Raw genomic sequence first — 288,358 nt, forward strand, 5'->3', positions numbered from 1 at the left:
TTCAGTATTTTTAATACTTTGTTGTCTGGGTACTTCAAATTTGTTGCATTCATAGTTGAATATAAACTGAAGATTTGCCATAACTGAGCAGTTTTCTATTTCTAAGTCCTGTCTTGGGCTGCTATTGTTTTTAAGACCTAATTGCTGCTGTCAACCTGGTGTCTTTGGTAGCTGTGAGGTGTGCATACTTGTCCTTGCAAAAGCCTTTAAGGTCTCTTGGAGTGTTTCTTTTTTTGTTTTAAATTTTTTTATGGGATATTTTATTTACATTTCAGATGTTATCCCCTTACCCCATTGCTCCCCCCCCCCAACCAGGAACACCCCCCCCCGTCTCATCCCTCCTCCTGCTTCTATGAGGATGTACCCCCACTCACTCCCCCACCTTCCCACCCTCGAGTTCCCCCACACTCAATGTCCAGCCTTCATGGGACCAAGGACCTCCTCTCCCACCTATGCCCAACAAGGCCATCCTCCCCTGCATATAGAGCTGGAGCCATGGGTCCATCCCTGTGTGCTCGCAGGCTGCTGGTTTAGACCCTGGGAGCTCTGGTTGGTTGGTATTGTTGCTCTCACTTGGAACATTTCTAATCAAAGGTCTCAGAGCATTGATGTAGCAAATGTGAACCTAGGTACAAGGGAGATAGTCATTCTCCATACTTACAGGGTCAGGGACTCCTGAAGCCAGGGAGCAGGGAGGATGCCAGTTTGAAGCAATTAATCATCTTTAGAGAAGCCACTAATGCTGTGAGGGACACTTTTTTTCTGCCTCGGAAACGAAAGATCATCACTTTACCTAGAGTGCAGCTTTGATTTTAGCATTTTAGGTTCTCAATTAAGAACTCTGAGGCCGGGTAGGTATGGTGTGTATGCCAGTAGCCCTAACTACTTAGGAGGCTGGGGCAGCAGTGCTTGTTCCCTAGAGATAGCAGCCAGGCTGGGCAACAGAGCAGCCAAGTTCCCAAACAGGAGCCACATCAGCAACAAGAAGAGTAAAGACTTCCAGTTGATTTTTTTCTCCCCATTTATTACCAGTTTAACATTTTCATTATTGTTTCTGGACCTGACTCTTTAGTGAGACACAGATTAAACCTTTGTACTCTGTATTCCATATGCTTTGTGTTTTCAGACACATACCTATGTGCTGTTTTCATTAGAAATGTGTCTTTATAACTAATAAGCTTCCAGAATGTGTTTTCTGTAAGAGGGTTGGATGCAATGTTTATTACCTTCTCTGCCTTGAAATCCTCGTAAAAACAACAGGGCTAATCCAGCACAGAGCAGGCGAAGCGAAGAACATGGTAACAAGAATACATTTGTGTCAACTGGGAAGCAGAGGGAGGTGTCTGTCTGGTTTGGCAGCTCCAGGGTCACCACATTCTAAGCCTGAAGTGAAATGGGCAGCTGGGCATGGGATAATGGATGCTCTGGTCTCCACTGTCAAGATTTCAGGGCACAATATGTGAGTAAATGCATATGACTAAAACTATAATTTGTAATCCACCTTTCTTATTTAGCAAAATAGTGATGCTGTATTAACTGTTCTGAGGGCTGTAATGATCTCACCCCATGGAGGTATCAGATGCCTTTTTACATTAATCACTTTCCCATTGTTTGGATATTTAAGTTCCAGATTGTTCACTGTTTTAAACAATCCTTTGTGGAAATCTTAAGTCTAATGATACAGTCTTAAAAGAGTTTTGGGTTAAAGGTGTTTAAAAGATCATTGATTTTTAAAAGTGATAGTCTTTCACTGTTAAAATATAAGAATTTCTTTTTAAAGAAATATGAGGGCATGTATTACAGCCACATTTTTAGAAATTAAACAGTGGAAGACTGTTTAATTGATTTCATGAAGGTCAAAATTTAGTGCTCCAGCTGTGGTCTTCAAATACCATTTTCTTTAAAGAGTCAGACTTCCTTGGATAAATGGTTAATTCTGGGTGTAGGGAAAGATATGTATGAGAGAGAGAGAGAGAGAGAGAGAGAGAGAGAGAGAGAGAGAGAGAGAGAGAGATATAGATTGTCACACCAGAGGTCTATACAATGATTCAGGAAGCACTTTGAAGATAATTTTAGCAACAATAAAAATAATATCTTCAAGAGATTAAAATGCTGGTTTTACAAATTCATGCTTACCTTTGGAATATGAAAATTTTAAAGACATACTGGCCAGAAAACCGAAGAAAAATACAGAATTAGGATGTTGCCGTTTTACCCTTCGGGGATGGAGGGGTGGAGAGGATACCCTCCAGGCACTGTTCAGCTTCAGGAAGAGACAGAGGGGCAGAGGGCAACTTTCAGTGGAAGCACATCTCTTCAGGAACAAACCCACCAAGTCTGACCATATCCTGATCAAGCTTCTAGACCTAACACCACTTCCTAAAAATAGAAGGAACAAATGAAAGCACAGGGGATGTCCACACAATCCAAGCTTCGGAGAACTGCAGAGAAAGTGACCAACTAAAATTCAAAGGAAGAAAAAGATCAATTAGAAGAGACTTAGCTTGCCAAGACAATTGATGAGCTTGTTTGGATTATGCAATGGGAAAAAGATCATTAGGGCTATGTGAAATTTGATTTGATAGTTGGTGATTGTAAGAGATTACACTTATATTTAGTATTTATATTTTATTTTAATTTTTTGTTAGGTACTGGGAGTTGAGCCAGGGCTTCAAGCATCCTGGGCATGTGAACTATACCCCTCCCCCCCAGTCCACTACATTTTATTATTATGTGAGAGTGCTGTGTGATTACATTCTTAAAGGAAGCCCTTATCTCATAGAGATACAAACTGAAATATTATTAAAGTGATGATTAGTGTCTTAAGATGTCTGTAAAAATAACTGAGGAATTAATTAGTGTTGGCCAGTGTGTGGAAGAAAGTTGAAAAAAGATCGTGACTTGGTAATTGTTCCGTCTAGGCAATGGGGTACTTAACAATTCAGCATACTGTTTTTTCTACCTGTATTTAAATGTTTTCATTAAAAGTGTTTTAAATATGGATTGAGTTCATGTAAAGGTTTACTCAAGGCTGTATCTATAACCTATGTTCATGATGAGTTTCATAATGATTTTTTAGTGGAATTAAGCTTGAACCAATCAAGCTAACATGATTAATTATATTCTGCTCCAGTTTCAATGAATGATTAATTGATTTGAGTATGAGGGTAAAATTTGAAACTATCAGTCATTCGGAAGTCTTAGTAAGTAGCTGTTCGATCCCTCCTTACTTTCACAGTATTATGTGACTTGCTAACTACTTAGGGAAAAGAATTCTCTTCTATTACATATCAGGAGTTATGGTCAAGTTCCCCACAGTAAACTTACAAATCCTACTTTGGGTTAAATTGTTGGGGGCCGACTTTAGCAGAAAGCGGCTATCAGCTTTGCAGCCATCTTGAGCCATATACCCTGACATGAGACTTGTTTTACATCAGCCTACAACAGCTGAGCACACTCTGATAACATCTTGGTTTAGATACCTTGGGTGTGTGAGATTAAAGGTGTGTGACTTAAAGGTGTGACTTAGAGATCAGATTTTAGAGACAAGACCTAAGGGCATGATTTAAAGGCGTGACCAAAAGGCATGGCTTAGAAGTGAGACATATAAAAGGCAGAGACAGACAGAAGAAATTGAGAGAACAATTTGGAGTAACAGAGATTCAGACACTAGGAGTAGGAGTAGACATTAGACACTCGGAAGAGAACAAGAGGAGTACAACTAGGAACTGGAATGAGTACAACTAGGAACTAGGAGCTAGGAACTCAAGACTTGGGACTTGGACTAGGAAGAGAGACTGAAGAATAAACAGGATTGAATCACACTCTGTCTGGTCTCCATTCTTCGAGTTCGTCCTCACTCTCTCTCTTGCTGAACCCTGACCTGCAGACCTGAGTGGCAGCTTGGGCTGGGATACAGTGGCCGCCAAGCGTGGAGTGGAGAGGGCCGCAACATTTTTGGCGCCTGAACAGGGACTAGTGTGGTTCTCAACATTTTTGGCCGCCCAAAGTGGGGCAGCTCGGGCCTCAACATTAAATGTTAAGTAGCTCAGTACAGTAAACTGGAGTCCCCACCCATCCTTCTTGTTTAAGTGACACTGATCCCTGAATGTATCTTTTAAAAGGTATCCTGGGATTGTCTTTCTTTCTTTTCACTATAAGGGGATTACAATAATTTGGCATAATATGAGTTGTCTTACATGAAAGATGAAAGTTTTGGGAGGTGGAGGCTGTTTAGTAATTCTGGTAGACTCAGTTACTGTGCTTGTTTGTCAGTGTGTTTTACTGCCCTTTTCCCTCTCTGACTTGGGCATAGGAGTTTACCTCGTGTGTTACTGATTGTCAGTTTTTATAAATTAAAGTGTCAACGTGTTACTCATTTTTCCTAATTTATTTCTGTAATAGCACCGGTACCCTTATCAGTATCTTTGTTAACAATGTTCTGCTCCCTCTCAGCCTATCAGCAGAGTTGGAATTCTGGCCTGCACTAGGCGTAGTTGCTAAACTATGTGGACTGGTTATTCACTTCAGTCATTCACTGGGCAGATTGTTTGAAAAATTATTTACTTTAGTGAGAGATGGCTCAGCAGTTAAGATGGCTGCTCTTTCAAAGGACCTGGATTCAGTTCCTCAACCCCCACATTCTACCTCACACCCAGCCATAACTCCAGTCCCAGGGGATCCAGTGATGTCTTCTGCCTCTGCCAGCACAGGCATACAAGCTTACACGTACGCAAAACACTCACACACAGGAAACAGAAAAGCTACCTTCTTTTAAAACCAGACATTAAAAAAAATATTTTAAATACTTTGTATTCTTTGGCAGTTTTATACATACGTGTTTATATTTACCTACAGTTGCCAGGCCCCAATCCCAGCATGTACCTGTTTACATTCTTTTTAAATAACCGTACTGTGTCCACTTAGTACTGTCTGCATGAGCATAAGTAAGCCATCAGTGGCCACCATAACATACCCCCACACACACACACATGTACATACCACACACACACACACACACACAAAGACACTCTCCCCCATCACCCATCAATTGTTAATAACTCCTCAGCTAGAGATAGTCTCCTGGATGCCTTCCATATTCCTGACAGAGTTATTGACTGCCTGATCTTGTGCAGGTGACCACATCTGCTTTACCCTTATGACTATAATGGCCAGGTCACATCCAGAAGACAGCATTTCACAGCACTCCTCCCCTTGTGTGATGTTCTCTGCGCCTTGTGGAGGCTGAGTACTCAAGTCACTCCCTGTGTTTTGACCAGGTGTGGGTCGATTCATTGACTGCAGCCCATTGCAGAAAGAAGCAGCACTATTCTACAGACAGAAACACTTAGATGACAGCTTCACAGCATGTCCACTTATAAAACAACAGAAGTAGCTTCCCATGCTAGGGCCCACGTCCTCCCTACCTGTGGCTCTTTGTCCAGTATCAACCACAAATCTTACTTATTTTAGTGTGTGTGTGTGTGTGTGTGTGTGTGTGTGTTATGGCATGCTTGAAAGTCAGAGGTCAACTTTAAAAAGTCAGTTCTAGCCTTCTACCTTGTTGAGATGGAGTATTTCTTTTTTTTTTTTTCTGCAGTTGCACCGTGTTTTCCAGACTTTACAATAGCTTCTGGGCAGTTCTGTCTTTGCTTCCCATCTTGTTGTAGTACATGGCCCCACATCTGACTTTTTATATGGACTCCAGGAATCAAACTGCATGGTATCCCTTTTATCTGAGGAGCCAGCTCCCCCCGCCCCCACCCCCCCCCGGCCCAGAATGGGTTATTCCTTAAGGGCTTGGTTGTGCAAGGCCACTATAACTAAGAATAAAGTAGTGAACTTCATCATGACCTTGCCCTGGTGAAGCTGGTGATCCAGCAGGCTAAATAGATGGTAATGTTAATCAGGCATGCATAGAAATAAGCGTGCCATCCCAGCTGTGGGGAGTGCTGAGGGAGAGGCCTCAATGATCAGAGAGCTGAGAGTGAGGTAGGACTGAGGGAGGAGGCAGGGACGAGGTAGAAAGGGTTGTGTGTGAAAACAGTGCTTGAACCAGAAGGCCAAGCGAGGGTTAAATGGTGTGTATGGTGATTTTAATGGTACTGGATTGGCTGCAGGCTGGCCATTGATAACTAATGTTTTCTGGGGAGTTTTGCTCTTGATGTTGTTAGACGTAACCCTAGTCATTTTGAGTCCTCTAAATGTTTATGTTTATTGTTTGTTTGTTTCTGCTTGACACTCTTTGTTTGTGAGTAGCTGGGCAAGTAAACTAGCAAATGCCATGCTTGGTGGTTCTCTTTAAGATATTGGACCAATAATCTAGGAGATGTGAAAGGCTCTTGGGCCTTTAAACCATGACCTCTGTATCATGAATGCTATAAACTTGGGATCAGGACATGGGGCCTTCTGCCACACTAAATGGTGTACCTCTTACCTGCTGCCCCCACCTCCCCAGTACCCATTTCAGGTCACGTACTACAGCATTTGGACAAACTCTTGAAAGAATGCCTTATACTTAGAGGCTTTGGCAAGTCCTGTTTACTCACTGACTGCAGTTTGTCCCTGCAGCCCTCCAGGGACGACATGTGGAGGTCAGAGAATAACTTTGGGAAGTGGTCTTGGCAGTGAGTGCAGTTACTGGCTGAGCCATCTCAGCAGCACCTACAAAAGAATTCAGAGTAGAGCCGATAACCCCAAGACACAGCTGAGGAGTATGGGAATCAAGCACAGTGGCTTCCTAATGTAAAAAGACGGTGAATTGAGTATGAAGGATGCTTCCAACATGGGGTGCAGGGGGTTAAAATGTGAAGGATGGTGTCAGTTGCTAATTGCAGTAGTGGGCTACATTTATAGATGACAGAATCTGTAAGAAAGGAGCTGATGGGTCATTACCCGTGTGACCTCATAAAGGCAAGTGAAGCTCTAGGTCTCTCATCGTTGAAATAAATATAATATTAACTGCCTTAAGGAAGTGTGCTGAAGAAAGAGGTTATATATATGGTACCTTGCATGTGTGGGATACCCAAATACCCACCTGTGTTTGTCTGAAAAACTGCTTAGTGAGCTAAGAACATTCAAATTCCTGCTTTTAAGTCCCTCCTCAAATAGCCATGTACTTAAAGGAGGTTAGTCCAAGTCTAGGAGTGGTCATGTGTGTTAGATGAATGTCTTAACTTTCTGTTGCTGTACTGAAAAGCCTGACCAAAACAACTTAAGAGAGAAGGGTTTACTCCGGCTTACCATTGAAGGGCCCGGTGAATCCTGGAGAGAAGCCAAAGCAGCTAGAGTGGGAAGCAACTGATCACACAGCACTTAGCCTGGAAGCAGCTGCTCAATTGTCTTTGTCTGTTTTATATAGTCCTGGATCTTCTGCCCAGGGAATGGTTCTTCCACTACTGTAACAAAATACCTGAGACAATCCACTTAGAGAGGGGAAAGATTTATTTTTAACTCACGAGGTTTTGTTTGTTTGTTTGCCTGCTTAGTTGCTTTTCTGGACTGAAAGCATGATTTTGAGCTCTGGATTTTCAAGGGATGAATTGGATAAAGCAGGCACTGTTGATAGTAAGTGTTTGAGAAGAAATCCAGAAGAGCATGTGTGTGACAGAAGACAATGGGGAGTAAGGAGTTTCTGGGATGGAGAGGGACCTGCACCTGAGTTCTAGGAGGCACCAGTGGTGAGAAAACAACGCGTAGGCACCGTGTATTTCCAAGCTACAAGAATGAGGCAAAGCATACACATTCCCTTCGAGAGGAGCAAGAGAAAGAACTGTCCTGGCATTGGTCTGCTCACTAACTACACAGGAACTACAACATAAAAACTGACCATCAGGGAGGGAAAAAAGGACAATGTAGAAATGGACCTGGGCAGACCTGCAGCTTGGCCCTCCACTTACACCTCTTTGTTATTCTTCTTGTTGTTGTTTGGTGGTTTTGTTGTTGTGTGTTTTGGGTTTGAGATGAAGTCTTACTATGTAACCTTGATTGGCCTGGAACCCACTAGGCTGGTCTTGCACTTACAGAGATCTGCCTGCCTCTTCTGTCCAAGTGCTGGGATTAAAGGTGCACACCACCATGCCTGGGTGTTGCTTGTTTCCTAAGTCACTACAGTGCTCACCTCAAACTTACTATGAAGTAGACAATGGAATTTCTAATCCTCATGCCTCTACCTCTCAAGTACTGGGATTACAAGTGTGTCCCAGAACACTAGGTGTATATATAGTGCTGAGTATGGAACCAGGGCTTTGTGCTTGGTAGGAAAGCCCTCTATCAACCAACCTATTACCCAAGTCTCTGTCTCACTGAGTTTTCAGAAGGGTCTAAGAATGTGTTCTCATTTTCTTTTACTTGGTGGTGGTTAACTAAATTCCACGTTTACAGAAGAGTTGAGAAGGTCCAAAAGAATATGAGCTCTCAGAAGAACGTTAAAGCAAAAACAGAAGACTGAACCCAAATCAAGATATATTTCAATATCAGCTTTCAAGACAAGAGATACTTGTTCTTCAGTCTGTGAAGGGCCTTTGGCCTGCCACTCTGTGAAAGTCTTTTCCCTTCTTGAGTGGATCACATCACCATCTGCCTTGACAACTCTTCTATAGACTGGTACTAAAAATAGTAAGCAAATCTCAGCAGCTCTGGGCATGGGGGTGGGTGGGAAGAAAAGAACCATTCCAGTGCTCTCCCATGGAGAGAGGCTGTACTGCTGGAGGAGAAATGAAAGCAGTCTTGAAGTCTGGTGTGAGGAATGAAGCAGGGGAGGAACAGAATATTTTGGTGGGAGGAAATATGTGTCTAGTTTTCATAACTTGGTAAAAAATATTTGGTTGTGAGCAACAGAAAGGGGAAAGTAGCCAAAAATCTATAAAAGAAGCCAAATGAAGGAGAAAGAAAGGAAAATTTGATCAATGTGTAAAAATAAAGATAAGTGAAAAAAATAAACAATTAGTAAAGGAGCCAGTAAGATCATGAGGACTCATTATTACACTAAGTATGAGTGGACTACATTTCTCCATTAAAGTCAGAGGCTTTACGTTGAGTAAAAATATTTAAATTATTTATCTATAATGTATCTAGAAAAATATTTTTAAAGGTTTAAATTTTTAAAATTTATTTGAGTAGTGTGTGTGTGTGTGTGTGTGTGTGTGTGTGTGTGAGAGAGAGAGAGAGAGAGAGAGAGAGAGAGAGAGAGAGAGAGAGAGAGAGAAAAGTGAGGTCAGAGGGCAAATTGCTGAAGTCATTCTTCTCCTTCCATTGTATGAATCCCAGGGATTTGGCAGCAAGTACCCTTACCCACTGAGCCATCTTGCCCACTCTAAAATAAAGTTGTAACTTTAAAAAAATTGACAGTGAAGAGATAAAGATAGTAAGACATAGTGAAAGTGGGGATAGTGCAATGGTAGAGTATTTGCCTACTAAGTGTGAGGGTCCTAGGAGTTTGGGGTTAAAAATACTATAAAATGCATTATATAGAACATTTTATGAATCAGAACCACATTAATAAGCTTATGAGAATCAACAGAACTACAAATACAAGTTAATAAAAATGGAAATTTTAAAACTTTTTCAGGATTGGTTCTAATTTATGATCAACAAACTATTTATTTATTTATTTATTTATTTATTTAGTCTGGCTTGGACCTCATGACCCTTTTGCCTCAGCTTCTAAGTGCTGGAATTATAGATGTATACCACTATATCCATCTAGCAAACTCAGCTTATTTCATATGTATATAGTTGTAAAGTAAAAAACAGAATTTTTTTCTTACACTCAGTAGAACATTATAAGGATTTACAATCTACTTGATTACAAAGAATGTCTTGAGAAATTTAGAAATTACTTGTCTTTATAACAACATTCAATAAAATTAGAAATGATTTTAAAACAACCAAAATAGCTTAATTGTTGAAGAATTAAGCTTAATTAGTTGTGCTTAATTGCTGAGCTTAATTAATTGAGAAATTCATCCCTGATAACCTTCAGTGTAAAGAAGAAAATAAAGCAAGCCCTTTAGATTATCTAGAAAACAGTGAAAAGCAAACTGTTTCCATATAAATCCATGCAGAAGAACATGGACAGGCTTAGAAACTACTGTCATCAAAGAAGAAAGACTAGGGGCTAAGGAGATGGCTTCATAAGAGCACTTGCTTTGCCAGTATAAAGACCTGAGTTCAAATCCCCCAAACCCATGTAAAACTCCAGGCATGGCCATGTATACCTGTAACCCCAGCATTGTTGAATAGACAGAGGTGGATCCCAGAATCTCATTGGTAAGCAAGCCTAACAGAAGAGTTTCAGATTCAACAACAGACCATGTCTCAAGGCAATAAGGCAAGATGTCAGCCATCTTGCTCTGGGTTCTTCATGAGCACACATGGGTACACACACTCACATACTCATGCTCTGCCACCATATGCCAACACACATCACCACACATTCACTGTGCTGGGATTGAAACAGCCTTTGCTTATGCTGGGCAAGTGCTTGGAGCCACTCCAGTCTGTATTTGCATATATTTTAAAGAGAATCTCTAGGAATTCAGAGAAACGCCACTGTCCTCCTCAGATTTTTCTTGATCACTGACTGAGCTATTAACCTTTAAATCCTACACAGTTTGCAGATTTAATATTGAACAGGGCACTGTGTCTGCTGTCCTCAGTCAGTGCTTATGGCCCTTCCAAGTACCTCAGAATTGTTTGAACTGCAGAGTTCTTGCTTTCTGCTTTTATGGTAGCTTTTATTTTATTCATTATTATGGTCATATGTTTCTCTGGATCTTCCTTGCCTGAAGGTGCTTCACAACTCTTTAAAAATAAATGTGATGTGTAATATAAAAGCTGAGGTTCTAAGGGTTACATGCAAAAGCACAGAATATATGGTTTTACAGCTATAACCTTTTCTTTAATTAAAAATGATTAAGGGCCAGCAAGACTTCATGGTGGGGAGAGGTGCTGCCAAGCCTAACGGCCTGAGTGTGACCCACAGAACCCACTTGGTGGAGGAGAGAATCAGTTCTCAAAGTCCTCTGACTTCTACATAGGTCCCCCCACTCTGCCTCAAATAAACAAACAAATGTAATTTTTAAAATTGTTGGGTGTGGTGGCTTGAAATCCCACCATTCAAGAGGCTAAGATAGGACAATTACCTTGAACTCAAGGCTAGCTGGGGCTACACAGTGAGATGCTGTATCAGAAAAGCAAGAACTCATTATAAAAGAAGGGCATGAAACTAAAGGGGGAGTTAATAGGGCTGGAGAATGAGGAAGGGGAAGAAGAGGAGGAAGATTACAGGAGAAAAGGATGAGAACATATCATATGCAAATGTGAATGCATTATAGTGAAACACTTTGGTGCAATTAATATGTGCAATCAAAAATTTACCTTTCAGCATAGTGCCAAGACTAAAGCCTCAGTTCATTGCTGTAGAACCAATATACAAAAATGTTACCTCCCTTAAAGATGTGGGCTAATCTCATGAAAATGAGAGGGTTGGCAAGATGGTTTACTTGCTACCAAACCTAATAATCTGAGTCCTATCCCTGGAAGCCATACAGGGGAGAAGAAAGCCATTCCTGAAAGGTGTCCTCTGACCTGACCATGAGCTGTTGGTATGACACACATATCCATGTACCCGATATAATAAATAATTCATAAAAGGAAACGAGTACAAAATTTAAACTATGATCTTAGTAAATGATCCCTCGTAATGTAGTAAGGAATACACTGCAGCTATGGGACTCTTTATTCTGGGAATGTGATTAGGAAACACATGAATGTAATTTATATTATTTTTAAAAATTTTTATTTTTAGTATTATTCGTATGGGTGTTTTGCCTGAATGTATGTTTTTGTACTTGTCCCAGGGCAAGATGCATGCCCTGTGTCCACAGAGACTAGGGGAAGGAATCATATTCCCCAGGAGTGGAGTTACAGATAATTGTGAACCACCATGTGGGTACTGGGAAGTGAACCTGGGTCCTCGGGAAGAACAGCTAGTGCTCTTAACTACTGGACCATCTTCCCACCAGCTCTATTTTTAAAAAAATCATTTTAAAGTGTGTGTGTGTGTGTGTGTGTGTGTGTGTGTGTGTGTGTGTGTAAAGTGAGTGCAGGAGCCCATGAAGTTCGAAAGAGGGTGTATTGCCTTCTGAGGCTGCAGTTAACAGTTGGTTCTGAGCCATGTGACATGGGTGTTGGGAACTGAGCACAGATTCTCTGCAGAAGCAGTGTGTACTCTTAGCTCTGAGCCACCTCTCTCACCCTCGTATAACTAACAAAGGAGGAGAACATACTATGAAGGCACTTCTTAAATGTTAGCAGCACCAACTAACGAAGATAGAAAAATCCTTAACTACAATAAGGCTTATTTGCCAAAAACCCCAACAAAGCTCTGAATAAAAAGTATACTGAGACATATTCAAATTGTAGTGAATCAAGACTGAAACAGTAGTGCCCACCGTGGGCGTTACTAGTTAATGTCATCTGGAAGGTTCTGATAAACCCTGGGGAGTGAGGAAATGGAATCAGCAGAATATGTGGTTTTAGTAAGGAGATGGTTATTCACCACGAGATCCTAATTAAAAGAAGAAAGTAACCAGAATTGGCATGTGTCTCGGGATTTGATAAGATGGACAGATACAGAATAAATAAACTCAAAATACATTCCATCTATGAACAATATGTCCCATGGAATAGAACTAGAGTTGTTTCATTCATAATAACCAAGTACTTTTTAAAAATGAAAGTTTTAGAAAAGAACATGTAATATCTTGCTGAACATGAAGCAATGTGTGAACAGATGCAAAACATACAGTGTTCCTGAGCAAGAACTCACATAAGAAAGGTTAGTTCTATATTTATCAGTATACTTATCTGATGCCCAGTTAGAAAATGAACAGAGATTACAGATCAATTAGACAGTTACCTAACATTCCACATGAAAGGCTGAGAACATACCACAGTGTCTATGTGCTAGTAAGGGTTTCCAATCCAGCCAGGCATGGTGGCTCCTGCCTGTAATCCCAGCACAGGGGTGGGGGTGGGGGCTGAAGTCAGGAGGATTGCCATGAGTTTGAGGTCTACCTGAGCTACACAGTAAGCTCCAGATCATTCTGGGTTACAGTGCAAGACTCTGCTAACCCAAACAAAAAGATTCAGAAGTCATTTGTGTGGGTCTGGAACAGGAGCATGAATGCTGAAAGATACATATGCTTTTGGTTTATGATAAAAGTAAGATCGTAGCTCTGCATTGAAAAGCAAATTCACTTCAACACATGTTGGCTTCATTTTTATCCAGATAGAAGAAAATAAAGTTTGGCACTCTATACTCGTACCAAATACAAAAATACATTTTAGATGGATTAACGCCTGTAGGGGATAAAAAAAAAAAAATCTCAGAAGAAAAATCTTTATTTGGCATAAATTGTAATTCAGTGGAAATAGAAGTGTTAACTAATCCAGTAACCTATGTGATACAGATTTCTGGAGTTCAAGAAAAAAGTCAACTACTGTTTAGCAAATAATATAAATAATATAATTAAGACCAACGGTGGAGGGGCTGGAGAGACGGCTCAGCTCTTTGCTGCCAAAGAGCACTTGCCCTCTTCGGAGGACTAGAGTTTGGCTCCTGGCACACACATTATAAAGCTCACAACTGCTGATGACTCCAACTCTAGGGGTTTTTACAGAGGCACGCACACACACACACACACACACACACACACGCGCGCGTGCGCACACACACTATGAGTGAGAGTGACAGAGACAGAAAAGGGGAGAGTCAGAGATACACAGAAAGAGACAGGACATACACAGAGAGACAGAAACATAAAGTAAAATAGGAGTAGGTTTGGGAAAATATTTACAAGGAAGCCAAAATATAAGGCAATACTGTATTTAATGAAACGTGTAGATCTTGCAATCTAACAAGAAAGCTGGTTTTATGGAAGAATAGAATTGAACAAGTGACTCACACTAATAAACACAGGAAGCCCCTAAAATTCAGCAGCAGGCACGGGATTATACCAAGGTTTTTGTTCCTACTTACTAGGTTGTAAAAATTCAAAGAACCACCGGTTTATTTTTGCCTTGGAAGGAGGTAGTAAGTGGGAGCGAGTTTTCGGGCATGACTGGTGTGACTGCAAAATGTTGAGGTATTTGGGAAAGTGGTATGGTAACGTGTGTGTGTGTGTGTGTGTGTGTGTGTGTGTGTGTGTGTGTGTATGTGTGTTTGTGTTTCAGAAGAGGTCACTGGATCTCCTGGAGCTTGGTGCTGGACACCCTGTCTCTCATCTACCCAACAGATGCATGAGGCCAACGAAGCATTTGTGTTGCTTGCAGTCAACCTGAGTGCACTCCAAATGTGGGTTGTAGTGTTGCCATCTCTCCTCACAAGCCTCAGAGCCCAGCTCCAGCAGCCCCAGGGAGCTATCTATCTCAGTTTCTCATGAGGAGAAGCACTGACAAGCTTTTGCCAGAATGGCAAGATGCCAGCGTGTCTCTGAGTGGGCTCGTAAATCAGGGCTGTCTTCGGAGAGCGGCATGTGTAATCACTGCTCCAGCCGCTGTGTCTCTCGTGAAATGAACAGATGTGGCTGCATTATTCAGTTTTCTTCTTTGACTTCCCTGCTCAAGTGTACTTTTAAAAATGGGATGGTGATGAACGTACCTCCCCCATGGAACATAATCCACCACCAAACAGAATTGGCACCCAAATTTGGACACACTAAGAAGGAGTTTCAAATGCTTAGGTTAACCGCTTGCCATGTTGTATGCCTGTGGAGTTCTCGGCCCAAAATGTTATGACGTATGCGTCGCTTCAAAATCCTCTTGCTACAGATGAAATAATTGCTAATTATATCGCCCGTGAAATTTACATAAATGTCAGAAGACATGGTGCTGTAGTAGGAACATGTTTGTTTAACTCTGCTCTTTACTTCATTACTTGTTTTTACCCATCATGTGAAATGTGGTATTTATACACAGCATGCACAAAATGTCTATGCATGGTTTGTAGACGGACTGTCACCATGAAGATCTGCATCAGCGGTACGAAGAGATGAAGCAGAATACTGCTGGCTCCAGGGACACCATGGTGTCTTTCCCCTTTCCTGGAATGGCTATAGCAGTTTGCTGCTTTTGTCTAGAGTTCTCCCAGGCCTATCCATTCCTGGCAGTGGGTGGTGGCTTGAATAAGAATGACCTTCCTAGACTCCTATTTGAATGCTTAGGGAGTGGCATTAGGAGGTGTGGCTTTGTTTGAGTAGGTGTGGCCTTGATGGAGTAGGTGTGGCTTTGTTGGAGGAAGTGTGTCACTGGGGGCAGGCTTTGAAAATTCAAGTGCACAAGCCAGGGCCAGTGTCTCTCTGCACACTCTCCTTTCTTTCTGCTGCTTGTGGAGATGTAGAACTTCCAGCTATCTCTCTAGCACCACATCTGCCTGTACAAGGCTATAGTCTTCCCACCATAACTGCAGAGTACTAAACCTCTGAACTATGAGCCAGCCCTCATTAAATGATTTTCTTTATAAGAGTTGCTATGGTCGTGGTGTCTCTTCACAGCGATAGAAATCCTAAGACATAGTGCAGTTTAGTTCGTTGTTTGTATCATATTGTACGCATGTACAGTGTTCCTGTGCAAAACCCAGAAGTGTTTCCTTTAGTGCCGAGTCCCAGTTGCTTTGATGCCTCTCCAGGCCCAGCCTGACCACATTCTTTTTCGGGGCTGGGGTTAGGACATGGGACTTTGAATCATGTTCACCACTGCATAGCACGCTCTTAGTAAAGGAAGGCTTCATATCTGGAGATCCTTGAGATGATTTAAAGTGGGTGAGTCACAGGTAGGTATCTCGTTGGAAATTTTCTTTCTTTCCTGAGCTCTGGTAGAAAGCCAAGCCTCTGTACATCCCCATCTAACACACACAGCCTGTTTCTCTGAGTTATTTCAGACACTAATCCAACTGATAACCATGCCTCGCACCCACTTTTATCATGTGCTTCGGTGATAGAATTTGCTGCTTAGACCACAATTATTATTTTTTTTTTTGGTGGGGGGCAAATTGAGCTTTGATATGGACAGACTGTTCTGGCCTCTACGGCAAATAGTCCCAGCTTAACTATTCATCTCTCAATTTTTGAAACCAGGGAGCTCTGAGATCAAGCTGCCTGCATATGTATACTCTGGTAAGTGCACAGTCCCATGTTCTCAAATAGGGGAGAGCTGAGAACCCACGTCTCTTTATCCTCTTCTAGGGCACTTACCTTGCCTAGGAGAGCTGAGTTCTCAGAATTAATCACTTTCCAAATATAATAGCAAAAAAAACCCCAAAAAACAAAGAAAATACAAGTTTGGTTGGTTCATGGAGAAGGATGCTGAGGCCAATCACCTCTCAGAAAAAGACTAATTAAGGTAAAGGGTCTGGTGTTCCTGGAGGCCATGATCAGACCCTGGGGGGAGAAGATTAGGAGGAAGGGTACATCATACCAGAAGCAGCATGATGGTGCCTTGAGGATGGTGGGTGTGCTCTAGGCTTTATGGGAAAGATCATTAGGAGAGATGGCTTCAAGTAAAAGAAATGGGTGCTAAATCCCTTTTTATTTTACATATATATAAACATATATATATATGTACACACACACATATATATAAACATATATATATGTTTAATGTATGTGTATGTATGTCTGTATCTGTGTATATGTACACAGAGTGCAGTGCCCACAGAGGCCAGGCCAGAAGAAGGCATCAGAGTTGCAAGTTATGATTACAAGTGGTTATGAGCTGCCCAACAAGAGTCCAGGGAACTGAACTCAGGTCCTCTGCAGTATGGGCTTATACCTAGAGTCTGCTGCATCCCTTATACCATTTCCTCAGGGGGTGAGAAGCCTGCCCTTCACTCAAAGGCATCAGAATTGTGTACTCAGAGCAGCAGAGGTGAGAGTGAACCTTTGATTCTAAGGCCCTGCTACATACATGCACAGGAGGTAGAAGAGAGAGGGAGGGAGGGAGGGAGGGAGGGAGGGAGGGAGGGAGGGAGGGAGAGAGGGAGAGAGAGAGAGCTCTGTGAACTAACAACTTCACCTCCACTATTGCCTTACTTGAGCTCTGGGGATGCAGGCATTCAGTCTTTTCCATTCACTTTTGTGGCTTTAGTGAAAGAAAAGAATTACATTCATTAGTTAGTTAGTTAAAAATTAAAATACCCACTGTCCAGCTTTCACTGTTATTGCTAGAAGGGCAGTACAATTCTTCTGTGTCTGTGTCAGTGAGACAGAAGTGAGATGTGTGTGATGTAACTCTTCTATGATCTACATTGTTTTCTTTTCGGGAGCTGTACTGTCTTGGCCAATGCGCTGCTACCTGTAAGCAGTGGATAATTGGGATTTTGTTTTATTGAATGTCAATTGTGTACTAAAGAAATATGGATCTTGCATGGTTCAAAAATTGGTCAGAAAAAAAAAAAAACCAGCAAGGGATTATGGGGAAATTGATCTAACTGTAAAAGACATTGTCAACTAGAATAAGTCTAAAATGGCTCTTACGTCTGAACTTATTTGCATAGATTAACATTTAATCAGAGATAAAATTGGGAAAGTTTTATTGTTCTAATACTTGAAGATAGTTGTATAACATTGTGTTTAAGCTCAGCTTTAAGACCGTTTTTACATTGTGTGTGTGTGTGTGTGTGTGTGTGTATGTATGTGTGTCCATCAGAAGGTCTGTTCCTTCTTTCTGCCATGTTGGACCCAGGGACAGAAGAGGTGGCAAGCATTTTTACCTGCTGAGCCATCCCACTCATGCAATATAGTTTGAAAGCTTAATTTATAACAGCAAAACACACCCTCCTTTACATGGATGCTTTATTTAAATGTATGCATGATCCTGTGTGTAATTTTGGCTTCTGAATAAGGCAACCATTACAGATCAAGGATAGGTTTATTTATTTTTTGCATGGCTCTCTTGACTCATCCGCTCTTTCTCTTCAGTCTTTTCGACTTCAATTCACATTTCACAAAGATTTTCTCCTGGGTGGGGAGAAGCTGGAGATCATCTACATTTTCGGGGCAGAATGTCATTCTGAATAGAAACAAACAAACACACACGGTGTGATGTTTCAGATGGGGCTTATGGACATGTTTAATCTTTTATCAGATATTACACCAGTGGTATAATACATGCGATGTGATTTTTTTTTTTTTTACACTAGATTCTTAGGTTTGGGTATATTTTTATAACTTCAGAGGAAAAATAAAACATGAGTCAGTGAAAGCAATCCTCAGAGGGCCCTGCACTGAGACCCAGAAGGCTGGCTTTCTTTGTGTTCTAGTAACAGCTTTGCAAAGACCTGAAGGTGAGGGTTGTTTCTCTCACTACATTTCCCCTACTCTAGGACAGTCATCCACAGCTCCTTAACTTCCTGAGCAGGCTTTGCTCCTCGTGGTTCAGCCTTGCTAACTCAGCCTGCAGCCCTGCCTTCCTGCCTATTGGTGCTGACACTGGCCCCCTTAGGGCGTTTGTTTAGGAAACCAAACACCTGCTTGCTTTGACCATTATTTTGGCCTGAGTGCTGTTGTATACTAACTTCAAATCTAGCTGTCCTATGTAACTATGTAATTATGTATGTACGTATGTATGCATGCATGTGTATATGTATATATGTATTATGTGTGTATGTATGTGTGTATGTATGTATGTGTGTATGTATGTATGTATGTGTGTATATATGTGTATGTGTGTATGTATGTATGTGTGTATGTATGTATGTATGTGTGTATGTATGTGTGTATATGTGTATGTATGTATGTGTGTATGTATGTATGTGTGTATGTATGTATGTATGTGTGTATGTATGTGTGTATGTATGTGTGTATGTATGTGTGTGTGTATGTATGTGTGTATCATCTAGCCTTCTCTCTGTTCATCTACTTAACTATTCATCCACCCACCTATGTATCTTTTTGTCTATCTATTCATCTTCCTCTCTAGTTATCATCCATCTATCTATCTATCCATCTATCTATATGCCTGACTATAATCTATGTATCTATCTATATATCTGACATCTATTTTTCTCTCTAGTCATCTACTTGTCTGTCCATCCACCTACCTAGCTCATCTATTCATCCATCCACCCATCCATCCTTTTGTCATCCACCTCTCTGTCTAGTTATCATTTGTCTAGCTATCTGTCCATCTACTTACTGGCACAGGGTGAGTTACTTAACCTGCTTTTTCTTTTATTCCTTGCATTTAGAAGAGTGGTTGAGAGTAGAAGGTTTTGTGTTTGTGTCTTAACTCTTGATTTTGGATTCCCAAAAGTGCTAAACATTGGTCCCATGAGACAGGCGATATGATTTCCATTTGTTACTACAGACTCCAGCCTTAAAGAGGTAGAGTTATTATCTGAGGCTTAAACAGGCAGTGAGCTATGAGGTAGGACTGGCCAACACAGAATTCTGACTGACCCTGCTAGCCATCATGTTTATCTCACTGCTTGTCTCTTAGGAATGTCTATGGCCTCCTCAGGTCTCTATAATCTGAGCTGCCTGTCTTTGATGATCCTGGACTGTGCAGTGATGGGATCTTGGCATTCAAAGTTCACAAACTGCATCGGCAGCAGCTGAGCTTGTTAGAAATGAGGACTCTGAGGTCCCACCTAGGCCTGCTAACACAGCACTTGCATTCTGACAAGTTTGTAGGCTCATTCAAATTGGAGAAACCTGGGAGCGCTCCATTAGCAAAATTAATTTATCTTGCTTTCCTAATGGTGTTCTGGAGTCTATGCTGAGAGCTACAGCTCAAGAGTTTGGGTGTGTGTGCCCTCCATTCCCCACAGTGGCATGCGGTGCTATGTAGACATATAGGAGTATTTAGAACTTGGAAATGCTCCACTATTCCTTTCTGTGTGTTTTGTGTTTTCATATGTGTGCATATAGGTTTGTGTGTACATGTGGAGTCCAGAGGATAACCTCAGGCACCATTCTTCAGGCACTGTCCACCTTGTTCTTTTCAGACAGAGTCTCTCATTGGTCTGGAACTCACCAACTAGGCTAGGCTGGCTGACCAAGGAGTTCCAGGCAGCCTGTCTCCACCTCCCTAGCACCAAGATTACAAGTTCATGCCACTACACCTAACTTGCTTATGTGGGTCCTTGTGATTGTAAGGCAAACACGTCATTGACTGGGCTATCTTTCAAGCCTCCTTTCACCCCTTTTAAGCATGTACATCCTATAACCCAGAGGATAAAACTGATGTACCTTTATTATTGATACCCAGTGTTGCAGTTCTGCTAAACTGGGCTAGAGAAAATCAGACCAATGGAGCCAAGACAAATGGAGAAAGGCACTACTTAAAACAGTGTGCCAGCAAGAAAGGGGTCAATGAGTCTGACCCAAGCAAGGCAGAGTTCAGCTAAGACACTCACTAGCTTTGGAACTTCTGCCAGCCTTAGACTCCTGATTCATACATCTAGGCTAACCCTGTCAGGTCATGTGACATTAATGCTCACTCTGTCCTATGTCTTCTGCACTTTGGGAGCTCACTAAGCCTTTTTCCTCTTTGCCTTTCTTCTTCAATCTCATACAGTGTACATCGGTATAAACAGCAGTGTGATACTTAATACCACCACACAGGGTAAGGCAGTCTGACTGCTACAATGAATAGCCACCTATGTGAGCGATTATCTCTAGCTAGGAGACTGTGGAGAGGAGCAGTGCTCAGGAGGACTGAGGGCCCAAAGGGCCCTCTAAGTCTCACAAGAATAGCTAGGGGTGTGAGGAGGAGAAGCAGTTCCATTTTTCTCAGAGTGATCACGTGGAGGTCACTTGACAGCTGCGGAGTGCGCATTCAGCAACTGCCGTGGTTTTGCATTCCAGGGAGGTAAAATCTCAAGAGTGCAGTTGCATAAGGGACCAAGGCATAATAAGTCTGCCATGAGCAGGCTCCAGGCAGTGGAAACTGAGGCCAAGGGAAGCATGCGGTTCAGAGGTGAGCAACCTACTGTTTGCTATCTCTGCTAAGCCAAAAAAGGAAACCAGAATTTCTTGAACACAGAGGGCAGAGCTAGGAAAGTTGTTTAGAAGCACAGAAGTGCCCTGCCATGGAGAATACAAAGCTATAGGAAAACATGGTTGCCATGGCAAAGTATGTTGAACATCTCTCTGCTCTACAAAGTCTATAAGCACTACTGGACCACACTTCCCTTTCTTTTTTTTTTTTTTCCTACTCTCATCCCAACCCCTTCTTTCCCGCAGGAACTTTGGGGCCAGGAGAGATGACACAAACATTCCTTGGGGTTCTCCTAGGTCTCTTTCAAGATACTGGATCAGATGCTCTGCATGTGGGTCCAAGAATTCTGTATATTTAATACGCTTCCCAGTGACTCTCTGGCACCTAAGGCAGGGGGTGGGGGTGGAGAAGACAAGAAAGACACAGAGAGACAGAGAGAAACAGAGACAGAGAGAGACAGAGACACAGACATAGAGACACAGAGACACACAGGATGACAGAGACAACAAGAAACAAAGAAACAGAGAAACAGGAAAAGAGAAACAGACATAATACACGCAAAGAAAAAGAGACACACAGAGATAGACAGTGAGAGAGAGACACAGAGTGACAGAGACAAAATGAAACAAAGAAATTGAGAGACACAGAGAAACATAATACACACAGAGAAAAAAAACACACACACACAGGTACTGAGAGGGAGAAGAGATCTTGGGTTTGCAGTCTCTCAGGCTCTTTTCTGGCTCAACAACAATGCAGAATGTATAGCTCTCAGTAGTTCTTCCCTCCTGCCCCCTCTGCACCCTGGGCTTTGTGAAGCCTCGGACTCCAGAGGAAGTAGCTGGTGACAGCCACAACTGGGAAGAAACTGTCCGAGCAGTCAGAAGATCTCAGTGCTCATCTTTGTCTTCCACCTTGGGCTGAGTGAACAAGGGAGGGCCCCATGTGTTCCCTGCACCCATCACCAGGATAAACTGGTACCCACTCCCTGTGACTGAAGAGAGGCTGAGGTGGGAAGCTACTTGGAATCCATAGGCACAGATGAAGGAGCTGTTACTGTTACCTTTGCTGCGTCTCTCCAGCTTTGACCCAGATGGTCTTCAGAATGAGGCCCGAGTAGTTAGGTTCTATGTCCCATAGCATGATGGTCTGCACTGTGTTCCAGACATTGGCCCACACTGCACTGTTTTCCCACTTGAACCTGAGCACTGCCAACTCGCCGATGTCTTTGTCCAGTGTGATAAGGAAGGAATAGGTTTTATTGCTGATAATTCCTTCGCCCCTTGAAAATACAAAGGAAACCAAGTTAACTGAGTTTAGCTGTAGCACTGAAGTGCCACCGAGGCACACTTTGGGGTACCTAAGTGACTTTGGTAGGCATTTTTGTTGCATTTCCAAAACCAATGTTCAATAAACAATATTGGTGATAGGTATGGTAGGCTAAAAAGCGTTTCCCCAATAATAAAAGCAAGAAACCATGCTATTTTCTTTATTATCACATCAGAAAGGATCTGATATATGTTGCTGTTATGAATGGAGTTAACATCTTTTAGCATGGTGGGGATGTGTATGACAGATCTGGACAGTCTCAGTGGCTTATTCACACAGACAACTCATGCCACACCTTTTTCCTGAGAAAGGGCTCTCTCGGTATAAACAGAACCATCCATTAACAGGGCAGAAGAAAAATACAGGAAAGGATTTGTAGACTCACAACAAGACTCATTGAGGCATTGTTACTGTTTTGCTTACTGGTCTCCAAGACCGTACAGTAGCCCTTCACTGAAAGAGAGAGGCTAGCTCAGCGGTGCCCTTTCTATAATCCAGAACAATCCCTCGGGGAAAATTACTGACAACACAGAGGTAACGCTTCCTCTAGGTGAGGCAAGTTGAATGGAGAGTTCCCTGGTGTGGCTCATCGGCTCCTGCCAAGTGTGGTAAAGATGGCGTGGTTATCTCAACACAGGGTTGAGATGCCAGGAAAGGTCATGGTCATTTTCTAGCTGGGAAACTGGGGCAGGGAGTAGTCTCTAAGTGAGGTATTGTGAGCCCACTGGTGTGAGCAGGTATGTCATGGGGCAGTGGTCGCGTTGGGCTGCCTCTCTTGGCTGACTAGAGTTTGCACACTTTCGACAAGGGAAACAATTACAGTTTTGTTCCTAGGCACATTTTCCTGAACTTGATCGAAAGGTGTTCAGGAGTCTTTGTGAGGACCCCTGCTCCTTCCTAACACCTTCTCCCAACCTGGGTCTTGTCTGCTTTGTACACCTGAATGGAACCACTTCTGGCTTCTCTTCGCTCACAGGGCGATAGCCCCGCCATGTCCACGAACCATGCTTAGGGTTCCTTCCCTGAGCTGGGTGGACCTGAGATGCAGTGTGAGACAGGATTGGGTGGGTGTCCCATGGACCGAATGTTTGGGGCAGCCATGGTGCCCAATGAAAAATGGAGTCTGTTTGGAGTCTGTAAGAGAAGCAAGTATGCCATCACCACAGATGGGCCGCACTGGTACTTACAGGGTGATGGGGATTTTCTTTATTTCTTCTTTTGTTCCCAGCAGCGACATGGTAAAAGTAGGCTCTACTGGCTTCTCGATTTGATTGATGAACTGGACCTTGAACTGGTAATGATAAACTAGAGGTGGAGGAGGGAAGAGGGAGACAGAGAGAGAGAGGAAAGAAAATTAAGTAGAACTTTTTCCCCCCTTCTTCTTTGAAGGCAGGGTCTCACGTAGCCCAGGCTGGCCTTGAACTGCCTAAGTAGCTGAGGATGACCTTGAACTTCTGATCCTTCTGTTTTACCTTCACGAGTGCTGGGATCCCAGGCATGCTCCAGCACTCCTGGCTTATTCAGTGCTAGGTATCAAATCTCAGAACTCTGTACATCCTGGGCAAGCTCTCTACCAACTAAGTGCATGTTTTCAATGAAGCAGGATCTCGTGTAACCCGACTGCACTCAGACTCACAATATTCCTGCCTCAGTTTCCACAGCACTGGGGTTATACTATTTATATGGGAATTACAAATTTAAATTCCTATACTTTTTTTTGTTTTAATTTAAAAATGCAGGGGAAAAAACGTTTAAATGGTTAGGCACCAAAATGTTAACAATTTTTTTTTTTCACCTGAGAAGTGGGACTATGGATGTGATTATTTTTCCTCCTTCTCTGTCTCTATATAGCCTGAGTATGATACATGACTCATATCATATGTGTAATAGTGATGATGGTGGCTGGGGATAGCTCTGTGAAATACTTAACATCTGGGTGGCCTTGGTTTTATCCTCAGCACCACAAAAACAAACAAAAAATACTATTTGTCAAAAGCTAGTGGGTCTGGGGACTAGGGAGATGGCTCAGCCATTAAAGGGCTTGTCCCACAAGTGTGAGGCCCTGAGTTCATTCTCCATATAAGAAGCCAGGGGCAGTGAATTTGCTTGTAACCCTGGCTGCTGTGAGATTGGAGGCAGATACACAAGGATCCCTGGAACTCCACAGCCTGACAACTTGAAGTTCCAGAACAATGAGAGACCTTGTCTCAAAAAGGTGGAAGGCTCCTGAGGCAGATATCCTAGGTCTTTGGACCTCATAGCACAGACACACACACACACACACACACACACACACACACACACACACACACACAATGGCACACTGGAGTATAGAACTGAACTGTCATTCTGACTGGCTTTTTTGTTGTACATCTGTTGGAATCTTTCATACACCAGGCTGTTGTCCCCTTTAGCAAATCAAAGGAGATGAACGTTTTAGGGACTGGACAATGGGACCATTTCCCACTGTTGTGCTTTCTGGCCCTAATGACCGCATATCCATGTTCTAGATAGTTCCTAGCGTCAAGCTTCTGCAGGTCCCCCGAGTCTGCATTCCTGTGGGAATAGGCAAGCTCTGACTTTAGATCTCTTGGGCCTCGGGCTATTTGTCTTGCCAGCCATCTGGTGTGCAGGGTTCTGGAAGAAAGGCTTTCCTCTTGTCTACTTCAATACAAGATCCTTGGGCTGGACACCCTGACGTCACAAAAGGCTGCGTGTGGGTAAAAAGAAGACCAGGGCTACTGCCCCAAGACCAAGTCCTAAACGCTTGGGTGGCAGCTATAGGAAGAAGGACCGTGGCTTCTCGTCCCAGATGCTCCTGGGGAGGTCTTACACTGTTTGGTGGTTGCCAGGGGAACCCTGTACCAAGTAGGTGGTGCTATAAATTGAACCAAGGCAGAAGAGGAAGGTCTACCTAGGCCAGAGGCTGTATGCACTAGGGGAATGTGCTCTAGGTTGTGGGCAAAACAAGAGGTAGGGGGCTGGCCTCTTGTGCTGCTCTAAGCCGGGGGTGGATGTATTCCTAAGCACTCATGGAATACCCCAGAGTTACGGATTTTCGATTCAGCCTTCTACTATAGGGGTACTTGGTGCTGGCTGCATGTTCATCCCATGATATTGGGCATGAGTGAGTAGAACTGGATGTTTCACCAGGTGACTTGCTGATAGTATCTCATTTAACCCTCACAGCAAGTGATATATTATTATCTCATCCAACCCTCATAGCAATTGATACTATTATTATCTTATTTTACAGAGGAATGTGTGGTACACAGAGGTTCAGTGACTTTCTGAAGACCACACCGCTAGTGGCAAGCAGCATTACAGAGATGTAAGCCCAGACAGCCTAGCTGCAGCAACTGAACGTTTAAATGTTTATAGCCTGAGACCAATAGCTCTTCTATCAAGAACTCCCCTTTCAATAGCTCCTGTATCAATAACTCCCAAATCAGCAACTCCCCTCTCAATAGCTCCTGTATATCCCAAGAAAGAAGCTGAAATGTAAGAAGAGATTTAAGTTGAAAAAAAAAAAAAGTCAAAATAATTATTCAACTAATGATGAACCAGGGCCAGGTGTGGTGCGTACGCCTTTAATCCCAGCTCTAGGGAGGCAGAGGCAGGAAAATCACTGCGAGTGTGAGGCCAGCTAGGTCTACATAGCAAGCTCCAGGACAGCCAGAACTACACAGAGACCCTTTCTCAAAAATCTAAATCTAAATCTAAACAAATAAATAGTAAAAATTAAAAAAAAATTTAAGTAGCCAGTACTGGTAAAAGAATGACTTGTTTCTAAGATTTTGGTTATGTTAGCCAGGCTAGTCTTGGACTCCTAGGCTCAAGGGATCCACCTGCCTCAGCCTTCCCCGAATAGCTGGGAAGACAGGTACGCTCTGCTATGCCCCGTTATCAGTTACAGTCTTGGGAGCTAGCTGTGCTGCATCACAGAGGCTGACTTCTCATGCAATGGACTTAGTTTTCATCACACTGTTTCTATGGTGCTAGATTTATTTTCCTGGTGATGCCATCATCTGAAGGAAGAAACAGAGGCTTCTCAAAAGCAAAGCACACTGCTCACCTTGTTGTGATTCATGACTGTTTGTCATTATAATGACTAATAATAAAGTTGGATAGTTGACTCAGAGACCATGTGCCCAACCATGTGACTCACTCTTAGAAGCCATTAAAAGACATTTTTTTCAAGAGCTAGAGAGATGGCTGAAGAGGCAGCTCAGTAGTTAAGAGCACGTAAACCGCTCTTGCAGAGGACCCAAGTTTGATTCTTAGCACTCACAACTGCCTGTAACTCCGGAGGTCCTGAAGTCTCTTCGACCACCATGGATACCTGCGCTCACATGCAAACATGCGCACTCGAGAGTCACACACACGCCTCCATGTCTGAAATTGTCTACCACATATAAGAGCAAACTCTACACAACAGGATGCATGAGTTTACATAGTCCCAGAAGCCCCAGGAGTCTGGATATTGCCAGAACTTGTAACCACTTCTCCAGGAGTGGGCAGAGAGACAGCACGGATGCTTTTCTCCAAGATCCACACCTCTACAGTAAGTATTTTAATTGTTCTCTTAATGGGAAAAGGAGCTTAGCAAAATGCTTAAAAAGCAATCAAGAGAACAAGGAACTACAGAGCCCTGGCCTTGATGGAGCTGGCAGTGAGAACTGCCACCCTCTGCCATGCTTCGATGTGCATATTCTAGCACCCTAAGCATGATCTTAGGGAAGGAAATCTTGTCACTGCTGGAATTACCACAAGAGGACAGAACTCATTAGACACCTATGGAGTACATAGTGGGCTCTTTATTAAAGAGCCGTAAAGAAGGACACTGCATTAAAGCCCCTCCCCCGACTGTAACGAGAGAGAACAATCAAGCACCTTCACAGTGATACACCAAACTACACCCTAATACACTGTTTTACCTACCTAACCCCTTGGTTTTTGGTTTTCTTTTTTCAATTTTTGTTTTTCTGAGACAGGGTCTCATGTAGCCTAGGCTAGTTCAAACTTGCTTTGTAGCAGAGATTGGCCTTGAACTGATGATCCTCCTGCCTCTGCCTCCCAAGAACTGAGATTACTGGCCCATATCACCGCATCAAGTTTATGCACTGCAGGGGACTGAACCCAGGGTTTCATGCATGCTACTCAAGGTCTCTACAACTGAGCCACATCCCCAACCCTCATATTTGGTTCTCTTAGTGAAATTAAATAATGGCAACATGCCATCTCTCTTTTGCTGTGGGTACCCCCTGGGGTCCCATCAGCTCTCTCTCTCTCTCTGCTCTTTTCTGCCTAGCTCTGAACCTGGAATGTGATTCTGGCAGTATCTGCATGTTCTCTTGCCAGTTGGCTTCTGGGTGGATCTGGGCACTAGGGTAGTGCTGAGAGGAGAAACCAGTGACCTTCCTCTGTCCCTGCATGCTCTAGAGATGACTCGGAAACAGGTGAACCTCCACAATCAGCGGCAGCCCCTCCTCCTAGCTCCCAAGGCTTGTTCTTTCCTCTGCTCCTCCTCCGCCCCCGCCCCCATGTTTTGCTCAGGTGCTGCCTCAGTCTTTGCAAATTTCCATTCTGTCACCCACCTCCACAGAGTTCCACTTGCTTTCTTCCGCAGACCCAGGCCAGACAGTGAGGTCCTGTCTCTTAGCTGAGCCCTACACTGGTGGATGCGAATGGCCTGGATGAATTTCAGACAAGGCATGAGGGTTTAGAGAGCTACGGTTTTCCAGACTGTGAATAGGGGAACAGAATTCCAAACCAGGAGTTCTGGTTGCCAAAGATCCTTTTCATGTCAACTAATGTTGGTGTCCAGCAAGTCTTGTGTGCCTTTTGAAATCAATGGTAAATGCTTGACCCTGAAGTAGCCCAGGGCAAAGAGCTTGTCCACCCCCCACCCCCACCTCCATCCTGAGCTGACCCTACATCAGAGGCCTCTGTCCTGTCTCTTGAAGTTGCACTCAGGGGTGAGAGTTTCTTGCCCTTAAATTAGGTATGTGTCTTGTCTCTTTTCCTAAGTGCTCAATAAGAAGAGACAGATTTCCACATCTGGTAGGCTGTGGTTAGGAGATTTTGGGGGGCAGTCTTCTGTTAGACCTGATCATCAAGGCCCCTTGAGCTCACACAATCTATGAAGGGGAAGGCTGTGTGGCTGCTGGGAGTAGGAGTGGTCAGAAGGCCAGTACATGGAAGGCCAAGGCAGAAGGACCACCACAAGTTCAAGGCCAGTTTAGGGTTCATAGTGAGGTCCTCTCTTAAAAATTCAAAACAGTTAAAATGATATAATTGAAAGACAACAAAGGTGTGTGTGTGCATGTGTAAGGTTGAGTGTGTATGTGTGTGTGTGTGTGTGTGTGTGTGTGTGTGTGTGGTGGGTGGGGTGTCCATTCCTCCACTGGTATTCACAGAGCGTTCCTGCAGACCCCACATCTACACTGGAGCTCTGCATGAATGCAGCCACCCTTTTTGGAGAGTCTCGAAATAAAATGAATTCAACATCAAAAGCCTTTTAGGTCAGGCTATGGCTCAGCAGGAGGAGAGTTCATCTAACATGTGCAGGACTCTGAGTTCAGCCCCTAGTCAAGAACTAATTTATTTTTATTTGAATGTGTATAAACACTTTTATTAATTCTGGTAGAATTACAAAGATTAAGGGAGAAAGCATGACTGCTTTGCTTCCTTACCTTATGATGTGTTTAATTGGGTTGCTAATAAAATGATTTGGCCCCAAAAATTACACTGTGACTTCAAAGAGTCCAGATAAGCCTGTGTTCTGACAGGAGGGATGGATTCACATCTTGTAGATAAAAGTCTGCTGACCTGGAATGAGGTGAGGTGACTCTCTCCAGAGAGAAATCTGGGGTGTGAGCTCATGCCATAAAAAAATCTTGGATTCTCATTCCCGTGGACTCTACTAGAGCCATTTATTAAAATAAACAAAACCCCAAAGTTTTCTTCTCCCAGAGGCTGTGGTTAACCCAAGGTGCAGAATTTGTTAAAAGTAAATGTTTTGCTTCCTGTCCTTTTTTTGCTGTGAACCGTTAGTAGCTCCAGAGGTCTATGACCCTCTCTGCCCACATCACAAGAGGCTTTTGCTCCCCTGGCATGGATTTTACCTCACTGAGATGTAGGCCTGAGATCTTCAGTGCTTTCCTGCAGTGCCAAGAAGTTGTTCTAAACTTCAGAGAAGCTGAGAGTCTCAGGACTAAGGAACCCAGGGTTGTAGAGAAATAGATTATTTGATGGTTTTGTCAAGTATCTCAGGAGCCAGGAGAATGTAGGCTGAGTTAATCAGTAGGTGACATTCATCTTGCCACACCAGACTCTGATCAAAAATGTACAATACTACTACGTGTCCTAGGAAAATATGGATTGTGGCTTCTCTGTTCAACACTAAAGTTGAACAAATATGTTCTTTTTAAAGTTCTACAAGTGGTTTTGAAAATGGTGGTGTTGGCCAGGACCCCAGGACCCCACATCAGGGATGACCATAGCCATGGAGAAGGGGCAGTTACATGGCCTGCATTAAACACCTTGTACCAGCACCATCAATGGAATGTTCTGCAAGATTGGAATGTCTCATTTCTGTGCTGTCTGATTTAGCAGCCATGCATTTATCAGAGCTCTTGAGTGGGTGAGGAATGATATTCTGTTTTGTTTTCTTTTCTGAAGTATTTAAATCAGGGTTCAGAATGTGACTCAGGAGGTAAAGGTGCTTGCTAACAAGCCCAATAACCTGAATTCAATCACCGAGACCCACACGGTGGACAGAGAGAACTGACTTCTGCAAGTTGCTCTCTGATGGCCATAAGTACACCACAGCACATTTCCCATCCCTCCCCATACATTATATAATAGATAAAAGTAATGAAAAAAGTGTTTAGGTAGCCACATAGGGTTAGTGGATAACTACCCTTATGGACGTTGATACATTGATTGCAGAGTTGAACAGGTAAGTCTCACAGGGTGTCATCTCCGGCTTCTCCAGGGCAATCTGTTAAGGCTATAGACACATTGATCCCCATGGTAAGGGACATTAACTTGGACCCATGAGAACCTGGCTCATTGGAAGGAGTGAAGAAGAAATGGGAGACTGGGAACATAGGCTTTATTCCTTAGGCAGTTTGGTGAGTCCCCTCCACGGCAATGAGGTACTGTCCTCATTAGATGTCCCTGGAGCAAGATAGTTTGTTGAAATAGTGAGAAACAATTGTTTCCAAGGGACTTGCTACCTGCTGAACTGCACCGAGGCTCTGTCAGTGGACAAACGCACTAGGTGAGTCACTGGTGGGTGAGATGGTGCTGAAAGACTCTGAAACCTCTCAGAGCACAGTGTTGATTGTGCCTTACAAGTTTGCACATGCCTACAGCTCTTCCTCCCTGACTCCCTTCTCTTGATGCTGCTGCCCAGAAGAGTTCCGGAATCTCTAAGGTTGGACACTCACCTTTGAAGGGAGACTGGGCTCGGGTGATGAGGAAGAGCCTCTTGCTCTTGCCTGACTGATCCCTGCGGATGTCATAGCCCAGAGTGTTGCAACGGCCCTTCTTGCAGTTCAGACATAGACCCTGGCTGAAGCTGTCCATGTCGCTGCACTGGAAGCCTATACTCTGCAAGTCTCTGTGTTGCAAGGAGTCAATGAAGAGGTGCACGGAGCGCTCATGGGCACATTTGATGGTCTGGGTTATGGCTGAGACACAGGACAAGAAGACCATTAGCACTCTAAGCCCCGAGTAGAGAAAAAAAAACCACCCACCCACCCACCCACCCAACCAACCAACCAAAACCCCAAAACAACAACAACAACAACAACAACAATAACAACAAAAACCAACTCATGGTTTCAGTCCTAGCCAGATTAGTGTGTGTGTGTGTGTGTGTGTGTGTGTGTGTGTGTGTGTGTGTGTAGCAGGATTGCTGAGTTCTCCCAGACAACAGGCATCTGTTGCATCAGAAAGCTAAAGAAAGTAGACCTCTGTAGGTCCCACACTAAGATCATCTTGCTATGGTGGGATGGATTGGGAAGTATTTTTACAAACACTCTATGGTATTAGGAAAAAGTCAAATGCTTAATAAAGCAAGATAGTGCCTCAGAAGGGATTTCTGAGGTATCCTCACTGGTTAGAAAAGGCCCAGTGCTAAGGTCTGGATAGGGCGTTACCTGGATAGGGCCGTGGGCTTCGTCTCTTCTCACAACCAGGTCTGGGGCCTAATCCCCAAGGCAAAATTTTTATGAGTTTAATATTCTGGGGTGAAAGGGAGTTGGGGGCACAGCAAGATGACCTACTGAATAGAGAGTTTTGGCTGCCAAACCTAAAGACCTGACTGTGCTCTAGGACACGGTGAACAGAGAGAGCCAGTTCCTATAAGTTGCCTCCACATACAGCACCCCCAACACAGTCAAAATAAATAAAATGTAATAAATAAATAAATACAAAACTAAAAGTGTGTGTGCGCACACACACATACATACACACACACACACACACACACACACACACACACGTGCATGCACATGTACATATCACAGTGCAAGTGTTGAAATCAGAAGACAACTTTCAGAAGTCGATGCTCCTTTCTTCCTTTACATGGTTCTGGAAATGCAACTCAGATCATCAAGCTTGCAAGGTAAATACCCCAAAACACGGACCTATCTTCCTGGTCCATCAACCTTTGTCTTTTAAGAAAGGGTCTATTGTTGCACATGCTGGACTTCAACTCCTGGTTTCCTCTGCTTCTGAGTGCTGAGGTTACTCAGTGCGTGGAGTTATTGAACAGCAGGTCCTGGAACCCAGGTTTTTCTGTGCAGGCACCCTGCCTATGAAGCTATAGACCTACCCTCCCATCATGAAATTTGACCTTTCATAATATCTAATCATCTGCAGCCAATTATTCTAAAGGAATGTCAGGGAACTACCAGAAGACACAATAACACTTAAAGCAGAGGTCAGGCACAGGTCATCTCGCCTGGACCAATTCCCTCAGCGTTTTATCTCAGTCACCAGCAGCTCTGCTTGCAGACTGCCTGTTAGAAGGACACATTGCTTGCTGTCCACTCAATCACTCAGTCTCTCCAGCAGTACCCTGACCCTGCTGCTGTAACAAAGGAGAAAATAGCCTCAAAGACATTTGCAGGCTCTGGGAGCGCTCCATGCAGGGGCATGGTGAAAAGCTGTTACCGAGCTGCTTTCTGTACAGGTGTGGCTGGGGAATGCCCCCGAATGAGAGCACCTTACACAAAGGGGTGAAGAACTTCAGAGTCCCTACTTACTACCTGTTAGGCAAGCAGGGTGCACACAATTAGTTATATCACTTTAAGTTTAGCTTAAAGTGAAAACGGCAGTGACTGATCAACGTGTGTTTAACAGGCAAGTGGTGCCCAAACATTATCTTAGGATCGAGCTTTGCAAGGAGGAGATGTAGTTTCTGAGAAAAGAGTGGGTGAATCGGTTGGGACCTGCTGCTTACTGGAGTGGAGGGGTGGTGACCCTGGGAGGGTGTAAAGGGAGATAAGTGGAAAGTCCCAGAAGGCTCTGGGGTGAGACAGAAGGCTGGGAGCCCTGCCAACTGGAGTTGGTGAGGCAGTGAGGTGTGTGAAGATCTTTCTGATACTAGAGAGGTGGGGGTAGGAAGGGAATCTGCAGGGTGTGCTTGGCCTGGATTTGGGAGTGTATGTGAAGTTGAGGTCTCCAAATGTCATAGAGTGACCTACTCTCATCAAGTGACATCTAATACAAGAAATCTGGGATGCATTCAGTTTGAATGTGCCTGGAAGGTGCGGTGGCTGTTGGCTTGCCTTTTAAACCCTACTTATAACACTGAGCTACACTGTCAATGTGCATGTCAATGGATCTGCAGCTGAAAGTTGCATGGGACAATCTCAATCATGACACATGGGATCGGCAGACACAGTCTTCTGGTCATTGGGAAGAGTGAGAACCATGGCCAGGATACCAAGGCCTAGGCTGGGGAGTTAGGTTAGGCCAGTCAGTAAAAGGATTGACACACAAGCTCCAGGTCTTGAGTTCAAATCCCAGAACTCGTGTACAAGAGCCAAGTGAAGTAGTATGCTTGTAATCCCCAGGCTGGGGAGGCAGAGGCAGGCAGATCCTTGGGCCAGCCACTGACATCGCCAGATTAGTGAGAACTAAGCCATCAAGACACCGTGTCTCAAAAGAAAGAAACAAACAAACCCCAAACAAAAACAAGATGGAGGCTGTCTCTTAGATTCAGTATTCACCTCCACACAAATGCTTACACATGTGCACCTACACATACATATATATATACATGTACTCACATAGACAGACAGACAGACAGACAGACAGACAGACACACACACACACACACACACACCCAAGGTTCATTACATATACCCTCCTGTGGTTCTGAAGAGTGAAAGCCCCTAAAGCTGGAAAGTTCCAGAAAGGAGAGAACAACAGGCAGGGCTAGGACTGTTCTCAAAAGGGCTAGTGCCCCTGGAACAGCTTCCTGTGACACTTGGTGCGCCCCCACCTGGCCTCTAAGACCCTCTGAACTGCCATGGGGATCAGTGGCCTGGAGACCACCCGATCTCTAAAAGGCCTTTGATACCCGACATCTGGGTCTCTGGCCTTGCTGTATGAGAACATGAGAGTATGAGAAACAGGCTGAGGCTCTAGGCTGATTTCCCCTTCTTACCATTTAAGCCATGCTCTGCAATGTGTCTGTAGAGCTCCAGGAAGTGGCAGCCAGGTTGGAAGGAGCCGCCATTGGGGTAGAAGTCATAGTGGGCAATGGGCTGTTTGATGCCCACACTCAGGCCCATGTGCTCCCTGGTGAAAGTATGAATGGCATCCACAAAATCGGCGTCATCTGGAGAAAGGCGGTCATTGGGGGGTGTTCCCTCAAACATAGGGCCCGCAGGGTCCAGCCCTGAGAGGAAAATGCAAGCCAGGTTAGATTAGTGGTGGGGATGTGGGTGGGGGCAGCAGGTTCTCCCCTAAGCTCTTTGATCATTTCACCTTTCTGAGTCGGAAGGAAGAAAACAAGCGCTTGGTGCTTCTCTAGAACCTCTTACTGTAACTGCTTTTTGCTGTAAAGCTATGGTAATTCATGGCGCTGAAAATTACCCAGGCCAGGCATTGTTCTAAGGGGAAAGAGCTTTGCAGAAAGGATCAGAACTAACAGTGAGGTTATGAGTGAATGCTTGATTTATTTAAGCAAATCAATTTTAAGTGCCTCCCCTGGTAGTTTCCACAGCATCTGTTTGCATAAAAAGCAGCAGCCCACGGCGCTCTTGTTCTGTGCAGTTCTGACTTCTTGGGTGAAGTACAAATGTGTTTGCCTGTGTGTTGTCAGTAGTCTTGAACAAGCTGGCTTCCTGAGCTCATGTCATCTTATAGAACGTCCAGAACTAAACCTTAGGAAGGGGTGGAAATGTGACCATATAGGGCCTTCTCAAGCCCAGGCTCCAAGAGACAGATATGTTCGCAGGAACAATCTTGGCTCCTGGCTGACTGCTTGGGGGAGGGTATGTATGCACCCTGGGCTCTCCTCATGACTTGTCTGAAGGGACCTTTGGTGGCAGGCCTCAGCCCAGGGAGGAACTGACAGTGAGTGGTGAGGTCACCTGCTCTCCAGCCCACCTGCAGGCTTGGTGAGATCCACATTTCTTTCTTTAGGCTAACAGAAAGATGACTCCAGAGTAAGGAGCCTCCTGCTGTCTCCTGTGTGGGTGGCCTGGTTATAATGCTGGTATGTGACAATGCCAGCTGGAATGGGTAGGGCGAGGGTGGGGACTGATAATGGCTCACTTTGTGAGATTCTTTGTTTTCTTTTTCCATTGTGTGTGTGTGTGTGTGTGTGGTGTGCATGATTACATGTGTGTGGCCACCCGTGTGTGTGTGTGTGTGTGTGTGTGTGTGTGTGTGTGTGTGTGTGCATGCATGCATGTTTACATGTGGGTGCATGGGTGTGCATATGATACCTGGAGATTGATGTCTGGAATCATCCTTGATTGTACTTTCACAATATTCAATGATGGTCTCTCAAACAAACCCAGAGCTTACAGGAATTACAGGTGGGATGCCACACCCCTTGACACTGATGCTCTCATTGTTAGGATCTGGGGATCCTGACAAATTCTGGTCCCCAAGTTTGCTCAGCAAGCAATAGCCCCACTTTGTGGGATTCTGACCCCTCTAGCAATACCTCCATGGTGAGGCATTTGTACACACTAGAGTTAGGAGTGTCAGGGTAGAGATAGAATTGGAAGCTAGCCTGGGCTACAGGAAACGAAGTCTCAAAAACAAAAAAACATAAATAAAAAAAAAAGTAAAAGTTTCTTCTTAAAAAAAAAAATGTAATCAGAATCTCCTTTGCAGCCATGTGAAACAGCTATGAGAAAGGCCAGAACACATAGCTGTCCTTTGTTCTGTGCTCTCATGGGATAGCAACAGTTCCTGACAGTAGGCATGTTGGGGAGTGTTTGGTGATACTCCTCAACTAATGATCAGGACCATGAGCATAGGGAATCAGGTGCATGCTCCCTGCTTCCTGCAGTCCTGGAGTTTGTGTGGGGTTATCCACAGGCATACCTGTGATTCTTCCGATCTTGTTCTTCCCGCCCATGGAGCTGCCTGCGAATCCTGAGACATGCGCTCCCAGGCTGTACCCAATTAGGTGAACTTTGCTCCGAGAAAACTTCACAGATTCCTGCAAGACAGGGCAAGAGGGTGGGAGGAGCAGTTGGGGTGGGGGAATGAGGCCGAGAGCCTTCTGTAGGGCCTGCTTCCATGGGGCGTCCACCCATGCTTGGCACTGCCCATGAATCAGGTGCTTTATTATGGGAAACTGGTTTTTCACCTCACTGACTGCCATCTTGGGTGATGGGGGTGGGGTGGGGCCGGGTGGCTGTTCTTTGGGATGTCCTGGTGATTGCTGCCTCCTGCCTGCCTTTCTCTTTAGCCATTGGTGCCCTGCAGAAACTGAGGATCCCTTGTCTTTGCCTTTCAAGGCAGTAATTACATGTGGGATTAATGGCTTCCAAGTGTGTTTAGATTCCTTAGGACAGATGTACCTAAAATTGTGAATTCTCCCAGCTATACTGAGTTGTCATAGGCTACACTGGGGCATCCAGACTGAGACCCACAGGCTTCAAGGACGCATATACATTTGGTTTGTACGGCATTGTGAGAGGACATGGTTGTCTACGAGGTTCATGCTAGATAAATGTGTTTAAAGTTTAAATATTTCGAGGAAAATCTCAATTTTCTTTCCCAATGTTTTGATAATGTGATGACACTTTCTTGTGTGTGCACACATGTGTGTGATGTCAGAGGCAACTTGAGGACGTCAGTTCTCTCTTTCTACCACGGGGGTCTTGGGGATTGAATTTAGATCCTCGGGCTTTTGTACCGAGGGCCTAAACTTTAAACTTGCCAGCTCACTTAGGGTTTTGTTTTGCATTCACAGTAATCTATGTGTCTCAGTCTGCTTTCTGTTGCTGTGATAAAATGCTGACTAAAAGCAGCTTGGAGAGGAAAGGGTTTATTTTAGCCGACAGCTTACAGTCTATCCTGAAGGGAATCCAGGGCAGGGATGTGGATTCAGGACTGAGCCTGAAGCAATGGAGGAATTCTACCTTCTGGCTTTCTCCCATGCCTTGCTCAGCCTGCTTTCTTACACAATTCAGTACCACTTGCCTAGGGCTGGCACCATCTACAATGGGCATCCCACTCCAATAATTAATGATGACGGTGGCAGTGGTGGTAGTGGTGGTGGTGATAAAATGCCCCACAGGCTTATCTACTGGCTAACCTGGCAGAGGCATTTTCTCAATTGACTTCACCCTTCCCAGATGACCCTAGCTTGTGTCAAGTTGACAATACACTAACCAACACACCATGAATCCATGGGATACCCTAGGAAGTAACAGGACACTGCTGTTCCAGGACACTTTAAGGTTGTGCAAACAGGAGTGGTAGCTGCGGAGTAGGGAGAAGAAGGCTAAAAGAGAAGCCTCATATCTGGTCTCAAACTTGCAATCTGGAAACTGAGGTCTCTTGGAGAGAGAGAGGGGGGCAGGTGGTTGGACTTACCTCCAGCCATAGGAGAAGAGAAGCCACTTCCTGGCCAACAACACGGGTGTTGCGAACGGCGACGGCATAGTGCTGGTATGCCAGGGAGACCCAGTCCACTAACCCCACGTTCACAGGTTGGGACTGTCGGGACTTCAGTGCACCCACTATCTTCCAGATCCAAGTTTCTAGCAAGCCATCCACCTGAGGGTGGGCCACAGGCTGTCAACCTCACTGCAAGGGCAGAGGGAGCCCTGTCTAGTTCCTGGGGTCCCTAAAGTACACATCCCTCTTTTTTCTCAGGCTCAAAGACAATTCTAGATCTTTCTCCCCACCAGAAAGGCCATGTCCTAGGATTTCTCAATCTAGTGCTGAGGATATTCGGGCCTGAAGAGCTCCTACCCTGCTGTCCTGAAACGTTGGTCAGTCTGTCTCTAACTCCTCCCACGTGGTGTCAACCCTATCTCCAGCCCCAGACTTGGAAGACACAGTGTGCCCAAACCTTGTCCCATTCTCCCCACCTGAGAGTCACTGTCTGAATCTTTCCCCACGGTAGCACTTTCTGAGCCCTAAAACAATGGAAAAGTGTATGAAAATTACGTTTAAGAGTTGACTTCAGAAGGTCAGCTCCGCCAAGCCTGGGGTCCCACAGCATCTGTCCTGCCCTCGTCTCCCTTTGGTCGGATGAACCTGAGATCTGCTCTGTGTGTCCCTTACTTGAGATAATAGTGTACCTACTATGTTCCCAGAGCTGAGTGTTTCTGCTGTGCCTTGGAGGATAAACAGAGGTCAGGAAGGCAGTCATAGCTGGGTCTGGGGTATTCCAGGCCGTCTTGTGGAGGCATAAAGGGGGTAGTGTGGTATGTCCGGGGACTGGAGAAATTTGGGAGACTTTAAGGTCAAGATTCAGGAAGGGAAATGGTAAAGCTCCATCCCCATCCCTCAAGTTCATCCCACCCCCACTGGCCACTCCCATCCTTCCAGGGGAGCCGAGCTGTGTTTATTCAGGAAATGTTTACTGAGAGCAAGTATCCTAGTTGAGCTGAATTGCACGCATGTTACTCAGTCCATGTGCCCCCGGCTCTTGGTCAGCAGTGCTGCCTTCCATCCAGGAGGACTGTAAAGGCCAAGGGACAGAGTGGTGGGGTGTAGAGTTCTTAAAACAAAGCCAGGAGCCCAGCCAGGGTGCAGAAGCCCACAGCCCTGCAGCTCCGGTTGCTGTCAGCATTAGTATTTCTGTTGTAAACGTTTGGTGGTGGTGGTGGTGGTGGTGGTGGTGGTGGTGGTGGTGGTGGTGGTAGACACTGCAAAGGTTGCACACTCTGGCCCATCAAGACTTTTGAGGCCAAAGAGCACATTTTTTTTTTCCTACAGGAGCTTGTAGCTTCATGTTGCATTTCAAGACTAAACTCAATCATTCTATCATTAATTCAGTTAACAGACATTTTGGAGCACCTAACGTCTGGTGGGTATTGGCTGGCAGTGTCAGACAAGAATAGGGCAGAACTTACAGCCCAGTGGGTCAGAGAAACTGGATGAGAAAGCCCTGCAGAAAGATGAGCCAGAGGATGCTGGGGCTTGGGAACTCAGGGACCACTCCTCATGCCCTGGGGGAGGGCTGGGCTTGTGGCAGAGATGGCCTGCAGGAGACCCTGTTTGAGGCTATGCCTATAGGAAAAGAAGAGCTAGAGAAGAGAATGAGGGAGGGCACTAGGTGGTCAGAGGAGAAGAGGCAAAAATAAGTTGACAGGGTGGGTGTGCGGGTGAGTCAGTTTATTCTCTAGAGCAGGTGAGGTCGGGTTCCAGGATATTTTCATGTCAAGGATATATTTTTCATGCTTAGTCAGCTGACTGCCTAGCATTTCATGAAGGTCTAGGTCCTATCCCTAGCACTGCATAAGCCAGACACAGTGACACACACCTGTTATCCCAGCCCTTGGAGGTGGAGCTAGGAGGGTCAGGGGTTCAAGGTCATCCTTGGCTACATGATAAGTCTGCAGCCAGCTCTTCAAAATATAATTTTCATGTGGTTGGCAGAAAATAAATTCCAGTTTGTCAGCTGTAGGAAAGCGGCTCCATTGGACAAGCACCTGTCATATAAACCCAGGGCCTGAGTTTGATTTCTAGAACCCACATACAAATTTTTGATGTGGTGCTGGAGAGATGAGCCAAGGTTAAGAGTATGTACTCCTTTTGCAGAGGTCCTGAGTTCTGTTCCCAGCACCCATGCCTGGCAGCACACAATTACCTGTAACTCCAGATCCAGGGATCTGTCACCCTCTTCTGGTGGGTACCTGTACTCTCATGCACATACATAGACACACAGACACACGGCATTTCCACTATCCTGCTTACTCCTGGAACTGAGAAAACTGGGAGGTGCTTTACCAACACCACCTGTGGGGTTATCATTGGTGTTATTAAAATTCAACGCACTAGGGAGAAAGACAGCGATCAGGAACACACAGAGACTACAGCATGCCAGCTCTTCCTACCGACCACCCGTGGATGATCATGACAAGTGGCTGCGAGCTGTTGAAGCCACACTCCTGCAGTGTTTCCAGGTGCTGAGGTCTGAGCCGACAGCCCAGGCGATCCTTTTCATCTTTGAAGAGCAGGAATCTGGTCTCTGGCTTCTGTAATGGTTTCCTTGCTTCAGTGACTCCAAGGCTTCTTCCAAAGGGCTCTGGAATACAAAGTCAGGATTATCGGTTATGCCTGGCATGTGTTCCATCAACGCTGGCCCTAGGACCACCCACAGGTGGTTCAGAGCTCCAGCTGGTGGGTACTGGAAAGTGCTGGGAACCAGCATGAACTCCATCTTTGAGGAACCCAAGGAACACTGTGGGGTGACCAGATTGTAGCAAGGAACTTGGGAATACCCCATACAAGTAACAGACCTGACCATCCATCTGGCAAGCATCTAGCAATGTACTAGACCTGACTCCAAGGCCTGAGGAATGTAGGTAAAGCCATTGGAACTGAGGTTTGTAGACAGTGAGCCTCTGCCCAGATCACAATTCCAGGAAGAGGCAAAGTCAGGATTTGAACCTAGGTCTATCTCCAGGATTGGGAAGACAACAGAGAGAGCATGTTAGTATGCGTCGCCTTTCTAAGCTCACTCTGCTCGTTCTCACTGTAGGCGTAGTATGTAGCACAAACCCTGAAGGGCTCTCTATGGAAGAGTATGGTGGGGAGAATCTCGAAAAGGGTGATGGATTGTCCTGGAATGCTAAGCCTGGCCTGGAACGGTGACTGGGGCTGTGTGTGTTGGGATGGGCAGTGGTATCTTCCAGCTGAGGGAACAGCATGAAGAATGGCTCAGAAGCATGAGAGCTCATGACCAGAAGACACAAAGAGAAGCTGGCAGGGTAGAGCATGGATGTCAAAGAACTTGGACTTTATCTAGTGGGGGCTGGGAGGATATCCCAGTTGGTGATGTGCTTGCCTTGCAAACATAAGGACCGGAGTTCAATCCTCAGCACCTGCACATAAAAGCAGACATGGCAACGTGTGCTTAGGATGCCAGGTTGTTCTAACTTCATTTCTGCTCTTGTGATAAAATGTCCTGACAAAAAGCAACTCAAAGAACAAAGGCCCATTTGTTTTACAGTTCCAGGTTACAGTCACAGGTGGGGAAGTCAACACAGGAATTTGAAGCAGGTAGTCACATGACAATCAAAAGCAGAGTGAATGAACACATGCGTGCTTAGTATTCCTCTAGGGTTTTTTTTTTTTGTTTTGTTTTGTTTTGTTTTTTAACTCAAATCCAGTCCAGGGCCCTAAACTGTCCACATCCAGGCTAGATCTTCTCACACTGATTAAGGTAACCAGGACAATCCCTCACAGAAATGCCACAGGCTACCCTGACTGACCTAGAGAGTCCCCTCACTGAAACTCTTCCCAGATGACCTCTAGGTTATGTCAAGGTGATAATTAAAATCAATCATTACACAGGTTGTCCTCTGACTCCCACACTTACGCTGTGGTATGCTGAGGGGTGTGCCCATGCTCACTAAGACACAAGTGCCCCTCCCCTACACACACACACACACACACACACACACACACACACACACACACACACCATGCATATAACAAAAAAAAAAAAGAGAATGGGGATTAAAATATTAGGGGTTGTTACAAAGATTAAATAAGTTTTTAAAGTGCTTAGAGCAATGCCTAACTCAGACTTAACACGTAGGTAAGGGGTTATTGTGACACTGAGCTCAGAGTCAGCCCTGACACCCGGCACTTTTCATCTATGTATCTTGTCTTTCTATGAAAATTTACCCTCCATGGCCTCCCAGGGCCAGTTCCTTCTTGTGTATGTTGACTCTGGATGTAGCTCTGAGAACACGTTCTAGCCCAGATGCCCAGGACCTTCCAGCTGTGCAGGAGAAGATGGAAAAGACATTTCCAGATAGAAAGCTCACAGAGCACCAAGCCGACCATTCTCCACTTCTGCCTTAGGATTCCTTTCCTGTGTGTGTGCTGACACTGTTACAGGCGTGTGTCTGTTCATTCCTTTCTCTTCTTAACTAATGCACGCTGACCACCTCTGAGGCTCCCGGTCTGGCTGGGTCTGAGCTGGAGGAGGTGGGAAAGCAGGCTTTGCATGTGGCTGCCAGAGGGCTGCAGAGAGGATTCAAGGAGGGGGCGGGGGAGAGGCCCAGAGAAGAGACTGCCTAGGTTAAAGCGTTTTCAAACTCCTTCCATGAAAAATGATGGAAGAAACAGGACTCTGATGCCTAAAATTGTGAGATTTGGTGGAGGAGTACAAGTTGGAAGTTGCTGTGGAGAGGGACTTAGTACTACTTAGTACTACAACTAACCAGGAGTTAGACGCAGGATCCAGAGGATGGCAGGATATGAAGAAAAAACCTGACTTGAGCTCCACAAAAAAATTCATAGCTGAAGAGACTGGTATAGACACAATAATGGCAGTAAACCAACCAAGAGAGGTTAAGAATTTTTTATTACATCTTATTTATTTGTGTGTGTATGTATACGTATATGGACATGCATGTGCCTTGGTACATGTATGAAGGCCAGAGGACAACTTTTGGTAGTTGGTTCTCTTTTTCCACTACATGGGTCCCAAGAATTGATCTCAGGTTATCAGGCTTGCCTGCAAGTGCCTTCACCCACTGAGCTATCTCACAGGCCCCCCAGACAGCTTTTTAACAATAACATAGTAAAACACACATTGTGGGGCACTATCGGGCTGCTGGGAGGGGCCTCAGGTCAGGTTCCAAGTAACATTTGTAGTGTTCTTTTCCAGTCCCCTCCCCACACCAGAGGCACAGATTTTAAAAAGGGGCGATTTATTTTCATTTTTTTAATGTGTATGTGTGTCTATGGATATGTGCACATGGACACGTGTCCACAGAACCCTCTGGACATCCAGATCCCCTGGAGCTTGAGTTACAGGCAGTTGTGAGGCACCCACATGGGATTTGGGGAACTGAATTCAAGTCCTTTGCAAGAGCACGATGTGCTCTTAAGCACTGAGCGCTCTCTCCAGCATCTCCATGGTTGTCTCTTTAGCCTTTCTCTGGAACCAGACACAAATGGCTTTATATTCTTTTCATCTGCCATAATAATTTTTCATAGCAATAGAAAGTCTTGACAAACATGATTTTAAAAGGTGACATAATTTATCTGTTTTATTTATATTTAGTTTATTGCCAGAATTTTTTTTTTTTAATTTAGAACAATGCCCTGATGGCCATCTTAGTATTTAAATCTTTGTCAAAATCTATGTGATCTCTAGTGCATAATCCCAAGAGGAGTCTTGTAAGATCTCAGGAACCAGACCATTTACATTCACACACATTCACATTGTTTTCAGCGGATTTCATTCCCCAGGACTAGGAATTGAACCTGGGGCCTCATGCATGTTGGCAATCACTCTGCTGCTAAGGTACATCCACAGCCCATGTTTTCAGCATTTTCTTTGTGTGTGTGTGTGTGTGTTGGTATGGGTGTGGATACACATGTATGTGTGCATGTGTGTGTGTGTGCGCCCGTGTGTGTGTACACATGAAGTCAGAAGAGGGCATTGGATTCCACTGAGCTTGAGTTACTACAGGTGGCTGTGACTAGCCAGTTGTAGGTGCTGGGAACCAAACTCGGGTCCCCTTTAAGAGCAGCAAATGCTCTTAACCATGAAGCCATCTCTTTAGCCTCTCGTGTCTTCTTAAGAGACAGACTCCAGTGATTTGAAGCCAGGCGGTACTGTGCTTTTGAGAGAGGCAATGTTGCCCGAGGCAGTCAGTTACTTCAGGAGACTCTGTTCCTCTATCCTGAAAAAAGAGGTGTTGGGCCTAGGATTGCCTTCTGTATGGCAATAAGTTCCCGAGGATACCAAACACCTTCTCCTTTAGTCAGAAGGATTTCGGGTAGTATCCCTTGCAGTGATTTTTGCATTCCTAAGCCAGCTCCTGGTTAAAAGATCCTTAGGAATTCATACAAGAATAAATTACATCCTCTTCTCTTGGGCAAAGACATCATCAGGTGGGTGACTTCAGGCAACTGAGCTAGGCCATCTGGCCTAGGAGAAAGCCAGTTGGAGGTTTAGCTCGGCCTTGCTGCCTTTTGCCTACAAAGCCTGTGCGGGATGACTCTGCTCAGTTGAAGGCACATCAAGTGCTTGCCAGGTACTAGATGAAGTTAATGAAGCAAGCACATGAGACGAAGGCCTTGGGCACTAACGTGCCCCTGCAGAGCTGTTTGCAAAACATCTCCATTATTCAGTTGTGCTCGTGTGTGTGTGTGTGTGTGTGTGTGTGTGTGTGTGTGTGTGTGAGCGCACACACACACAACTCACCACACTCTTGCTCTGTAAACATGTACTGCTGAAAATATTCCCAGCCCTGGCAGGAGTCCCCCTGGAAGACTATAATTTCTCAATGTCCCTGAAAATTCTCCAACCACATCCTTTGCCCAGGATGGAACATTCCCACGGAATAAATGCAACTGCCACTCTATGGCTGCTGGCATCAAACTAATGACTTAAAGTTGGGCCACGTTGACACTGGAAATTCTTATATGGAGTTGGTGTGGTCGCCCTAGTGCTTGCCTTGTAGGCCAAGTGCTTGTCTAGAATGCTTAAAGTCCTTGGTTCACTCCCAGCACTGCAAAAACCCAGTGTGGTGGCACACATCTCTAATCCCAGCAATTGGAAGCTGGAAGCAGGAGGATTAGAAGTGCAAGGTCATCCTCAGCTACAAAGGGAGTTTGAGGCCAGCCTGGGCTACATGAGACCGAGACCGTGTCTCAAAAAGGGGAAATGACTGAAGAGATGATTTAGATTTCAAACTGCTGCTAGGCATGGTGGTACATGCCTTTAGTCCCAGCACTTAGGAGGCAGAGGCAAGTGGATTTCTGTGAGTTCAAGGCCAGCCTGGTCTACAAAGAGAGTTCCAGGACAGCCTCAGCTATATAGAAAAACCCTGTCTCAAAAATCAACAAACAAACAAACAAACAAACAAACAAAGATTAGAAACTGCTTTTGCAGAAGACCTGAATGGGGTTCCTAGCATCCATTCCAGGTGATTCACAACCACCTATAGATAACTCCAACTTCAGGAGATCTGATGCCTCTGGCCTCCTTGGGAAACTGTACTTGGACACAACATACCTGCCCAGAAGCACATATGTACACATAATTAAAAATAATAAAAACAAATCTTTAAAGCAGAACATAAATTGAGAATCCTATTCTTTGACTTCTGGCTCCTTTTTCCTATGTAGTCCATGGATAGAGGGGTTCATTAGGGGCCTTACTCTGTTCAGAGTTTGTTGACCGTGGAACACAGTGCTGGAGAATGTCAGAAGCCAGTGCTCTGTAGCCAGATTGCTTGGCTGGAGTCCCAGCTCTGCTGCTAAGGTTCTGTGGCCTTAACCTCCCAGTCTCCCAGACTAACAGAAGCACCCGGTAGGATTAATGTAAGGCAGAGGTGCAAACATATTGCTTTCTAGGAATGTTCAACCTTTTGGCTTCTCTGGGCTGCACTGGTTGAAAGAAATAAATCATCTTGGGCCCCTCATGGGTGTCCAGCCTGTGGCCTGTGGGTTTGGAGAGAGTGCATGTGTTGTTTATCTTTTCTGACTCTGGGCACAAAGTTCATGCAGGAGACCTTACAGTTCAGTTACATAACCACAAAAATCCAGATCACTCCCTACCCACCACAAATCTCATAACGTTTTAAATAAGTTTACAGTTTTGTATCGGGTGGCGTTCATAGCTATGCTGAGCTTCAGGGTGGACACACCCGCTTGAAACTAAACAAAAGGAAAGATTTAAGTTTCCTTTCCTTAGACCACTTGAAGTCCTGATCGTTCAGCTTTTACCTCTGCAGTGTCTAGGATTACATAGATTCGTGCGTGTGTGTGTGTGTGTGTGTGTGTGTGCGTCTGTGTGTGTGTGTGTCTGTGTGTGTGCAGACCATCTTCCACCACCCTATTGTAGGCAGTTGTGGGGAATGAATTGCAAGCCACTTAGTGAAAAGAGAGGAGACACTGGTTGTAATCAGGGTCATTCATGTGGACTGACAAGGGTTTGGCTTACTTTTGGGGAGGGCATAGGAGCATCTAACCATTCCACTTGCCAAGCAGCTTACAGGAGGCACAGAGCATGGCAGTGACTATTAACAAGCCAGCTTCCTGGGGTCCTGGTCTCAGGGAAGCTCTTTTCGAGCTTTCTAGACAGAACTCCGGTGGGAATGCATGTACTCGGTGGAGGTCAATCGCCCAACTCAGCCATCCTTCCCAACTCTCCATGCTCACATCGTAACCTTAGGACTTCGTTGTTGTTGGCTTTTAATTTTAGATGTTTAAATTTTGTTTTGTGTATAAGTGTATTAGTTGTGGTACGGTATGTGCACCAACTGAGTGCAGTACCTGAGAATGTCAGAGGAGGGTGTTGGATACCCAGAAACTGCAGTTATAGATGATTTGAAAACCACCTGTGGGTGCTGGGAATTGAACCCAGGACCTCTACAAGAGTAGCAAGTGCTCTTAACCACTGAGCCACCTCTCCACCTGTGCCACGGTACTTTGAAACCGGCTGCAGGGGAGAAATTTACACTTTGGAAACTGGTAAAGCTTAAATCTCAGATTTGAATTAATTTCTTTTTACCATTTATTTCTTGTGTGAGTGTATATGTGCAACCATGGTGTGTGGCTGGTGGTCAGAGGACAATCTACCGGAACTGGTTCTCTCTACAACACTGGTTTGAGGGCTGGGCTCCGGTCGTCAGGCTGCACAGTGAGCACCTTCACCACTAAGCCGTCCCATCTCACAGGCCCCAGATTTGTGTTGGTGAGTGTATAGACTTGCATAAAACATTCAGGAGTATACTGGATTCAGTGGCTTCTGTTTCCAACTCTGAAAAGCCCTCAGAGCTAAGGAACAGTGGGAATGAGATATCTGAACAAATGGTTGTTTTATGTGAGGGTGCAGCTTCGGATCCACCTACTGAAGCTTACACAGCTGGTTACCCATGAAGAGAGAATCAGGATACCAGCTTCTCCCCAAGTGCAGTCTCCCTCCCTCTGGTTATGGGGGTAGTTGACCTTTGGCAAGGGCTTGCCACCTGTGTGGTGGGGGCTTCCTGTTTGTTTGTTTGTTTGTTTATTCAATCATTTCCTGGCTTGTCCCTCCTGCCATCAACATGTGTGTGTGTGTGTGTGTGTGTGTGTCTGTACTCCCTGCTTTTCCTCAGAAGAGTCTTCCTTTCTGCTAAATGGATTCTGAAGCAAGCTTACAGGTTTTATTGGGGGGGTGTTTTGTTCTATTTTTCTCATTCAAAATTGTATTGGTTGCATAAAAACTGTGTTAACAAGAGAAAATAGAACTTTAAAAATACCTTAGAAGCCCATCCTCCTAACGGATCGCCTTCTTGCTTCTCCATGTTCCTGTTCTGCATGTGGAAGTGAATATATTTTTTTACATAACTGTGTAGGTGACCTTCTTATTTTTAATTTCACATAACAAAATCAACATTTCTCCATGTTTCTATAGCGTTCATGTTCACATTTAAAGGCTGAGTAGTATTCCACCCAGAGGGTATTTGTTAATGTGTGTATCCTCTTCCTTGTCACAGGATAATCAATAGAACTCTGACAGCTCACTTTCATAAACTCAACTTCACGGAGAACATTTTTTTTCTGAGAGAACTAGTCCCACTAGCATGGCTGGCTGGTGTGAGCTTACTTGATTAACTGGTCTTGTTGTTTTGATATGATGGCTCAGCATCTTATGGCTACCCATTTCCCCAGGTGTCCACTATACTTACCTCCAGCCCAGGAAACCCATGGAGAAACCAAGAGGTCTCATTAAAGGTGCTGGTGAGGACTGGGCATATGCCATATAAGCATGAGGACCTGCCACTGGGTTAGCACATGCATAGAAAGCTAGGCAATGTAGCACAGGCCTGGACTCCCACAGGGGGAGATGAAGACATGAAGGACATCTGAGGCCTGTTGACCGGTAAGTCTAGCTGACTCTGGAGGTCCCAGGTTTAGTAAGAGATCTGTGTTTCTAGTTTGTTTTCTGTTGTTGTGGTAAACAGCATGATGAAAAGCAACTTGTGGAGGAAAGGGTTAATCTGACTTCATACCTCTAGGTCACAGTCCATCACTGAGGGGAGCCAGGACAGGAACTCAAACAGAAACCCTGGAGGGAGGCTTTGCTGCTTCGCTCCCTGACTCTCTGGCTTGCTCAGCTGGCTGTCTTACAGCCCAGTCCCACCTGCCTGGACATGCTGCAGCCCCATAGTGGATTGGACTCTGTCACATCAATCATCCATCAAGACAATCTTTCACAAGACATGCCACAGGCCAGTCTGACGAAGGCAGTTCTTCAGTTGAGGTTCCCTCTTTGTGGGTGAGTTTAGGTTGTATCAAATTGACAATAAAAGCTAACAAGCACACTGCCTCAGAAAATAAGTGTACTATAGCATGATATAGGCGGATCCGTGACCTCTGACTATCACACCAGTGCAACACATCTCCATATATCTGTACGTGTGTATATATATGCATATACAAACATGTACACACAGATATACATGCACAGTAAATAAAAGTAGTAGTGGAGTAGGGAGGATGGGAGACACAGGGCTCAATGTAAAATAAATATAAATTAACAAACTTTTTAAAAAATCAATATAAATAAAGGTATGTTTGTGGGACTGTCATTTCCTCTTCATTTGATGTCCCTTTCTTATCCAAGCCCTGTAACACTTCCATAAGGAAGGTGCTCTCTAAACTCAGAGAGGTTAAGTGTCTTGACCAAGGTCACACAGGAAGTAGATGTGCTGGGCATCAAATTTGGCCAGTCTGACTTCGAATAAATTATATATATATATTATATATATATATATATATATATATATATATATATATATATATATATATGTGTGTGTGTGTGTGTGTGTGTGTGTGTGTCTGTTTTATTAGTCACTATTATTTTGTGTATGTGGTGTGTGTGTGCATATATGCATGTGTGCATACCATGGTGTGTGTGTAGGTCAGAGACAATGTTTGGGGTGAGGCAGTCTGGTCTCTCTTTCCTTTCCACTGTGAGTTCCTGCCCTTGAAGCCAGGTTCTCAGGCTTACATGACAAGTACTCTTGCCTACTGAGCTGGATTGTCAGCCCAGCTGTCCTGCATGCCCCTGTTCTGCTGCCACTTTCTGATCGATCTGCGCAGACAGCATTTGCTCCTCACAGCGCTGGGAGGGATGTACTGTTATTGTTATGGTCTTGGTCTTACATGGGTTTTTATGGAGGTTAAATAACGGGAAAGGGGGCTCAGAAGAAGGTTCAAAAACAAGAAACCCAGTTCCCTTGTGCACTCCAGTGGGAGCAGATGAGTTCTGGAAGTGAAGTTGCCCTTGGAACAGACCCATACACCGGCCTGGCCAGGCCTGCAGGAAGCAGTCTGAACATGAAGTCCACTGCAGTTTTGATAACTGTGCTCCGGTGATAGGAAATGTGACCCCTGCATGGCAGGTGTAGTGAGCTCATAGAGGACCAGGCCCCAGGAAGAGGCGTTTTCAATAATGCAAACGCTGAGCTGTGTGTGTGTGTGTGTGTGTGTGTGTGTGTGTGTGTGTGTGTGTGATGTAGTATGGTGTGTTAAACATTTTGTGGATGCTGGGGATTGAACTCAGGTCATCAGGTTTGTGTGGCAGCCACCACTTTCCCCGCTGAGCCATCTCTTCTCCCACTCCCACTGGCACCCCACCCCTGCCCCAAGGTCTCACACATTCCAGGCTGGGCTCAAACTCACTGTATTCCCAAGAAAAGTCTTGGATTTTTCATCCTCCGCCTCCAGTTCCCTGGTGCAGGGATCACAGAGGTGGACCACATGTAGTTTAAGCAGTGCTGGGATAGAACCAAGGCCTCGTGCAGACTTGGCAAACACTCTACCAACCAAGCCACATCCCCAGCCTGAGACGGCTTCTTATTGAGTCCTGTGATCTCCTTTTATGGACAACCCGTCTTTGGCCACTCTAGAGCTTTTTCTCCCTATAGACCCACAGGAGGAAGATGCTCCTATGCCTCCCTTGTGTAGGAAAATCCCCCCTACACATGTCCCCAAGAGGCCTTTGACCTTGAACAAGCTCATGTCTCATTTGGCCAATAAGGGCTTTGCGCTGCCTGCTCTGTGAACTGCGGTATCACGCTAAGATCTCCTCAGTGATGTGGCAAGGCATGCTAAGCTCCTTGACTCAGTCAGAGGAGGGTTCTAACCCTGAAAACCAGCTGGGTCCTGATTCCACCTCTGAAAACCCAACAAGCTTGGAGACGATCCTAGGGTCATTTTGGTCTAACATGTGCAAGAGCTAAGGCCACCACCAGCTTTTAGTGATGGCCTCAGTTCAATCCCCAGAATCCACAAAGTTGTTTAACACATGCACACACACACACACACACACACACACACACACACACACACACACACACGGCTTTTTCTTCGAGATCTGAGTTAACCAGGCAAAAAGGGAAGTGGGACTCAGAACAGTAGTGCCCAGGGACAGCTGGCTGTGGTGTGCAAGTGTGCCCTCCCAGAGCTACAACTGGCTGTGGTGTGCAGGTGTGCCCTTCCAGAGCTACAACTGGTTGTGGTGTGCAGGTGTGCCCTCCCAGAGCTACAACTGGTTGTGGTGTGCAGGTGTGCCCTCCCAGAGCTGCAGCTGCCTTGTATTCCAAAGATGAACACTTGTATCATAAGGACAGCATTGGGCATCAACTTGAGTAAATATCGTATGTACTTTACAGCTGAAGTCTCACAAAGATGGGCGGTGTCTGCTGAAGCACGAGGGGAGTGCTCTTTGGAGTGGAGGCCTGGTAAGGAACTGGGTCTGAGCCATTCCTGACCCTCGCTAAGACTTTCCCGTAGAAAGGCCTGGGCTGAGAGCATTGACTATGGTATTTTAGACACAGAGAGCCCACCGCCCTCACATTCTTTTTCTTTTCTTTTTCTCTTTTCTTTTCTTTTCTTTTCTTTCTTTCTTTCTTTCTTTCTTTCTTTCTTTCTTTCTTTCTTTCTTTCTTTCTAAAAAAGGGTCACATAAGCTCGTCTTAAACTCTCTATGTAGTTGAGGATGATCTGAAATTCCAGATATTCCTGCCCCGACCCAACCTCCCTAGTGCCAGGATTACAGGAGTGTACCACTACGCTAAATTTATGCAGCACCAGGGATTGACCCAGGACTTTGTGTGTGCTAAGTAAGCACTCTGCCAGCTGACCTACACCCACAGTTCCCCATGTAGTCTCCTGGGGTTACAGGCATGAACCACTGCAGCTGCCTGGAGCTTGACATCCAATGCAGCCCCGCCCCCACTTCCTCCAGAGCTTATGTCGGCTCTCTTCTCTGTTATAATCCACAGTTCCTTCCGAACACTGTCTGGTCTTATCCAGCCAGGTCTTCACCGTTCTACCTTAGCACTTTCTGTGAGTTTTGTGAATTCAGTGTTTCTGAGGTACTTTTGTGCTGTAGATGACTGGCTTGGCCAGGTTCTTCTGTACCAGGAAAAGCAGGCTCCTCTTTGGAGGGAAGATTCCCACTTTCTAGTTCCCATTTGGCTGTCTTTTGTGTGATGGAGTCTGCAGACAGACTGAAGTCTACTGAGCTGAGTCCCTTCTCCTATCAGCAGAGGGGCACTTTGTCCAAAGGAGGAAATCCAGCAGCCAGACTAGACTTTCAGTCTCCTCTCTAACAGGGAAGTCAGACACACCCGGCCAGCTTGCTGCCCTTCCACCCCCACCGAGTGAACCCTGCCCTTTCAGCTTTTACCCAATTTACCTTCATTGGCTTAGCATGCAGACTCTTTGGCACCATGCCCAGGGCAGCTGACTTGGGAGCTGTGAGACCTCCATTATCATAAAATGGCAGGCAGCTCCTTTGTGGTTAAAACCATGAGCCTGGGCCAATGAGATGGCTCACTGAGTAAAGGCACTTACTGCCCAGCCTGATGCCCCCAGTTTAATCTTGGAACTCACAGGGTACAAGTTAAAAACTTCTGACTCTTGAAAGTTGTCCTCTAGCCGGGCAGTGGTAGAATACCTTTAGTTCTAGTACTCGAGGGGCAGGGGCAGGGGCAGGGGCAGGGGCAGGGGCAGGGGCAGGGGCAGGGGCAGGGGCAGGGGCAGGGGCAGGGGCAGGGGCAGGGGCAGGGGCAGGGGCAGGGGCAGGGGCAGGGGCAGGGGCAGGGGCAGGGGCAGGGGCAGGGGTAGGGGTAGGGGCAGGGGGAGTAGAGGCAGGGGCAGAGGCAGGAGGATTTCTGTGAATTCAAGTCCAGACTGGCCTACAGAGTGAGTTTCAGAACGGCAAGAGCTACCCAGAGAAACCCTGTCTCAGAAAGAAGAAGGAGGAGGAGAAAGAAGAAGAAGAAAAGAAGGAAGGAAGGAAAGAATGGAAAGTTGTCCTTTGACCTCCACATGAATACTGTGGCATTCACTCAAGTGCATGGTGCACCTTGGGCAAGTTTAAAGGTAGCCTCTGCATAGCACTCTAAGTAAAGGAGAGAGATGTGTCAAGTCCCTGCTGCACTGCTTGGTCCACAGAAATGTTTCACAGAAAAAGGAGCCTAGATGGTTTCTAACACGTGCTTAGAGCCAACCCTCAGTCCTCAGACAAAAAACACAAATTGAGGGTATGCTGCTACAATCTCTCTGTCAGACGGGTAAACATTTATACTTGGCCATACACCTTCCTGACAGGCTGGCAGAGTGAGAACCCATGTCACTCTGAAGGAGAGGGATGGCAAGTCACAAAAGCTACAAACGCAGCTTATGTCTTATGCAGGGTACACAAGTGCTCTACCATTGATCTATATCTCCGACTCTTAAACACATTGATTTTGAAAAACCAAAACCAAAACCAAAACCCACGTATTTATTTGACGCGTGCTCCAGTGTTGGGGGCCGACTTTTAGCAGAAAGCGGCTATCAGCTTTGCAGCCATCTTGAGCCATATACCCTGACATGTGACTTGGATTACAATAGCCTACAACAGCTGAGCACACTCCGATAATCTTGGTTTAGATACCTTGAGATTAAAGGTGCGTGAGATTAAAGGTGTGTAACTTAAGAGTGACTTAGAAGTGTAGAGATCAGATTTAGAGACAAGACCTAAGGGCATGATTAAAGGTGTGACCAAAAGGCATGGCTTAGAAGTGAGACATATAAAAGGCAGAGACAGAACAGATTACTTGACATTAGGTAGAAGACACTTGGCTCTAGAGCGAAGCAGACACAGCAGACAGAAGACAGGTAGCAGGCACTTGGAAGAGAACTTGGAAGAAGTAACTTGGAACTTGGAGGGACTAGGAGCTAGGGACTAGGCACTAGGAACTCAAGATTTAGGACTTAGACTGAAGAATAAACGGGATTGAATTACACTCTGGTCTGCATTCTTCGAGTCCGTCCTCACTCTTGTTCTTGCTGAACCCAAACAGGCAGCTTGGGCCGGGATACAGTGGGTCAACCCGGGCCTCAACATTTTGCTTGGGCCTCGACATTTTTTGGTGCCCGAACAGGGACTAGTGCAGATGCAACACTCCAGCACTCTTGTCTGAAGACAATCTGCAGAGTTGGTTCTCTCTTTTCACCATGTGAGTCCTGGGGATTGAACTCAGGTCCTCAGGCTTGGCAGCAAACACCTTTACCTGCTGAGCCATCTTAGAAATCCCGAAATGTGTTTACTTTCCACCCAGTATTTACCCGGTGGGAACTTACCCCATGTATCTGTACATTTATAAAATGAAATGAATACAGAATCATTTTCTGTCATATCGCCTGTAATTATAAGATACTGACAATATCCCCAGTGTCCATGTAAAATCCAGAGACAAATCTCTTGGTACCAGTCTGGAGAGATCTGTAGAATGTATTGCTAAGTGATAAATATTACTATTGAATGTTAGATAGCCAGCAATGCCTTTCAGGGGGTAGCAGGGCCAGTAAATGCATTTAGATTCACTTTGATCTGTGTAAAGAGATGCTGAAAAGATACGGAAATCTGGAGTGGGTGAAGAGATGGCTGTGCAGGAGGAAGGAAGATGAGGCCAAAACTCTGTTCTGTGTTGTACTTTTTAAGGTCATAAGGCATGGGAATATTTACTTCTTATTTTGTTTGGTTGGATTTTTCTTTGTCTTTGAAATAGTCTGGTGTATCTCAGGCTGGCATCAACTGGTCATCTGCCTGCCTCAGCCTCCCAAGTGCTGAGATTACAGGCATAAAATATCATGTCTGCTGGAATCTTCATCTCTTTAAAATCTAATCTTCAGAAACTTAAGTAAAAGTTGCTGGTTTGTTGCTTCTTGCTTCAACTTTCCACCATGGCCATTGAAATACTGCTCATCTGCTTACAAAGCTCCCTCCTTCACCCCAGAGGACACTGGGAGTTGATCCCTCTCTGCCTGACTGTGAGGCCCAAGTGTCTTCCTAGATTCCCATCCAGATAGGTATCTGGATATCGTGTCTGATACTAGACACTCAGACACTGTGATATAACACACTGTGGCTGCTGAATTGGTATTTAGGAGGCTGCCCTCTCTGAGTCGGGCCTGAGAGAACAGGGTGATCCAAGCAGATAAAGATGGCCACATGGGGAACTTACCACGTGAATAATGTCCTCCCTGTCAGAGCTGGTCCTGGAAGACGACCAAAGTGCTTAGAGCCAAGGAGCAGAGCATAGCAGGTCCAAGCAGGATGGTAAGGGCTGGGCTGGGGTCTGAGGTGCCTGTGCTGTTGTATAGCTTTGGAAGGCATGCAGGAAGACTGAACTGAAAAACACCCTCATTCTGGCCTGGACCTTTCCTACTTTGTTCTGAGGCTGGTGCTCATGGAATCCTGGCAACAAGCATATCTTAGGCATGTCAAATGTGATTAATGTTTCAAAGTACTTACAGCATCTCTAGGAATTTGTAGTTCAAACTGGGCAGCTGAGACATGCCAAGATCTTTAGAAGAAATAGAACACAGGTAGAAATGAGAGTCTTTAAAACATGCAGCTGCTAGCCAGAGACCCCAGATATGATCAGCAATGGTGAGGGACTCTGTGAGAGAGGCAATGAACAATGGAGTCAGTGAAGATGGAGACCCCATGAGAATGCCTGAAGTCTTTACAGAAAGTAAAGGTGGCCTACAGAGAGGTCAGCCAAGCAGGAAGGTGCAAGAGTATCAGAACAGAAATAGGTTAGCAGGGGTCTGAGATTGGAGCCAGAAGAGCTTATCATGAGAGCCAGTAACCACGTCAGTGCAAGGCTGGGGAGTGCCTGGGGCCTGGCCCACACTAAGACACAAAGATCATGTATGCCTGGATTTGGAAACACACCAGGGAACATATGCAGTGTAGAGAGAGGACAGATCTCTGTAAGAACCAAGAGCCCTGCTGTGCTCAGCAGGCAGAAAAGAAAGGGAAGAGCATTGGATGCTCACTGGTTAAGAGCACTGGCCACTTTTGCAGAGGACCAGGGTTTGGGTTCCAGTACCCACTTGGAAGCTCACTACCTTAAGCTGTAGTTTAAGATGTCGGATGGCTTCCATGGGCATGCACAAGGTGAAAACACACACACGCACACACACACACACACACACACACACACACACACACACACACACGAAAGCAAACACTTATATACATAACATAAAATAATCGGAGAAGTTTACTTAGTGAGTAATAAGAATGAGATAGGGCAGAAGGGAGGTGGCTGTGGGCAAAGCACATGATTGCTACACAAACATTAGCACCTGAATTGGAGTCCCCAGTCCTGAGCATCATGGAACGCATCTGTAACCCCAGCACTCAGAGACCAGAGACAAACTCCTGAAGCTTGCTAGGTAGCCAGCCAGTCTAGGAGCATCAATGAACTCCAGGTTCAATGAGAGACCTTGTTTCAAAAATTAAAGTGGAGAGTAGAGGAAGATTGCTGATATTTACCTCTGGCCTCCACACACATGTAAACATACATGAGTGGGCACACCATACAGTTGTTGAAGGGAGAATTAGTGATGGGTAGTGTTGGGCTCTCATAGTTGGCTGTCATAATGCATTCATTACTGAATGGCGTTAAGTACTGCTGTTGGGAATCTGGGGGCAAACTCGCCTTAGTCTGGAAGGCTATTCCAGACCCATGGAACAACATTTTAATGGAAGTCTTGAGAGGACTGAGTTGTTCTTAAGCTACTCAGTTTTAGGGGTGGCATTAATCTTTTTCAGTCAGCTGTCCCCAATTCTGCAATTCAAAACTGTCTCATAAATGGAGGGATGGCCTCCATATTTTTCTCACATATATAACATTACAGTGTCTCAAATAAAATGTAACTGTGGATTCTTTTCTGGGCTATCTGTATGTTATGTGGCTTTGTGTGTGTGTGTGTGTGTGTGTGTGTGTGTGTTTGACTTGCCAGGCACTTTGCCTGTGCTGTGACTTGGTTTATTTATTTATTTTTGTTATTTCCCATGCTTGGGAATCACTAAGGATCTTGGACTTCAGTACCCTTTATTATTATTATTATTATTATTATTATTATTATTATTATTATTATTATTATTACTGTTATTATTACTATTATTATTAGACATTTTCAGTCACCTTTCAGTCATATTTCAGTTCCTACCCTTTCTTTTCTAGTTAATACACACACGACTTCTTGAAATTGCTCTGGGCGCTGCTGGTTTACTCCCAGGCCTTCCGCTCTGTATTTCACTGGATATTTTCTGCTGTGACGGCAGCAGGTCCACCAATCTTCTCTTCTCCCATGTCCCATCTGTTGTAACTTGCCCAATGTCTTGTGTCCTAGGAGCACTACTTAGGTGTTTTAAGTGGCTCCCACATTCTGCTTAGCATCCACACTCCTTCCCACGGGTTCTCATCCTCAAACATATGGAGCATAGTTCTTGAAACTCTCGGCCTGAGTCTGCTGCTCAGTTGGTAGAGAACTGGCCTGACATCAGTGAGGCCCTAAACTCCGCTTCTAGCACTACATAAAAGTAGGCCTGGTGGCACATGACTCAAACCCCAGCACTTGGGGGTAGAGTCAGGGGGATGAGAAGTTCAAGGTCATTCTTGTCTCATAAGAAGTTTGAGGTTAGCCAATGCCACCCACATAAGACCCTATCTCAAACACCGCCACACAAAACCTCTTTACATTCTGGCTCACTAATTCTGTCGTTAGTATCATTTCTAGGGTTGTTCAAGTTGACTGACTTTTCTTTTAATTGTGGGGCTTTGCCTTCTTTTTAATGTGATTTCTGATTAGACACCCCATTCTGAATTTTATCTTCTTGGTATTGGACATTGTTGAAAGCTTTGAACATTACTTCTGGCTACAGTTACTTTACTTGGAAATGGTTTGAGCCTTTTGAGGCTTTCAAATTTCATTATGTGGGACCAGAATGGCTTTAGCTTGGGACTCATTGTCCCCGACCCTGAGGTGACAAACCTTGTGAATAGTCAGGTCTGTCTAGTCTCTATGCAGCGCCTCCTCAGCATTGTCTGTGAAGCTGAAGACTCCGGGCCACACTGCACCTCTCTGGAACTGCTTCCTCTATCAACTCTGCCTTTATCAGCTCTGTCTTCCTCCTGTCTGAACTCCAAGCTCTGCCCCCTCTCCAAAGGGAGAGGCTGGTGGGCTGAACACCCTTCAGGCAGCAAATTGAAAAAGAATCAGAATGTTTTGTCTTTATTTCTCATCTCTCAAGGTCGCTGTCCTGTGCTGCTTGTCACCCGGGGCTGGAAAACATTTCCCAGGAAATAATAAAAGCTGGAAGACACCCCAGGAACATCTTTAAAATTCAAACAGAGATGCACAGCAGACTCCATTGCTTTGGAGTCCGCTGTAAGTTGGTAGGTGCTGAGATGTACTTCTTAAAGCCTAGCTTGGTGCCAGCAAGGCAGGAAATGCATGGACTGGTGACAAAGAAGATAGAAGTGCCACAACTGCATGTGGGAAAGCACTGGGAAGGAGAGGGCAGAGATACTGGATAGTCCAGAGCAATGCCAATTCACTCTACAGAAAGAGGCTCACAGCACCTGACATCCCTCATTCCCCTTGGGCCACCTCCTCTTGCTATCTCTCTGTGGCTTAGTGACTGATACCGGAAGCCTCAAACTTCAGGCATCCTTGGCCCCACGCCAAACTTTGATTCACTTTTCAAAGCCCATTGATTTTTGCTTCCAAAATGTCTCCCAGTTTGACCCTGCCTCTCCATTCTAATTCAGACGTCAGCATCTCTCATAAACCCACCATTTGACACTCAGAAAGGTACATTGCCCCTCTGGCTCTGAATTTCCCTTTATGGATGTATTTATATGGTATGTGTCAATCACTTTTACGTCACACTGGTAAAGTCTGATTCTGACGAAGTGCTACCCAGAGAGGCGCATGCCAAAGGTACGAGTGCACCCTGACACCTCAGCTAGTGTTCAGTATTTGCTGAGTGAATGAGAGAACCTAAAGAGAAGGGGTTAGAGAGATGGCTCCACAGTTAAGAGTAACTGTGATGCTTTCAGGGGACGTACGTTTGAATCCCAGTACCCACATAGTGGCTCAGGACCATCCATAACTCTAGTTCCAGGGAATCCAATACCTTCACCTGCCCTCCACAGGTACACTCACACATAAAATACAAGAAATAAAACTTTAAAATAGAAAAGCAGGAAACCCACATGAACCCCATCTTTCAATAGTTAGGTCCCACAAAACAGGATACCTCTCAGCCCCAAGTGTTGCTTGCTTCCTGTTTCAATTTTGTTACAGACATTAGAAATGAGCACATGGTGGGTGTTCCCCCATTAACTTCTTATATTTACTGAGCCAGATGGTTGCCCTTCCTAGATCTCTGTCTTACCCTCTCAAACTCAAAGTGAGGGCAATTGGAGCAGAATTTAGCGCTTGCTGGAACGTTAGAAAACTCCATTTCTGGTGCTGGGATGAAGCACAGTTGGTAGAGCACAGCCCCACATGCATGGAGCCCTGGGTTCTATCCCCAGCACCGCATAAGCCTGGGCACGGTGCCTCACACTTGTAATTAAAGCACCCAGGAAGCAGGCAGATCAGAAGTGCAAGGTTGTTCATGGCAACATTAAGAGTTTAAGGCCATTCTTTGCCACAGAAAACCTGGTCTCAGAGAAACCAAAACCAAAAACCAACCAAGCCACAAATGATCGTTAACCAACTAACTAAACAAAGTCAGGGAAACACTTCTCACAGCTTCAACACTGTCTCTACTACTAAGATTTTCAGGGTTGTGGGAGCTCCTAATATTTTAGTTTTGTTTTTTCTTTCTTTTTCTTTTTTTTAAAAAAATTGGATATTTTATTTATTTACATTTCAAATGTTATTCCCTTTCCTGGCTTCCTATCTGCAAACCCCCTATCCCATCCCCCCTTCCCCTGCTTCTATGCGGGTGCTCCCCCAACCCACCCACCCACTCCCACCTCACCGTCCTAGCATTCCTCTACATTGAGACAGGGTCTTACTATGTAGCTCTGGCTGTCCTCGAACTTGGTATGTAGGACCAGATTGATCTCAAACTCACAGTGAGCCACCTACTTCTGCCTCTGAGGCGCTGTGATTAAAGGCGTTCTCTCTTACCCAGTCTCTTACTTGTTTTATTTGAAATTTGTATTATTTACAATACATCGAAACGGAGGCCATCCAGCTTAACAGGTCCAAAGCAGAGGCTCAAAAGGCTAAGCCGCTTGTTCCAACCACAAACAGGTGCCAAGCTCTTCCTGTTCTGCTGGTAGCCCGGCCACGGACAGGCACGTGTGCTAAGTCCCTCTGTTACTCTCTCCTCTGCCTCTTTGCCATAACAACATCTGATTGCTTCACGTCACCCTCTCCCAGTCTGTCACCAGCTTGTCACAGACTTGATTGAAACGCTACTAATTTAGCGCGATGACTTTCTGGCAGGGTGAGGTTGGCAAAGCCAGAGGAGATGTTTGTTTACCCAAGAGAAAATGACAGGGAGGTTTGGAAACAGAGAGCCCCACCTGCCACACCCAAGAGCAGCTTTGCCTAGGGTAGGGAGGATTCCTGGAGGATTCCAGTGCAGGCGCTACTTGTGGGTGGAGCCAAGGCTGAGGCTCCAGCTGCCTTGGGGATCTTTCTGGGTTCTCAACTCCGGGAGAGTGAATTATGGGGGTTTCTTTCCGGGGGCTGCGTTACTGAAGAACCTTATCCTTTTCTTATTTTCAAACAAGGCTCATGCTAACTACAGTTGGTTTTTGAGTCCTCGTTTCTCTTCTCCATTTATCGACTTCCTTTTCCTTTTCTTTCCTCACCTTTGGTTTTTTAGCACTTCCCTCCATTGTTCCGAGGACTATTTTTTTTTTTTTTTTTTTTTTTTTTTTAGGGGGTTAGCTGTCTAATAGGAGTCAGGGCCAAAGAGGCCCGCTCTGAATGAGCCCTGCCTCCTAGGGATCTACTTTGAAGGTTGTTGAGACTATTTGTATTAATAACATTTGTTTTAGTATTGTTCTTTGTTTCTGATCATCAAAGAGTTCAGAAAGGTTGGAGCCGGCGCAGTCTCTACCAGCTTGTCCTTGGGAGCAAGTGTCTAGAACAGGGTTGATCTAAAATTGTTTTCTCAGTGAAGTGGGCGGGCTACAGATTCACATCAAGGGAGTGTCAGCTTTCAAAACAGCTTCTTGGCAGAGAGGGATGTGGGATTTCAGAGGAACTGGAATCTGTTCAGTGCCCGTTAAACGAACTCCTTGATTCCAGAGTGTGGTGTGTGGAACTTGGGTCTTTGCCCAATGAACAATTGCGCTCCTCAGTAGCAGGGTGCCTCAGAAAGTGGAGCAGCCCTTGAGAGGGGAGTTTTGCTTTTCCCATGATGCTTTGCGTTTCACTTTCTACTTATTTATTTAATTTTTGGTGATTTTGCTTACCATAGAGGAGCCGAAAGGTGGAGTGTTGTTCCACGGCCTGGGGGATGTTTGTAAAGTGACCCTCACTGTGGCAGGTCATCTTGTTAAGACTGTCTAGCTTCCTTACATTGTCCATAAGGACAGGGACCAGGATTTCATCTCCCTTTCCCCTGCTTGTGGCCTCCAGTGTATATTCAGAGCCAGAGAGTAGAATGCTCATCCTGCAGCTGGGTCTCCAACACCATAAAGAGGCCACTTTAAGATGGGTGCCACAAGTCTGGGACTCCATCTGTCGCCTTAAAAGACAGGGACCTAGAGATGTCATTTCCTGGGCTTGGAACCCTGTGAGTTTTCCAAACATGCACACCCAGTTTGCCCTGGTCATTACCTCCTAACATAGCTTGTTTTTAACTTGTATCCTGGCTTCTGACTCTTTTAAAAAGCAAATAAAACAAGGCAAAACTTGAAACTAAAAAACATTTTGTTTTAAACCTTAATTTCAAAAGGACTAAAGATTTATTGTAGAAAACTTTAAAAATGGGGAAGAAAACCTCTTCAATCTCACAGTCCAAGAAACATCATTATTAATGATTCCTTCCTAGTTTAAAAAGGTACAGGGTGTGGTGGGCACATCTGTAATTCCAGGACTCGAAGTGTTTACTGCTTTTGTGGAAGACCTGGATTGGGTTCCCAGCTGCCACATCAGGTGGCTTACAACTACCTGTGACTCCAGTTTCAGAAGATCTGATGCCTTCTGGCTTTCTCATTCACCTGGACACACATGCATATGGATGCATGCAGCTACACATACACACACACACACACACACACACACACCAGTTAAAAACTAAAAGGTGTCTGCATGTGCTATATGACCTTAAGTGTACATGTATTTAGATTAGAATTCTGATTGTGAAACGTGTACTGGCTTGGACACTTCCTCTTGACATTTATCCTTTCTGATGGCCTTAGGGACTGTCCATGTAACTATTGCAGTAACTTAAGCTACTTGCTTAATGCTTATTGTGACCAAATGTAAACAACCTCTGATGCAATCCCCTTCCCCTCTTGCTTTGTCTTTCTATGTAGCCTGTACTGGGCCCAAACTCATAGTCCACCTGCCTCAGCTACCTGGATGCTCAAATTACAGTGTATATTGTATCATAAACCTTTCTCTACGCTCCAGAACAATATGTTTCTGAGGCCTTCCTGGAAGTGGGATTTTTGGATGATCTGGACTTGTACATTACTCTCAATACACGATGCCAGCTATCTGTTGCCTCCAGTCTATTCTTAAATGAAGAAATAATGCCCTTGTCCTTCTGGATACATGGGTCCTACCTGCTAGACCACTATTTCTCATAGTGGTCAACCTGCCGGTGACCCAGACCCTGGTGCTATGATGTTTATCATTCACTACTGAGCAGCATCTGCCTGATGCCTGAAGAACGACCATGGTAGACCCTTCCCCTCAATGAATCATCGCTCACATTGCTTTGAATCAGGGGCTGGCCTAGCAAAGCTGCAGTTAAATAATCTCCTTTCCCCAGTGCGGGAAGGCAAAACAGGTAAGGAACAGAGGAGGGGACTGAAGGATGCCTCATAATTATGCAAGATCACAGATGACCACTTAATTTCCATTTTGTACCATTTCCTGTAAGGCAGAGGGAATTTGTGGAGTCTGGAGCTCTGGGTTCTAGTGTTGACTCTCTCAGTCACTGGCTCAGTGACCTTGGGGAGTCTCTGAAGCTATCTGTGCCCCAGAAGAATTCAGTGATAATGCCTCCCAGGTGTAGCTGTTGAGAAGAAGAAATGAGGTGTGGCCTGCCAGAGCTGGTACATTAAAGTGCAGCTCATGTGTTGCTTAGCAACGGGGATATGAACCGAGCAACTGCATCGTTAGGTGATTCTTCAGTGTGGCTAGAGCTCCTGGACACATAGATTATAGTAGAGTCTACTAAAATACCTAAGATACATGGTGAACTTGTGTGTGTGTGTGTGTGTGTGTGTGTGTTCCCAAAGCCATGATGCACAAAACAAGCTAAGATTAAATCCCACCAAGCCAAGTGATACAATCAAGAGGCTCGGTGAACAGGGAGTGTGAGAGCTTCTGCCTGCCCGACATGGCTTTGTTTTTCAGCACTTTTTTCATAAATGGAAGTATACTAGGAACAATGAAAATATGGCTCAGCAAACAAACAAAGCGGTCATGAAGTCATGTGTCACCATTATTGAGTGTGTGGGTCTACGTTCTCTATAACTGCCAGTGCAGCAGGTCTGGTTACTCCAGCAGCACCACAGACGAGTAGCGTGCATGATGTCACCAGGCTACAGTGCAGTCTCTATTGTCGCTGTGGTGTGTGAGGTCTGCTGTTGGCAGCAATGTTCTTATGCCATGCGTGTCAGAGGAAGGGCACTTACCCTCTCCCACGCCTCCTGCAGTGACACATATCCTTTGTCTGGCAATGTGTCTCTCTCACTGTGTTTCAGAATGGCACCTCTGAGTTTGCGTCCACTTACTGCAGGTCATCAGAAACAGGATACAAGGTCAAATGGCTGGAGCAGTGTTGTGTGCCTATAGCCCTAGGAATAAGGAGGTTGAGGCAGGAGGATCTCCTCAATCAAGAAATGCGAGATTCATTTGGACAACACAGTGAGACCCTGGCTCAAAAACAAAAAACAAAAACAAAAACAAACAAACAAAAAAAAAAAAGCAAAATAACAATGATAGAAAACAACCAGACTGGGGAGATGGTTCAGTGGTTAAAATGCTTGCCAGGCAAGCAAGACCAGTGTTTGGATCCCCAGAACCTAAGTAAATGCCTGGTGACCATTGTGGCACAGCCTGGGAAGGTAAAGGCAGGGGATCTCCAGAGCAAGCTGGCAAGTGAGCCTCTGGGCTTGACTGAGAGACCCTGACTCTGCCTATGGGAGAACAACTGAGGCTTATTCTCAGCCTCACATATGTGTGCCCACCATGTGTACACACACACACACACACACACACACACACACACACACCACAGGAAAATGAGAAAAGAAAAAAAAATTGCAACAAACACTGGACTAAAGGGCAGATATTCAACGCACAGTCATCGCTGAAAACTTTGAGGTGTCTGGGAAGGCAGATGTGATCTTAAGCAGTCACCTGGGAGCCTTATGACCTCAGCCAAGTCATTTACCTAAATGATTGACTCAGCCTCAGTTTCCTCTTTCCTGAAGGGAAGTGTGGGTGGGAAGTGTGACTGGAGTCTCTGCACTCTGGAGGGCGTGGCCGCCTCCTGCAAAGGCTGGAGAAGGTAGAAATCCAAGCAACTGAATCAGTTACTTTTCAGTTGCTGTGAGAAAGTGTCATAATCAAGGCAGCATATAGAAGGAAGAGTTTATTTCGGTTTACAGTTCCAGAGGGGTTAGAGTCCATCATAGCACGGAGGCATGGCAGCAGGAGCTGCAAGCTGAGAAATCACACCTTTAATGAGAAGGGTGGCAAGCATCAAGTGTGGAGAGCAAGCTAGGGCAAAGGTCAAGGCCTTGGAGTCTCAAATAGCACCTCCAGTGACACACTTCCTCTGGCAAGGCCAAACCTAAATCTTCTGAAACAGTTTCATCAATTGAGGACTAGGGGTTTAAATATCGAAGCTGATGGGGGACATTTCTCATTCAGATCTCCACATGAATCAATGGGAAAAAAAAAACCTATCATGTGCCAACTGTGCACCCAGGACCCTGCAAAGCACAGTCCATTCATCCACTGGATAAACTCTAATATATCTGTGAGTTGTGCACATGCATTTATTTTTCTTTTTATAAATGTACCGTGTTCTGGATTAATTGCTAGGAATAGGAGGGAAGCTTCGGGAAGGCTAGTATTTATGGAAATGCAGCAAAATTCTTTGTGAAATAAGAATCGCATGAAACCTGTTATCGAAGCGTGTGCTGTAGGAAGAGTTCTTTTCTCTTCCATATTGTATACTGTGAGCTGAAGAAGCTGATGTTAGGTTTTCTCTGAGTGGGACAATGAGGCACGGTCTAGAGAAAGCTGCATGGGTCAGGGACAGGTGTTTATTTATCTCCCTCTGGTGAGAATGTGGCTGGGGGAGAATTGGGCTTTCCTAGGAAAAGGGTTTAACTGGGCTGTTGCAAAGGCTTTAGGAGAGGTAAAGAAGACTCGGGTAGGCTCATAGCTGGATAGTGAAGACCCGATGATTACTCAAAGGGAGGGTCTTGTGTTCCTCAAATGTCCATGTGGGGTTGGGTTTGTGTGCACAATCGGCAGGCACATCTTTGTGACTCTTGGCTGTAAGCTGATTTGGCTGGGGAAAAAAATAGAGAGCCAGCAAAGGCTCTGCTTGGGAAACTGCAGAAGGTTGTGAGCCAAGGGGAGTGGCCCCTGTCCGCCGTACAGCAGGGTGGTGTTGTTGATGGAGGCAGGGCCAGGCTGGAAGGCAGAGAGATAATAAAGTACCCATTCAATGATGACTGCTAAGCGCCAGGCATGCTTTACGGTAATTTCACCCAATCCTCAACGACCTTACAGAGAAAGCACCAATGCTTCATGATAATAGATAGTTGAGTGAAGGGTTGGATGTGCTTAGCATTCCACAGCCAGCCAGCCAGGAAGAGAAGCAGGATCCAGACTCAAGCCTGTCTGATTCTAATAGAACCTGGAGGTGGAGCCTTCACATTGTGGTGCCCTTAGGTCGTCGGGCTGGGTCTGGGGATGATTCCCCAGTTGGTGAACTAGCCAGACTAGCTCTTTAGTTTTCTCTTCTTGTTCCAAACTGACTATTTCACTCCTTATTACCAATCACTGAGATTGGGTTCTTGGCAGATCTTCCTGCAAATATGCTACTAAGAATGTGTAGCTGGTGGGTAACATGGTAGGGTGAGGGTTGGTGGATTATTCAGGGTCTCCTTCAGCTGCAGGGGGTCATTTCATTAATCTAGGTGGTGGTCAAAGGTCTGGTCACCTTGGCTCGGTGTGGGACAATTCTTCAGGCTATATCAGGTCTGGATTTTGTAGTGCAGTCTTTGGAGACTGCTGGTTAGCTCATCCCTCTGTTCTGACTTCTGATGGTTCATTTCTAGTGCATAAACCTCCTCCCTTTACCTTCTGTCTTGATCCCTGCCTCCTGGGGAACATGAACTGCACCGCACACTAAAGGAGATCTATGGTACCACTCAGTTGGTAAAGTGTTTGCTTTGCAAGCATGAGGGTTCACGTTCAGATCTCCCTCACTCATATAAAAAGCCAAGCATGGAGGCACCTGCCTGCAATCCTAGCACTGGGGAGGTGGGGACAGGTGGATCCCTGGAATTACTGGCCAGCCAGTCTAGCTGATTGGTGAGCTCCATGTTTCAGGAGAGATCGTGTCTCAAAGCTAGAAGATACCCGACTTCAACCTTTGGCTTCCACATACGTGCAGATGCGCACGCACGCGCGCACACACACACACACACACACACACACACACACACACACAGAGAGAGAGAGAGAGAGAGAGAGAGAGAGAGAGAGAGAGAGAGAACAGAGTAGCCACTCATAACTATGGCGTTTTTAAGTAGTGTGAATACAAATGATGTGAAACATCTGTGACAGCTTGATTGGAACTTTCTGCCCTGCGCTGTAACTGACACTAAAGGTTAAAGGTCAGGGTTAAAGGTCAGTGGAGAGCTGTTTTCCCATTCAGTTTCATGAACTTCTCTGAGATCTACCCATAGACACCCAAAAGACTCATGTCTGCCTCTGATGTCAGGAACTCCTGATTGCAAGAAAGATAAAAGAAAAGTAACTTTGATGGCTGGTCCAAAGGCATAAAACGGTGGGAAGAGGCAACACCCACAACCATGACAGGTTGGCCAGCTCAGAAACTAAGGGAGGGACTCTAGCTAGACTTGAATTTCAGATAAACAGATACTTAATTTGAGAAATACTTGTGCAAAAATTTATTTGTCAGTTGGATGGTGGTGGTCGGCGTACGCTTTTAATCCCAGCACTTGGGAAGCAGAGGCTGGTAGCTCTCTGCGTTCAAGGCCAGCCTGGTCTCCAGAGTGAGTTCCAGGACAACCAAGGCTACACAGAGAAACCTTGACTCAAAAGAAACAAACAAACAAAAAAAAATTACTTGTCATATTCCTTTATAATGGCAGCAAGGGATTGAAGACAGGACAGACACACAGACACATAGATAAGAAAAGCTGAGTCAGGTGGGTCAAGCACACTGATAGAGTCGAACCAACCACTGCAACAACCAGGAAGCTCAGCGTTTTTATTACATACAACCCCGCGATGAGGAGTTAGTTAGTCCTGGTAGGAGGTCTCTAGGCAGCAGTCTGAGGCCGTTAGCAAGAGGAAAGTGCAGTTTCTAGTATTCGAACACACTGACCTGACCGATCAATGGTCAACACTCAGATGTGAACCAGTATGGGGAGGTTTTCTTTGCCATTTTCCCACAGGTCTAAGGCCTTGGTCCCTGACATGGTCAGCTCATGTCAAACAACACACATTTGTTCAGGACTTCAGTTGTTTCCTACACTTATAGAACAAAATTATTCATTGGTTTGAAGGACTTAATGAGAACAACAACAACAACAAGAACAACACCAACAACAGAGACAACGATATCTGAGCTAAAGAAAGGGGGCATGGGATTTGCGACTTTCCTCCTTATGCCAAGCTGACAACGATTACAGTTGGTGATCTCAATTGAGCTTGTCATTACCAGAGAAATCAAAATGGTTTTGGGTTCACATATATCTCCAGAATGATGCATATAAAATATTTTATTAAATATAATTTTTTTTCTCTTATAAAATTTCCCATCTGTTGACAAAGTAGCTCTGGCCAGAATTTGTATGTACGTCACTGACATATCATTTGTACTTCTCAGCAAGCCCTGGCTTTACAAACAGTGAGAAAATCCTTCTAGAAAAGTCTCAGCTACCTCAGGTCTTTTGCAGTACTAATTTTCTTTGCTAACTTGGAATGCTCCACCAGCTCATTGAAAGGTTGGCTTCCCCTTGGCTTTCCCTTCTCTGAGAGAGCTATCCCGACACCTCTGCATTCATTAGTTCGTCTGTCTGTTGTCTGTCTGTCTGTCTGTCTGTCTGTCTGTCTCTCTCTCTCTCTCTTTCCCTCCCTCCTCTGCCCCCACATGCATGTATTATTCTGAACCTTAGTTTTTTGAGGGTAGGGTCTCTTGCTGAATCTGACACCCATTGGCTAGTCTATGAATTCTAGGGACTTTCCTGTCTCCACCCCTCTAGCACTTGGGTCTCAGATAGGTGTCGCCACAGCCAGATTTTTAAAAATTTTAACATGGGTCCTAGGGATTTGAAGTCCTCATGCTTGTGTGACAGGTATTTTGTTGGCATAGCCACCCCTCTTGCCCACAGTTGTGGTTATTATTCCTCTCCATGGAATCTTATTTGATGCTTTGTTTTTTTCATTCTGTTTTTGGTTTGCTTTATGATACTTCCAGGACCTGCAATGATTTCATGTTCTGCCTTCTTGCTTATTACAGTGTTTCTCAGAATCTAATATACCCTGGATAGCCCAGCACACCACTGCTATCTGTTCTACTGAAAAAGAAAAGGAAAGCCACAAATTAAGCAGTGACATGATGCCTTAATGATAGGTTGGCGCCATCCATGGGTGGGTTGCAGTGACCCCTCAGTGTCTAGAGAAACTGCTGATTTCCTGTGTCTCCCTACCCACAGAGTCTTGCTCAGAGCATGACGGACAACCCTTTTACACACGCACCAATAAGCTCAGCCTATGGTGTGATTATCTTTTCATAAAACACTTCTTTGTTACTTTATAGGAAAATACAAGATGACAGTCATCCCTGCAATGATCAGACTTATGACTTCCCTTTGTCTCTGGCTGTTTGTGTGCAAATCATAGGTGGTCTTTTCAGAAACACTGAATCTGGCAATTAAGCTTAACTTGTTGGGCCAGCAAGATGGTTCAGCTGGTAAAGGGTGCTACTGTCAAGCCCGACAACCTGAGTTCAGTCTCTAACCTAGCTGGCAGAAGGAGAGAACTGGCTTCCAAGAGGGCTCTCCTCTGACCTCCACCCACGGTGTGCCATGTGTGCATTCAGAGATAAATAAATGAATGTAACAAATTTCAAGCTTAACATGTGCGGTACTACAGAAAAATGATCGACTCAAGTGAAATGGCAGCCAGTGAGCAATTTCGACTGATGTTGCCGCCAAGGCCTAGCCAAGCGCATGCGCAAGACGCATTCCACTTGAACGATACTAACCACTAATGGAGAGATGCCGAGGAGCTGAAGAGGCAGAGTTTCTGTGCTGGGCGTGAGGTAGCTGAGCCCTCGTCACTATGACTGCCCGTGTGTGCCCAGCACCTCACACATTCGGAGGGAACTCAGTACACACGTTAGATGAGTGGAGGAGTTAACTGTGACCCTGCGTGTGAGCATTTCCTGAGCTATGGAGTTGGTCAGAGTCTTATGGAAATAAAATAATAAATGGAGAGCTTCTGTTATTTCCTATTTTTCATTTACTCATTTATATTAAATGTGTGTGTGTGTACGCGTGCCTGAGTGCATGTATATGTACCACGTGTGTGCAGAGCCTGAGGAGCCCAGTTTGCCTGAAGCTGGAGTTACAGGTGGTTGTGAGCCTCCCAACATGGATGCTGTGAATAGAATGCCCATCCTCCACAAGAGCAGCCCGCAAGCACTCTTAACCAAAAAGTCATCTCTCCAGCTTCACTTTTGTTATTTCTAAAAAAGCTTCTTTATTCTATATTAATGTAACTGGTAATACCAATCACAAGAATGGGAAACTTGCCTGATCAATATTATGACAGAGGTCTCAATGAGTCATGAGGTCTTTTTTGGGTAACACATCTTTGTTTCCAGACAGAGACAGAGACTCAGTATACAAGGAAGGTCCTGCCTGTTGAAAAACCAGCAGGTGATAATGTGGTCATTTCTTGCGTGTGTGTGTGTGTGTGTGTGTGTGTGTTCGCGCGTGTGCGTGCGCAGGCCATCTTGCTGGTCCTAATGTGACCACAATACTTTAAAAAAGCACAACACTGGGCGGTGATGGCACACGCCTTCATCCCAGCAGAGGCAGGAGAAACTCTGAGTTCAAGGCCAGCCTGGTCTACAGAGTGCGTTCTAGGACAGCCAGGGCTACACAGAGAAACCCTGTCTTGAAAAAAGTAATGAAAGAAAGAAAGAAAGAAAAAGAAAGAAAGAAAGAAAGAAAGAAAGGCAGGCAGGCATGGAAGATCATGGATTGTGGTGGGAATTGTGGAAAACTGGATGTCCCATGACAACAGGAAAGAAGTACTTACCAAGTACCTGTTACCTTCCAGCTTCGTCTCCGCTACACAGCAGGCCTTGGTTAGAAAGTATCACTGTGCTTGACCTACAGCTCAGATTTCAGCCCCAGCCTTCTTGACCCTTCAGTCACAGTTTTTCTAACAACACTATGTGGCCTAAGAGGACACTGAAGCTGGAGAATAAGTCACAGAGGTGGGAGTGGAGGGTGGAACTCATTGGCAGAGAGAAGCCCAGCGGGGGGGAGGAGGGGTTGGGTGCGTTCACTCTCTGGATACTTGCAGTGGACTGACATGGTTTCTAGGCAGCATTGTGAACTTGAGACCTTGGGTGAAATGAGATGCGATTCTGATATCCTCTTCTCCACCATCCCTGCGTGTCCTCTTGATTCATCTTTCGCTGGCTTGTTTTAATTCCTACGCTCTTTAGCAGCTTCCGAAAACAGCTATTGTGCCAGATCTGCTTTAATACAGGACAGACACATCACATCGGGATGGGGGGATGCAAGGAGGCGCCATCACGATGGACACTTGAAAGAGTGTGAGATAAAAAGGAAGCATAAAAGAAAGCCAAGAAAAAGTACCAAGAGTGGGGTTGTAAACATCCATCGTGACTAGGCATGATGATCAACATCAGTGAAGCTGCTATCTCAAGACCCATTGTTTCATGAGCTAAAATAATAAATAAACAAATTAATAATAATAATAATAACAACAACAAAATAATAATAATTTAAAAGTAAAAAATCAGCCACTCAGCTTGTCCTTGGCAAAGGGCAATGGTTGTTGTTGTTATTATTATTATTATTAATTTGTCTACCTGACATAAGCTGAGGTCATCTAGGAAGGGGTAACCCCAATTGTAAAAATGCCTCCATTAGACTGGCCTGTAGGCAAGCCTGTGGTACAGTTTCTTGATCAATGACTGATGGGGTGGGGGGGGGGGCAGCCCACTGTGGGTGGTACCATCCCTAGGCAGGTGGTTCTAGATTGTACAGAAAAGCAAGCTGAGCAAGCTATGAAGAGCAGGACTATAACTGTAAGTCCTGCTCCTCCGAGGTTCCTCTCTAAGTTGCTTTTGGTCTGGGTGTTCATCACAGCAATATAAAGCAAACTCAGACAAGACCCAAGGATGAGTGGGGAGATGAGGAGCTGGGATGAAGGAGAACCTGGCTGGGATAACTTCAGGCTTCCAGGTCTTTCTCTTAGCCCTCAGCTCTGGGTGTGTGGATAGATATATCTTCATTTTAGAGCAGGATCGATGTGCCAGATGTTTCCACTATTTGTTTAGCTCAGTAGTGATCAGCTGGGAGCATAAGAAGGCTTCCTTCCTTTGTTTTATCCAAGCAGAGGTATAAGGTTCTCAAACTTTCCTAGTAACCACGGAGCCTCAGCAAACCCCACTGGAACCTGGGATCAGGCAGGACTAACAGAGTGGCAATGCCTGCTGGAGTTTGGATTGCAAATCTATTGGCCAGTGATCTTTTCTGAGTCCCAGAACTGTAGGACCCCAGGACCACTTTCCCTTTGAGGAAGGACAACTCTGGGGAGCCCTTTGGTTATTCAGCAGAGGAGAAGAAACCTTGAATCAAAGGAGTAACTCCAGCACAGAGCAGCTGCGGTCCTTGCAGAGGCTTATTGCGTTCCTAGGATCCCAGGTTTCTACACTAACATTAATGTTAGGCCAAGTCAGTTTGGCTTGTAATGATTTCTTTCTTTTAAAGTGAGAACAAAGCAAACCTATTTTCCTACCTACCCCACCCTGTTTTTCTCTCCAAAGGATACAAGCAGAGGAGCTTCAAACAATATAGCCATTGTAAAAGCCAATTTCACTTCCTGACAGCAGTAGAACTAGAAGGTGACCTGTAGCTTCTTCGCTTGGCAGGAGTGGAAGGAGGGGAGAAGAGATGGGGGAGGGAGTAAAGGGTGTGTGTGTGTGTGGGGGTTAGGGCGTGGGGGTGGTATTGGAGGAAGCAAGCGGTGCTTCCGGGAACAGAGCCTGCTTTGAGCCCAGCACAATTTAAGCCTGTGTCCCCAGGGAGAACACTAGGGCTTTATTGTAGGCTCCTCTGAGTGCTTGATATCATCAGTAGAAGGAAAATAGTGCTGCCTGGCTGAATTCCTTAGAGCCGGGTGTCTGGTGGAGCCGAGGTTACAGGGCCTGGGTCACTGTTGTGCCTTCTTGGCCTGTCCTTGCTCTGCTCAGGGGCTCCTGCCTGAACTGTGGTGTCCTTGGAGCAGCTGGCTTTCTGTGGGAGGGTGTCCATTCCAGTGCGGCTGCACCCACCCAGGCTGGGTGTGGCTGTGATTTCTGTTCTCCAGAAGGGCTGCGGGTTTTTTAGTAGTGGGCAAAGGTCAAAGCAGAGACTCGTAACTTGTCAGAGTGCTGGGAATAAAGGACTGCCAATACTGTTCTAAATGGGACATCTGTCATCATTCCCAGGCCCAGGGAACATCAAAGAAGGGTTAGTAAAGAGACTGTATGTGGCCATTTCCTGTTTGTTGGTGCCAGGACTATTCCTGTCTGTAAGCTAGCGGCCTAGCAGTTTTGCAGAGATTCCCTAAAGTGGTCCTTCCTCAAAGGGAAAGTGGTCCTGGGGACTCTTTCAGCTTGCATACTTCTGGGACAGAAAAGATCACTGGCCAATAGATTTGCAATCCAAACCCCAGCAGGCATTGCCACTCTGTAGTGCAAGAAAGCTGACTATCATTATCTCCAAAGAGTAGTTAGTCCTGCCTGATCCCAGGTTCCAGTGGGGTTTGCTGGGGCGCCGTGGTTACTTAGAGAGTATCAAGAACCTTACACCTTCTATGAACAGAGATGTCTGTACCCTGTAGATCTGTGACCTCTTTCTTGCAGGGCTATGATGACAAGTTTCGGGAGCCCTAGAAAACTGGGGACCCTCGATGTCCATTTTCTTTGCTGTGGTGTTGCCCTTCCTCTCCCCGCAGCCCTACTTTCTGCACGACTGAAAATATAACCACACATGTGAGCCCTCTTCTTTCTCTCTGGCTGCCTTGCTCTCTCCAGTGTCGCATAAGAAAGGAGATAGATCATTTATTTCTCTGTCACCAGATCCACAACAGCCTTATGAAGCAGGCTGCGGCCTGCCTGGCTCTCCTCCGGTTCAGATAATGGGGCCGTTTGGATTCATAGCTCTGGGTAGTACTTAGCAGTCTGTGACTTCCCTGCGTGTGGCCTTCTGGTGAAAAGGACATTAGTGTTTGATTGTGGCATGTTATTTCAGTCTCGTTTCTGGGCAATAATGGTAGAAATTTGCCTTCTTCTGATACATTAGCCATTGCCGGAAGGAGGAGCGGAAGAAAAGAAATCTAAATTTATTCTTAACAAAGGAAAGATGTAGAAAATGAGTTGTTAAAAGCAGTGAGAAGGCCAGTCAAGCCCTGGGCTGCAGGCTGAGAGAAGAGCAATGTTCTCTAACTGCTTTGATTCTTGCTAGCCTCTGGACCTGTCCTACCACCTGGAAGACCACTCTTGGGGCTGTGACCTCCAGAAACAGGGCTGAGGAACCTGAGAATTTTTCTATAGATCATTAAAAAAAAAAAAAAAACCCTTTGTGATGTTAGTGTTATTAATTTGACAGGATCTAGAATCACCTAGAAGATACGTCTCTATGGGGAGTGTCTTGATCTATACTTTCTATTCTCATCTCATCTGTGGATGTGCTCACTCCATGAGCAGAGGACTCGAGATTTCATGTGGAGAGATTGAGCTGAGCGTGAGCATGTATTCATTCTTCCTTCGTCCTCCTGAATGCACGTGATGTGCCCAGCGCTTCAAGCTCCAGCCACCGTGCACTGTGTGTGGCCTCCCTGCCATGATGGGCTCTAACCCGGAACTGTGAGCCACAACAAACCTTCTCTGTTAAGTTGCTTTTGTCAGAGGATATTTTTCACAACGGCAGAAAAAGATACTAAGACAGAATGGGTCTCATGTATCCCAGCCTGACTTACACAGGGATACAGAGCCAAGATAACCTTGAACTCCCTCTGCCTCTACCTCATGGGGGCTAGAAGTATAGGAGTATATCACCATGCCTGATGTATGCATTGTTAGAGAACCAACCCCGGGGCTCTATACATGCTAAGCAAACATTCTACCAGAAGAGCTGTGCCCCCCCAGTCCTCACTGGAGATTTTATCTAACAACTGCCTGTTTGGGACTCATCAACCATCTCTTTTCTTTGAGGTCCAAAGGTGATCATGTGGTATAAAATAAATTTTAGAACGAGCAGGCTCTCGTTCTTTCTGCCTTGGGGTGTCTGGCAATGGCATATTTATTTCCCTCTGCCCTGAGAGGTTGCCACTCCAAATGGGCTAGAGTGACCTCACCATCAAGCAGGCTTTTATGGCTGTCGGGACGGAGTTTTGATGGAGCCCCAAGGGTGCTAGTTCACCCCAGCGAGGACACCGGAACTCTGCCTTCTGATCCATGGCAATATGATTTTAAAGTAGGGTATGGAGTTCCACAGCAAACAGATCGTTCTGGGAATTTCTGTTGTTCTCTGCTTGAAAATGATTGTCCTGTCACATCTGAAGACAGATAGGATTGGTGGTGTGGCTCATTGGCTTTCTTTTCTCTCTCTGCATGTATATATGTGTGTGTGGAGGCTAGGGGATGCCTGGGTATCCAGCATTTTCCTTCAGTGCTGTCCACTACTGTTTTGTTTTTTCCTTTTTTGAGGCAGGGTCCGTCATCGATCTGTAACTTATAAAGTAGATGAGACCAGTGAGCCCCAGGGATCCATTTGTCTCGACCTCCTCAGTGCAGGACTTAATAAAGGCAGGCACTTTCACGGTAGACCCATCTTCGAAACCAATCACTGGGTTTCTTATGAACCCAAATAAATAGGACAGCTCCTTAATCTCGCCGCTCTCCTCTCTTCCCTTTTCCTTTTCCTCTCTTTCCTCTTCCCTCTGCTCTCTTCCTCCTCCCACTCTGTGTTTGTATGAAAGCTTACCCACAGTTCTGGGTGGGTCCTTGTGCCCAGAGGACCTGAAACATGCTCCCTGATTTTGGTTTCTGCTGATACCCTCTGTTCAGCTGCCCCACACTCACATGCTTGGTGTGTGCTTGGTGTGGGCAAGCAAAACATCTCAACCCCTTCTGGGCTCATTAGGTGCTGTCATGTGATTGGAAGCTTCAGTTTACAGGGTTTCTTGGGAATGACGGGAGCCACATTTTAACTCATCTGTGTGTTCTCAAAGCTCAGTGGGCTACTTGTGTCACAGAAGAGCCCAGACCGTGATTACTGAATTCATAAGTGATGGGTGAATATGCCTGTCTGTTCTGCACCTTCTCTTCAGCATTGCATGCCTTCAGTTAGAAAATTTACTTCTGATTTGGGAACAGTTCACCCAAGCTCTTATACATTAGTGACAGAGTTAGCCACTCTGAAATCTGTGACGTCAAAGGAAAGGTGATGACGAGGTAAGAGAGAATGCTTTAAGAAAGAAAAGGGGGGGGGGGTGAAAAGCGGGGTGGTGGTGGTGATAAAGAGCAGGGGGGATGAAGATGGGGGGAGGGTGAAGAGCAGACAGGTAGGGGATGACATGAGGTCCCAAGCAAAATTTGCAAGCCAGAGTTGGGGAGCTAAGCTGTGCTAAGACACAAACTTTGCTTCTTTTAAAGGAATATCTACTTAGCATCTTTGTGTGCTAGGTACCCTGCAGGCCATGTGTCTGCCCCAAACGTCCACTCTTGTGTCTGAACATGAAGGACAGCATAGGATATGCACACATGGACACATTTCAGTGGCAGGAAAGGGCCAGTGGTTTCTGGATGATAGGGAAGATGTCTGTGTTAGTTTCTTTCTTGCTGCTATGATACAAAAGCAGCTTAAAGGGTTTATGCTGTCTGGTGTTCCAGAGGGATGGAGTCCATCATATCAGGAAGGCATGACAGCATGGGCACAAGGCCATTGTCACACTGCATCTGCAGCTCAGAAGCAGAACTGGAAGAGCAAATGGGGACAGGCTTTAAAAGCTCAAAGCCTGCCCCTAGTGATGTGCTTCCTCCAGAAAGGAGTCAGGGTGGGGAGAGGGCTGAGCATGGAGGTGTCCTAAGGTTCCATAACTTTCCCAAACAGCATCACCACCAACAGGGGACCAAGTGTTCAAACACAGGAGCCTGTGAGGGACTTTTTACATTCAAATCACAACAGTATCCATAGAGTATCAACAAAAGACAGAAAACAAGAAGAACATCTGTGGTGTGTCACCTCTACTATGCATTCTGGGAGCTGTATTGTCCAGGCCTCCTTGGTCTTGCCCTTCAGTTTGTCAGTCCTCATGAGTATCCGGTCTGACTGCCTTGCATGCTCTCAGCCCATGCTTCTCAAGGGTCTCCTCATATTCTAGCTTACTCAGGAATGGGGTGGCTGGGATTTCACTCCTGTTCCCTAACATCAAGGCACATAACAGATGTCAGATGTCCCTACCTTCTTGAAGCTACAGAAAAATTCCTCAAATGTGGGGAGCCAGGCTTAGAGCCAAATGCTCTGATTTAGGTTAAGGAAGAAATTTTGGGCTTCTTTATTCAAAAAAAACAAAAACAAAAACAAAAACAAAAAAACAAACAAACAAACAAAAAAAACATTTGGTAGGATAATTTTCTCGTTAAGAAATTGGCTTCTGCAGAAAGTTTGAAAAGCAGCATTGTAAAAACTAGTAAATGTATTCATGACAGTTTAACCCACCTCTCCTTCTAGTACCTAGACCTGAGCAGATGATGTCACACCCCAGGTCATCTAGGCCCAGTGGAAACTCTTCCTACTGAGAGGAAGGAGTCAAGTTCTATGGGGCCTGAAACTTCCCAACAATTTATAGATCCTGTTTAAGAAAAGGAACCCACTGTCACGAGTTCTTTGATTAGACAGACTGGAGGCTTTGGAAGGGGCTTATAGGATGAAGGACCCTCAAACCTAAGTTGGTTTCATGTTGGCCCCGTGGCAAGTTAGGCTATGGAGCCAAGCACAGTGAGGACGGAAGTGGGCTAAGTGGAACAAAGATGGTTGGGAAGGCGGGGATGAGCGGATGTCACCTAGGGGTGTGAAGGAGGCAGAGTGTGAGGAGGGAGGGGCATGACAGAGGCAGAGTGTGGAGGGGTCAGAGTGGGGAGGGATCTGAATGCGGAGAGGGCATTCAGGGTCCAGTGAGATGTCCTGACTCACAGCCTACAAGAGGTACCTCCTGGGAGGCATGCTTAGGACTAGGGAAGAGGTGTGCTGATTGACACTCATTAGGGGAAAGCACTCATTAGGACATGGGCTCTGGGTATAATGACCACCTGACCATTCTCTAGCCAGAAGAAAATACACAGGAAACCACTGCTACAATTTGACTGGTCATTGGGCCTTATTTGCTGCCATAAATGGCAGGGAAGTTCCTGGCTCAGAGACCTTCTGCTTGCTACCAAGAGCTCAGTCTGACCTGAGAACTGATGGCTGCTGACGGATTGACTGTGGGTGTGGGAGGACAGCCTTTTGCAACTTCATGGCTTTGGAGTGAAGCTGTCTCAGGGGCAGCTACGACTACAGCAGCTTCCTCAGTGGACACGTCTGAGGAACTAGTTCTTTTCAGAAAGGCCAGTTTTCATGGTGGTTTATCTTAAGATGGGGAGATTCTGCAGCAGGGCTGGAGCACCCTGTTTAATTACCTGGGTTAGTTCTGGCCGAAATTATACTAAAGTGTGACTGAGTGTCATCTCTGTAAATATTGAGTCCGAAAGTCAATATTCCTGTTTTTACAGACAAATCTTGTTAATTTTTCTTTTGTTTATTTATTTTGAGGCAAGCTTTCAGGCTGGTGAGCCCCCCATATAGAGAAGAATGACCTCTCTACCCTCCTGCCTCTTCATCCTAAATGTTGGGATTACAGGCATGTGCCACCACACCTGGCTTATGGGTCTTGTTTATAATGTTGGATTTTCTTTGCCTCACAGGAAAACCCTACTGTCCTTCTATTACTCCCGTCTCCATGTTTTTCTCCCTCTCTTTGTCCCCGCATCTCTTCTTTTTCCTTTTCTCATTCATGGAACTTTGGTTCCATGCCAGGTCCTTTGTTGGGCACAGGGACTGCACATGAGTCAGACAAGTTACCCAGCGGCTGTAGGCAAGCACACCTGGATACACAGCAACAAAGAGCCTTCGAATGGGCAAGTCCTGGGGAACCAGCTCGGAACTATTACCATTTTGGGCCAGACAACTGGATGAGATGCATGTATGTGGTCCTGTGTGTTGTGTGAGGTTTAACATGATCCTCTACTTGCTGGAAGCCAGCCGCTCCCTCATCCCCAGTGTGACAACCTCAGATGCTCTCAGACTGTCAAATGTCTTGGGTGGGTGAGGGGAACACTCTACTTAAGAGGGACTGACCTGTCACCTGGATGGAAATCCCAACAAGGTCCCAAGCTGTCCCTGGTTGTGCTTTCCTGCTGTGCGCTGTGAGGTCAGAAGCAGCTGACTGGATTTCCTTAGGCTCCCCGCTGCCATTTGTTTGTTTGTTTGTTTGCTTGCTTGTTTGAAAAATGAGAATGGGGGAAGCATTGAGTGAGTGTGAATCCATGCATGTGTGTGTGCATGTGTGTGTACATGCATGTGTGTGTGTGTCTGTATGCATGCACGTATGTGCACATGCTTGTGGAGGCCAGAGGTTGTCTTTTTTAGTCACTCATCTTACTATTATTTTAATTTTAGAAAATATCTATCTTCTATCTATCTATCTATCTATCTATCTATCTATCTATCTATCTATCTAATACATGTGCCCACACCTTATTTTTGGAGACAGGGTTTTTGGCTGAACCTGGAACTCACCACTTTGTCTAGACAGTCTAGCCAATATGCTTCAGAGAGTTTTTATCTTTGCCGTTCCCCACTCCTCAGGACTAAAGTTGTAAACACTTGTCACCAAGCCTGGGTCTTATGTGGGTGCTAGTGATCTGAGCGTGGGACCTTCTGTTTGTATGGAAAGCACTTTACTGAGTGGATTGAGCTATTTTCCCAGCATCCTTGAATGAATTTTGGGTGTGTCTGGTATAACATATTAGATGATACACTCTAGAAAAGCTAGCACAGTTTATGCTTTACTATGTCCTTCAAGTGTCTAGGACAGAAGTCTGCTATCAGCTACTAAGTACTAACAACTGCTAGTTATGTGATCAGGACGTTTGCATGGCTCATGGGGGGAGACATCCAAGTCTCATATAAGTCTGTTTTTGTGTTTGAATCTTGGTTCTGCCTCCCACAGCCTGGGAGGCTTGGCTGGCTTACCCACCCTCTCTGACCTTCATTTTCCCATCTGTAACATGGAGATAATGATGACTGTGACCTTAGGGCTGTAGCCAAGTTTTAGTGGAGGCAAAGTAGTACCTGGCAGAGTGACTCCTAAGGGTTACCTATGACAAGTATGCAGATGAGGCTATCTTACTAGACCAAATGGTTCTACAGCATACAGCCCAGTGTGCAGCACCCACCATGAATGGTTCTGCCAATTATCACAAGAAAAGAAGACACACAGAAAACAAGACACCAAAATGGGAGTATCTCAGAAAGTGACATAAACAAGTTGTTTCTGTTTGTGAATGCCTCCATAAAACAACCTGCTCAGGCCATTCTGAAGATGAAGGTGAAAAACCAGCATGTCTCATGACCAGGATCTCAAAACTAAATCTAGTGCTGTGGTCTGAACAGCACTATGAGGACCCCAGGAAGGCACACACTTTCCCTTTTGAGAAATACCCCATGTCCTAAATGCCTGGTTTTCAGGATCTTCTGGGCAAAAGAAGGTTGTGGGAAGGGAGGGTCTTGGCTGGACTCAATGACACCAGGACAGAGATATTTGGTAGCTACCACATCTCAGACTGGAGTGGTGCATACTTTTGCATTGTCTATTAAAAATGAAAAAACTCTCTGGGCTTCTAAGCAAATCTGAAGGGAAGACATTTAAATGACTAGACCAGATCATTTCCAAGCAGGAGCTAGCAAGAACAGCAGGGGCCTTGTTTTGCATTCAGGTGAAAGGCCAATTGTAAATCAGCTCTATCGGGTAGGTGAAGAAAAGAAGTCCTGTCCAAGCTATCTTTTGCAGCCCGTAATTACCTGATAGTTGGTATCGACAATTGGAAACACACACTGGATGATTTATACAGGAGGATCAGCCAGAGCTCAATAAGGGAGGAATGTGCAGAACTGAGGGCCACTGTTGCTAGTGCCACCAATCAGGACACTGATGCCATACCTCTGTGGAACCTTGCTCAGTTGCCTCCCTAGACACTGTGGAACCTTAACAGCCCTATTAGGCTCACATTTCATAGGTGCAAACTGAATCCCATTGGGTTCCGTGATCTGACAAAGGGCATGTGGCCTGGACACTTCAACCACTTCACAGAGCTCTATAGGCTCCTGAAGTAGCCCTCTATGATGGCTCTCCCACTTTCCAGATTCATAACTGTAGTGGGTTGGCCTAATGTTGCTTGTATTCTGATGCTGATTTGCCCCGCCCCCCCCAAGACTGGTTGCCCCAGAGACAAGAGAGTCCCCACATAAGAGGCTGAGTGACCCTGCTTCAAGTTATTTCTAATTGGTAAATAAAGATGCTGACAGCCAATAGCTGAGCAGAAGAGACATAGATGAGGTTTAGGATTTTTGAGCTTGGATTCAGAGGAGGAGAAGAGAAACATGTAGGAGAGGAGGAAGAAGAAGCCACCATGGATTAAAGGTGAAGAGAGTGCGGCCCCAAGGGCTGCCCAATTGGAGTTAAGAGCAGCCCAGATGGAACATAGTAAGTAGTAAGTAATAACTCAAGGCTATTGGTAGGAAAGTAGATTCTAACAGTATGGAGGGTGGGCAGCTGCCCAGCTATTATGCTGCTTAAGGCTGTGTGTGTTTTTTATCTGGAAACTCAATAACCAATGGTGGGGTAGAAACCCCTGGCCTGGATTTAAATATTTCTACAACACATAACCTTGAATGGTCCATTATCAGACTGTGTAGGGTTGGTCTGTGAGTCTATAGCAGATAGTAGCATTGATGGTATGCCATAGTCTAGACTGTGAACAATGGAGTCTCCATTTTGGATTCTTTCTTTCATCTGTCTCTGTCTATCTCTCTGTCTGTTTGTCTGGCTGCCTGCCTCTTCTCTCTCTCTCTCTCTCTCTCTCTCTCTCTCTCTCTCTCTCTCTCTGTGTGTGTGTGTGTGTATGTGTGTGTGTATGTGTTTGTATGTGTGTGTGCTCGAGCATGTGTGTGTGTTTCTTTCTGGGAGGAAGCCAGCTGTCATATGAGCAGTTCTCGGGAGAGGGATTTGCAGCCTGTAAAGATTTCAAACTTACCAGCAATCCCTTGAATGAGCTCTTAGGCTGCTTTTCTAGTCTTGGTCAAGCATTGAGATGACTAGAGATGCAGCAGCCTTGAAAGCTCTTAAAGACCTCAAGCCAGATACACTTGACTAACCTCTTCCCAGGTTGCTGCCCTTGGGGAACTAACGGCAAAGATACGTTTGTCATTTTAAGCTCCTATATCTGGAGCCTGCTTGTGAAGCAGTGGCTAGCTGAACCAGGAGTTGTGGGGTATGGCAATCTCCAGGAGCCATCCCCTTGGCCCTCCAAACCTTTCTACTCTGGGGCTGTTCTAGGGAACAGAATTCCACTTTGAGGACGCCATCTCTTCCCATTAACCATTACCGTCTGCAGGGGCCTCTTATAAGGGACACACCCTGCAGAGATGAAGTCACTGCTAAGAACTCCAGGGAGCTACTTTACATGGTCACATTTATCTACAGTTACACATAGAAATGTGCAAACAGAGAACCACACAGTCTGATGTACCTGTGCTGGATCTGACATGAACACACATCAAGTGTACACAGAACTTTTCTTCTTGTCCGCTTTCCTAAGTTCTTTCCATGATGCCTCAATATCGTGGCATCATTTTAGTGCATTAAATTTGAGCAGCAGCACTGAAAACCCCATGAGAGGTGCTAGTCCGAGCAAGTGGACAGGAAGCAAGCTGGAGACCCTGGGAGCAGGGAGAACCTTGCTTTGCTAGTCACACAAAGCGTATCTTGCTCATACAAAGATTATTTTGCTAAAAAGTCACAGATAGGGAATGGGGCAGTATGGGGGTTGGGGTAGGAAGCCTCCTTTAAGACACCAGAGTGGGTGGAGGTGGGAAACAGACTTATTGAGTTTATGAAGTCAGGTTTTTTTTTTTTCAATTTTTTTATAGTTACATTTTATGCAAGGCATGGTGGTGCACATCTTTAATCCCAGCACTTGGAAGGCAGAAGCAAGAGGATTTCTGTGAATATAAGAACAGCTTGGTCTACATGGGGAGTTCTGGGCTAGCCAAGGCTACATAATGAAACATTGTCTCAGGAAAAAAGAGGTTTAAGAAGGGCCATCTTACTTGTTTAGGCAGGGGCTCACATACTTGGTGCATACATGGAGGCAAGAGGACAGTTTATGGGAACAGGTTCTCTCTTTCCACTGTATATGTCCCATGGATCAAACTCAGGTCCTCAGGTCTGACAGCAAGTGTCTTTACACACTGAGCCTTTTGCTTGCCAAGATCTGTGTTTATATCGATTTGTTGGGTGTTTGTCTGTGCATGCCATGGTGCCTATGTGGCACTCACAGGGCAGCCTCTGAGAATGCATTCTTTCTTTCCACCATGTAGATCTCCAAGCCTGGTGGCATTTTTTTTTCAAGACAGGGTTTTTCTGTGTAGTTCTGGCTGTCCTGGAACTCACTCTGTAGACCAGGCTGGCCTCGAACTCAGAAATCCGCCTGCCTCTGCCTCCCAAGTGCTGGGATTAAAGGCGTGCGCCACCACTGCTCAGCAGCCTGGTGATATCTTAACATACTGAGCGTCTCCTCAGCCAGTTTTCTGACAACATGAAGTTCAGGGTCAAGGAGAGATGGATGGCTGAGTGTGCAGACCAGAGAGGGCTCGTGAGGGAACCCTGCGTGCTTTGTTTGTTTTGAATCCCTTCCTGCCTTTTATGGCTGCTCACAGGAAAAGATGGCATTCATAGATTTTGTTTAGGCATCAGATGGTATTTCAAACCTCTTCATAGGAGGAGGGAAGTTCGAATTTTAAGAGTTGATAAGCTAAAACCAAAGAACACATGGAGGGGAATTCAGGCTGAGAGTGAGGGCTGGGTAGACCGTGTGGGGCAGATCCGATAACCTGGCCAAGGCTTTAGGCCTGGGTTTTGGGCTCTGCCACCAGTTTGTGGGTTTGGTGGCCATGGTTGCAGAACTGAGAGAATATGGGGCTGAGGTCTGGCTACTCCAAGGATGGAAGCATGGCTTTGGGTAAGTCATGCAACTTCTTTGGTTTGTTCTTATCTTTAAATGGAACTGAATGCTATAGTTGCCACTTAATGTTTATCTGAGGGCTACTTATAAGAATGGCCTACTGTTTAGCACAGATTAGTCATGTGGTAAAAACAAAGGCTACATATTATAGTTTAAAGTACAACTATACTGTGTATTGTGGAGTTAGCTCTGTAGTTAAGAGGGCTTGCTGATCTTGCAGAGGACCCAAGTTCAGTTCCTAGCTCCCACAGCCAGTGGCCCACAGCCTATAGTAACTCTAGCTCCAGGGGACCTGATGTCACCTTCTAGCCTTTCCAAGCACCTGCATGCATGTGCACCTACTCACATGCATAAATAAAACAAATATTTTAAAACACACCCATATTGTAGTTTTATATATATAGCAATAGTAATATTACTATATACCGTATTAGCATACAGTAATAACAAAATTAATGTAGTGACATCATAATGAGGCATATGTTTTCCACTGCCATTAGTGAAGAACTTGGTTTATGTTTTAAACATTCTCCTATCTGCTCTTTCCAAACAGGAGCCAAGGACTTTGCATAACTGGTCTAAATGGGCTCCAATCCATAGGGGTGAGGGTAAGGCACCTCTGGATGGAAGTGTTGGGGGCACCTCTCCCTGCTACCTGAATCTGGGTAGCACTTGGGCACCTGGTGAGAGCAATTCACTTCTTTGGTCAGAGAAGGTTGAACAATGGGTGCACTGTTGCTCTCTGGGACTGTGTCAAGGTGTCTGACTAGGTCAGAAAGGCAGGTCAAGAACAATGCATCTCTCCCTGGTCACATGTGAAAGCATTGGTAGACAGGCCCCCCAGCCTCCAGGCCTGTTAGTGTCCTGGAGAGACCATCTGCAATCTTGTGGCAGGTGGTATTTCAGGCACCACTGAGCTGTCACAGGATCAATAGTCCCATGGTATGACAGCCCTTTTAGAATAGCAGCCTGCAGTCAGGCCCAGGGTGGAGGAGGGACAGTGTTGTACGTTTCTGCACAGGCAATGACACTATTGTGTGTTCTTGTGTTTGGCAGACACTATTACCCCACAAAATGCCACCCTCTGAGTGCCTAGCTTTGGGGAAGGCTTTGGGGGCAGGATGTCTGTCTTCCTGCAGCCCTGACTGACAGGGACTGGGGATCAGGATTGAGTTTCTTTCCTGGATTTTCAAGGATTCTTTTGTTCCTTCACACACACACACACACACACACACACACACACACACACACACACCCCGCCCCCGAGTGTAGGAGGTAAATCTGAGAATGACTCTAAGGCAGCAACCTGGAAATTCAATTCCCTGTGAACTCTGCTCCTGCTAGGCTGTGTAATGGGATCACTCTTGCTTAGCAGGTGTGCTACAGTCAGGTTTCCACCTGCTGTAATTACAGGTCCTCCACACTTCCCCAGTTCCGGGCTTTCTGAGACCTGACATTTTTGCAAGTGTGTCTCTTGCCCTTAATAACTGGTTGGCAGGCATTCATCAGCACCATAAGTAACCAGGTACCGCCTCTCCTCACCACCTCTCTTTTCTTGTTTGAGAGACAGACCAAGGGCTCCACCTACTTAAAGACTCTGGGTTCAGAGAGCAGGAGACGACAGGGATGAAACATGTCTCCATATTCCATTTTGGGGTTTTTAATTTATATTCTCCCGGAGAGCTGCAGATTAGAGGTTGTGAAACTCTCAGGGCAAAACAATTTCTAAAAATACAAGTGATGTGAGTGTAAGGGGCAGGGTTTGGAGGGAGGGCACCTTGCATGTTTCCTGGTTGAGACAACAAGAGGGGAGTTTATCCCGTGGCTGGAGTTGGTTCTTGGAGGAGCCAGGGTCCTGTGTTTGTGGCAGTGACGAACCTATACATGATACTTGTAGGTTGGGGGGTGGGAGGGTGGGGTGGAGTCCACTGCATTGCAAAAAAAAAACCTGATCAATTCTCTTTCTTTCTTGATGGACGTTCTAGTGCTAGAAACTGGTAAGATGCCTGGCATCCGCACAGGCACAGCTCTCCTCTAGACACTTCCTCCCCTGCCTGTTCCCAAGAGCGCTCTCCGGCTCCACCCAGCTTGCGTTATTTAAGTCCTGACTCTGTGACCCTTTAGCAAGTTCCCTAAACCCCGGGAGACTTCTGGTTTTAATACATTGGATCATAAACCCTAGCTCATAGACTGGTTTGGAATGAAAAATGAATTTAATATTATAGAGTCTGAGACGAGTCAAGGGCCAAGTGAACATAATTTTTCTTCATAATACTAGTGGGTCATAGCTGGTAAAACTCCTCAGGAGGCATCTCCTGACCATGACAAGACTACTAGGACTCCCTTCCCAATAATAATAAACAGTTAGGCTTTGGACCACAGGGATAATAGTTTTGGGAAGTGAAACTTTTTGGAATTCAAATTCTGTTATGTAGGTGGATGTCTTTTCAGGTTATTTGAATAGTCAGTTCTGTATGGCCATATGATTGAAGGCTAAAAGAGAAACATAGCTATTATGTCTATTGCTTATCAGGCCTTTAGCCCCTCAACAGTTTTGTCGAGTAGCCATCAAGATCACAGTATCAGAAATGAAGGATTAAGATTGAGTTTCCTTCTCAAATGGTAGAACCTGGACTCCTAAATCTTGCCCCTTTCTCACTGAGATGTAAGAGGGAGTGTGTCCCTAGGTTGTTAGAGGACACTGGGGTACATGCTCCTGGACACAGTCCCTGTATGCTGACAAGAAGAGTGTTGAGTCATTTTCCTATAACTCTGGATACTGGGATCCAGGAAGCATTCCAACATGCCTTCACTCCTAAACAGCTTCCTCTCTCAAGAGCAATCCTTCTGTGCTAGAGGTCCCAAGCCATGGCTTTGCTCCTCTGACATATTTCAGGGGGTGGGGCATGTTGTGGAAGTGACGGTACCCATTGATGCCAGGCAAAGATGGGCGGGCAAGTCCCCAAGCTTGAGACTTAAGTGCTTTGTAACAAGCTAACACTAAAAATGAGGGCATTCCTACAGGATTGCTGAGCCAGGGTGGGCACGGGGACCTATTCCAAATACCCAGCATGGCACCTAGCACCTGCAAAGAGCTTAATATATAACTGGTGGCTGAATGCAGTGTCTTGGCTAGCATTAACTGCCAACCGGACATAGCCTAAAATCACCTAAAGAAAGCAAGAGTCTCAACTGAGCATCTTTATCTGGTCGGTCTGTGGATATATCTGTGAGGGACTATCATGATTGTTTTAAAGGTCCAACCCTCTGTGGGCAACACCATCCCATGGCATATGGGCTGGACTGCACAGAATGCTAGCTAAGGTAAGCATTACTCCGAGAGTGAGCCTGTAAGTAGCACAGGGTTGCTACCAACCCCATTTTCCCTCAGCTGAATGCCCTGAAAATAGTTGTGATAAGCTTAACGTGTTAGGGGTACTAAAGGAGGGGTGGGGGGAAAAGATCCAGCAAAACCTGCTAATTGTCTATTTATTTCAGTCCCAGCCCTTGAGAAAGCTGCTTCTGACGGATGCCATGAACTCTCCAAATGTAATAATTAGACAGCTTGTTTGGGCCAAAACCTTCTAGAGCAAGACCATCAGATAGAAAATAATAAGTCTGATGAGCAAGAACCGAAGAGATGGTCAGCTTTCAACAGCGAGCCTTCTGGAAGCTACTTAATAAAGGACCATCTTTAGCTTCAGAAAGCTGGTGGAATGCCCAGATGGGCTACAGTTTCCAGTGCCAAAGTGACACCATTGCCAGCACTAAAAATACCAGATTGGCTTTATTGAGCACTTACTGTGTACCAGCACACCACCCGGGCACACCACCTCTTCATTTAACCCTCAATGTCTTCAGGGACAGGGACTATCCTGCTTCACATATGAGGACCAAACATTTGCAAGGTTAGGTTGTTAGTTTTCAAACTGCGTATCTGGGAATTGAACCCAGTGTCTAGGGCCCTGTGTGCCATTCATGAAGATCAGAAGTTGAGTTCTGCCATCAGAGCTACTTTGAACATCCAACACACATCAAGCTAGTGTCTGTCTCAGTTGAGCACCAGCTCAAAGCTTTCCCACTAACTTCAGGGATTGCGTTATGTACAAAGTTAGTGTGTTCCTACACCGGACATACTCAGATCACCTCCTCCTCCTGTCACTTGAATAGTAATCTATCTCACATCTGGACTTGCTTGTCAATCACCTATACTTGAATTCTCTCAAGCAAACTGCATCTGTGGAGGGGCCATTACATCATCCTCTAAGCTTCTATGGGCAGACCAAACCAACAAGAAAGCAAAAAGCTGCTTCCGCGGGCCAGGGTTCTTTTGGTCTCAGGTCATGAGCATTGCATGTGGGCTTCTTGGCATGATGCCCTCTATCTGCCTAGCATTCTCTTCCTGGCCCACGGGCCATTTCCTGCCACTTAGTTGGTGTCTATGCTTCTATTATACATTCATTCTAACGTCCATGGCACACCTGGCCTGGGCCAGACAAAGCACCCAGGCACAGGACCTCAACTGGAGGAGTCACACATACATTAACGGAAGGAGAGAAATGCACAGGGAAGCTTGGACCCTTGCTGAACTTGCAGCAGGCAGAAGCAACTCATGGGCCTAACTAGGGTGAACAACCACTTCGCTGTGTATGGGGCTGCCCTGATTTAGTAGCCAAAGTCCTACAAACCAGAGGACATTTCAGTTACAGGCAAAGCAGGAGAGTCATCTACATCCATCCTGAGGATATGTGGTGGGATACTCTGGTCAGACCAGTGTTGGGAGTAGGGAGTCTTTCTAGAAAAATCTAAGGGAGATGGAGGAAGATCTGGCCAGAATTTTGGGTACAAACTGTAGGGAGGGATGTGGGGAAAGAAGAGGGTTTGTGTAGAAGTAAAATGGGCTCAGTAAGGAAACCGAGTCATGTAGTTTGTGCTATGGGTTGTATAACTTCTGGGAAGAAACTGAACCCCTGTGGACCAGATGTTGGGAGATGTTTCATTAGATGAATCTCAGAGACAAACAAAGGTGTGTTAGGCACCTGCAGATCAGCTGATGTTCCACCTGTCCACACCTGGACCCTGGCTGATGTCTGTGACACAAAAAGCATGCTCCTTGGAACTTCAGCTTCTCCTGTTTTTAACTCTAACCTACATGGCAGGTGACCTCAATGTCTCAAGAAGAGACCTCAAGGCCACACTTATTTTACTCAGATGCCCCTGGGAGGAAGCAATAAAATGCTTGGGGCTTCCCAATCATTTCTGGATGACTGGGTTATCTCTGGAATTTCTCTGATCTGTAATCTGTAAAATGGGGGAGGGCATGTATTTTTTGTGAGGTCCCAATAAGAAAACTAACAACAGAAGATCTTGGCTCACTACCAGCTCATGGCATGTGTCTGCAGAAAGACACTGCTGGACAGAGATTATTGCTTAAAGGAGGCCTTTTTGTGAAGATGAAGAAGGGCTGTCAGAAGTATCATCGTGGAGGAGGGCGTGGGACCCTGTAGGAATGTGTGAGGTAGGGCAGAGATGACTATGTGTGCCTATAGAATAGACTCCTCTCACCCCATCCTACTAACCACCATCCCCTCCTTAACCCCTGAGTACCTAGACTTTTCAGAGCCATCTCTGACGTCTCCCTCTCTTCTCTCAGCATGGTCGGTCACCATCACACGCTGGTGCTTTGCGCCAGCTTTCTCTTGAGTTCACATTTATCCACCATGGCTCTATCCACGGACACTACGTTTCCCCTCTGGAGTCTGTTTCCCAAGGGTCTGCCCTATCGAGTCCATACCACTAACCCAAAGGACTGAAAGTAATTGAAAGCTGATATCACCCTTTCCTGCCCAAGCAGTGGAGCAGATTCCTTGTATCGTTGGGAAATCCAACCATAACAAGTAGCCCTTGGTGTGGGGATGCTTCAGGATCTAAGGCCCTGCTCCTGGCAGGGATGCTTTTCTCCTTCTTCACCCGTCTATGACGTCTATGACGGGAGACTTGCTCAGTTCCCAGAACACAACTCCCTCCTTCCCCACCCAGAACTACAAATTGCAACTTCCTTCCTCCCTGGTTAGTTGAGTTAACGCCTGCTTGTCATCTGCCTTTTCCAGTGAACACCACTTCCTTGGTCTATTCCACAGACCCAGTCTACCTATCAGTCCTAGGGCAGGAAACTGGCTTGGATTAGAAGTCTTGCAATTTGGGAGAGTGCTGCCCAATGGCAAGAGGATGAACCTGGAGCTGGAGCCCTTGGGGACTGGCTGCTGAGCTGTCGGCAAGTTACTTCCAGCGCTGTGACTCAGTCTTTCCACTCATGCCAGAGGGAAAAAGCAGTATCCATCTTAAGAGGATGGGTGTGAGAATTAAGTGGATTAATAGGACAAAGGCCTCATGGACACCATTCACGACCCCTAGTAAGCACTATAGAGCGTTGTTCCACTCCAGGTCTGTCACCCATTCCTCTACGGTACATTCCTCTGTCATTCTCCACTTTAATTTTTGAGACAGGGTCTTTTTCTGAACACACTGGTTCAGCTAGACTGGCTGGATTGACAAACCCAGGGATTCCTGTGTCTCTGCCACTGCAGCCCTGGGCCTACTGCTGTGCCTGTTTTTTTTTTTTTTTTACATCAGTGCTGGGCTTTATCTCAGGTCTTCATGCGTAAATGGCAAGCGCTTTACTGGCTGGGTCAGCTCACCAGCCTTAGTCAAGTACTTCAGGGGACAGGGACTGATGCTTCAGTGTCTCTCTGAGTGCTGACCCCAAGGAGGGTTGGACAGCATGGTGGATCAGCCACAGAGGGACACGAAATAGGGGAATGGAATGAGCGGTACAAGGCACCATTAGAAAGAGGCACCCTTGATGGAGCCTGGTGCCAGAGCCACCTGCATTGCTTAGTGCTGCCATGTCATGTCTGACGGGCAGTAGCTGAGACAGGGGAGACGACAGCCAAGAGACAGACAGCTCCTGCTCCTGGCTCGTGTTCATGGACTGCTTTCTTGAGAAATGAAACCTCACTGGATATTCACCTAAAATTCCCACTGGGATTTTTGGGAAAAGCTGCATCCTCAACAGTTTATGTTTGATATAAGCTAAACACACACACACACAGACATACACACAGACACAGACACACACAGACACAGACACACAGACACACAGACACACAGACACACACACACACACACACACACACACACACACACACACACGGAGTGAACCTCAAAGAAGTGATCTGGAATGGTGGGGATGTCACTTTAAAACGCCCCTTTAAGAGTGGTAGGTTTTGGGATGTTTGATTATCAGATAAATCTCCTAGAGAATAAATTAGAAAATACTCAGTTTTCTTGCCTCTATAGCACTTCCTCAAGCTCTTAAATCACCAACACTAACTAAGGGAAAAGTGGACTCACTAGAAAACTTGATTCAGGACAGCTTGCTAGGAGATATTTTTACTTAATAGCGTGTGGCCTTATCAGAGCAGTTGTGCTCTTCCCTGCCCTAGATATGCTTAAAACAGATGGGGAAACAGCTCTCTCCTTTCTATTTGTGGTTAAATTTGGGGAATGAAACTTGAACCCTGAATAAGGTGGTGACAGAGACATGAGATAGAGATAAGAGAGGGACACAGGGTACCCTTTCTTTCCTAACATCAAGTGTCTCCTGACCTCATCCATGCCACTTAGATAATGTGTATGCATTTATATGTATACATGTATATATTTAAGTATATGCATGTATTACACATGTGCGTATTTGTGTGTGCATGTGTACATGTATATATGTGCATGTATATATATGTGTGTGCATGCATGTCTTTTGTGTATGTATATACATGTGTATACTACATGTGTGTGTATGTTAACATGCATGTATATATGAGCACTTTCATGTATGTATGCTTGTATGTGTATATGTTGTTCCAGAGAGAACTGTCAGGTGCAAAGTATCACACTGTAAATTGCCAGATGCATGTGACAGTTGCTGATTTGGGAGACACAAGCCTCCTGGCATTGAGGGGACCTGCAGATCATCTCTGTCTACCTGCCACTTTATTGCTCTGCAGTGGGGACTTTTGTTATTAGTGGCCATGTCTTGATCTCTATGATTTTAGGAATTTGACAGGCAGAGGGCTACATTGCAATACTTCCTAGCCAATAGGTTTGCACTAACTTTCCGTAATGGTAAACCCGAGTTACCAGCAAAGCATTTACTTTTTATTGTGCAAAGTACCGGTGGTAGTCCCCAGCGAGGCCCAGTGATGCCTTCAGCTTTCCTGTGGTTAACCCTGGACCCTTTCAAAGGCTCTGGAACACAGCTGGAGAAAGAGCCTTGACTCTGTGGAAAGTTGCTCACTGGCTGTAGACAGAAATGCTGCCTCAGAAATATGGTATGTGCTCAGGGACTCGCAGGGTGAGCCAGAGGTCTGGGGGTGTCCTGTTGTTTTCAGGAACTCTTCTCAGGGTGGCTCTGTCCAAGGTAGAGGGGGCTGGTCCCTGGAACTTCAGAACAGCAGTAGTTAAGTAAGCTGTGGGTGGGCCTTCTGTGATCTGTTTGTTACAACCCAGAGCTGGAAATCATTGTTCATTTTGCCAGTGAAGCAGCAAGGCCCACAGGGGTTAGGTGACTGAGTGCAGAATTAGGTCTGTTTGGCTCGCAGGCAGGCTCTTTTGCTGTGCCCTGTACCTGCAGATAGAACTCTGTAAACACTGGTCATAGCTAGAGAGCAGTGCAAGCCAGAGGTGCATTTCCTGTTCATTTCACAATGGCTATTTTTTCAAAAGAACATTTAAGTGCATGGGCCACGTCTAAAAGAAACAAAAGGGTCTCATTGATTACCTCCAAAGTGGGGACTCGATGGCTGGAGACAGCCAAGAAAGAGGCTTTTTACAACATACTATTTTGTATTATTTATAATTGTGTGCATGTGAATGGTTTACCTTACAAAAAGAAATGAAGTTAAAATTTAGTATAGGAAAAGAAGAGGGAGCTAATGCATGTTCTTGTTAATGAATTTATTCCATACAGATGGGGACACAACACAGTGACCTTCACAGTGTCTTGCCCCAGTCTTCTGCCTGCTCCCTAACTCAGCTACTGTTCTTGTCCTAGGGACACTTCATGCACACTCAGGCACACGTGCACTCGGGTACATACACACTCAGGCACATGCACACTCAGGCATGTGCGCACTCAGGCACACATGCACTCAGGCACATACACACTCAGGCACATGCACACTCAGGCACACATGCACTCAGGCACATACACACTCAGGCACACGTGCACTCAGGCACATGCACACTCAGGCACATGCACACTCAGGCACACATGCACTCAGGCACACATGCACTCAGGCACACATGCACTCAGGTACATACACACTTAGGCACATGTGCACTTAGGCACATATACACTCAGGCACATGTACACTCAGGGACATGTACACTCAGGCACATGCACATGCACACTCAGGCACACGTGCACTCAGGCACATACACACTCAGGCACATGTGCACTCAGGCACATACACACTCAGGCACATACACACTCAGGCACACGTGCACTCAGGCACATACACACTCAGGCACATGCACACTCAGGCACATATACACTCAGGCACATACACACTCAGGCACACGTGCACTCAGGCACATGCACGCTCAGGCACATACACACTCAGGCACATGTGCACTCAGGCACATGCACACTCAGGCACAGGCACACTCAGGCACAGGCACACTCAGGCACAGGCACACCCAACCACCCTGCACTGCTTAGATGAGAGCAGGCATTCTTACTTGATTTTTCATTTACAAGTTCCATATGCATATAGATGTATATGTGTATACACATACATTTCTAAAGGCTGCACAGTATTTTCTACATGAATGAATCATGTCCTGTTGACTCTCTTCCTGGTTAATAGACATTTAAATTGTCTCTCATATTTAAAACTATTTTTTTAAAATTATGTTTATTCATTTTACCTTATGTGTGAGTGTTTGGCTTGCATGTGGGTATATGCATAGTGTGGCCAAGGAGTCAGAATAAGATATCACATCCCTTGGAGCTTTAGTTACAGTCCCATGTGTTGTGCGGGGAATTGGATCTGGGTCCTCTGCAAGACATGTGCTCTTAATCACTGAGTTATCTTTCCAGCTCTAAAAAAGTTCCTTTAAAAATTACCACAAATTAATTAATTAAAGTAGTAATAATAATACTGATGAGTGTGTGTGTGAGAGAGAGAGAAAGAGAGAGAGAGAGAGAAAGAGAGAGAGAGAAGACAACTTTTAGAAGTTGATTCTCTTCTTCTGCCACCTGTGTTCTCGGTATCAAACTCAAGTCATTAGACTAGGGAAAAGGTTCCGTTACCTGCTAAGCTAGCTCCCATCCCTTGTGTCAAGTCAACCAAAGGCCAGAAATCATTGATCCTGAATTGTCTCCAAGAAACCTGAGATCTGATTGGGCCTTTAAGCAATCCTCTCTGAGAAGAGAAGCAGTGTTAAAAGGCTCACAGGCCCAAGAACTCAGTGAGACATACAGACAGGAAATGTCAAAAGTCCAGGAACCATCAGGTCCTTCAAAGTTGCTATGGTCCTGGAAAGGCTTCTCAGATTTAAAAAAAAAAAAAAAAAGAGGCAGATGAGAGCTTTCAAAAAATGGGTAAGATTGCCTGGCCATGAGGAAGAAGGAGGGCATTAGGGTGAAGGCAGCTTACTGAAGTTTAAGTGATAATTGACCGTGCATTGGTTTCATGGTACGAAGTCCACTCGTTGACTCAGGCCCCTCAGCTTTGTCTTGCTTTCTTTGAAACTTAGATTTTAAACACTTTCACATTAGTCTGCCTCATGTCCTGAAAGTGAGTGACCAAGTTGGGGGTGATGTGTTGGTTTTCCAGCCCTAATTGTACCTTCCTTTAGTAATCATTGGAGTGTTCTTACAGAAAGGAATGTAGGTCGGTCTAAGGTAGATAACATGGACACTAGCCTTGAGGTCTACTGAAATTGCCCAAGACACGTGCCCTTGTAAGAAAAACAATTCTGTAAGAAAAGATGACATTTCCGTGGTTTGAAATTTCATGCATCATGCAAGCAGTATTTATTATTTTTTTTTCTTCTCTGAAAATTACAATCTGCATTGACATTGTTAAGGAAATCACATGGACCCAGAAGAAAATGAAGAATTCAATTGATTATTTTTATTACTGCAGAAGTCTTTTGTTGGCAGGCTGGGCAGAGACCCAATTTCATTTGCTTGTAATATCGCAAATGCTGTTAATTGCCTGTCTTTAGTAAAGGATGGAGACAAAGGAAGAATCAGAAGTATTTATTAGAAATTATGTTCAGACAGTTTAGCTTCATATTCCAGAGACCTCCAACTCAGTACAGAACTCTGTCCATTAATAAATGGCAGTCACGATGTCACTTTTCCTATATTTGCACAGTCATTTCTGGTGACATCTCGAGTACTATTACTTCAGCTATTTTCAGGCTGATTTTTTTTTTCTCCTACAGAGGATGGGCTATCAGTAGATTTCCAGTCAATTCAATTTAGTAGTTATGGCAGCTGGAATAACTACATTGCATCTTAATGTGTGTTTCTTGTGCATAAATCACATTGTTTGACAAGCAATAATGAGCAGAGAAGCTGCTAAGACAGTAAAAATCATCCCTTGGGAGAAAGCTGCTCTTATAGGCTGTAAAATAGGAATTCATGAAATTTATGTATTTCCAGGGGACACTGAACTCAAGTATAGGGGTCCCAGAGCCTCACAGAACATGGGATACATGGTTGATGATTCATGGTTTCTTGCTGATATGGCTTCTAACTAATGTTTATAAAAGTTACTGTAACTTTATGAGTCTGATGGGCATTTTCTCATTCATTCATTCATTCATTCATTCATTCCTGAAGGTTCAGTGATGTTGGAGACATTAAGAATCATGCATGGCTTTTGGACACTAGACTATAGTTTAGTAAGGGACACAAAAGTATACAGTGATTATAGCAATGCATTATGGGAAATGTGAAAGCAAGCGCATTGGGAAAGCTGTATGCTGTGGACTTAGAATGAGCTCAGAGTTCTCAACTCTGAACTATAACTACAGTCCTGGACAGGTTGTACAATGTTCTGCAATCCGGTTCCTTATTGGTGAAAGGGGATGAGTCATTGTATGGTTAATGTTAATTGTCAACTTGGCAGTATCTAGAATCACCTGGAAGATGGGCCTCTGGCTATGCTATGTGGGGTTATCTTGATTACACTACTTGAGGTAGGAAGATATGCCCACTGTGGGTAACACCATTCCTTACTTGGGATCCTGGACCATACAAAGAGATAAAGGGAAATTAGCAGCAGCATGTCATATGACAAGCTATCTCTTGTTTTTTTTTTCCCCCACAATGCCTTTATCCCCCACCATGATGTTTTCTATCCCTTGAAGCTATAAGCCCAAATAAGACCATCCTCTTTTAAACTGGTTCTTGTCAGGCATTTAATCACAGACATGGGGAAAGTAATAAAGGGATCAATAATTTCATTTCATCAATGAAATTCAGTCAATGCTTAGCCAGGCAATTTCCCAAATGAAAGTAATCAGAATATAGGTGTTTTCTAACTTTCCTTCACTAGTCTTTAAGACTCTGTGGGAATGGGTGTTCAAACTAGAACAGTGCTGGTGAGTGGGGATGGGGGGTGGGGCCACAGCAGCTATAAGCACAAAGGGAGAAGCATCACGATGATTCTCTATATGGGGATACTCAATAGAGAACAGTCTTGGTGTGTGGGTGGGAGGGGGCATGACAGTTATAAGAATAAAGGGGAAACACTGTGATGGTTCCCTAACCCTTTTTTATTTTCCTGAGTTGATTTTTGTGCCCTTTAAGATGACATTGAATATTTCCCATCCAAACTATTACTTCAAATTTGTTTGGCTCGTTACTGTGCATCCTACCACAAAGACACTTGTATATCTGTGTTCATTGCTGCTCTATTCACGATAGCTAGGAAATAGAGACAGTCTAGGTCTCCATCAATGGATGAATAATGAAAACAAGGTATGTACAATAGAATTCTATTTAGCTATAAATACAACGAAACCGTCGCAGTTACAGGAAAATGGGTAGAAATGGAAAATATCCAGCTAAGCCACGCCCGGATAGATAAGTACTGAGTGTTCTCTCTCATATGTGGATCTTAGCTTCTAATTATGAAGCATGCAAATAAATGCGGTTAGAGGTCAAGAAACTAGAAAAGGGTCCATGAGATGGGGAATAAGAGGCTTTAAGAGGGGGAAGTGGGAGGGCAGTAGTATATGCGGGATATCAGACTAGAAGGGGGACTCCTGGAGGTGTGCTGTGGTATGATGGGGTAAAGGGGGCGCAGAACAACCAACACTAACTGCATGAAAGTGCCAAGAGGTAGGCTGTCACCTTGTGAGCCAAAGACAAATTCATAAATAAGAGAAAAGTCTTTGTCCCACAGAATGTCTTTGGGCTTCATCCATATTTCTTCTCTCTGCCCTTTCAAATTTTGTCCCAAGACCCTGATCAACTGGGACAAGCTCTAGTCAGGCTTTCTAGGAAGCTGGCTGCATCATACCCCAAGCCTGTTCATCACGCCCTCCCTTCTTTCCTGTCTCTCTCTGTCTATAACATGGCTCGTAGAAGCACCATTTCCCCATCAAAGATATACCTCACCAGAGAGAAGCAAAGCGGACTTTGTTTAAAAAGACAGGATGTCTACCTTAGAGGAAGACTATATACGACTTGCTGACTTCACCATTCAGTGCCTGTGGGCTGCAGCTGAAGGAAGACGTGTCTCTAAAAGGAAATATGGTGGATAGAAACAGCTTGCAGGATAATGTCAGTCCTTGGGCTCAGCCCAAACTGGCTAAACAGGAACTCGGCTTGATGTCACTGTGTGACAAGTTAGACTGGTTTGGAGACCAGTTCACTCCAATTGGCATACAGACTGGGTTAGAATGAACTCAGTTGTTGTCATAAGGCCTGGGCCACCCTGAGCACAGTGAAACTTCCCAGAAATAGACTGCCAGTATAATCTACTTCTGAATCAGATTAGTATCAGATCAAACAAACTCCTCTGAGTTCTCTGCTAACAACTAACAAATAGAACATCCTCCAGTTCCCTAAGCTTGAGGACACAGCCATCTTCCTGATTTTAACCAGAGCTTTGTGGGAATTGAGGCCTCACTTTGTTTTATAGGTGAGAAAACTGAGGCTCAGACAAGCCGAATGGCTTCAGAGTCCCTACCACAAGGCCCCGAAATAATGGTGCTTCTGGGAGCCTAAGTACAAGTCCCTTGACCTCCTGTGGTCCCATGGCACTGTCACTTGAAATACAGCCAGCAGAGCCAGGTCCACATTATTGATGGCTGACCCCACTGTGTAGCTCTGTGTGAGTCACCATCACCAGTTCAGTTTACCCAGCTGTGTAAAGAAAGAGGCTGACTTCACCTGCCTCCTTCCCAGAAGGAAAACTTAACTAGATATCAATGACACCAGGAGAAACCAGATTACATGATTTTCAGTAAAGTACACCCCTTCGAGGATTTTATGTAATGTAGGATCTTAGGCCACACTGGGCAGAAAAGGAAGTTCTCAAGTACTGTGTTGTTTCCCTGGACATCCCATCTGGCTCTGTCTAAAAATCATGGCTTGCTTTCTTCTTAGCTAGGCTTCAGGGATGGCCAGAGGCTCTGAGAATCTAGGTGCCAGCTCAGCAGAGACCAGTGTCCACGGCCCCTGAGCTGAAGACCTTGAGCAGGTCTGAACCAGCTGTAGCTCAGTATCTCATCTGTGAACTGGGCTCAGGGGTGTGGTGAGGAAGGGATGGTGTACAGAATGTACTAGGCATACTGCCAAGCATAAGGACTGTCCCATACAGGATCTGTCACTTTTTTAGGATTACCAGGTAGCCCAGGCTGGCTTTGATCTGACAATCTTCCTGCCACATCCTCGTTACTGTTAGGATTGTAGGTGTGTACTAGTATAACTTATCTATTACAACTCTGTGTGTGTGTGTGTGTGTGTGTGTGTGTGTTGCTGGGGATTTTAGCATTTGCTCTTGTATGTATGTATGTATGTATGTATGTATGTATGTATGTATGTTATATGTATGTGTGAATGGTCTGGGTCTACCTGCTAGCTCATATGTGTGGATATCAGAGAACAACGAGCAAGAGTTGATTTTCTCCTTCCATGCAGTGAGTTCTGGGGATTGGGCTCAGACTGGCATTCTTGGTCACCTGTACTCACTGAACCATATTGCCTGATGTCTTATTTGCCTTTAGATTGGACCTTCCAGAAGGAATGCACTTGTCATGAGTCCTCTCTTATCAAGGTGGTTGCTTGTCACCAGAGACAAGAGGACTGAGGTAGAGCCACGCCCAGACAGACTGTGTCCAGTCACCTTTGGTACATCTATTTTTCTCTCCGTCTCTCTCACTCAGAGAACACTTTTGCTAGCCTCCTTCTAGATTGTACTGGGCCTTGAAGTACTCTTTCCTTGCTGTGATATGCTTCTGCTATGTGTGGCAGAAATCTGTACGTCTTTTGTTTTTCTCTGTCTCTTGTCAATTTATTTCAAGACTCAATTATCAGAGCTTCAGAGGACAGAAAGAGTTAGCCCTCCCTTACAGAGTCAGAGGAGCAGGATTTGAGTTTAAGGTAAAGACAGCTTTGCTTTCTCATCAACAAAATGCTGATGGATTGCCAACGGAGAGCCACACAGACCCCTCACTGTCCTCAATGGTTGGATCCTTCTAGTGGAACCACCATCCCCTGTCCCTCCCCCAGAGTCCCTCCTCCTAGGCTTCTTGCTTCAGCCTCTGGCCATTCCAGCTGACACAGGGTTGTTTGCTTCACTTTTGCTATATCCACACTTCAAGGACAGACCTTGTCTTATGGAGCTGCAACCTGTATGGACTGACCAGTCACTAATAAAACCCAGCAAGTTTCTTTTACCAGATTGACTTCAAACATGACAAGACAGAGAATGTAAAACCAGGCGCTCAGGCATAGAGAACATTTCCTCTGCAATTGTGGGGATCCCAGCACCCACATAACAGGCTGGGTGTCCTTGCTGACACTAACCTCAGCATGTCCATGCAGGGAGGAGACAAGAGGATAACTGGGCTGCCTGGCTTCCAGATTGGCAGAACAAATTCTAGTGTCTGGTTCAAGGAGAGACTCTGCCTCGAAGGTGGGAACTGACACTTAACTCTCTTTTGACCTCCATGTGTACTTATCTCCATACATAGATGGATGCACATAGGTGAACACACACACACACACATACACACACACACACACACACACACACACACACAAAAGTAAATAAATCTATCCTTTATAAAGACTTCAAATTGAAGAAAAAAAAAAAAGAAGAACGTAAAATCCCTGTAACCTGCCTGGAAAGTTGAAATGAATGGTCTTGACCTTCATGGTTGAGGACAGTCAGGCCTTTTGATCTTGTTGGAGCTGTTATGTCTGCTGGACTTAGTGTAAGGTTAGGAATCAAGGAATCTAGGGTGGAGTCGTGTCTTGGTCTCTTAGCAGCTGTGTGGCCTTGGACAAGCCACTCGACCCTACAGGTTCCCTTTCCTTCCTCCCTGTCCTTGGGAGGCTTGCAGGAGATGATGGTGTGTAGTCAGTACACAGGAAATGTTAGCCAAATCTGTAGCCGGACCAGCTGATGTGAGAAAAATATTAACTGGAACAGTCTCTTCCCCTCCCACCTCCCTGCTGCATCTTCTGAGGCTGTCCTCAGACACTTCCCCTGGAGCGCTGTCTGTGGGTTGTCATTTTGTCTGCTCGCCTGGCTAATCGCACAGGAAGTGGGTGGGTAATGGGTCTCTCTGTTGTCCCACTGGCCTCCTCGTGAATCTCACTGTTTTGCTTCTCCTCTCCACAGGGGCTTCTCACCCCCTCTAATGACTGTTTTCCTTTCAGAAGTGGCATATTTTTAGATAAAGCACTTCCTGAGGCTCCTTTCTGGTTCTCTGACAGCTCTCTGACTTCCCTTCCGTTTCCCCCTGCCTTTCTCTGGCCATGAAATCACCCCAGCAGCATGAGCACAGGAAACAGAAACAGCACAGGTCTCACGCCTTCCTGGACCTGAGCTGGTCAGTGCTCAGGGGCCAGGTCTGATCAGGATGGTCCTTGAGGAGAATCATTCTATTTGCTCTCCTGTCTTCCTCAGTTGTCTAGCCCAGACAGAGAGATGCTTTCAAAGTTGCCTGAAACATATACCTGTAGCCAAACCCACCCTGAAACTACACCCTTATACTCAAACATACCTGGGTTTGAATCATGGCTTCTCCGATATGAAGCTTAATATTGACCATCCACTTGACAGGATGTGGAATCACCTAGGAGACCCACCCTAAATGAGGGCAGCACCATCCCATGAGATGGGGTCCTGAACAGAAAAGCAGGAGAGCTGAGTACCGGCATCTGTCCTTTCTGCTTCCTGACTGTGGGTGCCACGTGACCATCTGAGTTTACTCCTACCTCCACTACCTTCTAGTCATGAACTCGAACCCTCAGCTGGGAGCCACAATAAGCCCTTCCTCTCCAAAAAGTTGCTTTTTTCACATAGTTTGTCACAACAAGAAGAGTTACTAATACACCCACCAACTAGTAAGTAACTAAAAGGCTTTAAGTCTCTGTTTCTTTCGTTGTAAACCTCACAGGACTGTTGTAACAAGGACAGGAAATACATTAATAAGCAAAAAGGTAAATACATTAAACGAAGAAACAAACAAACAAATGATAGAACCCTGTGTCTGGCACTCAGTTGCTCTGATTCTTAGAATTTAAGTAATTGTAAGGATCTATTAATATTTTGGATGTATGGCTGATAATAGCCATCTCTAAGTTAGATGTATTCAGTAAAAGACTAAAGGCTGGGGTGTGTGCTGGGTGGGGCCTTATCTTCCGGATTTAATTGCTCAAAAGCACTCTACTCAGCAAGACTGGAAGCTTGAAGTCTGTTGGGGAGGCTTGGCTGAGCCAATCTTTCACGTTCTCAGCTTCTCTGTTTTGGGAAAGCTTTGGGGTGGGGGGGCGGTGTGTGCCCGTTCCTCCTCTCCCTTTCCTGCTTCTTCACTAATAGCCTCATTCCCACTAAACAGATCCACTGGTCACATTTTCCCTAGAGGGCAGGGCTGCTTCCTCCATGGAGTCTTTCAAAGGTCTTTACTCTGGGCTTTAAGCTTGAAGACAAGACCTATAGGGACAGATCTGGAGCGTCCTCACTCCCTTCTCTGTCCATCTCCCTGGTGACTGGCAAATGCAACAGCCCCAACAGCTCGGCCTGTCTCCCTGGGCCAGTTGGGGTACCATTTTCTGGACATCAAGATGATCTTTAGTTTAAAGGGTTTGGAAGGCTGGATACATTGGTACATGCTTGTAATCCCAGCAGGCAGAGGGCAGAGGTGGGAGAAGCATGAGTTCAAGAACAACCTGTACTATTAACTAATGAGACCCTGTCATGGGAAAAAAAAAATGACCCTAGGCTCAAAGACAAATCGTCCTCAGCCCAGAAAGGAGAACTGACAACATCCATTCTTTGTCAATCAGCACTCCTTGAACAATTGTTACTTTGGTGGGCCATGGTGGCAAGCATGGGACGTCATTACTCTAATGTGTTCCTAAAGCCTCCCCCTCTGTTCCTAAGAAAAACAGGAATGCTGTTAAATCACACTGATGCTTACCCTACCTCCTCATGCCAGTCTAGATCAAACGTGATAACCCTGGGCAGGAAAGTTGAATTGAACTGGGTAAATACATCTGCATGAACATTCGCAGCTGTGAAAATAAGTGGGAATGAGGTGAAGGCTTGCCCGGAGAGTCCAAGGTTCACAGGAGGAGAAGCCAGCTTACTAGAACTGGCCTGAAGAGCACATAAATCTTAAGGAGGTAAAAAGATGATCAGCCTAACAGGGCTCCCTGGAGTTTGATTGGTGACCCTATAGGTCTGGGGCTATATCAATCTGGGTCATCTTTAGAACTGAACATTGACTGGTTAGCCTGGGCTTTGTGTTATTTCAATGATCCACTGCAGTGGGAACCACAGTCACAGTTCAATGGAATCAGGGTGACTTATTGACCAGCAATTCTCTGTGCCTGGCCCCAAGGCTGGAGAAGTTAATTAATGTTGAAAATCACTTTGAGATCTCCAGACTCGGCTTCTCGGTAATGGGGATCACATTTAGTTTGGAGATCAATTACTGTGGTGGTGCTTCTAGCTCCAGAGTGTATCCAAGACTCACAAACTGTTTGCTGGCTGTATCCCTTGAACTTCTGATCTTTTTAGGTCAGAGTGGGACCCCGAATTGACAAATCTAACAAGTTCCAGGTGCTGCTGCTGGTCATGTTGGGGGCAACACATTGAAACCTCTGTGGTGGAGGACACGGGCCTTGACGTAGAGAAGAGAGGTGAGAGTGTAGGAGGTGGCAAGGGACCTGGGTTCGGTTCTAGGCTCTGCTGTGGCTACCTGTGCGTGGGCAATGCAGAAGGCAGCAGCCTGGTGGCTTCCTCTATACCAGGATGATGTTGACTGCATCACCTTTCCCCAAGGACTGAGTGGGACAATCACTGATGACTGTCACTGGCCTCTCAGCACAGATGTCGCATCTCACACACCTTATCACAGTTGATCTCTTCAACATTCCAAGGAAGTGGATCTTACTGGTTTTGTTTCAAATTCTAAGAACCCAGAGGTCAGGAGCCCATGAGATGGCTTAGGAGGTAAAGGTGCTTGCCGTTAAGCCTGATGACCTGCATTCAAGTGGTGGAAGGAGAGAATTAACTCCTGACCACATGGATGCTGTAGCATGCCAGACACACTCACACACACACACACACACACACACACACACACACACACACACACACACATATATACACACACACACACACCACACACACACCACACACACACACCACACACACATACACACACACACCACACCACATACACACACACACACACACACATACACACACACACACACACACACACACACACACACACATACACACACACACACACACACACACCACAAATAAGAAATAAAATGTAATAAAAGAAAAAGAAAACAACAAGACAGGAAAAGGAAAGAAAGAAACCCGAGTTTAGAAACTTGTGGTTTCATTAAAAGAAGTTCCCGTGTCAAAGGCTGTATCCAAGGCACATAAGCCATAATGAGTAAAACGGTGAGCAGTCTAGCAGAGCTCAGGGGCTTGGTTGCTGTTCCTGTAGGTCTGAGGTTGTCAGTCTGAGTTGCTCTTAGGTCCAAATACTGATCGGTGTGCATAATCACCCAGACAAGCACCCCAAATACTGGACAGTCTCTGACTCTCGTCGGGAAAACCTGTGAACACTGAGACTGGCCAGACATGTAGCTGTGGGTTTGCTAAGTAGTGGGCAGGATTCAGCACAAAGGCATGCTCGGGGGGCAAATCCCTGTGAAATAGTGAGCAAATCCCAAGTATTCTGGTCTGGGCAGAACAGTAGGTTTCAGAGGAAAACACAACACACTTATGACTCAGTTGCTCTGTCTGAGAATGGGCCACTCTGATATGATGTGGGTGTTAATTAGGAGGGGTAAGGAGCAAACAGCCCACAGGCAGACCAAGGGGCCCTGTACCAGCCTGCCTAGAGCCTAGGGATGCTGCCTCTCCAAGAGCCAGTCACCAGATCACAAGCTCTGCAGCTGACTCACTAGCTTTGAAGAAACAAGGCTCATGCAAGGGGCAGAGGGGAGGCTACTGAATCAGTTACGTTACTCTTGCTGTGACAGAATACCTGAGAAAAACAGCTTCAAGGAGAAAGGGTTTACTATGGGTCATCCTTTGAGGGTATAGGCCGTCGTCGTGGGGAAGTCACAGTGGCAGAAACTTGAAGCAACTGCTTACACTGTACCCACAGCCAGGAAGCAGAGAGTGATGAATGATATGTCCAGCTTGCCTTTTCCTTTTTATTCAGTCAAAGACTCTAGCCCAGGAGATGGAAACTCCCTCACAGTCATGCCAGAAGATATACATCCCTTATGGTTCTAAATCACACCAAGTTGACAAGATTAGCCATCACACTCCCATTTGGGAGCCAATATGGTCAAACCAGACATTGTGAAGTCAAGGACAACTCAGGTAGGCTTGCAGACCCATGAGGCCTGTGAACAATGGCTTTGCTCCTCAAGCCAGGAAGCTCCTGTGAAACATGTCCCTTTTGATCACTGAAAGGTTCTATGGTCAGGGGTCAGTGGAACTGATGGCCACGGAAGTCTATTTTGGCTCTTAATTCTGATCTCCTCTATAGGCCATGTTTTTCTTTTCTTTTTTTCTTTCTTTCTTTCTTTCTTTCTTTTTTGAGATAACAGATTTTTCCCCTAGGGTAAGTGGACATTTGAATAGGATTACAATAGATGAAAAATATTTGAAAGACTCTAATGAAATGTCATGTCAAAGTTTATTGGGAAGGAACGATGATTGTTACTGCTGTTATACAGGAACATTGGAGAACACATTGCATTCTAGAAGCTGAAGTTGTGAAGGGCAGACAAGACAACGAATCTTTGAAAAGTACTTTATAATCTGGAATTGTTCTTAAAATAAATATGCACACAATAATTGGGATAATTGTCTAGATGAAAATATAGAAAGATTACCTAGTAGCTATAGTAATCAGCATGGTTGAGCTTTATACAATAGAAGAGAAGAAAAAATTCATATGCATTTCAGAAATTACAATGGGGGCTGGAGGGGTGGCCCAGCAGTTAAGGGTACTTACTGCCATTTCAGAAGATTGGAGCTTGATTTTAAGAACTCACATTGGGCAGCTCACAGCCATCTGTAATTATAGTTCCAGGGGATCTGACTCCCTCTTCTGGCCTTGTTGGTTACACACACGCACACACACACACACACACACACACACACACACACACACACACACATCAAACAAACCATAAATCTACAGAAGAGAAGGAAGAAGTGGAGAAGGAAGAAGAGGAGGAGGAAGAAGAAAAGAAAGAGGAAGGGAGAAAGAGAAAGAAAGAAAGAAAGAAAGAAAGAAAGAAAAAGTACAATGGGGGAAGGCAATGATAGAATCTTACAGGGCCATTGGAATAGATAGAAAATGACCTTCAAGACTGTAGGAGCCAGAGGGGTTAGGAACACCATAAGAAAATGGTCCAAAGAATTAACTAACCAGGACTCATAGGTGCTCACAGAAACTTACCCAAAAACCAGGGAACCTATATGGGTTTGACCTAGGTCTTGCATTTATGTTATGGTATGTAGCTTGGTGTTCTTGTGGGATTTCTAACAGTGGGGGCAGAGGTTATCTCTGACTATTTTTGCCTGCTTTTGGGCCCCTTTTTTCTTACTGGATTCCGTCAGCCAGTCTTAATATGAAGGGAGGTGCCTAGTCTCACTGTAACCTGCCCTGTTTAGTTAATATCCCTGGGAAGCCTGTCCCAAAGGAGGAGGAGTGGATCTGTGGGGAAAGGGAAAGTGGGGAGGAACTGGGAGGAGAGGAGGGAGGGGAGATTGTGGTTGAGATGTAATATATGAGAAAAGAATAAACATAGAAGAAAAAGAAAACGACCTTCAAGGCAAAGTCATGTTATGGTGGGACAAAGGAACCCAGACAATGGATCACATGGTTAGCTCTGACCTAATGAGTATAAACCAGAAGAAAATGTTAGTCTTTGTTTCTTGATGCTAGTTTAGTCAAGAGAGCTAACCAAACACTTGGTAATGCCATAGCTGTATAGCATAGTGAGCCACAGAGGTCCCTGAGCCTGCTAATCATTGGTTTTATAGATGAGAAAACAGAGGCTCAGAGAGCCGGCTGTTCTTGCAGACGGTATTGTACACAGAGGCAGTGCGTTACGCTACCTTTCCTGCTGCGATTACAGTGTGTACCATTGTGGTCTTTGATGCTGGGGGCTTCACGAGTGCCAGGCACAACTCTCCCAACGAAGCCCGCTCCAGTTGCCCCTCCCAGCTAACTTCCTTGGCCCTTGCACATAGATCACCCACTCCCTCCAACACCACATTTCTGCTGTGAGATGGATATTTGTTCTTCGTCTCCTGCCCAGATAGGATCTGTGTGTCAGGAACTCTATAACCGTTATGGATTCGGTTTACTATTTATATCCTTTCCCATTATTCATGTGGAGTTTCCTTGAATTCTCCATAGATGTGATTTTAAAAAAAAAGTCTTCAATTTTCATGGTGTCTCAGAAAGTAAGAAGGAAGAGAGAGGTGTGGAGAGAGAGAGAGAGAGAGACAGAGAGAGAGAGACAGAGAGAGAGAGAGAGAGAGAGAGAGAGAGAGAGACAGAGAGAGAGAGACAGAGAGAGAGAGAGAGAGAGAGAGAGAGAGAGAGAGAGAGAGAGAGAGAGAACGAACCCTGGGCTGGAGAGATGGCTCAGCAGTTAAGAGCAGTGGCTGCTCTTCCAGAGGTCCTGAGTTCAATTCCCAGCAATCACATGGTGGCTCACAACCGTCTGTAATGGGATCCAATAGCCTCTTCTGGTGTGTCTGAAGAGAGCAGCAGTGTACTCACATACATAAAATAAATAAATAAATCATAAAAAAGAAAGAAAGAAAAGAAAACCCACTGGCCTTCATAAAAGATACCGTGTGGTGTAAATACCCATGGATCAATAGACACATCTGGTTCCAAAGGTCAGATAGTTGGGGTCAGAGAGGCAGCAGACAGAGAGGAGGACCAAGAAAGCAAGGGTGATGTGGGAGCATGGGAGTGTGTGCCACTGTGCCCTTTTCTTCCTCTGGTCCCTAGAGGGATGAGCTATGGGACCCCAAGCTTCCAGAGGAGTGACTGGTCTACAGCAATGGCTTTTCCTCATCCCAGCCCTAACTAGTCACAGCAGCGGGTGGACTTGAAAGGTGAAGTTCATGTCTTGATAAACGGTGAAGTCGTGGACATCTCTAGAAAAGGAAGAAGACGAGGAAGTGCTGAGCTCAGAAGGTGAAAGGTGAGTTAGAAGCTGTATGACTACTCAAGCTCGTGAGAGCCCTATCCCCTACCCCCAAGTAGATTAAGGTATGATACAGAGCAACCGAGAAACTCCATGGTCCCGATGCTTATGTACTTAGGTCTTAAGTCTTGCTCTAAATAAAACACTTTGTTTGTATTGGTGAATCACTCTTTATGACATGTGGTTTTAATGCACAGACCTGCCAGGATTTGTGTGGGAAGCTGCTGCCTGACTGTATCAACCACAGAGACAAGGCCTGAGGCTTTTCGGAGCTTGGTGCAGTCATATCGCCTGGCCACAGGTGTCTGCAGCTTGTCTTTGTTACAGGTAAAGCTGGAAAGATGCAGGCAGGCTGTGGCACACCAGCCTTGGGGAACTGGTAACAACAAAGGCTGTGAAACTTACAGACAGGGAGGGAGAGGTAGGTGGGAGGGGAGGTAGGTGGCAAGTGCCAGCTCCTTTCCTCATGATCTTAACAAAGGATAGTGCTTTGGGCTTTTTTTTTTTTTTTTTTTTTTTTTTTTTTTTTTTTTTTTTTTTTTTTTTTTGCATTGGATTTTCAAACAGGGTTATTTGCCTTTCATCTCTGTTTTTTCGATGCTTCTGTTTTCTGATTCGTGACTTTCATCTTTGGAGCCCGTCATTGTGACTCTCATATCAATGTACCAGGCACTTAAAAGGCCTTTTGCTTTTTTGGGTTAGAACTGTTTGATATTGGGCAATTTAGATGATTTTATTTGTATTGACCTCATATCTGAGAGCCATACAAGAAGTTCTGTAAAAATCAAATGTTCTAAGATAATGAGTAATTTTGATTCTTTTTTTTTTCTTCCCCTCAGAGAAGCACAGCAGTTGAGGGATCCCAAGGGAGTGGGAAACATTGGGAAGCTGGTTGATACCCACCCAGTGCTTGGCTCCCTGAGGGAGAGGGTAGGGTGGGGGGACTTGAGAACTGCCTCTCACTGTTTCTGGTGGTGGTGGGAAACAGCTGGACTAGGCTCAGTTGCAGGAGCTTAGATGGAACAGAAGATTTGAGAGCAAGAGGTGGGTCCTATAAAGAAGGTCAGGAGGCAGGCAGATGGTCAGCCTGGCACCGAATCATGGATTTCTCTCACCACAATGAGAAGAAGCTGAGGAGGGGAAGGAGGGAGGAAGACGCAGCACCCCCAAAGGCTTGGCTTTGAGGTAGACTCCTGTAGCAGCAAACACATGTTCAAGACTTCAGCTGTCCGGTTTCCCTATCTATGGAGCCCTGCTGGAGTAACCACCACCTAGACTGTAAGACCCAGTAGGTCATGGACTTGTCAGGGTGCTCCCAGTTGGCTCGGAGAATTGCTTTTGTTTGTATCTCATGGGACTGGGCTCTGAGTGTAAATCCTGCTTGTTAGTCACTAGCTAGGTAGCTCTGGGTCATTATGTAACTTCTTTGGAAAAATTATTTCTAATTATGTGTGTGGCTGTATGTCTATGCATGTAAGCACATGTTAATGCCCGTGGAGGCCAGGGATCTCACAGCTTCTGTAGCCGGAGTTACAGATGGCTGTGAACTGCCAGACATGTGGTCGGGGCCGAATTCAGGTTCTCTACAAGGGCAGTCTGTGATCGGAAATGCTGAGCAGTCTCTCCAGCCTAGCTAGGAAACTTCTTTAGTCTTAGTTTCCCCGTCTGATGAAAAGGAGTCATGGGATTGTTGGAAAAAGATGGCTCATGTATGGAGTTTGACATAATGCCTACCACTGACAGTGCCCAGTGCAAGTTGGCCATCAGTGGTATAGTGTTTAGAGTAGGTGGCAGGGGTGGGTGGGGGAGACGGTCACAAGCCTCCATGTGAGGGTCTGGCACCTGACCTCAGTAAGTGGAGAAGGTCTACAGGAATAAGCTGGGGAGAGTCAGCTGTTAGGAGCGAGTGTGCCAGGAGGAGTCAGGCGGGAAGGCTGGGATGGGCAAAAGAAAGGCTTGGTTTTGTTTGCTTAAACTCATCCTCAGGCCAAAGAGAGTCATGAGGGCAGTTGCAGAAACCTTGAACTACACCCTTGGGAAGATTACGATGGATCCCTGTGGGCACTTAGTTCATATGGCCTCTGAGACTCCTAGAAGAAAAGACTAGAGAACAGAGATGAGGTCTTGGGGTGTGTGTGCGTGTGCGTGTGTGTGTGTGTGTCTGTGTGCATGTATGTACATGTGTCTCTGTGTGTGCATGCATGTGTGTAATCACAATAATCAAAGAAGAAAAGACCTGTGTTTGCCTGTAGTATCAGATTTCTGGCTGGTTTCTAACCTGCTCACATTAGGTTAAAAGCTTAATAACTGGCTTTCCTGAGTTGTGTTCACTCTTGCTCACACACAGAACAAGTTGGCAGAGGTCTGGCCAGATATATAAAAAAATAAACCAGTAGCTTTGTCTGGTTTCTATGGCCTGGCTTATTGGTTTGGTTTGGCTATGAGGGGGTGTTAATGATCCCAAGACATGTATGTGACCCTTTCCTTTCTTCCTCCCCTGAGTCCCTTCATCCCCATGTGTGAGATTGCCCAATTAAGGATGCCTGCTTAGGGTCACCAGGGACCCACATCAGAAGCTTGCCCCTCAGTATCTGTCTTCTATGGTTAAAGCATCCAGGAGGCAGCAGAAAGTCAGCTCTTGGGAGTTTGCATAAACAAACAATAGTGCGTGTGCGTGTGCGTGTGCGTGTGCGTGCGTGTGTGTGTGTGTGTGTGTGTGTGTGTGTGTGTGTGTGTGTGTGTAGCGCGTCTGATTTCAATTCTTATATTCAGAGCTCTGTTATACTGTGGTGACAGTTCAGAAAGTTTCCTGTGACATCCCCCATCCCATGTTACATGGATGTTCACTTCTGTACTTCAGCTTCCACTCACATGGGTGGCCATAGATCTGCCTGTTAGGGAGACCTGACAGTGTTCAAAGAGTCTAGGTCTCTTTCCTGAGGCCATAGAGCTTATTGAAACTGGAACCCAGATGACCCTGCTTGCCTTCTATGTACCTAGCAAACAGCCATTAGGGCCCTGGGAGAAAATATTATGTAATTCTTCCTCCACTTTGGTGACCATAGTCGACAAAAGCAAAGCTATCCGGCTTCTCACACTGATGTGCACAGCCCTGTCCATCCTCAATCTGCTGGCCCCGGCTGCCATTCATTCTCTATATCCCCAGCTACCGGAATCGGACTGGAGGTTCCTTATGGGGAGGGACCATCAACTACAATTTCAAAAGGTGGTTGGATGTTCACCCTTCTGGGGCCCCTTAGCAATGCAGCAATCTTCAGCAGCCTCTGCAGGTGCTAATGAGCACCAAGAATAACTAACCTGTATCAGCAAGCAGGGCCCATCTGGATTGGATAGGGCAGAGCTCACTCAGCCCCTTTAGAAATTCCTTGGAGAGCATATGACCCGGGACTGCCTCTGAGCCATGGCTGACCTGTCACAGTGGAGGGGGCTATGGAGAGCTGCCTTGCAGGTGAGCAAACTACTTTAGGAACTTTTCTGTTTCTGGGAACCTTGCATTCCAAGTCTGGCTTGGGTGCAGCACAGTGTGTCCTGCCAGGCTTCAGTCCTTTGGTGCTCAAAAATAACTTCTCTAAAGAAATAATCAGAGTAGGAGAAATGACATTATTTCTTTGGCTTTGGTTTGAGGTCCCGTCAGAGAAGTGTGTGTGTGTGTGTGTGTGTGTGTGTGTGTGTGTGTGTTTGTGTGTGTGTGTGTGTAAACCAATAGGATGGATGATGGTACCAGCCCTTCAAGAGGTACCAAAAGCCTTCATGATAAACATCAAGGTGATGATGCTTATGAAAGGGGAGTGAGGTTGGAGCTAAAGAGATTTCTCTCCTGAACCCAAATGTTCATTCACTCACTTCAATCAATGGTTTTGCTAATTAACTTACTAACATTGTTATAGCATCCTCTGTAGGCCACACACTCTTCACAGTCCGGTCTAGGTTCTTTCTGAGTGAACACTTATAGTGTTCACAATCTCATTGGGAAGGTGGAAGTATGAACAATATAAACAAAGCCTAGAATAATATTTGACAAATACAACATGACATATAAGCAACAGGAAAAGAGAGAGCAGAGAGAAAGGTATGCCCACTTGGGAAGGAGGGTGATGCAGACATTTGGAGGAAGCATTGATTGTCAGATAGGCAGGAAAGTGGTGGAGTGAGCCAACCACATTCAGGATTTCTACAGGGGTCTACCCAGTGGGAAACAGCAGGGGCAGGTGAGGAGTGGGGCAGCAGAGAGGGTGGAAGCTTTCCCGGGGAGCTGGTGTTTGGAGGAATCTAGAGCAGGGTGTGCAGAGAAAGAGGACACATGGTGGCAGAATGGAAACCAGATTAGCTTAAACTGGGAAGTCTTTATGCCTTTGAGCCCAGCCCTGCCTTTGCTAGCTGGGTGTCCTTGAACAAACCCATCCCAGTGGGGATTTCTCAGTAGTGGAGATAGAAGTAGAAGAAAGAACTCTTGCTGGGTAGGAGAGAGGGTGAGAGATGTGATTATCTTGGCAAAAAGTCTGGCCCACAGCACAGATGGTCTGGAATGAGAAGCCACTTGATTCTTGGACAGGAGGGTGTGCCTATCACAAGAGGTGGCCATGACTGTTTGTCCACCCTGCCTCTCATCCAGGCGCTTCTGATTCCGATTCACACAAACACATTCCAAAGGACTTCAGCTAGCTTCCTTCCTCAGCCCCTCCCCCACCAATTCTAAAAGGCTTATCACCAAGTCTCATCACTTACCTTACAAAGTCAGAAGTCTAAGAAAAGCCAAAACTTTATTTCAGGGTGGTCCATAAGGACAAGAGGGAGGCTGTGTGGGCAGAGGCTTGCAGAACTGAGGTTGTGGGTACTTAGAAACAGGTTCATCAGGAGGAAGCTGTCCTATTGTAAGTCCAGGCAAATGGAACTCATACAGCCTTGTTTGAGAGCTTCCAGGGGTGAACCAGGAATTGTTCTTTCTTAGAGACTAGGACTAGCTGGATGTCCCTCTAAACTCTGGGAAGCCCAGTGGCCTAACCCAAGGTCTCTGGGGTGTTCTTTGTCAAAAGGCAGCCACCTGCTTTTGAGGACTGACCCTGATCGTATGGCACTGAGTGACCCAATCTACCTCACAGGACAAGGGAGCCTGAATCTGTTCCAGTCCCCACATCCTTGGGGAGGACTGGGATCCCTTTCTTCCACGGTTGTGGAAACAGCCAGAACATGTGTCAATTTGGGGGATGCTTGTTTGCTTTTTGATACATGCAAAAATCTATGCATACAACTAACAAAACACAAAACCATGAAACACCTGCTTTCTGGTGGACTTTTGCTTTGTTTACTTGATCTGGTTCTAGGAGTGGGAGGTACTTCCTCCAGAAACTGCCAGTTTCCTGAAACCTGGAGCAAGCCTGGGCTTTTGATGTATTTTTAGCTTCTAATTTGATTTATGTAGCTATGGTTAACTCTCTAAAAGAGACCCTCAAATGGGGGTGGATGGAAAGGAATGAAGCCATTTTTTTTTCCTGAAGGCAAGGCAAAGATTATATCATCTCAAGTTAGCAAAAGACTAAAATGCAATGTCCTGGGTAAGTGTCACCCTTGCCTCAATGAGCAGTGTCCCTGCAGCCTTTTTGAGGACTTATGCATTTGCACATGCATATATATATGTACACACTCACACGCATGCACACATCAGGGTGCTGAGTCCCTTTCTGCCCTCTGGGAAAGCTGAGTGGTTAGGAGCAAGGGGCAGGGACAGAATTGCTCAGAGACCAGGGCAGGTGGCCCTGAGTATATAAACCCCTGGGCAAAGGCTCAGTTGAGGCTGCTGGGAAGCAAGAAGGATTCAGGCTGTAAGCTTTCTCACAGGGAAAAGGGCTGTAAGTGGTTGCTTATAGCTGGTGGGAAGCTGGCCTAAAGCCGAGTGCACCCAAGGTGGGTCACGGAAGAAAGGTTTGGAGGCAGGAAAGCACATAGGAGATGTCCTTTGGATAGTATTGTCCTGGATGTTTTGACTTGTAAGTCAAAGAGCCAGGGATGAAGGCAACCTCTCTGCTATGGATGCACACACATGAAAATCTGCCTGGCTCATCCTTTCACTGTGAGAGGTAAGAAGCCTGCTGGGGGTGCTCAGCTGTCGCTCTAACTGCAGCCCACGCTACTGACCCTGCTCAGGCTAGCCCACGCTGACCCTGCTCAGGCTATTCCCAAACTTAGAAGGCCACTTTGCTAACTTCACACTGGGAGAGCACTTCCTGATGACTTAAATTTTTATTCATCCTCCAAGAGGCACAATTCAGAATATACGGGCATAATTTTTCTAAAATAAGTTCCAAGTCTGTAGTAGTTAAAAGAAATAATCCCGCTGCTCCCCTCTGGAAACTGAGTCCGGAGGCACCCTAGGGAGGGCACGGATCACAGAGCAGAAGGTAGGAGAACCCGCCCACAGCCCTAGGCCTTAGAAGCACAACTGGCAGTAGAGAGCCCCCAGAGGGCACCTGGCAGCCAGACCCTGCCCCTGCGGAGAACCACTCCCCTTCCTCCTCTGGCCCAGATGCCTGTGGCTCGAGCAGTCTTCCAGCTGCTCTGCTCCCCTCTGGAAACTGAGTCTGGAGGCACCCTAGGGAAGGCACAAACCGCAGAGCTGCAGAGGCACCTAAGAGAGGTTAAGGACCCTAGAGCTGCAGGCATCCTAGAGAGGACATGGCCCACAGAGCAGCAGAGCAAGGGACACCATATCCTGAAGCATCCTAGAGGATCAACTACATTCAGAACAGCAAACACTCAGCTGGTCTACCACTGTGGAGACACCATATCCTGAAATATCCTAGAGGAGCCACTGAACCCAGAGCAGCTGGAGCTCAGGATCATAGAGTCATCCGTACACCGAGGAGTTCTGATACAACCAAGATAACTGGAAAGGCAGACTCCAGTCAGAACCAGTGAGTACGAGTAGAACCACAGCTAACCAAATGGCGAAAGGCAAGCACAGGAATGTAAACAACAAAAACCAAAGTTACTTGGCATCACCAGAACCCAGTTCCCCCACCACAACAAGTCCTGAACACCACATCACACCAGAAAAGCAGGACTCAGAATTAAAATCACTACTCAGGATGATGATGGAGGACTTTAAAAAGGAAATAAACAACACTCTCAAAGAATTTGAGGAAAATGCAGGTAAACAGATAGAAGCCCTTAAAGAAATGCAAGAAAACACAACCAAACAGGTGAAGGAATTACAGAGAACCGTCCAGGATCTAAAAATTGAAGTAGAAACAATAAAGAAATCACAAAGGGAGACTACACTGGAGATAGAAAACCTAGGAAAAAAGATCAGGAGTCATAGATGCAAGCATCACCAACAGAATACAAGAGATAGAAGAGAGAATTTTATGTGCAGAAGATACCATGGAAAACATAGACACAACGGTCAAAGAAAATATGAAATGTAAAAAAGTCCTAACACAAAACATCCAGGAAATCCAGGACACAATGAGAAGACCAAACCTAAGGATAATAGGTATAGATGAAGGTGAAGACTCTCAACTTAAAGGGCCAGTAAATATCTTCAACAAAATTATAGAGGAAAACTTCCCTAACCTAAAGAAAAGATGTCTTTAAATATACAAGAAGCCTACAGAACCCCAAATAGACTAGACCAAAAAAGAAACACCTCCCGTCACATAATAATCAAAACATCAAATATACAGAACACAGAGAAGATACTAAAAGCAGTAAGAGAAAAGGCAAAGTAACATATAAAGGCAGACCTATAAGAATTACACCAGATTTCTCACCAGAGACTATAAAAGCCAGAAGATCCTGGACTGATATCATATAGGCCCTAAGAGAACACAAATGCCAGCCCAGACTACTATACAAAGCAAAACTCTCAATCAATATTGATGGAGAAACCAAAATATTCCATGACAAATCCAAATTTACACAATATCTTACCACAAATCCAGCACTTCAAAGGATAATTGATGGAAAACTCCAACACAAGGAGGGAAACTACAACCTAGAAAAAGCAAGAAAGTAATCTTCCAACAACCCTAAAAGAAGGTAGCTATACAAACATGACTCCACTGCCAATAACAAAAATAACAGGAAACAACGTTCATTTTTCCTTAATATCTTTTAATATCAATGGACTCAATTCTCCAATAAAAAGACTTAGACTATCAGATTGGATACATAAACAGGACCCAACATTTTGTTGCATACAGGAAACACACCTTTGTGAAAAAAGACAGACACTACCTCAGAGTAAAAGGTTGGAAAACAATCTTCCAAGCAAATGGCCCCAAGAAACTAGCTGGAGTAGCAATTCTAGTATCAAATAAAATCATTTTTCAACCAAAAGTAATCAAAAAAGATAAAGAAGGACACTTCATATTCATCAAAGGAAAAATGTATCAAGAGGAACTTGCAATTCTGAACATCTATGCTCCAAATGCAAGGGCACCCACATACATAAAAGAAACTTTACTAAAGCTTAAAGCATACATTGCACCTCATACAATAATAGTGGGAGTTTTCAACACCCCACTCTCAGCTATGGACAGATCGTGGAAACAGAAACTAAACCGAGACACAATGAAACTAACAGAAGTTATGAACCAATTGGACTTAACTGACATCTATAGAACAGTTCATCCTAAAACAAAAGAATATACCTTCTTCTCAGCACCTCATGGTACCTTCTCCAAAATAGACCATATAATTGGTCACAAAACAGGCCTCAACAGATACAAAAAGATTGAAATAATCCCTTGTACCCTATCAGACCACCATGGACTAAGACTTATCTTTGGCTTGGACAAAAACAACGGAAAGCCCACATACACGTGGAAACTGAACAATGCTCTACTCAATGATAACTTGGTCAAGGAAGAAATAAAGAAAGAAATTAAAGACTTTTTAGATTTAAATGAAAATGAGGACACATCATATCAAAATTTGTGGGACTCCATGAAAGCAGTACTAAGAGGAAAAATCATAGCTCTAAGTGCCCACAAAAAGAAAATGGAAAGAATGTACATTAATAAATTGATAGCACACCTGAAAGCATTAGAACAAAAAGAAGCTAATATATCCAAGAGGAGTAGACAGCAGGAAATAATCAAACTCAGGGCTGAAATCAACCAAGTCGAAACAGAAAGAACTATACAAAATATCAACAAAACCAGGAGCTGGTTCTTTGAGAAAATCAACAAGATAGACAAACCCTTAGCCAGACTAGCCAAAGGGCGCAGAGACAGTACTCAAATTAATAAAATCAAAACTGAAAAGGGAGACATAACAACAGAAACAGAGGAAATTAAAAAAATCCTCAGAGCCTACTACAAAGGCCTATACTCAACAAAATTGGAAAATCTGGATGAAATGGACAATTTTCTAGATAGATACCAGGTACCAAAGTTAAACAAGGAGCAGATAAACCATCTAAACAGTCACATAACCCCTAAAGAAATAGAAGCAGTCATTAAAAACCTCCCCACCAAAAAAAGTCCGGGGCCAGATGGTTTTAGTGCAGAATTCAATCAGACCTTCCAGGAAGACCTAATACCAATTCTCTTCAAACTATTCCACAGAATAGAATCAGAAGGAACAATACCCAATTCGTTCTATGAAGCTACAATTACGCTCATACCTAAGCCTCACAGAGACCCAACAAAGAAGGAGAACTACAGACCAATCTCTCATGAATATCCATGCAAAAATACTCAATAAAATTCTCTCAAACCGAATCCAACAACACATCAAAGCAATCATCTATCATGATCAAGTAGGCTTTATCCCAGGAATGCAGGGATGGTTCAATATTTGGAAATCCATCAATGTAATCCACTACATAAATAAACTCAAAGAAAAAAACCACATATCATCTCACTAGATGCTGAGAAAGCATTTGACAAAATACAACATCCCTTCATGTTAAAAGTCTTGGTAAGATTAGGAATTCAAGGCCCATACCTAAACATAGTAAAAGCAATATACAGCAAGCCAGTAGCCAATATCAAACTAAATGGAGAGAAACTTGAAGCAATCCCACTAAGATCATGGACTAGACAAGGCTGCCCACTCTCACCCTACCTATTCAATATAGTACTGGAAGTCCTAGCTAGATCGATTAGACAACAAAAGGAAGTCAAAGGGATACAAATAGGAAAAGAAGAAGTCAAAATTTCACTATTTGCAGATGATATGATAGTATACTTAAGTGACCCTAAAACTTCCACCAGAGAACTCCTGAACCTGATAAACAACTTCATTAAAGTGGCTGGATATAAAATCAACTCAAACAAATCAGTAGCCTTCCTATACTCAAAAGATAAACAGGCTGAGAAAGAAATTATGGAAATGACACACTTTACAATAGTTACAAATAATATAAAATATCTTGGAGTGAATCTAACTAAGCAAGTGAAAGATCTGTATGACAAGAACTTCAAGTCTCTGAAGAAAGAAATCGAAGAAGATCTCAGAAGATGGAAAGATCTCCCATGCTCCTGGATTGGCAGGATTAATATAGTAACAATGGCCATCTTGCCAAAAGCAATCTACAGATTCAATACAATCCCCATTAAAATCCCAACTCAATTCTTCATAGAGATAGAAAGAGCAATTTTCAAATTTATTTGGAACAACAAAAAAACCCAGGATAAGGAGAACTATTCTCAACAACAAAAGAACTTCTGGGGGAATCACCATCCCTGACCTCAACCTATACTACAGGGCAATAGTAATAAAAACTGCATGGTATTGTTACAGAGACAGGCATGAAGATCAATGGAATAGAATTGAAGATCCAGAAATGAGCCCACATACCTATGGTCACTTGATCTTTGACAAAGGAGCTAAAACCATCCAGTGGAAAACGGACAGCATTTTCAGCAAATGGTGCTGGTTCAACTGGAGGTCAACATGTAGAAGGATGCAAATCAATCCATTCATATCTCCTTGTACAAAGCTCAAATCCAAGTGGATAAAAGACTTTAACTTAAAACCAGATACACTGAAACTAATAGAAGAAAAGGTGGGAAAGACCCTCGAATACCTAGGCACAGGGGAAAAGTTCCTGAACAGAACACCAATGGCTTATGCTCTAAGATCAAGAATTGACAAATGGGACCTCATCAAATTGCAAAGCTTCTGTAAGGCAAAGGACATTGTCAATAAGACAAATTGGCAACCAACAGATTGGGAAAAGATCCTAACCAATCCTACATCCAATAGAGGGCTAATATCCAAGATATACAAAGAACTCAAGAAATTATACTCCAGACAACCATATAACCCTACTAAAAGTGGGGTACAGAGCTAAACAAAGAATTCTCAACAGAGGAAACTCGAATGGCTGAGAAGCACCTTAAAAATGTTCAACATCCTTAGTCATCAGGGAAATGCAAATCAAAACAACCCTGAGATACCACCTCACACCAATCAGAATGGCTAAGATAAAAAACTCAGGTGATAGTAGATGCTGGCTAGGATGTGGAGAAAGAGGAACACTCCTCCATGGTTGGTGGGATTGCAAGCTGGTACAACCACTCTGAAAATCAGTCTGGCGGTTCCTCAGAAAACTGGACATAGCATTACCTGAGGATCCAGCTATAGCACTCCTGGGCATATACCCAGAAGATGCTCAAACATATAATAAAGACATATGCTCCACTATGTTCATAGCAGCCTTATTTATAACAGCCAAAAGCTGGAAAGAACCAAGATGTCCCTCAACAGAGGAATGGATCCAAAAATGTGGTACATCTACACAATGGAGTATTACTCAGTTATTAAAAATAATGAATTTGAGGAATTTTTAGGTAAATGGATGGATCTAGAAATTATCATCTTGAGTGAGTTAACCCAATCACAAAAGAACACACAGGGTATTTACTCACTGTTAAGCGGGTGTTAGCCCAAAAGCTTGGAATAGCCAAGACTCAACCCACAGACCACATGAAGCTCATGAAGAAGGAAGACCAAGAGGGGATGCCTCAGTTCTACTCAGAACCAGTAACAAAAATGCTCAAAGGAGCAAATATGGAAACAAAGTGTGGGACAGAAACTGAAGGAGGGGCCATCAGGAGACCATTCCACCTGGGTATTCATTCCATGTACAGCCACCTAAGCTAAACACTGTTGTGGATGGTTGGAAGTGCATACTGTCAGGGACATAATATAGCTGTCTCTTTAGAGGTCTGCCAAAGACTAATACACTCAGAGGATGATGCTCACAGTTAACCACTGATATGATCAGGGGTTTCCCAATGGAGAACTTAGAGAGAGGACTGAAGGAGCAGAAAGGGTTTGTGATCCCAGGAGGAAAGCAACAATACCAAACAACCAGAGCCCCCCAGGGTCTAAACCACCAGCCTGAGAACACATAGGGAGGGACCCAAGACTCCAGCGGTATATATAGGGGAGGATGGCCTTGTCGGGCATAGGTGGGAGAGGAATTTCTTGGTCCCATAAAAAAATAAACACAGAGTGTGTGTGGGGGGGAATGTGAGTGTGGGGAGGGGATAGTGGGGGGGGATAGGTGCGGTCACTGCCTCATAGAAGCATGAGGAGGGGGATGGGATAGGAGGTTTCTGGGTGGTGGGAGGAAGTGGGGTAAGGGGATAAAATCTGAAAGGTAAATATTACAACCAATTTTAAAAAGGAGGAAAAAAAGAAAAGTTGTTAGAACCAACATCTTTTAAAAAATGTCAGCCCCCTAGGGGAAAAATTTTTTTTTCCTGATACTAAAACTTGTTCTGAGAATTGTATATTGCAGAATACACAGCCTTGGTGTATCTACTCATCAAGCATACTGAGCAGACCTGCCCAAACCTCTGATGTCCTGGAATTCCATCTGGATTCAGTGAAGACACAGCGTCAGAGGCTTATCAACTTACTCTTTCCCCCACCCCTCTTCTAATATCTCAACGCCCGTAATCAGCTTGAAGAAGTTAACGAAGAGTCAGTGCCCCTATTCCCTGGGCTTGGGGACTAATGTGGTTAATAATGGTCTGTCTTTCTAGGGAAAAGTAATGGTTTTGTTGGAACAGGGAGGATTACCTAGGACTTATTGCATAGCCATAACCTATTGGTAGAAATCTGTATAATTATTATCAAGATGAAGTTATAATTTCTTAAATAGTGCAAAATTTACTTTGATTTCAAATTTAAGGTTTTCATTGGTAAGAGCTTCTTATTAATATAAAAGTGAGATGAATATTGATACTCTCATGGGTATTGTGCCTGTATAACACATTTAGGAATACAAGGCCTAGACCCAGTCCTTCTTTAACTTTTTTAACTGATTTGGGACGGTTAACCTATGAGTTAAGGGACGATAGCAAATTCATGGCTTTGAGTTTATTGTTAGGAGGTTTCCCATATTTTATTTAGAAATAGCTGAGAGGAGTGTACAGACAACAGTCCAGGTTACCTTACATAGATAGTTGGTTTTCAAAACATCAGAAGTCCATAGACTTGACGCTACAAATATTTATATATTAATGTCCATTCTGATTAGAGACCTGTCTGCTCTTGACAGCTTCCTGTCATGGATTCTAAGAAGAAATTGAGCATCCTTGGAGTTACTCCAGTTGTGTGGTGACAGCCACTAGGCAAGAATTGCCTCTTTCCATCTCCAGACAAATTACTGTCCAGAAAAGGACACACATGCAAAATAGTTGACTGATTATTTCTGCCTAGACAGAGTAATCAGCCCTTAATAATCCTGCATCACTAAGGTCTGTCAGATGACTCTGGGCCAGAAGGCTGAAGATTTGATGCTCCAATGTTCGGTAGTATAGGGGCTTTTCAGGTGTTCATCGGTCTCTATAAATTGGCTAAGTTTTAGAAGCTATGTTTAGTGCTTCCCATAACTTCAGTTAACTCAGTCATTCTGGATTTCTGATGAGGTTGAAGACCTATAGTCTCATAGCCAAACCTGGCTATTTACTTTGAGAGAAAAGATCTGAGTAGATGGTTTTCAGCTGACATTCATTCTAAAGCCAAAAATAGCCAGGATCAAAAGTAAGTGTTTTAGTTAGAAGAGATGACAGAGGTTCTGGTTAGTCAACAAAATGATGGGCTGGGTATTAGGACTATCTTGTACCTCACTGGTACAATTAGGAATAAGTATGCTCTAATTGTATTTTGAGAGAAAAGTTTTACTTTAACAGGAAGAGTGATATGTAGGAGGAGCTAAGTGGGAAGGAGTACTGAGAGGAAGAGTTGGAGTAAGGAGAGAAGATGAAGGAGAGGAGAAGCTAGGTGATGAGAGAGAGAAAGAGAGAGGGGGCATGGAGGCAGATGTTCACATGTCTCCACCAGTCAAAGATAGTTTTTATATCTAGGTTGGGTATTGGGTTACGCTTCTGATTGAGCATTACCAAACTTATAAATCCTTTGATTAACTTTTAAAAAAATCGTATAAAAGCAAAAAGGAAAGGGGAGGCATGGGACAGGGGTTTTCTAGGGAGGGGAAATGAAGAAAGGGGATGGCATCTTAAATGTAAATAAAATATAAAAAATAAAATATATAAAAAAAGAAAAAATAGAAATAATCCCAGCAGAAACAAGTGCTCATTTATTCTATCTGTAAGGCTTGTTACTGGGGACAGTGAAGATGGTTAACCTTTAAATTTTTTTGTTATTATCTAGGTCATGAAAATATATTTCTTAAATCTCTTGCTTTCTGTGTCCCTGACCAGAGAAAGCATAAGCCAGTCTTTCTTCAATACTCCAGAGGCATATGATTTAAGACTGGTAGCATAGCCTTTGCACAGAAGGAGGTATAGAAAATGCTAGGTAGCATTGGTAGCAGTGTGGCACCACGGGCCTAGGACACAGAGGAAAAGTGATGGCGTAAATCACAAGGCTTACTGAAAGATGCAACATCTCACCTTCCATAGAGCTTACTCAAGCATCTGTGGAGGAAATGACTAAGACCCCTTTGGTTACCAGATGGGATCAGCTGTCTGGTTTGGGGGAAGAGAAGAGAACAACAAAGGTGTCTGGTATTGAGTGATATGTTCTCAGTCTGCAATGGCTTTGTGCAGAAGTCAACATTTGAAGACCTTCACCCACTAATAGTTAGGAACTAGTCTAGAAGTGATCTTATGCATGGAAATATTTTAGGTGTGGGACATGGAGAAAAATAAGTCCCACCCTGGAGACAGCACAGGGCATATCACAGCCTAGGTGTCTTGTAGGTATTAGTGCTTTCCAAGGTTAGATCTGAGGAAGAATTAGAGTCAAGTGGTTCTCTGTGCAGCCTGCCACACTCTCTGAATGCTGAGGAAAAAGGGGCCCAGTTCAGGGTGTCCTCTCTGTTGGGACAAGTTTTTACTCAGCTCCGCATCCTTGGATATCTCTCTGGATGCTGTTTGTTTTCTTTTTTTTTTTTTTTTATTTGTAAAATCAGTATGTTGGGAAAGACACTTGCTAGATCCAGCTCAATGCATAATACTTGGTACCAGAACCACCTTCTCCCCAAAAAACCCAAAACCAAAACCAAAACCAACCCAAGCAAAAGAACCAACCAATGAATCAAACACTATGCTTCTCCAGTTGGTAAACAGTGCTGTAAACCCACAGTCATGGTGCCTCTTGCTTTTCCTGATTTATGCTGCCTATGTGAATGCAGAGGGGGCTTTTTTGACCTGCTCCGTTTCCGACCTGGGCCGGTTCACCCCTCCTTAGGCAACCTGGTGGTCCCCCGCTCCCGGGAGGTCACCATATTAATGCCGAACTTGGTGTGGACACCTGATCGGCATAGCGCACTACAGCCCAGAACTCCTGGACTCAAGCCATCCTCCTGTCTCAGCCTCCCGAGTAGCTGGGACTACAGGCGTGCGCCACTGCGCCCGGCCAGAGGGGTTTTTTTTTTTTTTTTTTTTTTTTTTTTTTTTTTTTTTTTTTTTTTTTTACAAACTAGTATTAGGGGAGAAGAGAGAAGGAACCTACCAAGTTACTGGGTAGGAGGCAGATGAGGGGTCATGAACAGTGCTATTCTTTGAGCTTCTGTAGTCCTTCAAGGAGAATGTGGTGTCCCTGTCACCCCTTCACCTACCCCTGGCACCTCCCTCCAGGGGGCCTCTGGGCTGCATCTGCCCAGATGTGTCTGCCATTGGCTTTCACTCAGGTTTGGCTCAGTGCTCAGTCCCCTCTATATTAGAAATGACTTTTTATGATTATCAAGTTAATACACAACACTTCAGAACAAAAGAAATGTACAGAAATGCATCAAGAAGCACGAAAACAACTTTGTATAATTCTATTCTCCAGAGCAATTGACATTTAAGCACATTTTCTTTTAGAATATTTAAACTGTTTCCTCTTAATGTGAATGTACATTTTGTAACTTGTTTGTTTTGGATCAACTTCATAGCATGCCTCCACAATGCCCACCATATCAGGTTTTACTTTATTACTCACTGCTTCCCTGTGCTAGCCTTCCTCTCTTGGGATCTCTGATCCTGTCTTTGAATTCCAACCTACACTCGATTGCCTAAAGTGCATCTGACCTGCCGTTTGTTACTGTGAATAAAGTTTTATTAGAACACAGTCATGCCCCCCCCCCTTTTTGTCTATCGATTGCCCAGAGCTGGCTGTGTGCTGCAATGGTAGAGTGGACTACCAAGACCTCTGGTCCTACAAAAGCATTTATTCTCTGACTGATGGCCCTTGTTCTAATAGTCAACCAATAGCAAATGAAGCATAGATCTGTGGAACTTCAGTTCCCGTGGAATAGATGCCACTGTTGTCCTGGGTGTAGTTGTACATGCACATAACCTCAGTGCTTAGAGATGCCAAGGAGGAACTTTAAGTTCACAACCAGTCTGGGGAACAGTGAAATCTCTCAAAAACCAAACAGGAACAGTGTTGGGAGCCAACTTCTAGCAGAAAGTGGCTATCATTCTTGCAGCCATCTCGAGTCATATACCCTGACAAGAGACTTGTTTTCAACAGCCTACAACAGCTGAGCACACTCTGATAAACATTTTGTTTTCCCCACATATCTTGTTTTGCTGTTTAGTGCCCACAGCTGCAAGGCACATGGTATTCACACCTACAAGGCCCGTGGCAAAGCGTATAAATACCCTGGACTTCCCTTCAATGAAGGAGACAATAAAGGAGCCTTGAGACTTGATCAGAATCTCCGTCTTTCTTGTCTCCATTCTTCGCGTCTCTTCCCCTTCATCCCAACTCTCTCTCTCTCTCTTGCTAGACCCTGATCCGCAGACCAGAGCAGCAGCTCGGGCCAGGACAGAACAGAAACCAAAATTCTACCACTTTTAAATGCTTTTAAATGAACCATGTAGGACTGGGTATGGTGGCACATGCCCTTAATTCCAGCACTCAGGAGGCAGAGGCAGGCAGATCAAGGCAAGCCTGCTATACAAAGCAAGTCCAGAACAGCCAGGGCTCTGTTATACAGAGAAACTCTGTTTTACAAAACAAAACAAAACAACAAAAAACAAACAGAAGTAACCATGTAATGTTATCAAACATAATAGCTTTTATTTTGGGGGACAGAGGCATACGATGTAACCTAGACTGGCTATAAAATTTTAGTCATCCTGCCTTCAGCTTCTCCAATTGCTGGGCTCACAAACGTGAGCCACCACACCTGGCTTGAGAAGAGATGGGTTTCAGCACACTGGTACAGAATGTTTCTACTATACACCGTGATAAACAAGAGCCAAGGTAGTAGCAAAATGCAATGCAATGATAGGTGTTTGGAGTATTCATTACTGCTTCTTCTAGCACAACTTAGTTCATTTTAAGCTTTACAACTTGCTGTGTTTAAATCAGCCCATGACATTCTTGTAATTTTAGCACCTGGCTGGGTGAAGGAAGTAGGCTTTGTGTATGGATAGAGAAAGGAAGATACAACCCTAGCCCCAGGTAGTGGGCTAGCTTGCTGCAGTCCTCCTGAGGAAGCTCTGCTCAGGAGCAGGACAGGAGCCCTTTAGTCTCAGGCTGGAAGAGGAAGGCGCTGAACACCAGGGGCCCCGTTCCCCAGGAAAGAGCTGGAGAACCACACTCTGCAGAGAAAGGTAACTGTGCCCCTTCACCCACCACACACAGAACTGAGTCACTCTTGAGGAGCCACCAGAGGCACAGATGGATCCCTGATCACTGTTGACCTCGGTGGGGTACACCAAGGAGTGGGAGTATGACAAGGTCTGGCTGGCCAGCTGTTCACCCGCTGGCCTTTCTGCTCTGGAAGTGCCAATGTACAGCCCCACATGAACCCTCTCTGGAATGCTCCTGGCCAGCTGAGACCACCTTGGGGCCATGTGACTTTGACCCTGGGAAGGCAGTGGTCAGGGTCCATATTATGTCTCTGAAGATGACTGATTTGAGTCAGGTGGTATTTTTACTGAGGGGATCACATGCCCTGAACCCTCCACTTGTAGCTGCTCAGTGGATTTGAAAACAAGCCTTGCTGTGGCTGGTGGCTAGAGGCTCATGTCCAGCTGGGAGATAAATGTGGCTGGGGCATCTGCCCCCAGCAGTAGGGAGAAGATAGGTGCTCAGGCCCACGGGGCTGGATTCCCATCCCAGTGTTACTTCTGGTCTGTGTGACTTTGACCTTGTCCTTAACCTCTCAGTCTGTCTCCTCATGGGTTGTCTCACAGGCTCATCATGAGTGTGGTGGAACTGATGAGCGTGGCAACATGCTACGGATACTAAGTGTGAGCATGTGAGCATGCGCCAGTGGTGTAATTGGTTAGCGTACACTACTTCTACAGATGCCGGGTGTGAGAAGGCAGACAACAGGTTACACCATGGCCTCTGCTGAAAACGCCAGCAACTGCAGCCAGGTTCTTCAAACTCCAGCCTCCTATAAAAGCAGGCCTTGTTAGTGTCAACACCTTGTCCCATGAAGATTGGAGAAGAGGGAGTAGGAACCACCAGGGTAACAATTTACATCTCTCTTTCCTGTAGTAACTTTGCTCTTGAGGTCAAGCTCAGGGAGTTCTGAGTGGGCTTCCTGGGGGAGGCAGAAAGTGGCCAATGGCCCTAAGCTAGATGTTTGCTGAGGGGTTTAAACTTTCCTGAAAGATCTTGATTATGTGTATGAGTGTGCGTTTCTTTGTGGGTCTATACATGTGGGTGCAGGTGCCTATGGACATCAGAGGTTTTCTGTCCACTGGAGCTGAAGTTATAGTCCGTTGTGAGCCACCCAATGTGGGTGCCAGGAAATGAACTTGAGTTCTCTGTAAGAGCAGTGACAGGCTCTTAGGTGTTGAGTCATCTCTTCAGAGAAAGATAACTTCAGTGTGAAGTAACTTAAACCCATGGTCCCACTTGGTAGTGGGGTTTGGGGAGTTTGTGTGCACATAGGGTATGTGGCTAGTTTAGTCATCTGAAGATAGAAGGTGGACCAAGGAAGAAGAGGACTGTGGTGGTGGTGGTGGTGGTGGTGGTGGTGTGTGTGTGTGTGTGTGTGTGTGCCTGTCTTAGTCTATTTTCCTGCAGCAATAACAAAATAACTAGAGAGTAAGAAAGTTATAACCAATAGAAGTTTATTCAGCTCAGAGCTCTGGAGTCAGGGAAACCCACATTCTAGTGGTCGTCATCTGTAAGTCATAATTCATGGACTGTAGAGCATCATAATCTAATCAGCATGAGGAAGCTTTCACAACCCTTTTAGGGTACCACTTCCCTCCTGTCTCTGGCACAATTGTATTTCAATGTGCACGTTGGAGGCAGCATTCAAGCCATATCAGGGTCTCCCACCGCAGCCTCCTCTGACTCTACGAGGATTGTGGGGAGGACAAACCCAGGTAGTTTCTGAGACTTTGTAATTCGGGACATTGTGGGGCACAGAGAAGGACAAGGGAGCATCGTTCTTGGTGTCAGATGAGACTTCAGGAAACCACATACACCATCCTCACAGCACTGTCATGTGACGTAAGGCCACCAGCAGTGGATGGGACCAGAATTAACTAGAGCGAGGTCTACATCCAAGGAATGAAGACCCTGCATCTTGTCCATATCCACACTTTCCTGGTGGGTTAGGCACCTGAATGGGGAGCTAAGAGTCCCAGAAGCAGGGCCTCCCCTGGCTTTCCTTTCTTGCTGCACAATGCTCCAGTGCAAATGGGAGCGGACACACAGTGCTTTCGCTACCTCGAATCCCATCCTGGTTATGGAGGGCAGAAGTTTCACCAGGAGATAAAGGCTTTGGATGAAAACCAAGAACCCTTCTCTACCTCTCAAGTGCTGTCATCTCAGGTGTACCACCATGCCTGTGGAACTGGGGATCAAACCCAGGGGTATTCTACCATATGAATGGCACCCCCACCCCTGAGGGTGATAGTCTTTTCCTTGGATGCCAGATAGATAGCATCATCTCCCCCACTCCAGTTCCAAGAAGATTCTCAGATAGGATCCAGGACCAGCATCAGTAACATTGTAATGTATGACAACAGCATCTAGCACCTTGCTAGAAACATTACATTTCTAGGCTCTCCCCAAGGCCCACTGACTTACTAGTTCTGTACAGGGCCTAGCGACCCAGACGGTGTACATGTATTTCAGGGGTTCAGACACTCACTCATTTGGGACCCAATGACCAAAATAATTCAGTGCCTGCCTCAGTTTCCGCACTCTGTACAACACAAAGAGTGAGAAGCATTTACAAAGGAGCTTCTTATTGCTCCTCCAGGAAGCTCCTTGGAAGTCTCATCCCAGGTCAAGACTGTAAGCTTGTGGCTTAGGTCCAAGAGCCAGGGATAATGTTGCTTGCTAAGGTGTGTGTTGTGATTTGAGTGTGAAGCACTCCCGAGGGTCAAGTGTTCAAACACTGGATCCCCAGCTGGTAATGTTTTGGAAGGCTGTGGAACCTTTAGGAAGAAGAGCCTTTCTAGAGGAAGTGGGTCACTAGGGTAATCTTAAAGGCTTTATAGCCTGGCCCCACTTCCTGTCTCCCGTCTGTTTCTTGGACCACACATTCCCGATCGTGATGGTCCGTGTCCCTTCTTAAACAGAGAGCCAGAACAAACCCTCCTTTAAGTTGCTTCTTGTAAGGTTTTGGGAAACAAGAACAATCAGATAGTGTAAAAGGATCTCTATACACTGTCTGATCTCTACACACTGTCACCCTAGTCTCCTGGACTAAGGAGGATCTGGCTTCTCCCATATTGTTCCAGAGCCTTAGAGAACACTGAAATGTCTGAGCGAGGGGGACAGCAGGCTGAGGCTCCTATCAACAGCAAAAGCAGCAAGAAAGAATCAAAACATCTCTAGAGAAGGAGCTTTAAGACTCCCCACCCCCATGTCAGCAACCCTCGGAAGAGACTAGAAAGTCACATTTATCTTTCAAAGTAAATAGCGATCAGTCCCAAGGAACAAGGGGACTTTCAAATGATGGCTAGCGTGTGCTGATATTGACAGTGGCCTATAAATCTCTATTTCTCTAGGAGAGAATGTTGGGGGGGATTTTAATTCCAAGCCATGGAATGAGGAAGGAGAGAGATTTGCCTCTGCTGTGGGTCTTAGTGGAGCATACTTAGAAATACAGCCCAATGATCATGGAGATGGGCACTAATTGATGCCCTCTAACATGCTTCATAACACCCCATTATCCAGATGAGGAGCATGGCAGCAGAAACAGATGAGCCTGGGGCACTCAAAGATGGGCTTTTGAGCAGCCATCTAGGAAAGACCAGGGCCCCAGGGAGCCGGCTGATTGTCCTTGTTTCCCAGGTCCCCAACCCTTGCTAACAAGCCCACTGCCCTTTTGTGTGCTCACTGAATGCTTTCAAGCAGCCTTGCTCTCTGGGGAGACCTCTGCTTCTCCCCCTCTGCAGTTCTTCAGGGTGGACAAGAAGCCTCTTTGCTTAATAGTTTATGATTGCACTGCGGATAACTGACTCTTTCCCTGATCTGCCACTGGAAATAGACATTTAGTTTCTACTTATTTACTGCGCCAGACATCCCGCAGAACATCTTTGTGTATATCTTCTCATTAACCCTAATTTACTGTGTGATTTTGGACTGCTTGCTCTCTTTCAGCCCGACTTTCTCCTCTCTGTATTCTGGAGCTGAAGACCTGAGGTCCAGGCTAGGTCTCTCCAGGGGGTGATGGATTTTATTTATCTTGCCTCCCAATACTGAGTCCAGGGTCTAGTTCAGAGTCTACTCAATCAATGTGTGGGTAGTTAGGAAGGAAAGAGAGAAATCTGGAGAGTGAGCCCAGATACTTGGTCTGGAAAAAAAAAGAAGGGGGGCAGAAGTTCTGAGAGTGTATATGAGTGTGTATTGTATCTATATAATAAAGTGTATGTATATGAATGTGGATGTGTGTGTGTGTGTGTAATGAATACTTCTTGGTGGCTTAGTGGGAGCTGGAAGAAGGCTTTGGGGATTTTGTGTCAGAGAGGAAAGCTGTAAAGAGGTCCTGGTTCTCTAAAGTGAGTCACCCAGGGTCATATGGTCTTCTGGTGACAAACTTTGGGCCATAGCTCATAGCTGAAACTGGCTAGCATGGACAGTGCATTAGGAGATTGTTACAAATGGCTTGGGCCTGATGGGGTGAAAATAATCACTGGGAATTGCAACAGGCCCCAGGGAAAGCAGCCCTAAGCAACTGTCTAGCCCCTACCTCCCCTCTGGTAGGATCTGGAGCCTCCTGCTTGCATGCAGCCCCACCCTAGCCCCACACCCTGCTTGTAGGTTTCAAAGGCTGGCCAACTCCCTCCTGGTCTTTCTCAGTGTCCTGAAGAACTTGGTAAGAAGCATATGAAGTGTGGATAACAGTATAGATCTTGGAGTTAGGTAGACCTCTCGTCAGACTTTACTGTGATATTTCATCAATGATGCCTGGTAATTAGGCTGTATCATCTATAGTTTCCTTATAGTTAAAAGGAGAATAAAAAATATACTTTAGAGAGGACATGAAATAGGAAGGGGAAGGCTTGGAGGTATCTGAGAGCAACAGGAAGGACACATTGGGTTGAATATGGTTAAGATACATTGTCTACATGTATTAAATTGTCAAAGAATAAAAGGCATTTAAAATTATCCTTTGTAATTGCTGGGGTTTGCCAGTGGCTTAGCCTAGTTCTAGATTCAGTGCAATACCATGTCTCAAAGGAGTAAGTCAGTGATAGGGCAGGACATCTGATATCCTCCTCTGAACTCCAAACATGCATAGGCACACATACCTGAGCACCCACATGGATGTACAGCATGCATGTGCGCACACACATACACACACACACACACACTTCTGCATACAACTCATACACAAATCTTTTACAGACTCTACGTTGTTAGAAGAATGAGGCTCTTTTAGGTGACAGCATAGCCATACTAAAGTCTTTGCCAGTGGCTTTGAATCAGGGGGTTGAGTTTTATTTATCTCTGTATTTCTTTCTTTCCCTTGGCTCCTCCCATGCTGACGTGCTGCCTAGTGTCTACTAGTGGGTCTAATTATTAAGTCACAATGGGAGCCGGTTAACTGTCTCTTTGTTATTGAACTTGAGGCCAAACCCCCAACAAGCCAAATGCAGCGATCATCTGTGAGAAATCAATTAAAACAGGCAAATTAATAAGAAAAAAAAAGCCAGAAAAAGGAAATTTGTTCAATATGGACACATTGGGAAGAGGGACAAAGAGATCCAGTGACCCTACTCCAAGTCTATATATGGGGTCCTATAGTGAGATTACTGTTTAATAGCCGGCCAAAGATATACACATTTAGCTGTCTTGATAAAGGTGTGGCCCACCCACCCTTTACCCAGCAATATCTGGGCTTCAGTCTCATCCTGACAATAAATCTCTGTCTTGGAGACATAGTCATCCTTCTAGCTGGTGCCTTTTCCTTCTTCCACGGTGAGATTTCTGGGGCTGGGGCATTGCTATTTCTATGGGTTCATCGTTTCAATAATCTGATCGACGGAGAGACACAAATGTGTCTTCAGAATATCTTCATTTCTGCCAGGCTAATTACACCGTGGAATGTTGTTTTTCAAACCGTCATTTGGGGACCCCACAACATTAGCATCGCTCAGATGCTTGTCAGATGTGCAGACTCTTGGAGCCCATTTCACATCTGATGGGAAAGCTCACGGGCTGCACCAAGCTCCCTAGGCAATTCCCATGCATGGTAGTGTTTGAGAAGAGCTGCTTTGAGTGCAACATCGGAAGCTGGGGGAAGCTTCAGACTCCCATTAAGGTAGTGAGCACTGTGACAAAGAACAGGCAGGCAAACAACACTCATAGGAACACATCCTTCTTTCCGTTCTTGCTCATCCAGAAGTGGTTTCCTGGCTCTGCAGAAAGCCAAAGGGCTTAGAATCATGTCTGTAAGATCCATGACAGGAGCAGAGCCAGATGCTCACACGCTCTTTTTATGAGTGTTTACAGAGTCTTGTGACCTGGAGAGACCCCTCCCTTTCAGTTACTGGTCTTAGCTCAGGTGTAAGGTCCAGACTGAAACAGGTGACTTGAGATGACTCTGATTCTACGAGGGGAAGTGAGACCAGACCTAAGCTGGGTCTTCTGCGCCTCTTGGATGTTTCTTTGGTTTCCAGCATGGACATTGGATTTACCAATCAAATAACATGAATCTCACTGAGGGAATGGCCAACCAATGACTGGCCCAACTTGAGATCCATTTCATGGGGAAGAACCTATCCCTGGCACTATTAATGATACTCTGTTATGCTTGCAAACTGGAGCCTAGTGTAACTGTCTTCTGAGAGGCTCCACCCAGCAACCGACTGAAACAGATGCAGAGACCCACAGCCAAATATTAGAAGGAGCTCAGGAAGTCTGTGGAAGAGTTGGGGGGAGGAGTGAGGACCCCAGAGAGGACAGGGGCTCCAGAAGAAGAACAACTAAGTTTACTAACCTGGACCCTTGGGGACTTCCGGAGACTCAACTACAACCAAAGACCATACAAGGGCTGGACCTAGGCCTCCTGCACATGTGCAGCATGGGAGATACTCTTCCACTGGAGCAGGGCTTACCCTGACTCTGTTTCCTGTCTGTGGATCCTGTTCCCCTAACTGCGCCATCTTGTCTGGCCTCGGTGGGAAAGGATGTATTTAGTCCTGTAGTGACTTTAGGTGCTGGGTGGGTTGGAACCTAAGAGGGACCTCCCCCTTCTCAGAGGTGATGGGGAGGTGGGGTGAAAGGAGAGGGGAGACTGGGAGAAGCGGCAGGGCTGCAATCGGGATGTAAAGTTAATAAATGCAGATGTAAAGTGGGAAAAATGATCAACTCTATGTAATAAAATAAAAGTGTAGATTGCCTTTCACTCTTTCTTTGATGAGGCAAATATTCCATAATTATTTGCTTCTAGCTTGCTGTGCACTAGGCCTGCAAGTCTTGAGGATTAAGACAAGTCCTGTTCTGGAGGTGCTTCCTATCTAGAGAGGAAAATGCCATAGGTAAGATTCTTGAGGTGAGTGGGGAGATTTGAGTGTGGACTAGATATTGGATGGTATAAAATCATCATATGAAATGTTTGCTCCCCGAGTTTGAGGACCAGAGTTTAGATCCCCAGAACCCATGTTAAAACCAGGCGTGGCAGCTCACCTGTAATCCCAATAGAGTCTAGGCCAGGACAGAAAGTCCTCAGAGCAAACTGGCAGCAGGATAGACTAGCCAAGTGAGCTCTGGATTCAGTGAGAAGAACTGACCTCGATAGGTAAGGTGGGGAATAATCTAGATAACACTTAATGTCAATCTTGAGCCTTTACGTGCCTTTGCACATATGTGCAGTGTATTCACACACATGGAAACACATGTCCACATGTCCACACCACACAAGCATACACACTAAAAAACCCTCAAATATTGTGATATCCACAACTTCAAGGAGGGCGTGTGTGTGTACTGACATATGTGGGTGCATACGTGTGTGCATGTATGTGTGCATATGTGTGTGTGTTTGTGTTCTTGTGTTCTGTCTACTGCTCCTCTCACTCTCCTGCTCCTCTCACTTGGTTTTATAGCACACACACACACACACACACACACACACACACACACACACACCAATAGAGAGAGAGAAAATAAATACAAGGAAAGGTTAACAATTACTGACTGTCTGGAGGGAATATGCTAATTCAACGTCCTTTAAACTTCCTTATTTATTTCAACACTTTTGCAATAAAAGGAGGGAAGCACCTTGGGGGCGGCACATGAATCGGTCTAGGTCTATGGTGCAGACTACTTGGTAAACACACTTGCAAATATTTGTTTCACAACCATCAAGGAATAACTGAAAAATGTTTCATTTTATTTCATCCTCAGAACTGCCTGGGGCTGGGTCTCACTGGTCACCTCACCATGAATAAACATGAGGTCTAAGGACCCAGAAGTGATGGGCTCACAGCCACCTGGATCAGCTGACACAGCTGGGACTCAGACACACTGTGTTCTTTTGGGCTTTCTGGGGTCTTCCTTAGGAGTCTACATTTTATTTATTGTGCCTCTGTGTGTGTGTGTATTCATGTGTATGCATGTGAGCAGGTGTATGCATGGGAATATGTTATGTATGTGAGCACGTGTATGCATGTGAGCATGTGTGCATGTGACCATGTGTATGTATGTATGTGAGCACATGTATGTGTGTGTGTTATGTGTGTGAACATGTGTATGCATGTGAGCATGTGTATGTGTGTGAGCATATTATGTGTGTGTTCATGTGCATGCATGTGAGCATGTGTATGTGTGAGCATGTGTATGCATGTGAACATGTTATGAGTGTGAGCATGTGCATGTGTGAGCATGTGTATGTGTGTGAGCATGTGCATGCATGTGAGCATGTGTATGTGTGTGAGCATGTGTATGTGAGCACATGTATGTGTGTGAGTGTGTTATGAGTGTGAGCATGTACATGCATGTGAGCATGTGTATGTGTGTGAGCATGTGTGTATGCATGTGTGTATGCATGTGTGTGTGTGGTGCACCTGTGCGTGTGTTGGGTGTGTGAGCATTTGCATGTGAATGCATGTGGAGGCAGAGTGACCACCTTGGTTGTCACCCTCAGAAACACTGTCCACTTTTCAAAGACAGGTTCTTTCATGGGCCTGGAGCTCGATAACTAGGCTAGGCTTGCTGGTCATTGAGTCTCCCAGATGTGCCGTGTCTTCTCCAACTCTAAGATTACAGCTGTGCGCCTTCCTCTGCCCTTTTCCACGAGTTCTGCGGCTAGAACCCATATCCCCAGGCTCGTGAGGAAAGCACTTTATTGACAGAGCTATCTCCCTAGATGCCATGTTTTATTTCTGTTGAGGTGGTTCCCCCTAGCAGAGTAGGAGCTCACAGCCCGGGCAAAGGTTTGCAGGGTGTGGGAGGGGCCCTGCCAGCCCTCCTCTGTTCTTGGGCACTGGCTCTCACTGTACTCCTTCTGAGCTTGCCAGGAGAAGGTGGCAACTGGCCTTGGGAATTTCTTCTTGGCTGATGCCAGGCTGGGTGAACGTAGGCAACAGCCTGCCTGCAGACAGGCTATGTGGGAAGAACACCTCTCAAGGCAGGGAGAGTACATTTTTTGGGTTCACACCATGCACGTCTTCAAATAGAAGGTAGTTCCTTCAGGTTCTGTGCCAGAGGGTGAGTTTTATCATTACCCCCAATATGCCCTAGATAAGCACTCCTTCCTGGCTTCCTGCCAGTTCCTGCTGGAGCTGCCAGAAATCTTAATCACTTTGCTGAAAGGGGCTGCTGCCCCCCCCCCCCGTGATCCCCCAACTAACTGCCAGCTGGCTCCTGTGTGCCTCAGCTGGGCTATCGCTTCCTACACTGGCAGGAAAGGACACTGTTTCTGGACCTACTGTTTTCTGCTCAGCGTCATGTATATGCCTAAGCCTCTTTTCCCCCCAGGAGTTGTTATAGCTCCAAAAAAATAAAAACATATTTATGATGTCCATAGTATCCCCACTTTGCAGCCTGGAACCATGGCCTCAAATGACTCAAAGAACCTCAGATCTTAAAACTGTAGGTAAGTAGATAGGGTCTTTACAGTCCTACTTCAGGTTAAATGAGGTCATTTGGACCTGATTTAGGTGTAGACCCTAAAACAATGTGACCCATGTGTGAAGAAGAAGAAGCAGAAGGAGGAGGAGGAGGATGAAGAGGAAGAGGAGGAGGAGGGGAGGGGCAAGAGGAGGGGAGGGGGAAGAGGAGGAGGAGGAAGAAGAAGAAGATGAGGATAAGAGGGGTTAGAGAGATGACTCAGTTGGTAAAGGACTGGGGTTTAATCCCCAGGACTTAGATTAAAAAAAAATGAAACCAGGCCCAAAATGTAATTGGAAATGGTCCAGTCAATGGGGGGTGGGTCTCTGATCAGCCAGCCTAACTTACTTGGTGGGTTCCAGGCCAATGAGAGACCTTTTCTCAATAACAACCAAAAATATGGATGGCATCTGTGAAATGACACCTGAGGCTGTTTGTTGAACTCTGTGTGCACACATTCTTCTGGTATCAGTCTTTGAGCTAGGATCATGGGTTGTATAAAAAGGAAATCGTGAGCTGACTTACAGCTCTCTACTTCTTGACTGGAGATACAATGTGACTAGCTACCTCCTCAAGTTCCTGTCACCATGACTTCTCCAGCATAAGGGCTGTAACCTCAAACTGTGATCCCAAATAAACCCTTTCTCCTTTAAGGTGCATTTGTCAGATATTAGATGATGCATCATCTAAAGTGACTAAGACAATGATTACTCATTAATCCGGCTGTGCCCCCTTGTGCAACATGATGATGGTGGCAGGGGTTACTTAATTATGACACAATCTCAAGAGCTGTTGCACTGGCAAGAAAGATACACTCAATATGTCTCCATGTTGTACGGATAATACTAAGCCACGGAGGCCATGAGGAACCAGATCAGTTTATAAAACTGAACCTAGAGGATTCTCATGTGGCACCTTCTGGAAAGATCTTCACTTACCTTAACACTATCCTAAAATGTCCAGCTTTGATCTAGGACCGCACCTACCTCTGAGATCAGTAGATTAGTGCTCACACCTTGTTCTGACTTGACTCTGGGGAGCTCTGGGCTTGGGTGGACTTTTGTGAGGGAGGGAGGAGGACTGAGACTTTGTGTATGAGTGGCTTTGCTCCTGGGCCACTGCTTCTACTTGTCACCCCTAAGTGGCTAAGCTGCACATTAGAGGGTCAGGATGTGCCCCAGGCTCCTAGGTACTTACATACACAATACAATGAGCTGAAGGCTAAGGTGCTTTCACAGGAACCCCAGGAGACACTTCTGGAAAGTCCACACTGAAGCAGAATCAGGGAGGTATTTTCTAGACTTGCTGGAATGCTGGGAGGTTGAGTCAGATGGGTCTGGCTGTGACTAGCGACTTGGCCACTTGTTAACTGAGTTATTCATAGAGGATGACTTCACAGCTCTGAGCTACCATGTCTCTGTCTGTAAAACAGGGTCAACAGATACCTACTCCCCAACACTGCTCCATCTATTAGGTGAAATGAATAGGCATGTCCTTTGGGTTCCTTAGAAAATAGTAGTTTCCGGGGCTGGAGAGATGGCTCAGCAGTAAAGAGCACTGGCTAGTCTTTCAGATGCCCTGACTTCAATTCCTACTAACCACATGGCAGCTAACACCCATCTCTGACTCCAGTTCCCCTCTTTTGTCTTCTGTGGACACTACACACATGTGGTCACAAACAGACAAAACACCCATGCACATAAAATAAAAATTAAAAAAAAAAACCCACCAATTCAACCTAACACGATGATTTGACACAATGTGGCTCTACTTCATTAAAGCAATATGAGAGCCCCCTTCCCCAGAGCATCAACTATGAATTTTCCTTATCTGCACTTGATCAAAAACCTGACCCTTGTCGAGTCCAGATAGTATTGAGAAAGAAGTAGTGTAAGGGTCATTGAGTGCTTGCACAGTTCCTACAGAATCATGCCTTTATCCTCTGAGTCTGGGAATCTGGAGCCACAGGCAGTTGAGTCATCTAGGGTTAAGTCAGGGCACAAGGTCTCACGTTAGGTACAGAACTCTGCTTCTATGCTTCCATTTCCCAGTCATGTACAAGTACTGAGTGAGGGAGGTGAGCACTGTGGCTCTCCCAGCACCATGACAACCACTCAGTGACCCAGACGTTACCTAGGATATCAGTGCAGAAGGGAGCCTGCTTGTTTCTCATGGGACATTAGAGGTAAAGGGGGTCCCACAGGCTGTGCAGTCAATGTGAAGAGGGATTAAAAGAGTTCAGAGACGTCACCTGGAGACGTCCTTTATGCGAGAGAACACAAGTACAAGAGTAGCCTTACCTGCTGCCAGACACAAGATTCCAGCTGATCACACAGCACCCACAGAGTGTAACCAGGTATGCAAGGGACCTCCATCTCTGTGTCGGGTCAGAGAGGGCTGTGGAGGCCACAGATGTCACAAAATCATCCTTCTCTCCTGACTGTCAGAATGTGTCATGGGTGCTCCTGTATCAACCTCAGCTTTCAGGTATAGCTCAATGGTAGAGGGCTGGCCAGCAAGCCTAATGCCCTGGCTTCAATCCTTCAGACTGCAAACCTCAACTCAACCTCCAAACATCAACTAAACCTCCATTTCATCTCCCCCACCCACCTATGAGATTACACTTGGTTTAGTGTAGCAATTAGTCAATGATGGTTACCTGGCCGTAGGTTTGCCTTCTCGAATTCCTCTGTTTTCCAAGCCATCCTTAGTCTCATCCACACAGGCCCAGTTCTCATAAGCAGCCTCAACCCCACCCATGAGGCAGCCCTAGGGCTCCCCCTCTCTTGCTGAAGTCAGCCAAAGAAACCTCCCTTACACTCAATGCCAGTGCCATCCCTAGAGGCCTTAGCTGGTGTGAGGATTAAGATTGCTAATTTGACAGGATCTAGAATCACCTAGACAAAACTCTGGGCCTGACTGTAACGGAGTTTTAGACTAGGTTAATTGAGGTGGAAATACCTACCCTAACTGTGGGTAGTGCCATCCCATAGCCTTGGATTCCAGACTGAATGAAAAAAAGAGAAACCGAGTTGAGCACAAGCCGTCTTCTCCCTTTCCTCCCTGACTATGGGTCCATAGCTGACTATGTCACCAGCTGCCATGTGCTCCTGCTACCATGCTGTCTCTGCCACATGGGCAACTTTAAGCCAAAATAAATCCCTCCCTTAAATTCATTTTGTCAGGTTTTTTTTTTCCCCACTGAGATGACTAATACAGTTGTAAGCACCAACATCTTCCAAATGAGATGTTTGTGCCTGTCTAATATTGTTTACAGTGTTACGGTAAAAACTCAGTTAACGCAGATGGGAGTGAATGTTTCAATGTCAAACTGCTATTGATCAGTAAGTATGGTGTAAAATTTGCACATAGTTCTTTTATCCCAGTAAGGGATTTTTAAGATGGACGATTCCTAATGTGATACTGGTTAAGTTTCATGGAAATCCCTTAACCAGGCCCTAGGCCTGGAGTAACCATGAACAAGACTACTTCAGAGATCTGCCTAAAGTTGGAGCTTGCTTTGAAGGAAGAGCCAAATATTTGTGTGAGCCTCAGGAGACTGCAAAACTCTTGAGTACAGGACCCCACCCACACCCTTTCCTGCTGATATACTTTCTTCCCAGAAGGGAGTAGCCAGGGTTTCAGCCAGGCTGGGAGATAAGGCTCTCCAGGCATCGCAGAAGGCAGCTAGCAAGCTATACCTCCCCTTCTCAAATGCCAGGCCTGCATCTAGGCAGCACAGCCTCCAGGGTCAGGCTGTAGCTCTCAAGGGTGGAGCTGGAGGTCCTTGTTTCTGCTCCTTTTACTGCGTCTTGCTCTGAGCCATACAGGAGTCTCATGGGTTCTCAATATCTTTCTCATTTTTTCAGCCCTTCTAGTCAAGACTGTTCATACCCATTCCGTTTTCCTTACAATAGTCTCCTACTTCCTTCCCCTCAAGACTTGAACCAGTGAGCTGGAGAGATTGCTTTTGCAGAGAGTCCTTTTGTAGAGGACGTAGGCTCAGCTCCCACTACCCACAAGGTCAGCTCACATCTGTTTGAATGTCCAGTTCCAGGGGATCTGATGCCATCTTCTGGCTTTCTTGGGCACAGTCTGCACATTGTATGCAGACATACATGCAGGTGAACAGTCAACACACACACACACACACACACACACACACACACACTTTCCTCAGAACTCTCTGCACAAGATAAATTTGTACACCTATCACACTGAATTGAAATTGTCTCACAGCACTCCTCTAAGGGGCTGGACTCTAAAACTGAAGCTCTTTGGTAAATGAAATGGCGATTTTTGTACTGACTTTGGCTGGCTCAGAAAGCAGCAGGTAGTTAATAAACGCTACAACTTTATGTTTTATGTTTCAAAATAAATTAGTAGACTGTTTTTTCTTTCACTATGTTGGTTCCTCTTAGTACCAGGGAGTTGGAATGTCTGACATCAGAAAGTTTTGCACAGTTACGGGGCAGGCCAACCCTTCTCACACAGGCCCTGCTCAACCCTGCTAATGACCAGCGCATGTGAAAAGAATGTCCTTGAGCGGATCCTTATGGTTGGAAAGGAGTGACTCAGAGCTGCTGTGACAGTTTCTCTACCCATCACCAGTGAGTCTCAGCCTGGAAGCTTCTCTTCCAGAAATACTTTCTTTTCAGTTTGCAGATATTTTATTTTTGAAGAGCACATGTTTGTGAATACCTTGAATTATATATATATATATATGGAAAATTGGGCCTATCAACGTTCTTTCATAGAAGTAGAGGAGAGCCTCATAAGGCCTAGCAGCCTATCAGGATTGATAGGTGGTTGGTGGTTTCTGGATGAAGTAGAGACGTTTTCTTCCATGATATAGCTCCCTAGTGGCAGTGACCCAGAACTGCACCTTCTTTGGAGCAGTCCTGCAGGCATCCTGGGATTTTTCAGTGTCTATGACCAGTTTTAGTTTTAGCCCCCACCCCTGTGCCTGATCATGAGACCCAGCACTGCCCAAGTTACTGCGGCTCCTCTACCCCTTGCAAGACTGGGTCACCCACTGTGGCTGCAGCTCAGCTATGGTGCCTGTGACCCCTTGGCATGGGTCTGGATATCTTGCCCTTGCCTTGCTAATTCCATTCCCCAGCAGGCTAGACTCCAGTTCACGGAGAAGGCTCCACTCTAAAACCGACACCCTTCTTGGAGCCAGTGGCCAGCCGCCTTCCTGGCAGTAAGAACTGCTGGCCCCTTTGCACTGTGTAAGCCATGGATATCAGAAATATGATCTTGGAGATGTATTTGGATCTGCTCCGCTCTGTCTGTGGACCAGGACTAAATCAGGGCAGCCTGTCTTCCTGCTGAGTCGTCTGCGAGTACCCAGCATGGCAGTTGGTGTGTTAAATAGGGCAGAGGGAGGGGAAGACCAGAGAGGGAATCTAGATACCCAATTTTGGCTTTTGGCTGGTCGCTCTCTGGGTGATTTGTGTTTTTAGGTCAGTTTGCAGGCACAAGGCCTTCAGTGGCTCTTTCGTTTCTTCCTGTGCAGTGCTAGGTCCCTGTGGAAAGCAATCAGGGTGAAAGTTGGCTGTCTGTTTTCTGGTCCTTGCCTGGTCCTTTCTAGGTGACACCCATCAGGTGGGTTCTGGACTCACTGGGCTACAAGGCCAGGACGTTTGGCAGTGAGCAGGAGAATGTCTTGTGGAGGAAGAGGGGTTTTTGTACAATGCTGCGGGTTGGTTCGCAGCTGCTGTGGAATGGTGGGTATGTTCATCCTGGGGTGGGGGTGTGAGCTGCATTTCTGCCTACCTCCTCTAATAGTTACAAGTGGGGAATTAGCAAGTCTCCTTGGGGCAGTGATCTGAGGCTGGCTGGAACTGCCTGCAACAGTGAGTGAAAATGATAGGTCTGACTTGTGAGTGCAAGGTCCCTCTATTCCTGTGGCCTTCCTTTCAGGACAAACCCTACACTAACCTGTCTCCTCCCTAGCTGGGATCAAAGAAATCATATGATAGAGAACGGTGAGGTACCTCTCAGACTAGGCCTAAGCTACTAGTAAGTAGTCAGCCAGCCAGCCTGCCCACTCACCTGTGCCCCTTTCTCCCTCCTTTCCTCTCTCTCTCCCTGCCTTCCTCTCTTCCTTTCTTCTTCCCTTCCTTCCTTCCTTCCTTCCTTCCTTCTTATGCACTAAAATCCCATTCCTGTCCACAGAGCACACCATGGCTTTAAAACTCTGTAGACGCTTAAACAAACTTCCAGCCTTCTAGTAGGATACACACCATGATTCAGTATATTAGATATTCTACGCTATTTTCCTGCCCTGCTATTTCATGTCAAATTTCCTTATACTTATGTTTAAAAGCAACTAGATAAATTGCTTTTGAACTTTCTTTTTGCGGTCATAGGTGCCTTTCACAATTTACCAAGAGGTAAAGAACCACTCTGTGTCCCCTTGCTCAAAACGCAACCTTCACACAGCCTTGGCAGTGTCTCGGGAGGGGTTGGGACTCTGAAACCCACCACCTGGGCTGAATTAAGATCCCTAGTGTCATGCTGTGAGCATCTCAGGGTCACTAATAAGCCGTTTATTCACAAATACCATGTCGTTACCAACTTTCTGAAATTTTTGGCAGTCAGCATTTGAATTTAAAGACGGACTTAGCAGTTGCTGGGATTCTGCCACTGCTGGTTGGTTATGGTCAGTTGCGGTTTAACCAGCATGTGCTGGCTCATAATCACCCTCTCCTCTGTCCTTCACCTTCCCATTCCTCTCCTCCATCTCTTTTCCTTTCTTTTCTTCTTCCTGTCTTCTTACCCCTCCCCTCCCCCCACTCCTCTTTGCCCTCCATCTCCGTCTCTTCTTCCTCCTGCTGTAGATAATTTACTGTCAGAAGGCATTCAGCTTTGAAAGACACATGCACATTATCAGCTCTGAAGCTTAGCTTCTGCCCAAGGAAGGCCTTGTTTTCTTATTCTCTGATGCCAGCTTGCAAGCCCCCACACAAACGCACCCCCTCCAGGCGTAGTCTTTGCATGGACAGTTGGGCATGAGCTTGTCCACGATCACTTTTCTCCAGTGGGACTCATGGCATGCCCTGCTATGGTGAAGAAAAATGTACACCCAAGACTGACTGCCTTCATTACACTCTGTGGGCTATGTAGATCATTTTCATTCCTTTCTGGTCATAATATAAAAATATTTTCAATACTATTTATGAAAAGGTAGTCATTATTTTCTCAACTTATTCTTCAGTTTTAAAGCAATGGACAGGTTTTTTTTTTTTGAAGACCAAATTCCAACTTTAAGATAGTCAATACAATAAAAATACTCTGGTGTAAACTTAAGTTTTTACTTGCCAAGCAAATTTTAAGCTTTACAGTTCACAATCTGTTTTATTCATAAATTTTAAACACAAACAAAAAAATCTTAGTGGATGGATGTCACATTAGAAAACAGAGTTGAAGTAATGTGAATCCTGTAGTTTCATCTTTACAGTCGCTGCCCTGTCACGTTTATTTTTCGCTCCCTGTTTAAATGTGAGAATGGGTATTAAGTACCAGGAGGGTTGGAGACACAAAATGTGTCTGAGAGAGCAAGAAGGATTCTGAGTCACTACATGCTCACTCCCATGAGGAACACACATTCATTTTTCCTGAGCTCCCAGACTGCGTAAGTAACATGTGCGTGAGTGTGAGAAAGCATGTGCTGTAGCACACATGTGTAGTGATCAGGGGATGACCTCAGGGGTTGGTCCTAGACTTTTTTTTACACCTCACTTGAGACAGGTTCAGCTTTAGATGGGGTTCTGGGGATTTGAACTTAGTCCTTATGGTTTTTGTGACAAACACTTTATCCACTGAACCTGAAGCTGATGTTGACGTCAGTTTTTTGTCCTCAGCATTATGGGTTCCCTGGTGCATTGCTGTAGGACGCTTCTGTGAACAACAGGATGATTATAGCACTCCTGACCTCTGTCTGCTGGATGCTGGAGAAGTCTTCTCTCTAGGATCTACAGTGAAGAATGCTTCCGGACACTGCTGGATGTTCCCAGGAGGGCAAAGTCACACCACTGAGAGATATTGTTAAAAGATGCTCACTTGCTGGAAGGATCCTGGTGGCCTTGCAGTTTCCCAATAAGGACATTGTACCAGCCCCACACTGACAAATGGATTTACATACTACAGAGAGGACTCTGCTTTCCTGGGGCCAGAAGCCCCTGACTCTCATCCTATTTCCTGAGGTCACCCGCTGATAATCAGCACTAGTGCCTTCAGCTTTTAGATAAACCAGACCTGAGAAAACATCAGGATGAGGAAATTGAGAAAAATCCAGATAGTGCAAAGACATGGGGGAGGGGCTCAGGTGGGGTGGAGGAGGCCAAACCTCCTTGGCATGGACTACTTCTAAATCCCAAGTCTCATTGGCAATAGAGACTGACAATAGAAAGGGTGACTGCAGTCTGGTGTAGTTACACAAGGATATCAGCAAAGAGAATGGATGCACTACAGCTATATGCAAATGCATGGGTGGCCTTCAACTCCAGAGGCTGGTACAAGAGCATGAAGAAAAAGTCCCCAACAGGCAAAGTGGCACATTATGCCTTAAGTTTGTGAAAATTCTTTGAGGGCTTATGATACAGACTCTTCCCTTCCTCCCTTTTCCCTCCCTCTGCCTCACACTGCCTTTTGTGAGACAGAGTTTCACTCTATAGCTCAAGTTGGTCTCAAACTCACAGCAATCCTCCTGCATCAGCTTCTCTAGTGCTGCAACTACAGGTATGATGTCCTTCTAATTAATGTGTGTGTGTGTGTGTGTGTGTGTGTGTGTGTGTGTGTGTGTGTATCTGTATATATAACATAAATATATAATGTATATTTCAGTTAAAAAAACACAATAATCAGGGCATAGAAGCAGGGAAAGCTGGATCCACTGTGAACCTGGGAATAAAGGTCATTATCTTGGTCAGGAGGGTGCTTCCTGGCCATGTGTGATTTGGTGCTTCAGATTCTTTTCTCTCTCCAGCCCTCCTTCCTCATATCCAGACTTTGATTCAGGGTTCAGATTAAAGAACACCTCCTCCAGAAAAATGTGTAGGCTTCCCTCTGCTGTAGACCAGACCTTGGCTCCCTCTGCTCACTGTCGTCTGACTACCCTGGACTCCATTATATCTGTGACCGCACTGTAATGATATAATAATCTGGGTAATTTTCATACACCTTTCTGAGCAGATTATGTTTATCCCGGGTCCCACATCAACTTTCACATTTCCTAACACCCAAAAAATTTCTGGAAGTGTTAACGGGATAGATGGGTGGCTGACACTTTCTTTCTCTCTTTGACCTTCTTTCTGCAGACTCATTTTATGTAGGTTTCCATCTCATATAGAAAATTCTGACTGAAAAGTGGAAACAGCATCAATTCTGTTTTGGACCCTAGTCTTTTTTTTTTTTAAATAAGCATATTTTAATAATTTATTTGGCGTACATGATTCGTTTTCATCTTAATGTTAAACAATGCAAAGTGAATCATAGACATTTTAGGTAGACCTGGCTGTTAGCTCTGCTGCATATCATGGGTTCTTTTGCAGATTATGCTGCTGATAGTTCCTTCTTCCTTTTGGCTTTTTAAAAAATTATTGGATATTTTATTTATTTACATTTCAGATGTCATCCTCTTTCCCCATTTCCACTCCCTAGAATCCCCTATTCCATCCCCCTCCTTCTTTTTGCTTTGATACCATTTTAATTATATGCATGTATTAAGGTCAGTTCTAGGTTGAGGGTCTAGCAATACAATAGATGCAAATAGTCAAGGAACAAGCAAGACAATAAACACAAATAGTCAAAGAAAAAGCAAGGCATTAAACCCAATTCCATGAACACTCCCGTGATCACTGTTTCTAAGGGCTTATCAGAATGACCAAAGTATCAGAGCCAACTTCCCTGTCCTAGCCCAAGGTCACTTTCATGTCTGAAATTACTTCCTCGTTCTAGCCTAAAATTTAGATTCCTGTCTGAAATTACTTCTTTATTCTAGCCTAATGATTTGCTGAAGGAAGCAGAGGCAAGAGTTTGAGGCCAGCCTGGGCTACTACACATTTTAGGAGTGTCAGTGGCACAATCGGTTAGCGCGGTACTTATATGGCCCTTAGTCTTAACCCTTTGTCTCCCCCACTTTTTTGTACAAAGATAGACCAAGAGATTGATAAAAACTATCAGTACATTCTAAAATTCTCCCTCTGCTTCTGCAAGATTTAAGCCGGTCTAACACCTCCAGGCTGACTCTCTGATGTGGGCAATGTCATGTACTCTGTGGGTGCATATTTATTCTCTCTTTTGACAGACATGGTAAACAGCATGAAAGTGACCATCAGTGCTGTTGCTACAAACTGACCTGCCTCATCTAACTTCATTTATATCTTAACATTTTAAGTACAGAAGTCAGTAAAAACACAGAGCATTAAGAGTAAGATGATCGGGGCCAGAGAGATGGCTCTGTGGTTAAGAGCACTGATTGCTCTTCCAGAGGTCCTGAGTTCAATTCCCGGCAACCACATGGCGGCTCACAACCATCTGTAATGGGATCTGATGCCTTCTTCTGGTGTGTCTGACACACCAGTGTACACATATACATACAGCAAATAAAATCTTAAAAGTCAAACAAACTGCCTTCTCCATAAAAAACAAAAGCAAAAACAGACAAACAAAAAGAATAAGATGATCTAAGCAAAATACCAGCATTATACATGGCACATAAAATGTCAGCAAGCAGAAGTAACTAATATGAAATTAATAACCAATTTAGGCTATAAAATAATAAATTCAAAAGAAAAGCCATTTTTCCGTAAGAGGAAAAAAAATTCTGGAATTTTCTGGTACATACCCAACTAGTAAGTTATTGATTCTCAATTTTTTTGGAGCTCTCTAGTTGTTTTTAAGATTTGTTTTTATCTGTGTGTGTGCACGTGCATGCGTGTGTGTTAGCTAGTTTTGTTAACTTGACACAGTCTAGAATCATTTGGGAACAGGGAACTTGAGCTGAGAGAATGCCACCAGATTGTCCAGTGGGCAAGCCTTGGGTCATTTTCTTGATTTATGGTTGACATGGGAGAGCCTAGTTCATTATGGGTAGTTCTGGGCTGGTGGTCTTTGATGCTGTAAGAAAGCAGGCTCAGTAGTCCAAGAGGAACAGGCCATTAAGCCCTGTTCTTTCCAAGCCCCTGCTTCATAAAGTACCTGCTCCAGGATCCTGATTTCTCTTCATGATGGACTGTGATTGGGTCATACAAGCTGAATAAAACCATGTCCTCTCCAGTTACTTTTGGCGTTTTGTCATAGTGAGAGAAACCATGACTAAGACTGTACACATGTAAGTGTCAGAGTGTGTGGAGGCCAGAATAGAGTGTCAGATCTCCCAGAACTGGAGGTACAGACAGTTGTGAGTCAGCTACCTGATGTGCATTCTGGGAGCTGATTGTGGGCCCTCTGGAAGAACAGCAATCACACTTAACCATTGACTATCTTTCCAGCCCCAAGTATATCCTTGTGGAAAGAAAAGTCTAAGTCTCTGGTGGATATAGAAGTTCAAGTCTGTGACCTTAGTGCTCAGGAGGATCTCAAGGTTGAGCTAGCCTGGGCTACACAGAACCTGTCTCCAAATCCAGCCATGCATCCATCCATCCATCCATCATTCACTCATCCATCTATCTACTCATGCATTCATCAATCCATCAATCAAAAATTTAAAACAATCTGGGCCAACAGATCTTCATGACGGTGGGCACAGAAGCAAACCCCTATCAAATTTGGTCAAATTGTCCAGTTACTTCACTCCCACCATTTATTGATCTAACACACTATTCATCCAGGAACCTGGACCCCATCTGTCTGATGGGGCATATAAGTCTATCCTTGGACATCTGTGTAGTTTATGAAACTATAGACTAAACAGATAGACTAATGGTGGCTCCTTCAGCTCAGAAGAAAAGCTTTGTCAGAAAACTTAAAGACTAGGAAACATGCAATGACATCTCTGCTTTAGACAGGACTAGAAATAGGACTCAGATTCCCTTCTCTTGGGAGAGAGCAAAGGGATTTCACAACCCCAATAAGATGGGAGTGTTTGATTGCACACCACACTCGGGACGACAAATTAAAATTCAAATGAACCCTTAGGAAGATCCCAAGTCTTTCAGATCATTGTCTGCTGAAAAAAAAAATCTCCCAGTGTCCACATGACACCTGCAAGAGGCTTCACTGCCAGTTACAGAGGCTTTTTGTTTTTTTAACTCCATCTATTCTCAGAGCAGCTTTTTGAAAATTCAGTCCCTTTTACGAAGTGCTACACAGCTCTGGGTACCTTGGGAGCCATGTATAGAACCACTTCATGAGCTCTGGAGCAGATTCCATCCCACATTGTCAATCTCTGCAACACAGTCAAGAAAAAAATCCACTGCCATTTCTAGAGAAAAGACAAACACTTACCTGTTCCCGCGCCTTGTCCACAGGCACTTGACTGGATAAAGATGCATAATACCAGGAAAATGGAGATTTGGAGGGCATTTCCCATGTCTCTTGTCTCACCCGGGGTCTGAGGTCTTCTTGCTAATGCCTAGAACTAAAGAGATCAGAATGCTTCATGGTACTCAGTTGGGGAAGGCCCCCATTAATTATTAACCTTAAAACACGTTACCTAGTATTTGAACACTTTCTTTGCCTCCCCCAGTCCAAATCTAGCAATATCTAGATTGATCTACAGAAGTACTTGATAAATTTTGGAAATAAAACACCTCACCAGGTCGTCTTTCCTCTTGAGCCAAGCTCATAGTTCAGACTCAATCAATTGAAAGTTAGTGTGTTGTGTTTGGACATTTGATCAAAGGTCAGCTAGGTGACCTCTGTATTATTGCCTACATTCTCCTCTAAAGCACTTGAAGGGGAGGAGGTGTCATGGTCCTGGTCTTTCTAGTGGCTTGTTGACCCTAAAGAGAGATAAAAGCCCCCACCCCCATGGACTCTGCTTCCTGTTGAGTTCAGCTCTGTTTCAGGCACCTGTGGTGTAATTGTGGTGGAACAGCATTTCTATAGCTGAAAGAGGAGCTGGAACCTGGTGAGCTCAGGTTAAGAAGGAACTGGGTGAGAAACAAGGACCAGAGTCTTGCTGAAGGCCCTGCTGAGAGATACCTGAGGCTAAGCTCACTCACTGGGTTACTTAATGTCTGAAGCAAGGTCATTCAGCAGAAGCATGCAGGGAGGAGGCTGTGGTGCACAGCTCTTGCAAGAGTTCTTGGCTCTCTAGTGCGATTTACATTTTATTTATTGATTTAGTATGGACACAGTGAACAAATGAATAAGTGCTGTGTGTTGAACACCACTGTGTACCAGGCGCTGTTGTTGACTTTAAAGATAATTAAGTGAATACAGTAGGCACGCACTACAGCCCTGCTGGAGTTTATGTGCCATAGGGAATGTGTGTGTGAAAAGAATTGTACATGGAAAGCAGAGATGCATGTGTGAGAGCTATTTGGCTGGGAACGTAGCTCAGTTGGTAGAGTGTTTGCCTAGCAGGCATGAAGCCCCAGGCCGGATCCCTAACACAGTGGCTTTGGTGGCACATGCCTATAGCCCCAGATCAGGAGGAGGCAGGGGTGCCAGGAGTTCAAGGTCATTTCTGACTACACAGTGAGTTCAAAGTCAGCCCGTGCTAGATGACACCTGGTATCAAAGAATAAAGTAAAAATAAAGACGTAACAGGGATAATGGAGAAGGCAGTAGTTTTAAATAGAGTGGTCAGAGTGAATCTTGCTCAGAAATCGAACTCGAACCCAAGAACTGAGGGAAGTGAAAGGGTCAGTTGGAGAAAAAGAGTTTGAGACCGTTAGGGCAAAGGTCCTGAGGTTGGAACATGTCTGGTGTGTTCTAAGAACAGAAAGACAGCCGGTGAGCACGGAGGTTTCTCTGAAGCTTTTACATGAGAGACTCAGACACTCAGAACAAAAGAGCAAAGAATTTGATCTGTGTTGTTTTGCATGTAAGCAAGAGTACAGAGGAGAGCGGACTGAAGAGTGATTGACCCAGGGAGCTTCCATGGGGGCTGGTGTGATGTAGCCGTGGGCCTGGACGGGGGCTGGGCCGTTTGTTATTGGAAGTGGAACTACTAAATTCCTTGGATTGCTAGGAGGGAGGAGGTAAGAAGAGAGTGAAGAATGACTTCGAGGCTTTTGGTTTCAGCAAATAGACTATTGGAGTTACCATCCACGGAGACAGGGAGGCTATGAGTGAAAGGAGTCCGGTGGAGGGGACGGTGAGCAATTCAGATTTTGCTCTGTGGCGTCTGAGTTGGCTCTTAGACACTCCAGTGGACGGTGGAAATGGTTAGCAAACAGACAAAGTGCCAACTGTTGTCTGCTAATGACTGACTTAAAAGCTCTCTGAAGGAGCTGGAGAGACAGCTCCGGGAGGAAACTGCTTGCAATGCAAGCACAAGGACCTGAGTTTGATCCCCTAAATCCACATTTTAAAAGAGCCAGACACAGAACATGTTCTTGTAATCCTAGTGCCTGGGAGGCAGAGCCAGGCTGATCACTGGGACTTGTTGGGAAGCCAGCCTTGCGTAATTAGAAAGCTGTGGGTCCCAGTGAGAGATTCAGGGAGAGTGAGAGAAAGACAATGGGTGCCAGCACTTGGCTCCCACAAGCATGTGTGCATGCAGCTGTGAATGGTCTTGACCCCAACCCCGAACCTGTGTGCTCTGTGGCTGATCTTCCTTCCTGAAACATGGGGGGGGGGCATCCTGATTCCCAAGGAAGGACTGGTTTCTGGATATTGGGGTGTCTCCTTCCTGATTTTCATGGTTAAGCAGGATCTGAAACTTCCACTTTTTTCACACTAAGCATTCAAATCTTCAAACCCCTAAGACCATTTGGCCTCCCGTCTGTCTTCCACCACCCTTCTCTCCTCTCCTGTTTTCTGGATATTGCAGCAATCACTCCCACCCCCCACCTCACTCTGCAGGTAAACTTACGAAATACAGTGAGCCTGCCTGCCTCCTGGCTCTGCTTTCTGTGCAGAATGTTAGTAACACCAGCGGCATCTATTGTCTTATGTCTAAGGTGGGGATAGCATGGCCTGAGATAATATTTTAAGATACTCACTTACTGGAGAAAGCAAAATAAATCTACATAGTGTATGTATTCCTAAACCATGAGATCCCATTTAGGGAACCACTAACCGACCAAGGCCAGCAAAGGGTTAAATCTCTTTTTTAATCATTTGAATTTTATATATAAAGTGATATACATATAATACATATATTACATATAATGCATTTAATCAAATATACCCCCTTTCCCTCTCCTCCAATATCTACAACCACCATTACTTCCTAATTGCATGTGCTCTTTCTTAAAATCTCACTAAGTCTAGTTAGTGTTGTCTATATATGGACAAATGTTAGGCATTCTACTGGAGCAAGGGGATCCTTCCGGGGCTACATCCCCAAAGAATACTGATTTTCTCTCCTTCAGCAGCCACCAGCTACAGATAGCTCCACAGACATTACTGGCTGCTGCTGTTGCTCTTGGTTATCCACCAGAACTTGATGGGAAGATTCTGTTCCTGACGGTACCACATGCTTGAATCCTAGGACATGGAGAAACCAAGCTGGGCTAAAATGTTTTAAAGGGACACAAAGGGATCTTCTACCTTCCCATCACTGGAAAGACAGCATCCCAAACTTAGAGGTGTGGGCAAATGGAGACTTGCCCCTGGGGTTGAGAGCAGAGGGGATGGTCCCTTGCTTTGTAGAAACCCTGGGAGCTGGTCCGACCCTAGATGGACCATCTAGGGTCATCTCTGTGCACCATCATGCAGAAGGCCATTCCTGGCTTCAGATGAGCTGTAGACAGCAAATGTGCTTGTGTGTCAGTATTTGTGGACTAAGAGTCACACCTCTATAGACAAGTCCATGCTGAGTGTTAGAGATACATATGTAGGGTGAGTGCTTTGTTCATAAAAGAGGTACAGTAAATAGCAGTGACTTATTTTGGAGGCAACATGGTCCATAGTCAAGAGCCAAGGATGAGAATCAGGTCTGGGTTCAAATCCTTGGTCTTGTACTTACTAGCCGAGTGCCCTTGGGTAGTGTTCTGACCTCTAGTTATCTTCAGCTCTACAGTGGGACTAATGTCTCTCTAATCTGATTAAGTGACGAAGTGCATGTGAGGTACTCAGCAGCCCTAGTAATAATGGCAATGACAGCATTAGTGTGTGTGTGTGTGTGTGTGTGTGTGTGTGTGTGTGTGTGATTGAGGATAGAGGTTGCTATTAGATTTTTTTTTTTACATACTCTCTACCTTATGTATTTTTTGATTTTTAGACTGGGTCTCCCATTGGACCTGTAGCTCATAGATTGAGCAAGATTGGATGGCCACCAAGCTTTAAAAATCACACCTCCACCTCCCTAGTGCTGGGAGTACAGGCATATGTGCTTTTTTTTTTTTTAAACTAACATGGATGCTGGAGATCTGAACTCAGGCCCTTATGCTTGAACAGTTGGATCTCAATGTCTTGGCCATCTCCCTAGCCCCTATTATTTTAAAAATGCTTTTAAAGTCACCCAGAGGATCAAGAGCAAAAATATGAGAGTGCTACAAAATGAACATGAAAGGGGCAGGAAAGCAAAGGCTCCACCATCCAACTGCTCCCGTGGCCACAGTCAACAGAGAAAACACAGAGAAAGCTATGGGCTCATCCTAGGAACGGGGTGAACTTCTCCTGAGCTGGAGTAAGAGCTACAGCCCAGACACTGACTCAGAGAGCTGCTTGGATGCACAGTCAGTGGATGGAACCAGCTGAGCCTCCGAGTTCCCTTTGTGCGACATTGGGAGATTTATTTTGTGTGTGTGTGCTTATACGGCTCTATGACAGGTGAGCAAATAAATGTCCACATGCTGGGGGGTGTCCAACATAACCTATGACGACAGTTGCAAGAGGATGATGTGCCTGTGTTAGAAAAACAGAACCGCTCCTGGACATGGAGGGCCTGACTATAATGTCTTAGACACCTTCAATGTATACAATCAATAGATCCATTCAGCTTTTTCCATGCCTAGGAAAAGACAGCCAGCCTTCCTTCCTTCCTTTTTCCCTGCCTCCCTCTCTCTCCCTCCCTTCCGCCCTCCCTTCCTCCTTCTCTTCTTTCCTCCTCCTCCTCCTCCTCCTCTTCCTCCTCCTCCTCCTTTTCCTTTTCTCCTCCTCTCTTTTCTACCGGACTCTGGGTCTCCTATGTCTCAGGCTATAGCTTGAACAGATGACTTGAACCTCTTACCTTCATGCCTCAACCTTCCAAGTGCCAGGGTTACAAGTGAGTGGCATCATGCCAAGTTTATGTCCCACTGGACCAAGAACTCAGAGTGTCACGACTTCTCTCCCTGGCCTCTGTCCACTCAGCTCCCTCTCCAGTCCTCCCTAGCAGTCTCCTGCCAACTTTTCCCATGAGCTGGGGTGACAGCGGGCCCCTAAGAGACTACAACCATCATCCACTTTTTCTAACACAGTTCTTCAAAGACCATTCTAATTTGGGCAACACTGCACTCTGGTTTGTAGAGTAATGTTTTTTATCATTAGGCTTTTAAAATGTTCCCAGTTCTAGCTGCCTTTTAATTTGAAGAGCTTCTTAAAGAAATGCTAATTTCAAGAGTGTGGTGTTTGGTGACCTGAAATTAATCTTTTTTTTCTTTAGAATCACGGTGATAAGAAAACTAATCAGGAGGCAAGAAATAAATACTCTGTGGAGCTGAAGAGGAGCAAACCCCAGAGGAGGGAAGGCAGGACGAAGTTCAACTACAAGGGAAACCATGTATCATGTCCACATGTGTGCATGTGAATACACGTGTGTGAATTCAACCTTAGATGTGATTCCTCTGCACTCTACAGTTTGTGTTTTGAGACAGTCTTTCACCAAACTTGAATTAGGCTAGGCTGGTTGGTCAGAGAGCCTCAGGGATTCTCCTGCCTCTATTTCTCTGGCACTGGGACTGGAACCTCCCACCCCAGGCTTTTTTATGTGAGTTGTAAGGCTTGAACCCATTCCTTATGTTTGAGTCAAGTACCTGATTGACCAAGCAGTCTTCCCAGCCTGACTGTACCCTCTCCTGTTCTTGTTTGGTTCCTGGTTGCCTGGGATGATCCTGGGAGTAAACGACCAAGCTTTTATTGGGTCACCGATTGATCTGGGTGAACATTCTCATATTATGTGAGCAAAAACAAGCAAAGGGCAGCCAAGCACACAGGAAAACCTCATCGGTGGCATTGGCAGGGAACCTGGCCTCACTTGAAAAAGAACTGAACTGGAATTTGCCCCTTCCCTTATCAATGTTAGGAAACAAAGAAAAGGAGAGTAAATAAATGGGGGTGGGGGGCATGCATGCATAGCCTGTTTTAGACTACTTAAAAGAATGAGGTGGTGTGAGCATTCAAGCTACATATATATATATGTATATGTATATGTATATGTATATGTATATATATATATATGTATATATATATGTATATATATATTTGTTAATTTGTAAATGTGTAGATACATATGGGTATCCATGGCACATGTGGAGAGATCAGAGGTCAAATTGTGAGAGTTAGTTCTCTCCTTCTCCCCTTTGGGTTCTGTTGGTTGAATTTAGGTCACTAGGCTTGGTGTCAGTATCTTAGCCCTGTGAGCCATCTCAGAGCCCTCTGAACTCACCATTTTGAGCATTTTCAGCAGCCATTTATTCACCTAAGGGGTTCACCCTGGCCAGTAGGCATGCCTTCATATCAGCTGTCTTCTAACTGGTTGTGTGAGCTGAGGTGAATTCTGTAACACCCCACCCCTTAGCACTGAAGGAGGAGAGGGCTAAGACCCCTCCCTAAGCTCATTTGCAGACCTGGGTCAGACCATTGACTCCTCCTATCAGGACGTGAAACAACCAGAAAAACAAACAAACAAACAAAAACAACAACAACAACAAACAAACCAAAAAACAGAGGAATAGCTCCAACCTTCAAAGTTCCAGCAGTTTGTTTTTGGGTTTAGGTCGGTGGCTCTGAACCTATTGGTCGTGACTCATTGAGGGGGTCACATATCAGATACCAACATTAGGAGTCATTACAGCAGCAAAATTGCCATTATGGAGTAGCAATGAAACCAGTCTTTAGGTTGGAGATGACCACAAATGAGGAGCTGTACTACAGGGTGGCAGCATTAGGAAGGCTGAGAACCACTGCCATAGGTCCTATGTGCTAGTGATGCATTTTATGATTTCCACAGCCCCAGGAGAATGGAAAGCCTCTCCCTGTATTCGCTCTTTGTGTTATACTTACAAGCAAAGGGGAGCAGATGATGTCCCCACTGCTTTGAGCAGTGACGATTGCTGCCCGCTAGGGTTTTCTGAGTTCTTTGAAGGAGAGAGGGTGCAGTGTAGAATTTGTGGTACACCTTCTCTGCATTTTCTATCTGAGTGAGAGCTGCTTGTACTTGGGGTCCTGGGTCCTTCAGAGACCAGCTGAGGCACGGGTTGCTGAGGATGGGGAAACCAAGAGAACAGCTTGAGCAGGAAGCCAGCATGGAGCCACTGGCTCTCTTCCTAGGCACCAGTGCTCCTGACCACCAGGCATTCATTCCAGGGAGTTTGACTTCACCCTGGTGGGTGTCAAACAGAAATGACCTATGCCTTTCTGGGACAGCTGGTCTTCATGCCTTGTGACTTAGATCCTCACAAAGGCCTTTTAGGATTAGCACCTGCAATTCATGGCTGCAAGAAGCTGGGAATTGGTTCCCATTTGTTCCCTTTTATTCTCAGCAATCAAGTTCAAGTTAGTAGTTGATCTCCAGGGATGCTTAATACCAGGGGCTAACAATTTAGGGGACAACTTCTGAATTGTTTGCACAATGCCAGACTCTATGTGAGTACATCTGAGCTTCAGGAAGAGTCTCTGGCTGCAGGCACTATTACCCTTCTATTGATGGGCAAAGATGAAAGGCAAACAGATTACAGAATTACCCAAATCCTCACTGTAGTCAGAGGTGGAAAGGGATTTGAACTATGTAGGTTTGATTCTAGAGTTCATATAATGAAAACACTTTTGTTAAATAGGGTAGGGACTATTTGTGAGATTTCCGCACATCTAAGGTCTTAAAAATTGAATTGTGCCTTTTGTAATACACACACACACACACACACACACACACACACACACACACACACACACACAGAGGCACACAGGCACAGAGGTGAGTGTACACACACATTTGAGCACATACATATATCAGATGTATTTTTTTTTTTACTTTTTTATTGACTATTTTATTTATTTACAATACAGATGTCATCTCCTTTCCCCTCCCTAGAACTTCCTATCCCATCCCCTCTCCTCCTTTTTGCTTTGATACCATTTTAATTATGTGCATATATTAAGGTCAGTTCTAGGTTGAGGGTCTAGCAATACAATAGTTGCAAATAGTCAAGGAACAAGCAAGGCAATAAACAAAATTCCATGAACACTCCCATGATCACTGTTTCTAAGGGGTTATCAGGTTGACCAAAGTATAAGAGCCTACTTCCCTGTCCTAGCCCAAGGTCATTTTCATGTCTGAAGCCTACTTCCTTGTTCCAGCCTAACATTTAGATTCCTGTCTGAAATTAACTTCTTTGTTCTAGCCTAATATTAGATTCCTGCCTGAGATTACTTCTTCGTTCTAGCCTAAGATTTAGATAGCTACCTGAAATTACTTCTTTGTTCTAGCCTAATGTCAGATTCCTGCCTGAAGCCTACTTCCTTGTCCTTGGCTAATGTCATATTCCTGCCAAGCAGCCCATTTCCTTGTCCTTGGCCTATGTCAGATTCTTGCCAAGCAGCCTCAAAGGCTCTCCGCCGCTTCCTCCTCTTTTATTTCATTAACAAGACTGAGCCTGTCTTAGGTCATTCTGACAAGAATGCCTTCCTTACCCATCATGGAATATGCATAATCAAAAGCAATGCACTTATCAGATGCATTCTTGTAAAAACAAGTTCTATAGCCTTTTTCTTAACTATTTAAGACAGATATGTCCTGTAAATGCACAGGAGACAGCTGATGGTAGAAAAATATGCAGATATTATAGGTAGTAGGATAGAATTATATACGTTATAAAATGTTTAACAGGATGTAGACATAATGAGTCTGTGCTGCAGAACACCTTCTCCAATGCCATCATTTGGCATCTGATTTCCTGTAAAACCATTGGAAGAAATCATACCTGGGGACCTTTGAAAAGCAAGGGTTGGCAAGATGGCTCAATAGGAGGAAGCAATTGCTGCCAAGCCTTATGTCATGAGTTTAATCCCCAGGACCCATATAGTAAAAGGACAGAAGTAACTCATACAAGTTCACACATGCTGTGGTCCATTCCTGGCTTGTGCTTAGCTAGCTTTCTTAAAAGGCTCAGGGCTGCTTGCCTAGGGATGGTGGTGCTTATAGTTGGCTGAGCCCCCCCCCCCCCCCCGTATTGATGAAAAACATCAAGATTGTCCTCCATAGACCCCAAAAGCCAATCTGTTTTAGGCAATTTCTTAATAGAGGCTCTCTTCTCAGACAGCTCCAGGCTGTGTCACATTGTCTATTGAAGCTAATTAGGACAATCCCAACCTCTAATATTCACATTTTTATTTTTGGAGTACATCTCGTTAACTATCGTCAACCAGTTAACTCTAAACTTCAACGAATCATTTGATCATGTTCTATAGTTTATGATCTGAGAAAACAATTATTTTTTGGGAGTGGAAACTACCCTCAAGCCCCCCACCCCACCCCAGTGTTGCTAGGATAAGGCACGAAGACTTGTGGGTGACTCACCAGAGTGATGTAATACAGGACTTTCCTACCAGTCTATTCTTGGTCTCTCAAACACTGGGTACAGTGTCCCATGAAGAGAGTCTAGCATGTGTGTGCCCTGTTGCTATCATGTTTCCAACACTAGAGAGAACTTTTTGCTGGACCCTACCCAACTCCCTTCCCCAAGAGGAACTGGCATGAAGCTGCTTTGATGATTCATCTCAACTGTCAATTTGAGTGGGTCGAGAAGCACCCAGGGCATTAGTAAGACCCACTTCTGGGTGTCTGTGAGGCTATTTTCTGAGGCCATTAACTAAAGAGGAAGAACCACCCTGAATATGAGCTGACGGTTGGAGGCACAGAGGGAGTGGATTCAAAGGAAGAGGAGTACTTTTACTAACACAGACTTTCCCCATTCTGCTTCCTGGACAGCATTTGCTGAACAACTTTGCCCCTCCACACCCTTTCAGAATTACTCTGCCTCAGTGCAGTGCCAGGGACAATAAACAGGTTGTGCATGCTCTTTAACTCCTAAAACCATGAGCCAAATCAGACATTTCCTCATTTTAAATTGTTTCTCTCAGGTACCTGACACAATATCAAAAATCTAACATATCTGCTTCTGGGAAGTTTGTGTTTTCTCTTTGGGTTAGGTAGAACAGGATTTCTTCAATCTCAGAAGAGAATTCTTAGCAGGGCGCCTACAGGGATTGACCCATCAGACTCAATTTCAAGGTGGGATGTTCTGTGGAACTGGGAGATGATTCCTGCAGAAGTTTGAAGGCTGTCGGGGAGGAGAGGTTTTACTCTGCCTGACCGTAGATAGGAAATAAACTCTAGCTCCAGGCCATGTTCAGAGATAGGTCACAAGCCATCTTTGAGGGGGAAGTCAAGGCAGGACTTCAAGCGGCTACTCACAGTAAATCTAAAGTCAAGAGCAGAGAGGGCAAACACACCCTTGCTGTCTGCTTGCTAGCTTTCTTCATTCTCATAAAGTTCAGGAACCCCTGCCTAGGGAGTGATGCTGCTCACCTTGGGATAAGTCTTCCCACATCAATCAACTCTTGAGATACTCGACGCCCGAAGACATGCGCACAAGGCTAATAGGATCCAGGCTATCTCTTAATTGAGACCCTCTTCTCAGGTGGTTCTATTTGGTGGTGGTACACTGGCATTTAATACTAACCAGCATAGAAGGCATGAAAGTGTGTGTGTGTGTGTGTGTGTGTGTGTGTGTGTGTGTAGCATCCCCTGTCTGACTCTGTGACAGTTTACCTCAGACAACTGACACTCCATTTCTCCATTTTATGGCTCCCCTTTTTCCTACTGCTCCCTCTCCTTGTTTTAATGTCACCTCTGGTTCCCTTATTTTCCTCCAAGAGAAATCTGCTTTGTCTTGCTTTATCCCCGCAGACACCCGAGGATGGAGGTTTGGGGTGTAGATGGACAGAGGTCTGGGGTGTAGATGGGATTACTCCAGAGGACATTTTAGCATTTAGAAATCAAGGATGCTGAGGGAGCCTTTTGATTTTGCTGAATTATTTCTTGAGGGTAAATTCTTAGTGGTGACATTTTTGGTAAATGGGTGAGGTCAGGCTTACCAGTGAATATATGGGGCAACGTCTGGGCAGCTTCTCTCTTGGGAGTTGTTAGCATTTGGTGTTTCCTGTTGTTCTTTTAGAATATGTAAATCATCCTCTTCAGATGTTCTCATTTACATGCCTGTGATTTTTACTGAGAATTCATGCTTCTGCACTGTGTTTATTACTAATTGTATTTCCCTTATGGGGATGGCCCTGTTTTTTACTCATTTGTCTTTTGTGATCTTGACATTTATTCTACAAACTTAAATTAGCTATTTATGATCTATATAGTGTTTGATAGAAATATTTTTTTCTCTTTTAAAAAGTCTTTAGTAGTGTTAATTTTTGACAGTACCATCATCTCAATTACTTCCCAGCTAAGAAAGTTAAAATCCCCTTAAGGCTGGTAAACCGGTTTTGGTTTTTTCAATTTTGTGTAGCTTCAGTCATAATTAGTTTTTTTAAAAATATAAATCTTTTATCAATCAATTCTTATTTTGGTGAGTGCTCTGTTTTCCATAACATTTTCTATTATAAAATCAATAAGTGTTTATTACTGAAAAAAATGGGGAATGTAAAGAACAGAAAGAAAACATAAGTGGGCCAGTAATTTTGCATCTAAGATGAATGATTTGTAAACTTTGATGTAGATCAAAATGAATATATATTTGTGAAATATATATATTAATGCAAACATTATGTTGACGACTCCACACAGGTCTATAAGTCGAGTGCATGCTCCTCTGTCCCTGCTCTCCTTTTCTCACCTAATCTCTTCTGGGATTAGACACTTGTCCCAGACACTGTCATTCTATTTCCAGGTAGCAACCTCCATTTCCAATAAACAGATGAATACCATCCTTTAAACTTGTTTAAAGTATTAGAAATATTAAGAAGTACCAACACTCCATGACTGTAAAACAGTGTATAATCTTGTTAACATTGCACATACTGACAATTTATTAACAAGATATTTATTAATACCTACTTTATGTGTATGGGTGTTTTGCCTATTTGTATGTTTCTGTACCATATACATGACAGGTTCCTGTGGAGGCCAGAAGGTGTCACATCATCTGAGACTGGAGTTACAGATGGTTGTGAGCTACCAGGTGCTGGAAACTGAACCCAGCTCCTATGAATGAGCAGACAGTGTTCTTAACCACCTCATCATCTCCCCAGCTCTAGCATAAACACTTTCAAGAATAACAACTATAAACTATTGAATTCTATAGATGGACCACAACTCACTCAATTACCTACTGTTTTCAGCATCAAGATAACACTGCTGTGAACAAAGATGCTGTACACACAAATGATGGCCAGTATTTGTAATTCTTCATGTAGATTCTTAAAGAATCAACTCTTGTGACAGTTTTCACACCTATGTATTTTCATTTACTATATTTTTTGCATTGAATTGATCTAAAGTCCTCTCCAGTTCCCACTATCCCTTGGCCCTCTCTTTCTCACTTCCTTTTCTAAAACCATTCACACACACACACACACACACACACACACACACACACACAGAGGCTGGGAGTGTAAGAATCTAGATGTTCAGGCCACAACACCTGCAGCAGCCCACCCCCTCCCACAGATACTGACAGGCTTCTTCTGAGAAGAATCTGTGAACTTCTAGCTAAGAGACTTCCAAGTGCCAGGATCCCTCCTCTGGGAAAGTGAGTTTCCATTAGATGGGGTACTGCTGGCCCCAAATCCTGCTCCCAACCCCTTTCCCTGACTTCTGCATGGGAAATTAAGACAGCTTGGTGCAGGCTTGTGCTGTAAAACCACCCCATCTCCAAAAGGTATGAGACTCCCATTTCTGCCACATGGGCCCCATTTACCACTCTCAAAAGCTCCTACAACACTGTTTTCTGGCTGTCTATGGTGTCAATAACTTTCCTTTTTTTTTTTTTTCTATTTTTTCCATTTAATCTCTCTCTTTTTTTATTATTGGGCATTTTCTTTCTCTACATTCCAAATGTTATCCTCATTCCTGGTTCCCCTTGCACCAGAATTCCCCTATACCATCCCCCCTCCCCCAGCTTCTATGAGCTCCTTTGTCAAAGATCAAGTGATCATAGGTGTGTGAGTTCATTTCTGGATCTTCAATTCTATTCCATTGATTTTCTTGCCTGTCTCTGTACCAATACCATGCAGTTTTTTTATCACTATTGCTCTGTAGTACAGCTTGAGGTCAGGGCTGGTGATTCCCCCAGAAGTTCTTTTATTGTTGAGAATAGTTTTTGCTATCCTAAGTTTTTTGTTATTCCAAATTAATTTGATAATTGCTTTTTCTAACTCTATGAGCAGTCATTAAAAGTCTCCCAACCAAGAAAGGCCCAGGACCAGATGGATTTAGTGCGGAATTCTATCAGACCTTCAAAGAAGACCTAATACCAATACTGTTCAAACTGTTCCACAAAATAGAAACAAAAGGAACATTACCCAATTCATTCTATGAAGCCACAATTATGCTTATACCTAAACCACACAAAGACCTAACAAAGAAAGAGAACTACAGACCAATCTTCCTTATGAAGATTGATGCAAAAATACTCAATAAAATTCTTGCAAACTGAACCCAAAAACACATCAAAACAATCATTTACCATGATCAAGTAGGCTTCATCCCAGGCATAAGGGATGGCTCAATATATGGAAATCCATCAATGTAATCCACTAGATAAACAAACTCAGAAAAAAAAACCACATGATCATTTCATTAGATGCTGAAAAAGCATTTGACAGGATTCAACATCTTTTCATGTTAAAAGTCTTGGAAAGATCAGGAATTCAAGGCCCAGACCTAAACTCAGTAAAAGCAATGTACAGCAAACCAGTAGCCAACATCAAACTAAATGGAGAGAAACTTGAAGAAATTCCATTAAAATCAGGGACTAGACAAGGCTGCCCACTCTCTCCCCATCTATTCAATATAGTACTGGAAGTCCTAGCTAGAGCAATTAGACAACAAAAGGAGGTCAAATGGATACAAATAGGAAAGGAAGAAGTCAAAATATCACTATTTGCAGATGATATGATAGTATACTTAAAAATTCCACCAGAGAACTCCTAAACCTGATAAACAACTTCAGTAAAGTGGCTGGATATAAAATTAACTCAAACAAATCAGTAGCCTTCCTCTACTCAAAGGATAAACAGGCTGAGAGAGAAATTATGGAAATGACACCCTTCACAATAGTCACAGATGATATAAAATACCTTGGTGTGACTCTAACCAAGCAAGTGAAAGATCTGTATGACAAGAACTTAAAGTCTCTGAAGAAAAATGGAAGATGATCTCAGAAGATGGAAAGATCTCCCATGCTCATGGATTGGCAGGATTAATATAGTACAAATGGCCATCTTGCCGAAAGCAATCTACAGATTCAATGCCATCCCCATCAAAATCCCAACTCAAGTCAATAACTTTTCTAATAGGTTCTTTGCTCCTGAGAAATCCAACTCAGTGTCCCTCAAGTATGAATCCACACTCTGAGACGTTTCACTTGTAAATTGTCAGAAAAACTAAATTCATTTAAAGTTCCCATCAACAGTGAGTGGCTGAGTTTCCCTCCTCTGTCCTATACCGTACTCTTGTTGCCGTTAGCTAAATTAGTAAGTCACACTAGTGTATACATATTTTGTGTTTTTTTCCTCAAATGGGTTAAAACTGAATTTACTACAGCCCTCAGGTTTTATTGAAAATTGAATTTATTACAGCCCTTACATTTTATACACTCATTTATGTTTTTAAAGTTTGGGGACAAATTTTTACATAATTTAATGACCAAACACATCCCTAAGCATAATGAATATCCATAAAGATGATCTGCCTCTCAGCACCAACCTGTAACAGGCCCCCTTCTGCTCCATAGTTTTGTACGTAGCATACATCTATATCTTGTTTTTCTTTCCTAACCTGGTCTGTTTTCCTTCCTCAGAGGCATCTTTATCCTAAGTTTGATGTCTACTGTTCTCATCCATGTCTGACTGTGCTCCAAATAGATAATGTAGCTATAATGGTGTTTACCATTATTTTGTATGACTTAAAACTTTCATACTCTGCACATGATTTGAGCATGAAAGGTCCCTCACAGGCTCACGTATTTAAATCTTTTTGCCCCCAACTGCTGGTGATGTTTTAGGGGTTTGTGCACCTCAAAAGGTGAGGCAGCGCAGGAGGATGTGAGACACTGTAGAATGAGCCTTGGGCATCACAGGAAGTAGCCCTGCCTATGCTGTGTGCCAGGCCACATGCTGTGTGCTGAGCCATGCCATGTGCTGGGCCACGTGCTGTGCAGTTCCCTACACAAAACTCCCAGGGGACACAAAGGTGTCCTCCCTTTCTGTCGTGTTTGTTAAACATTGTGTCACAGTAATAGAGAAATGAGTAATTTGACGTGTGTGTGTGTGTGCATGCAGTCTTCTTTCTCCATTTAGCACTTTATTTTTGAGACTTCCCTCTGCTAGTAGCTGTCATAAATGGCTTCACCATGTGAGTTTATCACAGTTTGTTCCTTGAACTGATGGATACTTATGTTGTTAATTTATTTTGTAATTGTGCTGATGTGAACAATATTGCTGTGGGCATTCATTATCTGGTGATGGGAGGGAGGGAGAGATAGAAGGGAGAGGAGGAGGGAGGGAGGGAGGGAGGGAGGGAGGGAGAGAGAGAGAGAGAGAGAGAGAGAGAGAGAGAGAGAGAGAGAGAGAGAGATTCTAGTATTCCCTCCCAGGAGTAAAATTCCTGAGCTGTAAGATATGCATCCCGTAATGTTCGTAGATGTTGACAATTTATCCTCCAATGTGGTTATCACAATGAACACATCATTAATAAAACGTGAATGTTCTTTCAATTTTTCCACATTACTGCCCCACTTCCTGGTGTCAAATGATACCATTTCCATCAGTTTGATGGATAGAAAATGGTAGCTTGCTTTCGTTTTCAGCTTTCTGGTTAGCGGTGGGGTTGGATGTCTCTCTGTGTGGGTCGCTGGCCATTCAAATTTCCGCTGTAAACAGCTCATCTCTCTTCCTTCTCTTTCAGCTGGCCGGTGGGTGTTTTCTTTACTGATTTTTAGTGCTTTGTCATTATCTTTGGGTTAGGTATCTCCTCCCACTTTACAGTTCATCTCATCCATTTGCTTCTTGTACCTTTGATGGATACAGCTTTGATTTCCCCACACTCCACAGTCAGATTTATAATCTTTTTTCTTTGGTAACATCTTTAGTGTCTCTATTTCTTCAATTTATTCTTTTAAGTTTCACACAAGAAGCAATTCTTGAATCAAAGCTATTCTTCGAGTGGTTGTGATTCTGAGCTATTCTTAAGGTGGTTGTGATCCTGGCATTACTAGAATTTACCTTCTGTTGGTCATTACACACTGTCATTTAACAGTCTACATATGCTGTGAAGTGATTTTTCTCCCTATGTGTGTGAGCAAGCTGCTCCTGGCTTCCAATTCCTTAGCAGAGATCAGTAAATTGCTCTGTTTTCTTTGTTTTTACATCCATATGTTAATGTAGTCAACTACTCAATAACTCCTTTGGGACACTCTTCACTGCCTGACCCTTTTCTTATTTTTAGAATTGTCATTGTGCTTATTTGTCATTGTATGTCTGTGCATGTGCATGCATATGCATTTGTGAGTGTGTTTGTGGGTATTTTCTCAGGTTGGTGGGTGAAGATGAGACATTTTTTCCCCAGAACAGACTGGACATCAGGTCATTTTTATAATAATTTGAGCCTGATTCTTTGGAAAGAATCTGTTCACAAATATGTAGAAATACTGTTGAGTAAATTTTTAAAGATTTATTTTGAATGTGTGTGTGTGTGAGTGTGTGTGTATGTGTGTTATGTGGTGTGTGTGATGTGGTGTGAGTGTGTGCGGTATGTGTGTGATGTGTATGAGTGTGTGTTATGTGTGTGGTGTGATATGTGTGTAAAATATGCATGGTGTGTGATGTGGTGTGGTCTGTATGTGTCTGCGTGTGCGTGCGTGTGTGTGTGTGTGTGTGCATCAGTGCATCCCTGTGAGTGCCAGTACCTGTGAAAGTCAGAAGGGAGTACCAGATGCTCTGGAGCTGGAGTTGTAAGTGATTGTGAGCCACCAGAAATGGATTGCAAGAGCAGCAAGTGCTCTTCACCACAGCCATCTCCAGTCTAAGTGAATGTACTTAGATCACAATATCCCTTTCAGCAGATAGAACATTTAGTATGGGCTACTTTTGCATCTATGTGATAAACATATCCAACAGGAAGAACTGAAGAAGGAAGGAATTAGTTTGGCTTATGGTTTCATAGGGTTCAACCTATGGCTGATTTCCCCTTGGGCTTGTACAAGGTATTGTGGGGTGGGAGCTTGTGGTGGAGGTGGGCTGATCAGATCATGATGAACAGGAATTGGGTTCTGGCAGGAGATGGGCAGGGATAACATCCCTGCAATTGCCTGCCAGTGACCTATTTTTTCCCATTAGTCTCCAGCTTCTAGAAGTTTCTAGACTCTCACAAAACAGTGTCATCATCTGGGAACAAAGCAGTCGTCTCTGTGGGGCATTTCACCCTATTGACTATACATGTTCCTATAGTAGAGTTCTCAGTCTCTTCCTGCATTCTTTCCTGTTCTCTGCATCTTTCCAATTTTTATTTTGTGTTGTGCTTCTGGCTTAAAGCAATCTAAATTGATTATCATAAATTGCACAGTGTACCCATACTTAAAAAAAAAAGCCTTTACATGAATGTTTTCAATTTTGTTGATTATATTCCCTTTCATTTTAAAAACACTTTCTCTATTATATCTTTTTTAAAAGATTTTTTTTGAGGTTGATTTTTGAGTATGAGTATGTGTATACTTATGCGTGTCTCTGTGCTCATGAGTGTACTTATCTGAGGAGGCTGGAAGAGAGTGTCAGATCCCAAGGAGCTGGAGTTACAGGCAATTGTGAGACACCCAATATGGGTGCTGGGAATAGAACCTGGGTCCTCTGCAAGAGTGGTACTTGCTCTTAACCACTAAGCCAGTTCTTCAGCCCTCTATCTGATTATCTGTTCAGAAAATGAACATTTAAACTTATGTATTTATACTAATGTTCTTTTATATAAATTATTTCTATTCTTATCTTTATTATTTTCTACTTCCATATTGACTTTTCTCATGAGATCTTAAGTCAGAATTTAGTTCATTTTTTTCCATATGTCCAGAACGAAACCTGTGGATCTGCAGCTCTACCTCCGAAAACCGCTCTGACCCCGCCCCTCGTGGTTAATTTCCACTTAACCCCATTGCTTAGAGTTTTTATTATAATTGTTGGCAGTTGATACCCGTGTATTACATTTTTGCACAAATTTTAGAGATGTTGAAAGATGAACAAACCTACAGTCTCTTCCTAGACCACCTCTTACCTTCTACCCTGCTGTTTTACTGTTCACTCTGCTTCTACATATATAAAAATTTCTAAACCATTTGAATATAAGTTCATGTGTCACAAACCATTTGAGAATAAGTTCATATCTAAATACCTAAGTACTTCAAGATGCATTTCCAGAGATAGTCATTTTCTATATAAAAATCAAGAAATTTAGTGGGGGTGGGGAATGGAAAGATAGGTCAGTGGTTAAGAACACACATAGTGCTTTTGCAGGGCACCAAGTTCAGTTCCCAACACACATGCCGGGCAGCTCACAGCCACCTGTAAAGTCAGCTCCAGGGAATCTGACACCTTCTTCTGGCCTTGTCTTAGGGTTTCTACTGTTCTGGTAAAACAATATGACCAAAAGCAACTTGTGCAAAAAAGGGTTTGTTTCAGCTTATAGTTCCATGTCACAATTTATCACTGAAAGGGAGTCAGGACAACAATTCAAGGCAGGAACCTGGAGTCAGGAACTGAGAGACCATGGAGTGACCAGAAGGCTGATTACTGATTTGTCCCTCACAGCTTGTTCAGTCTGCTTTCTTATACACCCAAGGGTGACCCGCTGAGGGGTGACACCACTTACTTCCTATATTAATTATTAATCAAAAGAAATGCCAGCTAGATTTGGCTATAGGCAAATCTTGTAAAGGCATTTTTTCCCCAGTTGTTTCCTGTTACCAAATGACTCTAGCTTGTGTCAAGAAGACATAAAACGAAACCAAACATGCTTGAAGGTCACCTGTACACATGCACTACACAATTAAAAATAAAAATAAAATCTTTAAAAAAACCCTCTTTTTATAGGATATCAAATTTATCAACGATTTTCTTTTCATGTGAAAGTTTCCTCAATAAACCTTTGTATATTATCATTTCTGCATTTTTTGTTGTTTTTGTTGTTGTTGCTATTGTTGCTATAGATACCTGTTTGCAAAGCAACACACCCATTGTTGGGTCTTATGTATTACCAATTAGAGTATTTGTTGAGGGAGGGAGATGTAGCTAGGAAGTATAGCATTTGCCCATCACACAGAAGTCTGACCCCAACACATCAAAAGTAAAAGAAAATAAATAGAATATAACAAAACGGACCAGTTTTTAAAAGGTGACTATATGGAGTCCTTCCAGAGACAATGATACAAGATAACACCTCAGCTACTAGCTGTGGACTTTCTAAGTCTCTTAGTTATTCTTCGAGCAAACTTCCCGTTCCCTCACCTGTAAAATCATGTCAATGTACAGGCCAACCTCTTAGAGACTTAGCAAAGGCTAAACGAGAGCTGGAACAGTTTGGAATGTAAGTAGCGGAAAACACAGCAAGCCAGCTATTTGTAAAACTCCACTACCTAGTATCACAGACTTCACTGGAACATCATGCAGAGCAAGTATCTTGGAAGTGACATATAAAGGAAGCCACTCACACAAAGATTTAGGTTCAACACGAGGGTAATAGGCTCTAAAGTTGGATCATGTCTGCCATGTGAGATCATGGGGAAAACTTACAATAAAGGTTGCTGGGAAGCAGGGATCCAAAACCCTTTGCATATTCTCTGGGTGCAGGTCAGTCTACCATCCCACTCTTGGTTGCACCGTGGAGCTTCACAGTTTGACTTGAATCTAGCCGTGCCAGGAATCTCTGCTTTGAACTTACATTAGTGAGCTAAATACAGAGCTTATACAAATGGGTCATTTGCTTTTGCATTGGACATTGAAGCTGCAGGCCACAAGGTGCCTCAGTTCTTGTCCTCAGGCAAGGGAAAAGGAAACCAAGGAAAACAAACCAAGCCATGATTGCTAGCCTGCTTCCTGAGTGGTAGAACTCACTCAGCCAATGAGAAGCTATGTGGAATGACACAGCGGTGGACGTCTCCCCAGTGCTTCTTGTGGGCAATATTTCTGGGACTGTTGCTTCCACTCAAATTACAGTTCAAACCTGATGTATAGTCATTTCTATTCTCAGGGTCAGATGAGGCAGAGAGGAAAGCTAAAAAAAAAAAAAAAAAAAAAAAAAGTCTGAGGTTTAAATTAGAGTCCATTTTTAACTTTTCAAAATGTTCTTGGTATTTTGGAATCTGGATAACCTTCAATCAGACAATGCTACATCACCAGACTAAGGAGTAACAGCCTATAAGATTATAATTGAATTAACTTCAGAACCACACATCATATCTTCAGTTGTATAAACTTAGAGTCTCTTGATAGCTTTATCCCATCACCCAGAAGAAGATGCAGGTTCACTTCCTACCAGATGCAATTGGGCAATTTTCTTAAGCTTCTCAAGGATAAACCGTTGTCTGCTGTCGTGTTCAGCATAACGTTTCTAAGTTGCCCCCCAGGAGTTCTGAGGCGGGACACCTGGAATGGGCCTTGAACCTGTGTTCTCAATATGAGCTTTGGAAATGTCACAGTGACAGAGAAAATAGTCTCTGCTTTCAGAAGCAGACACTCCTCAGCTTACATCCTGGGTTTTTCATTTCCTATTTGTGTGGTCCTGCACAGACGACTTGACCTTTCACAGCTCCATCTGCAAGAAGCAGAGATAAAAATGTTTTTCCCGAAGGTCCCGAGAGGATCAAAATGACTCTATAAACCTGATTTCCTCGGTACTTACTGTTAAGCCACTTCTTCCTGTCTGGGCTGATTTGATGATTAGTTTCAGAAGTACTTAACACAGGAGCATAACACCTCTTGTTCACCCCGACACACTTGTGGGTGAAAAATGTTATTATTTGAAGGACTCCGGGCTGTTTGGGGCCCATGGGGTACCTCCCTGTTAGAGTGATCTGTCCGTATGGCACTTCCAAGTGTTGAAAGAGTACTCATGTTTCTTCTGTAATTACAACTAACTTCCCTTCATTTCCTGGTTCCTGTTGTGCCATTATACTTAATTCTACCAAAAAAATCCAGTGCATGTCACATGTGTACACATCTGTGTGCATGTCAGAGCATGCGCATGCATCTTCTTGCATGCAGAAGCCAGGGAACCAGCCTCTGCTCTTTCCATAAACACTGTCTGCTATGTTTTTGAGACAAGGTCTCTGACTTGCCCTGAAATCCCCCAATTAGACTAGGGTGACTGGGTAATTAGCCCCAGGGATCCTTCTGTTTCTGCCTCCCCATTGATGGCTTACAAGTGTCCCATCTCTTTTACGTGGGTGTTGTTGATAGATTCAGGTTCTTATGCCTGGACAGCAAATGCTTTACTGCCAGAACAATTTCCCGGCCTCAGAAACTCTAGTTTTCTTGAAACCACTCCTGCATTTATATTCTTCTTCAGCAGAAATATGCAATAAAATTATTCTATTTGATTTTACACAGAATATGTTCTAAGTACTTTCTGCTATGCAGGGTTCCCTTCCTGGACTCCCAAATCTTTCATGATAATTTTCCTCCCATCGTAATAGAATTCAATAGAAGTTTTGTACAGGTGCACTTACATTTTCTTTATATGTAATCCTCTTCAAGAGGATGTAAAACACAGTTTAAAGACAAAGCTATGTGAAACATGTTAAAAGAAACTTTGGGAATTGAAAATAAGGGTGAGGAAAACATAGTCTCTTCATAAATGAAATCGTTTATCAAACACATGTTGTATAGTCCTTCATAGTCCTCAGCAGTGAGTCAAATATCTGGTTCAGAACACTCTGCAGTCAAAAGATAAACTTGATGAGCCTCAAGCCAATAACTAGGATGATTATCTACCAAACCTTAAACATGAGTTTAACTTTCCCACTGACCCAGAATGTTGGGTTTTCATCCACATCAGAAACATTAAAGTAATGAAGCCTGTGCTCTCATCTGACGCTGTGGATGAAAGGACACGAGAGGCTCATGCTGCAGAGGGCATGGTAGCTGGGCACAGGAGCTGGGCCAAGGACAAGCCGATGCTCTGGCCCAAAGTAGTAGCCATGGCAACAGAAGTGATGGCTGCCCCACTCCTTCCAGCAATGATGCCCATAAGAGGCATTGGCAGGAGCCAATTGTGCTTCTGAGCTAGCTAGACTCTTGCCAGGGGAAGCTTATGTAACTTTTAAGCATAATCACTGGGACAGAAAATTTGCAAACTTCTTTTATGTTATCCTTGAAGATCCAAATCCATACAGTTGTCCAGGCTGGCCAAGTCCAGGTGTGAGTCCCTAGAATAGGCAACCTGTACCATGCCTCAGATTCCCCCTTTTTCTCTCTACTTCTGAGTAACAGTGCTGCCCAGGAGGAAGGAGCCCAAAGGAGGATATGTGCTTTTGGAACCACCATTCACTTCAAACAGGCCTTCACTTCTCAGAGAGATGAAGCCTGTATGCGAATAACAACACCCGCTGGGTCCTGCCTTCAGCCTCGATGCAAAGTGGCTTTTGATTCAGACACTGACTGATGATTCCTCTGAATGAAGGAGACAACAAGAACAAAGGAACAGGGCCACTGGGAAGGCAAGGGACTGGAAGAAGATGGGCTCCACAGTAGGTAACACAAAGGTAAACACAGCAGCCACACACTAAAGAGTTCTGAATGACAGTGAGCTGACTCCACTTGATAACTCGTACAGAAGGTTTTCCACGCTGTTTGTGCAAATGCATGTAAGCTCCTTGGAGGCTTCAGGCCTGGTTTACTAGACTTTTCTATGAAAGGAGGAAGATTCCAATCAATGTCGTAAGGGGGGAGGGGCTGAATGAAGTACAGCAGCAGAACCAACAAATGGGGAAACCTTTTGGGAAAGGAGGTGCCACTGACCAGGAGAGATGGCTGGCTCATTGCTAACCCTGTAGGTAACACTAGAGTCTACTTAAGGGAGCTAGCTCCAAGAGGTGCATCCTCACTTCTGGTTTTATTTTCTATAATTTAAAAAGATTTATAAGTTGGGTATAGAGACATGTCTGTGACCCCAGCCATTGGGAGGCAGAGGCAGGAGGACGGACACACACACACACACACACACACACACACACCATAGTGAGATTGCTGGACCCTATGATTTCTATATTTTCAGTTCTTCAAATAACCTTTCTACTCTTTCCCATAATGACTGTATTAATTTACATCTCTACCAATAACACATGACAGTTGCCCTTTGTTCACATTCTTATCAATGTAAACATTAAGAGATCTATATTTCTGTTCAGAAATAATTCATTTCCGGTTCTGATTGTAAGCAGAAGTCAATTACTTAAGCAGAGCCCGTAGAATAACCTTCAGATAAGCATTCTAAACTTTCCCTTGTGCATCCTTATGTCCCACTGTAAAGGTCAATAACAGATTCCTATCTTCCCAGCTGCCCTTGCTGCTGGGATGGTCATGTGACTTGGACCTGACTTCAGCCAAAGTTCAGTGAGGATATGAAATGAGAACTGAAGGCATCTTACGGCCTTGAGGTGACATGTCTTAAGATGGTAGACATGAAACATAGAAAGAAAGAAACATCCTGTCCTAGGAGTTGGGAAGACGGCTTGTCATGCAAGCATGAGGACCTGAGTTCAATCCTCCAGAACACATTTTTTCTTTAAAGCTGATATGATGGCATACTCTTGTAATCCCAATGCTGTGAGGCAGAGCCAGTGACTCTGGGGGCTTGATGGCCAGCCTAGCCTAATCACCAAGTCCAAGGTGGATGTGAGACCCTGTCTCAAAAAATCAAAGTGACATTAAAGCTGACCTCTGGCCTCCAAATACACATGCATACACACAGACACACACAAACACACAGAGAGACACTAACACACACAGACACACAAAGACACAGACACACACAGACATACACACACGGAGACATACATAGATATGCATACAGAGACATATACAGAAGCATATACGGAGACACAGAAACATAGGCACAGATACACCCAAACACACACACAGATACACAGACACATACAAACACACACATAGAGACACCCACAAACACACAGAGACACATAAACAGATACATAGACACACACACATAGACACATACACAGACACATACACACACAGGCACACACAGACACATACACACAGACATAGACATACACAGACACATACAGACACACACAGAGACACTAACACACACAGACACACAAACACACAGACACACACATACAAACACAGAGAAACACACAGATGCACACAGACATATGCACACACACACAAACACACATACATACAAACACAGAGAAACACACAGATGCACACAGACATATGCACACAGACACACAAACACACAGACACACACAAACACACAGACACACACACATACAAACACAGATGCATCGACACACAGATACATAGATACACAGAAACACACACATAGACACACAGAAACAGACACATACACACACAGACACACACAAGCAGACAAACACACACTCAGATGCACAGACACACAGACACACACACATAGATATGCACACACAGAAATAGACACATACACACACACACAAGCACACAGAGACACAAAAAGATACACATAGAAACACACACATAGACACACAGAAACAGATACATACACACACAGACACACTCACAGGCACACACACAGACACAAACGCACATATACACATAGACACATACACAGTCATACACAGAGACACATACAGAGACACAAACACATACACAGACACATAAACATACAAACACACAGAGAGACATAAATATGCACACAGATAAACACATAAACAGATACATACATACAGATACACTCACAGGCACACATAGAGAGACATACAAAGAGACACATACATAGACAAACACACAATACAGTCACACTCACGAACACACATCACACAGCGACATATACACAGACAAACGCATACAGATACAGACACATATAGAGACACACAAGCACACAGAGAGACATATACACACACAAATATACACAGACACAGAAACATACACATATAGACACACAGACTCACAAAAACACAGAGAGACATACACACAGACACATACACAGACACACCACACACAGACACAAACACATATACACACACAGACACAGAGACACACATATACACACAGACACACACAGGCACACAGACACACAAAGACACACAAACACATAGATACACACAGATACACACTCAGACACACATTCAAACACACAGACAAAAACATATCACACACACAGGAACACACACACACATACACACACTTTCCCAGAGATCTTGGCTCTTTTATGGAAGTTTTGAGTTGAGGCAGCACTTTGGAATTGGTTCTATTCATATCTCTTGTTACACATGATAATTAAATGGTTCTATTGCTTAAGTGTATACTATTTGGGCTCTCTGTCATTTAAATCTGTTTATAAACTGGGCATAGTGGTTCGTGCCTATAATCCCGGCACTTGGAAAGCTGAGGCTGGAGAATCATGATGTGAAGGGCGGCCTGCACTAGTCTATAGAGTGAAACTTTAGACAACCAAAACTAAACATATCCTTATAAATTTGACCTTCTTGGCAAAAACATGTAAAAGGTGAAGTGTGGAGATGCCTGCGACAGGGAGTGTAGAGACTGGGACCATATTTTTTTTTTCACAGGAAAGAAAGAAATCATATATATTCCTGAATAAGAAAACAAATTGCCCTTGAGTGACGCCTGGGACAAGCGAACCTAGCCCTCGACACTTTGATTTCAAACTGTCCTCTGCCTCTCCGTTTGTATCGCAGGAGATCCAGCCCAGTGCAGAAAGACTTACATGGTCACAGGCCAGTGTCACACTACGTTCTTCTGGAACTCCGAATGAGCCTTGGCGAGTGTCCATTTACTTATCTACCCAGAGGGCTTAACAACACCTTATGCCACTTGGTTTTATGAGGGTCTATTTTTGTGGAACATTAGAGCTTAGCTTGGTACCCGGAGGTGTCCTAAAAAGATGTTTACTGAATGACGTGCCATGCCAGTCTGCCACTTCAGGGTGGTTCGTACAATATCATGAGCCTGAGGGTTGAGTTTCTGTCTCTCCACAGAGCATAAGGGGAACAGAGTTTCTTCAGTGCTGTCTTCTTGGTGGTAACGTGTTTACGTCCTGAGATTTAGGTGGAAAATTTAGCTTTTGTTTTCCATGTGTTTCCCACTGATCAGGCTATGACAGGGTGTCTGTTTTGATCAGCAAGGCTTCTGGTGAGTTCTCTCTAATCTTGACTTTCTGTGATGTAGGCTGGGAAGACATCTGTTAGTGGTAACCTATCTCTGCTGTGTGAGGTGTGTTGGATCTGTTCATCATGCTTGTGCCCAAAGCAGGCTGCCCCCTGTGAACTCCCCAGCTGCCCAGTTAGTCATCTGCCAAGGGACAGGTGGTGCTTTGGAGACATCGTAGTGTAAAATATCACACCTGGGCCTTTAAAAGCTTCCCTGTGCTGCATGAACCAGGAAGTGATTTACTGCCTGTAGCCTTGCCTCTGGAAGACCATACACTTTCCCATTTTCTTATCAGATTAGTGGCTTTTCCCTTGCTGTGAGCAAATACCTGGCAATAGCAATTTAAGGAAGGGTTTGTTCTGACTCACAGCTGAGAATTCAGGCCTTGTGACAGGAGGGTCATGGAAGGGTAAATAGCTCAGATGTCAGGAAGCACAGAGGTACGGATGGTCCTGCTCAGCACACACTCTGTTATTCTGTCCAGGACTCCATGAATCACAAAATGGAGCTGCTCACATTCAGGGTGGGTCTTTCCTATTTACTTAAGCCTGCCTGAAACCGGTTTTATAGCCACACCCAGAGGTATGTTTCCATGATGATTCTAAATCTAGTTAAATTAACGGTGCTTAGCCGTGACACTCATCCTTGGCTCTATTTCAGAGCATCCATTCAGGGCCATACCGGTGTTTGGCCTCTCCTTATTGACCTCCTTGTACTGTTGCTTGCTGTTGATGCTGGCCTGACCTAACGTCTCCCTGGGCGTGTGAGGAAGCCTTGTTTTAGGTTCCTCCCTGAAGAGAATTATTTTGCACTATGGTCCATCACCCAGGAGCTAGAAGTCACCAAACATCAAACCACAAAACCCAAGACCCTCTGGCCTCACTGAGCTCTACACACATGGCCACCCAAGAACAGCCACTTGTGCCACTGTCTGGGTGAGGCTGGAGCTGCCCAGCCTTCAACCCAGCTCAGCCACAGTTCTGTTGGTTTTGCATCTGTATAAAATATTATTACCTTTAAATATGATCTCATGTCTCTTTTGTATTGCGTATGATGTGGTGTGATGTGTGTCCATGTGGAGGCCACTCAATCCCAAATGCTTTCTCAACTGCCTTATGTTCTGAGACAGGCTCTCCCACTGAACACGGATCTCACTGTTTTGGCTAGCCTAGCTAGCCAGTATGCCCTGGGGAGCCTTCTGCCTCTGCCTTCCAGGCACTGAGATGATAGGTGTGTGTGGCCATGCCCTACTTTATTCTGTGGGTGCTAGAGATCTGGACTCAGGTCTTGATACTTGTGTGGCAAGCACTGTAAGGAGTGAGCCATCCCCCAGCCCCATTCCTTGTGTGTGTGTGTGTTTTAACACAAAAATGAAAAATACCAACAAATAAAAAGAGACTCTGAAAGTTAGGTGGGGTTTCGAAGGAGCTGGTAAGGTTCCAGAGGTTAAACAACCTTCAAAAAGCTCAAATCAGTCCAACATTGAGGATAGTAACACATGCAGGTATACCCCATGCTTTCTGCCCCACCCTCCAACATGGCCCCTACAACAATCAGTTGGGCTGTTTCCATGGCTCCCATGCACAGCGCCATCCAACATACATCCAGATGGTGGCCTTGAGGGGTGGCCATGCCTCATTGCCCGTGCCGTGTGCTGTTCTGAGTATCACATGTGAAGCAGGGTCTGCAGAGCCACGGTGATGGATTGGGCAGTTACTTTCTTTCTGAACAGCCACTCAGCCTTGCCATCTGGTGAATCTCATAGCCAGGTGGTGAACTTGAATAACCTCATTTCCATGTAGGTAGAAGAGACCCCAGTTGGTTCTGACCTGCCATCTGTGGCCTCCTTCTCTCAGACAGAGGTATCCTGAAACTCAGAGTTGGGTTATTTCTTAATTGAGTCATTATTTGACATGAGAAACACCACTGCCTTCTGTCTGGGGAGCTCTGACGGTGGTCTCCAATGTGGAGTGCACTCAGGTCAGGGTCCTGAGGGTAGATTAGGAAAGGACTTACACGGGGCTGTCATACACGTGTGGCTGTCGCGTGCAATGGAAGCCCAGATTCCATGAGCCTCTGTCCTAGGAGTGCTTCCTTCATCTTTGGCTTAGAATACATGTGACAGTCCCGTTGATTCCCAAGGGTTCAGTATGCTAGCAGCCACAGCTCAGAGAGAAGAAAGCAGAGTATAGCCGCAGAGGCTTTGACAAGTGAGACATGGCTGAAGACCTGGACACCATTCAGAGCAGATCAGCATGTGGGAAGGAAATGCCAGCAAACTGGGATCATTTGATAAGGGACAAAGAATGCTATAGTCTTGCTCTTCTTCAACCATGCTTCTGTACCATCTGCAGTGCTCAGTAGGAGAGAGCATCTGAGAAGGAGCGAATACCAGGTATTGCATCCCTGGCCCTCTCCAAATGCTTCAAGTCATAGGGAGACAAACACTTGGATCTTTGGGAGAAATCACATACATATTCCCAAGTAGTGTGAAATAAAATAAAAAATATTACATAGGATTGTTTTAAGGGCGGCTGGGAAAATGTCTCAGTCTATAAAGTGCTTGCTGCCAAAGTTGGAGGACCTGAGTTCAAATCCCCAGCATCTACATAAAAAGACAGACATGGTGGCAAACATCTGTAAACCAAGTTCTGGGGAGGTGCAGACAGGAGGACCTGGGGGCTCACTGGACAGGGCAGTCTAGGTGACTGAGCAAACTCCAGGTTCAGTGAGAGATCCTGTCTCAAAAACTGAGGGGGAGAGTAAATGGAGAAGACATCTGATGTTGACCTTTGGCCTCCACATGCATGTGTACGTGTTCATGTGTGTGTGCGTGCATGTATATACCATACATAACCCAGTAAGTCTTTTAAATGCATGCTTAAAAATTTAATGTTTATGTGTGTGTGTTATATATGCCTCTGTGTGTGCCTGTGTATATGTATGTGTCTGTGTGTGAGTATATGTGTGTGTCTGTGATGTATGTGCCTGTGTGTGTGTGTCTGTGATGTATGTGCCTGTGTGTGTGTGTGTGTGTGACTTGAGTGCACATGCTCATGGAGGGCAGAAGAGGGTGTAGGCTTCCCTGGAGCTGGAGTTACAGGTGGTTGTGAACTGCTCAACATGGGTGCTGGGAGCTGATCCAAGTTCTCTGAGAAAGCAGCAAGTATTCCTAACCATTGAGCCATCTCTCTAGCCCCTACAAGATGTTTAAGGATATTTCAATCATTGTCATTAAGTAAGGTAGACTCATTGAAAAAAATTGTTTTAGAAGAACATGTAAGCAAAAAAAAAAAAAAAAGAAAAGAAAAGAAAAAGAAAAAAAGAAAAAATATTTGGTTGACTATCTTGCTGGATGTGTGTGTGTGTGTGTGTGTGTGTGTGTGTGTGTGTGTGTGTGTTTATAACCACTTACCTGTTATCTGCCCTCTTACCTATCTGTACTCAGTTGGGCCTATGCTTAAGAAGGCAGATTCCTACCACTTTCTAATGTGTATTTATTCTCACTAAACTTTACTATTCATCACAAAATAGTATCATTTTAGTGGCTGCACTGCATCCCAAGATACAGACAGACATCCAAAGGCTTATGGTGGTTGGGTGTATTTAGTTTGAGTATATGTCACATATTAATATCTGCAAACATTTTAAAAGATGATCATCATAAGCCAGTCTACCCCCCACTCTAACATCACAGACCATTGCACTGCTGTAGCAACAGGACAGACAGTTGCAACACTGGCCTTTTATGAGACATGTTGGTCACTTCCCATCTGATGAGGGCATTCAGAGTGTGTCACGCCCCCCCCCCCCCCAATAGTCCATGTTTCTTTGTTTGCCCAAGGGTAAAGTGCTGCCTGTGCCCTGGGCAGCTCGCAATCCAACCCTACCTACTCTTGGGGGTTGGAGGTGAGGTGAGAAACACCACAGCAGGCTCATCTGAGCACTGCTGCAAGTTCTTTTAATACCCTCCACCCACAACCCTATTGGTCCCAAGAAAGCATCACTTCTAAACAGCAGTTCCTGATTGGCTGGCATCGCTTGCACTAGCAATCCTTGCTCTCTCAGGCAGTCCTCAGTTAGGTCCTCTTGCAGGAATGCTGGTGTCTCAGGCAGTCCTCAATTAGGTCCTCCTGCAGGAGATGCTTTTGCAGCTGCACTGCCCCCAGAGTTTACAGAGCAGGCCCTGCCATTCCTGCTACAGTAAAGCATCACCAACTCTCCCCACAGCCATGAACAGTAGTAAACCCTTGTACACATAAAATAAAAATACAATCCTTTTAGAAATGTCATATAAGTTTCTGCATATAAAGACCTCTTTGTCTATTTTTCTCTTCCTTCTTATGGAATTAAAATTACTAATAACATTTGCAGCCTTTCCTCCTGTTTGATTGTATAGTACCTTGAATTCTTCTCTTTCCCCAGGCTTCACATAGGAGTAAAGTTATGTTGTGTCAAAAGCCAAACACTGGCATTTTACAGTAAAGTGTCATTTGTTTGTTTGTTTGTTTGTTTTTCGAGACAGGGTTTCTCTGTGTAGTGCTGGCTGTCCTGGAACTCACTCTGTAGACCAGGCTGGCCTCGAACTCAGGAATCCGCCTGCTTCTGCTTCCCAAGTGCTGAGACTAATGGCATGCACCACCACTGCCCAGCTAAAGTGTCACTTCTTGAAATATGTGCCCACATGTTCTAGATGGAGACCCACACTGAGAAGTGGGGGTTCAGAGTATGACTTAGGGTCACCTGGAGGTCTCCTGAAGCTCAGCTCGCCCAGTCCTTCACTAGAGTGGCTTAGTAAGTCTGGGCAGGTCCTAGGACTTTGCATCTAGTAAGTTCCAGCTGACATGCTTAGGCTATGGTCCTGAGGGACACAATTTGAGAATTATTGCTTAGTGTAACCAGGCAAAGTAGCTTTGCCCTCAGAGTCTCACCTTGCCCTCATGTGACCTCAGCACATCTGTTCAGCAGTTTATTTAGCTATAAATTAAAGATAGGAATATCACTTAAGAAGCCAGAGAGATGATTCAGCAGTTAAGAATGCTCGTTGCTCGTCCAGGAGACCTGAGTGTGTTTCCCAGAGTATTTATCAGCTTACAGCCTCCTGTAATTCCAGCTTCAGGGATTCTGGCACCCTCTACTGACCTCCATGGCATAACACTCATGTGTGTGCACTTACACACACACACACACACACACACACACACACACGCACGCACGCACGCACGCACGCACTCGCGTGTTAAATCACATCACAATTAAAAACAAAATAAAGTCTTTATATAAAAAAAATGCCACTACCACTTAAGTTAAAGGACTTTTGTGAGCTCTGCACTGTAAACCAGACAGGCATAGCTGCTGTTCCTTTTGGCCAGGTAGAGAGCTGAAACATGCCCATCTGCTGCTCTTCAGAAAACCTTTGGTGTTTGGGGAGGGAGTTCTTTCCAGGCATATCAGAAAAGCTCTTTCCTCAGACATGCTGTCCCCTTTAAGGCAGAAAGTCGCCCACCCCGCTCCCCCACCCCGTTCCCCCCACCCCATGCTGCTATTCGTTAAGCAAGGGGATGCTGGGCACAGCCTGCCTTTAACCTGGGTGCTCAGGAAATCCTTATAAATAACAAATGCGGACAGGCCTAATGAGAGCAGCATTCTCTCAGGCTGCAGCAGGGAGGCTTGGCTCCTCCAGCTTCCCAGGAGGGTGGAAACTCAAAGCCAGTTCTGGCTAGTGTGGATCAGAGTTCCCAGCACCCAGGCACCCTGTCTTAGAATGCTTTAATCAAATGTAAGGCCGCAGTGAAAGCTGGGTAAGGGTGTGGGGTGTGTGTGCAGAGCTGCGGAGGGAAGGGTGGTGGAACAAGCAGGCTTCTGCAGCCAAGATTTTCTCCCCTGCATGTGGAGACTGGGGAGGGAACTGAGTGGGCAGGCTAGCATTTCAGGCAGAGGGAAAGCTCAGAGATAAGGGTGTTGTCTAGTACGGTAACATGGGCACTACCAGGTAGGGTTGGTGGGGCTGAAACACAGGGGAGTAGGGAAGGCAGGGTTCTGGGAGGGAAAGGTCACATAAGGTGTATTGCAGGCCCGGGGAAAACAGACCTGTCAGTTTGCGTTGCAAACACAAGGACCTGAGTTTGATCTTCACAGTCCACATTAAAAAAAAAAAAAAAAAAAAAAAAAGCTGGGTGTGATGGCATGTGCCTCTGTGCCATCTCTAGGGGAAGGGTCGATACAGGTGGGTATCTGGGGCTCACTGGACAACCTGACTAGTCTCATCAACAAGTTCCAGGCCAAGGGAAGACCCTGGCTCAATAACCAATGTGGGCAGCATCTGAGGAATGACAATGGAGGTTGCCCCTCACCTTCCCCCCACTGCACCCACATTCACACACACACACACACACACACACACACACACACACACACACACACACACGCATCCCTGTTGTGGCATGGTGGAGGTGCAGCTGAGGGAAAAGCAAAAAAGTAAGGATGCTTTTGATTGAACAAAGATGAAAACCAATGTGCCTTGAATTGAAGTATTTAAGCTTTGTCACAGGACCCAAGGTCAGGAGCCAGCAGTCCTGTAGGTGGAGGCCATCTCAGGGAGCAAGATGACATCAGGGTTCATTCTGTTCTTACTGACTTACTGACTCTCCATTTGAGCTTCCTTTGTTTTAATGAGCTATGTGGATGAAGAAAAATATCTTTATTTTGTAGCACATGCCCAACATGTTTGGGATTTTGCCCCCTGGAAAGAAATTACCTTAGTCTTAAAGTTTTGGGGGAGGAGACTCTGATCAGCCCCTGTATGTCATGCTCCAATCAAATCTTTCCATGGTTGAGAAGCTGTTTGACATGGCTTCAGGATATAAGACGTGGATCACAGAGGGAGGTGAAGGGATTTCATTCTGAAACAGACACTTCAAATCTATATACAGGGAGGGTATAAGTCCTGTGTGGTTTTTTTTTGTTTGTCTCTTTTGTTTTCTTTTGTTTGTTTTGTTTTTGAGACAGGGTTTCTCTGTTTTGCACTGGCTGTCCTGGAACCCACTCTGTAGACCAGACTAGTCTTGAACTCAGAGGACCACCCGATGTCCAAGTGCGGGATCAAAGGCATGCACCACCACAGCCAGCTATGTCTATTTGTTCTCAGGCATCAATGGAGCCAGACCCAACTTGAAGTCTGTGCGAAGTCTGTGGCAGTGGTTGTAAGGGTTTGACTCCTGGAACATAAGCTTTGACAATTTTGGAAACAATATTGAGTTCTGGAAGATGACACCATCTATAAATAACAACGATATCAACCTGGCTAACAGCCATGGGGAAGCTGAGAAAATAGATGGCAAGTTAGCCAACAGCTCTCCCATAGGCTGTGAAGAAATGGTCCCTTAAACGTGTAGTTTAAAAACATCAGAAAGAGAGCTAATTAGTGGAAATCAAAATACATGTCAACTCCTCCCATCCGTGATGTAACTGCTTTCTTTGTGTCTTCTTTCTTCCAGATTTTCCCAGTGCTTTTTTACAAGGCTTTTGAGAATAAACAACATTTTGTGTTTCATATTATATAATGAGTAACTTTTCTATCTTAAACATCTTCATCAGCACTCTGTGCTTTGGATTAAATCTGCTGTACCCTCCTTAGCTCGTACTTAAGATCTGATTTTAAATTTGAGACTCTGGTGTGAGTCATAGAAAATGAGTGAGACCGAGCAAAATTAGCTTCAAGTTTTGTTTCTTTTTGCTTATGTGTGTATGTGCATGTGAATGCAGTGTTGAGGCCAGTGTAAAAGTAGTTTGGGTTTTTTTTTTTTTTATTGCTCCCTTTACCTCCCAAACAAACAACACAGAGATCTTGTTTTTATCAGCAGCTTGTTTCTGTAGCTAAGCAGATATTCATCTATTTTCTAACCTGCAATGACAACCTATTTCCAAGTCACATGACCTAGTACTTGTCATCTCAGTCTTGCCCTGGCTGCTCCTGCTCCATCAGTGTCCTCATGGTGACTCCGCTGGCGACCTACTCACAGTGAATGCACATGATGGTTATCCCGAGCGCACTCCCCTGCCCCACACACAGAAGTTCCACCTTACCCTCTCCTGCCCCACTATAGGCTGGTCATCTCATTATTGACCAATCAGAGGTGATGAAAAACAATTTTTAACTCAACACTGAGACAGGAAATACTTGACAATGCCAGCATCCTGACTGCAACCAGATCTCCAGGCACAGTAAGCAGTATCTGAATACACAGAGCACAAAAACCATCTCCCAACAGTCCAGAAGGTGGTGTTGGACTCCAAAAGCTGTGGTTATACTTACTTATGGTTATGTGTTTTGCTCCATGTGGGTGGTGGGAACTGAACTTGGGGTCCTCTGGAAGAGCAGGAAGGACCCTAAACTACTGAATCATCATCTCTCCATCCCCTCAGAGGAACCAGAATAGAAAATGTCTCCTCCAAGTCACAAAGCTGGACACCTAAGATGTAAGGCTAGCTGCCATTGGTTTCATTTGTTCAAACATGTGTTAGCAGTTACCCGCTTGTTGTCAGATAGCGACTAAATTTCACAGAACAACAGACACATCACAAGACTGCATGAACGTTTGTCAGATAGGAGCCATCTCTTATTTTTTTATTAACAGAGGGACTTTTCTTTCCATTTCAGCTCACCATCATGAAAATAAAGGCGGTGAAGTGGAAATGAATTATGGCAATTTTAAATCAGACCAATTTTGTGATTGGTAGGTAAGCCAGCATGGAGGCATTTGCATTTCCTGGGCTTGGCTGGCTCTCTCGGTGCCCTTTGCAAGCTGCACAGGGATCTGAGCTTTAAGTCTGGTTATAAGCTTATGCAAGCCCTTAGTCACCCTCTAGATGAAAAGCACCCCAGGCTCAAGCCTGCACATTCTGTGCTTCACTATGGATTTCTCTGGAGTAATTCACCTAGCCTGTGGTTATTTATTTATTTATTTATTTAGGGAAAAGTGATTGAGCAGATTTATTTCAAAGCACATTTACATTTGAAAACAGGGGCTTATCAGCTAAAAAGAGCTATTCTTGAAAGGCACACATGCAGAGCAAATTTAGAACAAGCACACCATTTAGGCATGATAGCCATGAATGGCCCTGGACCTTACTGCACTGGGGGTATATCACACAGGTACAGATTGACTCTTGACCGCATAGTTTTTCACCCTGGAACACAGGAAAGGAGTTCTGTCATTCCTGTGTTTCCACAGAACATTCTGAAATACTCTAGGCTGGGGTCAGCAGGGTTATAAATATACTTGACCAAAAGTAAACCCATGGAGAAGCTTGAGCTTTCAGTTTGGTAGGAGGTTGGGATCTGGGTTCAAGATGTGGATTGGTCTCCTGCTTCTACCAGTTGCTGATATTTAAACTCAATTGGGTCTTATCTTCCTTGCCTAAAAAATTATAGAAAGTTATCATTATTCTTGAACTTAAAGAATTGTCAGGTATATTGATCACATTCAGTAAAGAATTGTCAGGTATATTGATCACATTCACTTATGCCAGTCTGCATGCAGATCACCTGGGTTTAAGTTCTCATACAGGTTGTAACATAATAGGTCTTAGGTGTTGTCGTGTGTGTGTGTGTGTGTGTGTGTGTGTGTGTGTGTGTGCATGTGTGCATGTGCGTGCCCTATGTCTACCAAGCTAGATGGCCCTCAAGCTTCTGGAGCGTCTTTTAGTTCTGCCTTCCATCTCATCACTGGGATTCTAGACATGGGCCATTGAACACAGCTTTGTGTGAGTTGGGAATCTGAACTCTTCATGCTTTCTCAATCCTTTGTTCTGTAGCCCTTCGGATATTGATGACTGCCATGAGAGCCCCCCCACCTTTTTTTTCTCTGGCTCCAATCTGCCTAGTCTTTTTCAGTAAAAGCCCTTGCCCACTGATGAGACAAGGAAATAACTTTGGTTGATGCTCTGGTTTGGATAAATGTTCCCCCAAAAGGGCCATGTATGGGAAGCTCATGGCAGTATTAGGAGGGAATGTTTGTTCTGGCTCATGGCTGCATGGACTATAGGTCCATGGTCAACTGGATCTATAATTTCTAGATCTGTGGTGAAGCAGAACATCATGGGACACAGAGCTGTCCAATTCATAGTAGTGAGAGAAACAAAGGGAGAGAGAGAGAGAGAGACGGAGACAGACAGAGACACAGAGAGAAACACAGGGAAAGACAGAGAGACACAGGGAGACACAGAGAGACAGACAGAGAGATACACAGAGAGCAAATATTCAGTGACCCATTTCCTCCAAGCAGACCTTCCCGGGGAAGTTTCCATTGCTTCTCAATAATGTCACAAAATTACAATCCTGTAATTGGATTAAACCATTGATAGGAGCAAAGCCATCACAGTCCAGTTGTGTCTTTATGATCCACTCCACCAGCTTAGAACTAAGCCTTCCATTTATGATCCTTTTGGGGGAGCCTTTCACATTCAAGCTTCAACCACAGTTCTACATGGTGAGGGTGTTCTGTGAGTTGTCAATATTGATCAGCTTCCATCCACTTATGCCACCAGTACCTACCCCAAGACAGTTGTGACAATATGACCATTCCAGGTGCTGTCGAATGTCTTCTAGGGGACAGTTACCCTAGTGGAGAAACACTGCTCTAGGTATGTGGAAGGTCCCGGCTTCTGAGGCATGGCTGCTCCCAGGGATCACTGTCTACTTGGGAGTCATGACCTAGTTGTAAACAATTTGATTCTAACCTGGGAAGCATACACATTCAGCAGTCTAATTTTTCTGTTTCATTTTTCTTTTTGTCTGGCTGGAGATTGAGCCAAAGAGAAATGGAAGGCAACTTTATTAGAAAAAGAGGTAGATCTCCCACTGGAGGGGGTGTATGATAGGAAAGAGAAAGTACAGCCTCTCTGTTTTTTGTCCCAGATAAGTGCAATTCATGAGAAATTATTTCTTTTTAAGTATGGGAAGGTTCACTAAGGGAGAAAAATCAGCCATGTGTCTCAGCTCTCTCTATAGACTCACTCTGGCTAGCAACAAATCTTCTGTCCAATTCTGCTTCCAAATCCCACTTGAGTCCTGGAGAGTGTTGGTGAATTAAATGGTTCTCCAAACAAATTCATAATCTGTTGTTGCCCTGGACATACTTAATAGCAGATCCTAGGAGTGGGAGAATCAGAGACACAGTTGTTTTGTCTTCTCCCAGTTTTATTACTGAGATGATTCACGCATCGAGAGTCACAGGCAACCAATCACAGGCGATTGATCACAGGCAGCAGATGCCTCTGGAGGCAGGTGCTTCTGAAGATCTTCCTCTTAGTTCTTCAACATTGGTGTCCAATGAAAGTTGACAGTTCTTCATTGAAGGATTTGTTCGATTCTTTAAGAAGTTTGCATTCCTGAAAACATTCTAAAGTCTGCGGGGAGTACAGGGGCTACTTTGTATGCTGGCTTCAGCAAGCTGTTCGTGGATGGATGGATAATGCAATAAAAACTAGTCCTGGACACAGGTGACAGTCAGTAGTAGTTCAGTGTGTACTGAATCTGAGACTCAATATTAGCTTAGTTGCAACAAGAGGCAAGACATAGTCAATTCGGTGTGTGTGGGGAGAACTGGGTTGGGGGTGTACCATTGTCACCACCTAGAACTGGCTGCTGTAGCTGGCCTGTGATCTCAAGGCCAAATTAAAAATCAGTCCCAGCCCTTCAGTTCCTAGTGTCCACCGCTGTTTGTGTAGTAAAGCAGGCATAAATTGAAAGAATGTACTTCAGTTCTAATGAGTTCAAGTAATGTTGGATCAGAAGTGAGCAGAGGGTGTTGGAATCCAAAACCTTATTTTATAGGTGAAGAACTGAAGATCAAGTGGAGGTATAATAATAATGATAACAACAACAACAACAATAATAATCCCATGTGAAATGTTCACTTTCTGCCAGATGCTTGGCTAATGTGCTTTCAGCATTGTCTGCTTTTCCTCCTGTGTGCCAGACACTCTTATTATACCATCCCCAGAGATAAAGAAATGATGGACCCAAAAATCCACTGCTTGTAGTAAGTCATGCTGAAAGGTGGGAGTTGCTAGTATTGTCTGTACTGCTGGATGATCTCATCTGCAAACTCACTCTTCTCATTGTACAAGGGCACCAAGCACCCCTAACTGAACCAGGTCTGGAGAAGCAGTTTGCTGAGTTCCAAAGACAGCATCCCAGAAAGGTGGTGAGTGCAGGAGAGGGGAGTGTGGGATAGCTGTAGTATATCCCCAAGGCAATGTGTGAAGAAGGTTTGGGACAGCCATGGTGTCCTATATGAAGAGGGTAAAGAAAAGGCTGGCCAGGCTGGTCATCAGTGGCACATCTATGAGATTAACTCTTTTTGAAGATTTGTTTTATTTTTAGTTATGTGTGTGTGTAAATACACACATATTTATATATATCCAGATTAATGCACATATATTCTAATTTATATATTTTTTACTTGTGGATATTAACAGAATATTATATATACATAGGTACATATATACATACTAATCAATATTTACACTCATGTAATTTATACATTTTTGTCATGCATACAACTATACATTATAATGTCATTGTGATATTTTCATATATGCTTATAAAGTACTGTCATCATATTCATTCCCTATTGCTCTCTCTTATTTCCCCTTTTCTCCCCTGACTCTGGTCTTCTTCCTTCTGGTCCCTCTTCTTTGATATCTTTCCTTCCTCAGGATTCTACAAATAAGAGAAAACACTTGACATGTATAGGAGGAGCTAATGTGGGAGGTGTAAGGAAAGAAAGAAGAGGAGGAAGGGAGGAGGAAGCGAAGGAAGAGGAGGAGCTAAGGGTGAGATGGAGAATGAGAGAGGGGAACATGGAGGCTGATGTCCGCTTGTCTGTAGCAGTCAAAGATAGTTGGTATATCTAGGTTGGGTACTGGGTTACACTTCTGATTGTAAGGGCATCTTGTTATTGATCATTACTAAATATATAAGCCTTTGTATAATATAAAAAAATACAACTTCTATTCTCAGGTGAATAGTCTTAAATTTCCAGTGAATTCATGCTCGCAATTGGTGCGCCACTTTGTTGTAGTAATTATTTAAAACACAGTTGCTGGCAATGCCGACTATCTAAGCTGCAGTGGCTCTGCCTAGCTCAGCCACCATGTTGTGTGGCCAGAGGCCATGTGCACACCACAGCTAGAAACGGCCAGCCAGAAACACCAGCCCTGAGATGCCAGTGTGAGAGATTGCTCTGCCAATCTTCCACGCTGTCTCTGCAAGACTGGGCATTTCCCAGACCATCTCGCCAACCACGTGGGCTCGGTACAAATGAGACTCTAATGCTTAGATTATCCAAAGGCTTATATATTTAGTAATGATCAATAACAAGATGCCCTTACAATCAGAGGTGTAACCCAATAACCAACCTAGATATACCAACTACCTTTGACTGTTACAGACAAGCAAACATCAGCCTCCATGTTCCCCTCATTCTCCATCCTTAGCTCCTCCTCTTCCTTCTCCTCCTCCTCCCTTACTCCTCCTCTTCCTTTCCTTACTCCTCCCACCTTAGCTCCTCCTACAGACCCGTTGTTTCTCAAGACTAGCTTATTTCTCTTAACACAGTGACATCCATTTATCTTCAGACAACATGATTTTGTTCTTCTTTCAGGTTGAATAATATTCATACCAATTTTATTGTTCATTCATCCACCATGGGCATCTAGGCTGCAGGTGCCATTATAATCACAGGTGTGCAGATATCGCTTTTACGTGCTTTGATTGTTTTTTTAAGTAATTAAAAAAAGCCATTTTAGACTCTGGCCTGAGTGTGTAACTCTGAGAAAGAGTAGCTGCTGAGACTGATATTGTAAAATGCTGGAGCATTCAGTTCCCTGGGGGCCACAGACCTGGCTCTTCTGGGTGTAAGGAGTGTCAGAGTGGGGTGCCTCTTCAACAACATCTTTAACCTTCCCAGTGCTCAGGTGGCCGTCATTCCTGCAGAAAACGTGTTTTATTTATTTAAGCAAGTCTCAGGATTCAGCATTAAGCATCACAAAACAAACAAACAAAAAAACCAAAAAATAAAACAAACAAACAAACAAAAAAACAAAAACCCAAGAATGAAAGCCTTATTTGAATTTTGAAGGATAGATGTACTCAGAGGAACAACGTTAAGATATTTGAAGATTTGTTTATGTGGCACGTGCTAATGCTGGAGCCCACGACAATAATAGTGAAATGTAGATCTAAAAGTATAATGTTCATATTTTGTGTTCTGTTGTCTTAGGTTTACAAGCAAAACAAACCCTTTAAAATCTAACAAGCCTGTCGTTCATGAAGGGTACAAGCAATAAATTTGTTGAAAACAGAGTAGTTCCTTTGGAGTCTAAGAGAGAAGGGAAGGGAGCAAGCTGGGACTGGGAAATATCTAGATTTATGGTATATTAGGTTTTCTTTTTATTTACGGTGCCTTCCTGGGCCAGATGCTGAGTTCAATTATACCTGACCAGTATTTACCAGACTTGAGTAGGCAGCGTCCTGGCACCCAGTAGTGCGGTCTTTGCTCTTGCCAGATATCTTTGTCTTCTCCCTGAGTCTGAGGCAGGCTTTACTCTTTCTTTTATTCTAGGAGTCAACTGAAGAACCATCAGCTTTGGAAGCCCTTTATTAAGTATACTCTTACATCTTTACCAGCTGCAGGGCTGTGCCTGGTGAGATTGCGGCCAGCCTTGAGAAAGGAGCCTGGGAAATCTGAGCTACAAATATTTCCATGCTATCATCGTCTCCTAGCTTCATGAAGCAAGTTGTCAACTCTGTGACGCTATCGCTTCCTTCCTTTCCCCTCACTTCATCCAAGCCACCATGATCATTATGGTGCCATTAATTCATCTCCCTGCCTTTAGAGTTAGACCCAATCCATTAGATAATGGCTACCCAAGATTCTGCCAAAGTCTTGCTCTGCCACCAGAGTCTTGCTACCAAAAATTCCCACTGGCTTTCGTTAGCCTAGAGACTCTGTTGACACAAAACCACAGCACTCACGTCAAAGGAGAAAAAAGATTGTTTGTGCTGAAGCAGATATGAGTGATCATGGACCAGAAACACAGTTTTAGGTTACCCCAAATTCCATCCAAGTGGTGACAATTTGGTGAAGGTTTATAATCTCAGAACAAAGAAAGTCTTAAATCAAGGCATGATGCAAATAGATTGGCGGATTCCGCCAATCTATTTGAATTGGGTAGGCAGGTTAAAGCAATGTGGGAGATCTCTGCTATAGGTCTTATATGCTGTACAATGACAGTCTTAGTCTTTTGGTTGGTGTGAACTAAAGACAACTTAATACATTTTGAAGGATTTTTTTTCTGGGGATTGGAGAAAAGGCTCAGTGGTTTAAGCACTTGCTGGTGTTTCCCCCCCCCCCCCCAGAGGACCTAGGGTTCATTTTCAGGACTCACCCAGACCTCACAGCTCAGAATAGACTGAACTTGAGTTACAGGGTCTCTGACACCCTCTTCTGACCCTATGAGCACTTACATACACACGGTGTATGTAAGTGCCCTGTGCCTTTGCTCAGCTTTAGAGGAAGAAGCTGAAGTGGGCATAGATGTCAGATGAATGCAGGTCAAAAAATTGATGCTCTCTAACCTTTTAACTCTCTAACTATGCTGGATGCTGAAGCTGATGGCTTCTGAAAGTCTAAACACTTTCTTGCTTATTCTCTAGCTGAAAACACTGGCTTCTTTTCTCTATAACCCTCTATGTTTCACTCTACTACTTAACTCTTTCTTACTGTTCTGAGCTAAAAACTTAACTCTTTCTTATTGTTCTGTTATTTACTTTATAAACCTCTGTGCTTGATTAGTGCTAGAAAACTTAAGTCTTGTTTATTATAAATTATAAATAATTTTCTGCTTGATAAGCACAAGAAAATTCTTACTTATTTTATAATTTTCTGTGCTTGATAATTTTTTGTCTTAACCCTAAGTTACTCTAAGGTCAGAAGCTGTGGAACTCTGGTGAATTAATATCCAGTTGTTAAACAGCAGGGGATTCAGTGGGGAATTTATTGCTAAGACTTCCTTCCCAGAAGCCTCACCTCTTGCTGTCCAGACAGGAGGGAGGTTTGGAGCAATTAACTTTTATTAAAACAGAAGAAGAGAGTCATGATCAATCACAAAAGGAAAAACTTTTACACAATCAAATATGCATAAATAACATACATTCATATACTCATTCATACACACATATTCACACATACTTGCATACATTCTTGTTGGCCCAGGCTACTTGTCTCATACTTTACATACTTACAAACACACACACACACACACACACACACACACACACACACACACACTCCTACACTTACATATGCATATATTTATGATGAATCAAAGAAATATCCTCACAAGTAAGCTCCACAGAAAAAGCATCAGCACAGAAAGAATTTATGTTTCATTCTGGATGAAAAATAAGATTCAACTTTTATGGCTAAAGAAAGAAAAAAGATTCTACCATATTATTACTAAATGAATTTTAAAAAACCCTGTCTCATAGCTTCCTCTCTTCTTAGTCTCATCTCTTTTCTCTTCAAGATAAATTGTAATTAAGCTTTGAACCTGCAACATTGCAACCTCATTGACATCCTAATTAGTTAGTTGGCCTTAGTAAGGTTGTGTGGGAAGATTGGGCTTCTCTATGGGAGCTTTCATTCACAATACTTTGGCTATCCACTTCCTCTCCCAGGAGCGCCCACACTCAGCTTCTAAATTGGGAAAGGACTTGTCTTATAGCATCTCATTGGTGTGGAGTTAGTCCTTGGTGATTCTACTGTATGATGACTCAGGGCACCCCACTTTGGGGGTTCTCTCTGTGCTGAGTTGTCAAAATATCTTTCAGATGCTGTCTCATTCTATCCTTATAAAAGCCATACAAAACCCACACTTCCTTTGTCTCCATGGTAGCTCAGGAAATACTACAACACGTGAGAGGTTGTGAGGCTCAACAATGATGGAGGCAGGGTTGGAATTTGTGTGGTCCAGGTTCTGAGGACCTGTCCTTAAGCCATGCTGTTCTCAGTCTTCTACCCATGAAAGTACTTAGGACATTTCACTGTTGTTGATCTGTATCTCTTCCTTTCAATAGACAAATGGGTTTGAGGGTGGAGACACCGATTATACTTGAGGAAGGAAGAAAATCGAATGGATTTTCATGATGATATTCATAAGGACAGGAAAATATTCAGCAAAATGCTCAAATTCTCTGTATTAGTCATGGTTGTCTAGAGGAACAGAACTTACAGAACACACACACAATATGAAGATATAATAAATCCCATTTTTAGGATTTTTTAGAATGGCTTAAAGGCTGTGGCCCAGCTAGTACAGCAATGTCTTCCAACTATCAACAGAAGATCCAAAAATCCAATTGTTGTTCAGTTCACAAGGCTGTATATCTCAGCTGGTCTTCACCATACGATAGGATCCCCAAAAAGTAGATTCTAATGCCTGTGAAGGAACAGACTTAATAGTGAAAGCAAGCAAGCAAAAAGCAAAAACTTCCTTCACCCATTTCCTTTTTATAGGTTGCCAGCAAAAGATGTGGTGGGTCTTCCTACCTCAAAAGATCTGGATTAAAGGTGAATCTTCCTACCTCAAATGATTTAATTAAGGAAAAAAATCCCTCACAGATATGCCCAGCCACTTGGGGTTTTGTTAATTCTAGATGTTAGTCAAGTTGATAACAAGAATAGCCATCTTATTCTCTAACAGAGAACAGGCTAAAGTTGCAAGAGTTTTAAGGGAAGATGTTATTCCATGAAAATATTGGGATGTTTTTGCCAATGGTGAAAAAAAACTCTGATGTTACAAGAAAGTTTAGGCCAGGGTTGCATCAATTAAATATTATTTTAAAACTAAAGAACTAATCACGTTCATCAGTAAAAAATTGTAGTCTTGAGCCAGGTGTAGTGGCACAAGTCTTTAATCTCAGCAATAATACGCAGAGGCAGAGGGGCAGAGGGGCAGAGGGGCAGAGGGGCAGAGGGGCAGAGGGGCAGAGGGGCAGAGGGGCAGAGGGGCAGAGGGGCAGAGGGGCAGAGGGGCAGAGGGGCAGAGGGGCAGAGGGGCAGAGGGGCAGAGGGGCAGAGGGGCAGAGGGGCAGAGGGGCAGAGGGGCAGAGGGGCAGAGGGGCAGAGGGGCAGAGGGGCAGAGGGGCAGAGGGGCAGAGGGGCAGAGGGGCAGAGGGGCAGAGGCAATCTCTGTGATCTCAAAGCCAGCCTGGTCTATGCAGAGACTTTCAAGTTAGCCAAGGCTATCTAGTGAGACTCTGTCTCAACAACAGCAGCAGCAGCAGCAACAGCAACAACAACAGTAACAAAACAAAACAAAAAAAGAGAATTATCATTATAATGAATTTATTAACTTCACATAAACTTGCTCTGTGGAGGAATAGTCAAGAAGATGTGTATCGAGTATTATAATAGATCATTATAGACGAATGTCTGATCCTAACACATTAGACAATGAATTTTAAGTGTTCACGGAGTCCTTTACAGGCTAGTAAAACTGGTGGATTCTTTCCCTATAAAAATAGACACATATGTCCTAGGAAATGACTAATGGTTCCAGATATTTCCTATTCTCCAAGTTCAGGAAACAGCTGCAGCAGAGCTGAGTCTCAGGCTTCTGTGGAGTCAGATAACCCCAGGGCTGTGTGTCAGGCCTCCCAAGGCCTCTTTCCCCAGCACTGTTCAGGTGGAGTTGGCTGTTGTGACAGGAAATGAAGATTAAAACTGCATTGAAGTTCCATGTTGTCCCAGTCAGAATGGCTCCCATGTAGAAAGCAAATGACAACAAATATTGGCAAGAATATGGGAGAAAAGAACCCTTATTCACTGTCGACGGCAATGTCAACTGGTGCAGCCACCTTGGAAGTCAGTGTGAAGGATCCTAAAACAGCAAAGAGAACTTCCGTATGATCCAGCTGTACCATCTGAAGGTACACGTCTGAAGGAGACCGTGCACCACAGAGACATATTTACACATGCATATGTAGCTGCAGTCTTCACAAAAGCCAAGAGATGGAACAGGTCTAAATGCCATTCAATTCGTGAATGGGTAAAGAAAATTTGGTATGTATACAAAATGAATTTTCACCCAGCAGAAGAAAAACTGAACTCCTGGCATTTGCTGAAGTCATTATGTTAAGTGAAATAGGCCAGACTCAGGAAGCAGATCAGGAGAGCTGAAGACGAGATCAAATGGAGATGGTGATGGGATGTGTGTAATAGGACAGCAGAGGGGATACAAGAAGAAATGGAACCAACTGGAGGGGATGGGGCCGCGGTGGAGGACAGGAGGGAAGAGGAATAACTAATAACAGATTATACTGGTGAGAGAGAGAGAGAGAAAGGGGGAGAGAGAGACAGAGAGACAGAGAACAAGAGACAATTCCTTTTGTCCAAATAATGTCACATTTTGGCTCTAGAAGAAAAGGACTCAAAAATGTTAGTTTAGGAGAGGATACAACTCAGACCACAACACGGCCTCAGTTTCATTTGCTGACTTGATTCTTCCCCACACTAGCACTGACATATTCACAGGTTCTGGAAATTAGGATGTAGATATCTTTAGGGGAGCGGAGGTGTTATTCAGCTACCCCACAGGAAGCCATGCTGCCTCAGAGAAGTCCTCCAGGCTGCTGCACAGTGAGACATTGCTGAGCATCCGTGTGATAAGTAGCCAGAAGGAAAGTAATCCTTAGGCTGGGGTAGTGAGAAGAGTATGGGGAAGGCAGCAGGCTTACTTTGATCTCCCCAGCATTTTCTTAGAGTATTCCCAGTGCAGAAGCAGCATGACCTGGCTCTCCCTAGATGGTGAGCTACTAGCTGAGTTGGGCTGAGGTAGGAGGGGACCAATTAGGTGATAACCCAAGAGAGAGGATGCAGGCTTAGTCAAGGTGGCAGCAGGAAAGGCTGTGATGACAGGGCGGGATTTTTCCTTGGGTTAACATGAATGAGTGACAGGAGTCAAGAGTGACCTGGAGATTTTTGTCACTGTTGTTCTGTATAATGTGGAAGGAGGTTGATGTTTACTGACGTGAGAAGACAGTGTTGATCAACAGCTCTCTTTGTTTCTGTTTCTCTCATGTCTCTGATGTCTCTCATTGGACACTGAGCTCAGATGTGCGAGGCTGGCTCTCTTTACTCATTTAAACTCAACACTCAAGTCTTCTATTTATACACCTCATGGTTTGTGTTGGAAAAGTAAAACTTTTACTTGCTCACTGATCTTTGGTTAACTCGTGGGCATGGGTTAAAATTAGTTCCATCTACAAACTTGGTCATTCCCACCTCTAGTGATCTCCAACTATAGTTATAAATCAATATGCTTGCCTTTTTAATACTTTACATGCCTGTCAGGACAAATTTACAATAGTATGATGTATTTAAATTATCTAAATCTATACCTAACACCTGAATAATTATAGTAAATTAATTTCCTCTCATTATGTTACAACTATTTGTAAATTTGAAATAACCAAATTAGAGTAATCAAAACAGGAAATGCCAATTTCTTCATCTTGGTGTACCATTTTTTTTTTCTTTCCCACCTTGGATTGTTGAATGGGGAACTGACTCTGTTCCGTGCTTAACTTATAAGAATGTGGAGACAGCCTCAGAAATAGTGTGTTGGCTATCAAAACAGGCTATGCAAGTTGAAGGTGCTGTTTTTGTTCCTGAAACAAGCTAATCTTTGGTAAGGTCCCACTTGGGCCACTTGAAAGCCTAGGCTTTTCTTCTCCTCCCACACAAAAAAAAAGCTTACTCAGAAAAAGAGCAGATAATAGAAGTGGGGTTCAAATGGCTCACACAGATCTATGTCTTCTCCTTCGAAGACAGACCACTGACTAGACAACAAAGGGCAAGTCAAGTGTCAGGCTCAGAAAGCTGCTGGATGGGTTAGTGGTCAGAGGGCTTCTTAGGGCAGATACATCCCTAGACTTTGGTGTTTTCTGGACAACTGAATAAAGAAATAGTTCCCACCCTCCTGCCACTGCCCATTCCCATGCTTCCTTGTGGTCCATATGAAAATAATGTTAGGTAAAAAAATAATGACAGCTGGGAGAACTGTGCCTCATCTAGAGAGAGGTGGAGATGACCTATTATTAAGTGTTACTTTTCAGGGAACAGAGTCCACCATGGTGGGAAAAGCATAGCAACGGAAGCAGGAAGCTGCTTGCTGGTCATATTCTATCTGGAGTCAGTAAGCAGAGCTTGAACAGGAAACAGGGTTGGTTGTAAAGCCTTAGAGCCTCCCTTTCCCAGTGTTGTCCTTCTTCCAGTGAGGTTCTCCTAAAGGTTTAACAAACTTCCCAAACACCATCATCTGGGAACTAAGGGTTCAAATGCATGAGTCTGCTGGTGACATTTCACATTCAAACTGCAAGAGATGAACATTTTGCAAAGCTCCAAATGCACCCACTTGCTTGACTATGGAAGAATAGAGTTATCCTCCTAGTGATCTTGAGTAGAGAGATTTCCACAAACAGCCCAGCCTCTGAGAAAGGAACATCCCTTCCACCCTCCCACCTCTACTACAGCAGTATGGGCAGGGGTGGCTAATCTTCAAAATTCTTCTAGAAATTGATTTCCATGGGGCCAGCCTAACCTTCATCCCACTCTCCTGGAAGAGATTACCTCCTTCCTAGCATTTATGATGTGGGTACACATTCATAAAGGACCCCAGGCTTATGAGGGCTGGCAGCAGGCCTATAGTCAAAGCTCAGGCCTGTATTGCTTCATCTCTTATAGTTTGTTGACTCAAGTAGAGGTGCTGAGGACTCAGCTTTGGCTGATGGAGGTTAGGGGTCTCACTCAGTGGTAGAGCACTTGCTTAGCAGGTGTGAAGCACCTCTGTCCCAGCACTGTAAGAAACACATCTGGCTACTGGAGTTTGAGTTGGATGTACAGCCACCATTCTGCCGAACAGAAAGGCAGTATGAGGAAGCTGCTAGTGACAGTGCACACTCGGACCAAGAGTTCAGGGTGAAGGGTCAGGGTTAGAGTGATCACAGAAGGCAAGTGACAGGGACATGGACTTGTATCTGGGCTGGTACAGGAGAAAAGACTTGTTTCTGTTGGTCTTCGTGGTCATGGTGAAGATAGGCAAGGGACATAGTGACAATGGCCAGTGAAGCACAATATGTGTGGGGTCTCTGAGAGGTGTCTGAGCTGATTATGGGATGACAGAGAATAACAAGGGGGGAAAGCAGTGGGTGGAAGGGCCAGGACAGACAGACCTGTAGGAAAGGTGCTGTGAATGTCCCAGTGAGGTCTGGAGCACGTGGCTCTGGGAACTGGGTGGGCTCACCCTTGAGACATGGGTAACAAGTGAGGGTGTTTATCTTGGGATTTGCTAAATTCTGTATGCAGCTGTCTTCTTTCTTTTGTTCACTTTACATCCTAATCACTGCCCTCCAATATCTCCCCATCCCCCACGTCCCTTCCCCTTCTCCTCTGAGAGAGTGGAGCCACCTCCCACAAGTATTCCCCCATCCTAGCACATGAAATCTCTGCTGGGCTAGGTGTATCCTCTCCCACTGGGGCCAGACAAGGTAGCCCAGCTAGAAAAACTTACTCCACAGGCAACAGCTTTAGGGATAGCCCCTGCTCCAATTGTTTGAGACTCACATGAAGACTGAGCTGCACATCTGCTACATATGTGCAAGGGGGCTCTAGGTCCAGCTGGGTTTGCTTTTTGGTTGGTGGTTCATCTCTGAGAGCCCCCAAGGGTCCAGGTTAGTTGGTCTTTCTATGGAGTTCTTATCTCCTTTGGGACCCTAATTCTTCTCCCAACTCTTCCATAAAAGCCCTCAAGCTCCATCCAGTGTTTGGCTGTGGGTCTCTGCATCTGTCTGAGTCAGCTGCTGGATAAAGCCTCTCAGAGGACAGCCATGAATTTTGCAGGCAAATGGGTGGAATTTGAGAATATCATCCTGAGTGAGGTAACCCAGACCTAAAAGGACATGCATGGTACGTACTCACTTATGAGTGAATATTAGCCATAAAATACAGGGCACGTATGCTACAATCCACAGACCCAAAGAAGCTAAGCAAGAAGGAAGGCCCAGGTGAGGACGCTTGAATCTCACTTAAAAGGGGGGAATAAAATAGTCTCAGGAGGCAGAGAAAGGGAGGGGACTGGATAGGAGAGAGGATAAGGAGGGGGTTCGGGATCAAGTGTGGGAAGAGACAGGGGAGATGGCCTCGATAGCCATGGGAATGAATGGAATCTGCAGCTGATCAGGGTGAGAGGGTAGGGGCCAGCTGTCTTCTTTACCAGTCTTGAAAGACAGTGTCCAGGCTGGGGAAGTAGCTCAGTCAGGCACACATTCAAGGACTCAAGTTTGGCGCCTAGCATCCATGGGAAACATCCTTGCAGCATTGGGAAGGCAGAGAGGCTGATCTCTGACGTTCACTGGCCAGCCAGTCTAGATTACTTGATAAGTTCCAGGCTAGGGGAAAGTTCTGTCTCAAAAAAGCCCAAGATGGATGGTACCCAAGATTGTCCCTCTGGTCTCCAAGTACATATGCATACATATGCATGCCTTTGAGTATCCCCATGAACATCACACACACGCACGCACGCACACACACACACACACACACCACTGAGATGATGATTCAGTTTTCCCATACATACACACACACACACACACACACACACACACACACACACACACACACACACCCTACACAGCCTTATTCTCCTTGAAAATTCATACAAAGGCTACATTTATTAGAACTGACAAATCAACATGGACACACCCTTATCACTCAAGGTCCACAGTCCACACCAGGGCTCACTCTCAGTGTTGCATACTATTTGGGTTTTAGTGATAACATATGGTCTCCACTGCAGGAGCACACAGACTCATTCGTTGCTCCAACACGCTCTATCCTTTGTCTATCCATCCCTCCCCAACACTTCCACTTGGCAAACACGGCTCCTTTTCAGTAATTGCCTTTCCCTCACTTGGGAATTTATGAATGTTTTTCGATGAAACTTGTTCCTGGTGGCTGCTCTCTGCTCTTTTATTTTCTCTCATCAAGAGATGTTATGCATTTGAAAGGGACAAACCAGAACCGATGGTACCATTCCTCTGAGGTCTGCGACAAGGAAATCTGAGCCCATTGGTTTGTTAACCGCTGGAGGTGAATCCTGGTGGAACCTTTTGTAATTTCTGATACTTAAAATGAATGGTGGTATGTAGTAATAGTGAACACATGCTGCACGATGTTTACGATTCCCTGGGGCCAGATAAGTAAACGTTCTTCTAACTTAAGCTGCAGGAGATAGTCAATTTCACAAAGAGACGCTTTCTTTCTCCATTTATATAAGCTGCCTGTGTAAAAGAGAAAACAGGGATCTTGGAGTGAAACCATTTGTCCATGCCTGAGGTCAGGCCACAGGTACCAGATGCCACCATATATACTGATACTGGCACATGGCCAAGCTGGAGACCATAGAAAGGAGCGGGAGCTGTGGTTTCACGCCTGGAGGAACATCATGTCCTATTTATTTCAGAGGGAGAAAAGCCCCCATTGAGGTCTTTACTTTCTAGAGTGTAGAAAGGGAAAGGCAGAAGGGTATTGAAGATCGACTGCTATTAAAAAATTATTCGTTATTATTGATTCTTTGTGAATTTTATATCATGCACTGCAATCCCAATCATCTCCCTTTCCCTTCAGACCTGCCCTCTGCCCTTGTAACTCCCTCTTAAAGGAAAAGCTCTTGTTGTGGAAGCTATGGTGTGCCTCCGTGTGTTCCATGCTTCACCCTTCCACCCACCCTTCTTTATTACCAGTGCTGCTTGCAGTGAGTCATTGGTCTGGTTTGAGGCCTCTGGCTTCTGCTATACCACCAATACTGCATCCTCACTGGGACTCCTCATGGTTACCATGAAGATCCTGAAGCTTTAGATCTGTAGGACAGGCCCCTCCACTCTTAGTTCATAGATAGGGTAGTTATTAGAGAGAGGACCAACTCAAAGCCCTGGATCTAGACCTGGGTGATAGCTGAGCTGGTCAGCCTGCCAGATCTTCCCCTACCCCACACCACTAGGGTGAGCCCTCCAGCACTGCAGGGCTATCTCACCCCAATGCTACACCTTCCAGCACTGCAGGGCTATCTCACCCAATATTACATCCTCCAGCACTGCCAGGTTATCTCACCTCAATGCTACATCCTCCAGCACAGCAGGGCTATCTCACCCCAATGATACACCCTCCAGCACAGCAGGGCTATCTCACCCAATGCTGCGACCATCAAGGGGCAAAGCCAGCTCTCCCTCTCTCCTGCCCTTGGGGCAGACTCACCAGCATCCACGCCAACAAGGCCAGCTCTATTTGCTGCTCTGGCGAGATGCAGAGCGCAGTCTCCCAGCTACTGCAGCTGGTGAAGTTCAGGGCCAGCTCTCCTGCCTGCCATAGGTGGCAAGGGGTAAGGGAGGGGGAGTATCTTTCCCTTGCCTACACCACCACATGGCAGACAAGTGACAGGGGAGAGACAGCTTTTTAAAGGAAAGATTTGCTTTTATTTTTTAAAATTTATGTGTATGTGGGGCGAGGGCAGTGGGTATGCACATGTGTGTGTGAGTATGGTTATGCACATATGTGTGTGAGTGTGGGTATGCACGTGTGTGGGGGGGTATGCACATATGTGTGTGAGTGTGGGCATGCACGTGTGTGTGTGTGTGTGTGAGTGTGGGTATGCACATGTATGTGTGTGTGAGTGTGGGTATGCACATGTATGTGTGTGTGTGTGAGTGTGGGCATGCAATGTGTATTGTGAGTGTGAGCATGTACATGTGTGCATGAGTGTGGGTATGCACATGTGTGTGAGAGTGTGGGTGTGTGTGTGAGTGTGGGTATGCACATGTATGTGTGTGTGAGTGTGAGCATGTACATGTGTGCATGAGTGTGGGTATGCACGTGTGTGTGTGTGAGTGTGGGTGTATGTGTGAATGTGGGCATGCACATATGTGTGAGTGTGGGTATGCACATGTGTGTGTGTGGGTATGCACATGTGTGTGTGAGTGTGGGACGCACATGTGTGTGAATGTGGGCATGCACATGTGTGTGAGTGTGGGCATGCACCTGTGTATTGTGAGTGTGAGCGTGTGTGTACATGTGTGCATGAGTGTGGGTATGCACATGTGTGTGTGAGTGTGGGTGTGTGAGTGTGGGTATGCACATGTATGTGTGTGTGTGTGTGTGAGTGTGGGCATGAGCATGTGTTCATGAGTGTGGGCATACACATGTGTGCATGATTGTGGGTGAGTGTGGGCATGCACATGTGTGTGTAAGTGCCCACTGAAGTCAGAAGAGAGCATCACATTCCCTGGAGTTGGAGTTATAGGCAGATAGGATCGGTCCAATGTGAATGATAGGAACTGACCTTGGGTCCCCTGGTCTTACAGAGGTCCATTGCACTGCATGGCCCACTTTCTCCAGTGGGCTTCCACCTCCTAAAGGTCCCACAACTGTCCATCCTACCATCTGGGAACCCATGAGCCTATGAGTGGCATTTCACATTAGTGTCTTCACAGGGGTAAGGAAAGTAAAATGAGCTTCTTAAGGTAAGCCCCAATGCTGTGCAGCCACTGTCCTTATAAAAGGTAGTGAGGGTGCAGGGGCATTTAAACAGAGACAGACTTAATACATGGGACACACTGTGTGAAGCTAAAGGCAGAGTTAGAGGCGATATAGCCACAAGGCAAACCATGCCAAGCATTGCATTAGCCATGGGTGATAACAAAGAGGCCCTAGGACAGACTCTTCCTACAGCCTTCACTGTGGCTACCCTTGCTGGCTCGTGATCTTAGGTTTGCAGACTCCAGAGAAGCAAGACAAGCCTGTTGTTTAAGCTGCTCAGTAGATGATATGTTGTCATAACAACCCTAGTAAACTGTTATACCTGGGGAAAAAACCTGTGTGTGTGTGTGTATGTGTGTGCGCGCGCACGCGTGTATGAGCACACATGAGTACAGGTGTTCATGGAGGCCAGAAGATGGTGTCAGGTCTCCTGGAGATAGAGTTACAGGTGATTGTGAGCCACCCAATGTGGTTTTGGGGAACTGAATTTTATTCCTTTGCAAGAACAGCAAATGCCCTTGTCTGCTGAGTCCTCTTACAGCCCCGACTCTTGTAGTTTTATTAGGGGTCTGTTTCAGGAAGGCAAGAATTTTGTTTCCTTCCTGAAAAGTGTGTTTTCAGTACTTATAATAATGCATGGTACAGAATAGTTTCTGTATCTTTCATCCAGTTTCTGAAATAAGGGACCCTTGGAGGGGACCTCTGTCATTTGACCAAGGGCACATAGAGGGACAGCAAAGCCACCATTTACTAAGCACCCCTATGTAAACGCGATGGTGTTTGCATCTCTGCCCACATGCAACCTAAGAGACAGATCTCATCTTTCTTTTATTATATGGAAATCAAGGCTTCCAGAGATCAAAGAATTATTCAAGGCTGCACTTCAAGCTACCCGTAGTCTGAGGACTACAGCTGAGGCTAGTTTCCTCCAGAATCCCCAAGCTCATTAATATCCAGGGCAGCAATGGGCATCAGACAGGTGGCTGGTAACAGACCACCTAGGGACAGGCTCCTGCCAGCAGTGCAGAGCTTGGACTTTGAACCCAGGAGCATCCATTCATCATAGATATTTCCTCTGAGTGGGAACAGCTCTGTTTAACAAAGTTCATGGGTGAGGGTTACTTTCTCAAAGCAGCTGCATCATGAGAAAGGCCACCTCAACGCTGTGACAGCTCACAAAAGCCACACTGGTGAAAGTTTCTACACAACTTGCAGGCAGCTCAACCATCTGGGAACCTCTCTGCAGCTTGACAGTCAGAATCTTCCTCTGTAGTTGCTTTGCTGCTTCTATTACCTTGGGGCATGTGGTGGTTTGAATATGCTTGGCCCATGGGAAGTGGTACTATTTGGAGGTATGGCCTTGTTTTAGGGGTGGGATTTGAGGTTCTAAACTTAAGCTCTGCCTAGGGTGGATCCTCCTGGCTACCTGTGAAAGATAGTTTTTCTTTCTGACTGCCTCTGGATAAACACGTAGAGTTCCCAGCTCCTCCAGCACCAGCCTGTGTGATGTCCTGCTTCCCATCATAATGATAGTGTACTGAATCTCTAAACCTGTAAGCCAGCCCCAATTAAATGTTGCCCTTGATAAGAGTTGCCTTGGTCACAGTGTCTCTTCATAGTAATGAAACACTAAGACTGGGAGGAACTCTTGAGAATTTTGTAACTTTCAGCTTTCCCAGACATGTGAAGTTTTGTCTAGAAAATCTCACAAGCTTCCCACTCCTTCACATAGAAGGGCCCTGCCCTCTGTGGGTGGTGCTGTCCCTGGGCAGGTGGTCCTGTGATGTATGAGAAAGCCGCTAAGCAAACCAGGAGGAGTGAGTCAATAAGCAGCATTCCTCTATGGCCTCTGCTTCAGTTCCTGCCTCCAGGTTCCCGCCTTGACTTCCTTCAATGGACTGTGTGACTGGGGATATGTCAGCCAAATAAATCTTTTTCTTTCCAAATTGCCCTTGGCTGCGGCCTCCCCCCCCCCACAATAGAAAGCAAACAAATACAATATTAATCAAGAAAGTCGCCACAGACTTGTCTGCTGCCTTATCTGCTGGAGGCATTTTGTTAATTGAGGATTCTCCTCCCTAGCTGACCCTATCTCGTGTCAAATCGACAAAAATTCAGTCAGCACAGGAAACTTCTGGGTCAGGATACAGTAATCTTCCTAGGTTAGCTGGGAACTATTAAGCCAGCAGGTGGAGAGGGAACCCTTGGGTCTGCCAAGATTCTGTTCTAACACTGCAGGGATTACACTATCAGAACTTTTAGGGTGGGAGTCTGGGCTCTGGGAGCCCTAACAACTAGGCATATCTGCCCCTGCTGCTGTTACCACAGGTTGACTTAGTGAACATAATAGTGAAACACAGAAAAGGGAGATTTAAGCATTAGAAAGCAAAACAAACTAACAAACAAACAAAAAACCAAAACCAAAAAACCAAAACCAAAAAACAAACAAACAAACAAACAAACCAAAGAGATCCAGGGATCTCTCTCCAAGTTCATCTTTAGATCATAAAAGGAAACTTGGGATTAAAATAGGGGGCAATATGTTTGTACAAGTAAGTAGTCATGGTTAAGCTGAGGTCCTGCCCATCATCATGGCCTCCGCTGGTCTCAGCTGGAGACAAGCTGTCAGTCTCTTGGAGACAAGTTCCCAACTGGCTCCTCCGACTCGTACCAAGCTTCCAAAATTTTTATTATCCTAGAATGGAAATCCTGGGGAAATTCCAATTTCTTGGAGTTCATTGTCTCAGTGGCTTGATAGTCACAAGTTTGGGCACAAGTGTCTTTGTGGAACATTTCTGCTGGATGCTTACAGCTGTGGTTTTTTGTTTGTTTGTTTGTTTGTTTGTTTGTTTGTTTTTGTTTTGATGGCCTCAGGACCACACACCAGCTGTAATGCAGACTCCAGCCTTTTCTGCTCCAGGTTCTGAGGGTGGTGGGATAAAAAGAGGTGGTTCTGAAGCAGCCAGTCAGAAAAATCTCACAAAGTGAAGCAGACCCTGAAAACGCAGCCCTCTGGAAAGTGCAGCCACACGAGCCTCTTCAACATCACAGGGTTGAAAGTTCCAGAATGATTTCTAGTGAATAGAACCACTGAGAGTCAAAGCTACTGAGGCGGTGAACTCCAAGAAATTGGAATTTCCCCAGGACTTCCATTCTAGGACAACGAAAAGGCTGGAAACCTGGTACTAGCCAGAGGAGCCAACTCAGATCTTGTGTTTGTGACGTCAAAGGTTGGGTGTCGGGCTTGTCAGATGATACACTTCAGGAAGTTGTCTGTTTCACCAGCTCAGATGTGGCCTAGATGTTTACTGGCTGTCCACTACTTGTGGGACTCTGTGCTCCCAAGCAAGAGGGAGGCAGGGAACCAGGGAAGAGTAGAAGGAGCAAGCTCAGTCTCAGTCTACATCCTTGCCTCCCTCTGTGGTCCATGCACATGAAAGGCATGCTAATGCAAGGAAACACACAGTTTTCAAAGTCTACCTCCCTGGGTGGGTGCTTCCTTTTATGCTATGAAATAACAGGGCAAAGGGAAACCTGTGGCTTTGTATTTGGCTCCTGTGGTGCAAAGTCCCAGAGATGTGAAGTGTCACACAGAGTCCTCTCACAGAGGATGTGAGATGAAAGAAAGACTGGACAGTGGGTGCTAGCCCCTTGTAGATGGACAGTAGGTGCTGAAGGTAACTAAGGATCCCCTTCAGGGCTGACCACAAGTTAAATGCTTCTATCAAGAGCAGCACTGCAGTTCTCCTGGAAGCTTGAGGCTTCAGTTTCTTGTGACAAAGAAGTGCAAGGCTGCATAGAATCTCCATGGCAAAACTCTGACCAGCCACCCGGGCTGCAACACCCATGCTCTCTGTCACAAGCTCGACTCTGCTCTGCTCTCTGAACTACCCAAGGAAACAGAGCCAGCTTTGACTTTGTGCTTCTCTCTCTCTCTCTCTCTCTCTCTCTCTCTCTCTCTCTCTCTCTCTCTCGTGTGTGTGTGTGTGTGTGTGTGTGTGTGTGTGTGTGTGTCTGTGATTTCAGTGGCATGCTGGGGCAAGCCTGGGTCCTGGAACGTATGAGCCCTAAACCTAACTGGTAAGCTGAAAGGCCATTTTATAGGGAAAAACTCCTCTTCTTCCTTCTCCTCCTCCTCTTCCTCCTCTTCCTCTTCTTCTTCCTTTTCATCCTTCTTCTCTTCTTCCCCATCCCTCTCTTTTCCCCTCCCCCTCCCCTGTCCTCCTCTTCCTCCCCTCCTCCTCCTTTTCCTCCTCTTCCTCCTCTTCCTCCTCTTCCTCTTCCCTTCCTCCTCCTCCTCCTCCTCCTCCTCCTCCTCCTCCTCCTCCTCCTCCTCCTTCTTCTTTCATCCCATAGCTTCATTCAAAGTTTTGGGTTAGCCAAAACCTCACTGAGAGGTTGGCTCTGGAATTGTCCCCGCCCCTATTTAGACCCAAGCATGCTTGTCTGGAGGTTCCTTGTCTGGGATGGACATACCACCTAACTGTGACGGAGAAGAAAGTGAATATCAAAATAGCTCAAGGGTAAAACCACTATACCCCTGAGAAAAGCAGAAGGTAAACCATTTCCAGTGAAGGTTGTCATTGTTAATTCCCAAATACAAAAGTGCCTGCAATGGGAAAGAGAAGCTAGAAAACTTAGCCTTAGGGAACTCGTCCATAGAGTAAAAAGATTAGTGGGACTGTAGCTGGCTGCTCCAGCTTCCCGCAATGGGTCTCTGATGGATCTGAAGGAGGCCAATTTGAGACCGTCTCTACCTGATGTTATGTCATTTCACTTGGAAGCTTCACCCTGCTCTCCCCAAGATCCTCCATATTGGAAACTCCAGCTGACTATATCAACAGGATTTCCCTAGATGGTTTTTGAGGGGTGTTTTGAGTGCCTGATTTGACAATATTTATTTTCCTTTGTCTCTGTCTCTCCTTCTCTGCATCCATCTTTTTTATGTGTGTGAATGCACCATTTTTTTTTTACCATAAATAAAAGCTTTATTGGTCATTTTGGATGAGTGACAGACTGGTATAAGCTCAATTTAGTGTTTCACACACTCAAGACCCTTGGGAAGACAGAAAACGCTAAGCTATTGTCAATGGGCAGTAGGCAGGGAGTGGGAAGGACCCGAAGGCTTCTAAAGGTTAGCAAAGCTGCTGAGATCAAAATCAGTGTCCTAGAAGCAAATTCAGGATGGAAAGAGACCATTCAGAGTGGGAGATCTTGTAGAGTCTAGATCTCTTTTAGACCTATCATGAGCTTCTTGATGGGTCACTGTGGTCTCTCTCTGTCACTGTCCACCACAGTTCAGTGCTTCTCCACTGTCCCGTCTGACTTAGTGATCTTGGTCACAAAGATGCTCTTGAAATAAGATTTGGGTTGAAGAAGTGGACCAAGACCTTCCTGGAAAACCTGGGAATCAAAATTATTGTCCTCTCGAGCTTTAGAATAGGGAGTCATAGGCCATAGGTCATCCAACCTATGAAGAAGGTCCTTGGGACCCCAATCTGAAGCTGCTTTGGAGTATTCAGGCCTTGCATGACTCTCCAAGACCCCCTCAAAGACCCTGGGTTGGTGACCATCTGGGTGCTTAAGCGGTGACTTCCCCAGTGTCTGCCCCTCTCATAATCTCTCACCAAGGGCCACTGACTCAGAACCTGCAAGTTCAAGAGAGTAGAAAGGCAAGGTTCAGGCCTCCATCTTGCTGAAGATGCTATTGAAATCTCGTACTAGATCATCACAGCCAAAGTTCTTGTGAAAATGCATCCTTCCTCCTGGGCTGAAGCTGGAACAGAATTACTCCAGAGTAGCAAAACAGCTAAAGAGTAAAAACACTATAACTCTTCAGACCTGTAGTTTCCTTGATGCCATGTGCCTCTGTCTTCCTACTCTTTGTTTTCTTCCTTTTCTTCTTCTTCATCATCATCATCATCTTCATCATCATCATCATCATCAACAACAACAACATCTTGTATCATCTCTCCAAAAAAGGGATTTCTGTGGCTCCAAGGTCCAGGAAAGCTTAAACAGCTTCCAGAAAAGGTCAAAGAAGGTCATTCCCATAGGGATACCAGAAAGCTCATGGCCACCACAGGACTTCTAGCTTGCACTACCTTGCCAGATATCGCCAGAGCTCATGTGCATGCACCATTTTTCTTTGTTTTCCTTGCTATGTGCTTCATAAGATCACTCATTCCAAACAGAAAACATCACTGGCACAGATCATTCTTTAGACCCTAAAGAACAATGCTATGATGCTGTGATTTTTGATCATTACTGAGGACAGAGACCAAGGTGGTATAGCACTGACTTTCTAGCCATTTTTGTGTCCACCAAAAGTCCTGTGTAAAGCACTAATACAGATGTCATTACCAATAAAGAACAATACCAATGTAAATGCCTGCTACACCTGGCTTCATGCTTCAGGTCACAGTCCAAATGTAGGTGGTAAAATACTACATAAAGCTACTTTCTACCTATGTGTACAGGTGTATCAGAACAAATGAATGCATGTTCAGACTTGAGTTCCAGGTCACCCTCCAAGATAACAAATTGGATATATGTAATGTATTTTTTTTTGAAAACTCTCTGTTGCTAGGTATTTTGGGTAAAAATGCTGATATTAATAAGAGTTCTAACTTTTCCACGTACTTCTCAGGGTGATTTCAGGTCAGATAAGTCAGTGTTTGCAGGGGTTCTTTAATGGTGGCATGTCTAAAATCTCAAGGGTGCCCTCCTTTGATGAGCTGTGTGCGAACTGTAGTTGGGGTTGGGTATGAGGAGGAGTTCTTCAGAACAGAAGCAGAGTTCTACATTCTGGCCCCTATGGGATTCAGGATCATCCCCTTTGTGCTTGTGGGATGTGGGTAACCTTGGGAGCCTGATCTGCTGCTTCTATCTGCCTGGTGTGGTGGATAATCCTGCCCTTGTTTCGTAGGCAGTGTGAAGCTCTGGCGTTGCCTCTTGTCAGACACAGCAGAGCAGGCCTCTCAGCCCCAGGCCTAAGTCTATGACTTGCCACTAGCAGGAACAGCCTCCCAATCTGGCCTCTTTCCACTTGTTAAAAAGAAAGAAGAACATACAACACACTGCAAATACATCTCTGTGGCTGCTGGGAGAAGTGTGGAGAAATGTACAAAGACAATCCCGTATCCCTGACTGCTTTCGTTTGATCATGTTGTGATGCTGGCGGTGGTCCAGTCAGGAGGCTCTGGAGTGTCGTTCTCCTAATCCCAAGGGGATTGAGTTCCATATCTCTTGCAACAGTCTCAGTGTGCTGCCTGTAGCTGTGCCTTACTGGCCCTGAGACTGATCAGGATGCTCTCTCTTCTTGGTGACACTGTGCTGAGGTTTGAAGACTGTTGAGTCTATTCAATACAGCCACGTCTGTCTTTGCTGCTGGCCAAAGATGTGGATGAGAACCCACAAGGCAGAGTCGGCATCTCTGTTCCTCCTGATTCTCACTCCCTAACTGGAAGCTGAAGAGGCCTCTAATACCTATAGTTCTTAAGTTTTACTCAGATGCAGCTACTTTTCTTGAAGTCCCTTATCTGTAAGGTGGAAGTGCCAATACTACGGTCTTTGTCACTAACTGGTGTCGAAGGGGAAAATGGATGCTTCAGAAACCAACAGCTCTTATTCTTATTTCACTTCCTGTTTTTAATCTAAGCAAGGCTTTCTAGTCAAAGGGCCCCCCATTTCCATCACACTGACCCTTTCTGATATATATGCAAAAATACGTAATATATAAATAATATATAAATATATATAACAATATGTAAATATATAAACAAAATAAGATATTAACATATAGTATGTAAATATATGATTAGAGCTATATCATGTATTAATATATAATAATTAAAACCATTTATTTAATAATTTGTGCCGATGAGTGTTTGGCTGCATGTCTGTATGTCAGCATCTACATAGGTCAAAAGAGAATGTTAGATTGCCCTGGATCTGAAGCTCAGAATGGTTGTAAGCTGCCATGTGGGTGCAGGGACCTAAACCCAGGTCCTCTGGAGGAACAGTCAGTACTCTTCACTGCTGAGCCATCGCTCCAGCCCACTCCCTTCCTATTTTCTTCAGTGGAAGCATGCAGATGATTTCCTCCTCTTTAATTGCTCCACTCAGACTTCTGCTGCAGCAGTGGAAAATTAGGAACACAGAGGGGAGGCTACAGTCATGTTCTTGCAGTTTTATAATGAAACCTGGGGAGAGGTATCAGGGTTTCCTGTCTGTGAAGGAATTTCCCCAGATGTTTCCAAAAAAGATGAGCAGGTGAGCTGTTTTGTATGCCCCCTCTTTTCCCTGCCACTAGATTCCTAGAAGTGGACAGCCATAGTCTCTCAGAGAGCTGGAGATAGGGGATGAAAGAGGGAGATGAAGATAGAAAGAGAAAGAAAAAGAGACAGATAGTGAGATATACAGAGAGACAGAGAGATACAGACACAGAGAGAGAGATACAGAGACACAGACACAAACACATACACAGAGAGAGAGAGAGGGAGGGAGGGAGGGAGGGAGGGGGAGGGAGAGGGAGAGGGAGAGGGAGAGGGAGAGGGAGAGAGGGAGAGGGAGAGGGAGAGGGAGAGGGAGAGGGAGAGGGAGAGGGAGAGGGAGAGGGAGGAGAGGGAGAGGGAGAGGGAGAGGGGAGAGGGGAGAGGGAGAGGGAGGGAGAGAGGGAGAGGGAGAGGGAGAGGGAGAGGGAGAGGGAGAGGGAGAGGGAGAGGGAGAGGGAGAGGGAGAGGGAGAGGGAGAGGGAGAGGGAGAGGGAGAGGGAGAGGGAGAGGGAGAGGGAGAGGGAGAGGGAGAGGGAGAGGGAGAGGGAGAGGGAGAGGGAGAGGGAGAGGGAGAGGGAGAGGGAGAGGGAGAGGGAGAGGGAGAGGGAGAGGGAGAGGGAGAGGGAGAGGGAGAGGGAGAGGGAGAGGGAGAGGGAGAGGGAGAGGGAGAGGGAGAGGGAGAGGGAGAGGGAGAGGGAGAGGGAGAGGGAGAGGGAGAGGGAGAGGGAGAGGGAGAGGGAGAGGGAGAGGGAGAGGGAGAGGGAGAGGGAGAGGGAGAGGGAGAGGGAGAGGGAGAGGGAGAGGGAGAGGGAGAGGGAGAGGGAGAGGGAGAGGGAGAGGGAGAGGGAGAGGGAGAGGGAGAGGGAGAGGGAGAGGGAGAGGGAGAGGGAGAGGGAGAGGGAGAGGGAGAGGGAGAGGGAGAGGGAGAGGGAGAGGGAGAGGGAGAGGGAGAGGGAGAGGGAGAGGGAGAGGGAGAGGGAGAGGGAGAGGGAGAGGGAGAGGGAGAGGGAGAGGGAGAGGGAGAGGGAGAGGGAGAGGGAGAGGGAGAGGGAGAGGGAGAGGGAGAGGGAGAGGGAGAGGGAGAGGGAGAGGGAGAGGGAGAGGGAGAGGGAGAGGGAGAGGGAGAGGGAGAGGGAGAGGGAGAGGGAGAGGGAGAGGGAGAGGGAGAGGGAGAGGGAGAGGGAGAGGGAGAGGGAGAGGGAGAGGGAGAGGGAGAGGGAGAGGGAGAGGGAGAGGGAGAGGGAGAGGGAGAGGGAGAGGGAGAGGGAGAGGGAGAGGGAGAGGGAGAGGGAGAGGGAGAGGGAGAGGGAGAGGGAGAGGGAGAGGGAGAGGGAGAGGGAGAGGGAGAGGGAGAGGGAGAGGGAGAGGGAGAGGGAGAGGGAGAGGGAGAGGGAGAGGGAGAGGGAGAGGGAGAGGGAGAGGGAGAGGGAGAGGGAGAGGGAGAGGGAGAGGGAGAGGGAGAGGGAGAGGGAGAGGGAGAGGGAGAGGGAGAGGGAGAGGGAGAGGGAGAGGGAGAGGGAGAGGGAGAGGGAGAGGGAGAGGGAGAGGGAGAGGGAGAGGGAGAGGGAGAGGGAGAGGGAGAGGGAGAGGGAGAGGGAGAGGGAGAGGGAGAGGGAGAGGGAGAGGGAGAGGGAGAGGGAGAGGGAGAGGGAGAGGGAGAGGGAGAGGGAGAGGGAGAGGGAGAGGGAGAGGGAGAGGGAGAGGGAGAGGGAGAGGGAGAGGGAGAGGGAGAGGGAGAGGGAGAGGGAGAGGGAGAGGGAGAGGGAGAGGGAGAGGGAGAGGGAGAGGGAGAGGGAGAGGGAGAGGGAGAGGGAGAGGGAGAGGGAGAGGGAGAGGGAGAGGGAGAGGGAGAGGGAGAGGGAGAGGGAGAGGGAGGAGAGGGAGAGGGAGAGGGAGAGGGAGAGGGAGAGGGAGAGGGAGAGGGAGAGGGAGAGGGAGAGGGAGAGGGAGAGGGAGAGGGAGAGGGAGAGGGAGAGGGAGAGGGAGAGGGAGAGGGAGGGAGAGGGAGAGGGAGGGAGAGGGAGAGGGAGAGGGAGAGGGAGAGGGAGAGAGAGAGAGAGAGAGAGAGAGAGAGAGAGAGAGAGAGAGAGAGAGATCTTTGGACCATTAGAGGAAACCACAGCTGAGTTTGACTAGTGCCATTTGGGGAAGAGCAGTGAGCAGAGATGATGGATGTTCTTTTAATAAGCTGACATTAGGGTTCCAGAAAAATGTCTGTAGCCTTATTTCTCATATTTTTAAGTTTGTATTTTTGGCTCACTCTGCATGCTAATCTCCTGGCTTTATACGAACACAAAGCTTTCGCTTGGCTTCTGCTCACTCCGGGAGCTTTGCTGGCTGTTAGTTTGGAATATCTTCAATTATGAAAAACATTTATTGAGGTTACACTCAAATGATTCTTGGAAAGCTCCGAGGTTAAGAGCCGGGAGGAGGGACCAAAGCTGAGACTTAGAGATGGACCAGCGGTTCCAATGCTCTGGGAAACTCTGAAGTGCAGGAATCCTGGGCTTCTGTGGACACTGCAGCATCCTATTCAGACCCATTATCTGTTTATTCATGCATCGGCTCATCCAGTAAACTGTCCTGAGTGCCTCTTATGGGCCTCTTGAAGCAGAAAAGCTCTACTTTTCCAGATACAGGGAATTAAGGAAAATGGTATGGGCAGATACGTTATTTTTACTGAAAGTCAGGGGAAATACACATAAGCTGACTAAATCGTGTGTGTGTGTGTTTGCACACATGTGCACACATGTGCTCATGTCCAAGCACACATCCGGTATAGAAGATTCATAGAATGTCACTGTGATGGGTAATGTTTAGACTCATCTGACTGAATTTGAAACCACTTAGGAGACACACCTCATCGTGTCATGAGTCTGACATGAATGCTCTTGAATGTGATGGGGCTCTAAGCTGACTGAAAGGGGGGGAAGGGTCTAATCCAGCAAAGCATTGACATTTATCTCCCTGCTTGAATCATGACAGGCTGCCTCATGTTCCTGCCTCCACAGCCAGAGTCACCCCTGCTGCCATGCCTTCTCCCCGTGACAGATGATACCTTCCAACAGAACAACCCCCTCCTTCTTTAAGTGTTTCTTTTTATCAGTTGTTCTGTCACAGCAACAAAGAAAGAAAACATAACGGGAGTTCCGGAGGGTGAAAACCACGTAGCCCAGCGTTTGTTTCTTCAATTCCAGTTTGTGCATGAACAACCTCTTCCGGAGACATTGGTTTTCTTTTTATTTATTATTTATTTGTGTGTAGTGCATGCATAGAAGTCAACTTTCACGAGTTAGTTCTCTCCTACCATGTTCAGGAACTGAACTCAGGTAGTCAGGTTTGGCAGCAAGTGCCTTTGCCTGCTGAGCCACCTGGGCAACCCAAGCAGCAGTTCTAACCAGTTCATAACAACCAGTAGATGACAACATAGTGATGTTCTAGAACTCCAAGAAGCAAAGGACCAGAGACTGGGTGGGTTCAAAATCTTAGAAAACAGATCTTAGACACATATGACCAAGTAGGAGTATAAACATTCAAAAATGAAACCTACGAGTGGGCAACCTTGATAGAAGTGAGGGACAGGGCTTTGCTCAGAAGGGGTTTTCTCCCTTCAGACTCACACAGCCTCAGGGAAACACCAGGCCACCTCCACCTTCTACCCAGAGCTGTAAAGTTGAACACTGGGCATAGCTGCATTCATTGCTTCGACTGTGGCCAGGGTGACTGAGGGGTGGGATTCTTTATTTGATTTAAATGAAAAGCTGAAGCAGTATCAGACATGTTTTTCTTTTCTTTTCTTTTCTTTTCTTTTCTTTTCTTTTCTTTTCTTTTCTTTTCCTTTTTCTTTTTCTTTTTCTTTTTTCTGCAACTTTAGGGAAGGAGCTGGAGATATGGCCCAATGGATGAAGATAGTTGGGTACAAAACCTCTCCAGGAAAGCAGAAATCATCTCTCTCCACATATTTGTTTCCTTATACTGCTGAACCCTTGGTGTAAGAATCATATACAGAGACGTACAGAGAAGGCGCTCAATAAACATTTGTTCTGTGAATTATGATTTCGAGGTGGCCGTTTAATTTCGTGAATTCTTCTCTGTCATAACCGTGCTCCTCACAAGCCCCTCTGTGCAGATACATTATCTATTCTCTTAGAATAAATTTTAACATCATTGCTGAAAAGGGCAAGGGCCATTTTATTGCTGTTAAGCATTGCCAAGTTAGTCTCAGAAAAGACTGCGCTCGATTGCAGTGTTCTCAGCATTGCCGTTCGGTGCAGAATGTGGATCTTCTGGTGCCAGCTTTGAAAGGCATGCAGAGAGAACAGCTATGGTTTGGGTGCGTTATTTAGCCTGCAGAGACTCAAACTATTTGAACTGTAAGACAGAGATGACTGTGTGAGGCTAGAAATGAACTGAGTAAGTGCCAAAATATTTACACGATAAATGAAGTTTATATACATGATATTAGTTAAAAAGGGCTGAAATGGAAGAGGTAGAGACAGCTCAGTGGTAAAGTGTTTAACAAGCAAGAGTAAAGACCTGAGTTTGAACCCCAGAACCCACAGAAAAAGCCAAGTACAATAATGTGCACTTATAAGCCCAAAAGAGGGGAGGAGGAGACGGGAGGGCTCATTGCCCAAGCAATCTGGGTGAACTGGCAAGTCCTCAGTTTAGTGAGAGACAATGCCTCAGAAATAAGGGGGAGAGCAACTGAGGAGACACCAACTGTTACTCTCTGTGCTCCACACAGACGCACACAAATGTGCACACAGAAACATATGCACACACTAAATAAAAATAAAAAGAATGGAGATCATAGTTCTTCCTTACAGCAGTCGGGATGTGAGTGGCTGTCTCTGCAGATGCACTATTTGTCTGAGATGGCAACTTTGGAGGGGTGGGCACAGAAGAAACCTGAGTCATATACAGGGCTCCTCCCAGTGATGCTTAAACTGCTAAAATCTGAGGTGGTTGGGAGACGGAACTAGCCTGTTATTTTTCTGCACTTGATTCTTGTGCTATGAACATTTACTTTTAAATAGTTATGGGAGCTAACATCTCATGTGTGTCTAAGAATTTAATCCCAGGAATATTTTATTACAAAATGAGTTATGTTTTCTAGCAAACAAAAAAAAAGAATTCTGAATAAAAATTCTCTTGGGTGATGATTTGACAGGTTCAGGAGTGGGGTGGGGCAGGGCGGCTCTAACTTGCCTGAGAGAGCAGGAGGGAAACTCCACATATGAATATTATTTTGAGGGCTCACTGGAGCATGCCTTGTTCCACGACCCTATGTGACCATAAACTGAAGCCTCTGAAACAGTGAGCCCAAACAGGCATTCTGCTCTAAAAGAAGAGGGGAAAGAGGCTGAACATTGTGGCTGGGTTCACATCTGCCTTGCTCAGGACGTTTGGCAGAATTATTAGTGAGAAGTGGATGAACAGGTTTGAGATGTATACTTTTCCTTATTCAATATATCTACAGAAGGTGGATGAGCTTCTGTCTATCAACTATGTATTAATCTACATCTACTATTTTATTTATTTATCATTTATCTAATAGATACATCTATATATCTAATAGGTAAATATTTCCCATCTATTAATCTACTATATACCTACTATCTTATCTATCATCATCAACCTATATCTATCATCTATCTGGATAGCTAGCTACTATGTATGTATGTATGTGTGTATGTATGTATGTATATATGTATGTGTTTGTATGTATGTCTCAATCTACTATCTTATCTGTTATCTATCTTCTATCTATTATCTATCTACCTACCTACCTATCTATCTATCTATCTGGTATCAGCCATCTTCATCCACAGAAATTTGATGGGGAACGAAATTGAGAGGAATCTGGTCTTATCCCCATTCTGAAGATCCATCTTTGGGAGAAGGTCAAAAATGGTTATGTCTGCTTTAGGCTATCTCTGTGTCACAAGCAAAGACAAAGCTGTGATCTTGAAAAGGCAAAACACTTACCTAGACTGCAGTTGAAGGGTGAGGCTGGCTGATGTCTGACAGGTTCTTGTTTGCTGGGTTTGTGCAGAAAGGCTGCTTGCTTTCCCCACTATCCCAGCTCAGGGCAGAAGCACTTTGGGAAGCTACAGAGATTTCTGGGTTGGGTGAGAGAGTCCAATCTAGATAACTGTGTTGTTCCCCTTCATTTACTGATCCCATGACTTCAAATCTGTCCTGAAGTAACATACCTCTTACTGGGAAGAGAGAAAGAGAAATGAAGAGGCACTATTTAATAGCCATATGGAATGCCAGGAAGCCTTACAAAGATGACTTGCTCTTGTCTAAACCAAGACACAGCAGGCAGATCATCTTCAGCTTGTGCACAGAGTTCTTCACCTAACTCCATGTGTCTCCACGTTCTACCAGCAGATTGGAAGAGACTGCCTGCCCAAACACACAGGGCTGAGGGAGCTGTGATGGTTAATCTTGCTTGTCTATTATATGAACAAACTTCTGGTTGTGTCTGTAAGAGACTATCCAGACACATTTCATTGCTATAGGAAGATGGCTCCCTCCTCCAACCATTGGCAGCACCATCCCATGGCCTGGGGGCTTGGACTGAATAAAAAGGAGAAAGTGAGCTGAACACCAGCAGTCATTTGCTGTCCTCTGGCAGATGCACTGTGACCAACCACTCAAGCTCCTGCTGCCTGGCTGTCTCCACCATGACGGGACTGTACCCTCAAACTGTGAGCCACAATAAACCCTTCCTCCCTGACTTCGCTGTTGTCATAGCAACAGGACATGCAACTAGTACAAAGAGGAAAGCCGAGCCATCCTTACTGAAAGGTTATTATTCCCCTCTTGCTTCTGTTACAGAGGAAAGAGGTGGCCCCTTCTGCCTAATTCTCAGGATACTGTGGTGAGTAGACAGAACCCAGGGCTGGGAGACGGAGATCCAGATCAGGCCCTAGCTTTTGCAGCTCACTGTGTGACTTTGGTCAAGTCACTTGGTCTTGCTGAGCCTCAAATTCTTTTCTATAAAATAAGAAGATTGGGACCAATTATCTCTAAGCATTGGAGATGCTTGGTACCAAGGCTTTTTAGGATCAGGGAGAATTGAAGAGGGCTCTACCCTCTCCTTTCCGAACAGCCTTGTAACTATACTTAGCATTTGGCCCTGAGTTTGAGAAATAAATCTAGAATCGACTTGATTTGTGACAGACCCGTGGGCTTCCTGTTCTGTTGGTCACAAGGTTCCGGATGGTCACTCCCATCTCCAGGAATGTAACTGCCTTGTGGACGAAGGACAAAGTCCTGGTGACAGGAGGAACAGTGACTATTGTCACTGGATTCTCAGCAAGCAGTTCCCCTACACTTCTGGACCGTGAGTCACGCTTGGTGGCCCCGATGCCTGGCAGTGGACCACGCCCAACTTCTTGAGTGTGTCAACACCAGGATGGGGTAAATCATGAGAGGTCCATTTTTAGCTAAGAGTGAAAAATGAAGTCACTGGTATAGCAACAGAAGATGCCAGCTGGGGACACAGATGGGAGGCGACGATGTGTGGAAGGGTGGGGCAGTCATCCTGGTGAGCCAATCCCCAGGAGGCTCGGAGCTGCTGGAGTTGAAGTAATTTTGGCAGCGTCTTGGGAGTGGGACCCCACAAGAGGTCTTATGGGAGGAGCCACAACAGGCCTGTCTTTTTCCAAATCGCAGACCCCAGTAGAGGCTCTAAGCATCTACATGCCCCAGGGAAATGGGAAGGAGGATGCTGGAGTCTCAAACGCATGGACTTTGCCGTCTTCTGTTCTGTTTTATTTTAGGAGCAGAGCAAACAGGGAGGGGAGGATTTACCGCCTGTCTGCTCAGCCTCCTCTCTCTTCTTCTCCCACTCTGGGCTGGACCAACATGTCTCCGAGGCCTTTACAGTTCCACCATCCTGTAGCTCCTTGCTAATTAAAAAAAAAATAACACATTCTGGGGGAACAGAGCATGTGAGAAAATTGCTGATATTTTAAAGATGAAGTAGCACCATTTCAGTATAAAAGGGGGAGATCACACCTCCATCCCATGGCTTTTATCTGGATGTTGATCCTGACACCATCTTTAACCTCACACCTGTTTCCTCATTTGTGAAGTGAGTGAGGTAATGTTGCCTAACTCAGGGGCTCCGGGAGGATTAACTGGATTGTGGGGATCAGGGCTTGCTCAGCACTGCTGGCCAATAAACCCAGTGCAGCCAGGATACAGGAGCTGATGAGACTCAGCTCTCTTAAGGAGACAGTGGGAGCTGAGCGGTACCCATTCACTCTACCTTCCTCTGCTTTCCTGGTGATACTGGGAGAGTTTCCCTAGATACCTCAGGATGAGCTCTGGGGTAGATCTCAAAGGAAGGAATCCTCTTTGGGGTTTGGCTGGCTTTAGCTGCTTTCTTCTCTGACTCAGTGTGTGGCCATGTGTGTGCAGATGCACATGTATGTGCATGCATAGCAGGGGAGGCAGGCAACAGCCTTAGGTGGTGTTCCTCAGGACATCGTCCACTTTTTTTTTTTTTTTAAAGACAGGGTCGCTTATTGGCCTGAAGCTCACCAAGTGGGACAGGGTGGGTGGCTGGCCAGTAAGTTTCCATGGCTCTACCCGCCTCTGCCTCCTCAGCACTGGAATTACAAGTGTACTCCACCTTGCTCAGCTTTTTAAAAATGTCGGTTCTGAGGGTGGGTCAGGTACTTGTACTTGACAGGCAAGCACTTCACCAACCGAGCCATCTCCCCAACTTGAAGCTGTCCTTTTCTTCATCTGACCTTGCATGTGCTATACCAGGAGGAAGGACAACTTCAGAAAGCACACCAGGACCCAGAGAGGGAAGCACAGCTTGCTCATTCATTCACTCATTCATTCATTCATCCAGGAGAGACCTTATGCCTGTCTGTGCTTCTGTGCTTGTCTGTGCACTCAGGGCTCCACTGAACCTGGGCTTTGCCCTCTGTTATGTGGAGCGGGCTGGGGACAGCGTTCAGTCAGCCTCCACGTCCTTCTCTCTTACTCTTTCTGCTCCATAGCTCACCACACAGTTGATTCTTACTTGAAGATGAACTGTATACCCACGGGCCTTCCTCACATTGGTTGAAACTCCAAGAATAGATAAGATTGTTAAAGCTCATTCTATACACAGGAGAGAGTCTTTGTCTCAGCAGTGAGAGATGTCGAGAAACACATGTTTGAGGATTCAGAGTCCAGGGAGCATGGCAAAGGCTAGGGTATTTTCTGATAGGTGGGGATGTTGGGTGGATGACAAGGAGGTCCATTTTAGGCTACTGGCTGGATGTGCTTCTCTGATGGAGGGATGCTCTAAGCAGACAGTCATTGTCAGGCTGCATGTAGAGTAGTGAGCAGGGAGTCATGGCTGTTGTCAGGGCCAGAGAGTTTTCAGAAATTAGTACTTGAGTCCTGGCAACCAAGCTGGTTATCTGCTCAAACGGAGACAGTTTATCCATTTCCCTATCGAGAGGGGGCCCAGCTGTAGGTATGGCTCTGGCAGGCCCAGCACAGAGTTCCCTGGCAGAGGCTGGGAACTGGGCTGGCTCTGATGTTTCCAGAACAACCTAAACACAAGAGTGTTTCAGAAGTGATCCATTGACTGGATTATTCTTCTCACTTGGCAGAAACACAGTGATCATCTCTCTAGGATTGCTACAGGCCAGCTATGGAGAAAGCAACCCATTTGGAGACAAATACACATGCTTGAGTTCCTTCAAGAATATTTCATGGCTGAAAGATGTCTGTGTTTTTGAGTTACCTAGTCCTGACCACAACACTGTGCACGAGGAGTACAACATCACATTCTCTTTAGATTATAGATAAGGCTGCTGTTGGCCAAGATCCAGGGAGATTATCTATAGCCTGGTTGTTGCTATGGTTTCCCAGGGCCCTTTTCTCTCTTATTTGAGAATGAATACTCTCAAACAAAAATTGTTTGGATTTTAAAAAACTGATTTATTATTTGCATGTGTATGTGTGTATACATATGGACATAAATACAGGTGCCCGCAGAAGCCAGGGAGGGTGTTATAGTGTCTAAAGCTGGAGTTATGGCTGGTTGTGTGCTTTTCCATATTGGTGCTGGGAACCAAACTTCAGTCCTCTAGGAGAGCAGTGAGCACTCCTGCTGAGCCACCTCTCCAGTCCCTGGTTTGTATCTTGAACACTTTCTAAAGGGCCCACGTGTTAAAGGCTTTGTCAACTGTAGGAGTGTTGAGATTGTCACCTGTATGGGGTGCTGGGAGGTAATGGAAGCTTTAGGAGGTGGGACCTAGTAGAAGAGAATTAGATTATTTGGGGTATTCCCTTGAAGGGCGTAGCAGGACCTCAGCTCCCACCCCTTTCCTGGATACCACGATGTGAGCAGTATCCTTCAAAACATGTTCCTGCCATGATATTCTTTCTGCCTCTCCCACAGGCTCAAAGGACCATAGCAAGGCAGCCAGGACTGAGACATCTGGAAACATGATCTGACACAACCTTCCTTCCTTCCAAACTAATTTTCCTGGGTGTTGTATTACAGTGATGACTAATGATGGATTTGGAGCCAAAATCTTGTCTGTGTCTCCTATCAATTTGTTCAATCTTGGAAAAGTTGTTTAATATCTTCAGTGTTCATTCTCTCTCTAGTTATTTGGCATATTCTTTTGATTATTACTGTGTGTTGTATATGCTTTTGTGCATACATGAGTACTGGTACACTTATGTGTGCATGTGTGTATATGTGTGTGCATGTATGTGTATATGTGTGTATGTGTATATATGTGTATATGTGTTTATATATGTATATGTGTGTATGTGTATATATGTATGTGTATGTGTTTATATATGTATATGTGTGTATATGTATGTGTATATATGTGTATGTGTGTACATGTGTATATAAGTGTGTATATATGTATGTGTGTATATGTGTATATGTATGTGTGTATGTATATGTGTGTAGCTATGTATGTGTGTATGTATGTGTGTATCATGTATATTTGTGTATGTATGTGTGTATATGTGTATATGTGTGTACATGTGTATATGTATGTATATATGTGTGTGTCTGTGTATGTATGTATGTGTGTGTATGTGTGTTTGTGTGTGTGTGTGTGTAGGTCTGACAGCAATGTTGAATGTCTTGTTCTGTCACACTCACCTTATTTTTTGAGACAGTGTACTCACTGAACCTGAACTTCACTTTTCTGCTTAGACTGGCTGATCAGACAACTTCCAGGTCCTGCCTGTCTCTGCCTCCCTCACTGGGCTCACAGTGCCTGGATACTGGCTTTTACATGTGTTCTAGAGCTCCTACCTTGGGTCTTTATGCTTGTGTAACAAGCGTCATATTCACTGAGCCATCTCACCACCACCACCACCACCACCCCCCCCTTTGCTTATTAACTGCCAGCACTGACTTTAGTCTTGGAAACACATTTTATTCCTTCTTTTTGCTTCCCTTCTGTCAAAGATACTTGGAGATAATTTGTGATTAGTGTGGATGTGTTCAAAGCCACTTTCTCTACTACACTGCAGACTCCATGAGGGCAGGTGTTACACTGGTAACCAACTCCTGCAATGGTGCTATAGAGCCACAGGACTTTCACAGAAATGTTTTAACTTCAGTTTCCCTTTATATCAGTAGAAGATGAATAAGTAATACTGGATTCTATATTAAGTCCAACCTGGACTGAATTTATCTTTATACTAATATAAATATACATATCTTGAGTGTGGAAAGGGAACTAGACAAGAGTGTGTAGTGCCCACGGAAGTTCTAATGTAGCCATGAGTCTGTGTCTTATGGACACCTGTGTCTGTCCCCATTCGGTCATTTATAACGTGACAGGAAGGATGGAGGTGGTAGGGGGCATTCCCAACAAGTCTGAGAGTCTCCTTGAGTTGGAGAGTAAATTCCTCTCTTTGGGAAGATTTTAAAAAGAGGTCTACAGAAAACCAGGAGCTAGCCTTTTCCTATGACTTTAGCCTGGGTTGTTTATTACCCACCCTTGCTCTAAGACTGTGCAAGTCAGCCACTGATCCTTTGAAAGCTCTGTCCAGCCCTCCTCAGGCTAGAAATGTTAGTACATTCTCAGGCAGTCTCCATTCCAGAACACTTTCATACATTCAGGAGTGGACACTGCTTCCTTGGCTTACGTTGCACACAGCTGAGAACAATCTTATCTGCCCACCATCCGGACACCAAGTGTTAATGCCATCAGAAAGTTGGGAACTTTATTCAGCTTTTGCAAGAGATGGCTGAAAATTTTGAGGTCAAAATGTGCCATGCCCCATGTCCATAGTCTGGTGGGCCTCCTGAGTTGTCTACTGAGCCAGTGGAAATTTGAAAAACAGGGAAAAAAAGAAAGAAAAACGACTTTTAGGAAATTATTGACATTTCTCAACCGACTCCAATTTCTTAGAGGCCTGAAGTTTCAGCAAAAATCTCTGTGCTTTGGTACAGAGAGCAAGGCAGGAGACTGATTTTTTTCATCATTATCCAGAATAAGCCACATCAAACAGAATGGTCACGGGACACATAAGGACAGCTAGAAACCTTTGGCCTCACATCTTGTTTGTGAGAGAGACTTAACCCAGTGTGGATATTCCTTCTCTGAGATTCTTGGGACTAGAAGTATTTTGAATTTGGGAACATTTTTTGCATACATAATGAGACATCTCGTGGATGAGATCCAAAGCTAAGTATGAAATTCATTTATGTTTGATAGGCATCTTACAAACTCAGCTTGCAGGTGGTTCTCCATTGTATTTGTAGTGAGCCTATGTTTTCACTGTGACATGTCTTTGAGGTCAGAGGTCAGAGACGAAATTTTTTTCCTTGTACATCCTAACAGCACTCACCAAGTTTCAGCTTTCAGAGCATCTCCAGTTTCTGATTTTTGGATTGAAAATGTTCAACTTTTATTGAAAATGAAAACAATGCGCTTCACTGTTTATTCAGTCTCTTGTACTTTCCTAGAGTCAGTCATAAAAGTAGCTGCACGGATACTATTTTACTCAAGGTGCCTTATCTATGTTCCCTTTCCCTAGCTTCTTCTGCAGAGGAATGTCAATCATGCAGCTTTGCAGGCTACTATTGGCCATGAACTCTGATGGGAGGCGGGGTGGCTTACAAGGTTTAGTAAGACATGATGCCGGCATTCAGGAGCCCACAAAGGAGATGGATATGCAAACAGATAATTGTAATGTGTTCTAGAGGAAGCCATAACAGACTCCATGCAAGCTGCATGGGCGTTCAGAGGAAAGGAAAGAGTAATTTGTGTGGCTGACAGGTCAGGGAAAGCATCCTAGGGGAGTGGCACATGAGATAATGTTATACAGATGGATGAGTCCAGATGATTCCCATAGTTCATTTAGATATTTAGATTCATGGGAGTGGGGAAGAGAGAATAAGAGGGGGGGAGGGAGGAGAGATGAGAGGGTGAGAAAGGAGATTCATTGTAAGAAGGCCTGGATAGAACACGTGTATTCCTGAACAATCTAGACCAAAGGTTTGGAGCATCTCTGTGCACCTAAACCCCATAGACCACATTGAGTCTGCCTATTAACACTATAACTAGAAAAGTATCAGATTAATTGGAACTAGAAAAGTATCAGATTAAGGTGTGAAAACTATCAGATTAATATCAGATATTAAGACTAAGTATCAGTTTTTGTTGTGATATTGAGGAATGGACCTTGGGTTAAAAAAAAAAAAAAAAAGTACTTCCATGAAAGATTTGGTTGAGTACCACATATTCACATCCTGATGGCTCAGCAAGTAAGACTATACTCTGCTGTCACGGAAAACCTGAGTTCTGTTTCCAGCACCTATGTTGGGTGTCTCACACTGCCTGTAACTCCAGCTCTAGGGGTCAATGTCCTCTTCTGGCCTCCATGAGCACCTGCACTCAAACGTTCATACATAGACATTTAGGGGACAGTTATCTGAGCCAGAGCAGCCATCAAAGTTATATCCCTGGCCTTTAATAACTTGTGAAGAGGAAAGAGATCCTGAGTCAAGTATTCAAGCTAATGAGTGGGGCTGGAGGCCATTCACTGAGAAGGACCGGGAGGAGAAAAGCTCAAGGAGCTGACAAATGATGTCGGCTATTGAGTGTCTGAAGGACTACACATTAGAGGGATAGGGAAATGGCCCAGTGGGAAAAAAGCTTGCTCAGAGAACATGAGGACATGAGTTCCTATTCTCAGAGACCACACAGATCTGGGTGCTATAAGAACATGCATGTAATCCCAGTGATGGGATGGGAGACAGAGACAGAAGGAGCTTGGGGACCAGCAAGCCTAGTGCGTGCAGCAGCAAACAGCAGTGAGCGAGACTGTTCTCAGACTTCTGTTACCATGCTGTGGTAGGCATATGGTTGGTTGCCCCTCCGCAGACAAGCAGGTACACACGCATACACCAGCATGAACATACGTGTGCACACACACACACACACACACACACACACACGCATGCATATTAAGAAGAAAATCTTTCCCTAGAGGAGCAGTTCTCAAGGAACAGGTTTTAATACAGCATGTCTGCCTTCCCATGACTTAACACAATCTACAAATGCAATTCACTACAAGGGACTGTGAACTCCCCATTCCCAGGTCTGAGCAGGCAGGGTCCCAGTGATCATTCTATGAGGATATAGTGATGATTTAAAACTTCAAAGTGATTTCCTATTCCGTAGTGGTCAGATTTGAGGCAGAGATCCTTGCCTATTTGGACATGAGGCACAGATCCTGCTTCTTGTCATTGTCTTCGGCCTTGACTCATCTCTAAAGCCAGCTCTTATCGATTGTTACTGGCTGAATGGAACACTGTGTGAAGAAGGTTTCCAAAGCTATGTGATGTGATAGATTGGCAATGTCTGCCAAGGACCAAGGAAAGGAGTAGTGGGGACCTACTTTGCCTTCTTTGTATGTGCAGCCCGTAGATGATAAGAGCATTGTTTGCTTGCTTTAAATCTAGCTTTTCTTTGCAGTAAGCAAAAATGTTTCCCTTTCCGTCATGATGAGGTTCATTGCTCTGAGACGGGTGGGTGGATGTCTCTAAGGACAAAGGAATCTGAGGACACAGAGTGATGAAGAAGAAAGCTAAGGAGTGGAACAATTTCCAGCAGGCAATGGAAAGCAGAACCTTTCCTAGGAGGGTGGGACTCACAGTCCAGGGGGAAAGTGGCTTCATGAGCTCTTCTCTGCCTCTGAGCCTCACCTCTGGAGGAGAGTGGGGCAGGTGGACACCACCCTTCCTACTTAGGCCTCTATACTAGGCAAGCACGGTAGTGCGGTGTATTCAGGAAGAGAGGAGACAGAAGCAGGTACCCCAAATGTCTTCATTCCTGTGTAGTACTGAAGTGTTTGAAAGTTCCCCCTCTTCCTTTGGTGGCCACTATGAAATGTCAGGTGACCAGATGAGTCTCTATAAGGCCATGGAGATGTAAGATGGCATCAAATCCGGCAGGGATGGCTGCCAAGCCCCTTATTTTAGGTCTGAGTGTGTGTCCCTAGAAGATGGCAAAGGGCAGAGGTGAGAGCTAGCAGGAGCCAGCTAGAGTTCAGCAGAGGTGGCAGAGGTGCAGGGCACTAGCCAAGAGCCTCTCAGTGGAGCTGTGGGGATGTGTGAGCTCCTCTTGCCTGAAGGCCCTGTAGAAGGAGGGAGGGAGGGGAGAGCCTCTGCAAGGTCCCAGAGGGAGCCTGAACTTTACATTGGCCAATGGCTGCAACTGTGAGTTACTCTTTCAAAATACGAATGTAGCCATGTTAACATCTCTGTTGTCTCCATGTACCTCAATTACCTGTCAATCATAGGAACATGACATGGACAGTGTAGCCAAAAACAGAAGGGTCTGGACAACCTCCCAAGATCAGAAGATGACAAAGTAGATGTCTGTAAAGGCAGAAGCAACAGCAGTAGTGACTAGCACTATCAATTGGGTGCATGCCCACTGCTGTTGACGTGCAGCAGCCAGGACTCCAGCAAGCATCACCCAGATCTTGTTAGAAATCTAGTCTATAGGGCAGGAGACAGGCGTGCACGTGAGTGTGTGCATGCACGTGAGCGTGGGTGCGTGCGTGCGTGTGTGTGGATGCGTGTGTGTGTGGGGGGGGGGGGGGTGCGTGTGCATGTGCGCGTGCACGTGCGTGTGTGTGTGTGTGTGTGTGTGTGTGTGTGTGTGTGTGTGTGTGAATGTACCTACAGAAGCCAGAAGAAGATATAGGATCCTCTGAAATTATAAGAGGTTACAAGTCACCTGATTTGCATGTTGGAACCAAACTCCTGTCCTCTTGGAGATCAGCATATGCTTTGAACTGCTGTGCCATCTCTCTAGCCCCAACCTTGGTTTGTTTTTGAGGATAGGATTTCTCAGTCATCTGGAACTTACTTATTTAGGTTAGGAGTTGTTCCTCAAGACCACATCTACCTTATTTTTTATCTTTAAAATAATTTTGGCACATGGTCTTTCACTAGACTGAAACTTGCTGATTCCATTAGGCTGGCTGGTTGGAGAGTCCCAAGGATCCAGTGTTGGAATCTCAACTTCTTGCTACCCACCATTCCCTATCCCATTTAAATGTGGGTTCTGAGGCTCAAACTCAGGCTAACGTTTTGACCACCAGAGCTGCCTCTGTAGCCATGATCTTAACTTTTAAAATTGTAAACAAATCATAGAGGTAGTGCTGAGTGTGGGTCAGAACGGGTGTGTGGGGTTATGGCATGTCCTGGTGCCCGAACATGATCAGTGCTCAGGAATTTCCCCAGATCTGGAGCAAGGGACACCCTTAAAGAACAAGGTGTTGGGACACCTCTCTGACTGGTTCTGTGATACTGTTGGCTTTTTAATGCTAGGTTTTACATGCTAGGGACATGTATGGCTTCAAAGCAGTGTCCCCTCTGACAGGGCATGAAGGCATCTGTTGTGTTTTATAGGCTGTTGGCTGGAAAACATCAATGACTAAAAGCCCTTACTCATTAGGATGTCAATAGAACCTGGGTTCTTGTCCCACCGTTGTGTTCCAAAGCTGATAGTCCGTCAGTCTGATAAGAATAGACTCGCCTATAACACCAGAGAAATGAGCTTATCATTTCTGGTTTCTCTTCAGGCCTCCGTGGGACCCGGATGAATGGCCCCTGGAGGGGCCTCTTACAGGCATCTCCTGAGACTTTCACAGGAACTTGTAATACACTTCTAAGCCCTGTTTGGTAGAAATGTCTGCCCAGGCTAAGGAACCATCTCTGGATGAGTGCCACCTCGGTCCTCACGAAGGTTGTTCTAACAGCTCCCTCTTTTCTCTTCCTTAACTTCCACACACTAGTTTAGTTCTTGCTGAGGTCCTCCTCACCCAGCATCTTACAGTTTAGTTGAGAACACAGATGCCTTTATTGTATTCAATTGTGTCCCACCCAAGTTGAAGTTGAAGTCTAACCATAGTTACTCGGAATGAGACCTTGTGTGAAGATAGAGTTGTTACAGCCATAACTAGTTAGCATGAGGTCAGGAAGATGGGTCCTGATCCAACTTGACTGAGGATCTCATCAAATGTGTACCTCAGTGGCAGACACTAGGAGGGAAGGCCACGAAACAGAAATGAAGAGATAACCATACCCAAGCCAAATGGAAACCGATTCTTCCACATAGTCCTCGTGAGGAAAGACTCCTCCTGAAACCTTGTCCGTGGACTTCTAACCTCCAGAGCAGCACATCGATGTTGTTTAAGCCACTAGATTTAGTTCTGTCTCGGAAGCCCCTGATAAGTAATAGAGATGTGCAGATGCCCGAGGAGCCAAGCGAGGCCAGAGCCACTGGGGATTCTGTTAGTAAAGAAACACCTGACCTTTCAAATCCACAAACACAGTTAGAGGATGGATAACCCACCAAACTCCCCATGGCTCCCTCACTGGAGCATCCCACAATAATAGTGGGGAGGACTCCTATAACAAGACATGTGAGGCTTCTGCAATAGGGGTGTGCAGCGTATTTTCAACTTGACACAGACCAAGGTCATCCAGGAAGAAGGCACGTTGAATGAGGGATCACCTCCATCAGATTAAGGATCACCTCCATCAGATTGGCCTGTAAGTCTGTGGATATTCTCTTGATTGATGATTGATGTGGGAGGCCCAGACTACTGAGAGTGGTGCCATCCTCTAGGCAGGTGGTTCTAGGATGTATAAAATTTGTGTTGAGCAAGCCTTGGGAAGCAAACCAGTAAGCAGCATTCCTCCATGGCTCTCTGCTTCAGTCCCTACCTTGTGTTCTTGCCCTGACGTCTCTCAGGATGGACTACAACTATAATCTGAAGGAAAGTCTTGCCTTCTCAAGTTGCTTTTTGTCAGCATTTTATCACAGCAAGAGAAAGCAAACTAAGACAGAGAACAAATGAGGATTGCGGCATCATCACAGCCTGCAGTAGCATCAAAAGACAGAAAGCCCCAGGCCTCAGCAGAGCCTGGGAGGTGAGCAATGGTCTCCTGATGCCCTTGGTATGTAGGTGAATGAGTGGCTGAGCAGAGTTAGCTGCTGTTTCTCACAAGCATCCTAGGCTCCATGTCTGGAAGGATGGCAGGTGTTCTGCTGTAGGTCAAGCTTTGCCTGCCAAGTAAAGTGTGGCTGTGTGCAAGGTCTCCTGGGTAGGGCCTCTCTCCAGAGCAGTAGTTACTAGAAGACAGTGCCGAGTCATAGTGAGGAGCTCAGCCTCTGACTTGGACAGTTCAGCAAAACGAATACCAGAGTGTGAATGTGCTTCACCCCCACACCCCTACCCTGGTAAAGTTCACATGATGGATACTGGCTCACCAAATTCACACCAGTGGTATTTGGAGGTGGGCCATTAGAGAGGTAGTCAGGATTAGATGAGGGTCTTTAAGATGACTCAGCAGATACAAGCCTGATAACCTGAGTTTGAATCCCAGGACCCACATAGTGGATGGAAAGATTCAATTCTTACAAGTTGTCCTCTGACCTTCACACATATGCCATGACATGAGCACACACAACTGACTAGATAGATAGATAGATAGATAGATAGATAGATAGATAGATAGATAGAATCTGAAGTCTTAAAATAATTATTAGATGAGGTCCAGAAGGCGGAACCCCTAAGATGGTACTAGGGAGGTCTTAAGAGAGACCTACACCAGCAAGTTTGTTCACTTGCACCACTATGTTCTGGTACCACAAAAAGAGTCTCACTAGAGGCTGACATATTGGACTTCCCGCCTTCAGCAGCATGAGTTAAATAAGCCTTCATTCTTTAGGTTACCCTGTCTTAGGTTCTTTTCTAAGGAAGTCGGTGGGCGAGCTCCACAAAGAACTTGAAGAACTCCTTCAAGTGTGGGTATATTGACCAACCGTGGTTCACCAAAGAATGAGGTTTCTGCTTTCAGAAAATCATTTTTTTCTTCTAATTCTTAGAATCCATCAAGTACAAAATGCAGAACTTAAATAATTAAAATAAACATAAAGCTCACAGCATAATGCTGAGCCAAATAAGCCAGACACAAGGATGCACTGCATGAGTCCTCTGGTCTGAGGTTCAAGATCAAGCCAACCCCGCGGTAACTAGAAAGTGCCTTGGGGCGAGTTCTTGGGGAGATGATACTTTTTCCTGGGAGAGTGATATGATTTATGCAAGAATATTCATCTGTCAGAACTGAACAGTGAAAGTTTGCAACACTGGTATGTGAACCTTATTGTAAAAGCATGCAAAGAACACTGTAACCCCAGTCTCAAATCCCACCACAAGAAGATAGTCTGTAGGCATTTTCCATTTTCCTGTTGTCTTATTTGTTCTGGGCATTTTGCTGCAAACACATACAAACACACAACACACAGCACACACACACACAGACACACACACACACACACACACACACACACACTTTTTTCTTTCCAAATTGATATGACCAAAATATTCTTTTTTGTTATTAATGTTTTTGTCAGTGTCATTTGTATACTACTTTTTATAAGTGTGTGTGTGTGTGACACACATGGGGAAGCTGAAGGACAGTCTCAAGTGTGTGTGTGACACACACATGGGGAAGCTGGATGATGGCCTCAGGTGTCATCCCCAGGAGCACCACTTCCTTTGAGACCAGTCTCTAATTGTCCTGGTGATCAGCACTTAGGCTGGATTCTCCAGCCAGTGAGCCCCAAAGATCCCCCCTGCCTCCACCTCCCCAATCCTGACTCTGCAAGTGTGTGCTACCTTGCATGTCCAGCATTTTAAATGGATTCTGGAAATTGAACTCAGGTCTGCTTACTTGCAAGGCAAGCACTTTACAGACAGAGACATCCCCCTGCCTGATAACCCCTCATTTTAAAGAAACTTCCTTGCCTGTGCTTTAATCTACACACAGCTCCCAGGATTGGGCATTCATGCTGCCTTGGCAAAAATAAATGACTCTGATTAGCGTCTGTGCCCATACATCTATGTTTGCATTTCTGATGATTTCTCCACAAGATTTCGGAAGAGGGTTTGCTGTATAGAGTCTGAATACTGTAACGTTTGTGGTGCCGATTGCTGGCCTCCTCGTCACCTGAAGCACAGCTGCTATGCCTTGCCCCTACATCCTTAGGCATTTTAGGAGAGTGGCATTTTGTCCTTGTGATTTGTAGTTCTTTGGTTGAGCTGAACGCCTCCCAATACATTTTAAAGCCATTTCCTTATCTGTGACTTGTCCACCCACATTCCCTGCTCACTTTCCAACAGCACTGAGTTCTTGATGTTTTTCTTACTGAGACAAAACTAATCCAAAGCCTGAGGTTATTAATCCCTTGAGTGTACCGGTGATAAATGCTTACTCCTAGTGGGCTTTAGACAGAGTTGGTTTTAACTTGCATCAGCCAAGCATCTATCTACCTAAGCCATTTACTCTTTTATGGTTTGTTTTTCACACATGTCTCTGGTGTACACGTACCTCAGTGTGGGGGGCATTGCAGGTGAAGTCAGCCCTGTGAACTCTGGCCTGGGAGACAGAGAGAGAGAGGGAGAGAGAGAGAGAGAGTGACAGAGAGCGAGAGTGAGAGCGAGAGAGAGAGAGAGAGAGAGAGAGAGAGACAGAGAGAGAGACAGAGAGAGATAGAGAGAGAGACAGAGAGAGACAGAAAGACAGACAGAGAGACAGAGGCAGAGAGACAGAGAGAGACTTGGGGAATGAGATGTGAGGAAGGGTCTGAATGAGCAGAGTTCTTCATCCAGAGAGAGAGTGGTGCAGACCTGTTGAGCTGAGCTGGTGTCCCAGGGCCACAGACACATGGAACAGTTCAGTATCTGAACTGTAGCTATTCCCAGCTGGAGTGTGCTGTGAGTAGAAGCCACACACACCCAGAGAAAAGCACAGCAATTAATGTGCACACCAAAAGCATATTGAAATGACCTAGTTTGGCTATATTGACTTAAATATATTACTGAAATGTTTTATTTTAGTATTTTATTCATCCTTTGAAAATTTCATACCTGTGTACAACATATTTTGATCATGTTCACCCCTGAGACCCTCCAACCAACCTCTTTCCCTGCTTTTCCTTTTAAAGCTATTATTATTAATAACCTCCTGAGCCAAATTACTGCTAACCATATGCACATAGGTTTTGGGTCAACCAATTGGACACCAGCAACCTTCCACCAACCATATCCCCTGAGAAAAGTACTTTCTTTCTCTCAACATTAGCTGTCAATAGCCCCGGATCTGCTAAGGGTGGGGCTTCAGGAGCTGACCCCCAAAATGAAAATCTTTAAGGCGGTTACTTAAAATCACGAACTTTCAAGGTGGCTTATGTCAGTTCTTGTTGGGAAGTTCAGAAGCTAGCCAGCAGTGGGTTGTCTACACTGTGGTAAATACTGGCATAGCTACTTTGATCTCTGTTAGCTTATATCCTCATGAAAACTCCAGTGAGTCAGAATATATAATTTCCTCTGTGGAACTAAGACCTTCATGTGAGCAATACCATACCACTAATAATGCATTAAGACTGTGGTCTTATTTTGCTGTTGTTTCTAGCCCAAATCAGGGGAGTTATTTAATATCCCTGAGCCTCAGCTTTCATATGGGTTCTTTAGGAATCTGACCCTGAGATGGAGGGTAGGATACAATAGTCCTTTTAGGGTATTGAACTCACTCCTTGGGTCAATACTGGTAAGGGAAAAGAGAGAGCAAGCCTAGGTAGAGGAAGAAACTGGGCTTCACCAAGAGCTCTGGAGCTAGGATGGCCCTGCACAGTAGCCATAATCAGACTGAGAAACCCACAGATTTGACATCCACACCCATCTGTGTCACTGGGAGCATCTTCCTTGGAGATGTGTGTGACCAGGAATGAGGTGTCTCATTTCACCTAAGAAGGGGCAGTGGGCAACCTTTCCAGCAGCTGGGGAGAACCATCAGTCCTGAAGAAGGGTCTATGCTAGGGGACACAGCATCCATGATGATGATGGAAAATGACAACCGCAATTAGCCACTGAAGGATCAAATGAGGATCAATCATAGAGAATATACAATATATCAGCCCCATTATATATGTGAGCATATATGTGTTATTATGAGGATAAAATGAAGACATGAGTAAGGAAACGACTTATCAAAGTGATGTGCTGTGGATGGCACTCAGGGTAGCATACCTGGGATGCATTGATTGATTGATTGATTGATGACTGATCGATCCCCAGCATTATATACACTGGCTGTGGAAGTATAATTCCAGCACCTAAGAGGTAGAGGCAGGAGGATCAGAAGCTTAAGCTCATCCTTGGCTACACAGTGAGTTCAAGAGACACTGTTTCAAAAATAAAGTTATCGTGTTATGTGAACTATTATATGCACCATTCTGGAGAGTGAGGTGCCATTGTTCTAAATCAATATAATTTTATGGAAAGAGTGAGACTGAAAGTAAAGAACGCTGACATTAGGTCATGTCCTAGTTTTATTTCCGTGTCTGTGAAAAAAAGATACCCTGGCAAAAAAACAACCTGAGGGGAGGAAGGGTTTATTTTAGCTTTCAATCCAGTTACAGACTGTGGCAGCAGAGGAGTCAAGGCAGGAGGTTCAATAGCTAGTCCTGTCACACCCAGAGTCCCGAGCAGACAGGAATGAATGCACTGCCTGCTCACTTGGCTACTCACTGATGTTTGATTTTCCCACTCTTAACAGGGTTCAGGACTCTTGCATAGGGAATGGTGTCACCCACAATGAACTGGGTCATTCCACATCAATTAATTAAAACAACCTCCCACAGACATGTTCAGAGGCCAATCCAATGTAGACATTGGTACTTTCCTTCCAGATGATTCTATGATTGGCATTTTGACCTTTTCTCTCATTATAGCCCCTATTAGTCATTTTCTTTAAAAAAAAATGTTCATGTATTAATTGTTTTAAGAAACAAATACATTGAGAACTTACTAAATTCTCTAGATGCGGAATAAGACAGCAGAAAGAGTCCAGGTTTGGGGAAGAGCTTGTTTGTACTTGGGTGCAGTTTCTGCTGTCTGGCTGTGTGCTGTTGGAGGGGTTACCTGGCCTCTCCAAGTGGCTGAGTCTCCATCTATGGAAATGTAATGGTTCTATGGGGACCATAGGAACAGCGGTACAGAGAGCACATGTAAAATTCTTCAGGTGGCATTCAGAAGAGCTGCCCCTGACAGGTACTGTATCGGTGGTAAGCTCTTGCCAGACACAGGCAACTGTAAGCATTTTAGCTCATTTGGCACGGAGTCAGGCCCTCTCCACTCTCCCACCTTCTCTTCTGCAGTTCCCAGGGGTCTTTCTCAAGCACATCTGGGAATCTCTCTGCTTAAAAGCCACTGTTGTGAGGAAAACAATATAAAAACAACCTTATTCTTCATTAAGAACCTATGATGTCCCCTGATAGCTATGGAAGCTCAGAGATATGGCGGCTGGAGCTGGGCTGGAACCTTGGTGTGTGTCTGGGGGAAGTTGCCTCTCTGGGGTTTCCAGCAAGGATGAGTCTGATCTATGAGTCAGGGCTTGCAGTTTGTCACAAGTCCTTAGGAAGCAGTATTTCCTTCTGGTACTTTTCAAATGGCATATGGACTTACTTCTGCTCCTGCCCCCCACCCCCAGGGGCTGGAAGATAGCTATGTATAACCAGAGTAGACTCATGGAACCCTGCAAAGCCTGCAGATCTGTTGGCTGGGGCCTGTGGGAGGGATTTGCTCTTTACATCTCAGAAAGGATCCAGTGTGGTTCAGGACTCAGACCAGAAGCACTAAATGGAAGGGCTGAGCTGATGGTGCTCCCATGAAGCTAGGACCAGCCCATGAGGGAGAGTCGCTGCTGCAGAGGTCCAGACTAGTTAGATGCTCTGCTGCCCAAGGAACATTTCTGGTGGAAGTTTTCAGCCAGACCCAACAAAGCCAGATTCCTAAAAAGCAAGCTTGTTCAAACCAGATGGCTTCTTTAGCTTTGACAGAAGGGTGTGTGTGTGTGTGTGTGTGTGTGTGTGTGTGTGTGTGTGTGTAGGAAGGTGGCATTCTCAATCTAGGCTTTTTTTTTTGTTATGTGTTTGTTTGTTTACTTACTTTTACGCCTTTAATAGTCCCTTTGTGACCCTTTCTCAGGTCAAACATACTTTTAACCTTTCTTAAGCATTGAATCTAGGAAGGAGAGAGCATTAAGGGTCTTCTGTGTTGGAAAAGCATTTGGAATCTCTTTGGTGACAAGATCTTGTGGTGGTACTTGCTTCCAAACTTATGAATACAGACATATGTCTGTAAGCCGGGGAGAACCCTATGACAGGCCAGGGAGATGGTTTTAGGCATTAGGGATAAAATGCCTTCAGGACAAACATTAGGACCTGAGTTCAGATCCCTAGTACCCACACTAATCAGTGAGCTCCAGGTCCAGTGGGAACATTCAACACCAACCTCTTGCTTCTATATACAGGCACACACACACACACACACACACACACACACACACACACACACACAGGGGAGGGCAGGGGTAGAATTCCTCATGCTCACTTTAAAACAGCTCCATGTTCTGCCAATACAGAGTTTTAAGACAAAATAAGCTGAGTTTGTTCAACAATCACCTAGAAATATAATCGTCTTAAATGCCCACACTAACACAGATGGACGTTTTGTACAGGAAGGACCAAGGCTTAGTTTCAGGAACTCTCCTAGGGACATTCAGATGTGACTATTGTGTGGCAACTCTCTTTCTTGCCTGGTGCATATTTTTTTCTGAGAAGCTGAAACCCAATCAAGTGTTCCAACAGGAACGAAGGGGAGGAAGCCCTGGCGAGGTGTCCTGGTTTACCCAGGAGGCTGGTATGTTAGGATGTCTGCAGAGCTCTGTCCAAGGAAAGATGTGGGGACCCTACTCCACACCAAACAGCTTAGACTCTTCACATATGAAAGTTGTCAGGTTGTATGTTTGCATGTGTGTGTGTGTGTGTGTGTGTGTGTGTGCGCGCGCGTGCGTGTATGTGCCAGTGCATTCGTGCATGAGTGTGTATACTTTTCATATATACTTACTTGTAAGTCAGAAGACAATGTGTGAAAGTCTATTCTCTCCCTCCACCATGTAGGTCTCAGGGGTTGAACTCAGCCCCTCCAGCTTGGCAGCAAGTGCTTTCACCCTTGGAGCCAACCTCTCCAACCCTTCTGGAACATTTTTGAATAGACTCCCTGGGTGCTTCTAATGGGCTTGCTCAGGTTCAGAACCACACCACAAAGGTAGAAACATAGGTTGCTCCTGGACATGCTGCCACAACTAACTTCTTCAGGCAGCCGGATTACCACTTTTTTCCCCCAACAGTAACTGCATAATAACAGGGCTTTGGCTGTGTGCTCAGGGCCCAAAGGCCTCCTGCTTCTTCCTCTTTCTTTGGGCAAGCCTCTTACCATTTTTCTCTTTAGTTTTCTCTTCTGTAAAACGAAAGCCAGTAACACCTCCCTAAGGGAGTAGTTGTAGAAATTGAGGAGACATATATAATATAGTTAGTGTTTGGCTCATAGCTCATAAGAAGTCTCGTGCTTATAAAATAAGTTGTTGTTATCTGCACATTTACATAATAATAGCTCCAAGGTTAGGTTGAAGTAATCATTCTAGGGCCCCTGGACAGGCACGTAGTTGTCTTTGACAGAAGCCCATTGGTTTTCCTCTTTGAACATTCTTTTCTCAGCAGAGGAAGGCACATTCATGCAAATTGGTTCAGGTCTGCAGGTGCAGAGCGATCCGATCCGGAAATTAGCTTTCCGCTAAAAATAAACCAGCTCGATCAGTTCTGTTTCCAGCAATACAGTGAGTTAGCAGAATGCTTGCCTTCTCAACATCTGAAATGCTGGGTCCAGTGTACTGCAAAAAATGCACCTGTGGGCTGATGTAGGCTGACGTGAATAAGAGGAACTCTTGAGCTATGAACAAGAGGAGACTTAAGAGTGCTGGGAGGGAAGAGGATACCAAGATTGGTTTTTATTTTGGAAACTTCTGCCAAGTGACAAAGCCTTAGACTTCTGCCCAGGACGTCATGTGGGATGTGAGACAGTAACCTAAGTCCAGAGGTTGACCAAGGTAACTACATCAGAGGAGAGTCTCAAAGAAGCAGATCCCAGGGGATGCTTTTGGTGAACACCAAAACTGTTGCAGGAAAAGTCAGCTGGCCTCAACTCTACACAGTTACTTTGGTTCAGCACAAACTGGGTCTCAATTGCCTTTGCTTATCAGATTTATAACATGGGTGTGGCTCTAAAGATCCAACTCTGAGAGGCTGGGCTGATGGCTCACTTGTTGCTCTTGCAGGGGACCTTAGTTCCTTTCTCAGTACCCATCTCAGGCAGCTCACAACTGCCTTTAACTTCAGCTCCAAGGGATTTAGTGCCTTCTCTGGCCTCCATGTGCCCATACAGATCTACAGACACACATAGATCAAAATTAAATGGAATTAATTTAAAATGAAAATAAATTCTATTGTAAAAGAGAAAGACCTGAAAAAACAAAAAGATAAAAGGTGATTAAGAAACCAAAGGTTGATCTCCACATACATGCGTGAAGACCCCCCTCTCTGGGGAGACCCTCACTCAAGTCTTGGGAAGTCACGGCCACCCAAAAATTTGCAAGACACCGAATCTGGATACAAACAGCAGAGGCTTTATTAGGGAGAGTTAGCCGGCTAACGGTCAATTCCTTTGCCTACGCAGGAGCTGAATTGACAAAGACCGGCTGGCTGAGGGGCTTTTAAAAAGGGGAAAACCACAAGCCAGGGGAGTGAGGAGAGGGTGAAGGGTTGCTAAGGAAACATAACATATAAATAGCGGAAAATTCCAGAGGAACCCAACCTAAGTGAGTCAGGGTCATGTGGAAAACACTCTGTATACTCATTCTTCTCAAAAATGTGGTCTTGCCATGTCACTGTGGCCTTGCCCTGTCATTGTGGCCCTGCCCTGTCACTTGCTCAATTATTTCTCAGTTGCTGGGACATGGCCCTGTCCTGTCACCGTGGTTATTAGTTTCTCAGCACCACCTAGATGACTTGCATTCCTCTCTTCCGGTTCCTAAAACCGGCCAGTCTACATTTTTAGCTTGCTTCAGAGAAAATTTTCCATGCCCTTTAAAGTGAGGCTTAGAGAAAAGCCTATATACATTTTATAAAATGATTTTTATAATTTTTCACCCTATATGCACGCACACATGTGAACACACATGTTCTATTTATCCTCTCCCCCACCCCACTGCCTAGTGGGCAGAGTCTGCACTCAAGGTGTTCCATAACAAAGAACCTGAGGCCCCACTACCAAGCTTTGTCTTCTGCCAAGGCTGGACCAGCTTCCTGTTGTGGATAGCCTGGCCTTGTATTTTGATGCTAATTACAGTTTCCTGAGAGGGGCTGCAGATGAGGAGTGAATCAGTACACAGGTGACTTCTTGTGAACCTTCTGCCCACCTTAATCTGTAAGATGAAGGCTGGAGCCAGTGATTGGGCAGTAGAAGGGGAGGTGGAGAAATAAAGGTTGGAGGGAAGAGAGAGAGGAAGAGAGAGGGGGGGACTATAGAGGAGGAAGACAATGAAAGAGGAAGATGATGGAGAAGGAAAATGACAAAGGAGCAGGAGGTGGAAGGACAATCTAGTGACTTGGAAAACCTGCAAGTTATAAGGGTCTCATAGCTGGGGAATAGAGAAGTGTAGTGGTGAATCTGCCCAATCTAGGTGTGCAGCTTATATTCATAATTATTGAGTTGTGTTTTCATTGACTGGTTCTTATTTCGGTTGGAGATTTCCCGAAACAGCTTCCCAAGGCTGATTTTGTAGTTGCTTCCTCTCTGTCCCAGCCCATGGTCTAAGCTCACTTACCTGTGCTCTGAACTCAGGCAAGACAAAGAGAGGGGGCTTGTCTCTGTGTTATCCCTTGTCTGTAAATGAGATTGCAGGCTGGGAGTCAACTGCTTTCCTCACGTTCTTGCCCCTCATTGTACAGCAGTTCCTCTTATCCTTCGGGGGAGGGCCTCAGAGAAGAGAATATCAAAAGGCCACAGGAGTTAGCCTCTCAGCAGCTTGAAGGAGATGATTTTATAATGTTTTCTCCCACAGGTCTCAAACTCTAGCAGGAAACTAGCAGAGGATTTTCTGAAGACACACAAGGGTGTTGGGGGTCAAACTTGGGTCACTGCTGTTCCTAGTGGCTGTTAAAATAGTAACCGTGTATCTCATGGGTGGCAAAGGAGCAGGTCTCATCTTGATGCTGGGATGTTGATTGGATTAGAGCAGTGGTTCTCAATCTGTGGGTCATGACCCTTTGGGGTGTTGAAGGACCCTTGCTACATTTTGAAAAACTTACCTGCTCCATAATATTAGCTTCTGGTCTGTGGTTAGAGATGAAGGTGGCTGGGTGAGAGCCATGGGTGGGTATGTGGGTTCTATACATGGATGGGCATGCACTGGGAGCTCCTGCTGTTGCTCGGATGTGATGGGCCGAACATGTCACTTCTATAGTCATGTCTCCAAAACATCTTTACTTCAATCCAAGGACAAATAAACCATCAGATGGACTTCCTGCAAGAATAAGAAGCCTACATATAATAACTGGACTACATCTCAAAGTCATGAAAACCCAAGAAAGATAGATAATGAATGCCTCGCGGATGTGAGGAGACCGTGAGGAGAGGAGACTTAGATGTAGTTCAGTATTTTGGAATAGAAAGAGGCTAAAGTGAAAAAAAAAAAAAAACCAGTGAATCTCAAATAAGGATGAGTTAATAGTAATGTATCAGTTTGGTTTCTCAGCCTTGCCAAAAGTGCCAAATTGGCAATGGGAGACCTGGGTGGTGGTGTGCATCTTTAATCCCTGTACTTGGGAGGCAGAGGCAGGCAGATCTCTGTAAATTCAAGGACAACCTTGAACTGGTTTACATATTGAGTTACAGGCCAACCAGGGCTACATAATGAAACCCTGTATAAAAGAAACAACATAAAAGGAAGAAATTATATGGAGGGACCTGACAGCTCTCTGAATCTATCTATCTATCTATGTATCTATCTATGTATCTATCTATGTATCTATCTATGTATCTATCTATCTATCTATCTATCTATCTATCTATCTATCTATCTATCCTATTTATCTCTGAAAATTTGCCATAAATCATAATGTCAATATAATTCTATGAGAAAGACCCTGGATCTAATATCAGCAGTGTGACCTGGGGTAACTTACTTTTGCTTCAGTAATTCTGTGTAACCTTTCATAAAATACGGATTAATAAAAATCTCCCTTTACCACATTATAAGGATTAAGTTAGTGTATGCAAACAATTTAGAACTCTAATGCAATGTTGGGTGTTCAATAAACCTTAGCTCTAGATGTAATATATTTTTGTTTCATACACAGTTTGTTTCTCATGACTGCTTGCTCAGTGTAAGATAATTCAGCATAGATCAGCGTCCAGAGTGGGGTGCAGGTCAGGTTGCACGAGATTAGCCACTGGAGGGTGAGAATAGCAATAGATTTTTTTAAAGGCTTATTTTTATTTATGGATATGTGTATATGCTACATGTCTGTCGGTGTCCACAGAGAACAGAAGAGAGGGTGCTGGAGCTGGAGTTACAGCCAGCTGTGAGCTGTCCAGCCTGCTAGGACCCGAACTGAGGTTCTCTGGCAAATGCCCTTAACCACAGAGTCATCTCCCCAGCCAGAATTTCTGTTTTTACGCTGTGTTTATTTTACACCCAGCTTTCCTGTTTTGTGTGTGCTATGATGCACACCTTAAGTAGGTCAGAATATGTATGTAAATGCATCCACAAGGGAAGGTGTGCTCCATTGTTTTTATCAATAGGGTCAATGCAACATTGAAAGGCCTGAAACGAGTGTTGGTACTGGGGCAGCATGTACTTATGTGTCTGTGTGACCTTCTTGGGGCTCAAAGACACAGCCACTTAAGCGAACTAATTTCGCATTAAGCCCTAATGTCTGTGACATTTAAGTCTGCAGGAAAATAATACTCCAGTCTTAAAAACTAAACGGGTTGAGGCCGCCTCTCTCTAATTTACTGCTAGTGTTTCATCAGAGCAGATTATTTCAGTTTGTTCTGTGACCAGACAGAAGCTCTCCACTTACTTTTGAGAACTTAAATTTTCCTTCTTGGCTTCCAGCAAACCTTATTTATTACTCCACAAAACTCTTCTACTTATTTCAGGTGACATGAGTTTATGAGCCTAAAGTATTTTGTATCTAGATGATGATATTTTCAGTAAAATAGTATAGAAAATTTTGGCATTAGTTTTGAGCTGTATATGAATGTATTTACTCACAATCATTCATTCCAGTGATGATTTAGTCTGAGCCATGTTAGAGGTCAAACTTCTAGAGACAGCCAGACCTAGGGTGGAATTCTGTCCTTAGACACTTTCTTATTTTTCATCTCCTTAAATTCATTTCCACATCATAAAATGAAGGTAATGTTGGGCCTGCAGAGTTTGGGAATGAAAATAACATTCCAAGTGAGGCATTTGGACCAGTGTCTGGGCTTGATAGATGCTTAATAAATGCCATTTAGGCTGGCGAGATGGCTTGGCTGATGAAGCACTAGCCATGCAAGACTGGGGGCCTGAGTTGCATCCCTGAATTCCACGGGAAGGTGTCAGGAGAGAACTGACTTCACAAAGTGGTTCTCTGACCTCCACAAGAGCACTGTGGAACATGCTACCTCCTGCCGAATAAACAAACAAACAAACAAACAAATAATAGCTGTAATCTGGTGAGGTGACACATGCGTGTAATCCTAGCACCTAGAATGCTGGATTGGAGGATTCAAGAAACCTGGCCAATGAGATGATGCCTCACCACACAACCCGCAAAACAAACAATGAAAACAGCAACAACAAATTCCATAAGGGTATGGAGAAATGTCTTAGCAGTTAAGAGCAATTGCTACACTTTCAAAAGATCTGGGTTCAGTTACCAGCACCATCCATAACACCAATTTCAGGGTATCCATCACCCTCTATGGCCTCCAGACATGTGTGTGGTACACACACACACACACAAAATAAAGATAAATCTTAAAAACCCAAATCAATAATTCTGCTGTTATTATTTTACTGACATTTTGACAGCAACACAAAGAAAAACAAAAATGGATGGGAGGTTAGTGGCCCATGCCGCTAATCCCAGCACTCAGGAGGCAGAGGCAGGTGGATCTCTTCGAGTTCAAGGCCAGCCTGGTCTACCGAGTGAGTTTCAGGACAGCCAGCGCTACACAGAGAAACCCTGTCTCAAAACAAACAAACAAAAAAGAAAAGTTTTTACATACCTTACATAAAAGAAGAAGGAATAAATGTACACACTCACGCCCTAATTAAAATATTGACAGAATTAATATATACAATAATAAAGTAACGAGCCTAACCAAGCACAGGGCAGAGAGCTTTGCTCTCCTGGTGGGCTGATCCCGTGCCCTCAGCCTCTTCTAAGGAGGTCTTTTCCTCATCAGAGCTCCTGCCACAGCATACCTCATTATTCAAAATGCTGCAGTGAGCCAGATATTTCTTCATTTCGTCAGCTCTAGGATGCTCCACTGCTTCCTTGCTGTGGCAAATGAAGATTTACATCACCTGGACTAACGGTCCCTACTTTTTGTTTCCTGGATGTTTTGTACTTACACTTTAAAAAGTCTGCTACTTGCCAGGCAGTGGTGGCGTGCACCTTTAATCCCAGCACTTGGGAGGCAGAGGCAGGCGGATTTCTGAGTTCGAGGGCAGCCTGGTCTACAGAGTGAGTTCCAGGACAGCCAGGGCTACACAGAGAAACCCTATCTCGAAAAACCAAAAAGAAAAAAGAAAAAAAAAAAAAAAAAGTAAGTCTGCTACTGCTGTTAACTTTTCATATTAACACGATGTATACAAGTCTATTTCCTGTTCGTTCAGCTATGTACTTCCTGTTCCCCTCTACCCTTTTCATGACACTGCCCACTTCTCTGCCATGAAATTTGATGCACTTAATACATTTCCGCATTTATCAGACTTAGCATTTCAACGTTTCCCATTGCTCATCGCCGTAGCCTCTCCCTCAGCAACTTAACTTTCATGGAAAATAGAAGCAAACCTACAGAATCAATGTAGAACAGCATGTGTGAGCTATAGCTTTGACTTCCATTGTCAGTGTTTGTAGAATTTGTACCCGGCCAATGCATCATTTGTGACAAAGGCTGCTTCCCTGCTTCTCTGTGGTTGACTTAGAGAGTATCTGAGGGTCTCTTCTGGCACCCACAGGCACCAGGCACTCACACAATACACAGACTTACACACAGGCAAAACAACCATATACATAAAATAAATAAATAAATCTTTTTTAAAAAAAGCAATAGCCACAAAAAAGATAATTGCATCATTATGATCAATGAATTCTTGTATCCCACAGAGAGGAAGAAAGAGCTGGATCCTCGCCAGTCTCTGGGCTTCCAGGCATTTCTCATCTTTAACTATCTGTCTCCCACCTTACCGATCCTTTCTTTCCTAGACAAAACCAATAGCCTTGACTGGAGTTTATTAAGCTTTGCCAGCTACGATGGCCAAACTCCAGTTTTTCTCTGGCCGGGGGCCTTCCCCACCTACTCCGACATCCGCTCTCTCCCAAAAGGCCATCCTCCTGACGTTTCTATACAGATCTCCCCAGTTTCCTGGACCCCATGTCTTTCATTTTCTGGACTTTTCTCATCCATGTTTGATGAAGTACATCCCTGAGTTCCATGTTTTCAAGTGTCTTTGTTTAGATCAATCACACTTGCTCAAAAGTGTGTCGAGGTACACATCTGTCTTCAAAGGCGGTGCCTGCTGATTCCTGTTAACACCCACTGTGCTTGGGGCAGCTTGACACCAGCAGCTTCTGCTCTTCCATGGGTAGCTGCTCTGCTCCTCACTCAATACCGGGAAGTGCTTCCTAGTTGCTTATTTGATATTTCCATTCTGGGGAGTTTTTTTCCCCTATTGTTTAAAGATGTCCCCATCTCTCCATTTCCACTTTCCCATGACAGATGTTAATTGGATAACAGCCTTAATTGATAGGTACTCTATTTTGGTTAAATTGTTTCTGCCATCCTTCTGATCTATTTGTGCTTTTAGCATCCTCTTCTGGAAAACTCATTATTAAAATTTTAATTTATATTTCTAATATTTCAAACTTTCATATTTTTTTGTAAAGGACACTTTAACCTTTGTGTTGTTTTTTTTCTTTTGGCACTGGACTTTGTGTTTGCTAATGATTTCAGATATTTTATGTTTTCTGAATTCGCCTTCAATCAGTCTTCCCTCTTCTTCCTCCTCCTCCTTCTCCTCTTCTTCCTCCTCCTCCTCCTCCTCCTCCTCCTCTTCCTTCTCCTCCTCTTCCTTCTCTTCCTCTTCCTCCTCCTCTTCCTCCTCCTCTTCCTCCTCCTCCTCTTCCTCCTCCTCTTCTTCTTCTTCTTCTCCTCCTCCTCCCCCTTTTCCTCCTCCTCCTCCTCCTCTTCCTCCTCCTCCTCCTCCTCTTCTTCTTCTTCTTCTTCTCCTCCTCCTCCTCCTCCCCCTTTTCCTCCTCCTCCTCCTCCTCTTCCTCCTCCTCCTCCTCCTCTTCTTCTTCTCTTCCTCCTCCTCCCCCTTCTCCTCCTGCCCCTCCTCCTCCTCCCCCTTCTCCTCCTCCCCCTCCTCCTCCTCCACCTTCTTCTCCTCCCCTTCTCCTCCCCTTCTCCTCCTCCTCCTCCTCCCCCTCCTCCTCCTTCTCCTCCTCCTTCTCCTCCTCCCCCTTCTCCTCCTCCTCCTTCTCCTCCTCCCCCTTCTCCTCCTCCCCCTTCTCCTCCTCCTCCTTTTCCTCCTCCTCCTCCTCCACCTTCTTCTCCTCCCCTTCTCCTCCTCCTCCTCCTCCTCCCCCTCCTCCTCCTTCTCCTCCTTCTCCTCCTCCTCCTCCCCCTTCTCCTCCTCCCCCTTCTCCTCCTCCTCCTCCCCCTTCTCCTCCTCCCCCTTCTCCTCCTCCTCCTCCTCCATTTTCTTCTTTTTGTTGTTGATTTTCTTATGGCATTCCTGTTAACTCTTTCATCTTTCTCCTAGGCTTCCCCCCAAAAGATTTATTTCTGCTTGAATGTGTGCATACATTTTTTTCCTCTGAGAAAGGAACAGCACTGACTGTGACACTTATGACTCTCCCACCTCATGAGGTAAACAAGGATGATGGAGAGGACCTGGGCATTTAAAGTCTTTAAGTCCACTCTTAATTTTATCTGTGACCCAGCATATAAAATCAATAGTACTCAGGTTCTGTAGAAGAGCACCGCCCCAAGCCTGAATTACTGAAAATATCTTAAAATATGGTCTTACTATGTTCACTTTCTTTCAGGATCTTTATTGGAACTTTGAAAGCATCACTAAGCCCCTGGTCATGGAACAAGTGAGAATAAATCCTATTTACATGGAGCCTCTGACACCTTTGACAGCTCTCACATTTATGATGGATACATATGGCTTCTACAGTGTCACAATATTTGCATCCATTATTAAATAGGCACACCTCTTGAATAGGAAGGCAGAAACTTAAACTCTATCCGAAAAAACTCACAGAATTAGAATTTTTTTTTTTTGAGACAGGGTTTCTCTGTGTAGCCCTGGCTGTCCTGGAACTCACTCTGTAGACCAGGCTGGCCTCGAACTCAGAAATCTGCCTGCCTCTGCCTCCCAAGTGCTGGGATTAAAGGCGTGCGCCACCACCGCCCGGCTCACAGAATTAGAATTAGTGAGAAGAAATGTTGTCATGACTCTTGCATTCTCAATGAAAAAGCATTAATGGGTTGTTCTTATACATATGCACCCATGGGGCAATGTTTTAAAGTTTGGTGGAAGCACTGGAGCTTCCAAGAGATCTCAGTGGATAAAGGCCATTGCCTCCAAGCATGAAAACTTGAGTCTACTCCCTAGAACCCACAAGCTAGAAGGAGAGAACAGACGCAATAGTTGTCCTCTGATCACATGTCATACATGCACTGGTACACACACACACATGTGAGTGTGCACATACATACACATCCACTAATAATGATGATGATGACAATGATGTTAATTTTAAAAACTGTAATGGGAGCAAAACAGTAATATAGTCATGCTGGGTCAGTGCCAAGTTTAAAAGGAAACATTACACAGGTATGCTTTACGTTAAGACAACCAAAGGATGAATTGGATCAGATCAAACTTTGGAATTGGTTTACCTGTGTTAACATTTCATTTTCATAACATTTATGCAGAGAAGAGGAGAAGGAAGAGGAGGATAAAAAGAAGAAAAAGAAGAAGGAGGAGAAGGAGAAGGAGAAGGAGAAGAAGAAGGAGAAACAATTTAGCCCATGAATACTTGAAAGTGTCTGGAATATTCACCCAGTGCCTGATTCACTATGTTCATGAGCTCAGTTGTCCTCAGATTGTGACATAGTCGTATGTGATAAGCAAACAGTCTGTGCGCATTCAGAATCAACCAAAAAGGGAAGTTTGAGGGCATTTGCATATGCCTTCAGAGATCATGGAGGTCAGGGACTCACAAGGACTACCCACCCAGTGCCTGCCTAGGCTCTTTCACTCTCTTGGTTGGCACTGACCACAAAGACTCTCAGACAGAAAGTCCCCTGATGAAGACTCACCTTTACCCTGTCTACTGCACAGGTCTTATGAGATCACCTGACCCTCCTCCTACAGCTGAGGACTGGCACTGTTCAAGTCATCATGGCCACACCACACTGGCCTGTGGGGATATAGGATATTTAGTTGTGGCCCTGGGGTCTGGATGGGGAGATGATGTAATGGAGTAATAGGGTCCTGAGAATCTCTGAAGGACATTTAGAGAACAATCAGCTCCCCCCAACCCCCAAGATTATCCCACATCTAGATTCTGAGTTGAGCTGCACTTCCCTCAGGCTTAGTGAATGATTAGATGAAACTATTGATATTTCCCCCAGTGACCCACAAGTTGTCATTCCAATCATTAACTTGGCTTTTAGCTCCTCTTTGTCACCTCATCTTCTCTTTGAAGCCAGTTGTGAAAGATAAGTTCCATGAAGGTCGTCTCTCCCTTGTCTTCTGCAGAATGTGTAAGCATTGGCAAGGATCCATCTTGAGTTCTTTCTGAGGGCTGGGCAAGAGTACACCCCATGCAGTATGTCCCCATCAGCCTCCTCCCAAGATGTGCCAGAGCACCCCAGGTCTTCTGCACCAATCCTTCCTGCTCAAGCCTTTCACACCTCCCCACTGAGTGCAATGCAAGGTCTTGCATTGCCTGTAAGTGACACTCCGGGATGCCTGATCTACCAATTTTTAGACACAGCACCCAAGTAAAAGGCCCCATGGTTCCTTCCACTCACTCTTCCCCTGGGGCTTTGCACCTTCCTGGGGTGGCCTAGTCTACTCTTCTCTATATATTGAAACCTTGTTGGTTTTCAAGGCTAAATCAAAGCTAGTCCCTCCGCCCAGAGACCTCTGATCTCTCAGATCCCCTAACACTGAGTGCTACTGGGCACTTTTCATGCTGAAACACACTCAGAGTACTTTTCATGCTGAGTGTGGTAGTGCATACATTTAATCCCAGCCCTCAGGAGGCAAAAGCAGGCAGATCTCTGTGAGTTTAAGACCAGCCTGACCTGTGGAGAGATTTCAGGGACAGGCAGGGCCACACTCTGTTTCAAAAACAAACCAAAAGAAGGAGGAAGAGGGGGAGTAGGAAGAAAAAGAAGAGGGAAATGGAGGAGGGGAAGGGGAGAGAGAGGGAGAAAAGGAGGAGGAGGAAGAAGAGGAGGAAGAAGAGAAGGAGGAAGAGGAGGAGAAGGAAGAAACTATCCATGGCTGACTTCTCAGGTGACATCGTTGAAGCTCAGAGAAGGTAACTTGTCCTTTATGGTTTATGGAACTCACTGTCTTTCCTAATATAAAACACTGCAACGTCCTGGGAATAGGGACCCTCCACCTCACTGAGTTTTCAGCTGATTCTGGTTCATGGAAAACTGGAGTTTTTCTGTAGGGAAAACACATCAGGCTCCTGATCAGATTTCTGCTTGCACTCTGTCTCTCTGTCTCTGTCTCTCTGTCTCTGTCTCTGTCTCTGTCTCTCTCTCTCTCTCTCTCTCTCTCTCTCTCTCTCTCTCTCTCTCTGTCTCTTTCTCTCTCTCTTCCCTCCCTCCCTGTCCCTGTCTCCCCTCTCTCTGCCTCTCAGGGCTTCCTTTCCACTGCTTCCTTCTGCTTCCTTTTAATGCTCAGCTGCCACAGGAGAGCAAGGCATGAGCTTCCCTGGTCCCCAGAACCTTCTTCTCACTTAGAGGAATCATTTCTTGTCGGGTCCTCATGCCCTTCTCCAGGATGCCATACTCATCTTCCCTTCTGGAAGATCCAGTGACACGTTCAGACCCGCCTCAGTGCCTCGGTTTGGTACAGCCAGTTCCTCCAGTTGTCTGGTGCTTCCAGCACACACAGTCACCACTGTGTCTGGCCTCTGAATTAGGGGCTGTTAGGCCATTGATCCATCCCTCCATTAACACATATTTATCAAGGTCTTATTACCTGTAGGGCCCAGTGGGGCTGAAATGAATGAAGAGTAATCGGCTTTGCCTTTCTGGGCCCTTCCAGTCTGGGATAATGTACTGTAAATGGCTTTGTGGTGTCATCCTGTCTGCTCGCTAGGGAAGACTGTTAATTCCTTGCTGGCAGGAACTTTATTTTCTTGGTCTCTGTGGCCTCCACATGGCTTACTATGGCATTCATAGAAATGGCAACTGCAGATAACATACAGAGACTTGTGAAATATTATCAGTTTAAGGAGCATGTGTAATCATGCTTTTTTCATTGTATCCTGGCCTCATGGGGTAGGCAGGATGAGACTGAAGGATGTACGTTCTGAAAAGCTTAATGAACCCACACTTCCCAAGTACTTATTCAGTAGAGATTACTCAATTCTTATCAAGTGAAGATAAGGAAAACTGCCTTTCAAGATCTCTGCCCAGAGCAAGGGGTTATTGACATTAAACATATTACTTCTCATAAAGAACAAGTGTGCTTTAAAAGAATAATAGGGAAGGGCTTCTAGTGAAAAAATAAAAATAGAAAGAGACTCCTTTCCCCAATCCTTCGCATCTGTGGTGGTTAATTTATATATAAACTGAACAGGGACAAAGCATGCCCAGATTCATGGTTGACCATTGTTTCTGGTGCATCTGTCAGAGTGTCTGTGGTTAAGACTGACATTTGATTTGATGGGTTTAATGAAGGTTATTGACCCAAGGGCTTTGGCTTCATTTCTGTTGTATGATAAATCTGTTGTATGATAAGTCTGTTGTATGATAAAATTTCTGTTGTATGAGCTGAGACCTGAGAGCATGCTCACTTGCTTCTTTGCTTGTGCTCAGCTCAATTTCTCTGCTTTTACACAACCCAGGACACCTTGCCTAGGGAATAGTGCCACCCATGGTTAAGGCTGAGGTGAATATTCTTACCTCAATTAACCCATCCAGAAATTCCCTCCAAATATGCCCAGAGTTTGTTTCTATAGTGATTCTAAATCCCATCAGGTTGACAATCCAGACTGACTATCACACCTCTCTTCTTTTCTTTTGTCACTCCCATCTGTCCCCTGTGTCCCCCTAGGCAATTTCACTGCTATTTCCATGACAGACATACAGAAATTATCTTATATATAAATCTAGATAGGATCCACAGATCCTAGAGAGAAAACATCTGGTATCTGTCTTTCTTATGAAAACATCGGGTATCTGTCTTGCGCGGCCATGCATAGTTCATTGTTTTCCACAGAATGTACAAGTAAGTACCTATATTACAGCTAAAACGCATTGTACAGTGTAATGAATTACCCGTCTGTAGAAATACACAAAGAGAAGCATTCTTAGTTCCCGATTCTGGCTTGATTCATTTAATATGATCATCTCCAGGAATGTGGAAAATACATACTCATTTTCTGTAGACAACACGACTTTCTTCTTCTTTGTGGCCGGAGACAACTCCACTGTATATACACACCATATTTTCTCTATCCATTCTTCTGTTGTTGAACAGCTAGGTTGGTTTAATATTGTGTCTACCACTATTGACCCAAGCTGTTTGTTTTTTCATGTGATTTTAATTTCAGCATTCTATTATATAAATCGTGGTACTAAACACATCGAGGGAAGCTTTAAAGTATTGAGAAAGAGCTTGAGTTTATATTTTTACCATTTATTTTTATTAATAATTTAGATTTTTGTTAATTTAAAATTATGTATATTTTGGGAAGGAGGAGTTATATGTATGTGAATGCAGGTACCTAACCGAGATGTTGGATACCGCTTGGAGCTGAAACACAGGCAGCTGTGAGCCTCCTGGTATGTGCTTGGGTGCTTTAGAAGAATGTCAAGTGCTCTCAAACACTGAGCCACCTTTCAGTGCCTTATTACAGTTAAATATTATGTCTTTGGGTGGGAGGGTGGAGTGAGTTATGTGCATGTCAGTGAAGTGCCTACGGAGGCCAGAAGAGGGCACCAAGTCACTAAAACTGAAGTTGAAGGCTGTTCTGAGCCACCTAACATGGGTGCTAGGAACCAAATTTGTGTCCTCTGCAAGAACTGCAAGAACTTTTCACTGTCAAGCTGTCCCACCAGTCCTTCAGATTCTGATGTAAAAGAATGGACTGCATATGTGATATCTAAGGAATAAAGGAGTCCAAGCCGCATTCCATCAGCAGAGGCCATGCTGTGAAAAGGAGAGAGATGGACACATGCCAGTTATTGTGGATGCTTACTGGCCTTAAGAAGCTTGTGAGAGACTGGAGCTGCTGGACATCAGAGCCGGCAGATGGCACCCTATGTTGGCGGCATTGGCTGTGTGTATAGCCTTAATAGCAAAAGAGACTTCTGGGAGTCCACATGGGCAGTGGTTCTACTTTCAATTGAAGCAAAAGAGAAAAACAGTGTCAACCCCTCACCTCTGGTGTCACAAGATCCCACTGTAAGAATGAGTTTCCTCCTTCTCCTGCTTCTCTGCAAGACTACATCTTACAAAGGTGAGCAAGCATCAATGCTTTGTCTATGGTGGTACAGTTTATCTATAACAAATGACAGTTATATTTACATTTGTGTTATTGTTTTTTATTGCTATAGTCACTTCATGGAATCCTCAGGGGATTGGCTCTAGAATACAATCTCTCCTCTCTTCTGTCAGGAGCTGTTTGCCTGCTTTTCTGAAGGAGAGAGAGAGAGACAGAGACAGAGAGAGAGAGACAGAGACAGAGAGAGAGACAGAGACAGAAAGAGACAGAGACAGAGACAGAGAGAGGTGGGTCAGGGTGTGTTGGCAGATTTTCTGGCCTGCTGAGGCATGAAACAATAAGAGGTCCACTTGAGGTTCATTGTGAGGGGCTAAAGACACTATTGACCTTGATGGAAAGAACAGGGAGGCTTCTAGATGAGAACAGAGGTCCTATGTGTATATTTCAGCAATTGTTTCAGTTTGCAAAGCTTGTGGCTTTGTGTCCCATGGTACTGTAAAGTATAAAAAGGCAAAGAAAAATAAACTTGAGGCTGATGTGGTATTGACCTGCAGCCTTCCCATAGCTAACTCTTGGCTTTGCATCTTCTTTCTGCCTTTTCTATAATTATCCTCACTCCCCTCTCAGAGGACTGCTCAACTTGTGCTGGAGGACTCCAGCATTCCTCCTGCCATTATTAACTTTAGTTGTCAATTTGATGTGGCCTAGTGTCACCTAAGAGGAAAGCCTCTCTTTGGAAATTGCCTAGATCAGATTTGCCTATGTGGGGTTGTATTGATTGTTAACTGATGCAGAATAGCCCAGGCCACGATAGGTGGCGCCATTCCTAGGCAGGTGATCCTAGCTAAGTATGAGCTAGAGAATGGTCCAGCAAGCAGCATCCCGCCATTGGGTCAGCATTGACTTCTCTCAGTAATGGACTGTGACCTGGAAGTGTAAGATGAAATACACCTTTTCCTCCCCGAGTTGCTTTTTGGTCAGATTAATTTTATCACAGCAAGAGTGAGAGAACCAAGGCAGCTCATAATGTCTGCTTATAACTTACCCACATTCTTCCAAATACCTTGAGCCCTCTCTAAATCACTCCTAATTACCAATTCAACCACAATACACTTGTGAGTAGGTATCCTGCATTGTTTAGGTGGTAACGATAAGATAGACATCTGTGCCAGTATTAGGTTATTCCTATCTGAGGGTTGGCTGATCTGGCAACATGGAAGTCAGGCTTTTCAGATTGTACTTCCTCTTAGCAAAAGTCTATCATGTGGCCCTTTCAAAAACATTTACTGCATGAAGCGTGAATTAACTTCACACTGCTGGCTGCTGGCAGTGGTATATTGGAAACCTACTACTGTAGAAACTTCGCACACACACACACACACACACACACACACACACACACACACGAGATTAAATGGATTTACTGTGTAATAGGGCAACAATGCCCTACTAGATACTGCAGGATAATAAACAAAAGCCCAGTGAAGGGAACGGTTCACCTCCTTTGGAGTTGTTGACAAGGGAAGAGTCACATAGATCTCTCTAAACTTTAAGGCTATTATTGCTAGTGCTCTTGATTACTGCCTTGGTTAAGATTTCATTGCTGTGAAGACACCATGACCAAGGTAACTCTTATAAAGGCAAACATTTAATTGGGGCTGGCTTACAGTTTCAGAGGTTCAGTCCATTATCATGGTGGGAAGCATGGCAGCATGCAGACAGACATGGTGCTGGAGGAGCCAAGAGTCTTAAATCTTGAGCCAAAGGCAGACAGGAGGGGACTCTCTTCTGCACTGAGCAGAACTTGAGCTCTAGGAGACCATCAGTGTCTGCCTACACAGTGGGCACACTTCCTCCAACAAAGGCCATACCTTCTAGTAGTGCCACTTCCCATGGGCCAAGAATATTCAAACCACTACAGTTACCTTCTAGAACTTGACAGTAAGATTTGGTTGCTGATGACACAACCCACATGAGCCTCAGAACATGAAGACATCAAGCCTGTGCTGACCTGTCAGCTTCATCCGCTATGGGGCTAGCTCTCATAACTCTGGAAGACGCTATGCACAGTACTGGAGGAGAACCAGCTGTGATTGACATTTTTTACCTTGACTTCGTCTCTCTTCCTCCGCCTTTCTTCCTCTGCACTTGCTTCTTGGAGTTCTCCCTCACTGACTTGTGATCTCAGCAAGGTGTTTTTAGTTCTGTTTGTTGTAATGTATGCAAAAGTTTCATGTGTAGCAGCAGGGCCCTTCGGAATATTCAATTCACTCCACTCCCAGAAGCCACATTTCTATCTACTTCTTATGTGGCATAAATTTAACAAGCTCTCTCATCCGTGGGAAAACCCTTCTGGTTCTCTCCATCGTTCTGATTTTGTCCCTTTTTCACTCCTGCAGTTGCATCTTAACATGCTCCTGAGAGGGAGGGGAAATAAATGCCTGTGTGTTCAGACAGAATAATTTGAGCAACAATCCAGAACAGTTTTTTTCATCTTAACTTTCTCTACATTCTGCCTTGTTCTTCAAGGGTTTTAACTGCATGCAAAAAGACAGATTAAAAATAAATAAAAATGGCAAGCTAAACTCTGAGGTAAAATATTTCCAGTTAATTAACTTCAAGGTGATGAAAATTACACAGACTTGGATGCTAGAGCAGTGAGGTGGGAGTGGGTGGGTGGGTGGGGGAGCTCCCTCATAGAGGCAAAGGGGAGGGAGGATGGGATCGGGGATTTGTGGAGGGGAAGCCAGGAAGGGGGATAACATTTGGAGTGTAAATAAATAAAATAAGCAATGAAAATAAAAGAAATTTTTACAGACTTACCACTTTCAGAAAGTAGCCTCCAGTGGTTTTCAAAGAGTCACCAACAAACCAAATCTAGTATTATATATAGGTCAATGTTTACATTTTTTTTTTTTTTTAAAAAATGTTGCTTTAACAGATGATGTCATAGGTAACAGTTGACTTTGAAATGATCTCTATGTTCTTAGAATATTAGTTACCTGTTAAATTGGGATGTGGACCACACACACACACACACACACACACACACACACACACACACACACACACACAGAGCAGTTTAAATGCTCAGGTGATTTACCTGTACAGACATGCCATGCATGAAGGTAGAGACAAATGGAGAAGAAAAGAAAGCCATAGTCACAATCTCTTGTGACTTCCCCTTCGAGCTGACGGTTTTCTTCTTTCTATGTTCTTGTGATTTATTGTTTTTCTTTGACCTATTAGATCATTGAGGTTTTTTCTTCCCTTTATCAATACAGTCATGCGAAGTCATAGACTTCTGCTCTGCAAGTTCTGCTTCAACGATACCCACAGGCTTTAATAACTAGTGTGCTGCTATGATTTCTTTTTTTACTGTCTTTATTATTTTCTTAGGTGACTATATAAAGGAGTGGATTTCATCAAGGCATCTTTACATGTTGTTATACTTTGACCCCCTTACTTTCCTCCCCATATTCTTATTTATTTTTAGAGATTTCTAATTTGTGTTTGACCTAAAATTATGTGTAAATGTGGATATATTCTAGACACAATTAGTGAAATTCCATAGTATACCAGAAGAGTGCCTAAGAAAGCAGGGCACATGGTAGCATAGCCCTTTAGTTCCAGCCACTCTAGAAGCTGACAGAAGAGAATTACAAGTTCAAGGACAGCCTGGGATACCTATTAAAATCCCATCTTAAAAGGAAACCCACTAAGACTAGTTGTGTGACTATTCATAGGATAAACATATTCATATTAACATCATTCAAACCAAGAAATAAAACAAAAAATATGGTTTGGGTCTTTTAATTAAATTGTTGTATACTTACAGTAAAAACAATTCTATGTGTGTATACATGCTTATACATGTATACATGTCTATATTTGTATACATATATGTACACATGAACATATACAAGGATATTTCATGTATATATTTATATATTATATAATATACATATTCACATATATGTTTATGAATGGATAATAAAGTGCACATATGCATATAGAATCACATACATGTGTATATATACATGTTTATCTATGAGTACACATATATATGTGTTTATGTATGCATGTATAATATACATATATGTATAAGTATATATGTATTTACATACATGTTTATATGTGTATACAAAAAGCCCTATCAGTCTACTTGCCTGGTTGCCAGGCGTGACTTTTCTTGGACTCACTTACTGAGTGCTGGAGGACAAACACAAACGTCTCTGATATATTAACGCTATGGACCTGACCCCTCATGATGACTGCAGGAGGGGCCAGTGTAACAAATAAAGGGACCCAAAAGAGAAAACTGTCCCTCTTGTTGGCTTCTCTAGTGCCATCTGCTGATAATTTGGGGTGATTAATGAGCCTAGAGTTTCTCAGGTTTCAAGAGACTTGTATAGTGCGTGTGCGATGTGACTATCATACGTGCATTAAAAAAACACTCTAGCAAGGATTCATACCCATATGGAGGGATTTTAGTTTCTGCCCAGGGACTCTGCATACTTTGCTGAATATGGAACCATTTCCACTTCATTACTTATATAAGATGGCACTTATCTTGTTCATGTTATTTGGATCCACATTTTTTAATTTATCTCAGCATCACATTAGTATGTAATTTAGTGTATATTAACAGTTGGATTTCTCCTTAGTTTAGTTTTGGAAGTTGATATACTACTTTTTAAGATTTAGTTATTAATATAAAAATGTGTCTGTATGCCTGCATAGTTTATGTGTACCGTGTGTGTAGTGTCCTCAGAAGCCAGAAGAGGGCATAGGATTTCCCCATAACTGGAGTTACAGGTGGTTGTGAGTTGACTGATATGGAATCCAGGCACTGAACCAGATAGCACTGCAAGAGCGGTGTGTGTTTTTAACTGCTGTGCCCTGCTGCTATATTACTTTACTGGAAAACCTTACACTCTAGAAATTGAAGAAGATTCTTCTTTGAGCCTCTGATGTGCTTTGTACACACTTAGACAACTTCACCTACCCATTGTATTTACATTTTCATTTACTTATTTCACGTCTCCATATTGGGATCTTTTTGATGATGGCATCTTGTGACATGCTCTGTGACCGTGCACAGCTGCAGAAAGATGGTGTTTAAATATTTGTTGAATGTCTAACCTAGGATCATGCATCTAGGAATACTTTCTTGAGAAAACACTCTACTCCAGAATCTTAGCTGGAACAGTGAATGGATTCCAGGTCTTGAAATATTTTGTAGACGATGCATGGATTTGGAGGATTCTCTCTAGACCACTCAGTGCTCTGAGAGATGACAAATAAAGAATTGGTAATATCATATAAATGGCTCTCGTATAGTATTGGGCTGAGAATGGATGAAACCATCTCCAGCTTCCCATGTGCCTTTGAATTTCTTCTTTGAGACAGAATTTAGCTTGAGAGGGGGGCCTCCCAGCTCCTATGTACTTTAGAACATGTGTTACTTTAAAATACAGTCTTTAAAGATGTAATTAAATTCACATAAGACCTCTGAGGTATGTCATAGTCCAATCTGACTGAAGTCCTCAGAAGAAAATGTGACTAAGGAGATGCTTTACAGGTGAAGCGAAGTGCTTGCTTCTTAAGCATGAGGACCTGAGTTCGGATTCCCAGATCCACCGAAAGGCTGGGATTGGTGGCATGCGTCTGTAACTCCAGAGCTGGGGAGGCAGAGACGAAAGATCATGGGGCTCACTGGACAGAAAGTATAACCCGTAGGAAAACTTCAGGCTGAGTGAAGAGTCCTAGAGGAAGTGCCCAGTGTCAGCCTCTGGCCACCACAGGCATAAGCTCAGGAGCATGCATTAGAACAAAATGCAAATAGCCTTCTGTAGATCACTGAGAGATGTCTTTCAGGTGCCACCCTTGAACTTGGACTTTGGCTTCCAGGATTACCAGAAATTTTTATCATGTAAGCCACCAAGTCTATGTTATTTTACTATGAAAATCCGAGGAAACTAATCAAAGATAGTCCACAGTGCCTGCTTTTTCACAGGTAGACTTGAAAATAGACAGGTACAAACACCTAAATCAAGTCCCTAACATTGTAAACCTCTGGGTGCTGTGGACGTGCTGTGCACCCTGAAGGCCCCTCACAGGTGGCTGCAGAAGACAGTCTTGAAGAATATGGAGGAGTTGAGCAGGCTGATAAAGGCCCAAGACAGGAAGTACATTCTTAGCCCCAGAGGCGTAGAAGAGTGAGGGCACACTCATTTAGGGACCATGGAGGACTGTAAGGACAAGATGCATAAAGATGGGAAGAGAGAGCCACAAGGATGGGGCCTGGTGGTGGAGGACCTGGGCTTCTTTTCAAATAACCGAGACACTTACCTGTAGATAGCAAAGATTATATGGGCAGTAGACGATCACTGTCACTTTTCTAAGCATTCTCTGTGATCTAAGTGTGAGGAAGAGAAGTGGGGACATGAGGCCAGACAGGCGGTGAGGGTGTTGTAGTGTAGGACAGACGACCATTATAAATGATACACTGCTTCTGATTGACATCAGAGCTATAGACGGGGCTTTAGCTGAGAGCTCCACCTTCGGTTTGAAAATTAGCCCTAGAGTAGACAGGTGGAAAAGTGACTGGGGACAATTAAGAGTAGAATCAGTAGTTTCTCAGATGCTAGAAATTGCAATATCCTCTGGGTGAGGGCTTGGGACACTTCTGGTACCCTAGGAGAACTGTGTGGTTTTCCCTGGTGGAACAGGCTGACAGGAGGGCAGTGAAGAGAATGGAAGTCAGCGAAGAGGACTCTGAAGCAGAGACCATGGAGGATGCTCCTTCCTGGCTGGCTTGTAGGACAGCTTATGCTCAGCTAATTTTTTTACACAGCCCAGTGCTACCTACCTAAGACTAGTGATGCCCACATTTGAATGGGTCCCTCTATATCAATTAACCATCATGACAACCTTCCACAGACATATCCCTCAATTGAGACTCCATTCTCAAGTGACTCTAGGGTGTGTGACGTTGACAGTTAAGGCTAACTAGGACAGTTAACTTTAGTATGTTATATGTTGCCCACCTCTGTGTTTGACCTAATACCTTTGTAATTATCAAGTAAAATCCCACTTGGAATATACAAACAGGCTCGAATACTACAAACAGAATGCTGTCAGATAGTATCTGAAGTTTATAACAGACTTTCCCACCTCACTCTAACCTGTCTACCTGAGTTTTCCACCTTAATTTATATAAAGTTTTTGGTCTGTAATTATAAAAGCCTCATTAAATTGTAATCACATTGTAACATAATACAGGGGTAGCCTGAATCCATGTCCAAAGTCACTCATATTTGCTATGATGCTCTGTATAGAATTATCTACCTGATTGCCGAAGAAAGAATCCTTCACTAGTGACTATGGGCACGTAGGACTGTGAATTCATTTTGAGAAGTTTCTGGAGCCCAAAGATGGGCTACAAACCAGTCAACTGATATCCCACCCAGATCCTGACTGACCAGAGGTGACATTTCATCAGCTGAGAAGGTCTTTATAATGATCACCAGCTATTGGAGGGGATATCAAAAATGATGGGTTATCTTTCTGCTGCTTCACTACATACTCAGAAAACTGACTTAAAAAGGAGATTTATTTGGACTCATGGCCTCAGAGGTTTTGGTCCATGAAAGTCTGGTTATGTGGCCTTGGTTTTGTGTTAGCATGGTCCATAAGTGACAGAATGTATACAGAAGGATGCAGCTTGCTTTATGGTGGCTAGCAAGCACAGGGGAGCAGCAAGGGGTTGAGGTCTTACTATCCCTTTTAAGAGCACAACTTCAAGAATCCAACATCCTTTCATGACCCTCCCCACCTTCTAAAGTCTTCCCACCTTCCAATAGCACCAAGGGTGGTGACGGACCCTTGGCATAGAGCCTCTAGGAAAAATTTAAATGATAATAAAGCTCTGTCTCTGGGATTCCCTCTCATGTCCATCATGTCTGGGATCATTGTTGTTGGGGGTTTTATTGCATTTATTTAGTGTGTATGTTTATAGGGGGTGGGGGTTCTGTGCTCAAATGCACATGCTTTGGCATACTTGTGGAGGCCAGAGGACAAGTTATGGAAGTCAGTTTTCTCTCCTTCTATCACATGGGTCCTGGGGTCAAAATCAGGACCTTAGGCTTGACAGTAAGAGCCTTTACCCTCTGAGCCCCCTCCCAGCCTGGTTTGAGTTTTTCTTCACCTTCATTGTCACGTCCACCACCCCAGACCAAGAGCTCTGCCAATGCCAAATGCAATGGTGGATTTTTTTTCCTTTTCTCTTTTTCTTTTTTATCCTAGATTTTGCAGAGTAGTACTTTTAAGAGAAAGTCGATTCTAATTAGAGCCATTCTCATCTAAGATTAGATCTGGGGTGAGAGAAGGTCACAGAAGCTATTCAGTCTGGGGTTGTATTTAGATAGGAAGAGAGGGGGTGAGACAGGAGGGAGGCAGGAACGAGGAAGAGAGGAAACACATTAAGATGTCTTAGGAGATCAACTGAACTATCTCAGGATAAAGTCGGCATTTTGGTGACTTTTTTCTTTTAAAATTATTTTAATAGTTCCTCTAAAGAGGTTTGCTGATTAGATTTTAATTTTGTTCTTGAGAATTCTTGGGTGTCCTGATTGCACTGAAATCATATGCTGTGGTTCGGGGAGGTTCAGCATACTTTAAGTAGTTCTTTGCACCCCATAAGCCTGTAGAATGAAGATCCCTGATTTTATTATCAACTAGAGAATTTAACACCCAATAATCCACACAGAGACAAAACAGGAGCTTCCAGAGATGTCCATGAAGAGCCCCCTTGAGCCCTCAGAAGATCACATGGTACACCTAGCTGACAGTTGCTTGCTGTGCCTCACCTGTCTAAAATGAGAAATGACATTCAGTAATCTATGCTTGCCACAAAAAGTTCAAACACGTAGAAAGTAGAGGTCTTCCTACGATATTCCCCCAACAAATAATTTTGAATGTATATCTCTGTGTATATTCTCCAGGGTTCTTATCATGTGTATGCCACCTTTGGAAGTAAAAACAGAGGAATGTTGAACTAGAGGGAGAATGTATCTATTTGATTATGTTTATGTGCATGTGTGTATGTGTGTGGGCATGCATGTGCCAAGACATGTGAATCAAGGCAACATGAAAACTCATGGGAGTCAGTTTATGTTGGTCTCTGAGACCGAACTCGGGTCATCAGGTTTGGCAGCAGGTGCCTTTACCTCCTGAGCCACCTCGCCATCAAAAACTGTTCCATATCTTGAAACCCACATTTCCTGTTGAAACACCAAGGGAACTGAAATTTGCAAGAGAAGTGAGAATAAAGAGAGACCAAGACCCTCCCAGCACTGGGGAAGACAGTGGGCCCTGCTGGACTCAACCTCAGGATAATTGCTGAGCTCCCAGTCGTGGGCATATGGAGGCAGAGCCTCCTTACTCTGACTGCTGCAAGGCACCCTGGCTGCTAAATACCAGATTATTGAAGATTAATTTGTGAAAATGTCTAAACTGTTTTTCAAACAGCAGGGTCATGACCTATATATGTGTGTGTGTGAATAGTATAGGATGAATTGTGTCATATGAGGTAAGTGTAGGTGTCATTTGAAATGTTATTTTGGATGTGTGAGCACTGGTATATTGGTTGCTTTCATGTTGCTGTGACAAAAATACTCAAGGGGACAACTTGAATGGAGGAAGAGTGAAGACTCCAGTTTATTGTTCCTGGCCCCATCATAGCAACAGGAGCACACAGCAGAGGCCATTCTCTGTTTCTTAGCTGACAAGAAGCAGACAGAGATGCTTACAATATCCCACCCCTGGAGATATACTTCTTTCAGCAAGCCTCTAGAAACTTGTAAAGTTTCTAGAGCTTTCCAAAATAGCAGCATCAGCTAGTGATCAAGTTTTCAAGGCACGAGCCCGTGAGAAAGAGACTTTTTATATTTCTGATGGTTTATGTCAATTGTCAACTTGGCAGGACTTAGAATAGACCTGGAAATAAATCTCTAGGCATGCCTGTGGGAGGTTATCTAGGTCAGGGTAGTTGCAGTTGGCACTGTGCCATGGGCGAGATGGGGTTCCAGAGAACCCCATAAAGTAGAAAAGAGTGAGCAGAGCAGCCCCATCTCTCTCTCTCTCTCTGCTTCCTGACTGTGGATGCAGTGTGACCAGTTACCTGCTTTCCACTCCATGATGAGCTGTGCTCACAGACAAGTTTTTTTGTCTACACAGGTTTGTACTTTGGTGTGTTTTCAAAGGAGTGGGATTCTGGCTTGTATGACAGATGTATGGTTTAATAAAAGTACTAAGCCTTTTGCTAATTGTAGCTATCTCATAGTTTTGTCAGTAATATATGAATGTTCTAATTTTTTTCAATACCCTTTCTTTCAAACACTGGGTATTTGGTTTATTGGTCATTGGCCATTTTGATAGCTGTTTGGTAATCTCTCGCTGAAGCATCATTTCAAGGTTCCCCAGATGTTATGGCCTGAGCTGCCCCACGTTAGGCGCCAAAAATGTTGAGAACCGAGCTACCCCACGTTTGGGGGCCAAAATGTTGGAGACCGCACTATCAATGCTGTAACCCGAACTGCCGAAAGCCTTGGAGGCTAAATTGCTAGAGCCCGCACTGCCCCAAGCTGCTCCGGTCGAGAGTCAGGGTTCAGCAAGAGAGAAAGTGAGGAAGAACTTGAGGAATGGAGACCAGACAGAGTGTGATTAAATTCCATTTATTCTTCAGTCTCTCTTTTTCTCTCCAAGTCCCTAGTTCCTAGTCAAAGTTCCAAGTCTCGAGTTCCTAGTCCCTAGTGTCTCCAAGTTCCAAGCTTCTTTCCAAGCTCCCTTCCAAGTGCCCATCTTGAGTACAAGTGTTTAATGTCTAATCCAAGTGTCTAATAATAGTTTCCTGTCTCGAGTCTCAAGTGCCTACCGTCTAATCCCAAATTCTTCCTCCAAGTGCCAAGTGCCTAACACCTAATAATAATAATTTCTTCTGTCTGCCTCTCGCCTTTTATATGTCTCACTTCTAAGTCATGCCTTTAAGTCATGCCCTTAGGTCTTGTCTCTAAATCTGATTTCTAAGTCACGCCCTTAAGTCATACACCTTTAAGTCTCACACACCCAAGGGAAAATCCTGGGTATATAAAACAAGATGTTATCAGAGTGTGCTCAGCTGTTGTAGGCTAATGTAATCAAGTCTGTTGTCAGGATATTTGGCTCAAGATGGCTGCACAGGTGATAGCCACCTTCTGTCTGCTCCCCACACCCAGAGTCTGTTATTTTTTTGTATTTACCCACTGTGATGGTTAGCTTTAATTGTCAACAATTGACACAACCTATACTCACCCAGAAAGCCTTGATAAGGGACTGTCTACATTGGGTTGACTTGTGAACATGTCTATGTGAGATCATCCTAAATTGATGTGGGAAGATGCAGCCACTGTGGGTGGTACCATTCCTCAGCCAGGGAGTGTATAATTGCATATGGGTAGAGACATCAAACTGAACACAGCAAACAATTACACAAGCATAGATTCATTTGCTCTCCTTTCTTGGCTGTGGATGTGACAGGACTAGCTGATTTAAGCTCTTGCTCCCTTGACTTACCAGCAGTGCTGAACTTTAACCTAGACTTTTGAGCTAAAATAAATTCTTTCTTATGTTGCTGTTGTCAGGGCATTTTAATCACAGCAAAAGAAACGGAGAAAGGACACTAACCATTATGTCATTGATAAATAGTTATTCAAGTCCTAGCTTATTGACTTGTAAGGATTCTCTTTATGTTTTGGATATAAGCCATTGTCAGATAAACGCTAAAACATTTTGTCAGTCTTTGGCTTGTATTTGCATTTCTTAATAGCGTCTGTTGAGTACAAAGAGTTGTTTCATTTTGATAAAGTATAATTTTTTTTTTACTCTTTTCCATTTTGTGACTCATGCTTTGGTGTTACATTTAAAAATCTTGGTCTAATCTAAGGTCACAAAAAATTTTCTCTTTATAAGTTTCACATTTACCTCTTACACTTAGTTAACTTTGAGTAGACACATCTTTCAGAAAAAAAGATTTGCTTTTTATTTTTACTTAAAGTGGTCATCTCTCTCTCTCTCTCTCTCTCTCTCTCTCTCTCTCTCTCTCTCTCTCTCTGTGTGTGTGTGTGTGTGTGTGTGTGTGTGTATGCATGTGTGCAAGTGTCCTTGGAAGTCAGAAGAGGGTGCCAGATCCCCTGGAGCTGGAGTTACAGGTGGCTGTGAGCTGTCCAACATGTGTGCTAGGAACCTAACTCTAGCCCTTTGTAAGAGCAGCAAGCGTCCTTAATCATTGTCCATCTCTCCAGCCCCAGGGTACTTAAAGTCTTTGAACCTCTATGCTGACCATTGAGGAGAGTGAAGTGAAGGCTCATGGCTCAGGTCTTCAAACTAGTAAAAAGACTGAATGAGGCAGCTGCTGGAGTCTGCTGAGCAAAGCTGGTGGAATTTATGCTAGTCCACATTTGCCATCTCCAAGGCTATGCAAGAATCATCACTCCCCTCATTTGTTAAAAAAAAAAAAAAAAAAACAAATAAACAAAACCCTCAAGTCTGAGTCAGGTATTCCTTACTGGACGAATCCACTGGGTCTGTCTCTTGAGCCTGTAGAAGTGCAGTTGTCCCTCATGTCCTGTGATGGGATCTAAACCCTCCCACCTCATCTACATTTCTTCTAGCTAAGTCATTCTGGCTCCTCTCCCTCCCAGGGAGCCTCTGCTTCTCTCCAGTCTTGCCCTGTGTTTTGACACTAACATTCTGGACATGGCTTGTGTCACTTGGTATTTGTACATTGCAGCTTTGAAAACAAGGGCAGACCAGGAACACAGAGTTGGATGGATTTCCCAGAGGATGCTGGAGGGTAAACAGTTGCTGACTTCGGCTCCAATCTGTCTCGTTAGACAGCTGAAATTATTAGGCCTCTGGCTCCCTGGAATCACTTGGGAGAGAAGAGAGGCCAGGGTAAAGAATGTGGAGGAAGATGGGCAGAGGCCCTGGGAAGTGTCCTTGTCTTCCACTGATGGACACCCAGGGCTGATGGATTACTCTAATGGTATTTTGGACCCAGCTGTCTTATCTGTTTTTACTTAATCTTAAAAGGATTACATTAGCACATTAGCCATTATCTTCATCTTGGCGAAGCAGAATTTTGAATTTGACTCAGATCTGATGTTTTGGCAACAGAGGGTTGGGAGCAACCTACACATTCATTTTTTATGGGAATAGACGAGAGATATCTGGCAGAAGCGTCGTACGGAATGTTCTGCGGCAGATGGGCCATTGGACCACGTGTGTCTCCACGTGACAGCATGGTCACTCCTAACATAAATTTTTGCACCAAAGGTGGGTAAGAGCTACAGTATGACACAAAAAAACATAGATAAAAACCACAACATATTTTGCAAAACACCAGTACGCATGCTTGTGTTCGGGCACAGTATCAGCCTCGTGCCTGGGAGGATCTTATGCGGGATGAAAACCTGGTACAGGAAGGGATCAGTATTAGTTGCGTGTGGCTCTACAACAACTGCTACAACCCAGGCAGCTCAAAACAACAGATTTGTCTTTTCATCATTCTAGAGGTCAAGGGTTTGGAATAACTAACACTGGGCTGAAATCGGAGTGTCGGCTGAATTGTATGTCCTGCTCCTGGGGGAAGTGGCCAGGGGAAATCTGTTCTTACTCCACTCAGCTTTCGGTAGCCACCCACAGTCTTTGGCTTGTTGCTGTTAGCACTCTATCTTCCAGGCTGGTGTTGCAGTTGCCAATTAATGCTACTAAGATTGACCTGGAGGTGGCAGCATGTTCTTAAACAGCTCTATGGCTGGGCCACTCCCAAACCTCCATGTGGCTAACACACACCCCTCTGATATTCCTGAGTTATTACTTACTAAAATCTATTCCATCTTTGTTGCCCTAGACCTAGTGGCGGGGGTAGGGAGGGAGGGGGGCTGGGGCTGCTCTTTCCCAGTTCTTACATGTTGGCTGTCTCTCTGTCCTACACTTCTCAGGCATGGCAGCTGCTCCTTTCCCAGCCTGGTGGCTCTATCCCTTCCTTCTCCCTCAGTTCCTTGCCCAAGAATCCTAAAAGTCCTGCCTCTGTCTCTCTGCCCAGCCATTGATTGCCAGCAACTTTATTTACCAATCAAAACCAACTGGGGGGTGGCAGGGACCTTCAGTGTCTTACCTATGGATTCTCCTGCAATTTGGGGACCCAATTAACATAATACATGCATTAGACCATACCACAGCAGGCTGGCACCTCCAATTCTGTTCCATTCTGTCTTCATCTTTTCTGTGTATGGGATCTTGTTAAATTCAAGTGGTTACACTTAGAATCCTCTCAAATAATCACTGCTTACCTCTCCTTTTCAGTATCCTTACCGAGTGCTGAGAGATGGCTCAGTGGTTAAGAGTACTTGCTGTTCTTGCAAAGGGCCTGGAGTCAATTCTCAGCACATGCACTTCTCAGCAATTTCTCATCAAACTATGTTGTTTTAATCTTCAAAACATCAAGAATTGATCAGCTGTCATCTGCTGCATGACCAACAGCTACCCTCCTTGCAGGAACCATTGCTGCTCTGTTTCTGTCTTAAACCATTGTTACCCAGCATGCCGTGTCTACTCAGCAGCTGAAGTTTCTTTTGACACCTCACATCATATCACTTTTATCTTCCCTCTTCTCTCTTTAAAACAAAATCTTTGGGACTGGAGAGATGGCTCAGTGTCTATGAGCATATGCTGCTTTTGTGGGGACCTGAGTTAGGTTCTCATCACCTGTCTCTGGCAGGTCTCCATTACCTGCTACCCCAGTTCCAAGGATTCCAATGCCCTCTTCTGGCCTTTGCAGGTGCTGTGTGTGTGACACACACACACACACACACACACAGAGAGAGAGAGAGAGAGAGAGAGAGAGAGAGAGAGAGAGAGAGAAACAGAGACAGAGATTTAGATTTTTAAAAATGTCTTAATTTTTTCTTTACTGCATTTGTTTACAGGCTGCCACATTAATCTGCCTCTTGTAAGTTAACATAAGTTCTGCAGGAGCACTTTAATTCATTCCCAGAAGCACAATACATAGGTGACACTCTAAATCACTGTGGAATGAATAAATCAAGAAAAAGAGCATGATGAACAGACGGCCTTTGTATAGACAAACACTGAAGGTGTGCCATTTATTTGCTCATTGTTTTTCTATACAAAGAAAACACAAATAAGTTGAAAGCCCCATATTTGCATAGCAGAATAGATGCTGTTGCCTTTAGGCTACGTAAGTCCTGTTAGCCACTCAGTGAACGTGGCTTAGTGTTGGCCTCTTCCCAAGGCAATGTGGCTATGTCTTGGAATGAGGTCCAGTCAGATACTTTTCAGATATGTTATCTTGTATAAATTACTTAAGATCTCTGATATCCTGAAGCTGGAGTTACTAGCTGGTTAGGAGCTGCCTGACATGGGTGCTGGGAACTGAACTTGGGTCCTCTGCAATAGCAGCAATTGCTCTTAGCCATCCCCCCAGTGTTCTTGAAAATTCTTCCTAGAGAGCATCTGCTTCTCTTTCTCCAAGACAGTATCTTATTTCTCTGAGGCCACTGTGGTAGATTTTGTGGTTGACATTTTTCCTTTTGCAATACTGTCTTTCCAAGATGCTTACACACGGATGTGTATGCAAGCAAAACTTCAGTGTAGCAGCTGGCCCTGTGACACCTAAAGTATCACTGGGCTATTTCTACAGAGGGGACATAGAATGGAGGTTTGAGATAGTTTTTTGTTTCTATAGATAACAAAACAGCCACAAACAAACAAACAAACAACAACATTTTTCCAAAAGGCACTATATTATATATTTTGTGCTCATTATTCTATATGATTCTATATAATTCTCACATCACCAGAATAAGAAAGGTCCCACAATAATCTCTATTTTATAAGCTCGGAGACTACAGCAGAGAGCAGATAGGGAGCAGAACAAAGATTCTGACTTAAGATTTTTAATATCTTATGGTTTTATGCCTGGAGATCCAAATTGGAAGTTGAAATGGACCAAACCTTCTAGTTATTAAAATTTCTTCTTTCTGTTGTCTATGTGGAAAGCCAAAGGTTCGGGAGTTTCTACAGCCAACTCTTAAAGTTAAAAGAAAAGAAGGGCTGAACGAATCCCGAACATTCCTTCATATTCATATCACACCCGAAGGCTTTCTCCTCAGAGAAACCACTGAAGAATCAAGTCACTAAAATGTGTCAGAAGCTGCCACACGGAGCTCACTGATGCACATTTGATTAAGAAAATATTATCCCTCCCCACAGCTATGCTTTTGTCAGAGACGGGTAAAGGTAACTGAAATGGCAGGCCTAGGGCCCAGAGAATTCATCATCAAGATAAATATGAAAGGGGGACTCACGGGCTCTTCTGGACTTTCAGGGCTGGCCTGGCAATTGTTCTTGCTTGGTGCCCCAGGCACTCTGGCTCCCTTTTGGAAAATTAACTTGAGGCTTAGTGGGCTGCCCTGTGAGCTGGCTCCTGAACACTGTGCAGTATCCCATCCATGTCTTGCAGACTAATTTTACAGTTGGTTTTAAAGTTATAGTCAAAGCCAGTGAGTGGGCAGCTGTGCCCGTCTGATGGTTTGTCATGAATGGTAACCTGAAGGACTTCGGAATTACCATGGAAACAAACCTGTGAGCATCTAGGGAAACTCTAGAGAGTTTCTAGAAGGAGTTAATTGAGGTGATAAGACTACCCTAAACTGAGGAGCACCGTTCTACAGACTGAGGCCCCATATTAAATAATAAGAAGAAAGTAAACCAAGCTCCAGCTTCCATCTCTCTCTGCTTCCTGACTGTGGATGCAGTGCGACCGGCCGCCTCAGGCTCCTGCTGCCTCGACTTTCCTGCCAGGATGGGCTATATCCTCATAGTATGAGCCAAATAACCCCACCCCCTTCTTCCTTCCTTTCTTCCTTCCCTCCTTCTTTAAATTGTTTTTGTCAGATACTTTTTTATTATAGCAACACAAAAAGTAACCAACCAAGCCTTCCACCTCAACATTATGGATACATAGTCACTAGATACATAGAAGACCTTATCAGGCCTCTCTCTCCTTCATCACTATTGAAACAATGTCATTTTTCACTGTCAGGATCCCCTTTTCCAATAATAACTCTTCAGGCTTATTTAGCCCATGATACAATCCTTCCACCATGCCTTCTGCTACCATATACTTTTCTTGTTAAATCCAAGCTAAAGGACAGCTTCAGGGTGGGTCTTGACTTACCTACGTGGTCACTGGAGGGCCAGGAATGCAGAAGCTGGGACTGAATCATGAGTGCAGGAAGAGTGCTTATGAGGGTGCTGAGAAAGTTCAGGGGCTCTGACAGACCCTATTCCATGCTGTTTGCACAGTGTGGTCACCTTACCTCTTCAATCTCAGAAATAATCCCGCTGTAACACAGTGCCCATTCTAAGGTTTTGGCTGCTCAGACTGGTCTCTGTAAGACAGATCCAAAGGTGCCCTGTGATCAACTCAATGACTGAAAACGGAATGGAATGAATGGGCAGAGAGCAACGCAAACAGCTGACTTGCGTGCGTGGTCAGAGCTCCAAGGAGGACGTTGAGCCAGGGGTGAACTGTCTGCCCTGCAAATCCACCTCCACTTCTGAGCACCACAGATTGGGTCTCAAAGGTCTTGGATCTCCAGCAGAGCCTCCCTGTGTAGCCTGCAGGTTTTTCTCTGGAGTCTCTTCTCCCCAACACTTATCCTTTCTTGTTCAGTGTTTCCAGTTAAACTTGTGTTGAGAACTATTCATACTCTACTTAATGTCTGAGACTCTCTTCTGGATCAGCTGATGAACAGACCTGCCCACTTCTCTTTCATTCTTTCTTCAGCTACGGCTCTACCCATGGCTGAGACGGGTTAAGGAAGGTGTTGAAGGAAAACTGGACCAAAGACATCATTTCAGAGTGGCAGGGCAGAAAGTCTAAGCTGACCTTTGCCTTCTGACCTTGGCACTTACCAAGACTCCGGCTTCAATATCTGTCACATAAAGGCACCAATCAAGATAATTCTCAGCGTTACATATCGACTTTAATATCATTGACTCTGTCTGTCAACCCTCTTTACTCCTTTTTGAAATTTGAGCTCTCTGTTACTATATTCTTGTTTTCTTTTTCTGTGTATACGTGTGTGCGTGCATGCAGATATGTGTGCATGTGTGAGTGTGTGCATGTGCATGTGTGTATGTGTGTGTGCACATGCCATGGCACATGTGTGGAAGTCAGAGGGTAACTTAGGAGCTATTTCTCTCTTGCCACCATGTGGGATCTGGGGATCCAACTTAGATCCTCAGACCATTGTGCAAGTGTCTCAACCCAAGGAGCCATCTCTGTAGTCCCACAAAGTGTTTATTTGCTAGGGTTTTTATCGTTATTGCTGTTATTGTTTTGAGGTGAGTTCTCTCTATGTTGCTGGTTTAGAGTTATATAGAAAGGTTGGCTTCCCATTCACAGTAATCCTCCTGTCTCTGCCTACTGAGTGCTGGCACCGCACCCAGACACCCTTCTAGATCTAACTTGGAAATACAGCCTCATATAAAGGGTGTGTCTCAGCTCCGATTAATCTGGGATAGAGAGAAGGCTCAGTGGTTAAGAGTGCTTGCTGCTCTTCCAGAGGACCCACACAGGTTGACTCACAACTCCATGTAACTCTAGCTCCAGGGGATCCAATGCCTTCTTCTGGTCTCTGTGGGAATCTGCACATGTGGCATTCACTCAGACATATAAGTAAAAATAATAAAACAATCATAAGGAACCCCCATCCCAAAGTCATTATCTGATTCCAATAGGAAACAAGAACACCTCCCTTCTTTTCTCTACACAGGAGCTGCTTCCCAAGAGTTAAGTGTACCATCCAAAGCCACACAGCGTCCCTAAATTACCAGTATTCTGTTTCACTCTCTCTTTGAACTGAACATTTTTGTCAGGAAGGCTGTGGACATTCATCCATCCCAGAATTGGCTTGACTTCTCATCCCTCTTTCTATTTGGTGGGCATGCTATCCCTGGCAGATAGCCATCATCTCCCTTTATAAATTCTTTTATCAGCCACTGCTTTTATCTTATCAGACTGGCAGTATGTCCTTGTCTTTCTTCTCCTAAAGATAATTCTCGCTTTGCTATGTGTCATGAGTGTCATCTCAGGCACACTGCTCAAAATAACAAATAGATCTGTCTCCAGTGCAAGTTGGCTGCACAGGCTTAGACAGTGAGAATTGGGGTGTGGTCTTTCTGTCTGCTGGATTCTCTCTCTCTCTCTCTCTCTCTCTCTCTCTCTCTCTCTCTCTCTCTCTCTGTGTGTGTGTGTGTGTGTGTGTGTGTGTGTGTGTGTGTGATTTTTGAGCACAGAGAACTGGGTAAGAATAAGCTGGAAGTGAAAGCTGCAGGTTGGGAGAAGTTTCTTGAGGGTACAGGTGCTCACATTTAGAGTTGAAGGTAGAATTATTCCAGGTCAGAGTGGGGTGACAGTCACCTGTTTGTAAACCACACAGTCAGAAAGTGAAAGGGCTCTTTTACAAAACAGTGCTTCTGTCTAGGACTCTTGAAGATTCCGTGCTTCAGTTTTTCCTGAGCCTCTCTTCTGAATCCTCTGGTGGCTACACCTGACAAACCATGTCAGAATGGTTATCTTCAAGAAATAAGCAACAAATGCCGGTGAGGCCATAAGGCTGAGGGGAGCTCCCTACACTGCTGGCAAGAATTTAAGTTAGTGTCACAAGGGCAATCAATATAGAGTTTCAAAAAAAAAACCCACTAAGAATAGAATTACCAGAGGATCCAGCTATTCTGACCCTGGTGTATGTACCTGAAGTAATGTATCTGTCTCTGGTATGCAGAGACAGATACATACCTATGCCTACTGGGACATTGTTCACAACAACCAAGATACACAGTTGACCTTGGTGCCTCTTAGGTGAATGGATAAAGAGTCTGAGGTCTAGCAGCACAATGGAGTATCATTCAGCTATAAAGAAAAATGAAATTGTGTGAAATAGATGTAGCTGGAGATCGTGTTAAGTGAAATAAGCCAGACTCACACGACTAAATTTCACACGTGCGTGTTTGAAGGAGAAGAAAGTTTATTTGGAAAGATAAGAGGCATTAGTCAGAAAGTTGGAGTGGGAGAAGATAAGAAAGGGAAAGTAGGGGTGGGGAGATGTTTTTCTTTTTGTTTCTGACCAAAAGCAATGTAGGAAGGAAAGGGGTTATTTCATCTTATACTTTACAGTATACCATCTAGGGAAGCCAAGGCAGAATCTTGAAGCAGAAACTGTGGAGGAATGCTGCTTAGTGGCTTGCTCTCAGGCTTACCTTCAGTTACCTTTCTTATCTAGCATAAGTCCATTTACTAAGGGATGGTTCCACCCACAGTGGCTGGGCCATTTATATCAGTTAGAAGTCAAGCAACTGCCCCACAGACATGCCCATAGGCCACTCTGCTGGAAGCAGCTCTTCAGTTAAGATACTTTCCCCAAGAGTGTCACCTTGACAACCAAGATTAGCTACCAAAAAAGTGGTATGATCCACATGCGATAAACTGTCATAATGAAATCTATTGTTTTGTGCAATCAATATATACAAATTCATAGAAAAACCAATGATCCAGACATAGCTCCATAAGCTTGGTGGTTTGCAAGAGAAATCAGAATTGCATGTTGGGAACCGTACGAGGAGAATCCTGTTGTCTGGGACTGAGAATGCAAAGATTCTTCCATGCTCTGCAACTGCAGAAACGTGCCCCAGGGCCAGTGAGAGGCACCGGGATTCAGCAGGTGTGCATGGTGTGAGCACACTTGGTTATTATTAGCCCGTTACATAATGAATTGATGAGCTCTGCCTTCCCTTTTAGTAGACTGTGCTATGATGCACAGTAACAGCGCAAACAGCAGCATCCAGTTCCCAGGCCTTAGGTCCTTCAGGTTGTGAGGACTGCGATGTGTGCTTTCTGTTTCCTGTGCATCTTGGACATGCTTCACCGAGGACAATGGGCAGGCTTGGTAATGACTTCACTGTAGACCAAGCTTCTCCACGTTGGCTCTATTGACATTTTGGGGCTGGCTTGCTCATTGTTGTGGTGTGATGGTTAATGCTTTCCTTGGCCTATTGGACGTTCCTAGCACCCAACTACATATTCCTTGTGGTGACAACCAGACCATCTGCATATGATGTCACCCACCACAACCACCCACCCCAAGAGCCAAAACTGACCTTGGTTGTGAAGCACTCTCACATATGAACAAAGGTAGTGTACATTAGAATTCATATGTTCTGTGAATTGTGCTGCTTATGAAGCCACAGCCCCTTCTTGTTAAGGGTCCATGTTGGAGCCTTGAGTTCCTCAGAGATTCCCAAGTTAGTACAGCTTCTTTGAGACCTTCGCCCCTAGGATTCTGAGTTAGACGCTTAGCTCAGTAACCTCATCACCTGAACTTTAACATCTTCATGTTTCAGGCTCTAGAGCAGCCCTCTTAGAACTTCTCTTGTCCACCTCATGCCGAGTGCCGTTCATTGTGCAGGCAAATGCCCTACTTCATTTATAGACTTACTTTTTAACCATGTGTGTATCTGCTCATGCACATGTGAGTGTTCTTTATCACCGAGCAATCTCTCCACCGATATCCTGTCTCTTCCTGGTTGTTTTCTAGAAATAGATGGTGTCCTGGGTCCCCTCAGCTGCCATTTCTTACTGGTATCTTCCACAGCTTGGAAGTTGCCCTCTCTAGCTGAAAAGAGCTGAGTCACCACCCAGCCTGAGGGCTCCCTTGTTATATCCCTTCAGAATGGTCTCCAGTCATTGGGAGTAACAAAGGCCAAAATCTAGCCCATGCCAAACATTCTTGGCCCAATAAATCTGATCATTCTGTAAGTCCAAACTTAGCATGGCAACTAAATCACAGCGGCCACTGTTAAACATTCAGAGTCTTGGCTGTATCCTAGGATGTGGGCACTGAGCATCCAGTTTTTCATAGACATCCTTGGAGACCTGGCACTGTGAAGGTCGGGAGGACCTTGTAGGCTGAGCTTGTCTTAAACAGTGAGACGGCCATGTCTCACAGGTCCTCCCTCTCCACCCTCTGCTCACGGATTTTTCCTATCCTTCCATTGACTTTATTTTTTTTTTTAATCTAAAGTGAAATAGTTCCTCAGAAATTTGATTGATGACACAGAAGGTCCCTGGATGAGAGGTCAAGGTTGCTGTGGAGGAACCTAGGTCTCCAAGTCAGAACTGTGTCTCTTGCTTCCTCCACACTGGTAGGTCACTAGTCCCTTTTGTTTCTCAATTGAGCAGCTCTGGTTAGACAGGAAGTGAGTCCCAGGTCTTTCAAATGGAGTGGAATTCTGTAACTCCTTCAAATGGTGGCTTAGCTGGGGCTCTCATATGAAAGCAAAGGAAATTCTCATCACAGAGGGGACAGCCCCACACCACAGTCCTATACCTGCAGCTTTCTATAACACCCCTGTCCCTGAGAGTCCACATAGAGTCAGATCTGCAGGGCCTTGACTCCCTGCTATGGTGTCTGTGACTGGCAAGACCACAACCTGACATCCAGGATGATCAGCCTGTGAGTTTATTTTCCTTTCCAACTTTTAAGTATATATGTGCTCCCCACCACAGGTTACAAAAAAACAAAAAAACAAAAACACAACTCCAGCAGGCCTGTAATATACCATCTCACTGTCGATTGATGTGGCCACTTTAATACACAAAACACAGCCTCAGTTCAATTTTGTCTGCCTCAAGAGATTTGAGGTAGAGCTTTACCTCTTTTCTCACTAGGTGTTCCCACCCTGAGAGGAAGTAGCAGAGGTGGACCTGGCCAGGATCCATAGCTGGCCTTGTGTTCCTCAGGTCAGTATATATTGAAAGCTCTTTGTTTTGTGAGGCATTTTCTTGAGCTACACCAAGATTCTCATAGTTGGAAGCTTTCTCCCAGTTCCCATGTCTAAGTGGAAATGTTTGCCTCCTGGTGATTGCTTGTGACACCTCTCCCTGCACTCCCTGTAGAGGCTTCCTTGGCCAGCTTCTTGTTTCTGTGTGTACTGTGTCCCCCCCACTATGTCCCATTCATTGCTCAGGACCTGTGGTAGTCATTGTTGGCTTTGGGGTTGGGGGATATCTGTTTTCCACTGTAATCAAGTGCAGCCATCTTGCCTCTGCTTTCTGAGGTATGAGTTTGGTAATGACCTCCACGCCTCAGCTGAAGGACTTGAACAAAGTTGTCTGTAGGGGGAGGGGTTCATGCAGGAGGTGGGAGTGTCCTTCATGGAGCCTGAAAGAAAGGAGAAGGTAATGACAAAAGGCACAGACATTTGGCACATTTAAACACACCCCTCAGAAAAGCAAAGAGCACAAGCCAGTGCCACACTGTTCTTAGCATGCTCTCGGAGGAAGCAGCAACCAGCTGTTCACCAGCCCTGAGCTACTTTTAAAAATGTCCTTGTATCACAGGAAGGCCAGAAGGGAAGCAAGCAAGCTGTGACACCTGCAAGCCAGCGACTGGCTGTGGCTTCCTTCAGCTGTCAGCCTCAGACGATGGAGAGGACAAACCACTGAAATTGCTTCTATTCTCATTGGCTATTGTTTTCATCTTCTAAGTCATAAAGAACTTAAGGCTAAGTCTGAAGTTGGTCAAGAGCCCTCCTTGGGGATGGGGAGCAGATGTTTGGGATGCCACAGCCAATTAATCCTTAAGCCTTCCCGTCACCGGGTGGGATGCAGTGGAGGAGAAAAGTGCTAGAAATTGCTTTTAAAAATGAGCAGGCCATCGAAATGCATCCCTCTGTGCCTCCTCAGGCACTTTAGGTGAGGGTGGCACTCCCCATCACCAAGCCATTGGGGCAGCTTTTAATCATGGCTCTGGGCATGGGGAGTTTAATGGGTTTTGACTCAGGGGAGAAAGGGCTATGGGAGATGGTGAGCGGCCTCTGTGGAGAGCTGTCAGAAGTAAGAGTGAAAGGAAAAGAGAACTGGAGACTCCGAAATCTACAGAGCTTGGAGCGTGCCAGCTGGTGTGGGCCAATGCAGGAAATATGACTAGCCCTCTCAGGCATGTCCTACCTTTGGACAGCATTGGAATTTTCAAGGTTCAACCTCAAGAACCGTGCAACGGAGCTACACACACACACACACACACACACACACACACACTCATAGTGTTTGACATAAATCTATGATTTTTCATTGGGCAGTATTCATAGCCATCCTTGACTGCATGTGGCCGGAAACTGCCTGGTTCATGTTTCTTTAAATTCGAAATTTAGTTCTTAGTAGCGCTGAACCACCAAGAATGCTCATACTCTCTAACGTCTTGTCTTTGCTTGTAACAATATGCATTTCCTATACTTTATTCAGCTAAAGAAGGTGATACTGGGACCAGTGTGGAGGACCACCAGGTAAAGGTGCTTGCTGCCATGTCTGGAAACCTGAGCTTGATCTCTGGGACCCATAGGGTGGAAGGAGAGAACTGACTTACAGACAGTGTCCCGTGACTTTCAGAGAGTGCTCTGCTACATCCTTGTATGCACACATAATAAACACATTAATGTCAAAAGAGAAATCTATTAAAAAGACAATATTTTAAAATGAAAAGTAACAATGGCCATTATAAGTCCTGGAGGGATGGCTCAGTGGTTAAACGCATTGGCTGTTCTACCGGAGGACCCAAGTTCGATTCCAAGCACTCACATGGCAGATCATAATCATCTGTAACTCCAGGTCCAGGGTATCTCATGGTTTCTACAAAGACTGTACACACTTGGTGTACCAATATATGCAGGTGAGACAGACACCTGTACACATAAAATAAATAATAAAAATAAAATTAATAGTAGCCAACATATTCTGTAAACTTACCCTAAATGCATTATGTCCTAGCTCATAATCTTAATACAATGCCGTAAGCTTGGGTGCCAAAATGAACCCATTGCTTTGATGCTAAAGTGGAGGCATGAAGAGGCAGAGAGAATGTCTTAGGTGACAATGATAGGTGACAGATGAGGTGGTAGTCTATCTAGGGATTAAAAGCATTAACTTTTTTCTCAGCCCACAATTGCTAGTGTTTGACCCTGGATGAGTGGATTCCCTAAATACAAGTTTAGTTATTCACTTTAAAGATCTATTTATTTTTGGTTTATGTGTATGATTCATTTATACACCATGTATGTGCCTAGAGACCAGAAGAGGGTGTCAGATCCCCTGGAACTGGAGTTACAGATGTTTTTGAAACAACGCAGGGGTGCTGTGAATTAAACCCTGGTCCTTTGCAATAGCAATATGTGTTCTTAATCACTTAGCCATCTCTCCAGCCCCTGGTTTTCATCTTAAAAGTGGAAATAATAGAAGTTCTTATTTTTCTCAGCACTGTGGCAGGGGTTGAGCCTTATCATGGCATTTATATCCCTGGTAAGCAACTGTAGTTTAATAAATGGCTTATTATCGTTAACATTTTCTAGACTCTGCTACACCTCTGTCCCGCCTGCCTGCAACCTCTTCCCCCACAATTTCCAACAGCATCAACCTATGTGCTTGCTATTTTCAACCAAATGCCTAACAAGAGGGTGCACAGGATTATTATAGGCTGTGGTTTGAGAGGACCAGTCCAACATGGTGTGGAAGGTACAGCAGCAGGAGCAGGCTTATGACATTGCAAGTGAAATAAGAAAACAGAGAGAGACAGATGAATACTGGTGCACAGTTCAAGTTGACAATCAATATTATTACAATTATGTGTGTACATGTGTGTGCGTGCGTGCATGTGTGTGTGTGTGTGTGTGTGTGTGTGTGTGTGTGTGCAATGCCACCTGGTCACCTGAGGAAGAAGAAAGAAGAGTCACTCAAACTTATTCTGGTGAACTAGGACTATAGCCCCATTGGTAAAGTACTTATATACTACATGTAAAGCCCTATATTTGATCACCCAACCCTACGTGAGCTGAGTGTGGCTGCACATGATTGGAACCAAAGCACTAGAGGAGGCAGAGTATCAGAGATCCAGGATTGTCCTTGGCTACAAAGCAAGTTCAAGGCCAAGCTGACCTACATGAGAACCTGTCTCAAAACAATAGTGACAAAAAAAAAAAAAAATCTAGCACTGGCTGCAATATCCCTGAGGTAGCAGCTGCCTGCCACTTTTTGTTTGTTGATTTATTTTGATCTGACATACCAGGGCAGATGGCTGGGAGAAGGGAGGGGATAATAGTCAATAACTGGTGACATGTGAAAACTGCACCTGTGGACTCAATCAGCCATGCGTGGCTGGTTGCCTCGCTGTAGAGAGATGGGCGTGTGGTACACAGATCAAAGGTACCGCCCTCTGCTCTTGGTTTTCCTCAGTCTCCTAAAGGCATTCTTGTCCTTCCTAGCCATCCATGGCCTCAGGCATCCTGGGTACTGCCTGGATGAGAGGGCTTGCCTGCGGCTCTTCTGTCTCCCTCAGAAACTATGAGCATTTTAGCACAGAGGCACAAAGATCAGAACTGGGCTTGGAGGCTGCTGTTAACTCTTTCTCCTCTCTGTGACCAAACACTTCACAGAAGCAATGAAAGGGAGGAGAGGTTTCCTTTGGCTCACAGTTCAAAGGGAACAGTTCGCTGGCTGTGGTGGGAAAGGAGTGGCAGCATGAGTCTGTCTGTGATGGTAAAACTCACGCACAGTTGTTCTTCACATAGATTTGGAGTCCGAGAGACCTTAGGCTAAAAGTAGGCTTTCCTATAAAACCCTTCTTCAGGGAGAGAAGAGCTTTGTGCATATGTCACATTGCTTTGGTCTGTCCTAAGGTCACATGAACCAGAAGCAGGCTATCCTCTATCCTTCGGGACCTGCCCTCAGTGAACCACCTCTGAAGCCGTGACTTTTGGTGCATCTCGCTAATAAGGTTGCAGTCTACCGTGTCCAGACAGCTTTCCTGGGCTCGTCGTAAAATGGAGGACTCCCGTTGCTTAGTGGGGCTTCCTGTTCTCCACCAGATCTGGGGAACCCAACTCACACTCTACCTGGGGAACATCAGGTAATTCCTGGCGAAATCACAGGTTCAAGTTCCTGAAATGCCTCTCCATGCAAATGAAATATCCCCAGCCAATGAAACTTCACCCTACGAAAAACCCTTCCCTCTCTCCACTCTTCATATATATAGGCCTGGTTCATCCTGAAAAAGTGTGTGTCTGTACAAGCTCACCTTGAACAAAGGTATGTGCGCAAGCTAAGATAGTTTCAGAGAGCTGTTTCGTTAAGAATCGTCGGAGAAGCCCCACCCCCACCCCAGCATTCACTCCCAGCCGGACCAAGATCATGCAGACAACACTCAGCTTCATCCTTCTAGTTTGGTGTACAGTGAGGTCTGGGAACCCTGAGAGGAAAGAAATGGAGGACATAGAACCACACCGGATTCCCACATGCACACCACAGCCTCCTACTGCAAACAAAGTGTCACAACTTTCCCTCTCTAGGCACCAAGCCATTCTTTGCTTTCAGATGTGTTTTGTAGGGAAGCCCACTGCCTGTGGATTGTTGGCCTCTAGGCCTGCTTTGATGAGATGTCTTATTTATTACATTCAGGAAGGTACCAGTGCCCTGTGTGCTGTGTGCACTGCTAACAAGGACACACTGAGTGGCCTAAGCAGGATCAGACTGAAGCTCCAGGGACCACTTTCCTCTGAGTAGCAATAAGCCCTATTGATGAGCCTCAGAGTCCACAGTGAGAGCCGCTATTAGAGGCACTCGGACTCACGCCTTGTTTGTGTTGACAGCTTTATTGAGACATCACTCACATACCATAGGACACAATCCTATCAGCCTCTGCTCCTCCTGGACGCATAATGGCTAGGGCCAAGGCTTTTACCCCCGAAAAAAATCACCAAATACAAGACAACCAAGTGACAGGAGTTTAAGGCACATTATCCCTTGGTGTCTTCAAATGCAGGGGAACCTGTCTTAGGGGCTGAGGCATCAGAGAGGAGTCTTGGACATTTTTCCCTTCAAACACTCTAAATCTCACCAGCTCCAGCTGTCACTCCAGCTGCCATCCCAGCAGCTTACACTGTCCCTCTTCCCTGGTTCTGGAAGAAAACACCCCAGATGCTGGATCTGGAAGGAGGTCAGATGCCCTGGTTCTGTGGTTTCCAACCTTTTTGCCAGCAAAAGCCTTATGAGGCATCTACTCCTTGGCCCCTGTTTTAATTGGTCAGTCTGCCAAATGACTAGTGTTTACTAAGTAATAACAAATCCATTCACCAAAATCATCTCCAACTACCAAACGCAGAATGAACCTTCCAACTGGTAAATGACCATGTGCTGTGCTGATTAATTCCAGTCCTAAGGTAGGAAACACAATGCAATGGCCGAGGCTTCAGAAAGTGTTTATAAAGGCGATAGGAACCCAAACCTGTGTATGCTAAGCTCTGTGAAGCTCTAAGGGCCTTCTATTGGGTTACACTGTGACAGATGGGCAGAGAGCCAACAGCAACTGCGTTTCTAACAAATACGAGACACAGATCAAGCTAGACCCTCTTCCATGGTGATCTCTCCGGATGTTACAGATGAAGAAACTGAGGTCAGATGAGGTCACCTGCCAGGAGTGGTGGTGCCCACCTTTCATTCTAGCAATTGGGAGATAGAAGAGAGCAGATCTCTGATCTAGAGGCTAGCCTGGTCTACATATCAAGTTACAGGCCAGTCAGAGCTACACGGTGAGCAGTGAGACCCTGTCTCAGAGAGAGACAGAGACAGACAGACAGACAGACAGACAGACACACACACACACACACACACAGAGAGAGAGAGAGAGAGAGAGAGAGAGAGAGAGAGAGAGAGAGACAGAGAGAGACACAGAGAGAGAGAGACAGAGAGAGCAGGGGGGAAGAAGGAAGGGAGGGAGGGGGGAAAGGAAGAGAAAGAGCTTTTCTAGAGTATGTAGCTAGTACACTGAGAGACATTTTTAAATTGTATCGATAGATTTATTAAAACTCTCATAGCATAGAATACAACCACTTAACACTTGGAGGGTTTTATGGTAGTCTATTCATTTTTGCAATCACCACGCAATCCATCTTGGGTAATTCTCCTCATCTGTTAGGGAGACTCTACCCTTATTCATGGCCACTTCAGCTCCACCATCCTCCCCTCAGCCCTGGGGAACCACTCGTCAGCTTTCCATTCCTGTCCATGGCCCTGCCTGTAGTAGACAGTGCATATGAATTGACCCAGACTGCTAGACTCTTCAACTGCCATGTACACAGACTTGCTCTGGAATCGAGGCAGATTACACATCATTTTCGTCATTTTGTAGGCTGTTTCTTGTGTTACTCTGACAGTACAGAAAATGCATAAATGTACCATACTTTGTTTGAAACATTCTAGGCTCAAGGATTATGCCCATCAGTGTAATGTTATGGTAAATATTAACTGGGGGTTTCATTTTTTTAATGTGCCATTCTTATTTATTTATTTATTTACAATGTATACAGTGTTCTACCTGCATTTATACCTGCAGGCCAGGAGAGGACACCAGACCTCATTACAGATGTTTGTGAGCCACCATGTGGTTGCTGGGAATTGAACTCAGGACCTCTGGAAGAGCAGACAGTGCTCTTAACCTCTGAGCCATCTCTCCAGCCCTAACTGGGGGTTTCTATACCACCTTGGATCATTTAGTTCCTAAATGAAAGACACAAAACATTTATATTTATAATAAGCCTTAAGAACACTGGAGCTGGGCAGGTGTCAGCCCTCTATGTTATTTTGTCTACTTCCCTGTCAATAACCTCGAGATAAGACATGACTTGTTCCACCTGGGCCACTCCTACTCCACCTGGCCAGCCCTCAAACATGCTCTCACTATCCCCCTACCCCGTGGTACCTTCTTCCTTCCTCCTCTCTGCCTCAGATCCAAAGCCCGGGAGCCGAAGCCTCACCTACCTCTCTTCTGCTCAGCTACAGACTGTAGCCATCTTTATTAGTCAATAGTTTTAAATTAAGGAGCAAGGTTTGCGTGGTATACCTTAATAAATCTTACCACACTGTAGGAGGAGTGGCAGTGGCCACTTCTATGTAAATGCCTGCCGCCGGGCAGCTGCAAAAGCACCTCTTGCAGGAGGACCTAATTGAAGACTGCCTGAGAGACCAAGGATTGCTGATGTAGACAATGTCAGCCAATCAGGAACTGCTGTTTAGAAGAGATGCTTTTTTAGGACCAATAGGGCACAGGTGGAGGGTATTCAAGGAGCTTCCAGCAGCTTCAGATGAGCTTGCTGGCAGCGTTCCTCACCTGCTCCTGGAGTCCGTCACTGACTCTGCACCGCCTCACCTCCAACCACCAAGGGCAGGCAAGGAGTAGTCCCGGGCACAGGCAGCACCACACCTCTACCGTATTGTATTTATATACTGTATGTGCACACACATGTGCGCCTGTCACTGTGCCTGTGTGGAGGTCGGGGGACACATTGCCAGGATCAGTTCTCTCCTTCCACAGTGTGGGCCTGGGGGGTTGAAATCAGGTTTCCAGGCTTGGTGGCAAGTACCTTTAATGGCTGAGTTGTCTCACCTGCCCGAATAACACTGGTAAGTATTTATATCACTGTGATGAGGTAACTGTTGTCTTCTTGGAATCTATTTACTGTGATGATTATTCTTTATAGCTCAGACATTTGTCATTCCTTGTTTATAATTGCCATCTGCATATTCTTTCTAGATTTTTCTAGGTGATCCACCACACTATTCACCTACCATATCACTCTTTCTATCTGGCCTGCTTTCCCCTGGATACTCCCGAAGAGACCCCCATCTCTTCCTGCAGCACTGGGGGCTGGTAGCTCTTCAATCCTGCCTCACAGTTATTAGCCTGAGTTCTTCTCTTAATAGCTTTCCTTATTCACTTGGTCCTTTTTTGTTTATGTCTTTGTGTGACTGATGCACAGCCTGAAGTCACTGAGGAACAAAAGGCCAGTTTTCAGGGCCCAAACATATCTGCAAGTATACTTATATTTATTGTGAATCCTGGATTCACAATTTGACAAAATGTAAAAATCCAAGTTGGAAATTTTTCTTTAAAAATTTCAAGGCATTACTCTACTCTCTCCTGGCCCTCAGTTTAGGATTGCTCTTAGAAGGTTATTGTCAGGGGCCAACAGCAGAGCCCTGGGTAAGGAAACAGCATATATGTAACATAGATTATATATGTGATGTTCTTCTTTCAGCTACAAAAAGGAACAAATTAATATATGCACAAGAAGAAAGATGAAAGTGGAGATGATCATATTTCATTAATTTAGCCAGGCATAGAAAGACAAATATCATGTTTTCTTTCACTTGTGAGTCCTAGATTTTTATATTGATTCATAAAATTATATTTGACCTCAAAGCACAGGTAACTGTGTCTAGTCACTCTGGTAGGATACAGAGGACTGTTGGGAGGGGGGAGCAAGTATGAGGGGGCTATGTTTAATACACAGCACACGTGTGTATGAAAACACCTCACACATTTTAGAAAGGCTAATGCCAGTGACAACGAAATGGCTCAGTGTGTAAGGCTGCCTCCAGCCAGGCCGGATGGCCTGAGTTCAATCCCTAGGACCCTCATGGTGGAGGAGAGAACTGACTCCCTCAAGCTGCCCCCTTACTTTCTTAGCCTCACTTTTGATCCCCACCCCCATCCCTGAATGCTTTTACCGATTTTTACCTCCTAAAGTCTGATCGTTCATCAGATCCTCCATAGCCGAGTGTGCCAATATTAGGGTCAGGCACCCACATCCCAAACCTGAGTCTATTCTTTGCCAGTGTTGACACTGGTTGAGTTCCTAATCTTCTCCGTGCTCACATCTTTGTAAATTCATGAGGAACCTCCTGACATTTCTGTGGAGTGTTAAAATAAATACTCTAAATATAGCGGTTTAGAAGTGTGTCTGACTTCTGGGGGCAACTCAGGACAAGCTCCTGCTGCACCGACGCAGACATCTGAGCTCTCAGTTCTGTCGACTTGGAGGATGGCACTCCGTTTCTGACTACGTGCCTGCCCTGGTTGGCCCAGTTCCCACTCTGTCAGAAGACCACTGTGCGCTGACCACATTCTCAGAGGCTGCAGGGGAAGCTTTCTTCCTTGCTAGGAACTGAGCTATCTCCAATAGGCTATCTCACCAGCCAGGTGCACGGTGGCAACTGCTCTGATCCCTCATCTCATTCACAGGCAGCTTCTCTCTAGTCTGCCTCACGACCTCAGGCACCTGTGCTTCACCTCCAGGGATTCTCACCTCCTACAGAGACATGAGACTGTGGGTGGAGCCAGAACCCACACATGACTGCTGACTCCTAGGCCTGGCCGGAGACACCGTGGGTATAGAGGTGGTGTCCACTCACACTTGCTTAAACCCTGTTGTGAGGGAATCTAGTTTCCTATGAACTCCAGTGGAATAGCCAAGAAGCACAAGGGATACTGGAGAATATAATCTTACAGCATTGCTTGAACAAATGGAAATGAAGCGTCAGGAGATAAAGGCTTTCACTCCCTCCCACGATTGCTCACCACAGATCCATGACCTCACTGTGGGCATGCTCACATGGCTCTCCCCTCCTTCTCTGCCCGACTCCCTCCTCGTTCCTATTTGCACAGATTATACTCTCCAGGTAAGGGGTGGCCAGGAAACATTTATCTTGGAGCCCCACTGGCTCACTTCTGTGCTCTCCTGTGCCTGAGGTGCCCCCAGAACAAAGCCTCACTTCTCTTTCTCCACAAAGAACCGCTCTAGTCTCCACACCAAAGGTCACCAGCTAGAGGCTGGAGCTTCAAGGCTGTAGGTTTCCATTCTTCAATATGGAGTTACAGCCAAATTCTCCTGCGCTCAGAAGGCCTGGCCTTTGAGCCATTCTATCCAGGTGGCCTTTGCTTTATTGTCTGCCAACCAAGGTAGGTCTGAGCCAGAGAGTCTGTCAGTAGCACAGAACAGCCTTGACTTCCTAAGACTCCTGTTCTTAAAGAGATTCACAGCAAGCATTTCACATAACATATATCTCCTCACACCATACAATTGTACATCAGAGCCTGATCATTCTGTGTCACCAGCAGGTCTCAGTTGTCCTGAGTCCCCTGCCTCCACTGCCATAAACACAGGTGCAGTTCTAGCCCAGGCCACTCTTTCACCTTTGCTTATTGTCTGTTCCCTCTCCTGGCTTCGGTGCCGCCCTTCCTCCTGCTCCAGTCTCCTTGAGGCACACAAGGAAGCTGCACCAGCCATGGCCGGCATCTGCTGTACTCCCAGAGAGTTTGGAGGTGGCTCAAAACTGATCTTGGCTTTTGAGGACACCACACACCCTCCTGTTCTCTCTGTCACGAGCAGGTGACAGGTGTGCGCTGCAGGATACGTGAGTAGCACCGTGCCTGACAACAGGAACTTGAGAACGAATACTTGTCCTGAAGAAAAGCTTAATTATGACTGAGCCCAACTGCATGAGAGAATACAGGAAATGGATATAATATATAATGAGTGTAGCCTGCTCAGGAAAGCAATTCCGAAAATTGTGTTAACATCTCCTCTTCCCCCAGGGGCTGCCCCTTTTCAAGTTATCTTGTTTCTCTCTCTGAATTATGAGCCTGGATGGTTTTCCTGCTTCTGACTCGGAGTCACAAACTCTATCTATGCCTTCCTGTGGAGATGTGAGAGCTGAGCTATTTCTTCAGCTGGGCTAATAGATCCTTCCAGAAGCTTCAGCTGCTGCCTTTGCTCACAGGTCAAATCTCTTGTCAACAGGGGGTGAGGTTGATTCTCTCTCTCCTTGTCTCCTTGTCACTGGGAAGCCTCATTGTAGGGTGAGGAGATCCAGAAGTCAGCTCCAGCCTCTCAAGGTATTGACAGGATGAACCAGAGACTTCTCGGTGGTCCTGCCTGCTTGCTGGTGTGATGAGCCACGTGCTCCTCCTTGTCTCTGCACCAGTCCATGCTTACCTCACCACTGTGCTCCCTGGGGCTTGCTGAGCAGCAAAGCCTCACACTGGGGGTGGAGGGTGGGAGAGCTTCAGTGTGTGGAGTTTGCGAGGCTCCTCAGATGGAGGGGCTCTTGCATTTCTTCCCTGGTGGAAAGAAATGAAGGTCTTGAAGAACGAGTTGGAAATAGACATTTTTTGTTCTTTCTGCACAGGTGTGAAACAGGGTCTGGCATCCTAAGATAGGTGGCTACCTCCCATAGCCTTCCTACCACCATCTTTAAAATTCTTTTCATTGCCCTTTATATTATATGACATTTTCTATTTTGCTTCAAGACAGGGTGTCATGAAGCCCCAGCTGACCTCAAACTGTATGCTACCAGAGATGACCTTGAATTTCTTTACTCAGAGCCTGGATGAACCAAAGAGCTGTGTGCAATGAGGCTAGCACTCTGCTGACAGGAATACACCCTTAACCCTCACCACAGGAAATGGATATAATGACTATAGACTTCTCAGGGAAGCAATTCGGAAAATTATGTTAACATTCTCCTCTCTCCGGGGGCTTCCCTTTTAAAAGTTATGCTGGTGGAGAAAAAGACCTGGAGAGGGACTTAGCCTGAAACTGGGCTTTGGAACTTTTTTGTCAAACATAACTGAGAGATTTGGGGGGTTTCATATTTAAGCAGCCTACAGAGCGAGTGAGTTATTTATTTTTGCCAAAGATCTTTATGGTAAAAAGAAACACTGAGAGACCAAAGGGAAAGACCCTCCTATGTTCTAATGTGTAAAACCCGTGCAAACCCTTTAAACTGTTGTGCCTAAGGCTTGTTCGCATTGTGCTGTTCCAGTAAATGTTCCAACCACACAAGGAGCAAGAGTCTGTGATTACAAATTGTCCCAACAACTGGAATGGGGGCTTACTGTGACTCAGTTGCCTGCCTGTGGCTCCCTAACTGGGCTGTCTTGTCTGGCCTCAGTTGGAAAGGATATACTTAGTCCTGTAGTCACTTGAGGTGCCAGGGTGTGTTGGTTCCCCGGGAGGGACCTCCCCCTTCTCAGAGGTGAAGGGTTTTTGAGGAAGGGGCTGTGTGGGGGAGACTGAGAAAAGAGGTGGGGTTGCAATTGGGATGTAGAGTGAATTAATTAATTAATGGGGGAACCCCACAAATTTGGGCTCACCACTGTTTGAAGCCAGATCTGTCACAGTCCACAGCACTCTGTCTCCACCTGGTGGCAGCATAGGCTCCTCCCACCGAGTGTGCCCTTTGAGTATGTATGTACAGGTAGAGTTTGTGACTGTGAATCAGGAGCAGAACATGAATGTTATGATATGGATTCATATCATAACACACATGTTCATGAAGAGGAACTGAATCTTAGAAAACAAATTTTAAAGATATAAATTTGTCTTATATACCATTGCCCTTACTTGAAATATATGATCAGTCTGGGACAAAACTATTTTATATGATTTTACACCCCATCTCATGGAAAACTTCAAACTTATGAAGTGAGTCTCAAAAGTAATTGAATGTTTTCAGAAGATATGAGCGTTATACACAGATGTCAGAAAGAACATGATTTGTAAAAATATCCATGTATATACTTTATTGTATTATAATAATCAAATAAAACATGTAGGAAATGTTTTAATCAGATATGGCCCATTGTGTCCATTATAATACTGAGTTCCAGTTACTAGGCAAAATGATTAGTCACCTCATGGGATATTTTTGGAAGATTCATTTTTACCTATGTATATGTGCTTACATGTTTAAATGTATATATTCTTGCAGCTGTACAAAGAAGCCAGAAGTGGGCACCAGGTCTCCTGGATCTGGAGTTACAGGTGGTTTCCAGCGTGGGTGCTGGGACTGAACTCAGGTCCTTTCGAGAGCAGCATGTGCTCTTAACCACGGAGCCAAAGGGCCAACTCCTCCCATGTGTTTGAGGCACAGATTCCCTATGTAGCCTAGCCTAGTCTCAAACTTATAGTGACCCTCCTGCCTCAGCCTCCTGAATATTGGAAATTACATGAGTACATCACCAAGCTCTGCTTTCTCACATATATATTTTTCTTACTTCATATACATATATATATATATATATATATATATATATATATATATATACACACATACATATATATATATGAAGCAATTGACAGTCCCAGAGTTGCTTTGAATGTCAGCATGCGTGGTATGTGTGAAAGACTCCAATCTGTTTGAGCAGTTTGCTATCTCCTCAACCTACCTCTGGTATATATACACGTGTGTGTGTGTGTGTGTGTGTGTGTGTGTTGTGTAATTTTACTTTCCCAAGTCTCAACTCCCTGGGGCTGGGGCTGTACAAATCAGTGATTCTGTGTCACTGGGTTAGGGTGAACATCACATAAGGCAGTAGGTATGCATGTGAATATGCCATGTGTCTAAGGCATCATTGATGCCTGGCAAACAGAAAGTCCAGATTCCACATCTGCCCTTTTGACCTCAGCCACCTAGTGCCTTTCTTTCATGAAGAGTCAATGTCAAATTCTCTGGAACAGTCTATTCCTAAATACTTTAATTCTCGTTTAATCCTCTGGTTCTTCACTTTTCCAGCATGTCTTTCAAGCCTCTCCCCCATTTGCCACATCCCCAGCCTCAGCCTTCTTTGTACCTCAGCACTAGGTTGGCCTGAGGGCGGGTTTCCTACCATTGGGATGGGATGCAGATCCTCAAGTGCTCCTTGGAAGAACAGATACTTAAATAATATTGGAGAAGTAGGAGGGTGCAGGGAGGAGAGGCCCTGCCTCTGTTCTAGGTGCTTATATCCTCAGGTCCATCTTAATGGGATCTAATTCTTGCCTCCATGAGGCCTGTACACACTGTTCCCAGCTCTCCCGTCAGACTGACTGATGCTCCCTCAAGAAGAACCAGGCCCTTTGGACAGCTGAGCTAAAGGGATGAGCAGCGTTGGGAGCTCACATGGTCTTTGGGGAAGGGTGGGAGAGGCAGAGCTGAGCAAGAAGAGTACTGCAGAAGCTGAGTGGTCCCAGATGAATCCCAGGAAGCTAGAGTTAGGTAAGCAGAGGAAGGGTCTGAGAAGATGTGGTCCTGTCTGAGTTGGGTGAAAGCTGGGATGACATCCCAGGGACAGGTCCATTCCTTTGCCTGCACTGGGCCAGGCCTCTTTGCACAGAGGATAACAACTGGGCTTGTACAATTTGAACAGAATGGAACACATACATTTCTGGAATTCACACACACACACACACACACACACACACACACACACACACTTTGAAATCTTTTAGAAGGAGGTTGAGGGCTTTCAGATTCAATGCTCTAATTACCTCTGTTAACTTTCTTCTGTTTAAGAAATGTAGAATCACTTCCTTTGCTTCTGATGTGTTCTTTCCCCACCTCCTCCCCAGGGAAGATGCTCTTCAAGAGGCCCTGTGTTGCTGGGAGTCTCCACCACTGTGCTGGAACTGGATTGGCTTTCTTATCTTTTTCCAGAAAATGAAGAGTCGCTTTCTTCTGCACATACTCTGGCTGCTGCAGCTCTAAGTTGCTGTCTGCCAAAAGCCCACGCTGGGATTGAGCCTTCCAGAACAAAATGGCAGCCTGCCCTCGGATCTGGAGTGCAATCCCTCAGTGCACCTGCCTTCAGAACTTGTGGCACTGCAGGAACATGGCAGGAGCCTCCATCCTGCATTCTCGTTGCCTAACCTAGCCTTCACACAGCTGGCTTTGGCGAGTCACCAGCTGCAAACATCTTCTGGGGCATGCCCACATTCCCATGGTGTGCCTGTGCCAAGTGACAGGGGAGGCTTTGAAGCACCTGGCTCCAACTCCCAGAACCCTATAGGAATCTTGCCCTGAAATACAGAGATGACTGTCTGTGCAAGTATTTCAGGCATGGGCTCTTTTTTTCTGAGACTAAGAAACCGTCTCTGCAGATACTGCAGGCTCATGCAGCACCTTGCGTGCAAACCTAGCTGAAGCGTTCCCTGTGAGACCATTGCCAAGAAACATGTTGTCTCTATAGATAAAATTCTGGCATGAAGAGGAAAAATTTAAATTACCTAATCTATCACCCTCTCCTCCAGGCTTGGGTGCCAGACAGCTTGAGCTTGAATTCTTTGTTCAGATGCTCCCATTCTAAGTCTAACACCCAAGTTACAGTTCCCCTTCTTTCTCCTCTCCCACTCTCCCACTTCTTTCTTTCTCCCTCTCCTGTTCCCCCTCCTCTTCCCCTTCCCCATCTTTCTTCTTCCTCCTTCCACTCTCTTCTCCCTTCTTCCCTTCTCCCCCATTCTCCTCCTTTTTTTCTTTTTCTGTTGTTTTTCTGTTGAGCTATTTGTTTGTCCATCCATCCATCCATCCATCCATCCATCCATCTACCCATATCTTCACTTTTTTGGGGGGGTTGCACTAAGTTCCAGTGTATGTTAGGGCTCAAGTTCTTGGTAGAAACAGTAACTAAAACTGCTTAAAACAGATTCCTTGAATTGTGAAAGAAATGGTTGGTTCAGAG

General features: G+C 44.8%; 1 protein-coding gene and 1 pseudogene across 2 annotated transcripts; both read right to left on the bottom strand.

Annotated features, from left to right (window-relative positions):
- Positions 1 to 17,838: 17,838 nt before the first annotated feature.
- On the bottom strand, positions 17,839 to 148,080 carry Lipc (lipase C, hepatic type). 2 transcript variants are annotated; one of them, XM_076926233.1, is made up of 10 exons: positions 147,942 to 148,080; positions 39,897 to 40,087; positions 37,923 to 37,970; positions 37,423 to 37,605; positions 35,920 to 36,037; positions 34,022 to 34,255; positions 30,789 to 31,031; positions 23,520 to 23,637; positions 22,067 to 22,285; positions 17,839 to 18,072 (listed from the first exon to the last, which is right to left on the bottom strand). In XM_076926233.1, the coding sequence occupies exons 1-10, from the start codon at positions 148,024 to 148,026 to the stop codon at positions 17,961 to 17,963; spliced, it is 1,551 nt and encodes a 516-aa protein (XP_076782348.1). In that variant the 5' UTR covers positions 148,027 to 148,080; the 3' UTR covers positions 17,839 to 17,960. The 2 variants fall into 2 exon arrangements, with proteins under 2 accessions (XP_076782348.1, XP_076782349.1); XM_076926234.1 differs by lacking the exon at positions 37,923 to 37,970.
- Positions 148,081 to 206,146: 58,066 nt separating this feature from the next.
- On the bottom strand, positions 206,147 to 207,241 carry LOC143439579 (HCLS1-associated protein X-1-like; annotated as a pseudogene).
- Between the last annotated feature and the right edge of the window lie 81,117 nt (positions 207,242 to 288,358).

This window comes from Arvicanthis niloticus, chromosome 27, assembly GCF_011762505.2.
Source record: "Arvicanthis niloticus isolate mArvNil1 chromosome 27, mArvNil1.pat.X, whole genome shotgun sequence".
Lineage (NCBI taxonomy): Eukaryota > Metazoa > Chordata > Mammalia > Rodentia > Muridae > Arvicanthis > Arvicanthis niloticus.

Bases quoted from the DNA above. Each gene is read 5' to 3' on its own strand.
- Lipc (XM_076926233.1), bottom strand. From the start codon at position 148,026: ATGGGAAATGCCCTCCAAATCTCCATTTTCCTGGTATTATGCATCTTT. The intron at 40,088-147,941 runs GTAAGTGTTTGT...TTTGTATTCCAG, and splicing joins TGGACAAGGCGCGGGAACAG to AGCCCTTTGGAAGAAGCCTT. The intron at 37,606-37,922 runs GTGGGGAGAATG...GCCCACCCTCAG, and splicing joins ATTCAGACAGTGACTCTCAG to GTGGATGGCTTGCTAGAAAC.